This window comes from Martes martes (assembly GCF_963455335.1).
Source record: "Martes martes genome assembly, chromosome: 2".
Lineage (NCBI taxonomy): Eukaryota > Metazoa > Chordata > Mammalia > Carnivora > Mustelidae > Martes > Martes martes.
This window is the reverse complement of record NC_137889.1, coordinates 36,468,657-36,757,014: the sequence shown is the minus strand read 5'-3', so window position 1 is coordinate 36,757,014 and position 288,358 is coordinate 36,468,657. Positions and strand designations below refer to the sequence as shown.

The 288,358-nt window shown below is 40.6% G+C and overlaps 1 protein-coding gene across 1 annotated transcript; it reads left to right on the top strand.

Annotated features, from left to right (window-relative positions):
• Positions 1–51,081: 51,081 nt before the first annotated feature.
• On the top strand, positions 51,082–282,941 carry ZMAT4 (zinc finger matrin-type 4; the record flags this gene model as incomplete). Its single annotated transcript, XM_080797298.1, has 5 exons — positions 51,082–51,183; positions 111,981–112,070; positions 179,931–180,087; positions 206,468–206,695; positions 282,841–282,941. The coding sequence occupies 5 exons, from the start codon at positions 51,082–51,084 to the stop codon at positions 282,939–282,941; spliced, it is 678 nt and encodes a 225-aa protein (XP_080653424.1).
• Positions 282,942–288,358: the final 5,417 nt, after the last annotated feature.

The window sequence follows — 288,358 nt, the reverse complement described above, 5'->3', positions numbered from 1 at the left end:
CCAAGCAGGTGACCACCCAAGGAAGGGAGCCCCCTCAGCCAGCTCCCTATCAGCTGTCAGTGCGAGGTGGTTTGTGGGGTAGGAGGGTTTCTCCCACCTGCCTGTGGCAGAGCTTCTGGGGAAATCCTCTCATCCGCTGAGAGGATTTCACGTGTGTGTGTGTGTGTGTGTGTGTGTGTGTGTGTGTGTGTGTAGGGGGGGAGTCTGAGGAGGGATGGTGGTGGACAGGTACCGGCCTGTGCACTTAAACATGACATTGACATGGGAGCTGTCTGTCAGGAGATACTCCTGTCTCTGCATGGGGGGGACACTTCTCATGCGCCCTTGCCAGGGCTGTGTCTTCAACCCCTTCCTTGCAATCCGGCCCCACTCGGTGGATACTAAGTATCACTTTTTTTGATTGCGAATGGATATTTCTCAGTCTGGGTTTAGTTAAATTCCAGGGCTTTCTGAGCAATCTCAGGAGGGCTTAGGTGAAGTCGGTTTAAACTTTTTGCAACGTAGAGAGGAGACACTGGATGTGTCACACTTGACATGTGGGGAGATGGGTGGGTGGCCGGGTTGGGCTGAGGAAGGAGGGGTTGGGGGTGATGTGTGAATTTTGGCACAAGCCTGTAGTGTCAAAACATCCAAAATGCTGCGGGCTGTTTTTCTACACAGAAAAATAAATCCACTAGAGTTCAGAGAAAGAGGAATACAGTGGCTAAAGACAGAAAAATGTTTTACTCTGTGACTAATCCGAACAGCAGAATAGTTAGGCGGGTGGGGTTCTGGAGTCAGGCTTGGATCCCGGCTCGGAAAGTGAGCTGTTTGACCTTGTCAAAGTCATTCAGCTGGGCCTCAGTTTCTCCCTCTGCAGCAGGAGGATGAGAGGGCCCACCTTGCCAGGATGCCATGTGGTGCTGAGGTAAGTTCCTGTTGAGCTCTTACCGCTGATAACAATGCCAATGATAACAATAATAAAAGTGCTAATTAAAATGGAAATGAGATGCCATTTTCCCAGCTATAAAATTACTGAAGGTTAAAAATGACATTGCTCAGTGTCATGGAGATATGATAGAATGGTATAAGGTCCTATTATTAGAACTGTAATTGGTGCAGCCTTCCTGGTAGGCATGATTTTGGGGAGTTCCGTACTTTCGAATTACTTCTAAGATTCTATCCAGAGGAAATGATCAGAGATGTGAGGAAACGTGTGTGTATGAGAGCGTACACTGCGGTGCTACTAGTTTTTCTGAAACACTGGAATCAACTTTCCCCCAGAGCAGGGAACTAGTTACACAGATTATGGTACATCCATACAGTGGAGTAGTAGGCAGCCAAATAAAAATATTTGAAGAATGTTAGTGACATGACACCATGCCCATCAAGCTGTAGGTTTGATATTTTCTAAACTGCCTAATGAAATACATACATAGGAGCATAAACATGACTGTAGTACATGAAGATGTTAACAGAGATTCTCTCCAGATGGTGAGATTATGGATGATTTTTTTTCATTTCTGTATTTTCTTCTGCAGCTCCAGATATCTTAGAATGAGACTTTATTAATTTTTGTAATAATAAATAATAGTACATAAATAATATAAAATATTTATATATTATTTATATATTAAATATATTAATATACAATAAATAATATATTATATATTATATTATATATAATAAATATATAATAAAAGTAATTTTAAAATGATGGAAAGAACAGGAGATCTGGTAACCTGAATGGATCAGGTGCTTGTCCTGTTTGCATAATATTTCTCTGGGGATCAGGCCTGGTGTGGATTCCCCTGAAGCTTATTGGGAGGCCGTATGTGGATCCTTCTCTCCCTACCTCCCTGACCAACGCAGAAGAAGCCAATGTCTTGGAGATAAAAACAAACATTTGGAGGCAAGGGTGCAGAAGCGGGTGTGTGGTGAAGCCAGCAACAAAAAAGCAGATAGCTTGCCCTGGTTTGCTCTCAGCCTTGAAATCCATTAGTTTCCTGGGAGCCACAGATGGTGACAACCCACGTGTCTTGTCACTACCGAAGCCATACCCAGACTGGAGCCTGCTGCCCTCTTTCCTTACGGTTGTCACCAGGAAACCAGGAAGAGGTATCTTAAAACAGCAGCCCTGCCCACAGGATGCTCCTAGAACATGGGGGCTCGAGATGCAAGGGGGGATGTAGGCCACTTGGCAGTGGCTGTGGTGGGTCCAGGGTCAGGTGTGTCTTACAGGACACTGTGGTCCCCAGCCTGAGCCAGGTTACAGGGGTATCTCTCCTATCTCTCCTATGGCATCATGCATGTTGAAGCATGATGCCATGGGACATCTGAGCAGAATGTTCGCAAATTTTTAATTCACTAAGTGTACTGATGGAGCTGGCTATGTCATAGAAATAATTCTTTTATTCAACAAATACCTCTTGAGGACGTGTCACGTGTCGGGTCTGGAGTTAGGTACCAGATATTCCCTGGTGAATAAAACAGAGACCTCAACCTATGTAGAATTTACTCTTTTTGTGCGTTGGACAACTTAGTTCTGAGATATATATCTTTCAAAATCTGGAATTTTTTTCATATATTGGTTTTGCTGAAAGTAGGACACACTTGCTTTAGGTCTGCGGGATATTGTAGAAATAGTGATTTTATTTTTTCCTTTAGTGCAGGTGTCCCAAGTGTTATATAAGTTTAAATATTTTTCTTTAATTCGTCCTTATGACATCTCTGCGAGATGGGGCAGGGAGGAGGTGCTGCCTGCCTTCAAATGAGGTGTGGAGAGGACATTTTTGGCTCTAACTTTGGTCTTGCTAAAAACGTCAGGGCGGCTGCTGACTTGAGTTCAATGAGGCTCTTTCTTGATTGACTGTTGATGGCCACTAGCCACTTGGAGGCCCTTCGCTGAGGAGAGGTTGTATGTTCTCTGCCCTCTGGAAACTGCTCATTTACCTCGGAACTTTTTTAAACTTGAAAATACAATGGCTATTGTGTTATTTTTTGGATTACACTCGGAGCCAGAATCAGGTTCCCTAAGATCCTCTGAGGTATGCAGGATTATGTGTAGCAAATGTATATTGGAAATTTGTAAAGATCCCGCCTTCCTCTGTATGATATGTTGTGTCTGCTTTGGAACGCACCCAGATGTTTTGCTTCTTTTAAAGACCTGACATGGCCGTGGCCGGCTCTATAAATAGTAGCAAACATCAGCTCTAATGCTGGCACGATGTTGGTTTTTTTTTCCTACCACCCACTGAGAGTCTTGGGAGAAAATTTTCTCTCCACACATGTGCGTGCGTCCACACACACACTAATAGTTATATTTAGACATAAGGAAAAACCCTGAATGTGTTCAAACACATATGCATTTTGTTTCTTTTGGTTTTTAGGAATTTGGTAAAAAGGAGTTAAAGAGCTTTCAACAACAACGGAAAACAAAATGACTTTCCCAAGTATCTACAATGTCCAGGCAGAGTGCTCGATTAAATTACCCCCTGTCACCAACACTCACAGGCCAATGAGAGGACAGCTTTATTAGTAACTAACTAATCGTACCAGACTTCTTGGGCATAAAATGTGAAAAGATTCCTTTTATAAATTCGTGGAGATTTTTTTTTTTTTTTAAGATTTTATTTATTTATTTGATAGGCAGAGAGCGCAAGTAGGCAGAGAGGCAGGCAGAGAGAGAGGAGGAAGCAAGCTCCCCGTGGAGCGCAGAGCCCGATGCGGGGCTCGATTCCAGGACCCTGGGATCATGACCTGAGCGGAAGGCAGAAGCTTCAACCCACTGAGCCACCTAGGCGCCCCCCTAGGGATTTTTAATAGTTGTAGAAAGAGTTGCTAACAGTTGTGTTAGTTTGCTAGGATTGTGGTAAGAACGCCCCACAGACTGAGTGGCTTGAGGAACAGAAATTTCCTCTCTCACAGGTGGAAAGGCTGGAAATCTTGCATTAAGGTGCCTCAGGTTCATCCTGAGGGTTTGAGGAAAGGAGCGGCTCCAGGCCTCTCTCACTGGCTTGTAGATGACCATCCTTCCTGTGTCTCTTCGAGTTGTCTTTCCTCAACATGTCTGTCACTGGGTCCAAATCTCCCCCATCCTAGTCATGCTGGATTAGAGTCTACCCTAATGACCTCATTTTAGCTTGATTACCTCTGTTAAGAACCTGTCTCCAAATAAGGTCAGGCTCTGAGGTGCTGTGTGTTAGAACTCGGAATGTGAATTTTCTGGAGGAGGGGGTACACTTCAAGCCACAACCACAATCTTTTAGGTGATACTTGTACATCTGGGAATTTCTTGCCTTAAACCATCTGGGATTGTTAATATTTCTCCCCCTCTTCCCTCACTGAAGAAGGACTTTCCACTTCTCACGTTATTTTTGAATTTAACTTTACTAACTCAATCCCCGCTATGGTAGCCAAACCCATTTCCTCTTCTGTGGAGCAAAGAGAAGACAGCTGGTCATCAGCCTTGGTCTAGTGGCTTAATAGCCATCTGGAAGGGCGTGACAGTCCGTCTTTTCTTTCTCCCTCATGTCTTGGCCTCCTTGCGGCCTGACCAGTGGGCTCCTCTAAGGAATGTCTTGGGGGAGGTCCTGTCCTCCTCCGGATGGGTACCCCTGGGTCCTGGGAGCAGACTTGGCCCTGCTGAGGGGCGTGGGAAGCAGAGAGGGCAGGGAGGAGGTTATCTGCATTCGGCCCCCAGCCTCGCTGTCTTCTGGGGTCACCAAACTCTGACTGCTAGTTCACACACCCCTCTTCACACCTGGTGAAGACACCGTATACCACACACAGCACCTGTTTCCCCACTGTTCTTCTTCTCTTGGCAATCCCATAGGTAATAAATAGTATTTTCACTGCCAGTGGGGGGCTGTGAGCACCAACCAAAACGCTATATTGTAGTTATTACTATTCAGACACACTCATTCATTTCTTTTTCTCTAATCAGCTGCTCACACAAATACGCTGTATTGTGTTCAGTGCTTTTCAGACACATGCTCACTAGCTGTTTCTTTTTAACCCATTCCCATGTCTGAACCAAGCTGACGTGCTCCGTGGTCTCCCTGCTCAGTGTTTCATGTTATACCCACAGTCATCACCCCCAAGGGGATGGTGTTGGGGAGAGGCAAGACTCAGACTCAGGGCTATCTTTGTAGTAAGTGTACCTGCCTGGACAGGAGATTTTAGGTTCACTCTCATAGATGACGCTTGGACAGGAAGCCAAGGAAGAATCTAGAGTTCCTCTAGGGAGAGCTAGAAACCTGAAGTACAGGGATAGAGCCAGGTGTGGCAGGTGTGCTGCCTTCCTGGATGTTGCGGGGGAATGTAGTGGCCAGTTCTGGGGACAAGTACAAACAAGTTCAGGGCTTGGAAGACCGGCAGGTGTATGTTCTTTCCCGGGCGTCCATGTGCCCTGCTCCTGACGTTCTAAGCAGTACAGCCAGAAAATCCAGTAGGACAATGGGAAGAGGGGGAGGCATTTTTCTTCTGTTGAATTATGAATACAGACACCACCACCACCTTTGGCTTTGCTACTAAAATAAGCCATGTCAGAAGCCACACCTGCTGCAGCCAGTCAGACGGAGAGTTATAATTAGGGAAGGCCTTGGGCCACTGATCAGATACAAGCACTAAAAAAAGTTCCAGTAGCCAAAACGCATTCATGTGCAAAAGTGTAACCATTAAGAAATTGTGTTTAAATTAGGTATGCTTAGCGGCCCTGGGGAGGATGCAGAGGAAGGAATGCCAAATGTAAAGCAGATTTTGTAGTTTTCCCTAGGGAGTGGGAGTGAAGGGAAAGCTTAGGAAAGCTTCATCTCATTAGCTTGGGGGGGGGGGCATTCTTTTCTGTCAACCACGGCTGTGTGGCCCCAGTCGTAAGATTTAGTGGCTGGATCATTCCAACCACACGGTAGGGAACTGCTAGGTGAATCCTGGAGTTTCACTCCACTCGGGGGCTTCCCCGGTACAACTTATCATTTAAAAACAAATATACACACGCTATCCCAGTACCTTCCATCCCCATCATCTTGAGGTGAGCCCAGAATGTAACTCTTGCTCTCTCCGAGGTTCTTCAAGAGGATGCCAAGTGGTGATGATCTGAGCAGCTGGATGTGACAGGTGCATCCTTACGCATGACACAGTGGCCCACAGTGGTTCTGCTTCTCGAAGAGCACCTAAGCACAGACATTTGATGGGACCCCCCCCCAAGTGTTCAAGTGTGTGCCGAGGCCACAAGAGGCTCAGGCATTGACCCTGCCCACGAGCTGCATGATGCAGTTGGGGAGAGAGACATACCTCAAGTGAGCAGAGGACAAGGACATATTGAGTGGGTACTAGAGAGTGCAGCAGACATACGGGAGAAGGTGACCATTGGGTGGTGGACAGAGAAGGCTGCAAGGTTAAGTACAAGGAAGGGTTGAGCTAGGCTTAGTTAAACTTAGGAAGTAAAGGAGAGGGAAGAAGCCAGGGTCTTGGGCCGGGAAGGTGGCAAGAGCAGAAGCATGAATGTGGTAGGGGAGATGAAAAGGAGAATGACTTGAGGTTTCTTGGCCACTATCCTGTGAGGAGTGATGATGCTTTGAAGAACAGTCCTAGTTTGTTTTCTATAAAGCAGAAGTGGTGAAGGGGAAGGACACCTCTAGCTCATCACAGAATCCCGAGCAACTGGCCTCAGCAAGCCCTTTCCCTGCCTGGCAAGGCTGTGGCTCTTGTTCAACCCATTTCTCCACTGCCTGGCTGCACACTGCGTGCCCTGTGCCCAGTGAAACCCCAGCTCTTCCTTAAAGACCCTCTGTTAGCCCACTCTCAGAATTGGCCCCCTCTACCTCTATCCCTCTACTTCTCAACTCTACAGGTTCAAATCCTACCCCATCCTTCAAGGTTCAGTTTCAATGTCATGTCTTCCATGGCAACTGCCCCGATCTCTCCTCTCCTGACCCTGGCTCTCAAGGATGCTCTAGTCACTTCTGAGTATTTCTCTTAAATGTTGTTACCACTTACTAGTGAATATTGATTGAGTACTTACTATGTACCAGATGCTATTCTCTCTACGTTGGGTAAATCAATGAATAAATCAAAGACTTCAGCTCTCCCTGAGTTTACCTTCTAACTGGAGAAAACAAATAATGAAAATACAAATGATACAAAAGTAGATTATATACAGTTTTAGAAGATTGATAACTTTGCAAGGGGTTGGGAGGGACGCGGTGGCTGGGTGATGGACATTGGGGAGGGTATGTGCTATGGTGAGCGCTGTGAATTGTGTAAGACTGATGAATCCCAGACCTGTACCTCTGAAGCAAATAATACGTTATATGTTGTTAAAAATAATAATAATTTAAAAAAGAAACAAAAAAAGTAAATGTTATTGAAAAAAAGAAAAAGGAAAGCAGAATACTGGGGGCAAGAGGTGGGGTTGGGAATGGTGAACTAGGGACAATGGCATCAGGTTACAATCTTAAATAGGCTGGTCTATAAATAGGTTCCTGAAGAGAGTTGCATGTGTAAAGACTTGGGCAAAAGCCCGAAGGTGGAAGCAACAAGGAGGCCGGTATTGTTGCTGTTGTTGTTTTAAAGATTTTATTTATTTATTTGAGAGACAGACAGAATGAGTGATGAGGAGGGACAGAGGGAGAGAGAGAAAAAACAGACTTCCTGCTAAGCAGGGAGCCCAATGTGGGGCTCGATCCCAGGACCTAGAGGTCATGATCTGAGCTGATGGCAGATGCTTAACTGACTGTGCCCCCAGGCACCCCAAGGAGGCCAGTATTGTTGTATAGACTGAGAAAGAGAAAGAGAAGCAGAGAAGGAGGTCAGGGAAGGAGGTCAGAGAAGAGCAGGGGGGACAACATATAGGGCCTTATAGACCAATTTGAAGGCCTCACAGAGACAAGCAGGATTTTTAGTAGAAGAGTGATACGATAAGACTTATTGTTTAAGGGGCGCCTGGGTGGCTCAGTGGGGTTAAAGCCTCTGCCTTCAGCTCAGGTCATGATCCCAGGGTCCTGGGATCGAGCCCTGCATTGGGCTCTCTGCTCAGCAGGGAGCCTGCTTCCTCCCTTCTCTCTCTCTGCCTGCCTCTCTGCCTACTTGTGATCTGTCTGTCAAATAAATAAATAAAATCTTTAAAAAAAAAAAGACTTATTGTTTAAAAGTCTCACACTGGATGCTGTGTTCAGAACAGACCAAAGGCAGGGAAAGGTGGAAGCAGGAGACCAGTGGAGAGGCTATCGCAGTGGTCCAATGGCCTGCACTAGGGTGGAGGCAATGAGAAAGTGGTCAGATACTTTGCATATTTTGAGTTTTTTTAAATTTATTTTTTATTTTTTTTTATTGGATAGTTAGCGATACAGGGGAGAAAGGAACCAAGAATGACTCTAAGGCTTTTGGCTGGAACAGTTGAAAGGCTGGAGCTGCCAGTGCTGGTGATGGGACAGGCTGTGAGGAGGGGTGGTGGGCCCGTGAGGAGTATTGGAGCTGGTCCTCCTTGACTGGAAACTATGTAGCAGTAGGTACATCATAGGCACTTTGCCATCTCCCCAGGGACTCGGGAACTGTACTTGATGGGTGTGTCATAATCTGGGGCTGTTAGGATTGCAAAGAACTCTGGCTTTGGGAGGACATCAGTTAATTTCTCAGTGATTGTTTGGATCAGATCTCTGTGTCTGGCTGCTTCCCCAGCTGGGCGTTTTTGCTTCTTTGACATCATCCAGAGGTTTAGTGACAGGTCTCCAGCAGAGCAGGGATAGTTTGATGAGGATTTGATCTTAGGTGGATTCATCTCATGAGCCACCAGGACCCTTGATAGAGGCACAGAATATTTTGTTGGAACTAATCTTTTTTCTCCCAGTCATTATCACACCTAATGAAGATGATTAATTGGTGTTAATTAGTATGCCAACAGAGTGCGAGTACTGTTAAAAACTAAATGTCCCTTTTGGATTCTGGAGAGACTAGAATGGGGGTGAGGAGGTTTAGCAGGGTGTGTTTGGGTTTGCATATAGCCCCATGCTGCAGAGATTTCTGGTCAGAATCCCACTTTGTTGGTAGAGAGATTTGTCTGGAAGCATACCCAGGATAACTCAGGGTTACTTTGTTAAAATTGCTAGTGGGGCTGTACCCATGATTAGGATTGTTGACATTGAACCTGCTTACGTTTATGTCATTGCAAGAGCAGACTCTTCACCCACAGGTACTTATGGAATGTCTTCTCAGTGCCAGCCCTCATGCCCAGTCATGGGGGAAGAGAAGGATGTCTGACACACTGTCCCTGTCTTCAACTCTCAGTCTATTGGAGAAGGTGGATGTGTAAACAGGGATAGGTTGAGTGGAGCCTCAGAAGAGGCAGAGGTCAGTGTGTCAGCCAGCACCAGCAGGGCTTTCTAGATGGCGGCTGAGTTGTGTGGAGAAGAGCGTGAAGTGGTTCTGGCAGATGAAACAGAAAGGCTGTTCCAGGCAGATGGGAACAGTGTGAAGGGAAATGAAGCTGAAGAGGCAGGCCTGGCCATGAAGAGCCTTCTAGGCTACAACAAGGAAGCAACAGATAGATATTAAAGGTTTTTAAGCAAAGGAATGATGTAAATTAATGACTGGGTCCCTAGAGTGTCAAGAAAGAGGGGTTGGAGAGGTGGGATCTGGAGTCCAAGAGATGAAAGGTTTTTACAATAGTCCAGGCCTGTATGATGATGACCCGGATTAAGGCATTAACGGTAAAGAGCACTTGGAGAGGCACTGATGCCTTGCTGCACCTAGGTTACTTTTGATTCTTAAAACTCCTCTGTTATGGTTATGACATTTACTAAGAGCTGGGAACTTTCCTCACTTAATCTTTCCAATGACCCTGTAAGGTAGGTACTGTTAAGAAAGGATATGTGAGGGAAACTGAGGCACAGATTTGGGTAAGAGGCCAGAGGTCTCCCATAAGCAGGGATTTCACAGTCCATGCCCTTAACCACATCTGTTACCGCCTCCAGGATAGGTGAAATCATCCCATTTCATGCATGAAGAGATTGAGGAAGAGACAGGAGTCTTTGCGGAACGAGGAGAATGGAAGAATCTAGGATGGCTCTTAGTGTGGGGATTCTCCGATCTCAAGAAATAGGAAGATTCTGTCAGCGGGTCTGAGCGTTCCACAAGGGGCAGTGTCTGGGGTGGCAGTGAAAGAGAGGAAAAGGCATGTGAGTGTGTTCCTGTGGGGAAAGAACCTTCGATCGGAGAAAATACAGTTCAGTTGTCACACTGTCACCAACACCCTTCACCGTTTCCTCCTCTGGAGTGGGAGCAGTTGGAGTGTGGTGGGAGTAGAATGCCCTCCCGTGAGCCTCGCTTACTTGATTAATATTAACACCTTGAGTCCTCAAGTGTCTGAGGGTGGCACGGAGGTTGTCAATGTGGAACTGACATCCTCAAAAACAGCGCAAGTTGAAAACAATGGCGTGGGCTCTGCAAGGTCACATTTCCCAACTCCCAGTGCTGTTCAGCCAGTTGGAGAGCTTCTCGGACCACACTGGGGGGACCTTGTTTGACCCGTTTCTGTGTGTCTTGGTCTTCCAGATGACAGAGGACTCTCTGTGGGGGCCTCCCTCTGTCACTCGTCGCTAGATGACTTGGCTTTCTCATCGAGGCCCGGAAGCTGAGGAGGCCGCCTCTTGAGGAGAAAGCATTTTGTCTAAGTGTGGCTGCAGGGACTTCCTCTTCAAGGATCTGTGGACCCTTTGGGGATCTGTCACTCCCCATGTGTGTAGCCTTGACACTGCTCTGCTGCATTAAGGAATCCCGGCCCAAGGCCACTGGGAAGGCTGCTATTGATTTGGAAACACCTACCCAGTGACAGGGAAAGGTCAGAGCGGCAGTTTTCAGTGACTCATTTGCATCTTGGATGATGTTCTAAAATAGCTTATTTCTGAGAGCCATTAAATACTCATAAGTGGGCATTTTTGTCGACAGAAAAACAAAGAAGGAGCGACATTAACATTATCTTTTCTGTGCACATGTGGCTGTGTGTCTGGGGAAGCCTGATTTGGGGCTTGGCTTGCCAGTCAGGTGACATGGGGGGTTTCTCAGATGGGCCAAAGGCAGCACATCCCTCCAAGCTGCGGCTGCCCCCTTCCTTTTCCAGAAGGATGCTTCATCTAAATCTCTTTGTCACCTTGCGTGGAGGATTTTTTTTTTTTTTTTTTTTAACCTCTCCGGGGCTTCAGAGACTGAGGTTTATTGGTCCTGACAACCCCTGATTATTTAAAATCCTGGAGGCCACGATTTCTGCTGTGCTGGTCCACGGAGAGTTCAGCTGGCCTGCCCCTGCTGGCCACTGTGGTCGTTCGTGCTCTCAGGGCCGCATGGCATAAAACCTCTCCTTAAATTCTAAAACAGTTAACTAAAACTAAAAACAAGCCAGTCCCCTGTACTCCTCCCTGCCACTGCCAACCGGCAGCCCCTCTGTCCTCAAATTCAAATCTAGGTGTCTGGGGATAGTCTTGAAGCAGAAGAAATGGTGCATGGGTTTATTCTGGGTAGGACCCATGGGGGTGCAGGGCGAGAAGCTGCTGGAGGGAGTGCTGCATTGTCCTCACTGCCTTGGCATCCCTGCTGACCCCCGGGACAGGGCCAGAGGCCTGCCTTCCCAGGAGGGGACTTTGAGAGCACAGTGGACACATCTACCAGGATGTTCATGCTTCTGTCCAGGGAGGGAAGGCAGGAGGTGTGTGTGGGGGGGTGGTGGTGGGAATCACTGTTACCTAGCAACAGCCACATCTAGTGACAAGACTTGTGTCTGAGAGAAAAAGGTTTTCGCTGGCACCCTTCCCCAAGCCAGGGAAATCTGGGGTTGCTCTGTGGGGCGCCCCCTTTAGGGTTAGTCACTATGCGTGCTTTTCCTGCCCTGATTAGAGGCCTCCTGCTGAGGTGTGATGTGTGTGTGGGTGTGTGTATGTGAGTGTGTGTGGGAGCATGTGTGTGAGAGCTTGTGTGAGCATGAGTGCACACAAGCATGTGTGTGAGCATGTGTACATGTAAACACATGCATGAGCATGTGTATGCATGAACACGTGTGTGAGCATGTGTGTTGAGTGTGTGCGAGCGTTGTGAGTGTGTGTGAGCATGTGCAAGGATAAGCACTGTGTACACGGACATGTGTCCATATGTGTATGCGCACATGTGTGTGAACATGTGTGCACACGAACATGTGTGTGCTTGAGCATGTGTGAGCACATGCATGTGTGAGCATGGGTGTGTGAACATGTGTACACACGAGCATTGTGTGAGCATGTGTGGTGTGAGCATGTGCATATGTTAGCATGTGTGTGACCATGTGTACAGATGAGCTTGTGTGTATGAACATGCCTGTATGAGCATGTGTGTGAGTGTGTGTTTGAGCATGTGTGTGTGTGTGTGTGAGCACATGCATGTGTGAACATGGTGGCCATGATGGGGAGTGAGGTGCAAGCAGCAACTCCATCGGTCTTGGAATCGCCCTCTACTTTCAAGTAGAAGCCTCCCTTTGGACTGACCGCAGCATGACCACACTTCCCAGATTTGACCACGTTGGCCCTAATTTCAGATGTCCTATTCTACTCGACAATCATGTCACATACATTTCCCTGAAGGCCCCAAATTGTGATGAATTTCTTTCACATTAGGCTTTAATCTGAGCTGAAAAACACATATATTTAGGAGTGGTAACTCAGGAGTTCTTATTATCATTGTAGACTCCACAGGAAGCAGTTTATCAAAGCCTTTCCTGAGAGCACTTCTCTAATGGAGGAGAAAAGAGCAGGAGGAATTGGGGCCATCCAATGGAGGGGTCTGGTAGGCTTCCCTTGCAGAGGCAGAGAAGCGCTAACTGGAAAACAGGCTGGACATGGAAGACTGTCTAGATCCACGTCTCGGCATCGTCCCAGGCTGGCTGGCGTGTCTCACTCGTCCTTGGGAAGACTGACTCACTGTTGGTGATGTTGTCATTCATAGCCTCCTGTCCTGGTGGGGAATCTTTTTCATGGTTTTTTTCCTACCATCCCCTTGCTTCCAATCCTCCCTAACCTTCTCTGCAGTGCCATGGAGATTTCGACAATTCCTGCCCACTGCAACCAAATGCTCTCGATATTTCTGGAAAGAGAGTTCTGGTGGTCTTTTCTTCACTGCCCCCAGTTATTTTTGTTGTGTTTGCATTTTTTTGAAAGAGGAATGAGTAGACTCCTTAAGAAATTCCTTCTCTTTTACATACCCTCTACCTGCCCCGTATCACTCTTAAGCAAATGGTGCAGCAACTCTTGTATAGTAGAAATTCTCGCCCAGTGTCTCAGTCAGGCCGTCAGACACAAGCTCCATCTTCACCTGACAGTGGAGTAATAATGTGCTTCCTTTGAAGCGTTCCCATTCCCTTGGGGACGGAGAAGGTTTCAAGTAAACTGTCTCACTCATCAACCAACCTCCTTGGAAGGTCGTGGAAAGGTCATGGGGCTTGCTTTACAGATAGGCGGGCTGGTGAGGAGAGGGAAGGGTGACGCATGCATCTGGATAACTATGAAAAATAAGCAGATGGCTCAGCAAACAAAAGCTCCTCCTCAGAGAGAGTGTCTTTTAAGACTGTGTTTGCTCTAGTAGCCTCCTCCGTAGACTGGAAAGGAAGTCTCTGCTTTATTTGCAAGACCACAGTCTAGCCTCACTTTTTGGCGCCATTTTTAAGGTCCAGAGTTGCAAAGTTAGCTTTCCTTCATCATTTGGCACATTCATTCAATTCCTCAACACTTATTTTTGTCAGCATCTATTATGGACGTGATGTTTGATGGACACACACAGGCCGGAACTACTGTGTAGCTCTAAGAATCCATCTTCCATCTGGGAGGAGAACATATCACGTGTAAAGAAAGTCTAACACAGAGGTCTTGAGTAGTATTAAGGAAGACACAGATGAAATAAATTGCTAGCTTCTAAGGAAGGATAATCTTCCCTTCCAGAATTAACTAGAGTTCTTAATTTTTATCTTGTGTGAAATTGGAAAGATCCTCAAGGATGGTGATGAAAAGATTAGGGAATGAGATCAATGAGAAAGAGCTCACGGGTCTGTGCTGCCGCCGCCAGAAGACAGGTGGGGAGGTGTCCTGCTGATGACTGCCAGTGGCAGGGAGGGTTTCTTCAGCAAGAGGTCATAGGGCATTCTAAATTTGCATCAGAATGAGGCTATCAGTGATAGCTCTTTTTTTTTTTTTTTTTTAAGTGATCTATCATCACTCAGCAGATTGTATGATGAGTTTTTTTTTTTTCTTTAAGATTTTATTTATTTATTTGACAGAGAGCGAGAGATCACAAGTAGGCAGAGAGGCAGGCAGAGGGAGAGGAGGAAGCAGGCTCCCCACTGAGCAGAGAACCAGATGCGGGGCTTGATCCCAGGACCCTGAGACCATGACCTGAGCTGAAGGCAGAGGCTTTAACCCACTGAGTCACCCAGGCTGCCCTGTATGATGATTTTTATGCACATTATTCACTCACATTTTTTGTTACTGAGGAGAACCGTGTGTCAGTTACTGTCCTGGACACAGAAGTGACTAAGCCAAAGTCCCTGCCCTAATAGAGTTTGGGGATCATCTCATTTTGTCCCTATAATAACCCTAGGAGGTACATATTTTTATTCATCTTTTACAGAGAATGAAATTGAGATTAAAATAAGTTAAATCTGTAAGGACTGTGCCAAATTCAGGCGTAGTAAGTGGCAGGCTGGAGGTTTAAGTCTAAGTCTGCCTGACACCACAGCCCCGTGTTACGCTCCTTACCCACAGGCAAAGAATAATCCTCCAGATATCAGTACAAAGGCGGTAGGCACAGTCAATTGGTAAATATTTATGGGAGACTTATGTATATATCCAACTAATCGCGTATTACATAACACAGTGGTGTTATGCAGACAAACCAAATGTGGTACAAAGTTGCAGAAGAGGAGTAAATGTCCTTGGTGAAGGTGAAAGTTGAACTGGGTCTTCTAGAAGCATGAGTGGCACTTGTGTGGCTAAAGGGAGGGTCTTCCGGTGAAAGGCAGTAGCACAAACATGAGTGAGGATAGGTGGGGACAAGCATGAAGCATGTAAGGTAGAAGGAAGAATGGTTTGTGGAGCAGAGGGTTCAGGTAGGGTGCAGTGGCCAATAGGGTTGGATAGGCGGAACAGAGCCCATTTTGCAGGACTGTGAGGTCAGGAAGGAGAGCTTCAGTTTTGTGTCACAGGTAAAATTATAAACTTTTTAATAAGGCAGCTCCTAAGAGTGTTGGTGTTTAAAGTCATGAATCTGGTGGTAGAAGGCAGAAGAGACTGGATGAGCAGAGCCTGAAGTCAGGGAGGCTGACTGATGTACCTGCCTTTGGGAGCAATGGAGAGGGATGGATAGATGTTCCTCAGGAGCTTGTTAAAATAAGCGTTAAACCCTAGGGCTCAGGAGGGGGTTGTGATGATCTTTGTTTGAGATGGGGGGGAGAAGGGAAAGTTCTGTGACCTTGGACTTTGTTTTGCACTAAAAATTCTAACCCAAATGTTTTCTTTTCTTCAGCTTTCATGTCCTGGCCCCGTCTGAGCCCTGACAATGTCCATGTGTGGTCTGTGATTAATGGGCTTTCTTGATCCTGGTCTCGGGACAGGGAGGTGTTATGTCCTGAGAAAGCCATTGGAATAAACCCTTAGATGGTGCGGGGCGGAAAGTGTGCCAGATTTAATTCTTTGTTCATGGTTCTGGGGCAGAGTGTAGCTGTGCCTGCAGGCAGGTGTCCCAGAGCAGTGGGGAGCACCAGGGAGAAAGGAGGATGACTTTTCCCCCACAGAGGTTTCCAAGCTGCTCTGGCCCATGGTGGCTTTGCCTACTGGTCTCCTGATATCCCATGGCTCTCTTGATTTTGTCCACTGTTAATATTTTGAATCTAGGACTTGGACTTTCACCTTCTGCCCAGGGCCGTGAAAATAGCCCAAGACAAAATGCATAATGGAATTAAACATTTTTACATGAATATACTTGCATATCATTTGTTGATTCTTCGTTCAACACATATATTAATAATATATTATTGTATATATTATACAAATATATTAATGTGCTCGACTTTTGAACAATGTGGAGGTTAGGGGCACTGTGACCCTGAGTGGTCAAGAATCCCAACTTTTGACTCACTCTAAATTTAACTGTTAATAGCCTGCTGTTGACTGGAAGCCTTTCTGAGAACATAAATTAACATAAGCCATTGGTTAATGCACATACGTATTTTATATGTCACATGTATTAGATACTGTATTATTATAAGAAGGTAAGCTAGAGAAAAGGAAATATATTCAGAAAATCATAAGGAAGAGAAATATATTTATAGTACTGTATTTATTGATACAGTAGATTTTTAGATTTATTGAAAAAAATCTGCATGTAAGTGGACTTGTGCGACTCAAACTCACATCGTCCAGCTTATTTGTGCCGGGCACTGGGCTTGCCTCTGCATTACAGCTGAGGACGGCAGTCCCTACTCTTGTGAAGCTTGCACTGGGCTCGTGGAGACAAACAAAGGAAATAAACAGGCAAATTCGGTAGTGTTTTACAAGATAGTAGGTGCAGGGTGGAAAAATAAAACCACACAGGAAGACTTGGAAATGCTGGGGGAAAGGTAGCAGGAGATGATTGGAATTCTACATAGAACCGTTACGTGACATTTGAACAAAGACACAAAAGAAGGGAGTGAGCCATGTGGCTATCTGAGAGAAGCAGCAGCAAGTACAAAGGCCCTGGGGTGGAGCTTGCCTGGCACGTTTGAGAAGCAGTAAGGAGGCCAGTGTGGCTGGAGCTAAGGAGCGAGCGTAGAGCAGCAGGTGACTCAGACAAACAGGCAAAGAGGGAGGAAGAGCGCAGGCCATAGACAGCATGCAGGGCCCTGCAGCCCCTGTAAGGATTTTGGCTTTTGCCCTGGAAGATAGGAGAAGCCACTGGGGAGGCCTGAGCAAAGGGATCACAGGACCTAACTTAGGCTTATCAGGATCACTCTGGTTGCTCCTTGGAGATTAGAATCTATGGTAGGAAAGGACATGGAGGGACATGGGGGGAGAATATCATAATAATGTAAGTGAAAGACATCGGTGCCTTTCAGCAATGCAGCTATAGGGATGGTGAAGAGCTGGGTGTATTCTGAAGTTAGAGTAGGGGAAAGAAGAGTGAAGGGTGACTTTGTCAGCACAGCTATTCCAATCGAGTGCTTGCAAACCATGGTCACTCTGTGGGCACCCACTGCGCTTACTGCACCCTCAGGGTGCTGCTTAAACGCAGACCAGCGGAAAAAAGTATAACATAGTTTCTCCATTGGTGTGTCCTATGTGTGTGAATGTGTGTGTATGCATGCATGTGTGCATATACGTGCATGAGTGCATGTGTGCGTGTTGCCTTTCCCGTGGATATTCACATCCACGGCAACTGAACCCGTTAACAGAGGGCATTCTCTCTGGACTCCCAGGCTCTTGCGAGCTACTCACACACCGGAGAGAAGCAAACACTTCCCCTTGCCATGGGTAGAGCATTTTACTTGCACATTTCGCAGGTGTTGCCCTCCTTTTAATGACCCATCTACTTCCTTTCTCAACCCCCTCCTTTTTGGAAGTTATAAAAAAAAAAAAAAAAACTGCACATAAAACAGCCAGATGTGAGCTCAGTCTCATCAGTAATCCATAAAACACCAAACACACCCCACTCATCTCTCATGCTTTATGAAAAGTTAAAATTAAATCAGGGCAGCGTTATTAAGCTAAGTGATTTTTGCTGGATTCGGATGAATTCCTGTGTGTGCCACATCGTTTGTTGGAAATGTGCCTGGGGTGCCTGTGGGCTCGGAATGCACATCCACCAGCTATTAGTGGAAATGGATCCGCTTACAGCGGGGCATTCGAAGTTTCCCAGCCCTGGGACATCGGCGCAGTGTATAGAACCTTCATGCCCAGCCCTGGATCCTTGGGTGCCCACCCACCCTTGCAGGTGGGAAAGGGAGACAGGGCTCAAGCAAAGCAGTGCAGCAGCAGATGTCATGCCTTTGCAACCATGGGTTTCGATTCCAGAGGAGAGCTGCAGGAATCACCTTCTTTCTAGGGGCCCTGGACAATTGGTAACAACAGTACCATCTTGAGGGTGCTACGAAACAGAACTGTTGATCTGCCCTCTCAGGAGATATTTGGGAACACCAGGCTGGCTTGGAGCTTGGCTTGTATACCTGGCGTGGCTCCTGGAGCTGAGGTTTTAGTCGACTCATTCATTTTGCTTCATGGTTCTCTTTCTTTTGGAGAACGTGAAAAGTCAGTTGCTTTGGCATCCTATAATCCAAACATCTGTTGGGAAAAGCAGATTGATGTTTAGCAAACAGTAGGAGAAGGAGGTCCATCTTTTAGGACTTGGACTTTCACCTTCTGCCCGGAGCCATGAAAATAGCCCAAGATGGAATCACAAAGTCTGGGCTTGAGGCTTTGCTTTATAAACTGAGGCTTCGGACTTCAAGGGACTGATTTTCCAAGTTCCGGCTTCCTTTTGGTCCCAGGAAAATAAGAATGAGAATGATGTAATCCCTCTCAGGTTGTTGCTGGGAGAGATAAACTGTGTATTTAAGTCACCCAGCTGGGGGTTAGCATGGAACAGATGTGGTGTCAATGTTCCTTGCTTATCCTTTGTGGACCTGGGAGGAGAGAGGCCGGGGGTCACTGACAGGTTGCCCTGGGAGCCAGATCATGTCCTGTCTGGAACGCCTCTCTGCCACTAGGCAGGGCAGTTCCCCAGCTGCAGACACGCACAGCTGTCCTCACACTCCAGTGGCAGGGATGGAGGAATTGTGCGCAAGATTTTGTTTGAAGGAGACGTTTTCTGAGGGATATCAGTCTTGGCATGGACTGGCACATTTGATTCTGCATTTACGACTTCCTTTTTGTCCTGGACGTTGTAGTGCAAAACATCGTGTGAAGCTCAGAAGTGGGAGAAAGGAGCATTTGCCACCCTTGCTATGAGTCATTTAGAACTTGTGAATTCAGCAAAAGATTGATTCTTTCAGCCTTTGCCTTTGCCGAGATACACACACACACACACACAGACACACACACACACGTGCACACACGCGCTCATGCACAGCGACATTTTAGGGGAAATCTCGCATCAAAATCTGCCGATGCAATTTAATTTCCCATTTTTTTACCGACCCTGTTCAGTATTCATTCAGTAAAATTTTGTGCCATGTGCTAGGTCACTCTTATTCAAAGAACTGACTTCCTAAATAGAGAAAGAATTTCAAGAAGTGTTTCAATAAAAGTGCTCAGGATTTTATATTTTTAGGAACTTGGTACTTCATAAATATTGGAATTTCATTTCATCCAAATCGGCATCAGTGCGTTTTCAATTTTTGATACACGGTGACATGGAGTGCAGTTTTTGAGAAATGTAATTTGGTAGACTTTTTCTAGCTATCTCCTAATGTGCTAGAGGCTGTCTCTGTATTTGCTCAAGTTCAACATCTACCATCACAGCGCATAAAAATATCAGTCCCTTGGGCAAGTCATGACTGTGCTGTAGTCAGAGACCAAGAATTTAGAATTGAGACACTGTGCCACTTGAATGACCGGGAGTCACAATGTTGTCATCAGTCACGGCTGCCACCAACAGGTACCCACGCCACACAGGGTAGGCATGGCAGTTGACCTCTTCTGTATTGCCACTAAGCTGCCTCAACCATTGGAGTCATCCCTTCCCACCTATATGGGGAGGACTGGAGGTACCATCATGGCTACCTGTCCGAGGATCACCTAGGACCCTCTCTCCTAGAGCCTCCTCACCGTTAGAGAGCGGTTTTTCTCTGTTTTTCTCCAAATTCTTTTGAAATGCAAACAGTATCAGGTAGGTAACATTTTAGTGTTATTTTCCTCATGGGCATATATTCAGTGCAGGAAGGGGAGAAGAGGAAACTCTCAGAAGAAATGTATATCACAAGACAGGCCATTTGCTGCTGATTTTCAGGACACTGGCAGTTGGACCGGCCTTTCTGTCCAGGGTGCAGTGGGCCAGATTTCCTGAGCCAGGGACAACACGACTCTGCTGTATTTCTATCCAAGCAAAAGTCAGATGTGTTCATTTACTAGGGAAGGTCATTTCATCAAAGCGTGCAATTCCATGCCATGTGCAAACATTGCTTGCGTACTTTCTATATGTCGGACATTGTGCAAGGCACAAGAGATGAATAAAATATGAATACAAATAGATTCCCATATTCTAGGGTTTTATGATCTTGTTGCTGAGCAAGCAATAAGGTGTGACAATTATTTTATATAGGTAGATGCTGCAGTAAAATTGTGTGTATAATCTTTAAATGAATACTTGATCAGGAGTCCTCGTGGTGGATAGCTTTACTTTGGTTTCTGACATGAATTAATGATTTTCAGACGGTCTTCCATAATTGGTGTCTCATAAAATTTACTATTCTGATTAATTTGGGGAGGGGATGTCATCTCTTCCCCTGTTTCAATGACTGCCATTATATGGATTTCTCTCAAATTTCTATCTGTGATCTAGTTCTTACTCGGAGTTGCTTTGTACATTCAGTTGCGTCCTAGGCATTTCTCCCTGGAGGCTCCATAGCGATTGAAACTTAACCGGTTGTAAATTGGACCCATCTGTGCTCCTCCTCCCGGATTCCCCTTCGACCTCCTCCTGGGTTGTTCTCTGCCCCAGTGAATGGCCCCACCATTGAAGCCAAATGTCACCTCATAGGTCTTGACTTTTCATTTTCCTTCCAAGGATCCTCAACACATGCAAATTCTGCTTCTTATTTATTTCTTTTGTACTTCAGTTTTCTCAACATTCTCTTTCAGTTCTAGAGTAGCCCATCATGGTTTTTTATACACACTCTTAACTGGTTTTCCTACCTTCAGTCTTGGTTTCTTTTGAACCATTTTCCATGCCATGGTAAGAGTCATGCCCATCTGGTCACCTCCCTTCCCTACTTAAGGCTCTTCAAAAGTCCACGTTGCCCTTGTGATGAGTCCAGACTCTTTCACAGGGCTTACATAGCACTGTCTGGTTTGTTTCGTGCTTTTTTTTTTTTTTTTTCCCTCTCCTTTTCCAGGCTCATCTCTTGCTACTTTTCTTGTCCTCCAGAAGGTCATTGGATCACTGGACTGGCTTTCTGTTCCCCGCATGCGTTATCTGGTTCCAACCCTCGATCCTTTGCACAGCCTCTTCTTCCTGTCTTTTCAGTCTTCATTCATCCAACACATACATGCAGAACACTTAGCATGTACCAGGTCCTGTACTGAGGGCCGGTGAACAAAATAGATACAGTGCCTCCTCTCCTAGGGTTTTGAACATGTCAAGGAGGCCAGTACTAAATATGAATATGCAAATGACAATAAGTGAGGGAAGGGACAAGGGCTGTATAAATGTGTGGGAAGGGCCTCATTTAGATGGGGAGGAGCGGTCGGGAGGGCTTCCTTGAGGCAATGAGGAGATCTGAGACCTGCTCCTCTTTGGAGTCTTTCCTTCCAGAAATTTCTGCTGGCCTTCCCAACTGTGAGTTTAATGGCCTCCTTAGGGCTCATGTAACATCAGACACTTTCCTGTTAGATTTTTTGTTCCATTGTGTTGCAGTCACCTGCCCATCTCCAGACTTCAAGCTCCTTGAGGGCAGGGTGAGAACCTGGTTTGCTGTCACTCCAAATTTTAGCACACACGTAGATGCTCGTGAATATCTGTTGACAATTTTAGGTAAAGTTGGAAGCATCCCAGTAATGTGAGAGACACCGTAGTATGTAGTCTGTGTTCCCTGCCAAAATTCTCCATGCGCTGAGCGGATTTGGGAGCCATTATCTTAATGTCCAAGGTGGCCAACCCACATCTCTAGAGCCATGTGTCACTCTCCACTGTGGCTCTTCAGAGCTCCACGTGTGCCCATGGAAGCAAGCAGGAAGAGACATTGCCATTTCATTGTCCGAAGTAATAATATCACAATGAAACGAAATAACACATCCTTTGAAAGGACCTACGATCTTAGTGGATATTATAACAAGTGAAAATGTCTGTTCTAATCCATAAATTATTTATGCTGTACATTCTGAGGGGCAAAGTGTGACAATGACTCTGGTGAATACTAGCTCATATCTGGGTTCAGTTTGGCTGCCGCTCATCTGATGGGTCCCTTGCCTCACTGCAGGCTAGTACTAAAACCACACTAATGACCATTTTGCTCTGGATTAGAAGATCTGTTAAAAAAAAAAAAAGGTTTTTGTGGCTGGGGTCATTACCAAACACCACATATAAACAAATATTATCCATATTTTCAGATGTGGAACTGAGACCGATACCATCTGTGACTTGCCCCAGGCTCAGATCCCAGAGCTGGGTTTAGTCCTTGATCCAACTGGCCACAAAGTCCTGATCCCTTCTGCTGTGCCACATAGAATTGTATCACTTCTTGATGAAGAGATTTAACAACCTCTTCCTCCAGACGAACCTCAACATCCTTTCGTGGATCTTAAGGTTGTTTAAGGAATCAGGCTGAAAAGTAGATGTAGGAGATGTTGACAATACGCGTAACTGCGGCATCTCTACGTGGAAATGTGGAATTCCGTGGTCCTTCCTACCCTTAACCCTCATGACTTAACTCGGCTATTGCTAGTTATGGAGGAGCTTGGTTAATACTGCAAGGTAACATTTTCGCCACTGCCTTTGCAATTGGTATATCTCTCATGGGAACACATGGCATTTGCTTTGACACCGGATGGGACATGTGTAGACCAGTAGCAGAGTTACTGTATCTTACCTTGGGTTTCTGCTCTTAGTGAGAGCTGTTAAAAGGCCACTAAATGCAATAGCTGGCCTGTAATTCTCCTTGTTTGCCAGTTACCTCTGAATCCTTAAAGTGTGTGCGTGTGTGTGTGTGTGTGTGTGTGTGTGAGTGTTACTAGACCCTCCATCTGCCACTGTTGGGGAACATAAGAGATTGAAGATTCGGGTTTCCATGCATGTACTGCTTATGGGGAGAGGAGGGAGTGGAGAGGAAAAGCAAGGAGTGCCAGTCTTCTTTCTGCCAGTCTTCTTTCTTCTGTTTCTACTGCTGGTTAAGCCTCTTCATCCTCTTGTGAGGTCGGTGGGGCCAACCGTCCCCGTTTGGGAGAATTACCTGAGATTGCTTTGCTCCCCTATAGCTTCTGAGGCAGAAGGGTAGTAGGGAGACCTTGAAGGCAGGCATGTGACTTCACTGGGTATTTTGCATAAATCTAATTTCCCTGGAAAACACAATCCTTCTGAAGTTGCTGAGGTCAGGAAGGCAAGGCGGGCCCTGGCAGCCGTGGCCCAGCTGAGGAGGAAACAGCATTTACATAGTGTTTATTCTGTGGTCAAGGGCAATTACAAATGCTATCTTTGGGCCTCAGGAGACCCTGCCTCAATTTAGTTACATATAAGCCAAATGCATCCTAATGATAGATAAGAGGATGCCAGGAAACAATACGCTTTACCCCGGTCATAAACATGGCTGTCATTTGGGGCCAGAGAAGGTAACTGGCAAAGACCCATGGATAGGGAGTGTAGATGGATTTCGCGTGTTTGATCGTATTGACAGGAAGACAAAGGCAAATGAGCATGGTAGATGAGAAGAGCTGTGAAGAGAAGGAATGAGAGGGGTTTATTAGTATCTGGAAACTCAGGTGAACTCTTCATGGATGGAGCAGACAATGTGAGCTGAGGGGTAGGGAAAACCTCCTCGTTTATCTGCTGCTGGCCGTCCATGGAGCCCATGATCTTCCAGTTAGTTGTTCCTCTGGACTAATGCATGAATCTAACACCCACAGAAGTGAAGTCATCTTCACAGACTCACATAACGCTTTGACCTGTCATCTTTCGTAAGTGCTTCCATATGCTTGCTTACTAAAACTGTCAATGCAAAGAGGAAAAATCACCACCTCGTCTCCATGAGTGAGAGAGGGGCTGTTCTGCTCCTTGTACTGGGAGATATCAGGGAGCTTACAGTGTAATACAGGGTAAAAGACAAAAACCAAGTATTGCAAATTATAAAGAGTACGTTTTGAAGGAGTTGAAAGTGAACACCATCTAACTGATCTAACCATCTAATTGATTTCCCTGTTTTATGAGTGGCAAATTTCTGTCTCTCCAGGAAGGTGAGAGCTGAGAAAAATTCAGAGGATGAGATAGTACCAGCATGATTCGGACATCGTTGAACCCCTTCCCTGTCTTACCTAGCCTGTGTGGACTATGACTTCCCAGGGCTCATGAACTGTCTAGAGTGTGAGGGTCTTGTGTGAGGTGACCACTGGGGGGACTCTTCTTTAAAAAGCAGTGGTGAAATTAATAAGTAAGGAAACGACAGATGCTGGCGAGGATGCAGAGAAAGGGGAACCCTCTTATACTGTTGGTGGGAATGCAAACTGGTGAAGCCACTCTGAAAAACAGCATGGAGGTTCCTCAAGAGGTTAAAAATAGAGCTATTCTATGACCCAGCAATCACACTACTGGGTATTTACCCCAAAGATACAAATGTAGTGATCGGAAGGGACATGTGTACCCCAATGTTAATAGCAGCAATGTCCACAATAGCCGAACTGTGGAAAGATCCTAGATGTCCATTAACAGATGAATGGATAAAGAAGATGTAGTGTATATATACAATGGAATATTACTCAGCCATTAGAAAGGATGAAATCTTACCATTTATGTCGGCATGAATGGAATTGTAGGGTATTATGCTGAGCGAAATAAGTCAATCAGAGAAAGACAATTATCATATGGTTTCACTCATATGTGGAATATAAGAAACACTGCAGAGGATCATGGGGGAAGGGAGGGAAAACTGAATGGGAAGTCATCAGAGAGAGAGATAAGCCAGGAGAGACTCTTAACTCTAGGAAACAAACTGATGGTTGCTGGAGGGGGCGGGGGTAGAGGGATGGGGTAATTGGGTGATGGACATTAAAGAGGACGTGTGATGTGATGAGTACCTTGTGTTATATGCAACTGAAGATTAACATACCTCTACATCTGAAACTAATGATGTACTCTATGTTGGCTAATTGAACTTAAAAAAAAAAAATGTAGTGGTGAGCGTTATGATAGCACCAAATACTGGAAGGATAGAGCTATTCATGTACAGGCGAGATCCACAGACAAGTTTCACTGTCATCAATATTTGTCACTGGTCAATTCTCTTGGGGAAAATGCTCCAGCCTCCATGAGAATTGGCTCTGATTCTACCAAGTGCCTTTGGCTCTGTGGTGGAGGGCTGTGGCTCCCTGACCGTACCATGCCTGTGGATTTGCTGGGAGATAAACAGGTTTTATGTCTGCTGAAGGTGTCTCTGGCCCTCTGCTTGGAATCATCAGAACTTAGCAGCTGAGAGCCTGAGGGATTTTGAGTCTTTTGGCACCAGGGCCATCAAAGCAGCCAGCAGAAAAGCCCATAACCACCTCTGATGGATTCTGGTGGGCTCCATTAGAATTCAGGACATGCTGGCTTTGCAGGGTAAAAGACCACAGCTTGTCAGAAAAATAATGCAGGCTCAAATGGCTTCTGGTCTGGACAAGCCATTTACAAAGAGCCTAAGTTAAGTGGGCAGGTGGCCAATTTTTGAAGTCTAGTGTCATTTGAAATGAACACAAACAGCGGGGGATGGAGGAAAACCGTGAAAGCCACTGTGTTCAAATTAGCTGTGGGAGTTTTAGATATTGTTAGTGTACAGTGTTCATCTGGTATAAATTTCATCTCAAAAATGCCCTACCTGTCCTTGGATTTTGATCTCTCACTAAATAAACTCTGTGTGTCCTTTTGTTTTGTTTTTCCTCAAAAATTAGCCCATTTGGAGCATCCCACAGTATTTCCTTTTCTTTTTTCTTTCTTTTACCTAGATGTAGGAATGGACCACCACTGGTATCTGGCCAGAGTCTTCTGCTTTTCTCTTCTGTGTTCTTGTAACTTCCAAAGAACAATTTGCACGCATCCTTCTGCCATCCTTCCTCCCTGCCTGTGTTGGCTCCAGTGCACCTGCAGTCTTTGGGCTGGGGCCATGGTCTTTAGAACCCATGTTAGGTTCATTGCTGGGAGCACGGTGGGAGGAGAAATCCAGAACCCTGAACTGACTCTGCCAAAAGGACTGACCTGGAATCCCCACCTACCTAACCCACCTGAGTTTTGCAGGCCCATAGTCTGCATCACCTTGGTGCTCTGAATTCTCTTTGTGATCTCTATTTTATTATTACTGACATTCTCTTATATGCTCAGGGAATATTGCTGTCATTTACATAACTATATTTTAAACACCCAGGGAAAGGACTTTGTCTTCATCTCTTTTGTGCTGTCCTAGCCTTGATATCTACAGACAATTAGAGTAGGTTCTTGAGGAACCTTCCATTTCAAGGCAAACAACTGAATGTACTTTTTTCCAGGATACTATTTAAGCATTCAAGCAAAAATTAGAGTCTTGGAAAATTTATATCTCTCATGATCAACTTGACAGCTTTCTAAACCTTAAAGGCTTTTCTGATGAGATGGTTGATATTAGTGAATGTTCTTTTTTTTGACATTATATAATGAAATTTGTCAACACTTGGAAGATCTATGTAATTCAGTGATGGTTTTTCAGATGATCAGTGCATGTTGTTACAAAATCGTTGATGGGAGAAAGATCTGTCCAAAATGCAAGATAAACCAACAGAGTTTACTATAATGGAGTACAGAAAGTTCACTGATCATGGTTTCATATTTCACATTGCAATTAACACTTAACCCTTGTCAAATTTTGGTGTAGCATCAAAGAAAAATACACATAATGATCTGATAAGGCTATTAAATCTTCCCTTTGCAACTACATATCGGTGTGAACTGGATTTTCTTCATATATTTCAACTAAAACAGCACCTTGCAACAGAGTTGAAAACAGACACAGATACTAGAATTGAACTCTATTAAGTTAGACATAAAAGAGATTTGCAAAAATATAAGACCATGCCACTCTTCACACTAATTTTTTAAAAAACAGTTTAAAATATTAACCTTTTATTTTAAAATAATTTTACATTTATAGAAAAATTCAAAACACGGTCCAAAGAGTTGCTGTGTGTTCTTCACTCGGTTTCCCTTAATATTAACATTTTACATTACCATGGTATATTTGCCCAAACTAGGAAATTAATATTGGTACATTGCTAACTATGGACATTATTTGGATTTTCCTATCAATGTCCTTTTTAGGTTCTGGGGTCCAGTCTTGGATACCACATTGCATTTAGAATATAATTAATTTTATATAAATATTAAATAAAAATATAATGGTTTGTTATTATCGTAATATAAGTTAATAAATATTTTTTAAAAGTTCAGTTTTAATTTCTAACACAGTCAATACTGATAGATGTAACCCACCAAAATCTTTTTGGATTCCCCCAAATTTTTAAGTGTGTAAGAGGGTCCTGAGAACAAAACGCTTGACAACCACTGACCTAGAATATACTGTAAGAGGAGAGTGATCTTATTTGCCAACAGCTAGCCTGTAAGGACGGTCCTGTGGTTGAATGTTTATATAATGTCTCTGGAGAGTTTATTCCCTCCTCCCATCCCTCAGTGCAATCTATAAATACACATGGGCATGCAAAACTAAATTCACCAAGAGAGAACCTGGAGACAGCACAAGATCAAGCCACGTAGTTGGGTCAGCCCACAAATGTTTACGGGGCTCTGACTGAGTACCTGTTGGCATTCCAGGCCCCGGGCATAGAGCTATCCATGAGCTAGAGGGAGTCTCTCTCCAAAGAGCTTAAATTCTTTTGAGGAAAGTTAGACAACACATAAAAAAAAAAAAATCACATCATTTATATATTGGTATTTGCTCTAAAGCAGAGAAAATAGGGTGATATGGTAGAGAGCAGTGGCAGCAGGAAACAGGTGGGTGGGTACGTATGTTGGGTTTGGTAACATTTGGAGGAAGGCAGCCAGGTGAAGGTCTGGTGCAGGAACATTCCAAGTATGGGCTTGGTACCTTCCCGTGGTTGGAGGGGAGGCCAGCATGGCTGGATGGTGGTAAGTGAGGAGAAGATTTGGGCCAGGAGGGGAACATCCAGATCAAGTAGGGCTCGTGGACCAGGTAGGGGGTTTGGGTGTTATTCTCGTTGCCTGGGAAACTTTACTGGGCTGTAAGCAGGGGAGTGAGAGCGTCTGACTGGTGAACTCAACCTCGCTGTATGAAAGATGGGCTCTATGGTGGCAAGATAGAGACAGGGAGAGCAGTTAGGTGCCTTGCAGTAGTCCAGGGGAGAGATGATGGAGGCTCAGGCTCCGGGTGTGCTGCTGAAGGTAGTTAAGACATCGTCAGGTTCAGGATCCATTTTTGAGTTAGAAGCAGCGTGTCTTCCTAATAGATTGGATGTGGGCAGGAAGGAAAGAACAAATCAAAGGGGGATCTGAAATTTCTGTCCTGAGCAGCTGGATGTATGATTGTACCATTTGCTGCGATGAGCAAACCTTGAAGGGAGGTGAATTCCCAGATGGTATTTAGTTCTCTTTGGATTCAGGTTGCGTTTGAGCCCTGTTGAGTACCTGAGTATATACACTACAATCTAACGGAGCAGATATTGGTCCAGTATCTACTCTGCTCAAGACACTGATCTGGGTGTTGAAGGAGAGCCTCATGACACACACACACACACACACACCCCATGTTTATCTCTCTCTCTCATCGTAATGCTTTGGAAGCAGAGAAGTGGAGTGAGTAATGCCATCTGGGTGAATTCTCCTCTCTTCCCACCTCATTAGAAGGGCTATGTTGATCGAGGCACAGGTACAGACGAACATCTAGAAATCAGGGTGGTGTGTATTCTTCAGGGGACAGGAGGCATGTTTGGGTAAGCATTTTGCAATTTTCTGGAACGCAAGGGATAGCAGTGTAATGTCTTTTATCTCTTTCTCCCTAGAATCTTAGAGCATTTCATCTTACTCCCCCTCCCTGTGTCTGTGGGAGAGAGGCAGGTGGGAGGATGTCATTACTTATAAATATATTACGAGTAAATAATGAAAGTAGTCAGAAAATCAGAAGAGAAGACTGTTCCTTGTGGAGTGTCTGGCCATGTTTGTTTGGTTTAAAGATGATACAAACGGGGCAGGGGCGTGTTAAGAGTGACCTGCCGTCAGCCACGGTGTGTGCAGGTCAGGGCAGAGTCCAATGCACTTGGCTTTCTTCTCACTTGCCTCCTCCCACCCTTCCATCATTTCTAGATTTGCAGGTTGGGCTCTCTGGCTCTCTCTAGGTGGCTGTGCAGGTCTGACCTGGCAACCTGGGATGCCAGCACGGGGTGGTGTCCCCCAACCTGATGGCAGCTTGTCTTCCCTGCATGACTTACCATCTGCCAAGAACAGAGAGCGCTGACCTGCAGGGGACCTCAGAGCTCTCCTTGGTGCCAACTCTGGAGTCCTCTCCAAAACAGATTCTTTGGGGGTGACTGGAGCAATGCGGGTGCCAGCTTTGTCTTTAAGAACAGGAACCATAGTGAAGGCAGTTTGGATCTGAGGAAGGGAATGGCTGAAGAATTATATAGTTCCCCCTGCCGAAGTAGTAAGAGCAGGGATTAATGATTTAATCCCTACTATGCACAAAGAACTTTTAGGTTTATCTTCTTTGTTCTCCTCATTCCTACTTTGTTGATGGACACACTGAGGCTCAGAGATTAAATGACTCCCCCAAGGTTGTTTAACTAGCAGATGGCTAAGGCAGCTCTCACGCCTTGATGTACATGTCGCTGTGCTTTTCCTCCTCTATTATATTCTGCTGCCTAATTCATGCCTCACTCAAGTCCTGCTCCCCCCCCCTCAAAAGTTAAGTTGCCCTAGATTCCTCCAAAGAACTAAAAATAATCACTATCTTTCTGGGTGCTGGTGTTGGTGGGGGCCTTTATTTAAATGCTTTATTGCATTGTAGCTACTCAGGGAGAACCCCCAGACATGCGGAATCTGGGGTCACGGAGAGGAGAGTGTGACTTTTGCATAGAGATGTTTCGGTGGCTTTCTTTCTCATGGGCAGATGTTGCTTTGGGACAGGATCGTTTCCTTCCAAATATCACTATTTCCCATTCAAAGCCCTTTCCCCTTGTTTCCCTGGTCTACCGGATTTCATTTCTCTCCATTCAGGGTAACACTGATTTCCCAGGACAGCTGATGGCGCGGAGAGGTAGACAGAAGGCGCACCTAAATCCAGGGTTCCAGCAGATAAACCTCCCCTCACTGTCAAAATTACTGCTGCCAGAAGGTTGCTTGGTCCCTGTGGTTCTGAGGAGAAGTCTGGGGCTTAAATTAGAGGTCATATCCTTGTGCTTTTGAAATAGATCCCTCATAATCCTTCGGCAGGTTAGCGCTCTCTGGAGGCCAGGAAGGGCTGACCTCAGGTTTTCTCATCTGAGCCCTGCGGGCACGGACTTGATTGAAGCAGGTTCAGCCCGCACCTGGTGGATGGACTTTGGCTGCCACGTAGACGTGATGCCGGGGAGCCCTTCCAGGACAGAAGTCACCTCTGTAGGTGCCTTCATTTAGGGCATTTTTTTCTTGCAGTTGCCAATGATGTGGAGCTCCTTGGGAGAGGAGCCTGCCGCTACATGAGACCGGCGGGCAGCCCCGGGCCTAGAGCAGCACCTTCTGGAAGTGTGTAAGAGGAGTGGGCAAACTCCTCTTGTTACAGAGGCAAGTGTGGAAATTTCCCTGGAATGCCCTTTGGCCTCTTGCCTCTTCCCCTTCTCTGCCCTGCCTCGGTGCAGGGCTCTAGCTAGAGAGACTGTGTCGCTTTGGGAAACGGCCAGGCTCTCTGTTTGTTCACTTAGCATGGCAGGGAGGCAAGAATAATGCAAGGGACTTCACCGGCATCACGTGGAGCCCTGTGGTTTGTGTGGCATTTTCACGTGCCACGTGCCACTTAGTTCTCATTACACCTGAGTGTGGTCAGCAGCACGAATAGGACGACCCCTGTTCTCTTGATGGAGAGGCTACAGCACAGAGGTTGGTTTCTCCAGGGTGCCTGAATGGCCCCATTTCTCTTTTAAGAGGCCTTGAGGAAGGGGGAGGCATTTAAAATCCCAACAGGAGCCTGAACTTGTGCTTTTCGTTTTCCTTCTGCAACAGAGACCTACCTGGAGCCTTTCTGCCCTTAAAAGGTCAAAGGGACAGTGCCAGCTCTCCCTGAGAGGTCATCCTGAAACCTTTTCCCTGGCCGCTGGGGTCAGATCCATCCCACAGAGTCCCTCTCCTTGCGTCCCACCTGTGTCCCCACCCGGAGGGAAGCAGGCCCTCCTGCAAAGGAGGAAGCCAGGGTGGGGCGGAACATTGGGGGAACGTCGGGCCTTTTGCTCATCAACACTTTCACCATTTATCAAAGGAAATGAAAAACAAACAGAGCAGCAGTTTTAATTACTCTGCATCAAGGAGGTGATCAAACATGCAGTGACTTTAATTACGGAATCCAGAGGCAGGCAGCTCTGCGGCGGCCTCATTGAGCTGTGTGGCTGCTGCAGCCTGGTCCGGGGAACACTCTCCCTCTGCAGAACAGACCTCCATGGTCCCCAGACCCCAGCTTCAGGACCTCTGTGCTCCTTTCACGTCTGAGAAAAACACGTGGATACTGAGGGATTCTGTCTCCCTTGGGGGCTAGAGATTGTTGGGTGTGAAGGTCAGGGCAACGGCAGAATGGTTCGAGAAGAGAGAAACATGTGACCTGCAGGTTGTAGGAAAAAACAACGAGGGTTATTTGGGGGACCCTTGGGAAGGGAGCCCATGAAGAGTTTGCTAGGTCCCGGGTCTCAGCCAGAGGCAACTGGTCTGCAGACTACTTAGTGCAACTTTGGCAGGTCTGCTCTCGGATGCTTCTGGAAGGCTATTGTGAAGCCGCTCTCTCTGGGGTTTGAACTGGGTGGAAGTCCAAACCTGGGAATTCCGGGATTCGCAGACGAGGAGTGGTCCTGCCTCCTCTCTACATGGAGCCCATGTGTCAGCTGGATGCTGCCTTCTTTGGACGTCTTGCCTCCTTTCGGGGATGCTCCTAATGGACACCCAGCTCTGTCCTTGTTAAATACGTTTTCATCCTCGCCGCCCCCTCCAGCCTTAGTTTTTGCTTTTGTTTTAAACTAGCAAGCGCCTTTAGCCTGGGAGGCCAAAACATTTCATAACAGGCTTTTTGTGATTCCTTGGCACCGTGAACACAGGTTTTCACTGTGTTCTCACAGTGGTCTCTTGGGGTGCTCGCCGTGTCAGGACCATCTTGCCTGAACACGAGCAACTGTCTTGCCTGCAGTCAAATTACCGGATGCCGCTATTTTCTCCGAAGTGGCCACAGCCAGGAGGTCGGTTGGAGCATCTCACCCACCGCAGTGGGGACTGCTTTATCTCTCAGAAGCAGCACAGCACCTACTGGCACGCAGCATCCGGGAGGACCAGGAGCCTACACGAGGGCGCTGGGTTTGTAATTGCCTGGCGATAGCCATTAATAACCTTAGACTTGTTGTCCTCTTCCGTGGGCAATCAGCAGAGCATTGACTCTTGAAACAAGGGTATTTTCCCTGGAGAAGCAAAGCGTTTGAACATAATAATGAAGATGTATAAAGCGTTCTGTTTGATGCTCTTTAGCCATGTTGATCTGGGAACGGGTCCACGGTATATACACACTTCTTTCAGAAGACCTAAGTCACAAGGAAAGGGGAGAGTTGAACTCATCGGAAGGGAGGGCTCTGAGCACTGGAGATGTGTTTTTTTGTTTTTTGTTTTTTTGTTTTTCCCTCGTGGTTGATACACAGTTCTGAGCCTCGCTCAGCCCCTGACAATCGGGATAATTGGGGCTTCATCTAAAATAGCCCCTTTCCTGGTGCACAGGGTATTACGTATCTTTGGTTTTGTTCCATTGACACATAGTCTGCAGTACTGAGTTCACTCTGTAGACCTCCTCCTGCAAGAACCTGTTGTTTCTGGGGCGCCTGGGTGGCTCAATGGGTTAAGCCTCTGCCTTCGGCTTGGGTCATGATCTCAGGGTCCTGGGATCGAGCCCCACATTGAGCTCTCTGCTCAGTGGGGAGCCTGCTTCCCTTCCTCTCTCTCTGCCTGCCTCTCTGCCTACTTGGGATCTCTCTCTGTCAAATAAATAAATAAATAAAGTCTTAAAAAAAAAAAAAAAAAGAACCTGTTGTTTCTGCACACGCCAGGACCAGAAATGCCTGCATTTGAACTTAACCTTGCCACAGTCCATGTGACACGAGGCAAGTCACTTAATGTCATTGGGCTTTAGTTTCTGCTGTCAGAGGGGAGCTAAAAATACTTTTACTACCCTGAGTGAGTTTAAAATTCGATGATGGTATGCGGAATCACTTTAGAAAGTTAGATTTGTTGCTAATCCAAGGCAAACTATTATTTCGTGTAACTCCTGTGTGAATATGTGTTTTTTGTTTCTTTGCCTTTTGCCCATGTCCCCTACCTCATCATTTTTCAGTTGTCAGGCCTGTGGGTTATTTACCCTTGGGCATTTTTCAGAGGCCATGGCTGGCCTGAAGAAGGTCGTCAATGTCGGATGGTTGGGCATTTGCTGAATTGTTCCAATTTTGGTGGTATGAGTTTTGTGTTTTTGGAGGTAGTGTATAACACAGCCTGTAAACCTGAGAGGAAGGCAGGGCTCGATCCTGAGAATGAGTGCATGGCCCTGATGGATTTAACTGGAACTGTAACTGGGATTGTTTCCCCCTTACACTCCAAATTGCCCAACTACCCCCAAATCACACTCGGCAGCAAATCCATTCAACAAATTTTTGTTTCACTGATAATCCTTGAGGGGTTCTTCATCTGAGCCTCTCCTATCACTGGGATGCATTGGTGACTTGCAGGCATGCCTTCCCCAGAAAGAAGACAAGGAAGTCTCAGGTGTGACACTTGAGTGTATAGACCTGGCAGATGTTGAATAAAGAATGTGCTTCTGGGGAATAACCACTGCGGGTGTTGGAGGCTGGAGAAGTGCTCAGGACCTGGAGATAAACCCCTGAAATATCTAGAATTGCTATTCCTGCCTCTTTGGGAAGGTCAGAGGAGAGTTTTTAGTCCAGCAGGTCGAAGGAGTGTCCATGCCTTTGGAAAGCCTTCTGCTCCCTGGAGAAACGGGTTGCATTCATCTCCTCCTCAGCCTCCTCCTCATAGTCTATGCTCTTTTCCAGCATACAAATGCCACGTTGCAGTCAGCTGCACACGGGCGTCCTGAGACTGCACTGGATCTGATCCAGCGGAACCTGGTAGATTATACACGTGGGGCCTTTGTCAAGAGCTGGGGAGCTGAATGGTAACAGAGGAGGTCACCCATGTGATGGGATGGGATGAAGGATCTGGTTCCAATTTATAGTCAAGATCCCGGCAGTGAGGGACTTTGAGATGGTGAGGCTTCATGCAGAGAGAGAGGGGAGAGGGAAACCCAGATTGTTCGCTGGCCTTCCCAGCCTGCACAGGCTTGATTTCGGCGTTACAGATGCTTTGGAGAAATCATTAGGAAATGTATTTTCTAATATTCTGCAGTAACTCTGGTTGACTGAAGACCAGGCAAGGACCAGCCAGATCGGAGCTCTGTAATTATTACCTTCCCCTTGCAGAGATTTGAAGTGGATTAAGTGATTAGAAGTGCCTAATTGCTACGGGCTCCCTTTACGACACTGGCAGGTGAAGACAGCTTGTAAATTACTGCTTTCTCCTGACCCTGGATCAAGTGGGGCAGCCCAGGCAGGATCTCTTGACAAAACTGGGCAGGCAGCAGCTGCAACTGGCTTTGCCTCTCCTGACCAGGAGATCTGGAATTCCATCAGAGCCTCAGATTATTTCTCCTTTTGGCAAGTGGGAAGGAGGGAAGATCACTGAAATGTTTTAATAAAGATTCAAGACCCCTAAAGCAAATGCTGAAACACAATTTGATTTCAAAGCTTCAGAAGGATGGCTGGATTTAGTCAGGAGACATGGCTGGAGTCCCTGCTCTGTTTATGTTAGTTACGTGGACCTCCTACCGACCTTTCCTTGGGCACACCACAAAGGCTTCCTGGGCCCCAATAACCACCTTCCAGCACAACTGTGAGGTTTGTGTAAAGTCACCAAGTGGGACTACTGAATATGGCATAAAATGCCTGGTCAGTGTGTTAGTTTCCAAGACATGAAGGTGTAGGCAGGATCACGCTCTCTCTGAAGGCTCTTGGGGAGAACTCTTCCTTATTTCTTCAAGCTATTGGATGATCCTTGGCATTCCTTGGCTGGTTGACGTATCACTCCAGTCTCTGCTTTTTGTTCTCATATGGTGTTTTCCCCCATTTGTCTGTCCAAATTCCCCTCTTATTATGAGGACTCTAATCAGGACCAGCCTTAATTCAGTATGACCTCATCTTAGTTTCATCACCTGGGCAAAGACCCTATTTCCAAATAAGGTCATATTCACAAGTCCTGGGAGTTTGGATTTCAACATAACTTTTTAAAGAGACACAATTCAACCCATAAGTCAGTAAATGTTGGCTATGAAGATGAGTATCTAGGAGCATTTTCCCAGATGTCCCACAAATGTGGTCTGAATAGTGGATGAGGCTTAGTTAAGGCCATGGGGTGGGGTGGTGTATTTGGTGGGAAGAGGAAGAGTTGGTGAACTCACTTGGTACCCCCGGGATGCTACTGCCATCCATAGGCACATTTATTTTTCTAAGCGTTGCCTCTTGTTTCAGTTAAGACCCAGTGTAAAGGAGGGATTAGTGATGGGGGAGGGGAAGACAGTATACTGACCTCCCCTTCCAGACCTATTCCTAACCACAGAGCCCCAGTTTGTAATTAGAGAGTAGAGCCCCTCCATGGCTTCTAAGACACTAGAATGTCTGGACAAGTTGGTCTGTGCTGCCTGGCTCTCCTTGGAGAAGGCCCTGCCCAGGACAGCTCAGAGATGTCCTGGAGGTGTTTTTGGAGTTGTTTCCTTTGCGACCACCCTCTGGGCTCTTCTAATAATTTTAAGGATAAGGCTCAAAGACTAAAACCAGAAAGTGCTATTTAAAAATTTTTTTAAAAGATTTTATTTATTTATTTATCAGAGAGGAAGAAAGAGAGAGAGAGAGAAAGAGCACACAAGCAGGCAGAGAGGCAGGCAGAGGTGGAGCCAGAAGCAGGCTCCCTGCAGAGCAAAGAGCCCGATGCAGGACTGGATCCCAGGACCCCGGGATCATGACCTGAGCCGAAGGCAGCAGCTCAACACCCTGAGCCACCCAGGCGTCCCCAGGAAGTACTATTTAGACATGGTTGGCCACCATTTTGGTTTTGTTACTACAACACTAGCTGAAGTGTCTACAGTGGTGCTGGGCACTGAGTACAGCGAAGAGAGGGTTCTCCTTCTAGAGGCTCCCAAGGGAGTGAGGGTGCACACAGTCATAGGAGTGCACTGTGTCTGTCATCTGTGGGTCTGCACAGAGAGCTAGGAGAACCTACCAAGGCCCTGAGGCAGGACAAGAGGAGGAGGAGGGTATCACACCGAAGGAACAGCCAACACATGGCCTCACGGGCTGTTGAAGAGGTAGGAACACAGTGTAACATTTCGCAAGGTAGGGAGGGAAGAGCAAGCAGGGCATGTTATCAGCAAGGCATGGCAAGCCTTGGGCATAGCTAGAATCTGTTGACCATGGAGCTGGACAAGAGGCTTTCCTCGTCCCCAGATGCATTTCCATTTCAGTGGGAGTTAAGAGTTGTTCAGGTTTCAAAGCAGTTCTCATCGGAAACCGTAAGAGCAGCTAAGGCCCTGGAAGAGATCCAGCCAGTAACTGAGGCCAGTTCCTCTTGTGTTCATGACAGAAACACATAGTAATGTACTATCTTTCCCCTAGGGTCACAGTGACTGTCGCTCTAATGACATCTCCAAAGAACACCTCTTACTGTAAGACGAAACAACCTATGTTGTCACTGCTCTTCTCACCCTCTGACACCAATATCCGGTGGGATTCTATTGTGTACAGCTTCTGTCTTGTGGGACTCCACAGAAGATTAGCAAGGAACTCCCCCGGGTGCCAGGTGGCTTGAAATATCTCATTAGGAATAACTGTGTGGGAGGAAACTATATTTTTAGCAATGGGGAGGAAGTGTTCCTGAAATATGACTTATTTGACATTATGGAACTTAGAATCATCATCAGTTCAAGTCAGATGGCATGATGGTAACTGTAACCACACTGGAGACCTCAGATCAAAAGAATGGGGAGATGGGATTCAGCACGAGTCTATTTCTCTTTTTTGCATATTATGAAATAGTGTGGAACCTGTCTCAAGGTACAGCATTATCCGGAAACAATTCTTAGCCTATTATTGCACAAATGATACTCTGCAATTACGTTTATGGCCTCTTGGAGGAATTCTGGAGTTTTGGGAATCGAGGAGGTCTCTGAATTTCTGACAAGCTGAGGGTCGTAGTGGAACTACTGTGTGAGGTTTGCTTTACGAAGAGGCAAGTGAGAAGTGTCTTGGTGAGGTTTTGCCAGGAGATAGACCCTACAGAGTTTACTGTCCAGAATGTTTGCTGGGAATGACTCCTGGGATGGATGTCCAGGGAAGGGAGGAGCAGAAGTAGGTCTTTGGTGCAGGCACAGTACTTTTAGTGAGCCCCAGAAGAGTTCTGGGGGCTGTAGTGGCCTGTAGGAGTTGTCCCGTGTTGGATGGCAGTGGCCAGGCTTTTTCATCCTTGCATTCATCAGTCACTGGATTTGGGCCCTCTGGGTAGAGGTGCGACCTTCAGTGAGACGGCTCTCCACAGCAGAGACCATTCCTGAAGGGAGGACGCTTGAAGCCTGAATGCCAACTCCACTGCCCGCCATTGGGGCAGGTTCTTCCTCAGAAGGGCAGCAGGGCCACACATCTGCATGTCTACCACAAGAAGTTCCAAGGACTTATGTTGATGTGGGTGTAGACGAGTCACAGCCCATCGACTTGGGAGGATGGCCTATTACTTTTGCTTGGTGAGAAATAAGAATCATTGCTTGTGATAAAATTACATCGCTGGGGTTCAGTTTTGTATGGAATCAGTACTTAAATTTACTTCCCACTCTGACCCTACCATTTTCCCATGTCACAGGTCTCTGGGTTTTATAATTCTTTTTTTTATCTTTTAAAGATTTTATTTATTTATTTGACAGACAGAGATCACAAGTAGGCAGAGAGGCAGGCAGAGAGAGAGGAAGGGAAGCAGGCTCCCTCCTGAGCAGAGAGCCCGATGCGGGGCTCAATCCCAGGACCCTGGGATCATGACCTGAGCTGAAGGCAGAGGCTTTAACCCACTGAGCCACCCAGGTGCCCCTGGGTTTTATCATTCTTGACAAAATACTTGCCTATAAAATCTGAGAATGTGGCAGGAGAGTTGAGCCTGCCCTTACCCAGATGCTCCTCCTCTGGGCCCCTCTCCCCGGCCCTCCTGGCCTCTGACCTGGGAAGATGGTCTTTCTTGGGCATCTCTACATCACTGGCTCCCACCAGTCAGTCAGAAGCCCGTGGATCTCCCCCAGTTTAAAAGGGGAGCTTTGATTTCCTCCTTGCTCAAAATGATTCCTAAAAGGAAGATAGTAAATGTTCTGGACTGGCAGTAAGGTGTGAGCAAAGAATGTTATTTTAGGAGTTAGGTATCCCCATTTTGCCTTTGACTTACAGGGCAAATATGATTAAGCCCCATAATCTTCATGGGTGTCTTTTCTGAGTCTCTGTGTATGTGAAGGATGAGGCTAGGTGATGCCTGAGGTCCTTTCTAGTGTTCTGATTTCTTTATACGGATCTCCATTGTAAGATAGACTCCTTCCTCTGTTATCCACTCAGTTCTGGTTGCCTGAGTCCCATGTCCCTTTACATTTCCCCTGCCTCAACTTCCGCCTGCAGCTAGTGTCCATATTCCATGACACTGATCTACAGTTCCGCTGAGCAGCCCCTCCTCCCTCCCAGCAAATAGGGAAGATAGGTAGGAGGGAGCAGGGGTGGTGGCATTGACCTAGGGTCAGGCTGGTAGTAGCGGAGAGATGAGTGGCTTTCAAAGGGCATCACCCAGCCTCTACTTGACAGACTTGCTTTTTTTCCCCCGAAGCCAGAAACTACTCAGCCAGGTGATAAATCTATAGCAATATGGTTTCTTTCATTACCTGGAAACTGCCCAATCTGTGCTCACCTCAACTGAAAAGATGAGAAGAATCAATTCGGGGCAAGAATTTGAAAGTATAACCACATTAGGAACTGAAGTGGTTAGAGGTGTACTTCCTCCCAACATCAGGGCTGTTGCCAGACAGCCAAGCTGTCATTTTTGGCGAGGTGACAAGACCCCAATACTCCGATGTGAGGCTCTTGCTCATTACCTGGTGTCCCAGTGGTCATGACCATCTGCTCACTTTGCCCCCTCACAAGATGGCAAAGCAGAATTTGCAAGACACCAGCACCAACATGCCAGGGGACAAGTACACTAAATATGTTCAGAACAGAAGAGAAATGGAGTGGCCCTTCTAGAAGGGGCCACTGCTCTCTGGGGAGGGGCTCCTAGTTAAAAATACTTTAAAAAAGTGGGCTCCTAGTCAATGCCCAGCACACAGGCCATGTCCTAAAATGGTGCACGCTTTCCCGTAAATTGCTTGATCTTACTTAGAACCCCTGTTTTTTACATCGCATTCCCTTCAAATGAAGAATAGGTTGGGACTGTCCTGAATGAGCATCGTCAGTGAGCTCTGGGCTGTCTAATGCTGTGACCCAGAGCACTGAGCAAAAGAAGCAGTGTTAAAATCCAATCTCTCCAAGTTTGGACCTTTGAATGTCTCTGGCTTTTTCCAGCTCCCTGATAAAGCATGTTCAATGTGTGATTAGGTAAAAAGTACACTTCTGTGTAATTGTTTTCCAGATAGTCAAGCTACTAATGTTTGAGTTGAGCGAGTGAAAGTAATGCTTGATACACTGTGGAATCACAGTGGCTTAGTGCTGTAGAGGTTGACTTCCCAGTCACATAAAGTCCCATGGGTGTCATGGCTTGGGTTACAAGGGGCTCTACTCCTCTTAGTCTTTCAGGAATTCTGGCTTTCAAAGACCCTGCCTTATTTACACGTGGCTTTCCAGATTGACCAGGGCACCAGTATCGAACCCGCAGAAGAGAGAGCAGACAGAAAGCCATGCAGCAGGCTCTTAATGGTTCCGCCTAGACATGTTCACGTCCCTTTTGCCCATATTCCATGGGCTAGAACTCAGTGACATGGCACAGTAACTTTGGGAAAGGATGGGAAATTCAGCCTCATCTTTTGTGGCTGGTGAAAAGGGAAAGAAAAATGAATAACTATGTCTCTCTCTCTCTGTCTATGTCTCGGAGTGGAGGATTAGTTTCCAGAAAATCATGTCTCATCATTGGTGTGTGCATGACATCTGTCTACCTATCTACCCATCATTACCTATCTGTTTATCAGTTACCAGCTTTAATAACAGAAAGAGCACCCCCACAACTCTTTCCGAAGCAAAGATCTGGCAACAATGTGTATTTTGTAGTATGACTTTCTTTCATCCTGCCCTTCTGAAATAATCCTCATTCTGAATCCTGTCCTCATTTTTTTTTTTTTTTTTTTTTGGCCAAACGTTTTTAGAATTGTATCTGGTCTACATGTATCCCCAGGATGTGTATATTTTTTAGTTGCTGTGATTTTAAGAAAAGGATCTTGGTGTATGTGCTCTTTGACTTTTCTCATATACATATTAGATGGCTACAATCCATCCGTATTCTGATGTGCTACCGAGCTTCATTTGTACCCGACTATACCTCAGTTCATTTATCCGTGCTCCTGTAGATGCGCAGTTGGACGGATTGCAGGTTTTGCTGTTTGAACAATGCTACTATCATCGTCCCTTACCTGCCTTGTGTTGTATATGAGCAAAAGTTTTTCCTGCCTGTCAACTAGGAATGTGGTTGGCAGGTTGTTGAACTTGATGAAATGTTGCTTAACTTTCAGCTGACCCTCCTGTCAAAAGATGTATGCAAAAATCCTGTGTGTCCACACCTTTCCTAACACTTGATATTGTCAGATATTTTAATTGTTACTGATGCCTTTATTATTTATTATTGGGCACAATAGGCATACTCCTATGTGCTTGGCTTTCTCCTTGCAGTTAAATTCCCTAAGCTATCATTACTTTCACTACTGCTTGCTGTCACCCAAAGCAAGAGGTGACAGAAGATCTCAAACCGTCTCTCAGATCGGAAAATAATTCTGACCCAAAGATTTCACGGAACAAGCAGAACTGCACACAGCCTTTTGTCAGTTTCTGGGTAGGTGGTCTCTAACCTGGCAATGTACTAATTCCTGTGTCTTCCCATCTTGGCTGCTCCAGATGCATATATGTGAATGCTACAATGTTGCTGATCGTAGAAAAAGCGGCAGAAAAAAATGGAGACCAAACCGATTCCTCAGAGAAGTCAAGTTTGTATGCTGTATTGGAGAATGGAGCTGAGCATGTCTGCTGGCTGACTGACAGCCAATGCAGCAGCCTCAGAGAACGGATTCAAATGAAAGTAATAGTTTTCCCTGCAACGGCTTGGTCCAGCTTGTCTGTGCCCTCCTCTGAAGTTGGATACAGGTGCAGAGCTGTGCCTCCGAGCCCCGGATGTGATAGCTGCATTTAAGTCTGCCCTCAATCTGTCTGGTTCAGTAGGGGCAGTCTTGTGAAGATAAATCATGTAAACAAGTTACAGTAATGGAATACTTATTTATGAACGGTATTTTCGAAGCCTTGTAACTGCTGGTAGAAAGAAAGGTCTTGTTGGCTTTCAGCTTGTTAAGAAAATCCACCGGTTTTGAGTAGGCACTTCCCTCTCCCAGGTAGCTAACAAGCTGGAAAGTGAGCCGTCCATGTTGGCTTTCCTCCTTTGAGTGGTGAGGGAGGAGGGGGGAGCATGTGCTTTAAAATCTGAGTGGCTTTTCCAGCTGAGTGCACAGCCCGTTACTTGAGAGAATGAGCACGGGAAAACGTAGGACCCCTGTTCCACTCCCTCGTTTTTTCTCCACCTCTCCTCCTATTCTTTTTGGGCTAGCGATCTTTTTGTTTCTGTTTGCCTCTGGCTTTCCTCCTCTGGTGGGGGCTCTGCTTTTGCTCTGGCTTGAAGTGTTAAGCCAGTGGAAAATCCGAGCTCTCCATCCACCACTGATGTGTCCCCTCCGAAAGTGAAGAAAAGGAAAATACTTCTGACCCGTGGATGGGCAGAAGGGCTGAAGTTTACCCATTAATAGCCCACCAAAGCGAATGACGTCTTCCCTGATGACGCCGCCGTCACGGCGCCCAGACCTGTCAGCCGGGTGCCATTCTTGCCAGAGGCCTTGGGTGCTCCCCCTAAGCGGCCTTTGAAAGGGCCTTTCGGAAATGCAGACAGAATGGCTTTCATCCTTGGGAGTATCTGCTGGTCCTTTCTGTCTCCGTGCATAGCCTCTGTCTCTACAGTTAGGTAGAAGCAAAGGTCTCACACTTAGTGAAGGCTGTTGGGCCGTGGGGCAAGTGGAGATTCTAGAATGACATACAGGAGAGCAAGAGCCATTGTCTACCTGTGGGTGGGAATATTTTATTGATGTGTAGATGGAGACAGGAATCCTGTTCATGTTTATGTTGAATGGTGTCCGCCAGATCCCAGGATGTGAATATTTTCCACAAGATCAACCCTTGTAGGTTGTTCATTGTTGTAAACCTAGTGGCTAGACAGGACTATGCACATAGTAAATGCTCTATAAAAATCTGTTTAATGAATAAAGGAGGAATCTTAGGGAGGCTATCAAATATGCTGGACTTGGGCCAAGGCCATTTGGTGAATTGTCTCACAAAATCTAGGAGGGGCTAGAGTTGTCTGAAGCCTCAGACTCTTCATGGCCTCTAGAGCCTGCTGTTTGGACTTGCACATTCAGGCAAAGGACAAAGGGTGGGGGAGGGGACAAGTGGCAAGGAACCAGGCACGCGCCCCCCTCCCCCCGCCCCCGATGTGGCAGAAGCACGTGCACGTGCCCACATGATTGGCCCCGGCTGGGGGCACACTTGCTGCTTTCCTTCCCAGATGTTGCCAGGCTGGCCTGTGCCATCTGTGAAGAAGACTGGCAGATTCGGTTCCACGGCCCGGGGCCAAGGGTGAGGCACGTGTGCCCAGCAGTGGCGGAGGCCTTGTAGTCAGGAATCAGAGAGCCCGGTTTTACACGGGAAGGGAATGCTACCATTAAAAGGCAATTATTCAAGTGGTGTGAGTCAGCCATGCAGCTTTTGGCAGTGCCAAGCAGGAGAAGGAGTGGTGTGGGGAGTTTTTTCTCTCTCTCTCCCTCTCTCTCTCTCTGTCTCTTAAACAAAGCTCAGGCTGGCTAGCAGAGCCTGCACCTGCGTGTGGATGATGTTACGGGAAGGGCCAGGACTGCCAAATTCCTTTGTCTGAACAACATCAGGAATGGGGGTGGCAGCATCAGACCAGAGAGGGGGAATCCAAAGATTCTTTAAGCTGGTCCTGTATTTGACCTTCGCCGGATCTCAGCTGCTTCTCGGGGAGGTTCCAGGTTCCCCTGTCTGGCCACCTGTGGGGTGTGTGGTGCATTAAAGGCAAGTATGTGCTGGAGGCTGGAGGCTCCCTGAGCTGAGCTGGGGCATCCGAGCTTCATCTGTGCCGTCCTACGCTGCTCCCTGCCCCCTTCCTCTTGCAGACTTTCATTGAAGACCAAAACGCTTTCATTTCTGGAGTGCCGTTCATGGCTGTTTTCCTTCTAAGGCTGCTTGGTCTGCTGCCACGGCAGCCAGCCCTGTGCTGCCCACTTCACATGGAGGGAGGCGTGAAGGAGACAGGACAGACCCTGCTTCCAGCTCATCCTCTGGGCTCCGGGACCTGAGTGGGGGTGGGTGGTCATGGTGGAGATGCCTGCTGAAGCCGCAAGCTCGTCCCCCAGATCTCCCTCCTTTTGTTGCTAGGGAGGCTAGGTGAAAGGACAGTGGCGGGGTCTGAAATGGGAAGGGAACAAAGACCAGGTCATGGCTGCAAGAACGCCAAAGGTGGGTTCGGGCTCAGGGGCCCTTTGGCAGGTGGAATGAAAACTCAAAGATCACAAAGGCTGATTTGTTTTGTGCTGAAGGTGGGCCAGGTCTCATATCTTTTCCCTTTCTGAGCAGAGTGGCATATCCCCTCCAGTATTGATAAAACAAACCAGGGACCGTTTCGATAGCCTTTGGATACTAGTAATTTTAAAATGTGGCTGAATTTAGATAGCAGCGGCTTGGCTCATGTCTGTTTCATGTTCCTAACCAGAGGACAGTTCATTTTAATTGGTGGCATTTTCATCTACTCATCTGCTTGTCAAATTTGAAAGAGATAGAAGTTCCATCTCTGCTTTGGGCAGGAGGAGGTAGAGGTACAGAGCTGTCGAGAGCAGCAACCTTCAGAGCTGGGCCCTTTGGAGGGAGTGGGACGTGGTTTAGAAGGTCTTAGACTGGACAAAGAGATGCCAGCCAGACGGGACAGAAGCAGGGGTGGTTTTTTAGGGTGTCAGGTCAGGGGGGAGGGCAGAGGCTGATAGTGGCTCTGAGGGTGAGTTGGTCAGGTTATGGAGGCACAGACAGGCAGAAGCAGACTAGGGTGTCTGGGCAGATGATAACACATTCCACCCTGGTTCAAGAAAACACAGGCAGGAGAGTCTGGGCCATAAGCAGTTAGAGTTTGCATGGCTTCATCTGGACAGTCGGCGCACTCCAGGCTACAACAAGTGAATTCTGGGGAGGACGTCTGTCCTCTCCTTTCATGTTAAGTATTTGTAATGCTGCTCCGTAGCCTGGCAGTAGGGGAACCAACTGAAGGGCTCCTGGCGCTGAGTTCTGCCACAAAGAGGCAGCCCAGGGTGAGGGTAGGCCAGTAGGCATAGTCAACCCTGGCTCGGCACCCTGACGGCCACTTAGGAGCTGGGCGACCTTTGAGCAGTTACTCAACTCTTTTTTTTTTTTTTTTAAAGATTTTATCTACCCATTTGACAGAGAGAGAGAGATCACAAGTAGTCAGAGAGGCAGGCAGAGAGAGAGGGGGGGAAGCAGGGTCCCCACTGAGCAGAGAGCCTGACGTGTGGCTTGATCCTAGGACCCTGGGATCATGACCTGAGCTGAAGGCAGACGCTTAACCCACTGAGCCACCCAGGTGCCCCTAGTTACTCAACTCTTAAGTCTCAGTTTCCTCATTCATATATGAGGCTGATGCCTCTATCTGCTCTTTTGAGGGAATTAAATCAGGGGGTAAGTCCATTAGCACTAAGCCTGGGTCAGGAACAGCACTTACTATGTTTATAGGAGTAAAATACAATGTCTTCTCTTTCTGGGCCCAGAACTTTCATGAGGGTCAAGTGCTGTTGGGAGAGGAGCATCAGTAGATGCCCCACAGTCCCTGGTACTAAAGATTTCACCAAGTCCTATGGAGCAGTAGTTTGGAAATTCAGAACTCTACCCCTAAAGGCAAGAGTAGTTCTTTAGTTGAAATTACTATGGGTCTGAAATACTGTTTTTAAAAAAATTTTTCTTTGTTTATTAGTCACAGAGAGAGAGAGAGAGAGAGAGAGAGAGAGACAGAGAACATGAACAGGGGGTGCAGCAGGCCAAGGCAGAAGGAGAGGGAGAAGTAGACTCCCTGCTGATCAGGGAGACTGATACGGGGCTGGATCCCAGGGTCCTGAGATCATGACCTGAGCTGAAGGCAGATGCTTAACCCACTGAGCCACCGAGTCTGAAATGCTATTTTTAAAAGGGCTAGTGAGGTGAGAGAATGAGTTCTTTATTGAAAACGCCCAAACCTGTGACACGGCACCCACTGGTGGGGATCACCAAGCCTGGGGCTTCTCCCTCCATGGGACTAGGGTGAGAGGGATGCCTCCCTAGGGAGCAGGACTGCTGTGGCTCCCTCAGGGCTACTGCAGTGAGTGGCTGCAGGTCCAGAGAGTGGTCTAAACTTGACTTTGGATGGCGTGTGCTGTCTTTTGTGTCCCCCAGGAGACAGGACCCAGTGAGATGAGCTCTGGTGGGCAAGAGAGAAGGTGGGAGAGTATTCATCAAACTGTTCCATCTGCCAGTATTGGCACCTACTGGCAACAAGAATAGGCTTAAATGTTTATGAATTGTGGGATCCTCATGGGCATAAGGCCTGAGTGTCAGCTGGCTGTAGAACTCAGTGGAAGTGAGCCATTTTTGTGGGTGATATGATTAATACAAAAGAGAAACCCTGTGATGACAACCAAAGTCATAACTTCAACACATCAATTCTGTAATCTTCCCCCTTAGTCTTTAATGTGGTTCTGATTATTTCTGTACTTAAATATTTACAGCATCCCTCCTGAAAATAATAATAATAATAATAATAATAATATGAAATTAATAATATTCATCATAATGGTGGCAATATCCATTTTTCAGTGTCTACCACATGCCACCGTCTTTGTTAGATACTTTTTATCGACATCATCTCTAATCCTCGCAACGAGCCTGTGAGAACGTTTCCCCTGTTTCACAAATGAAGAAATGGTGGTTCCGGGAGGATATGTACCTTTACACTCAAAAATCTTGCTGGCAGGTGCCTGGGTGGCTCAGTGGGTTGAGCCTCTGCCTTCGGCTCAGGTCATGATTCCAGGGTCCTGGGATTGAGCCCCGCATTGGGCTCTCTGCTCAGCAGTGAGCCTGCTTCCCTCTCTCTCTCTGCCTACCTCTCTGCCTATTGTGATCTCTCTCTGTCTATCAAATAAATAAAAATCTAAAAAAAAAAAAAAAATCTTGCCGGCAAGCAACCAAACGTGGATTTGAACTAATGCCTTTTTCCTCTGAAGAGCCCTGCCTGGGTTTTGGGATCTTTGAGTCAGAAGCTATCCTGACATTATCCAGAATGGAATGGTATGAAGAATGTTACTGTTGGCCATGAAGCCTCAGGTTTCTCTGGCTCTTTAGGGTATGTTCCTAAAATCTGTTCTTGAGAAGCAGAAAGCACAGAGGGGAAGGCTTCCCGTCTGCATCTAAAGATCCTAAAAAAGGCCATTCCTTGCACCTTGAGAAACATTTTGGGACCTGCTGTTTTCCCTCAGTCTCCCCTCCTTCCATCTGGGGACTGAGCTTTGTGTACTTTCTCTCCCTGCATTTTGCTGCCTCCTTCCCTTGTGTCACACATTCCCCAGCAAGCCCCACGGAAGCCCCTTGCATATATCTTCTCATGCCTACTGGTAGTAATATTTGTCTCCATGCTAGCGAGAAGAATTGGAACCTATTGAGTTTGAACCCACTTCCCTCCACTCTAATCCTATTCATTCTTAAATTTTTAACTCTTGTAGAACCTCCCTGAAGAATTCCTTACAATCCCCCTTGTCTTCTCAGTTCCTGTATTGCTTTCTACACTTGCTGCCGGTGCCTTAGGTATTTGTGTGCATGTTTCTCTTCTCACTCAGTAGCTCATAAAGATTTGGAAGACAGGAGTTGTGCCCTCTGCCATCCCTATGCCTCGCACATAGTAGATGCTCAGTAATCATTATTGAATAAACAAAAGCTGTTCCCCTCCATATCCCTCTTACTTGTTAGACCTAGCTACACCTCTGAGTCTTACACTGTCACTGCTACCAGATGTAAATAGATTGATTGCTATATAGAGACTTGGGACAGCACATGAGAATCTGATCAGACTCCTGTTGTAATACTGCCTCCAACTTCCCTCTGGCTTCTTTGGTAAAATACAGGTAGCACTGTCCTCTGTGAATACTGAGGAGTGATCGGTTATTCACATCTTGGGTGTTTGCTTTGGAATGTGCCGTTGTGGGGAACCCTGAGGAAGTTTTCATTCAGATCAGTTTCAACTTCAGGAAGTCAAACTCCTTCCTTCCCGTGCTCTCTCTCCCTGCTCAGAATGCCCCAGGACCTCAGAATGTAGTACAGACAAGATGCCCCAGGTTTGGGGTTCTCCACATATTGACTTCCATGAGACAGCGGGACTGACCAGTTACTAACCAATTAAGAGCCCTGCTCTGTCTCTGCGCTAGCTGCTGATTCAGGACCATGGACAAGGCTAAAGAAAGGTAGTCTGGCTTTCCTTGTTCTTACCAGCTCACCTGTACTTTTGAATCTGAGAATTCTATCCCAAGCAAGTGGGAGAAGGGAACAAATCGCAGTCCTCTTCTTGGGGAATTCCACTCTTTGAATCATAAATCAGGCTCTCTATTTGTCTAAAGTGACCTACACAGAGAGTTCTCTTTTGGGAAAAAGGCCTTATGCACAAACCAGGCTGACACTTGCCTTCTAATTGCTTCCCACTGTAATTTCACTCATTCAGCTTTTCCATTTGGGCCTTGTGGATTTCAGAGGGGTCTTTATTGCCCTTTTACTGCATATGGGCCCATTCCAATCGATATTCTTATATAAAACAGTGGAAAAAGCCATGATATTCTCTTCTTCCTTTGAATTTTTTTTTAGTATACACATTTTTATATTCTGCCTTTAAAGCTATTTCTGCTGCACAGCTGTTTTACCGAGACTCAGACTCCTACGGGCCCCACTTGGTCCGACACGTACCTTGAATATCCTTTCACAGTGTTTGATTTCTGCAGTCGGTTGTATAATGAGGAAGGAGTGTGCAGTGAGTTTGGAGATTCCTATTAACCAGGTCACCCATGAATCTATTTTTGTGCACTTCTTTATTAGAAATAGCAGGGAACATGATGATATTTAAACACAACTACTTATAGAAGCTTGGCTTAAAAAATACACCTTAGTAAGTTTTCTTTTCCCATTTGACATTTCAAAATGTTGTACTACATTTTCCCATCATCAAAACACCTCTTCTCCATTTGCATTCTGGGATGTGACTAGAGACCATTATACACGACAGTAGATATTTTGGACGGCCATTTGGATTTGTGATCCTCCGCCTGATTAGACCATACCTGAAATGTTTATTCTGTTCTTGGCACTGCCTTTGAAGATGGGTCATAAAGAAATAGACACGAACCAAGATGATAAGTCAGGACAGGGGTTGAGAGTAGATAAAAGAGAGCTATCGTCAAGCACTTGAGCACGGATATCTCATGAAAAAGGAGAGTAGAATTTTTCTGTGTTGCACCTGAAGACAGAATGAATGAGTGAAGCTACAGTGGGACAGATTTTGATTCAACCTGAAAAGTACCTAACCGTGAGAGTTGCCAGACTCTTTGGAACAGGTTGCCATGTTAGGTAGTGAGCCTCCAGGCACTGCAGGTGTTAGACTCCAGGCTGGCTGAGCTTTCTGCCAGGAATGAGCCTTCCAGAAATAACAGATCCACTTCAGCTATGAGAGTCAGTAGTCCTTACTATCTGGCATTACTGTTGGTACTCAGGGCATTGAAAAACCAGAGCTACCATTGTCTCTTAGGAGCCGAAATTGTGAATCCTTTTGAATTGTGAAATTCAGAGCAGAGCATCCAGTGCTCTGAATGGACCATTACAACCAAGGACAAAGATAAAAAGTGAGTTTTCTGTTGTTGAGGCAGTAAGCCTTTTATTTCAGGTAGGTGCTTTATTTTATAACTCTGCTATTTAAGTGGTTTAAAAAATCACTTAAAATGCACCACCATCTTTTATTTTGTTGTATTGGTTAAGACTTGGCCAACGTTAGGATATTATTAAGAATGTAACGATGAGCCCTTTCAAATGAAGAGAGGTTTCGAGTTTATGTAGTATCTTCTCCTATATTTCCCCTTTCGATTTTCATCACAGTTCTCTAAAAAGGCATGGCTAATATTTTCTCAATTTGTGTAGGAGGAAACTAAGACCTAGCAGGTTTAATGACTCATTTCAATATCACATGACTGGCAAGGAGTATGAGACTTGAGACAGATTTGGAGTGTGTAAAGTGAAATCATGCAAACCAGGTGGCGTATATGGCCATGCCAATAATCAGCGATGTGACTTTAAGTAGTCTCACAGATAAAATGAGGGCGTGGGAGCAGGATGGACTCCAAGGTTCCTACCACATCCCTGTTTGAAATTCTCTTGCCTTTCTGTATGCATGCTGTCAGGCATAGCCCTTACTTTTTACCTGGCTGGTAGGAGGTAAAATGGAGTGGAGTTTGTGGGTTGGAGGAAAGCATTTGGATGTGCTGCTGTGCATTTCTATGGTGGTAATATTATGCTTCAGATGCTATGAGATAACTTTGTGACAGATCACTTTCACAAGCTGGAGACTCCTGGCTGCATTTCAATTCAGGGTTTGGAATTTGATGATATGTTTATTTACTTTTGTGGGCTCAATTGTGGTGCAGAATGATGGAGGTGGCTTTTATGCATATCAGTGAGCATGAATGGTGAGGGCTTCTCACTTTAAAAAGTATAAGCTTGCAAGAAAAGTTATTGTTGAGCCTGATTTTATTTTTTAATTCTGTAAGTATAGCTACTGAACTCAAAACTAATATTTTTATTGCTTATAAGGTTCTTGACAAAGCTAACTTATTTCCATGTATTATAAAAGTAATGTATGTCCATTGTAGAAAATTAAAAAAATAAATAAAATTCCATAAGCAATTCCCTATAATTTCTGAAAGATAACTGCTATTAACACTTTGTTAAAACTTCCTGGGACTGGGGCACCTGGGTGGCTCAGTTGGTTGAGTGGCTGCCTTCTGTTTGGGTCATGATCCCAGGGTCTGGGATGGAGCCCCACGTCAGGCTCTCTGCTCAGCAGGGGGCCTGCTTCTCCTTCTCCCTCTCCCTGCCACTTCCCCTGCTTGTGCTCTCTCTCTGTGTGAAATAAATAAATAAAATCTTAAAAACTTCCTGGGATGCTTTTCTGTGCACCTATACATATTTAAAAATATGTCTGATTTGTCAGAAAGAGAAAACTAAAGGTGCATTTCTGTTTTGTATGTACCAGCAATTCTATCGGGCGCTTATGAGAAAATTACAAACTCCATGCTTTACTGTGGTTAACTGACATGGTATCACCTAAGGAGTAGGGAGGTCTCTGCCACTGCCACCATCCTGTGGTCTGTTGTTGTGCTCCAGGCTTTTTCACACAGTTAATGTCCTGCATAAACATCAAAGCAGTGGACTCATTTTTCTTTTCTGTTGATTCTCCTTTAGCCTGATGAAGTCCTCCGATATCGATCAGGATTTATTTACAGACAGTTACTGCAAGGTGTGCAGTGCACAGCTGATATCTGAATCCCAGCGCGTGGCTCATTACGAGGTAAGGATGGCTTTTCCCACTCGGTGTGTTCAGTGGAAGAAGGAGGAACTCGGCCTGTGGTCATAGGACTTGAGGACAGCTCCTTTGGGTCTCAGGGCAGGTTTTAAGAGCCACAGGGCTTGAGCCTTTACATGCTGAGATCAGGCTGGGGCAAACGTGCATGGGTAGGGTCGGGATTGAGGCTTAGGTACATCAGTCGCAGCTCTGGCTGCTTCCCAGATTTTTTTTTTTTTTTTTTTTTGTACCTTAGCCCCTGAAGACTCAGTGGGCTTTCTCTACTCGTTAAATCTGTCATTGTTCATCCCTGAAGTTCCTTTCGGGGGCATGGGGCAGGACACATTAGTGCCAGCTTCCCTTTCCTTCTTTGACCCTGAAGATAAGCTCAGAGGCTTTTTGTTAATCACTGTCCGGACAGATGACAGCATCCGTGAATCAGCACCAAATTCCTGACACACGATGGCTACTTCCCTAAACGTGTTTATCAGCCTAAAGACTTCCCCTGTAAAGCTATAACAAAGTTTTAAAATCCAAATGCTCTTAAAGGACCTAATTCCGTGGCTCTGGCTTTTTAGGATGGATGAACAAAGAAATGGCCGCCTTTTAGTCTTCTATTGAGAACAGAAAATAAGAGAAGAGAGGTTGGCTAATGTCTGGGGAGGGAACAAGGTGCTGCCCCTGGAGACAGTGGGAAGCCGGGGGGGCCCCTAGATGCTGAGTGCTGCCCAGGGCATATTTGCTTTTTGAGAGAACATACACCAGTGGGAACATGAGTTTTCAAGTGTAATAACTTGTGAGTAATTTTAGATTGGAGGGCTTAGCCAGCCATTTTCTTTTTGTCTGACAAGTATGACAAATGCCAGTTGTCACTGTCACTCATACTCCTCTGAACCTCCGGTTTCTTCTGTGCACAAGGAAGAAAACAATATTAACATGCACACGTACACACCCAGAAACACAATAAACTGACCCTGTGTATTTCTCAGGATTTTGTGGGGACCAGACAAGACCCATTGAAATAGCATTTGTGAAGATGCTTTGGAAGTTACAAAGTGTGCCGTAACACACACAATTATGTTGCTTTTCATTATTAACTCCAGTGCAGCAATATTCTGATGAGGACAAATAAAACTTGCTCTCCTGAGAAAACTTTTAAAGATCACAACCTGTGAAAAATGTTAGCGTATTCTTTTGTCAGTAGGCAATCAAGTGTTAGAAGTAAATGAGAACTCAAAACAATGATCTCGAATGGAAGACATCCATCTTCTGAAGTTAAAAACTTTCTAATTTCCGTGTGTGTTGCTTTGTAGACACACGTGGTTTTATTAGTATGATTTCCCCAGTTAAGAAAAATCAGGGAATTGGTTCCTGCCCCCACATTCCACAGCTTCCTATTAGCCTTTTATGTTCTCTCTTTATTAGACTTTTTATGTTCATTTTTAATCATCTCCTTAGATTCTTGAGGACAGGAACAGAGTTTTATTCGTTTGATCTTTCATAATTCCTAGAACAGTGCCTGTACCTCCCACATGTGCCCTTAGCATCTGTTTACAAAACTATCCTGGGGGCGCAGACCAGCATTGCTTTATTGTTACCTGAGCTAGAAAAGTCATGTCAGAAAATTGAAAAAAAATTTTTTTTTTAAGAGAAAGATCTTAGCTGCTCAATTAACAGTTTAGTTATCTGAACTCAAGTTTCCCTGTTACCAGTCTGCATCCTTTCTGTGGCACAGTTTAATTGTTTAGACGATGTGTTACTATTTGTTGCCTGTAGCATAGAGGAGGTAGAGAAAAGAAAGCAGTTACAATAGATCTTCAATTAACAGTGTTACACATCACCAAAACAACATTAAATGCATTGCCATGAAGCCTGGATGGGGGACTCTGAATGCTGTTTCCCTCCCTGCTTCCAGGCCAAGGTGGGGCACTTCTTTCGGAGACAAACAGCATGTGTGCTGTTTCTGTAAAGCAGTTGGGCATGTGAACAGGGTTCACGCCTCCTGAGATCTCTGGTCTTCTGGCTTCAGTCAGGAGGCTTCCCCAGTCACTTCTTCATCTCTAAGAGGATGGCTTCCATTAAACGATTTTGAAGGCCATTGGAGAACGGATAATCTGATCCTAATCATTTGCCCCCTCCTTCCACTACACTCTCTCTGCTGAAAATCGCATGAAGAGTGGGTCTCTGTGGGTCTGAAATCCCCCTCAATTCATCGAAAATGTTGTCACGCTGAGTCTCAATGCTCTATCACTGATGTATTGCTTTAACTTGATTTTACTCAACTAGCAAATATTCCCAGCTTCCCTACGGGGCGAATCAAAAAGAATCCACTGTGTACTTTCCACAGGTCCTGCCCTATTAATGTTAGTTATTACAGGGGATTCTGAAGCTGTGTGAGAAATAGTCTTTGCCCCCTCTCCCCCCAGAAGCTCATAAACTTCTTGGGAGGAAAAGCCGTGGGTAGTTCAGTGTGTTGTGAACATGTGTGTGATATGAGAACATGATCTACAGAGTTCTGCTGCCTGTTCCTATGGAGCAGCTGATCCTATGTGATCTAAACTGTGTTAATTCTTCTGCCCCTTTGACTTTCTGATATGTGTTACATCATGCTGTTAACTTTTTAGATCTTTTCCTTCCCAATTCTAAAGAGTGAGCCCACCACCAAGAGCTATTATGGTCCAGGAAGGTTTGTTGGGAATGTCATGAATTATCTAGACCTTGATGGATGGGTTAAGTTTAGGGTTGCTAGAACGAGAAGTCTTGGCATCTCCAAGGAGCATTGCAGAAGCTGGGTTGGCAGGAGGGAGGATCTGTGTCAGGGAGAGGAGGTGCACACAGTAGTATGATAGAGGTAGTGGGGGGTCAGAATGTAAAGGAAAAGGGACTTTGTACTCTTGTGTGGCATTTGGGAATGTAACAGGATAATTGAGCATTTCTGAGTGACAGTCCATTGGTGGCGGTCAAGGTGTATTGCTGGGAAAAGAATAGCCTTCGTATGACTTTGGCTGTGAGATTTGTGTGCCAGTCCTTTGAAGTAAAAGAGAGAAATAGAACAGATGGGTTAGTGCTTAAGAGTTGCATGCTCCATTTAAAAGCCTCAACCTTTGTACAGGAGGACAGAAAAACCTAATATATGTCTAGTGGACCAAACTCTTCCATGCTCTAGTCTTAAAATCTCTTTTTGCATATGAAATCCCGAAGTGGAAAAAATGGGACATATAAAGACATTATTATTTTTCTTACTTGCTAAGCATTAATAACATGTTAATGTTTTGGTGGAAAATATAATTAGATGTTGTCTCTGCTCACTGAGGCAGTAGAACAAGGGAGGCACAGACACAGAGGGGAAGAGAAAGCTTTCTCATGTGCCTTTCAGCAGGTCTGCATATTATAGAGGTTAGAAATAGTTCCCCAGTGAGACAACTTGAGTGGTTTGTTGTAGTTTTAAGTGGCCGAAGAATCATTTTCTGCAAAAGGAAAGAGTTGCTTCCAAGAGTGAAGGAGTGATTTCCTGGCCTTGCAGGAAAAAGATGATTTGTGTAGGGAAGACTATGAGAAATGAAACCAAAAGGACAGAGATTTTTTTTTTTTTTTTTTTTTTTTTTTTTTTTTTAGTAGACCTAAAGGAATAATATGAATGAATGATCTAGAAGGAAAGAGAAAATTCTTGTCAGGCAGACCCAATGAAGTCAGGCATAAATGTGACAATCCTTGCGGCTTGCCCCCTCCTGTGAATGCTAATATCCCTTGTGTTGCTTTGTCATGTAGGTAATCAATGGTTCCTTGTGAAATCAGTGGCCCAGGTGTCCTGGCACTACAGACAAGACTGTAAGCTTCCTGAGGGTAGGCAAGAGTCATGCACTGAGTTTCTTCAATTACTTCTGTAGCACCCACTGTAGAGTTTGGCCCATGGTGGTTGTTCTTTTAGGCTGCAGGTTGATGAAGAGGCTGAGGCTGGGGCCTGGAGGAGGGAAGCAGTGGGTCACGTTGAATGGAAACATCGGTGGGTACAGCAGAGGAAGTATTGGTATACATTGGGAGTCAGTCTCTACTCAGGAGCTGGCCTCAAGGTATAGGTGATGGTTTTGTAGTTACAGGAAAGACAGTTCTCTAACTGATGAAAAACCCTTCAAACATTTCTGAATCTTGAAGTAATGTGAGTCCTGACAAATGGACCCCTATTAAGCGACCCAGGAGAGGTGGAGTCCAGGATTGTTCTCTAGTCAGATTCAGCGAGCACGTAGGACCTACAGAGGTCCTAAGAAATGGATTTTTCCTGTTTTTCTTGTTTTGATTGTCTTCCAGTAGAACTTTGGCTTTCCATAGTTTCTGTTTAATCCAGGGGACTAGCCAAAGGACAGTCTTCTGGTCTGTAAGTTGGGTAGCAGATGGGATGTAAATGCTTTGTGGTTAGACACAAGGAGGTGAAATTTGAGGTTCCTAATATGTGCTGATTAAAGCAGCATGATTGTCTGTACTACCCTTGCTTCTAAGGGCTTTTCTCCCTTCATCTCTCATACCTTCTCAACTTCGCTCTTCCCTTTTCTTTGTCCTCACTGAGGATGCATGCAGGCTAGACAGCTCCTTTGCCATGTTTGAGAGCTGTCGGTCAATATCATGTTGTGTTTCTGCAGCCCATCGATCCTACCAGGTACTGTACTAACTGCACTTGAGTTCTGTCAGGGCTCACTGGGTCAGCAGCCATCCTGGGCATTGTAGGTGATATGCTCCTGGAGAAGCAAATGCTAACGGGGTGAGGACAGTAAAAGATCTTTATAGCAAGGTTCCTGTGAAGATGCTTCTTTGCACCGTACATTGAGAATCACTGTTTCAGTCTCTCCAAATCTCTTACTAAGTCATGACATGCTTAATTTCTCCCAGATGCTGTTAATACAATTATTGGCTCATTCGCCGAAGCTAAAGCTATTCTTGTTACCCTCTGTAATGTCAGAGGACTTCAACCTGTTCCCCATTGCTTTACCTCTATTTCTTGACCATTTCTTGAGCTTCTAAAAATGTCTTATTTTTCTGTTGTCTTATTCCAGCAAGCCCAGTCATTTTATCCGTTATCACTAGTTAAAGTAGTTCACTGGAACACCAAATGAATGGATAATGAAGAGGCTCCAATGAAGAAAACAACAGTAGGCTGAACACTCTGGGCAACACACACATTAGCTAAGAATGGCTGGCGGATGGTGCGTGCTTAATGCTCATTGGTTAAGGGTAGGAAGAGGCTGTGCTCCGTGCACTCTCATTTGCTGAGAGCATATGACAAAACTTAAGGGATTTTAGGAACTAGGCTTCTTTCCACTGGCCAGAACTCAATCACATGGTCCCACCTATCTGCAGGAGAGGGTGGGAAAAATAATTAATATGTGCAGGAAAATGAAATGGGTTCAACAAACACATAAAATTATCTCTGCCACAGTCTACCCCTCTGTTCACCAAATATCCATTCCATTTTTCTTTTAACACGTAGAGTACATGTCCCCTTACTTTAACCCTCCAGCCCAGTTACTTTGCTCAGCTCAAATTTCAGGGTCTCCAGGAAGGGAGTGGGTCTCTCCATGAGATGTGGTTGTGATTCCCCTTGGTCCTGCTGCTTGTGAGCAAAACAGAAATGTTACCTCTCCTCCTCCTCCTTTAGAGTGGTGATGACAAAGCTAATATTTCTTACTCAGAAAAAGGAAGAAAAGAAGACAGAGAGTAATCACTGGCCCATAGCAGAGTTGGCATCCTGCAGAGCAGGAATTAGGAAGTTCCTCTTTTCAGAAAGAGGGGGGGAGTTCCCCAAATAGATTCTGATCTTCCTCTGTGAGAAGGACTTTCTTGTTCATTTTTCCTAATGAGCCCTGATTCTCCACCTTCCCTCCATAGATCTTCCCTGTCCAACATCCTTGTCGCTTCTGAAATGGATCTTGGGTCCTACACTTCCCTTGGCGACTGCCAGCATTCATAGCCCATTTCCTTCCTCAGACTGATTTAAGGCACGCAGAGCATTCAAAGCTTTTCTAATTCAAAATAATAGTTGCTTGAGTAATACAATTCTCTCAGTATCTCAGTAAAATAGAAGGCTTATGATTTACTTTTTTTTAGAAAGTTTCATGGGTTGTCACCATACAGTTCTTTCCTAGACACAATTTCAAGGTTGCTTGTTTATTTTATTGCTTCCTCCTCTCTGTGCCTCTTTCTTTTCTCAGTTTCATGGTGGCCATTTTCAGGTTATCTAAAAGTATGTGGAAAGATCACACCCTTAATCCAATGTTTGCCAAAGTCCTGAGTCACAATATGCAACTGAGAAGTCTCATTGGGCGCTCGACGTGCAATGTCTTTTACTACACATCTTTCATTTTTGGTTACTGGAAGCAATTAGCAAATGGCTTTTCTAACTAGGTCCCAAATTTCCGGAATAACTCTTCTTTTTTTACTTCTGTCTGCTTATGTGCCAGTTACACATTACAGTTCTTAGAGTTTTTTGATTCTTTTGTAAAAGACCTGACCAACAATCAGTAGCAGAAAATTAGTAGCAGACTGCATATATCAAGTGTTCTGCCTTCCCAAGCTGTTCTGGTTCTTTTAGAACTATAACCATCTCCTAGCATAGAACCATCTAGTTCCCCTAGCATGGTAAGCTCAAAGAGCAGGTGTCTACCTTCCATGGTATCGTAATCAATAGTTTTGGCCATGTTTTGCCACTATATAACCTGGAGCTATTGTTTTTGTACCCTCCCTACTTGCCATCGATCTAAGTTAAGTCAATGTCAAACATTTAAGTTTTGTTTGTTTGCTTATTTGTTTGTTTTTTCTTTTTTATGGGAGAAACTCCATTTCTATGCTGGACAAGGTAGGCTAAAGGTAGTAATAAACAAAGAAGTAAAAATTATTTATTACTCACATTATAGCCCATTGTGGGTTTCCAGAGGGGGGTTTTGTACCTCGTAAGCATTTAGGACTCAAGCTAATAGAGGGTCCACCATCTTTGCTCCTGATATTGCCTTGACTGTCAGAATCCACCTGGCCCAAGGGGCACTGATGGGCAATGTGGGTGATTTGTGCAGGACATTTTGGGGGGCCAGGCCTGGAAGAGAAATCATGTCCACACACATATCATAAGCCAGAACTCAACTGTATCTTCTGACTGTATGAGAGGCTGGGAAGTGGGCTCAGCTGTGTGCCAAGGAGGAAAATGGAACCAGTTTGGTGAGCACATAGTGTTGTCTCTGTGTACCATATGTGTGTGGCACTATAGGCACATGGTGATTAGGAATTTCTTTGGGTATTTTGGGTATTTGGGGATGAAATGGAGGTGGAGAAGAAAGGGAGAAATAGAGGAAAGCCCGTGTATTCCAAAGGAAGTGGGCCTGGCAAAGAAACATAAACAATTCTGGACATCAGGAGTCTGGAGGCTGCCATGAAGATGATGCCTGTTCATTGCAGTGCTCTGTAGAAAACTGAAGCGAACATTTTGTTTGACTAAAAGACAAGGGGATAATATGCTATCAAATTCGGATTTTCTCTCCAATTCCTGACTTGATTGGTCAAGCACAGAGGTTTTCCAGTTGGCATTTGGGGTCTTGTGTAGTGGGTGGTATGTTTGACATGTATGATTTCCCCTCTGCTCCACCTTTTTGGGCTCAGGCAACTGGTCCCCCAGGCCCTCCCCACACTCTGGAGGTCCGGGAGCAACTTCTGCAGGGGTCCAGTTGTGCGCCAAGGCTGAGAACACATACAGGTGTCTCAGTGTCCTCCTAAAGATGGATGTTTGAGAGAAACTTCTATGTGCTCTCCCTTGTGAGAAATGTTCCTCTGCTGAGAGAATAGCTTATTATTGGCAGTCGACTCTCTGATCTTGTTTCCTGCTTTGTTTTCACCACCAAATTCATGGCATGTCCAGCAGCTAGACAAAGGTTCTATGTAGGATTTTACTGTACTCACTTCACCTCTGGATACTATTATTCTGTTTGCCTTGTTTTATTATAAATCTGTCTCTCTCAATTATTTCTTTTATCCTTTTGCATTAGATGTAGATGTAACTTGATCTGTTACAGTCTTTGACAAAAATAGTGTGGTATAAATATGTAAATATTTAATCTTTCTATTTTAGCTTTTTATTCCTTTTTCTGGAGTGGCAGTAAATTCACGTGATTCAAAATTCAAGAAGCATGAGAGAGTGCTTCTGTGAAAAGTCCCCCACCTAGACCTCCGCATCCCAGTATTCTTCTTGGATGAAAACAATGTGCCAGTTTCCTTGAAATATTCTACACATATAGATGCAACTAAATTTTTCCTTTGAAATATTTTCTGCAAATGGCGACATGCTAGACCCTTCATTTTTTATTTGTTTTAATTGTGCCATAGTTCTTCTTATATAAATATAATTCATAAAGAAATATTTACTGAATTGGCTGGTAACTCCTTGGTAGCATGGATATAACTGGGAGAAAAAAAAGACTTTCTCCCTGCGAACTCCCATTGAGGGAGGCACATATCTGTTGATTTTCAGATCCCAGCCTATGCTGGTTGGTTATTGACAGGGATGATTTTTCTTCCAGCTTTCCATTCCCAGCATTCACCTGAAAACATATGCATTCCTGACCTCCTCATCACTAAGCCATCTGGGCTTGCTGATTTTTTTTTTTTTTTTTTAAGATATTAGCAGACAGAGGATTCTTAAAGGCTAATGACCTAAATAAGTGGGCTTGAGTGTTGATTTCAGCCATGTGTCTTTGTCTACATTTCTTCTGATAGTGGGAGAAAGTGTTGAGGACAGCATGCTTTCCTCCTCGGTGATTTGAGAATTTAATTAGTTTCTTCAGGCTTTTTCCAAGATGACTTAATTTCGGGTAGAATTTTTCTAACTTTGAATTCCATCCCTTTCTCTGAGGATCATATAAAGACACAAATGTACCTTATGCCACCTCTGAGTTGTTTCCTTCTGTTCCTACTGCTCCTGTCTCCTCGTTCCATCTTTCGGGAATCCTTGGTCTCTGGGAGGCCTCCACTATGCCAGCTGCCAAAAAGCCTCTTAAGTCCACTCTGTACTGATTCAAATATAGAAACAGTCCTTCCTTCACCTTGAAAAACCTACAGGTAGTTTGAAAGTTTTTAGATTTTACTAATAGGAAACATAGAACAAAACTCTTTTCTATCTGCTACCAATCTTCCTCCTCTGGGCTTCTAGAGGACCCGTTCCGGCCTTGCAGTCACAAACTTTGCCTCTGACCTGGAATGTTGCCCTGCCTTCTGATCCAAGAAACCCTACTCATTTCATGTTTTCATTAATTCTTTGTAGCTCTTGACTTACTGCAAACAAGTCTATCTTCTAGAAACTAAATTTCTCCAGGTTCTGCCTGAACAATGCCTCTTATCTAATTCCCTGGTGTTCTATGGCCCTGAAGCCTGCCCCCATGTTTAACCTAGGAGCCCTTTGGGATGCTGTCATTTGCTTTAAAGCCCCAGAGCAATGTCTTCCTCTTTTTCCACTTCATGGAAAAGTTCATGTTCCCTTTTGGTTCATTTGCTAAACTCTCTGTTTTCTATCCACGGGGTAAATTCACTCTCAACTTATCCTGAGAGCAGGCCAAGCAGGGCTGAGTTATAAAAGGAGCTTCTGGTGTGTTCCAAGGTCAGAAGGCCTGTGTTGTAAGTACAATATTAACAAAGTCACTTAACTCTTCCAAATTTTAGCACCTTCTTCTGTAATGTGAGAAGATACAGAGTCTTCTTTCATTTTATCCCCACTCATCCCCATCCCCACAGGTAACTATTTTATTAGGTTTGGCATGTTCTTTATTTGTATATGTTCTTTAAAATACATATTGCTTTGTGGGCATGTATACTTTTATTTCAGATTTTATTTATTTATTTATTTTATTTCAGATTGGCTTTAGATGCATAGAAAATTTGCAAACTGTGGAGTATTTCTGCGTACTCTGACCCAGTTTCCCCTATTATGAACATCGTGCATTACTATGGTGCATTTGTCATGGCTAGTGAAACAATACTGATACATTGTTATTATTGTTATATAACATATAATGTAAAGTGTGAAGTCCATATTTTATTTAGATTTCCCTAGTTTTTTAAAGAAAATTTATTTTAAGATTTTATTTATTAATTTGACACAGAGAGAGACAGCACAAGCAGGGGGAGAGGCCGAGGGAGAGGGAGAAGCAGGCTCCCTGCAGATTGAGTTCCATATTGGAACTCAATCCTAGGACTCTGGGACCGTGTCCTGAGCTGAAGGCAGTGACTTAACCAACTGAGCCACCCAGGCACCCCAAGATTTCCCTAGTTTTTAACTAGATACACTTTTTCTGTTCCAGGATCCCATCCAGGAATGCGTATTACATTTAGACCTTATATTTCTTTAGGTTCCCATAGACGGACAGGTTCTCAGACTTTCCTTGTTATTGATGGCCTTGGTAATTTTGAGGATTTCCGGTCAGGTATTTAGTTGAGTGACCTGCATTGGAGATTTTTTTTGAAGTTTTTCTCATGATCGGTCTGGGGTTTTGCATCCTTGGTGGGGAAGAGCTCAGAAGGAAAGCGCCATTCTCATCCCGTCATATTAAGGGTAGGTTATCAACATGACTTATCACTGTTAATGTTCACCTTCATCTTCCAGCTCAAGGTAATGTTTGTCAGGTTAATCCACTGTAAATTTACTTTTTCTCCCTTTCTATAGTGTGCTCTTCAGAAGGAAGTCATTACGCACGGTGTAGGCATGTATTTTTAATGTATACAAATGGCATCATGATGTGAATCTCATCCTTATCTTGTTATTTCAGTCAGCAGTGTGTTTCTAAGAGCCACTCATGTTCCTGCAGGATGTCAAAAGTCTTGCTCCTGACTGCTGTGCAATATTCATTCCATGTATCGTATTTTGATTTCCTATTCCTTCAGGGATGGACACTTAGGTTGCTTCTGGTGTCCCACTCACCTGCTCACCCAAGCAACACGGTAACAAACATCCTTAAACAAGTTTCCTAAAGAACGTGTGTGGGAATTTATGTGGCACGGAGATACAGGCAGGAGTGGAATTAGAGCACGGAAGTCATTATTGCTTACTTGTCTAAGCCTCGCTTATTAGCACGGTGCTATGTAAGGGATCCCATATCCACATCTCTGTCAGTAATTGGCTTTCTTCCACTATCTCACTTTTTTCCTAATCTGCTTGATATTTGATATCTTGTTATTTTAAATTGCCTTTCTGTAATGATTATGAAGTCTGAAGAACTTTGTGTATACTTATTAGTCCTTTTGTTTTCCTTTTTCTGGTCTTCTGTCAATTTTTCTACTGATATTCTAGTATTTTTCTGTTTGATTTCCTCATATCATCCTTATTGAATTTAGGCATTGCAAATATCTTCTGTTCGGTCATCTTACTAAAAGTAGTCATGATGCCCTTTGTTAATTTTTTTGTTAAGCTTGTCAATTTTTTTTTTAAAGATTTTATTTATTCATTTGACAGACAGAGATCACAAGTAGTCAGAGAGGCAGGCAGAGAGAGAGGAAAGGAAGCAGGCTCCCTACTGAGCAGAGAGCCCGATGTGGGGCTCCATCCCACAACCCTGGGATCATGACCTGAGCTGAAGGCAGAGGCTTTAACCCACTGAGCCACTCAGGTGCCCCAAGCTTGTCAGTTTTTATGTGATAAATTTAACAAACTTTTTGCCTTACGCTTTAAGAAGTTCTTCCCTTTGATCGATCACAGAAACATTAAATATACTAGCTTCTGTTAATTTGACACTTGTCTTTTTTATATTCATGTCTTTAACTCTATTCGGGGCCTGCATTTATATATAGTGTATAAGGTAAAAATCCACTTCGATTTTCCTGTGTGTGGTCCACCAGTTTTCCTACCACCATCTGCATCCCCTTCTTTCCCATAATTTATGGTGTTATCTTTACCGTATGTTAATTTTCTTCGGGTGCTTAACCCCAAACCAGATCTTTCTGTACTGTTCTGTGGTCCTATTTTTCTTCATCTGGGCCAGTCCATGCTTTACTTCATGACCATTCCTTGAAATTATGTTGTAGAATCTGAGAGTGACCAGTCATATCTCTTTGCTCTTCTTTTGCAGAGTTGACTTAGCTATGTGTGCAGTGTGTAATTTCCTTGTTCTATAAATGCTTGAACAAATTCACAAATTCAGCTATTATTTGTATTGGAATTCCATCAGATTTAAGAATGAACTTGAAGGGGCGCCTGGGTGGCTCAGTGGGTTAAAGCCTCTGCCTTCGGCTCAGGTCATGATCTTAGGGTCCTGGGATCAAGCCCTGCATCAGGCTCTCTGCTCAGCAGGGAGCCTGCTTCACTGCTCCTCCCCGCCGCCCCCCCCCCCCGCCGCCTACTTGTGATCCCTCTGTCAAATAAATAAATAAAATCTAAAAAAAAAAAAAAAAAGAACGAACTTGAAGCCAATCAGTATCTATAGTATTGGGTCCTATTGAAGCAGGGATATCTATGCACTTCCTCCATTTTTAAGCCAATTTCTACATTAAAACTTTTGAAAAATATAACATATCACACGTGAGCACACATACAATTGTTGCATAATTTAGTTCTTCATAATATATGCATTCTGTTCCATTCTTTTCTTTTGCTAAGATTTAATCATTACTCTTCAACTAAACTGTAATCATGTTGAAGACAAGGGCCATGATTTTAATTTCTTCTTTTCTTTTTTTCTTCTTCACTATTTCAGCCTAGTGGGGCATAATGAATACCAGGGTTTTTGGTTTTGTTTTGTTTTATTTTTTACATAGTTGTCTCTTTTCCTCCCTCTTTAGTACTGGTTTGCTTGCCCCTTCCATCTGCCTCCCCTGGGTCAAAATGCCTAATGCTGCTATGTAACAGTAACTCATGCCTACCTCCATTTATCGAGTGAGGCTAAGCACTTTTTTTGTGCAGCGTGGTGCATTTTCTCTGGGGATGAGCAATGTAACTTAAAACTCTGCTGTGTCAATAAGTCAAGGTGAGTTTTCAGCTTTATACAACTGCATTCCCAACCATTAGAAAGATGTTAACATTTATTGCCAAGCTGTCTCTTAAATATCCTGTAATAAAAAGCCAAAATATGCTATCTTTTTTTTTCCAATTTCACCCCTAAGCTGCATTTTCATTACCACATTTTCTTTGTAAAGTGCTGTAACATTCTTTATTGAAATTTTTACTGTTTCAGGTGATCCCGTAATAGTCTTCTTTGATCTAAAGGGAAAAAAAAAAAGAGTTTTATTTTCTTGAGAGAAGTGTCGTAGTGGATCCTCTTTACTTTGCTAGTGATATAACTGACCCCTACCCTTTATGACTATTACTGCCTTGTGTCTGCTTTCCAATCTATATAATTACGATGATCCAGAGACATGATTTGACCCTTACCCTAACTAAATGCATCTAATAATAAGCTCTGTGATAATGAGGTTTTCCTGGTTTAAAAGCTGTTTTAATCTGATTGTGTCACTGGGCAAAGAATTAATCAAGTCAGTTTGCTTTGGGACTGTGTGCTGTGAGAAGGCAGGACCACGTTTGAAAGAAATAATTAAAAGTCTGATGCTGAATAAGTTGAGGCCACTGACAGAAGCCTGAGATCCCTTGGCTCTAGTACTTGGAGAACGCAAATGTCTCTGGGATGGCTTGGCATGCCTGAGATGAGACACTGGTGGTGATATTTATGGACTAATCAATATTCTGATTCTGTGGAGGAGGAGGAAACGGAGTTTTGAGGTTAATCTGATGTCACTGGGTCTTTATGCCATTTAGAATTTTTCACGAAATGTTTTCTGATTGCAGGAGTACGAGATAATGTGTACTACACTAGCACCTTAAAGAGCAAAGTATGTTTGCTCAGAGAAGCAATCCTAGAGCTAAAATATTAATGCAACAGAGATACACATTTCTCTTTTTAACAAAAAATAAAGAGCGGTGCTGGGTCGTATGGTCCAGGGCTATCCCCTAAATCTTTGAAAGATGTGGTCCACCTGCAATAAAACTTGTTCCATCCGGTGTGCTCAGCCTTGTATGCTGACTCCAGAATTCAGAAGGGTCTCATCCTCCCCCCTGGGAAGGCGCACATGGGAAGCTGCAAGTCTCCACAGCTTGTTTTTGTGACAATGCTGTATAGAAGGACACACTGGTTAATAGGCTTATATGTAGGTCAACCAAGTAGTGCAGGATTCCGAGAGGTGGGTGACTTGCTGCTATTTCTGAACATTTGCTTCCGAGTTAGGGGTGTGATGATGAACGCCCCTGATGTTGCCTACATTTATTCTCCCAGCATATTTTTTGAATGTCTACACTCTGCAAACGTGCCATAATAGATTCCATTTGCTTCCTCTATGGGGATCTCTAGATGAAAAAGACAAAGATACTGTACTTATTTCAGGTAGGGAGTGAAGGCAGGACCGGAAATGACAGCCGTACAAATGGGAACGGGGTAAGCAGCCTGAGAGTAGCATAGGTCTGTGTTATTTATCACAGAGATTTACGATGACTTGGCTAGAAAGAAAATGCAATTTGACTTATTCGTCTCTATTTAATGAAATGTGAAAATGAGAAGAGCTGCCCGAGTCTTGTCTGTAGACTAGATATGTATTGTAATGTATTAAATAATTAAAAAGGGGGAATGTGATTGCTTCACGTACAGAACAAAGCCCTGATTATGGCAGCACATCTCTAAAAATTAAGGCTGCTCAAGGTCACACTTCAGGAAACCTTGCTTTTTATAACTGGGGCATTTGTCCTGTGTGTGATTATAAGGACGTAACCTGTCCATGTCTTCAGGAAATAGTCATTTCTAATGCCTGAGTTAAAAAGAAAGAAAAGAAGAGAAAAGAAAAGAGAAAAAAGAAGAGGAAACAAAATGATTTGCAGTGATGCTCAGTGTTTGGTTCCCTAGAATTTTAGGAGTTTGTAGCACTAAGAACTGTCCATATTTAAGACATTTGGAATGGGGTTTCTCAAACTGGGCACATGGATGTAATCTTGAGATTCTTCATATTGTTTTATACTTAGACAAAAATTTTATACTTAGACAAAAATTTTTTGTTTAAAGTGGGGGGGGTGCAGAGGGAGGGGGAGAGAGAGACTCTTAAGCAGGCTCCACTCCCAGCATAGAGCCCGACATGGGACTCGATCTCATGACCCTGAGATCATGACCTGAGCCAAAATCAGGAGACCAACTCTTAACTAAGTGAGTCACCCAGGAGCCCTTAGACTTTAAAACTTTTTAAGGATAATTTTTAATGCCTATATCTGATCAGATTTAAAGATGAAACCTTCTTCTTTCCTGTGATAACAATTAAAAGACATTTTTTTGTAAGGTAAGACTTTAGATTAATAAGTTATTGTTTCTCAGGTAGGAGTCATCAGATCCTTGAGAATTTCTTCTTTTACTTACAGTTGAGAAACAGTGGTTTAAACCATTGCTGCATATTTGATTACTCCTTTACTATTTGATTACTCCTTTGGGGGCTTGATATATATATATATTATATGTATATATAATATATATAATATTAAATATATATATATTTAAAAATGAATTATAGATATATTTTTGGAATGCTTTTATTTTTTTTAATTTTTAAAAAATAATTATTTTATTATGTTACATTAGTGACCATACAGTACATCATTAGTTTTTGATGCAGTGTTCCATGATGCATTGTTTGTGTATAACATCCAGTGCTCCATGCAATCTGTGCCCTCCATAATACCCATCACCGGGCTCACCCATCCCCCTACCCCTTCCCTTCTAAAACCCTCAGTTTGTTTCCCGGAGTCCATAGACTCTCATGGTTCATCTCCCCCTCTGAGGCCCCCGGTCCTTTTCCCTTAGGTGCTTAATATTTCTAAATGGCTTTTATGCCAATGATTTCCAAAGCTGGTCAGACAATGATTTATATTACTAAAGTGATCACTAGATTGATTGATTTAATGGTTGACTTAGTAATTTCCTAGGTATGTTGGTGATATCTTAAAGTTTTTTTATACAGAAAAATTTGTGACTGGCTGCCTTTCTTTTGTGTATTCAAACAGAAAACCGTTTAGGAGAGCCCTGGGAGCTCAAACTCCCGTGGTGAAAGGGACACATCTGTGCATTTGGAATAAAGAAAAAAGAAAGTATTTCCCTTCCTGTTTGACTCTTTTTCTCTCCATCCATACATATTGGGGATGTCCTATATATGTGTCTCTGTCCATGTATTAGAGAGGGAAGCAGTGGTTTTGATTCTCTCTCTCTCCATCATGTATTATCTATCTGAGAGACGGACACAGACAGGCAGACACAAGGGAGAAGCTGAAGTCGACACTAAGGGAGAAGTAGCAGAGCACATATCCTCTTCACAGTCAGCTGAGGAGGCTTTGGTCTGGGGGGAAAAAATAAACAAACAAACAAAGCCCCCGGATGGTAGAAGTGTTTGGAAACCTGGAGTGGAGAAGGGGTTGGGGGGTGGAGGAAGGTGACCGTCCTGTGACTTCAGCCACTGTTTTGTTGGCTGGTGAGACACTGTGCTGGCCCAGGGTGAAGCCCTGGGAGGTAACGTTGCAGAAGAGAGAAGCAGTAAAGGTGAGGGAAGATTCATGTCCCCCGAGTGCCGCGCTGGGAAAGCCAGTGCGCGTTGTTATCTACTTCATCAGTGAAGATTTCCTGTGTCGGGGCTCACCGAAGTCGGAGGCCATTGAGACTGTGAGGAGCCTCAGCAGGGACCTCCGGGGTTCCAAAATAGGGTAGATTTATGCAACATGTGGAAACTCGAGGCGGCTCTTCGAGGTAGAATCAGTCAGGGGGTAGAGATGTTTCTTGGCATCTAAGTGATCTTTCCCGCTTTTCAGAACGTCTTTTTTCATTTGGCTTGCAAGTGGGGTTTGAAAAATAAGATGTCCTGCCCACTGCAGCTTGTCGTACATTAACAGCCTGGTGTTAGGACCTTGGAACACAGCCACACGGGTTGGCAGGAACACATCCCATCGTGGGGTTTCATAAATATTTGCGTGGGAGCAGAAAGAGGACACAAGAAAGTTCTTCCCTAAGTAGTGTGTGTGTGTGTGTGTGTGTGGACATTAACTTGCAGATCAGGTCTCTGGCACAGCTGCCCTGGCTCATGCTTGGATTTAAAGTTCTTTGAAGGCTTGCGCAGGCCAAGAGGAGGCAGGGGACCAGCAAAGAGCCAGTCACTCAAGCTGTTCGGTGTATCTGAGTCCCTGGAGAGGGTGAAAGGCCTGGGTCGGGACACGGCCTCTCCTAGGACCCTCAAGACCCTCGCCTGCTTCCTACCTCGCTCACCCATGGAGGGCTTTGGCCTGGACGTGGGGGTCTTGCCCTACGTCCCAAGTGCCTGTTCTAGTGTATTTACCAACAAACCAGTCTCATGGTGGAAGTTGTTGACGGGTGAGGAGTGTGTGACTGGACAGCTGACTGCCTGCCTGGTATGCGCCTCGCCCGGGACCTTATTTGTGGCACTGACCAAGAATCAGCCCCGTACCGGTCTTCGTAGGCATCACCTCATCTCATTCTCTCAATGACTTTCAAGGTAGGTATGATTTTGCACTTGCGCTTTGAGGAAATTGCAGTTCAAAGAAGTTACGTGATTTGCCCAGCAGCAGTATCTGGGCCCTGCTATTTAGGAAATTTCCCCAGCACCGCCTTGCCGGGTCCTGTCACACTCCCCTTTTTCTCGGTCTGAGAAGGGACAGGGGGCCCTGCAGTGATTCAGCAAGTGTGTGCTGTCCCCTCAGAATGTACCAGGCCCTGAGCCTCAGACCTAAGAATACGGGATGAATGGTGCTGTCTCTGTCACAGCTTGGGTCCCCTGGAGGGCCAGGATGCCCGCATGCACGATTTTAGACACATCAGTGGCCCTCAGGCGTCAGGTCTGAGCCTCCCTGATGCTGGGACAGCAGCCATGCTGTGTTTTGGTGGGGCGGGCTGTGGCCTGTGATGGGGGATCATCAGGCGGGACGCTCAGAGGAGGGCCCAGCCGGGCTCTGAAGAGTGAGGAAGGTTTCGGCAGTGAGACTGGATGGAGAAAGGAGACTCCAGGCCTGGGACTGGGAGATTTTGCCCTGAAGCTAATCTTCCAAATACTGTGAGTGGCCCTTTGACCTCGAACATCATGCAGCTTTCCAGACACTCAAAAGGAAGAGAGAAAAACAAGGGGACTTTGGTCAGAAGGGGGAAAAAATTCCAGCTTGGGTTCGATGAAGAGGCAAAAGCAAATGCTGTGAAAAACGCGTCAGGCTTACAAATCCGGGCCCCTTCACGTTGGGGTCTCTGTAGCAGCTGTGAGGGTGACCCTGGAGGGAAGGAGATACCATGCTAATTAGTGCCCTGAAGGCAGAACTCTAGGTCTGCAGTTTTGGAAGTTTGTTTTGTTTTGGTTTTTAAATACCACGGAGACAGTGATAAAAGGCCTGGGGAAATTCAAGGGTTGTGGTTGGTGGTCAACTCCGTGAATTGCTTTATGAATTGCTGACTTAAGCACTCATTCCTGGACTTCCTTTCTTCCTCCTGTGCTACACAGCACAAAAAGAGACATCTTGAGATGGAATATCAATTTCTTGTTTTCGTTTTCAGTGCCGATCAGGGTAACTCATGCAGGGACAATTTCTCTGAAGGGAAGGGCGGAGGGGTGAGGAGAGGTGAGTACTGAGGCTGCCTTCACTTTTGAGCAGGGCAGCAGAGGTGAGGTCCTGCCTTTCTCTCAAGAGCCCCAAATCCTGGGGCCTCCGGTAGGTGCCTTCTCCCCTACAGATGCACACCTGCTCAGGTCGACTTTTAAGGCAGGTGAAACATGGCGTGAGATTTCCAGTTTCCATGTAGCCGCTCCTGCCCCACAGCCGGCCATATGGGGAGAGAGTGAGGTTTTTCTGATCCACAGGGATCACAGCCTAAACCTCCCCATCTCCTCACATGTCCCAGTTGCTATTTAAGACTGAATAAAAAAAAAAAAAAAAAAAAAAAAAAGAGTGGTGGGGGCATAGAAAATGTGGAAAATTCAAAAGTCACAGCCATATTTTTAACCACTTCTTTTGCTTTCCAGGTTCATTTTGCGATAGGAAGGGACAAAAACCTGTGTAGGCAGCATCTTGAATAAACCCTAAGATACTTGTGGTGGTAGTGAATGGAATATCAAACATCACACTGGGTGCTCCAGAATGCCATTGGTTTGTAATTTGCAGAATGGAAAACGCTTATTATAAAGTATGGGGAAGTTCTTATATGCAACATTAATGTAATGGGTCATACAGAATAAATCTGGGGAGAAGGTTTATACCTTGAGTCCCAGAGCCTGAGACTTTTAAATCACTACTCCACTGATGAGAACAGCTCCCCATTTGATATATCAGTGCAGCCAGTCAGAGCAAAAAGGGAGCCCCCAGGGAGGAAGCAGGTGTGACACTAAATTCTTCCCTCAGCCTAGGGACAGCTGAGACTCTGAATCGAATTTCCGTAACTGTAAATTCTACAGTTAACTATGTTGGCTAGAAATTGCACTAAAAAGCAGTCTCATGGTCTGGTGATCATGGTATTTCATGAGGATATCTTGCAGCTTTCAGTTTGTGCCTTTAAATGCCTGATAGGACAGTTGCAGTGCGTTTCTGTGTACTTAGAATCGGGTGCAGAGAGGCCTCTTTGCAAGAATGCACTGTTAGGGATGCTCAGGCCGTTATTAGCCATGACTGCTCTTGGAGGTCCGCCCCCAGGTCAGGTGGTAGGACGGGATGCGTGGCCATAAATATAGGCCCAAGGTTAGGGCTATCAAGGCCAAGTCCGGAGGAGATGTGTGATTGGACAAGGGTCTGGGAAGTGATGACCATTATGACAGGACCATAAAATAAGATTGCTGATGAGAGCTTGGTGTGCAGATTAGGAAGCAGAGCCCCAGGGGGAGCTTCTGATGGCTTTGCCTTGGGTTTCTTTCTTTCTTTCAGATTTATTTTATTTATTCGAGAGAGAGAGAGTGCGCATACACATGAGAGGGGAGAGGTCAGAGGGAGAAGCAGACTCCCCGCTTAGCGGAGAGCTGGATGTGGGACTCGATCCTGGGACTCCCGGAACATGACCTGAGCCAAAGGCAGTTGCATAACCAACTGAGCCACCCAGGCACCCTTGCCTTGGGTTTCTAAGCGAGACCAAGTATTTCTGCATTTATTCCTCTTCCTTTCCTGAGTTTCCACGGCCTTCTCTATTGTCAGGAGGAGGTTCCATTCGCCACTCTCCCCCCATCTCCCCACTGCTTCATCTGTGGGTTCTTGACCCCCACTAACACGACCTTGTCACACAACAGCAGCACACCTGCGTTGATAACTGCTGGCCATCTGGTCCCCAGCTGAGACAGAGCCCCAAGGAGGAGGGGGCTGAGGCTGAAGCTCCAAGATCGGGGCATGCCTGGAGTGGGAACACCTGTGTCCAAAAGCGGGGTGGGGCTTAGAAGGGCAAGGGAACGATGTGTCTGAACCCCATCACCATGTGCCTTCCTGGTCTGAACTGCAAACCCTGCTGAAAGGCCTGTAGCTTCTTCCTTCGTTGTCACTCTGCTATCCCTTAGCTGGTACACAGGGAATGAAAAACCCAAGTAAACTCCTCAAGAAGCAACCTAAAGAAGCCTAACTCTTGCCTCCCTTTACAGAGCATGCCTGGGACCTTCAGGCTGGTAAAATAGTTCATGAAGTGCAACATAGTGGGTATGCATTTCTTCTGTTCCAGGTTTGAGTTAGCATCCGTAGTGGAGACCTGTGGTGCTCTGTCATGTGCTGAGCAAAAAACATTTGTGAAGCACTCAGTGTCTGATCAGGGCAGATCCCAGCGCCTCCAAATGCTGATGGAGTCTCTTCAAACGATGGTGCAGACACGCTATGTCTCATTGAGGGTGATTCCCTCCTTCACGTACGGCAACATCCCAGGAAAGCTGGCGAGTGGCGGTATCCTAGTCCTATGCCAGGTTATGGACCAATGTGAATAGATCAGAGGATTTTATTTAGTGATATCTATATTTCAGTTTGAGTGACTTTTCTAAAGCTAAAAATAAAAACTGCCTTTTAACCTCACCTAAATCAGCCTACACAGATAACTAGTTCCGAGGGAAATTTCTCTTTTCAGTGCAAGTGGACATTCTGTTGAACTGAATGAGAATGCAGGAGGATGGGGAGAAATAAACATGTTTTGTTTTCCACGGATGGAAGCTCGCAGATGTCCTTGAGGAGCGTGCAGTTCTGGGGCAGAAAATACACAAATGTGTGCTTCTCCCAAGATAGCAAAAAGTGGGGGGGGGGCAAGTCCATCACACTTTTCCTAAAGAAGGTAATGAGAAGAATCTAGATGGATTGTAATTACAGATGTCACAGCTCAGGGGACCCCTCAACCTTGAGAAACCTCAGGGCCAGAAAAATGACGTGGATAAAAAATGAGCGGCCGTAGTCCTTGCAGGACCCATAGGTTTAAAAACATTGAGACGTGGCTTGTCACGAGCTATTCATTTTACTTGGAAATGTTTGCAAGTGTCGGACTTTTAAGCATGACTCGGAGATAAGATTAAACATCACCAGAGCTTTGGAAACACCCCCAAATGGAAAATTCGTAATGCTCGAAAGGAAGCAGCAAATTCGCAAAAGGATTTTAAGGCCGTTGTTAAGTCGTGCTATTAGGAAAGAAAGGTCAGCCTTAGGCAGATTGGAAAATTGATGGAGCGTGTCTTTGGGACTTGCCTGTGCTCCTTGAGGGCCCCTTCAGCGGACACGGAGCCTGCCGCTCCCCTCCGGAAACATACAGCCTATCCCAGTCTCTCTTCCCTTGTCCAACTCTCTGCTGGGTGATGAAAGGCAAGGGTTTTTTTGTTTGTTTGTTTGGTCTTTTTTGTTTTTTTTGTTTTTTAATAGATTTTATTTATTGGTCAGAGAGAGAGAACACAAGCAGGGGGAGCAGCAGGCAGAGGGAGAAGAAGCAGCTGCTGAGCAAAGAGCTAGATGCGGGACTGCATCCCAGGTCTCAGGGATCATGACCTGAGCAGAAGACAGATGCTTAACTTAGCCACCCAGGCGTTCCCCGCCCCCCCGTTTTTTTTTTTTTTAATTAACTAATTTTTTTAGAGGAGTTTTAGGTTTACCAAAAAAAAAAAAAAAAAAAAAAAGAAAAAGAAAAAGAAAAAGAACAGAGTACAGACAATTCCTATACAAACCCTTACCTCACAGTTTCTCCTATGATTCTCATCTTGCATTCATATGGTATTTCTGTTGCAGTCGGTGAACGTGCACTGACACATCATTATCACCGAAAGTCCATCGTTTACCTGAGGCTTGACTGTTTGCGGTGTACATTCTATGGTCTTTCAGGATGTTTCCAACATAGAACCACACACAAAAGTGTTCAGTGCCCCAAACACCCCTTCTGCTCTACCTGTTTATCCCTCCCTCCTCCTAAGCCCCGGGCACCCACTGGTCTTTTCACTGTCTTCCTAGCACTGCTTTTTCCAGAATGTCAGAGAGTTGGAATCAGAGAGGATGCGGTCATTTGAGATTGGCTTCTTTCTCTTAGCAATATGCATTTAAATTTCCTCCAGGTGTTTTCATGGCTCGGCAGCTCGTTTCTTGTTTTCTCTGAGTAACATTCTGTTGTCTGGGTGTGCCATAGTCTGTTTATCCACTCACAGACTGACAGACATCTTGGTGGCTAACGTAAGGTTTTTAATCTTTAGATTATATTAGAATTGCTAAAATTGATAGGAGAATGTGGCTAATGCAGGAAAAAAGTAAATGTTGCAGTCTTTTTTTTTTTTTTTAAGACTACTTTTAAGTTTACTAGAAAATGGAGAGGAAGGAACAGAGAGTTCCCGTATACTGCTTTGCACACCCTCCCCACCCCGTTGCCAACATCACTCATTAAAGTAGGACTTTTTGTTTTTAAACCCAAGAGGAACCTACATTGACACATCATAACCACGTGAAGTCTCTAGTTTACTGAAGGTTTCTCTCATAGTATTACATATTTCGTGGCTTTGGACGGAATATAAGGAGGTATCTCCATCATTATAATCCCATCCAGAGTGCTTTCACTGCCCTAAAAATCGTCTATGCTTGGCTCATTCATCCCTGACTCCACCTCTACTTCTGGCAACCACTGAATTTTTTATTGTTTCCATAATATCTTTTCTGAATATCATATAGGTGGGATTGTGCAGTATGTGACTTGTTCTCACTGACTTTTGTTTTTTACTTAGTAATATGTATCTAATTTTCCTGCATGTTTTTGCACAGTTAGATAACTCATTCCATTTTAGCACAAATAGCCCGTCATCTGAATGTACCTCAGGTTACTTATCCACTCACCTGCTGAAGGACATCTTGGTTGCTTCCAAATTTTGAGAATTATGAATAAAGCTGCTATAAACATCTGGGTGCAGATTTTTGGTATGGCCATAAGTTTTCAGTTTTTCTTCTTTAAGTCAAGACTTTTTTCCCTTGATTATCAGATAAACATAAAATTGAACCATAAGAAATTCCCAACATTTGACTTTTTTCACTTACAAGGATAGCAGTTTAACGTGGTTGCACATAATATATGCTCATAGGATAGAGCTCGAATACAGGAGTATTGAAAACTAAAAGTGGAACAGGATTTGTGTTATAGGTAAAGTAACATAAAATTAGAGAAAGGATGTATTCTGTCTCGGGGCCCATTCAGACTTGTCTCAGCCCAAGACATCTCCTCCCAGGCAGAATCTTCTCTCTGCTCACTGAGCATCTCGGCTGGGCAGCAATACCACTGCATTTTGAAGCCACCTCCTCCCCCTGGAGATGACAGCCCTCAGCCATGCTGTGACTATCCCAGCTAAGCCAGCAATGCCTACAGTGACCTGATAGATGAGATGGCCCATAGACACCAAGGCACAGACCTGGCCTTCTATGGCTTCTCTGTCTATGGCATCTAAAGCAAACAAAACCCTTGAGGGACGTACTGCTCCGTGTCCTGCAAGGTGCACTGGCCTCAGGTCACCAAATACTAAAAGCCTCTATGTGCCGGGTGTTGTTTTAAGCTCTGGAGAGTCAACGAACAATTCTGACTAGCCCTTGCCTTCAAGGAGCTTTCACTGAGGAGGCCTGGATGTAGGAGAGGGGAGATGGGAACGAATGTCCTGACTCAGCCCGAGCTATCGTGAAGGACCTGTGTGACCTTGGCAGGCCACTCAGCCTCTCTGAGCCTCTATATTCTTGGAGGATCAGAAACGATGGGCTAGTATATTTGAAATTACTCTGTAAATTATGCACTGCTCTCTCAGGGTCATGTCTGTGGTTATTGGCTTTCAAACTCTGACTTCTGCTTTGCAAAGGCTGGGCTTTCATAGGCTGAGGGCCTCGGGAACTCGAGTGCCTTTTAGTTTACACGCTACCTTTAATTCCGTTGCATGGTTTTGGAACCTGCCTAGTCTGTGCTTCCCCCGGGGTCTCTGTCAGTCATCTTGTAGGTCTTCGCTCCTCCCCTTGTGCATTCAGTTGCTCTGAGTGTTCTGGCAGGGTCCAGCCAGGCTGGAGACAGGGGCACGCAGAAGGTTTCCCTGAAGAGATGATTTATAAAGGCAAGATAAGAGTTTAGGAAAACCAGTGAGGAGTAGTGCACCTACCCTGGTTCCAACAGCAGTTTACCACTCCAGGAGATGCAGAAGCTCCGTGGTCCTTGGAACCTGGGGATTCTGGAGCACCTGGAGAGGGCCAGGAGGCAGGAGCTGTGGCTTTTGGTGACAGAACCAAGGAAGGCACTAGAAAAGCACGGCCTAGCAGGGAGGTAGTATGGAGGCAGGAATAGAGACCCTAGATTCTTTCTCTTCTGCTCTTCCACACAGGACCACTTACATAATACAGTGCATGGGATGTTGTTCAAAAATTATGAAGAATTTCAAGATGGCGACAGCAGAGTATTAAACCAAGTGCAAGGCCATTCCGAGTGTTACGGCCTTTGTGACTGTGTGGGTTGCGCGGTGTTGACCATGTTTATAGCTTCTATCAACTTGATGCTTTAACATTTGCTCTGCAATATAGACTAGAAATGCCTTGTTCTGGACAACCTGAGGAATATGCCTGAGTCACCTTGCCTTAGCCTCCTGCCTCCCTCCTCTCCACCTCTGACCTCAGGAGGCCACTTTTCAAATACAAACCAGCCAACCTGGAGTCAACACACATGATTACCTCCTTCGTTGAGCTCTCCCCTCAGCCGGTACACACCTGTCTCAATCATCCCAGGGCCAGGTACCAGACAAGTGAGGACAGCCTCTGTGGCCCAGAGCATATTGAAACTAGTCAAACAAGCCAATCCCAGGCTTGCTAACTCTGCCTAGCCCAGTCCTTCCTCTGGAAACCACAGTAAAGGCTGTTGCCCACAGTTCTCCTCCCTCTACATCATGACTGCCCCGGTGATTCCTTGTGTGGTTCCCTGAGGTTTCCTGGCCTAAGAGTTGCCGGCAAGTCAGGGCACAAAACCCCAGGCTTCAAGGCCCTGTGGTCTGCTTACATTTCTACCCAGAAGGACCCAGGTGGTCACCGAGAGGGCATGGGGGTGCAGAGATGGTCAGATCTCAAACTATAATGATTAAAGACATTGCTCCCTAATCCACACACACACAAAATTCCCAAAGTACCTCCTTAGTGTAATGTGCCCTCTTCCCTTGGGAACTGTGAGTGAGAGACTATCTTTCAAAAGCCGTTGTCTCCTCATCTTTTGGCCTTACTATAGCTCCCATTTTCTATTAATGCCCTATACTCAGGACACATACCCATGAAACTGTCCTGCTTGCATGCCACCCGGGGACTGAACCTAAGCAAAGGCCAGAGGGCAAGAAGCCTGGCGGGAGAAGTTTATACAGATCAGCATCCTGAGACCCCCAGAATAGCAGGGGTAGGGGGAAGTAGATTTGCTGGGGAAAGCGCACCCAGCATACACCTCATCTTTCCCAGGAAGGTAGCATGGTTTGACATTTATTCAATCAGTGCATGGAGGACCTAAACATTCCTCATGCTATTGTCACTGGTAATCCCTTGAGGACCATTCTGATAAAGGTCTGTCATTATTTGCCGGACACAGGAATCACTTTTCTCAACAATTTTATTGAAGTGTAATTGATGTACATTAAAGTGTATATTTTAAAAATGTATACTTTGATAAGCTTGGGCATATATATATATATATAGATATATATATATGCCTGTGAAATCATTAGCACAATTAAGGTTGAGACCATAGCTCTCTGTCTCAAAAGTTTACTGTGTCTCTTTAAAAGTCCTTCTTTCTGACTCTCCCTCCCCTCAGCTGTATCAGGAACGAACTGATCTGCTCTGTGACAATGCATTGGTTCACATTTTATATAAATGTATTCAAATCATACATAATCTTTTTCCTCTCCCTTCTTTCACTTTAGATTCATATATTATGAGTATCAAAAGTTTGTTCTTTTTAATTTCTAAATAGTATCCCACTGTATGAACATATTTGTTTATACATTTACCTGCTGATGGACATTTGGGTTGTTTCTAGTTTTTAGCTGTAATAATAAATATATAATATATAATAAATATATAATAATAAAGCTGCTATGAACTTCATGTACAGGGCTCTGTATGGACATATGCTTCAATGCTATTGGGTAAATACCTAAGAGTAGAATGATTTGATCATACGGTTGGTGTTATGGACTGAACTGTGTCTTCCTAAAACTTATAGATTCAAGTCTTAACCCCCTGTACCTTAAAATGTATTCGTAGAGAGGGCCTTTGAAGAGGTCATTAAGTTAAAGTGTTATCATTAGAGTGGGTCCTAATCTAATATGATGGGTGTCTTTATAAGAATAGGAGATTAGGACACAGACGGTACAGACAGAGGGACTACCATGCGAGGACAGAAGGAGAAGGAAGCCTTCTATAAGCCAAGGAGAGAGGCCTCAGAAGAAATCGAAGCTGCCAACGTGTCAGTCTTGAGGTTCTAGTTTCTGGAATTGTGGGGAAATATAAATGTATGGTGTTTAAACCGTCCAGTTGGGGATAGTGGTTCCGGCAGCCTTGACAAACTAACACAGTGGGGTGCATGTTTCCCTTTTTAAGAAATTCCCAAACTGTTTCCCCAAGTTGTTGTACCATTTTGCATTCCCACCGGCAGCAAAGGAAAGTTTCAGTTGCTCAAATCTTTCTGAGCCCTGCTATGGCCAGTCGTTGTAATTTTAGCATTCTCTTAGCTGGGTAGTGGTCTTTTCTCGTGGTTTCCTTGTGGCATTTTCCCAGTGGCAAATAGTGTCAACTGGGCATCTTTTCCTGTGCTTATCTGGCATTTGGAGAAATGTCTGTTCAAAGTCTTTGCTTCTTAACTGCATCTTTTGTGAAAGCAGTACTTCTTAATTCCAGTTAAGTCCAAATTTAATTAATTGATTCTGTTCATATTCTATGGATTGTCCTTCTTGTGTCCTATGTATAAAATCTTTGCCTAATCCATGGTTTCAAAATTTCCTACTTTTTTTTCCCCCAGAACTTTTATTATTTTAGATTTCACAGTGAGATCTATGATCCATCTGAGTCCATGCTTTAATGTGGCGTTAAGTATGGATCAAAGTCTTCTTTTTCCTCTTTTTTTGTTTTCTTGCCTATGGCCATCCCTTTTCTATTGATTGCTTTTGTATCTTTGTCAAAAATCAGTTTCGCATGTGTGTGTTTATTTCTACCAGTCCATTCTGTCCTATTGATCTATTTTTTTTTTTATTGATACCAATACCACATTCTCTTGATTACTGTAGCTTTATGATAAATCTTGGTAGGGTTGTGTAAGTCCTATAACTCTGTCCTTTGTTTTCAAAATTGTTTTGACTATTCTAAGTACACTGCAATTTGTATGAATTTTATGATCAGTTCAATAGCTTTTACAAATAAAAAGACTGCACAGATTTTGCGTGGAATTGCAATGAGTCTGCAGAGAACTTACAGGACTGACATCTTAACAGAGTTGAGTATTATAATTTATGAGCACAGTACATCTCTTCGTTTATTTGTCTTCTTTAATTTCTTTCAGTAGGATATCACAGTTTTTAGTGTATGGTCTTGCACATATTGTGTCAGATTTATCCCAACTATTTCATATTTTGGTCTGTTATAGATAGTGAATTAAAAAAAAATTAATCCCTGGTTTTTTAGTTGTAGCACATATGGAAGTGATTTTTTTTTTTTTTAATTCATTTGAGAGAGCTACAGAGACAGACAGAGAGAGCATGAGCAGCGGGAGAGGGAGAAACAGCCTGTCCACTGAGCTGGGAGCCCAACATGGGGCTCGAACCCAGGACCTAGTGATAATGACCTGAGCTGAAGGCAGATGCTTAGCAGTGTGAGCCACCCAGGCGCCCCTTGAAGTGATTTTTAAATATCTGTCTTGTATCCTGAAACATTACTAACTCAGTGATTAGTTCTAGGAGCTTTTAAAAAAAAAAAGATTCTGTTGTGTTCCCTACACATACAATCATGTTGTTTGTGAACAAAAACATTTTTATTTCTTCATTATGAAGAAATAAATGGAGACCACTCAAATGAGAACAAGCAAAGGCTATTTATTCATAGGTTGCTATAATTAGGGAGTCAGCCATCATCACTTGCTTTTGGCAGAGGCTCAAAGGCAGACAGAGGAGTGGGAAAGCTTTATAGTTCATCAAAGGTAAGGATTCGGGTATGCCCTGACTGGAGGCTCTTGGCAATGGGAAACTATAGGTGGGTTAACCAGGAGCGGGCTTTCCTGTGATTGGCTTGGAACTGACATTTGTCTTTCTTCAGTTGATCCTAAGCTGAAAACAGGGGGAAACTATTAGGGAAGCTTCAATTATTAATCACATTCTGACAGTTTTGGGCTATTGCTACAGGCATTACTGTTTGGCTTCTTATAGTGGTTTGTACAAATAGAATTTTGACTTTCTGGACCAGTTACTGCAGGTAGTAGGTTGACTTTCATAACTGGTTACTACTATTATGTGTCAGAGACCCATCTTTACATGTAGTCTGGCCATTGTCCATTTGTGTATTTAGCTTTCACTTTATAATCTGGATGCATTTTGTTTCTTTTTCTCACTTTGTTCCACTGGTTAGAATCTTTAGTGCAATATTGCAAGAAGTGAGAGTGGACATCCTAGCCTAATACATCATGAGGAAAATATTCAGTTTTTCTCACCATTAAGTATAATGGTAGCTTTAGCCTTTTTATCAAGTTGGGTAAGTTTCCTTTTATTCCAAGTATGCTAAAATTTTTTTCAGGAATTGATGTTGGATTTTCTCAAGTGTCTTCTCTGCATCTATTGTGATTTTCATATGAGTTTTATTCTTTTTCTCTCTCCTTTTTCTTATTTACTTTTTAAAGGTTTGGCGAATTCCATTGATTTTCACATATGAAACCTACTTTGCATTCCTGGGGTAAATTACTTAGTCATAATGTATTATCTATTTTATACATTGTTGCATTTGCTTTGCTAAAAATTTGTCAAGAATTCTTAACATCTATGTTTATGAGGAATACTAATCCAGTTTTCTTTCCTTGTAATATTTTTTGTTTTGGTATCGGAGTAATGCTGGCTTCACAGAAGGAGTTGAAAAATATTCCCTGCTCTTCAATATTCTGGAAGAGTCTGTGTACAGTTGGCATTATTTTTTCCTTAAATGCTTGGTACAGTTTATCAGTGCAACTATCTGAGTGTGGTATTTCCTTTGTGGGAGGGTCTTTAACTATAATTCCAGTGTCTTTAATAGATATGCCATTTTTTGGTTATTTCTTCTTGGTTATTTGGGTTATTTCTTCTTGAGTTAGCTTTGGTAGTTTGTATTTCTCAAGGAATTTTTAAATTTTATCTAAATTGTGGAATTAATTGCCATAATGTTCATAATATTTTCTTATTAGTTTAGTATCTATAGAATCTGTAATGATGTTACCTCTCTCACTCGTGATATTGGTGATTAATGTCTTTTATCTCTTTTTTGGCTGATCAATCTGACTAGAGTCTTATCAATTTTATTGGTCATTTCAAAAAACAGCCTTTGCTTACATTGATTTTTCTCCATTTTCTTTCTGTTTTCTTCTTTCTTTTTTCAAAGATTCTTTTTTATTTGACACACAGAAGCAGAGAGATCCCAAGTAGGCAGAGAGGCAGGCAGAGAGAGAGGGTGGGGGGAAGCAGGCTCCTCGCTGAGCAGAGAGCCCAATGTGGGGCTTAATCCCAGGACCCTGAGATCATGACCTGAGCAGAAGGCAGAGGCTTAACCCACTGAGCCACCCAGGCGCTCCTTGATTTTCATTTTGATAGTTGTCTTTTTCTATCATCTGCTTTCATTAGGATTAGTCTTCCTTTTCTAGTTTTGTTTTGTTTTTTTTTTAAAGATTTTATTTATTTATTTGACAAATGGAGATCACAAGTAGGCAGAGAGGCAGGCAGAGAGAGAGGAGGAAACAGGCTCCCTGCTGAGCAGAGAGCCCGATGCAGGGCTCGATCCCAGGACCCTGAGATCATGACCTGAGCCAAAGGCAGAGGCTTAACCCACTGAGCCACCCAGGTGCCCCTCTAGTTTTTTTTTTTTTTTTTAAAGATTTATGTATTTATTTGAAAGAGAGAGAGAGCAAGAACAGAAGCCCAAAGGGCAGAGGGAGAGGGAGAGAGAATCTCGAGCAGACTCCGTGCTGGGCATGGAGCGCAGTGCAGGGTTTGATCTCATGACCCTGAGATCACAGCCTGAGCTGAAACCAAGATTTGGAGGCTTAACTGACTGAGCCACCCAGATACTCCATCCTTTTCTAATTTTATAAAGTAGAAGTTGCAGTCCTTGATTTGAGACCTTTCTTCCTTTTTTTAAGATAAGCATTTTGTGCTCTCAATTTGCCATAGCATTTTCAAATTCTCTATATCATGGATCACAGTGTTAACTTTGATTGGGACATTAAAAATGGTCATGTTCTATCTTTGCATTTTATAGGTAAGGTATCATAAATTTGTCATCATTTCAAAGCTAATATATGTTCCCCCATTAGTGTTCAAACAATTAAAAAAAAAATTCTCTTGTGAAACCACTTTGGGAATGCATCTTACTTTTATACTCAGAAACAAACGTTAAATTTCTTATTCTGTTTTAATCTTTGTAACAGATTTCAAAAGTATATTCTACTTACTCGTTCTTGGACGTGGAGTCGCCTTTGGTAAAATGCAATTCCGGTTTTCTTCTGTTAGCGTGACCTGTGTTTTTGTGCCTCTATGCTAGGGCCCAGACCCTCCAGGGAGGGGAGCGCCATTAGACATATGAAAGCCGAAAGAAGATCAGGAAATGCCAGGCTGAAGAAAACTAGCCGAGTGAACTCTCTGGCCAATGACTCAGGAGGCACAGGACTGAATGAGGAGGGTAAATAAATGGCTGATCATGGAAGGGGATGTTGAGATTTCTCAAGAGAATGACTAGATGGAGCGTGCTGGCTGTGTTTTCTGTTGCTAGCCGTAACTCAATCAGAAATAATCCACATGCCAGACGACTTAGGCTGATAGTTTGACCCTTGTCTCAATATGATATGTTTCAAGGGTTTGGAGAACAAAGGAAGGAGTGAAGGATTGTCATGTAATTATACACACGATTTATTTGCTTCAGCCCATGGCCATTTAACTCCTCTCATAGCTGAAATACCACGGGATTTTTTTTTTTTTTTTGTAAAGTTGATCTAATCTACCAAAGAAATCTAGAAAGTTAATAGGGAACCAACATTAGTTAATTTCCTCTCTCACATTGGCTCTAATTTCATGAATACACTCTCAGCTGAGAGGAATAAGATTTGAAATACTAGGAATTGGATTTAGACGGGACTTAGAATCACCCTATCACCCCTTGTCGAAGTCCAGAAAAAGGATTGCGTGGAGGAGAACAGATGGTCGTGTTTAAGGCACTAATTTCTGCTGGATTCCTAATTCAGCAAAGAAGAAAGGAACCAGCAGCCGCAGCCTCGCCTTGGCTGCTGTGTTTTGTCATGTAAGCCAGAAACAACTGCAATGGGCTGTTGAGGAGATGAAGACAGCTAAACCCTCTATCCTTTTTTAAAATAGTAATCATAATTTTTATACCCTTATTCACCAGTTTTCAAATTTTTAGTACATTTATATGAAACAGAAAATCAATCAGCAGGTGAAAAGAAGTGAGGTGGGCTTACTTGAAATCCAGTTAAAAGCAGGTGGCAGGGGGCGCCTGCCTTTGGCCTCTGCCTTTGGCTCAGGTCATGATCCCAGGGTCCTGGGATCGAGCCCCACATCGGGCTCTCTGCTCAGCAGGGAGTCTGCTTCCTCCTCTCTCTCTGCCTGCCTCTCTGCCTCCTGTGATCTCTGTCTGTCAAATAAATAAAACAAAATCTTAAAAAAAAAAAAAAAAAAGCAGGTGGCAGGAGGGAAGGGGCTGTGATGGTGTTGTGTAGTCGTGTCATGCCGATAACTCCAAGGTGAAGATGGTGTTCCTTGTCCAGCCTGAATGCGTGATTACACCGGGTAAACTCTTCTCAGTACTCTTGGGCTGACTTTATAGATGCATATTTATCTGGAGGTTGACTTTTGAGAAAAGATTCTGAGTCAAATTGGATTGTCAAGAATGATGAGGGTAAAGAACAGATTATAGAATAGTATCTGTTTGAGAAAGGCAAGCAGAACGAGTTTGACAGTTCTGTTTCCTTTGCTTTAATTTCAGTCTTCAGACAGCAGGACTAATTAATGTACACTATGTAATCAATTCAAATCAAGAAGGATTGGACATCTACTGTATATCAGGCCTTGTGAGAATCTGGAAAATTCACACATTGCCCTTTGCCAGTGGTTGTGGTTTGGGGCTACATGAGCTGTGCTGGAGTTACTAGATATGTATGAGATATGCAGGAGACTATTTTATGAATTGCTCAAATGAAAATAATGAAGAGGTTAAAACATATGATAGAGACAACGAGAGCTGTGAGGGGTTAGAATAGGATGAAATTAGTGTCTGGAACAAACTGGGGAAGAGTTCATAGAGGGATCAGTCTTGGAAGAGATGTAAAAATGTTGTTACATGTGGGTATAGTGAAAGCTATTGTGTGTCCAGGAGTTGGGAAGGCAATTGACAAACATACAGAAACAGAAAAAATATACATTTTGTGATCTTATGATAGTAGAGGGAAATTATCCTATTGGTATGGCATTGTAGTTAAGACTTAGTCTCTGGAATCAGAAAACCTTGGCTCATATTCCGGCTCTACACAACCTACTCGTTGGGCAGCCTTGTACAAGCTAAATTTAAGTTAACATCAAGTACAGAGGGATAAGTTAATCACATTCAGAGTTTATAATTCTCCAAATTGGTCTATGCAAGGTGTGTCTCCTGTTTTTTACTTACTTATGTACTTTTATGCCCATACACTAGGAAGGACTTGACCTTGAGCAAGGTCTGTAGCTGAGGAACCTGCAAACAGTTGACAGCCAAGGGCTGTGTGCTGACAGCACTCCCAGTAGCAGGGGCAACAAATTCTCCATTGAAGAGGATCTGAGTCGTGCATCTCCATGTTCATCAAAATGACTAAGCTGGGGGCACCTGGGTGGCTCAGTGGGTTAAAGCCTCTGCCTTTGGCTCAGGTCATGATCTCAGGGTCCTGGGATCGAGCCCCACATCGGGCTCTCTGCTCAGCAGGGAGCCTGCTTCCCTTCCTCTCTCTCTCTCTCTGCCTGCCTCTCTGCCTACTTGTGATCTCTATCTGATAAATAAAATCTTAAAAAAAAAAAACGACTAAGCTGTCTTATGAGTTCTAACTGATCTATTGATTCCTTCAATTTTTCTAGATAAATGTTTTTATTAGTATTTACAAACAATGAATTTTAGCTTTTTCCTTCATATTCTCAGATCTCTTTTCCTTCCTTTCTTCCTTCCTTCCCTCCTTCCTTCTCACTGTTTCTCTCTCTCTCTCTCTCCGTTTTTTCCCCAGTGGTGTTAGTGTTTCTAGTGCTGTGTTCAGCAGCAACAATGACGGTACTTATATTTGTCTTGTTACTAGTCTTTAAAGGAACATAATCAGAATTTTTTCATTAAATGTAATAGTTGTTGTAGAATCTTCATATGACCTATTGGAGAAAATAACATTCCTATCTTTCCCCAGCTTTTTAAGCTTTTTAAAAAGTATACATAGGGGGCGCCTGGGTGGCTCAGCGGGTTAAAGCCTCTGCCTTCGGCTCGGGTCATGATCCCAGGGTCTTGGGATCGAGCCCCATGTCGGGCTCTCTGCTCGGCGGGGAGCCTGCTTCCTCCTCTCTCTCTCTCTCTGCCTGCTTCTCTGCCTACTTGTGATTTCTGACTGTCAAATAAATAAATAAAATCTTAAAAAAAAAAAAAAGTATACATAGACGGTGCATTTTACCATATGATTTTTCTGCATTGTTGAGGTATGGTTTTTCTCTTCCTTTACTCTACCAATGTGGTAAATAACATTGATTTTTTTTTTTTTTGATGTTGTGCCATGCTTGCATTCTTAGATAATCCAGGATTGATTGTGACACATTACCTTTTAAAAAAACACAGTGTTGTATTCAGTTCATTAATTTTACCTAAAGGTTTGGCATCTACATTTTAAAAATTTAATAGACTTTGTTTTTTTTTGTTTTTTTGTTTTTTTCTAGAGCAGTTTTAGGTTCACAGCAAAATTGAGAGGGAGATACAGAGTTTCCAATAGACACCCTGCCCCAAACAAGTATAGGTTCCCTCATTATCAACATCCCCACAATGTTGGTGCATCTGTGGACCAATTGGTAAACCTACACAGATACTATAGTTTACCTTAGTGTGACATCCCTGGTGTTGTACCTTTTACAGGTTTGGACAAATGTATAATGACATATATCCATCATTACAATATCACAGAGTATTTTCACTGCTAAAATTCACTTTCCATGGTTTTTTCCTTCCCTAGAATGTCATATAGTTGAGCACATTATAGTATGTTGCCTCTTCATGCAGGGTCCTTTCCCTTAGTAATATACATTTGACGTTCCTCCATGTCTTTTCATGGCTTAACAGCCCATTTCTTTGTATGACAGCCCCTTGTCAGAAGTAGGACAATTTAGCCATTCACTTATGGAAGGACATCTCAAAACTTGCTTCCAGGGTGAATAGGTGGCTCAGTTGGTTGAATGTCTGACTCCTGATTTCAACTCAGGTCATGATCTCAGGGTTGTGAGTTCAAGCCCACTGTCAGGCTCCACACTGGGCATGGAGCAGCTTGGGATTCTGTCCTTCTCCTTCTGCCTCTATCCCATCTCCTACCCCTACTTGCGCCCTCTCTCTCTAAAATAAATAAATAAAATATTTTAAAAAACACCTTTCTGCCAAATTTTGACAATTATGACTAAAACTACTGTAAACATCCACGTGCAGGTTTTTGTATGGACATAAGTTTTCAATTAAAGAGAAATCAGGACTTCTTTTCTGATTAACAAAGGAAAAAAGGTTGATCCAAATGGAACTGTCAATATTTGATCATTTTTTCGCTTATGGAAACATCAGTTTCACAGAGCTCAGTGTTCATGAATGTGGTATATTACACTGATGGATCTTCATCTCTTACACCTCACATCTCACGTGGTTGTGGGTTGTAATCCTACTATCTCACACTTTTGCTTTTTGTTTTTTTTTATGATTTTGTGTTTTTGTTTCATATTGGTAATGTCTTCTCAACTCCTTAAAATATTTATTAATCTTATTTTAAATTTTTGGTTGGTAAATTCCAATATCTTTTCTTCACTTGGTTTTGTGTCTGCCTGCACTGTTGTCCCAGCTAGAGATGGGAACTTGAAAGGGGAGCTAGACCCAGGAGGAAAGTTGATGACTTCTTTTTGGAAGTATTGGATTTGAGTAGGATAGTAGGATGACTAAGGGAATATTCTGAAGGCAGTTAAGAAGGGAGTGGATGTTGGGAGGGAGAAGGAAAGAGGAGATTGTGAGAAATGAAAACTGGCAATCATAGAGGCTGAGAGCTGAGAGATGTCAGAGCAGTGCCTCTGCCCAAAGCTGCCTTCTTTCAAGCATTCCACTGCATCTGGAAATGTAAACCCCTGCTGTGTCTCTCTCTTGTCCCACTAACTGAGGGCAGGGAGTGACTGTAGGGACTCTGGGCACATCTGGGGAGTATTTATCGAATAGAATGATCTTTTACTGAACACATGTATCTCTTAAACCACCCTCCTAGAGAGGCTGGATTATTTCAGAGGTTTCCAATTTTCCTGTAATCATGTTATCAGTTTAAAGCAACCAGCAAACAGACTAAAATCAGGGATTTTGAATAAGCACATTGAAAATCAGGTGGTGGTGGATCAGCCGGTGAGAGCAGGATTGCAGCTGGCAGCCACGTGCATGTTTCCCCTTAGGGTCTGTAGGGTAGTACTAACCAGAAAAACTATTGCTGAAAAAATTAAATATGCTTCTGGACTCTTGACTCTGTTTGGGGATTCTAAAAACAACAACAACAACAACAACAACAACAACAACAGAAGCCTTCTCTTTCTTGGTCATTAGGTGAATAAAACTACCAGCAACTAGCAGCACTGCCAGACCCTTCCTAATTCAACAACAGTGAGGATTCCCATCGCTGCCCCACCTCAGTGGGTTAATTTCATGTGCAAAAATCTAGCTCAAACGTTGTTGGAAACAGTAGGGTGGGGAGAAATGGATATGTCATTCTGTGAATATTATTTTACACTGAGAAATGTTCCTAATGAATTTGCTGATTACTTTTTTGACATTATATTCATTGCAAGTACACCAGTGGAACCTGACTTTAAAATATAAAACTATAAAACTTTTTTGTAAGTTATGGAGTCTCTTTGTCAGGCAGAGTCTACTGTTTTGTTAGTCTATTAAATTTTTTTTTTCTTTTCTTCTTTTTTTTTTTTTAACTTTTGCTGTGTTTACACTGAGCCTTAATTGAGTTCATGTTATATAACCAGAGTCACCTATTTATTTCAGCTTTGTTGAGGTATAATTGACAAATAAATTTATAAGATATTTAAAGTGTACATCATGGTGATTTGATATACTTACACATTATGAAGGGATTTTCCCCCATCCAGTTAATTAATCTATCACCTCACGTATTTTATATACATATGTATATATGTATACATATACATATATACATATACATAATATGTATATGTATATATATGTATATATACACACATATATACACATATATACATATATATGTATACATATATACATATACATAATATGTATACATATATACATATGTATATAATTAATATATTATGTATATTTTAATATACAAACATAATATATAAATACACATATAAATATACTATATACATATAATATATATAAAAACGTTTAAGTTCTACTCCTTTACCAAATTTCAATTATACCATATATTGTTATAGATTATAGTCACAGTGTTTTAGATTAGAGAGATCCTCAGATCTTATTCACCTTAAGCTATAAGTTTGTCCTCTTTTAACTAACCTCTCTCAATTTTTCCTTTGCCCACACCCTCCCACATTCCCTGGGCCTGACAACCATTCTTCTGCTCTCTGTTTGTATTAATTTGACTTTTTATTTATGTATTTTAGATTCCACATGTAAGTGATACCACACAATATTTCTTTTTCTCTGTCTGGCTTATCTCACTTAGCATAATGCCTTTGAGGCCTATTAATATATCTAACAAGTTGCAGAATTTTCTTCATTCTCATGACTGAATAATATTCTGTGGTATATATAGACCACATCTACTTTATCCATTCATTCACTGATGGATGTTAGGTTGGTTCCATATTTCGGCTATTGTGAATAAGGGGATTAAATCAGTAATCAAAAACCTCCCAACAAAGAAAAGGCCAGGATCAGATGTCTTCGTTGGTGAATTCCACCAAACATTTAGAGAAGAAGTAATACCAATTCTCCTCAACCTCTTCCCCCCAAAAAACAAAACAGAATGAAACAACTTCAAACTCATTTTATGAAGCTAGCATTTCTCTAATACTGAAACCACACAGGGACAGTACAAGAAAATAACAGCTTTATATGCTTCATGAACACAGATGAAAATATCCTCAATAAAATATTAACAAACCAAACTTATAGTACGTTAAAGGGATTACATGCCATGATCAAGTGGAATTTATTCCAGGGATGTAAGGATGGTTCAACATCTGAAAATCAATCAGTGTGATACACCACATTAGCAGAACAAATGATGAAAATCATATGATTATCTCAACAAATATAGAAAAAGCATTAGACAAAATTCAAAATTCATTTATGATAAAAACTTTCAACAAACTGGGAACATAATAAAGACCATATAGCTAACATAATAAAGACATAATAAAGACCATATAGCTAAAATTCAGTGGTGAAAAACTGAATGCTTTTTCTTAACACCATGAACAAGCCAAAGATGCCCACTCTAGCTCCTTTTATTCAACACAGTGATGGAAGCCCTACCCAGAACAATCATACAAGAGAAATAAGAGACATCCAAATTGGAAAAGAAGTAAATTTTCCTTTCCCTGCAGATAACATGATATTATATGTGCAAACTCCAAAAGACTCTACCAAAAAACTGTTAGAGCTAATAAATTCAAAGTTGCAGGACAAATCAATATTCAGAAATCTGTTGTATTTCTATACACTAATAACAAACTATCAAAAAGAGAAATTAAAAAAAAAGTTTCATTTGCATCAGAAAGAGCAAAATACCTAAGGATAAATTTAACCAAGGTGGTGAAAGATATGCATGCCGAAAATTACAAAACATTGATAAAAGAAATCAAAGAAGACATCTTGAAAATTAGAAAGATATCTTATGCTTGTAGATTGGAAAAAAAATTAATATTGTTAAAATGTCCACGCTACACAGAGCAATCTACAGATTCACTATAAACTCTATCAAAATTCCAAAAGCATTTTTCACAGAAGAACAAACAATCCTAAAATTTGTATGGAACCACAAAAGACCCTGAATAGCTGAACAATCTTGAGAAAGAAGAACAAAGCAGGAGGCATCACACTTCCTAGTTTCCAGCTGTACTACAAAGCTGTAGTAATTAAAACAGCATGATATAGGCATAAAAACAGACCCTCGATCAATAGAACAGAATAGAGAGTTCAGAAATAAACCAAAAACTATATGATTACTTAATTTACGACAAAAGGGACAAAAATATCCAGTGGATAAAGGATAATCGCTTCAATAAATAGTGTTTGGAAAACTGGATAGTCACATGCAAGAGAATGAATTTGGGTCCCTATCATATACCATACACAAAAATCAGTTCAGAATAGAGTAAAAACTTGAATACAAGACCTGGAACCATAGAACTCCTAGAAGAAAACAGAGAGGATAAGCTCTCTGACACTGGTGTTGGCAATGACTTTTTTTTTTTTTTTTTTGATTTGACAACAAAAGGAAAGTCAACAAAAGCAAAAAAAAAAAAAAAGGCAATAAAACAAAAACAGACTAGAGAAAAAAAAGCTTCTCCTCACCTGGCTATGTAAATAGTTAACAAGCATTTATAGAGGAACTGTGGTGTGCAGAACTCTTAAAGGTGCATTGTAGGGATGGATCGGAATTTAAAAATTTAACAAGAAATAGAGAATTCAGTCACAAAAACAGAGTTTTGCAATTATGTGGTACATGCCAACGAGTCTAAAATAATAGCATGAAAAGATAATCTAATGTGAAAATGTTAGACAGTGCAAAGAGGCCATATATGAGCCTTCCTGCTGCTGTTGTCCTTATTGTGGTTGTCTGGGTGATTGTCCTGCCTTGCTCAGCTAGCCATCTGTTTCATGAGGGCAGGGACTCTCTCTTACCTTGATTTCTCCCCAGACTAAACTTTCCTCCAGCCAAATAGGTGGAGACTGCACTAATGTCTGTCCATGGTAGTGATGGGGTTAATCTTGGAGGACTTTCCACGGTGACGTTTTTATAAAGTGCTGAATTTTTTCTTATCCCAGACAAGAATTTCATATGAGAAACCATGAGACCTTGGGAAATGATAGACCAAGATTGGCTCATATTAAGCTTTCACATTTCAGAAGGATTTTATAGCTTTGTTGCTTCAAATCACCCAGTCTTCCCTGATTTTAATTACTGATCACACTGGCTTTATTTTTTCCCCTCATCTCTAACTTTAACTTCTTTACAAAGGGCTTCTGGGGAAATATCATTTTTCCCCTGAACATTAAAAGAGAGGTCTAGATGAGGCATGCCATATTATTTATCCTCCAGTGTTTTCTTATTTTTTATGTGATTCTGCTTAAAATGTGCAGACATCATGGAGACATATTTAGCTCCATCCTCACACCACAGAAAAATGGTTCCTCCGCACTTTGGTGGTAATTTAATTTTTTGAGTTGCAAGACTTTGATTTAAAATTGTAATGCATTGATGTAGTCACTTGTGTAGGCAGACAGAAGTACAGATTTAATGCAAACATGTTTTTACACAGTCATGAATATTGCACATCCCACTATATAGATTTTTCTCCAACAAAAATTAATTTTCCTAATGCTTGTTTAAGATAAGCATTCTCATTTACATTCTCTTCAAAGAATATTTCAGAAAAAATGAAATGACTTAGTGCTAGAAACTCTGCTTTTCAAAAATGGACTGACTACTGTATATAAGGAGAAAGCCTCCAATAGAGCACCTAGTTACGAGGATGGCACATGTCTTAATCAGCTCAGGCTGCTATAACAAAATACTGTAAAATGGGGGCTTAAGCGACACATATTTACCTTCTCATAGTTCTGGAGACTAGAAGTTTAAGAGTGAGGTGCCAGCAGGGCTGGGTTTTGGTAGTGTCTCTTCTTGGCTTACAGAAGGGCTGCCTTCTTGCTGTGGCCTCACAAGGTCTTTCATCTGTCCATATGGGAAGAAGACATCTCTGGTGTCTCTTCCTCATCTTAAAAGGACACCATTCCTGTTGAATTAGGGCCCTGCCTTTCTGACCTCATTCTACCTTAATTAACTCTGTAAGGACCCTATCTCTATATACAATAACATTAAAGATTAGGGCTTCAGTACGAATTTTGGGAGAGAAACAGTTCAACCTATACAGTACAAATGCCCAGGATACTATAAGTAAAAACTAAGAAACATATTACCTTAGGCCACAATAGCTTGCATATTTGACCACACGTTAAATGAAACTTTACTGGGGCGCCTGGGTGGCTCAGTGGGTTAAAGCCTCTGCCTTCGGCTCAGGTCATGATCCCAGGGTCTCTGCTCAGCAGGGAGCCTGCTTCCCTTCTTCTCTCTCTGGCTGCCTCTCCGCCTCCCTGTGATCTCTGTCTGTCAAATAAATAAATAAAATCTTTAAAAAAAAAATGAAACTTTACCAAACCAGCATCTGATGAGTGGGGAATTTTTGGAAACAGTGGGGGAATTGTATGTGTCCTTTCCCAAGCCTCCTCTACCTCACTAAGCTGATTCTGTAGGTGCCATGGTGTCCTTGGCAATATGACTTACTCTGAATCTTGACTTTTGTATCAGTTATAGCAGTTCCTCAGTTTCTTCAGTTTATGCTTCATGCACAGTCTTCATCAATTCACCTGCTGAGAGTTTTTCCTGCAATGTGCACGCTCAGCAAAATGTCTGCAGGAGTTGTGGCTTAGAATTCTCTCTGGTCTGCAGGCTCACTGCTTCTCTCTAACCTGCACTGCAGTAGTGGGGTACAGAGATGGAAACAGATGATTGATGGGTTTGATTTCATTTTAGAATGAGAGGGAATGTGTAACAATTATGTACATACCCCTTTCAAACTGTTGTTTTGATTAATCAAGGGTCTTGGGCTCTTGTTCTGGGATTGTCTCATTCTTTGATCCAGGCCTTCAGTCACTCAACTGAAAACCCTTTTTGGAACACTGACTATGTGTGATAGTTGAAGGGGAAAAAACAATGAACAAAGTAGATATAATTTTTGTTCTCTGAGAATTTATAAGTTGTGGGATCTTGAGCAAGTCTTTCAGTCTTTTTGAGACTTATTATGCTCATCTTAAGGTAGGAAGGACTATTAGAATGGTAAATCATCAATGCCAAAGTGAATCTTTAAAATTATGATCCCCCCATTCCTGGAATGATTAGATCTCTTAAAGAATTTGGAAAGCTTAAAAAAAATACAAAAAATTGACAAACTGAAAAGGCAACCTACTGAATGGGAGAAGATATTTGCAAATGATATATCCAATAAGGGGTTACTATCCAAAATATACAAAGAAGTTCTACAAATCAACACCAAATCTCTCCACCCACAAATAATCCAATTAAAAACTGGGCAGAAGACATGAATAGACATTTTTCCAAAGAAGACATACAGATGGCAAACACATGAAAAGATGTTCAACATCACTAATCATGGGGGAAATGCAAATTAAAATCACAATGAGATATCACTTTACATCTGTCAGAATGACTGGAATCAAAAGACAAGAAATAACAAATTTTGGCGAGGATGTAGAAAAAAAGGAACCCTCATGCACTGCTGATGGGAATGTTAACTGGTATACCCACTGTGGAAAACAGTATGGAGTTTCCTCAAAAAATTAAAAATAGAATTACCATATGATCCAGTAATTCCACTACTGGGTATTTACCCAAATAAATTGCAAAAACTAATTTAAAAAGATGTATGCCACCCTATGTTTATTGCAGCACTATTTACAATGGCCATGATATGGAAAAAAACCCAATTGTCCTCTGATAGATAAATGGATAAAGAAGATGCTATACTGTAATAGGAAAAAATAAAGAGAAAGGAATCCAAGCATATCACTATAGAAAGCCATCAAACCACAAGGGAAGAGAGCAGGAGAAAAAAAGAACAGAGAAGAACAAAAACAACCATAAAACAAGTAACAACATGTCAGTAAGTACTTACCTAACAATAATTACTTTAAATGTATTAGGACTAAATTCTCCAATCAACCCACAGGGTGATTGAATGAATGGGGAAAAAACCAACCAAACAAACAAAAAAACACACCAGGAGATTGATTTCAGACCTAAAGACCATGCAGACTGAGAGTGAAGAAATGGAAAACATTTACCATGCAAATGGAAATTAAAAGAAAGCAGGGGTAGCAATACTTATATTGGACAAAATGGACTTCATTTTTTTTCCATTTTTAAAATTTTATTTCTTTTCAGTGTTTCAACATTCATTGTTTATGCACCACACCCAGTGCTCCATGCAATACGTGCCCTCCCTAATACCCACTAACAGGCTCACCCATCCCCCCCAACCCACGTCCCTCCAAAACCCTCAGTTTTTTTCTCAGAGTTGATAGTCTCTCATGGTTTTTCTCCCACTCCAATTTCCCCCAACTCAATTCTCCTCTCCATCTCCCAGTGTCTTCCATGTTATTCCTTATGCTCCACAAGTAAGTGAAACCATATGATAATTGACTCTCTCTGCTTGACTTATTTCACTCAGCATAATCTCTTCCAGTCCCATCCATGTGGATACAAAAGTTGGGTATTCATCCTTTCTGATGGAGGCATAATACTCCATAGTATATATGGACCATATCTTCTTTATCCATTCATCCATTGAAGGACATCTTGGTTCTTTCCACAGTTTGGTGACTGTGGCCATTGCTGCTATGATCATTGGGGTACAGATGGCCCTTTTTTTCACTACATCTGTATCTTTGGGGTAAATGCCCAGTAGTGCAATTGCAGGGTCATAGGGAAGCTCTATTTTTAATTTCTTAAGGAATCTCCACACTGTTTTCCAAAGTGGCTGCACCAACTTGAATTCCCACCAACAGCGCAAAATGGACTTTAAAACAAAGACTATAACAAGAGACTAACAAGGACACAACTTTATGATAGAGAACAATCCAAGAAGAGGGAATAACAATTGTAAATATTTATGTACTCAACATGGGAGCATCTAAATACATAAAGCAACCATTAATAGACATAAAGGAAGAAACTGACAGTAATTCAGTAATATTGGGGGGACTTTTAACACTTGACTTACTTCAGCAGATAGATCATACAGACAGAAAATCAAGAAGGAAACATTTGAATGATACATTGGACCAGATGTGCCTACAGATATATTCAAAATATTTCATCCAAAACAGCAGAATCCAGATTCTTTTCAAGTGCACATGGAACATTCTACAAATTAGATCACGTTAGGCTGCAAATCAAGTCTCAATAAATTTAAAAAGATTAAAATACTCTCATGCATCTTTTTGACCACAATGGTATGAAACTAGAAATCAATCACAAGAAAAAGACATGGAAAGAACACAAACACATGGAGACATTAAAAAAACATGGTACTAAACAATGAATAGGCCAACCAAGAAATCAAAAAGGAAATTAAAAATCATATATGGAAAGAAATGGGAATGAAAACACAAACAGTCCAAAATCATTCGAATGCAGCAAAAGCTGTACTAAGATGAAAGATTAAGACAATACAGGCCTATCTCAGGAAGCAAGAAGAATCTCAAACAACCTAACTTTACAGTCAAAAAAGCTTAGGAAAAGCACCAATCAAGTCCAGATTCAGTAGAAGGAAGGGAATAATAAGGATTAAAACAGAAATAAATGAAACAGAAAACAATAATTAAAAAAAACCCCAATAGAACAAATCAATGAAACTAGGAGATTATTCTTTGAAGAGATCATTGAACTTGATAAACTTTTAGACAGATTCATCAGAAAAAAGAGATAGCACAAATAAATAAAATCAGAAATGAAGATGGAGAAATAACAACTGACACCACACAAATAAAAAGGATTACAAGAGAATATAATGAAAAACTGTATGACTACATATTGGACAACCTAGAAGGAATGGATAAATTCCTAAAAACATTTAACTTCCTCGAACTGAATTAGGAATAAAAAACAAAACAAAACAAACAAACAAACAAACAACTTGGACAGATGAATCACTAACAATGAAACTGAAGCAGTAATAAAAAACTGCCAACAAACAAAAGTCCAGGAACAGATGGTTTCACAGGTGAATTCTACCAAACATTTAAAGAAGAGTTAATACGTATTTTTCCTCAAACTATTCCAAAAAATAGAGGAGGAAAGATAGTTTCCAAATTCATTCTATGAGGCCAGCATTATCCTGAAAAGAAAAATGGATAAAGACACTACACAAAAGGAAAAAAAAAAAAAGGCCAATATTCCTGATGAATTGATGCAAAAATCCTCAACAAAATATTAGCAAACCCAATCCAACAATAGTAAAAAACAAAACAAACAAACAAACAAAAAAACAAAACAAAACAAAACCCCACACACACATTCAAGGGGAGGAGCAAAATGGAGAAGGAGTAGGAGACCTACACTTCCTCTGGTCCCTGGAGTTCAGCTAGATAGTTATCAAACCATTCTGAACACCTACAAACTCAACAGGAGATTGAAGAAAAGAATAGCAGCAGATCTGTGAACAGAAAAGTGACCACTTTCTGGAAGGTAGGATGTGTGAAGAAGTGATTCTGAGGTGATAAATGGGATGAAGGACCGTGGGGATGGGGGGAGGAAGCAGACTCTGTCAGCCATTTCCTGGCAAGTGAGAGAGCAGTGGAGCACAAAATCATAACTTTTAGAAGTCTGCCCCAATGAGGGACATCACTCCAGAGGCTAAGCAGGGGTGGAGCCCTTGCAGGGACAGTGTGGTCTTAGGACTCTTGGGGTCACAGAAAGACCAGGGGTGTCTGAGGGTGGCAGAGCTCTCAGGTATTGGAGCAGGGAAGCTATAGAGCTGAGCAGTGGGCTCTCAGCTCAGGGTTATCTTAACTGTGATCTGAGGCACACCTGAGCCAGTGCTCTACAAGCAGAGACCCCACAAGTGGCAGATCTGGGGAGATGCCTTCCTTCCTCCTGCAGGAGGAGCAGTGTGGGAGCATGCTGCAGGAATCTTCTGGGTTTGGAGACTCCAAATGGGCCCGTGCGCCAGAGATAGAAATGCTTGGTCACAGTCCAGGCGAGCATGGAGTGTGGCTGGAGACCAGGGAGACAGGAGGGATTGACTACTTTTCTCTGATGGTGCACTGAGAAGTGGGGCCCCAGGCTCTGGGCTCCTACGGGGATGGGGATTGGGAAGCCGCCTCTTCGTTCTTGTCCTCCAAAGCTGTAAAGAAAGCGTTCAGAGAACAAAAGCTACCAAGAGTGAACCTGAGCAGATTACTTAGACTGGCCCCTGACAAGGGCAGTGCAATTACGCCTCAGGCAAAAAACATTTGAGAATCCCTGCAACAGGCTCCTCCCCCAGAAGATCAGCAAGAACATCCAGCCAAGACCAAGTTTACTGATCAATGAGAACTGCAAAACTCCAGCACTAGGGGAATACAGCAAATAGAATTCATGGCTTTCCCCCTATAATTCTTCAGTCTTTCAGAGTTAATATTTTAATTTTCTTTTTCTTTTAAAAAAAATTTTTCCTCTTTCCAGTTTTAACCATCTTATCAATACCTTTTTATAAAATCTTTTTAAATTTTCCCTTTTAGTCATATTCTGTATCTTCATTGTATTTAAACTTATTTTTTGTATAAATGTAAGTTTTTCCTTCTTTAAAATTTTGGGATACAGTTTCTTCTAAAACACCAAAATATACTCTAAATCTAGCATATGGCTTTTTCTAGTCTCCTGCCTGATCGCATTCTCTCCCCTGACTTTTTAAAAATTTTTTTTCTTTCTTTTTTCAACCAACTTCTTATCTTATCAATTCCTTTTTAAAAATCTTTTTTCATTTTCATCTCTACATCATATTCCATTCCTTCATCATATTTACCCTTATTTTTATATATGTATAAGTTTTTCTTTCTTTAGGGTTTTGGGAGGCCGTTTCTTCTAACGTAACAAAATATACCCAAAATCCAGTGTTTGGCTCTGTTCTGTTCACCAGCCTGATCGTATTTTTTTTTTTTTTCCTTTCTTCTCCCCCCAGTTGTGGGTCTCTTCTGATTCATTAAGTGTATATTTTTCTGGGGTTGTTGTTGCCCTTATAGCATTTTGTTCTCTCATTCATCTATTCTTCTCTGGACAAAATGACAAAATGGAAAACCTTACCTCAAAAAAAGAACAAGAGACAGTACTGCCTGCCAGGGACCTAATCAATACAGACATTAGTAAGATGTTGGAACTAGAGTTCAGAATGATGATTGTAAAGATACTAGCTGGGCTTGAAAAAAAAGCATAGAAGATACTAGATAATCCCTCTCTGGAGAAAGAAAAGAACTAAAATCTAACCAAGTTGATATAAAAAAAGGCTATTAATGAGGTACAGTAAAAAATGGAGGCTCTTACTGCTAGAATAAATGAGGCAGAAGAGAGAATTAGTGATACAGAAGACCAAATGATGGAGAATAAAAAGCTGAGAAAAAGAGAGATAAGCAACTACTAGACCACGTGGGGAGAATTCAAGAGATAAGTAATACCATAGGACAAAACAATATTAGAATAATTGGGATCCTAGTTAGAATGGCCAAAATTAGCAAGACAGGAAACGACGTGTGTTGGAGAGGATGTGAAGAAAGGGGAACCCTCTTACACTGTTGGTGGGAATGCAAGTTGGTGCAGCCACTTTGGAGAACAGTGTGGAGATTCCTTAAGAAATTAAAAATAGAGCTGCCCTATGACCCTGTAATTGCACTACTGGGTATTTACCCCAAAGATACAGATGTAGTGAAAAGAAGGGCCATCTGTACCCCAGTGATCATAGCAGCAATGGCCACAGTCACCAAACTGTGGAAAGAACCAAGATGCCCTTCAACGGATGAATGGATAAGGAAGATGTGGTCCATATACACTATGGAGTATTATGCCTCCATCAGAAAGGATGAATACCCAACTTTTGTATCCACATGGATGGGACTGGAAGAGATTATGCTGAGTGAAATAAGTCAAGCAGAGAGAGTCAATTATCATATGGTTTCACTTATTTGTGGAGCATAACAAATAACATGGAGGACATAGGGAGATGGAGAGGAGAAGGGAGTTGAGGGAAATTGGAAGGGGAGATGAACTATGCAGACTATGGAATCTGAAAAACAATCTGAGGGTTTTGAAGGGGCGGGAGGTGGGAGGTTGGGGGAACCAGGTGGTGGGTATTATGGAGGGCATGTATTGCATGGAGCACTGGGTGTAGTACATAAACAATGAATACTGTTACACTGAAAAGAAATAAAAGAAAATGGTCAATTAAAAAAAAAAAGAATAATTGGGATCCCAGAAGTAGGAAGAGAGGGGCAGAAGGTATACTGGAGCAAATTATAACAGAGAACTTCCCTAATTTAGGGACAGAACAAGCATCAAAATCCAGGAGGCACAGAGAACCTCCCTCAAAATCAATAAAAATAAGTCAAAACCCCAACATTTAATAGTAAAACTTACAAGTCTCAGAGACAGAGACAATCCTGAAAGCAGCTCAGGACACAAGGTCTGTAATGTATAAGGGTAGAAATATTAGATTGGCAATAGACCTATCCACAGAGACCTGGCAGGCCAGAAAGGATTGGCGTGATATATTCAGAGCACTAAATGAGAAAAACATGCAGCCAAGAAAATTATATCCAGATAGGCTGTCATTGAAAATAGAAGGAGAGAGAAAAAAGCTTCCAGGACAAACAAAAATTAAAAGAATTTGCGAACACCAACAGCCCTACAGGAAATATTGAAAGGGGTCCTCTAAGCAAAGAAGAGAGCCTACAAGTAATGTAGACCAGAAAGGAACAGACACAATATACAGTAACAGTCACCTTATAAGCAATGCAATGGCACTAAATTTGTGTCTTTTAATAGTTACCCTGAATGTAAATGGGCTAGATGCCCCAATCAAAAGATACAGGGTATCAGAGTGGATTAAAAAAATAAGACCCATCAATATGCTGTCTGCAAGAGACTCATTTTAGACCCAAAGACACCTCCAGATTTAAAGTGAGGGGCTGGAAAACCATTTACCATGCTAATGGACATCAAAAGGAAGTTGGGGTGGCAATCCTTATATCAGACAAATTACATTTTTAACCAGACTATAATAAAAGATGAGGAATGACACTATATCATATTTAAAGGGTCTATCCAACAAGAAGATCTAACAATTTTAAATATCTATGCCCCTAACATGGGAGCAGCCAGTTATGTAAGTCAATTAATAATGAAATCAAAAAACACATTGACAATAATACAATAACAGTGGGGGACTTTAACATGCCCCTCACTGAAATGGACAGAACATCCAAGAAAAGATCAACAAGGAAATAAAGGCTTTAAATGATACTGGACCAGATGGACATCACAGATATATTTAGAACATTCTATTCCAAAGCAACAGAATATACATTCTTCTCTAGTGCACATGGAACATTCTCCAGAATAGATCACATCCTGGGTTACAAATCAGGTCTCAACCAGTACCAAAAGATTGGGATCATTCTCTGCATATTTTCAGACTACAATGCTTTGAAACTGGAACTCAATCACAAGCAGAAAGTTAGAAAGAACTCAAATACATGGAGGCTAAGGATAATCCTGCTAAAGAATGAATGGGTCAACCAGGAAATTAAAGAAGAATTTTAAAAATTCATGGAAACAAATGAAAATGAAAACACAACTGTTCAAAATCTTTGGGATGTAGTGGTCCTGAGAGGAAATTATACAGCAATACAAGACTTTCTGAAGGAACAAGAAAGGTCTCAAATACACAACATAGCCCTACACCTACAAGAATTGGAGAAAGAACAACAAATAAAGCCTAAATCCAGCATTAGAAGAGAAATAAAAAAGATCAGAGCTGAAATAAGTGAAATAGAAACCAAAAGAATATGAGAACAGATCAATAAAACTAGGAACTGGCTCTTCAAAAGAATCAAAAAGATTGATAAACTCCTGACCAGACTTAACAAAAGGAAAAGAAAATGGACCCAAATTGAGAAAATTATGAATGAAAGAGGAGAGATCACAACCAACACCAAAGAAATACAGACAATTATAAGAACATATTATAAGCAACTATATACAAGCAAATTAGACAATCTGGAAGAAATGGATGCATTCCTAGGGATGTATAAACTGAAATAGGAAGAAATAGAAAGCATGAATAGACCCATAACCGGTAAGGAAATTGAAGCAGCAATCAAAAATCTCCTGAAAAACAAGAGTCCATGGCCAGATGGCTTCCCAGGAGAATTCTACCAAACACTGAAGAATTAATACTTCTTCTCCTGAAACTGTTCCAAAAACTAGGAATGGAAGGAAAATGTCCAAACTCATTTTTTGAGGCCAGAAAACCTTGATTCCAAGACCAGACAAAGACTCTATCAAAAAAGAGAATTACAGACCAATATCCCTGATGAACATGGATGCAAAATTGTAACCAAAATAGTAGCCAACAGGATCAAACAGTACATTAAAAGGATTAGTCACCACAACCACATGGGTTTTATTCCTGGGCTGCAAGGTTGATTCAACATCTGCAAATCAATCAATATGATATAATACATTAATAAAACAAAGAACAAGAACCATGTGATACTCTAAGTAGATACAGAAAAAGCATTTGACAAAGTACAGCATCCTTTCTTGATCAAAACTCTTCACAGTATAGGGATAGAGAGCACATACCTCAATATCATAAAAGCCATCTGTGAAATCCCACAGCAAATATCATTCTCAATGTGGAGAATCTGAGAGCTTTTCCTCTAAGATCAGGAACATAGCAGGGATATCCAATATCACCACTTCTATTCAACATAGTACTAAAAGTCCTTGCCTCAGCAATCAAACAACAAAAAGAAATAAAAAAAATATAAAGGCATCTGAATCAGCAAAGAAGAAGTCAAATTCTCACTCCATGCAGATGATATGAAACTTTATGTGGAAAACCCAAAAGTCTCCACCCCAAGACTGCTAGAACTCATCCAGGAATTCAGTAAAGTGTCAGGATATAAAATCATTGCACAGAAATCAGTTGCATTTCTATACACCAACAATAAGACAGAAAAAAGAGAAATTAAGGAGTTGATCCCAATTACAGTTGCACCCAAAATCATAAGATACCTAGGAATAAACCTAACCAAAGAGACAAAACTATAAAGTACTCATTAAAGAAATTGAGGAAGACACAAAGAAATGGAAAAATAATAAAGTTGCTAAAAGAGAATTTAAGATAATAATCCCATTCCCAATAGCACCACAAAGAATAAAATACCTAGGAGTAAACTTAATCAAGGGAATGAATGATCTGTATTCTAAAACCTATAAAACGTGGGTGAAACAAATTGAAAACAACACAAAAAATGGAAAGATACTCTATGCTCAGGGATTCAAAGAACTGATATTGTTAAAATGTCCATATCACCTAAAGCAACCTACAGATTTAATGCAATCTCTATCAAAATACCAACAATATTTTTCATAGAACTACAACAAGTAATCCTAAAATTTGTATGAAACTATAAAAGACCCTAAATAGCCAGAGCAATATTGAAAAAGAAGAGCAAAACTGAAGTTATACAATCCCAGATGTCAAGATATACTACAAAGTTATAGTTATCATAAGAGTATGGTACTGGCACAAAAGCAGACATTTAGATCAAATATATCAATACAACAGGATAGAGTCCAGAAATCAACCTATGTGTTTATGGTCAATTCATCTACGATAAAGGAGGCAAGAATATGCAATGGGAGAAAGTCTCTTCAACAAATCATGTTGGGAAAACTGGACAGCTACATGCAAAAGAAAGAAACTGGACCACTTCTTATAACACACACAGTAAACTCAAAATGGATTAAAGACCTAAATGTGAGACCTAAAACCATAAACTCCTAGAAGAAAACATAGGCAGTAATTTATTTGACATTGGTCATAGAAACATTTTTCTAGATATGTTTTCTCTGGCAAGGAATACAAAAGCAAAATTAATCTATTTGGACTATACCAATATAGAAAGCTTTTGCACAGCAAGGGAAACCATCAACAGGACAAAAAGACAACCTGCTGAATGGAAGAAGATATTCGCAAATGTTGTATTCAGTAAGGAGTTACTATCCAAAATATACAATGAAGTTCTACAAGTCAACACCAAAAAAAAATCAAATAATCCGATTAAAAAATGAGTAGAGGTCATGAATCGACATTTTCCCAAAGAAGACATACAGATTGCAGACAAATGAAAAAATGCTCAAAATCACTAATCCTCAGGGAAGTGCAAATTAAAACCACAGTGATGTATCACTTTATGCCTGTCAGAATGACTGGAATAAAAAAGACCAGAAATAATAAATGTTGGCAAGGATGTAGAAAAAAAGGAACCATCATGCACTATTGGGAATTCAAATTGGTGCAGCCATTGTGGAAAATAGTATGGAAGTTCCTCAAAAAATTAAAAATAGGATTATCATATGATGCAGTAATTCCACTACTGGGTATTTATTTACCCAAAGAAAATGAAAACACTAATTTGAAAAGTTACATGCACCCCTATTTATTGCTATAGATGAATGGATAAAAAAGCTATGGCACACACACACACACACACACACACACTCTATAATTGATAAATAGATAAAGAGGATTAGGATTACCTTTATCTTTGTGAGTACTGAGATTATATTGTATACCTGAAACTAATATAACCTTTTATGTTAATTATAGGTAAATAAAAAAAGAGGATGTTGTATGTGTGAGTGTGTGTGTGTGTGTGTGTGTGTGTGTGTAATGGAATAGTACTCAGCCACAAAAAGGAATGATATCTTGCCATTTGCAACAGCATGGATGGAGCTAAAGGGTATCATCTAAGTGAAATAAGTCAGGGAAAAACAAATACCATATGATTTCATTTATATGTAGAATGTAAAAAACAAAATAAATTAAAAAACCAAAAAGCAGAAACAGACCCATAATTACAGAGAAGAAATTGGTGGTTGCCAGAGCAGAAGGGGACTGATGAGCAAAATGGGTAAAGAGGAGTAGGAGGTACAAGCTTCTAGGTATGGTATGAATAAGTCATGCAGATAAAAGGTATAGCATAGGGAAAGAGTTAGTGGTATCGTATTAGTGTTGTATGGTGACAGAAAAAATTTAAAAGCATGCATAAGAAAAATTGAGATCACCTATGATTCATGATAGGCAATGTTAACCCTTTGGTATGTTTCTCCTTAGATTTTTTCTATGTCTCTGTGCACATATATGATACAGATAAATATATGTTTGTTCAAAAAATTTGGCATCATTTATATTCTTGTTTGAATATGACTTTTTTCTTTATATTATTTCATAGATTTAAAAAATTTCATTAGTATTATTAGTTTTGGTAATCTATCATACAGATATAATATTTATCCCTCTCACTTAGGATACTTAATTTATTTTCTCAATTTCACTGTTATAAATAAATAGCAATACATGTTTCTCCTTCCTTAAATCAATTCATAGAAGTAGAATTGTTGGATTGAGCAATTTTTTCTGTTTTGAATATATATTGCAACATTTCCATCCTGGAAGCTTTTATCAAATTACATGCCTAGCAACTATGTACCAGAATCTTCATTTTCCTGTATCTTCACCAATATAGGTATGTTTATATTGTAAATATTTGTCCGCTTTATGGCAAAACAGGTATTTTTTTGGTTTAATAACTATAATGTAGAATTTGGAGAAATTGTTATATGTCGTTTAGTTACTTGCTTTTCTGAAATTTCTGTTTATATCTTATTCCTATTTTAATATTTGTTAGTGAATTTGTTAAAGTACTGTTTCTTAGGTATTAAACCATTTTATTTTACATATTGCAAATATTTTTCCTGCTTTATGGTTTGCCTCATATGTATTTCAGATTATTTTTTAAAAGTATTTTTTAACTATCTATTTTTTTAATTTTTTTATTAACTATCTATTTTTAAAAAAGATTTTATTTATTTGATAGAGACACAGTGAGAGAGGGAACAGAAGCAGGGGGAGTGGGAGAGGGAGAAGCAGACTGCCCGCTGAGCAGGGAGCCCGATGGTGGGCTGGATCCCAGGACCCTGAGATCATGACCTGAGCTGAAGGCAGAGGCTTAACCCACTGAGCCACCCAGGCGACCCATTTTTTCCCACTTCTTTATCCTTTCCCTCTGCATTCTAGGAAGTGTCTCTGTGTTGACTTCCACACTGATCTGCAGTGTTGATTCTGCTGTTGTACTGATGTGAAAGACCTTCAAAATGAAAACAGGATATTTTTAATGTCCTTTTTTTATTAACTCAGGCAGTGCATCTTTATTGCCGTCAGCTGTGCTATCTCATCTTCTAGCTTTTACCCTCAGTCCGTATTTTCTTGAATTAAATGAATGAAGTATGTACACTTAAAATGTACTTCCATTTATTGTAGGAAATATTTTTACAAGTAATTGCCTTATGTCTTTTCCTTGAGAGTTTTCTGAAGGCTTCTTTTCCATTGCAGAAGTTTTTCCTGGGTGCCACTGATTGTTGGGAGAAGAGAGGTCATGAAGGCCTGCTACTTGTCCCTAGTGTGTGAGGATTGGCCTCTGATCTTTTCATGGTACACCTGAAATTTTGCGGCATCTTCTGATCTGATCCATTTGTAGGACGACTTCAGTAGCTTACGTAGGAGGCCTGGAACTTGGGTCCTTGGACAGTTCCAGCAGAGGACATTTATTTCTTCCTCACTCGGGGTCTTTCTCTTCTGAGCCCATCTTCCACCCCAAGTAAAGGGAGTTTCTGTATCCAGCCTCCTCCCTGTGTTAATAAGGAGAGATGCATCACTCTGGGAAAGCGTCCCAGTGATCAGAGGGGATCTCCGGCACTTGTGGTTTTCTCTTTGTTGACCTTGACTTCCTAGTGAAGATGTACTCTGGCTTTTCCAGGGCTCAGCCCTGAGGCCCTCAACCTGGGAGTGTTACCCAGGGTTGTGCCAGGGTGCCTCCTTCTTCCTGAGAGCTGGAGCCGCCATGTCACATCTGCCCATCATTCTCAGGTAGCTGGGGAGTTAGACCCTTGGGATTTGCTGTCCTTCCTTTAATCGGCTCCCCTTCACCCTAGAATGAGTAGAAACAGCTCAAAATCGGTAGCATGTGAGAATGACTGTTCTGTAATTATCAGTCTGTTTCAGGTTTTCCCTTTTTCTTATAGTCTTTGGCTTATTTTAGCTGGTTTCTGGAAGAGGTATAATTAGATACCTAAGATGAAATAAAATGGTGAAGACTTAACTAAGAAATCAGGAATGGATCTTAAAGCTTATTTGAAATAACACCTCTCCTGCCAGCCTCACAACTGTGACTTGAGGATAAAATGAGATGGTAAATGTCACAGGGGTTTTGTTTGGAGCATTATGCAAATACTAAGTTACTTTGTTATCTTCACATTTTATGAGACCAGAAACCAGTAGCCTTGTTGGAAGCAAATTTGAGTTGTGAATTTTTTAAGGGTATGTGATAATGGAAGATGGTTATTTAGGTGAAGCACAAAGCCATTCTATTTCGATGTGGTCCACCCCCTTCTTTCACACAATACATCTGAAATAGAGGTTTGTCTTGTTCTTTATCCCCCCAAAGAGAAGGCTGGCCTGAATTTCCACTTTAGATGATTTCTTTGAGTGCCAGGAGATTGTTTGAGCCAAAGAAACTAATCTGCAGATAGGTCTGCCCCCTGCACAATGCCCAGCATCAGGGGCAAAGGCTTTAATTAAAATGGAAGACTTGGTAATTTCTGGCCTATCTGGGAAGCTTAAAGTTGATGTGGTTTGAATGAAAGTAATGACTTTTGCTTAAAATGCAAATATTAATGTGAGAGCCAGGGACTGACTTTTGGTATAGCGAGAGAGATTGCGATGTCTTTTTCGTGGCTTTTCCCTTGAAAAAATGATCCTTTTCTTCCCCGAAACTCTGTAATATATACACTTAACATGTAAGGTACTTTTTACTCCTTATATTTCCTTTAGTTGGTAATTTGTCTTTTTAAACTCTTAAAAGAAGTGCATATTTTAGGTATTGACAAATCTTTGAAAAAATCATAAGGATTGTTTTTTTGTTCATATTTATTTGGATGACATAAATACATTTCAGAAGTGGTTTTCCTTCCAGTTTGGTTTCTAGATGGCCTTTGTCCACTGTGCCCATAATCTTCGTTTAAATATAGGAAATGGAATGACCACATTGTAAAGAGGACATATATTTACCGTGGCCTTTGTATGTACCAAAACAAAGTTTTGAAAGTTAAAGTAATATGTATTCCTCTTGGATTAAGTAGGCTTATCTAGTTACCAAGTATTGCAGTGAAAAAAATGCAATGCATTTTGAATGTTGATAAGAGGGTAGATGGAAATGTGGCCGACTATATCAGTATATGAACTTATGGGTATAAAAGCATTCCAGATCACTGTGCTGTTTACTAATTATAATCATTATGAGTAGAAAATAGATGTACAATGGAATTACATTGTAATTACAATGGCTTGAGCATTGTGAAGTTATTACTTTTATAGTAAGGGAAAATTTGTTGTAGAAATAAAGAAAATCATCCATACTTTCTCTTCCGTAATAAATCATGCTTGTTTTTCTTTTTCCTTTCCACTTCTTATTGATATACTTACAGATTTTTATATAATCTTAATCACAGTATGCAAGCAGTTCAGCATGCATTAGGTAGAAAGCACTTCTTCAATTTCCCACTGAACATACAGCCTCTTGTCCAACATGTAACTGTCTCCCCGATTTGCTGTTCCTAGTTCGGTCATGCTGCAATGAACATCTTCACTCAAATCTAAGTTTAACTTTTTTTGTGGGAAGGTTTCGTTTGTTTGTTTGTTTCTAGAATCAGTTCAGAGGAGTGAGGTTACCAGGCCAAAGTTCAAGCAATTTCTGGTAGGTAAGGAGTTGAGAGGAGCCTGTTGGAGGAAGATGCTGAGGGTGACTCAGGGCGTCCCGCTTTGAGGAAGAGGTGAGAATGCCAGGAAGAAAGGAGAGGACTCACTAGATGAGTCGCACCCAGGTGTTGAAGACCCCAGGGCTGAGGCAGGCGAGTTTAGGGCGCCTGGGAGCGATCTGCTAGCAATCTCTTTATTCTTGTCAACTGACATCATTTGGGAGTGGCTTTGGGTTTCAGTCAGTCTAACTGGAAGGGTATGACTCCACACTCCCATTACTGAGAAGTGGACTGTCTTCTGGGTTTTTACTTCCTGCCCTAAGTCAGGGTGGGCTTGTGTGGCACTGGGTCCAGCCTCGGCAGTCTGGGAAAAGGAGCAGGAGGACAGAGGCAATAGGAAAACAGTTAAATGATGAAGCAGAATGCCTCCACCATCATTCCAGAATGAGGTGGGATTTTCCAAAGCTCTGTTTTTCTTCACCCATACCCAGGGGCAAAGGCAGAACCTGGAGGGCAGTCAGTCCTTCTTCCATCTAAACTGGAGTCTGGGAGAGCTGAAGGAGAAAAATGAACAAGATTGCTAATAAGACTTCGATTCCAACATCTCTCATCACTGATGGCCTCACGGCAGAGCTTACCATCATATACTTGCCTTTTCTGTTCATCTAATGGCTTTTTACCAGTTTTGTCCAACCGCAGTTAAACAACCCAGTGAACTCTGCCTTTGCCTGGAAAAGTCTTTTTGAAAGAAATGTAATAATTTAGCAAAGAGAAGAAATCCCATCACAAAACAGGATGCATTATAAGATTTCCAATTTTGCAATGATTTTGTTCTCTGGAAATCCAGGGCTTTGGGCAGATTGATGGTGTTAGGTACTGAGATCCATTCTTCTAGGGTAACAAATGCAACATTGAAAGCCCTCTTCAGCCGCATTTGAGCTCATGCTGGTATTGCTTTGTCTTTTCACTAAGTACTGGTCTGTTGTGCCTTTCCCCAGCCCTGCCTCTGGGACCATATTCATCATCTTGCAGGTTTTTAAATGTTCTTTTTTCTTTTTTGCCTGTAGGCATATTCTTAACTTTCCCACTGCCCCTTCCTCCAAAAACAAAACAAAACAAAACAAAAAAAAACAAAAAAAACCCTAGAAAATGTATATAGATTTTAGTAATCAACATAATTCTCTGCAAAAAAACCTTCACTAGTCTGCACTGCATCATTCTCAAAAGCATGCAGAAGCTGAACAGTGCTGTTGAAATAATCTGGCACAAGTCCACATAGGTCTCTATTTCTCATCCTACCAATCTCACGGGCAAACAAGACTCCAGGTAACCCTTGATTACAACTTACAATTCAACCTAGAAATGGCTCCAGATACATTTCAAAATCACATTTCAGTGCTTTTATGCATCTGTAATATCTTTCATGTTCCATTAGCACTTTTAAACTCATTTAAAGGCCTTGAAAGTGTTCAATGACTTTATTATTATTATTATTATTATTATTATTTTACTTTTTAAAAATTCTTTTCCTTTTTTAAAAAAAAAATTCTTTTCAGTGTTCCAGCATTCATTGTTTATGCACCACACCCAGTGCTCCATGCAATACGTGCCCTCCTTAATACCCATCACCAGGCTCACCCATCCCTCCCACCCCACTTCCCTCCAAAGCCCTTAATTTGTTTCTCAGAGTCCACAGTCTCTCATGGTTTGTCTCCCCCTCCAATTTCCCCCAACTCACTTCTCCTCTCCATCTCCCCATGTCCTCCGTGTTATTACTTATGCTCCACAAATAAATGAAACCATATGATAATTGACTCTCTCTGCTTGACTTATTTCACTCAACGTAATCTCCTCCAGTCCCATCCATGTTGATACAAAAGTTGGGTACTCGTCCTTTCTGATGGAGGCATAATACTCCATAGTGTATATGGACCACATCTTCTTTATCCATTCGTCCATTGAAGGGCATCTTGGTTCTTTCCACAGATTGGAGACTGTGGCCATTGCTGCTATGATTATTGGGGTACAGATGGCCCTTCTTTTCACTACATCAGTATCTTTGGGGTAAATACCCAGTAGTGCAATTGCAGGGTCATAGGGTAGCTCTATTTTTAATTTTTTAAGGAATCTCCACAGTGGCTGCACCAACTTGCCTTCCCATCAACAGTGTAAGAGGGTTCCTCTTTCTCCACATAGTCTCCAGTACTTGTTGTTTACTGTCTTGTTAACTTTGGCCATTCTAACCGGTGTAAGGTGGTATCTCAATGTGGTTTTGATTTGAATCTTCCTGATGGCTAGTGATGATGAACATTTTTTCATGTGTCTGTTAGAACCATGTTTTTTAGAAGCACAATAAAGGAATGAAAAAAGTGATAAAGAAGGAAAACCAGGCTGAGGGATTTACATCATATCCTGTCCTGTAAACAAGTTGCAATTTGCTGTGCATTCTCTGAAACGTTCTCTGCTCTGCCTGCTTGCTTTGCCTTTGTGGCTAATCTGTGAAAGCAAGCCATCATGCATGAGATTGGCTGGTCCCCGACTGTAAGTGAAGACAAAATTAAACCAAGGCCTGGAGAAGGAGGAATTCAGTCCTGAACAAAGGGAGGGGTTCGGGGATCAGAATTAAGTAAGATGGATTCAAGGAGAATTCACATCCTAGCACTGAAGATTCAGAGTTCAGGATTGGTGCCCGCGCTGGTGAGCCACGTTAAGTTAAGCATTATGTGGATTGCCATTTTTCACATGCACTGCCTCATTTGATTCTCACAGCAATCCTAATAAATATTATGTTCATTTTGTACGCAGAGAAAATGAGACTCATTTTAGCTATAAACAAATTAGACTGACTTGCTCAATATCACCCAGCCAGAGAGCCTCAGAGCCGTGCCTGGCTTCCGAACTTGTGACTATTTGTGCTCTTGTCACTTGGCCATCCTCAGGTAGCAACTTGGAAATTAGAACTGTAGTGTTCTTTCTTTCTTTCTTTCTTTTTTAATTTAATTTAATTTTTTTCCCGAGTTCCAAGATTCATTGTTTATGCACCACACCCAGTGCTCCATGCAATACGTGCCCTCCTTAATACCCCCCACCAGGCTCACCCATCCCCCACCCCCCCCCTCCAAAACCTTCAGTTTGTTTCTCAGAGCCCACAGTCTCTCATGGTTCTTTAAAGGGGAGGGAAGTTCAGGTGGGCTCTCAGTTGAGCAGAGGAGTGGAGGGAAGACGGAACTAGGATGCGATCAATTTCTCCATGCTGGGCCTGGACACGTCAGTACAGGTAGAAAGCCAGAGTCCGTTGCTAACCCTGTGGCTGATGGGGCTTTATGGTTGAACTGTTTTGCCTGCTTGCATGCAGTTTGGGCTCTGATCAGTGCTCAGACTTGCATTTGATGTCCTTTTTTGCCCATGATGTCTGATCTGGAAAATCTTTTTTAATAGCTTATTAATGAAGCTCCAAAATGGGAGAACCAGTCAAAGAGACTTCTGTTGGAGATGCTATGCTTGCTGACTCCCAGGGGGCATTGTCTGTCCCCAGCTCCTTAGGGCAGGGCAGCGGGAGTTCGAGACAAGGCCGGGGACCCTGCCTCCCATCACAGCCCATCCTTGTACTATTCTCTCTCTGACCTGTTCTTATTTTGAGGATAATTAAATATGTGATTCACTCCAGGCTTAAACATCCCAATGCTTTTAGCTTTCTTTCACTGTCTTTTCTAATTCTGAAATTATGTTGGCTTTGTAACTTTGGGCAAGTCGCTTAACCTATCTGAATCTTCACCCTGCATAATTCTCAGGAGCATGTGGAAGTGTTTTTAATGAAACTTTACTACTTTGCATATGCAGTCACTGGCTATGTGTCTGAGGATTTAAAATGCCTTCTCTTTCATAGTATCTGCTTCTGCTTTTCCTTCCCAGAGTCGAAAACATGCAAGCAAAGTCCGACTGTATTACATGCTTCACCCCAGGGATGGTGGGTGTCCAGCCAAGAGGCTCCGGTCAGAAAATGTGAGTATCTGGCACCCTCTGATATCCTCAGATGATGTGTTCAGTTTGCTGAGAACTCTGAAGGTCTAGAAAGTAAAGTCACGTCTACCTTAGCAGGAGAGAGCTAAGGGAGCAGAAATAGTTCTCATTAAATACGACAGAAAATATTACACATTAGCAAGTCTTTTTCGTTTTCCCTGCCCAAACGTTCCAGTATGGTGTCGGGGGACTTCGCGATGATTCTGTGCCAGAGCAGAGTGGAGAAAGACTGTCCAGAGGGGACAGAGAGCAGCTGGGTGAGGGGAGGCAGGAGCCGTCACAAGAAAAAGAGTAGGAAAGATGGCTTAAGGAGAAATCCTGTCAGATATATGAGATACTTTGCTGTTTACATATTTTATTTTTCCTTTGGTGTATAAAACTGAATGCCCATTTATTAATTTATAATAAAGATTGTGCCTATCTTGCAAATAAAAATATTCAGGGTTTTTGATCAGTGCCTCTCTCCCCGAGGGAACATTCACTTGGGAAGAAAATGACAGTTAGGAGGTTGCTTTGAGGACGTAAAGTTAGAACGAAGGGTTTACTTCAGCCAGGCCAAGGCAGGGACTGATAAAATAAATATTCCTTCCTCTCAGCAGGGGTTTCTTTTCCTAACGAGTGGAATATTCATATCCATCCATTGCAGAGGTCCTCTGTGATAAACACTGCAGATTAAACAGAAATCACTTGTCCTTTGAGTTCTGAGGAGGCTGCAGGCATGGAATTCATACCCTACGCTCTCGCTTGTGCTTGTGATCTCTTTCTCCTTCTGCTGCCAGATAGATACCGGTCTTCTTTTCTTATTAAAAATTAATATATGATCACTGAAGAAACTTGACAAGAAATGAGCTTGTGTATTCTTCACAGGAGAAAAAGAGAGAACAAGAGGACTGCTTATGACCACAGGTAGTGAGCATCAGGGCTGGTGTTAATGAATTCCAAGCACATATCTTACATCACGAAACGAGCTGTTCATACCCAGACTAATCCGGAACACTGTGAAGTTGTCTTGACCGCTTTGGTGAGGCAGCATTTAGAGCTTATTAGAGGCAAAAGGTGTCATGAAAACTTTTTAAACTGCTAAGAAATGGGACAGAGACTAGTTCTTGTCAGCTCTTAGCCTTATGACCTTAGGCAAATAATTGATCTCTCAGAACCTGTGTCCTCAATGAGGCTATCATAATCACACTTTCCTTAGGATTTTGTGAGGTGCACACTTACATACCAAATACTGAGGGAAAAAAAGATGAATAAGGCACAGACTTGCCTTAAAGAAACTCAGAGTTGAGTGAGGGACATAAACATTGTATAAAAAAATTGCTGTGATCCCACAATGCAAGTGTTTATTTAACATTCTGCACAAAGCTCCATGGAGACAAAGGGCAAGTTGATCCATGCCAGGACGAGTCACTCAGGGATGGTGTTTCTGAGAATTGGTATTTGAGCTGGGGGTCTTTGGGCTTGAATGGATTATACCAGTTGGCGGAATTGGGAGCGAGGGAGCAGACAGGTGCATTCTTGGGTATATTCCCATCAAAAGAACTTACTAAGCTCCAGCAAAGTTGGCCTGAGCCAGCTTTCATGTAATTTCAGAATCCTGTAGCTATAGCAGAGTCCTGTTTTCCATCAGGCTCTATTAGCAGAGAGAACAGAATTAGTTCCTTTTCCCTGAAATCATCCAGTGATGATGCTCATGTCCCTTCATTCAGTAGCCATTTTGTGTAGGGTTCATAGACAGTTGACAATTAGCTCTTTGAACACGGATCATTTTCTATCTACTCAAGTTCTAGTCATGAGTATTGTACTTATTTATGTCAGAGCTCCTAGGGAAGGCTTGACTGGGCAGACAGATAGGGGGCACTGGGACTCACACTGGTGTTACTTGGGGACATGGATCTGGTCAGATCCATGGTTTACTCCACTCAGGTTCTGGTTCTGCAAATAGTGTTGGGGACAGTTTATGGAGGGGAAGACGTTTGGATTTTCAAAGCAAGAAGTATTTGCAAAGATCCTTTACCAGTGAGCTCTTTGAGAACTTTTGCTTCTGGTGTATCCTGGAATCTGTGTATCTTTGAAAACTTGGATCTACCAATGATTTATTTCTTAAATCATTTCTATAGCTTTTCATAGTCATAACATAAGGACAAATCAGTAAGCAGGAAAGAAGCATAGTGAACTTACTTAAAAAAAATTTTTTTTTAAAGATTTTGTTTATTTACTTAGAGAGGGAGACAGAGTCAAGCAGGCTCTGTGTTAAATCCAGAGCCCGACACGGGGCTCGATGTCATGACCCTGAGATCATGACCTGAGCTGGAGTCAAGAGTTGGACACTTGACTGACTGAGCCACCCAGGTGCCCCCATAATGAACTTACTTTTTAAAAGAGATATTTGATGCTTTTATTAGAGTGTATATACATTTCATAGGTGAATATGTCATTTGCCTTAGGCATTTTGACATACCAGATACAGCATGGAAGCCACTGCAGTCCCTCACTAGGGCTGTGAAAGTTAATATTGGTAATTATTTGGCCAACTTTCTTTTTTACAGACTTATACCCAAGGATTGGAAGACAGTATACAAATAGACAATGGCCAGCCATATATAAAGAGAGAAAGAGAACTTTTATGCACTTAAAACTAAAGTAACATTGGGTTTCAACTATAACTAAAAAAAAAAAGTTAAAAATAAATAAATAAAATTAGAACTTTGACCCACAACCTATAGCAACCAGCCTTGGAAACCAACCCATTAATATATAGTAACCAGCCCAGGAAGCCTGCCTAAGTTAAACCTAGAGGAAGCCAGACCACTATCTCTAGTAACAATCCAGGAAGCCAAACAATAACCCTTGAAACAATAGGCCCCAAATAGTCTGGACATGAGGAACATCTGATAGCTTTCCTAACTTTGGTCCCTGCTTCCACCTTGGAACCAACCAGAGAAAGCCAAATAGGCATCCCGAAGCAAGCACATAAGGATATGCACTTGTAGTTTGCCTATTTACAGCTTCCACACACGAACAGCCTCCAATCAGGGCACACCTGAGGCCGCCCCTTTATACTGTTACATACCTTTCCCACCTGTCTTGCCTGCGAGTCTTCTCCAAAGGCATGAGATGGTGGCTAACATCCTGGCTATGGGAAACTCTGAATAAATAGCCTTTCCTTTTTCTCATTCAGTTGGTCTTTACTTCCACGGGGTTGCAAAATGGGGATAAAAAGGACATCTAATGTACAGTTTTCTCATAAGGCCCAAATTAGATAGCTCCTTTATTCAGGACTTCGTTTTCAAAGGTCCTTCTCCCAGGAGTTGTCATCATTGCTCCCCTCTCCACCAATACCCTGTGTTCTTAGAAGAATGTAACACTCTGTTCCACGTGCCTCTCCATTCTTGCCCAGCCTTCCCACGTCTCTGTTTCCAGGCTTATGATGGGTTTGTATCCCAGTCTTACCTTACTGAGAACAGTTTCATGGCTGCCCTGAATACCCCAAAATTGAGTGACTTCTGAAAACAGAAAACTTGTTGCTGAGTTTCCATGCCCTGACTATGCATGAACCTGGGGCCCACACTGATTCCTGAAACTGATAGGGCTGATGAGTAACAGCAGCTCTCCCTTCCTTCCCACTTCTTCGCCTTCTGGGAATACATAGTAACTCCCAGTTTACAACCAGATGAACAGAAGTGCCTACTACTAGTCCCAAGGTCTATTGTCATTTCTACTCCAGGTGATTTGACTTTCTTGTTGTTTCTCAAAAACATAAAATTCATGTCTGCCTCCTATCCTGACATTCCCAGCTTTTTAAATTCCTCCCTCAATATCCTTTACTGTTTAGAATCCTCATCTGGATATTCTATGGTTTTGTTTTTTTGTTTTTGTTTTTTTTTCCCCCCCCCTGAAACTTTAGAGTGAGGCATTTTCCTCCTGAGGCCACAGAGTAAAATTAAATGTGAAATAAATTGTTATAGTTGATTGCCTTAGAGAAATTTTCTGTAATCTTGTGAGCATTAGAGCCAAAAAGGACTTTAGAGAACATCTAGTTCATTGAAAGTCTCGGGTTTTCAAGTCACTTTTTAGTAACTTCTCACCTGCTTTGGGAAAAAAGAAATGTCTACTTATGGAACAACATTTTTAAGTAAAAAGATGATTTAGTTTTGTTTTTATTCCGTAAGGATAAGTAACTGCCAGCAAAAATCACCAATCGGTATTAAGTAAATAGTGTTTTGACATGGAGTTAATAGAATTCCTTCTAAAGAGAAACTTGACATTTGGTTAGTGTGTTCAAGCTTATCACTTTTAAATACTTATATGATTTCCTATAGGTCTGGAACATTCAGCGGAGCTGGAGAACCTCCAGGATCACTTTTATGGGTCCCTAAAGTCCTGGGTTTCCCCATCTTATGCCAAAAGTGAAAATAAGGCCCTAAGCAGTACCATGACTTGCCCAAACTGGTCAGGCCTGAGATTGAGACCCTCCTTGCTTCCTTAAGTTCTATTCCTATGCTTCTCCCCCATATCTTGAAATTATATCTTATATTTAGGTGTTGAAGCCATTGCTGGGTCCATAGCCAGAGAGCACTGCTGTTCTGGGGCAAAGTAATAATAGCTGGTGGTTAGCACGCACTTCCCACTTCCATTCTAAATGCTTTACATACATTAACACATTTAATCCTCATTCCTGTGTAGGGTAGGAACTATCATTATCCCCACTTTACAGAAAAGCAAACTGAAAGAGAGAAATTAAGTCCCTCAACTCTGGTTACAACACTGGTAAGTGGCAGAGACAAGGCTGGGGAAATACAAAAGAAAACCAAAGAAAACTCCTCTGGTACTGCAAACAAGCTCCCCATGTCACTTCCAGAGGTAGGTAGCAAGCAGCTAATAAGTCCGAGGCATGTAGAGAGAAAGGACACGAATCCTTCCCCAACAGAGATCAGGATCTGTTTGGGGGCAGTGTCCAGTGTGCAGTCATGTCTTCTAATACAGTGTGATAGCTGCACAGGTGTGACCACAGACATCTCCTGGGGCAATGTCTGGCATATTTGCATGGGTCCCCAACCTCTTCTGGTAGAATGAGGCTGGACAGAATTGCCTGGAGAAAGCAGACTGAACTGATTCTTGAGGGACACGTGGGGGTGAGTCCAGTGAATAAGGGCAGCAAAGGACTCTTCTTTTTTTTTTTTTTTTAAAGATTTTATTTATTTATTTGAGAGAGAGTGAGAGAGCACAAGCAGGAAGAGAGACAGAGGGAGAGGGAGAAGCACGTCCCCTCTGAGCAGGAGTCCCACACAGGGCTCGATCCCAGGACCCTGAGATCATGACCTGAGCTGAGGGCAGATACTTACTAACCCACTGAGCCACCCAGGCGCCCTGCAAAAGGTTCTTCTGAGTGTGGAGTCAACATGAGTAATGTCTTCAGGGAAACCAAATTCGAAGGTATTTCTAGAGCGTAAATGCCAGTGGGCGGCTGTGTCAGATTCCCAGGATTGCTGTAACAAAGTCGCACAGACTGGGTGGCTAAAAACAACAGAAATTTATTTTCTCACAGTTCTAGAGGCTACAAGTCTGAATCACGGTGTAGGCAGGGCCTCCCTCTGGAGGCTCTGATTGAAAATCGGTTCCATGCTTCTCTCCTCGCTGCTGGTGGCTGCTGGCAGTGCTTGGCGTTCCTTGGCTCATAGCTGCATCACGCCAATCTGCTTCTGCCCTCACCCGGTCTCTTCCTTGTGTGGGTCTCTGTGTGTTCTCTCCTCTTCCTGTAAGGACGACTGCCACCGGATTTAGAGCCCACTGTAACAATCCAGTATGATCTCATTGTAATTAATTCATCTGCAGAGACCCTATTTTCCAATGTCACCTGTTCAATGTGGACGTGAATGTGGGGTGGGAGGAGCACAGAATTCACTCAGTGCAGCAGTGGAGACCAGAGTGAAGTGTGGGATGGTGGGGAGAGGTTCAGACGTATATTAGGCATAATATTAGCATTTACTTTGTCAAAATGTGGTTTTCTCCAGGGGTCTGCAGCTCAGTTCATGAGCACTTCTCAAAGAGAGGTGCGTTTACCAATGAGAGCTGTGTGCTTTGGCTTCCAGCTGTGCATTTAGAGCTAGAAGTGGGGATTTTGTCCCTGGCTTAGCTGCATATATTAGTTTTATAACTTTGTTTTGGACTTTCTAAACCTTAATTGCTGTGGTTGTAATCAGGGCCTCTAAACGCTGCCCGGTCTACCTCTCAGAGTCGTTAAGGGGCTCAAATAAAACCTTCCTCTTCGTGAAGCTGCAAGATACATGGTAAAGTATGTGTGGACTGTTCTTTCATTGGGTTTTTCATTTCTGTCTATTGGTTCCCATCTTTCATCCCCACCGTGCAATATACAATTCTCTAGTCCAGTAGGGGCAGGCCAGTTGTTTTCCTCTAGGACACCTGAAGGGCAGTTAGGACATCAGTACGGGTGAGATCATGCAGATTTATAAAACAAGGGTCAGAAATAACTGCTGGCCAGACTCAGACCACTGCCTATTCTGGTGAGGTCCACAAACCAAGAACGGTTTTTACAGCCTTACGTGTTTGGGTCAGGGGAGTGGGGAGGGATTAAAAGACTATATTTTTTCCTTCCCTATCCCCCAAAACCCCCACTCTGCCTCTCAAATTCCTCATATCAGGGAGATCGTATGATAATTGTCTTAAAAAATGAAATAAGATGGGATTGGGAGGGAGACAAACCATAAGAGACTCTTAATCTCACGAAACAAACTGAGGGTTTTTGGGGGGAGGCAGGTTGCGGAGAGGGTGGCTGGGTGATGGACATTGGGGAAGGTATGTGCTATGTATGGTGAGTGCTGTGAATTGTGTAAACCTGGTGGTTCACAGACCTGTACCCCTGGGGCAAATAATACATTATATGTTAATAAAAATAATTTTAAAAAATAAATACAATAAGAGTATGTTGCCGTGTGAAAAATACATGAACTTCAAATTTTCATGTCCACAGATCAAGTCGTTTTGGAATGCAGCCATGTTCAATGTTAACAGCTCTATTCACAGGGCAGCAGCCAAGCTGGGTTGCTGCAACAGACTTGATGTCCCACAAGCCTAAAATGTTACCCCTCCGGCCCTTTACAGAACATGCTTGCTGTCCCCTGTGCAAGCTGGGTAGTTTTGGTGAAGAAAGAGGGGTTTTGTCCCTCTTCTCGCTGGGCGTCTCTCTACTCGCAGGAAGGATTCCTTTACATCATTCTCATTACATACTCTCAAAGCTGCCTTGTCCTTGTTCCTTTAGAGCTTTAGTTTCCTTGTGGCCAGTTGAAGGTTTTGGCCAGGAGAAAGTACCATTCCAAACCTCTGAGTGAGAATAGACACCTGGTGTTTTGCTTAGGTTCTCTTAATGCAGATAGCTTGACATGTCGGAACGAGTCCTGTTAGACGAATTTGTTTGAAGCCGGCAGCACTGTGGAAGCAATGAGGAGAGTCGGTTTCTTATGCCATCTACACAGCAAAGCCAGCTCAGGGTAAACCAGAACTCCTGGTTTTTTGAGATCATCCTGATTCAGAATACACATTCTTGTCCCTACAAATCACGGGTATGTCCTGCAAGGTCCAATATTTCCTCTCTAAAGTGTACCCAAAAGTGGAATCAAAATTTTGTTATACAGACACACCAGATAATAATTTAAATGAAAAAAACCCCAGAACTCCTCATTAATGTGAATGTGCAGCGTGGCATTCGGCTATCCATGACTCTCTCTGGGCCCCAGACTAGACCTCTAGCTTGGGACTGTGGTTCTGAAACTCATTTATATCATAATTATTACTTTGATCTAAAATCTGATCCAGAGGGGAAGAAGAGAAGGATGCATCAAAAGACAGCTATGAATTTTTTTTTTTTTTTCCCTACAACAGAAGTAGTGTAGTGGGTCTTTGGGTCTTTGATTCTACTGTTGACATATCCTTGAATCATTCCCTTGTTATCTAGTCACTAATTAAGCCCTCCTTATGTGTCAAGCTCTATGCTGAATACTTGCTAGAAATGTCATTTGAATTTGACAAATGCAAGTAGGAATCTTTAGTGCTTCTATTTAAAAAGGGGTTAAGGGACACCTGGAATGCTCAGTTGGAAGAGCATGTGACTCTTGATCTTGGGGTTGTGAGTTGGGTATAGAGATTACTTAAAAATTAAAAAAAAAATCTTTAAAATTATTTTTTATTTTATTATTTATATTTTTTTAAAAAGATTCTATTTATTTATTTGACAGAGAGAGATCACAAGTAGGCAGAGAGGCAGGCAGAGAGAGAGAGCGGGAAGCAGGCTCCCGCTAAGTGAGGAGCCTGATGCAGGACTCAATCCCAGGACCCTGAGACCATGACCCGAGCCAAAGATAGAGGCTTAACCCACTGAGCCACTCAGGCGCCCCTAAATTTTTTTTTTTTTTAAAAGGAATGAAGTCTAAAGCTTAGGTCAAATATCTTATCTCAACTCCCAGACCTTGAGAATGATACAGCCAAATTCAAACACAATACTGTTTGGTACCAGAACTGGAACTCTGTGTTACTGTATGGGCTTCATTTATTCATTCTTTTTTGTTTGTTTGTTTGTTTGTTTGTTTTTAAAGAAATACTGACTTCCTACTAAGAGTCAGGTACTATTTTGATTGCTGAGAATGTCATGATGAAGGAAACAGATGCAGTTGCAATTTACAGAGTTTATAGGATAGTGGGAGAAATGGGCATTTTTTTTTTAAAGCATACAAATATATAAATGAAGGACAGTAATGGAAAAGCATAGACTAGGGAAATCATAGGTCTTTGGGATCAGAGAAGCTTTCCCTGAACAACTGATGCTTCAGCTGTGTCTGAAAGTTGAGTGGGGGAAGCAGAAGAATGCCAGGCAGAGGGAGAAGCATGTTCAAAGGCCCTGTAGTCAAAGAAATCATGGCACACTTAAGGTAGAAAATGAAAGCCAGTGTGGCTGGTATTCAGAGACGGAAGCAGGCAGTGACTTCAGATGCGGAGAAGGGATTCGTGGAGAGAAGAGTGGAGGTGAACGGTTGAGCATCAGACTTTCAGGAGGCCGCTGAGAGTACGGATGTGGGTGAGGCTGATGGCAGCAGCAAACGATGAGAAATACATGGATTTGAGGGATAAGTTGGTAAAAATCGATCGGCTGGGTAATGGATCTAAAACAGAAGGAGGTTTCTGAAAACTTCCAGTTCAGAACTTGCCCTGGGTGGTTGCTGTCCCTCTTACAGGCAGGGTAGTTTTCTTCCCTAAGGGCAAGGAGAGCAGGAAGATCTGAGAATCAGGATGGATTTCGAGGAAAACTCTTTCTCCATGCTGTTCCATGCCGATCCCGGCTGAGCAGAACTAAAGTTGCATAGGAGTGGATTCGCCTCCAGCCGCGGGGTGGGGGACAGCAAGGGAGAAGTGTCTGGTAGACTTTTGTCCTCAGAGTTCTTCCAGTGAAGGTTTTCTCCTTTTTTATTGGAGCGTGAGGCCAAGCCAGGTGCCATTCCAGGAGCTGGATCTCACGGAGGCACAGGCTAGAGGTTCCCTGCAGGTGCACTGGTGTCCAATGTCGGGACAGGGTGCTGAATGAGTTCAAAGCAGTTACCAAGTGCAGGGGGTGGGAAGAGGAGAGAATTGGAGCTCTGGTATCCTGAAGTAAGATAGCAGGGAGTTCTTTGGAGGCTTCTAGAAAGACAGATGCTGAAGTCGTCAGTGGTTAAATCATGTGCTTCTAGTAAGAGGACTGGGGTTATTGAGACAGTTGGAATAACTCAGATATGGTTTTAGGACCCAGATCCAGTGACTTCCAGTGGGTTTGTCCTGTTCCTCCTTAGTTCAAAAGGCAGAAATGATAAGACTCACAGTTTCAGATTTTATGAGGGCAGGGACCGTACCTTATTCATCTTTTTATCTCTTCCCACAGAGGCATTCCATAAATTATTGTTTGTATTTTCATAGTAAGGTATTATCCTATTTTTCTCCAAAACAATTATGATTAAAAATAGTTTTAATAAAAACCTATCATTTGTATGGGGAATCTTACAGAGTATTACCATGAAATTATATTTTAGTTATAACCCTATCAAAGTACCTTGTTAAATGGAGATTTTGTAAAATTGGGTTTGTTCAGGAAAATCTGGAAGTCATGAACATTGTTTCTGTGAGGATCTCCACGAGGTTCTTGGTCTCATGTGGGTCATCGTGTGCCCAAAATATAAGGGCAGGGGGAGGATTTGGGAGGTTATGCTGTCATCGCCCAGGCTGGTCTCTCCAGCAAGTGCTTCTGGTGGTCACCCACATCTTCTGGGTCCATCTCTCCTGTCTGTAACCACCCCGCTCACTTATTAGCTGCCCTCTCAATGGCTGCACTGTGACCAACTGTTGCATGTCTTCTCCCGTCTGCCCTGGAAGCTTGACCCTAGTGCCACAAATTGACTGTTCAAATGTGCAGCTAATGGAGGTCAATGTCCTTCCCACCTTCCCACACTATTTCAGCCCTAAGAGAAAAGGAAACCGAGTCCAGAAGTTCTTCTCTGGAGGACGTTTTTGGTGTTGCCTCCAGGGCAAGCAGGTGGATCAGACTTACTGGGTGTGGTGAAACATGGGCGAGTAGAGGTCAAATGCCTTAGCATGTGTCTTTCACTTTGCACACCAAATGGGCTCTTGAAAATGAATCACGATTTTTTTGTTTGTTTTGTTTTGTTGAAGGTAGTTAGAATAAAAGAATTCTGGGGACCATAGACTTCTCTAACTTCAGTTCTGAGATGTCAGTCTCTACGTTGCCTTTCCTTTCCGAGAGGCCAGCAGGGGTGTGTGGGAGCCCCTAGACGCAGCTTGATGGCTCACTGGCATGTGGGAACCGGGTTCTTCGGCTCTCTTCCCTGTCTGCTGTTTTCCTCTTTTCAGGTGTCTGCATCTCAAGCCATCTTTCCTGTCTCAGTTTTTTTCCCCGGTGGATTTTCTTGGTTCATATCCTAGAATCTCACAAAACAGAAGTCTGTTTCTCTCTTAAATCCCAGCTCTTTCCTGAAAAAATTTTACCACTCACTTTTAATCAAATGTCTGCCCTTATGTGTCTGGGTCCATTTATCTCCAACTTTTCCCTGGCTGTGGGAGGTGTGAGAAGATCTTGCCTCCCTTCTTCCTTTTGTCCTACACAGCACAGTGAGTCTTTACTCTCTTAAGGCTATGTCATAAATCATGCCCGCTGTCTTCCCATTAGGCGACCCCATGTGCCCATTCTGTTTCTCCTTAGTAACCTCTGGGTATTCCTCATGCTCAGAATATTATTCTTGCAGAACAAAGAAGTCTGTTTCCTTCACTACATTCTGGTTTGTGACTGTTTGGCTTTGTTTAGGTCAATGTGTTCTTTTAGGAATACATATTTTTTCTTTTTGCCCTAGAAGCAGCCACGGGTTGTGACTTTAGAATACAAGATAGATTTATAACTTCGTGTGACCTGGATTTGGTGCAGGTAATGCTGAGACAATGATGAATGTTCCCTGATAAACACCAGAAAGCCTTGAGAAAACACATTGAAAAATAGGGATGATGCACTGAGTTCTACTAATTTGAAGTAAAATGTCTTTTTGGGCTTGGATCCAGCAAACCTGTCTCGTGTCCCTGCCCTCTATCACAGATGATACAGGGAGCTCCATGTATGTGGTCTTACATAATTTTCAGAGAATTTTATCATGTGAGAATTATGGTGCCCATTTTGTAAATGAGATCAAGAAGGTTCAGAGAGGAAAGAAACACACAAAACTAGAGGTCATCTGCCCATACGCAGCCTTTGATTCATTGCACTTCTTTAAGAACAAGCTTTCATTTCTGGCTAAGCCATTTCCCATGTTGGTGACATTAGTAGTGCTAGATTCCTATAGAACATTCTTTATGGGAGTGGACCAAGGAATTCTTCCAGTCAGGGCTCCAGTGGATTGGGGTGATGTTCACTGGGTCATCCTAATCACATACTTTTCCCCCCTCAGGTCCCTACTGAGGGTTGATAGCCTTACACGTATTGAGAATCCAAGAGGCAGATACTATGGGGCCTCCTGATTCCATGTCATGTAAAGGAATGAGTACAGGCTTTGGGGACAGACCTGAGATGAATATAGCCTATAATTCCTGCTAGTGGGTTGACCTTTGTCAAATTCTCAATCTTTTGTAGACTTAGTTAGCCCATCTATCCCATGACTTGGGTGAGGAATGAACGTGATCGTGAAAATAGAAGGAGTAGGGAGGGCAGGGCCTGGGGTTAGGTGCCTGACAACCGTCACTTCTTTCCCCTGTCTAATGCACTGGGTAAGGGTGACATTCTTTCTGATACTGTATTTGATCAGGAGAAAACACACACTAGACTGATACAAGTGAGCTGGTACGGAAATGAATCAGTCTGTATTCGAGGACCAAATGCTGTCGAGAGAGATGTTTTCTGTAGAAACCATAAGTAATTGCCAAGGAACGAGAGAAACTGAGAAAATATTGCAGTGTTCAATAACATTCTTGTTTTAAAGAACCTAAACTAATACAAAGAGGGAAAAATATGGTGTTGGCATTAGCACATCAGGGCTTGCTTGGAGGAACACGTATGTCTTGTCGTTCCTTGGCTGTTATCCAGCGCCAATATTTTAGTCTAGCTGGAAGAGAGTCAGATATTTGGAACAGCTCCGGGTGACAGCGTGCACTCCCCTCAGCCACGTGCACAGCGCGGTTGCTCGTATTCCCCTCCCTTCTGCTCACAGGTGGCGTTGTTCAGTCATGGCACAGTGACTTTAATAGATATTAAAAATGTGGCTGTTTGAGCGTGTCATTCCCGAAACTCCATCGAAACTCTCTGTGGAAGCATATGTGAATGAGTGTGGTCCTGGGCCATTACTTGCTGCAACAGGAACAGTTCCTCTTGATCTGTGACATTGAATAGCCAAAGAGTCTTGTAATCATGTATAATTTGTCTATTAGTTTTGTCTTTTTGCCAAGCATAGTTAAAATTGTGTAGCGAAGGAGACTATTTTTATTGTGAATTCCTGATGAAAAAAAAAAAGGCATTTTTCTTCAGAGTTATTAACTTGGTTTTACAGTTGACCTTTAAAGGAATGTCTATGGCTTCAGATACTCAAGAGCTCAGCAAATATTATCCTCCATATAATTTAAATAGTCATTATAGTTTGGGCTATAGGCACTGAATGTATATCAGAAGATATGATTTTTTTTTAACTTTTGAAATTTTATTGTAAAGGAAAAAAAATCTTATTTAATTGGTGCATTGAGTGATGGTTGACCTTTTCTAATTAAATTTCCTCTTCACATTTCAGCTGTACATAATTCTAGAAGGTCACTGGTTGGCATTAGCAACCCCAGAAATGAATGGTCATGATGTCACATCCTAGAACTGACAAATTACTTTGTTTGATATCCCATTATCCATTGTATCCATTATTGTAATGAGGGATGGAAACATTCAAGATGGATTTAAGACTTGAAATTTTCTGAAAACCAAGAAATAAGAGTCTTTAATGGGTTTTCCTGCACATCCATTTCTCCATACAGATTTTTCATTTTTATGTTTTTTTGTTTTGTTTTGTTTGTTTGTTTGTTTTGCATTATGACATAGTGTACTGGACAGCAGTTCTCTGCAGTCTTGTCACCTAGAAAAAAACCAGAAAACTATTAGTCCAGTCTACATTTCACTTGGTCTTCAAGAAAGGGTGAGAGATCTTGGATGGGTCATTAATTGTTTATGGATTATTTCCTCCTCTGGACTAAATGACCACTTGTTGCTTTCTGATTTTAATTAATTGCAATTTAAATATTTTCTTGTAACCAATATTATGATTCATAAATAATCTGGATCAGTGGATTGTTTATAATCTCAGATATTTCTCTTATTTTGTAATGCAATAATTGTTTATCCATATAATCCATTAATAATTGCTTTGTGCTTATTCCAGACACCGAGTAAGTGGTGAGCAAAGCCAGACCCAAAGTCTTTGCCTTAAATTGAAATAGCAGCTCTGATAAATGCTCTGGTTGAGTGGACAGGGTGCTGAGGGAGATCATTCAGGAGAGGTGATCTGTCTGGGAACTGAGGGAAGACTTCAAGTAGTAATTCCCACGTGGCATCTGAAGAGTGCACAGGCATTAACTGGGTAAAAGGGTAAGGGAAGTTTCTAGGGAGAAGGAACAGCATCTGGGGATAGACAGAAGGCAAGTGTAACTCGGCAAAACACAGCAGGTGTGATGGTAGAAGAGGTTAGAAGGGTCACAGAGTAGGTGGGAGACCACTGAGGTTTTTAGGGGAAGGTGACAACGTAATTCATCATCCAAACTGGGACATCTCTGAATGTGAAAGGACACTATTGATATGAAGCTGGAAGAATGGGTGTACGCCAATATGTAGGATGGAAGACTCTACTTAAAAGCCATTTTAGGAAGTTTTGGTTTTTATTTTAAGTACAACCAGAATCCACTGAAGAGTTTTAAGACAGGAGACTAAAATGTTCAGATTTGGCTTTTAAGAATCATTCTGACCCCTTTGTTCTTGCAGCATTATTTACAGTAGCCAAGATATGGAAGCAACCCAAGTGTCTATCAGTGGAGGATGAATGGATAAAGAAGATGTCACACACACAAACACACAGACACAGACACAGACACAGACACAGACACAGACACACACACACACTGGAATACCACCCAGCCATAAAATAGAATGAAGTCTTATTATTTGTGATAATATGGATAGAATTTGAGGGTATTATACTAAATAAAATAAGCCAGACAGAAAAATACAAATACTGCATTTTCACTTGTAAGTGAGATCTAAAAAAAAAAAAAAGAAAGAAAAAAAAAATGAAATGAAACCCAGGCTGGATAGATCCAGAGAACAAATTGATGATTGATGGAAGGGAGGGATGGGAGTGGGCAAAATGGATGAAAGGGATCAAGGGGTACAGACTTCCAGGTATAAAATAAATAAGTCATGGAGATACAAGTATAGCATGGGGAATACAGTCAATAATATTGTATTAACTTTGTATGGTGACAGATGGTAGCTAGACTTACTGACTTACTGTGATCATTGTAATATATGCAAATGTCAAATCACTGTGCTGCACACCTGAAACTCATGAAATTGTGTCAATTTTTATTCAATGAGAATAAATATAAAAATAAAAATTACTCTGTTGCAATGTGAAGAAAAGACTAAAGGATGTCCCAGAGTGGAAGTGAGTAGACCTGTTACGTGTCTGTTATCAAGGTTTAGGAGAGTTAGAACTTAGCAGAGGTGAGAAGTGAGCAGATATGAGAGAAGTTAAAGTGAACATCATCAGGGATGGAGAACTGATTAGACAGAGGGCCCTAAGTTGTTTCCACCTGTTTATATCCACACCCTTTGGTATTTATCCTCCCCACCAAAGTCAAGGTTTAGCTAGGTAATTTTGCCAGTGGACTAGTAGCAAGTAGAGCCTTGAAAAACATGCATGCATTGTTCTTAGGCACTTGATGCTCCTGGACTCTTGCAACCAATCTGAGCTAGCTGATAGGAGGATGAGAGAACATGTGGAAAGAGTCTGGGCATCCCAGCAGAGGCCATCATAAATCTGGAAACCAAGCCAGCACCAGCCAAGCAAACAGCTGATGGCAAATGTGGAGAGCAGGCAAGCCTGGCTCAGACCAGGAGAACCGCTCAGCTGAGCCCTGCCTGAATGGCCGACCTGCTGAGTCATGGACTGAGATAAACAATTGTTTGTTTGGCATGGTTTGTTACATAGCAGTAGATGCAGAAGCTGTTCATTGAGAGGAGACCATGAAAGAGAGCCGGTTTAATTTAGATGTGCTGACTTCGAGGAAGTGACATCAAACAGGAGTGTGTTGTATAAGGGAAGCTTAGCTGATTATTACCAAAGTAGTGATAGAGGATAAAACTAGCTATAAAACAAAATTTTGTGCATTTTACTACTGTATGTTCAATACAACAATACTGAATGATCTATTTTTGTTTCCTCAAGAGGGGAGTTGAGTGTTGAGGACTAACAAATATTAAATGTCCCTTGGCCCTCTTACTTCCTGGCACATGGGGTTGAAGGACAGTAGTTTTGATGACATTAGAGATGTTATAGGATAAGCCCATTCTCTGGCTGGAAGTGGGGCCTTGTTGCCTGGCAACTCTGGCTCTGGGCATAGTAGTAAAGAAAGAAGTGTGCTGCTTGAAGCCCCCTTTATGTGTTCCTCTCAGGGCTTCTGTGCTTGACACTCAGATACTCTCATCACTTCTCCAAGTCCTTTGCTTGGAAAAGGACCTTACAAGCTTAGTTCATACTAAGATGTGAATGACTGATAAGTGTAAAGTCTTTTGTGTTACGTAGAACACTAAATATTTTGTAGTACTTTTTAATTGTTGAGGTATAATTGATATAGAATATTACATTAGTTTCAGATATATAATGATAATTCAATATTTGCATATAATGCAAAATAAATCTAGTTGACATCTGTCACTACACATAATCACAGAATTTTGTGTGTGTGATGAAAACTTTTAACTTTTAATGTTTTAGCAACTTTCAAATATGCAGTTATGGTCACCATGCTATACATTGCATCCCCATGATTTTATTTTATAACTAAAAATTTGTGCCTTTTGACAACTTTTACCCACTTCACCTATTCCCCCACCCACCTCTGGCAACCACCTATCTGTTTTGTGTATCTAAAACCATGGTTTTGATCATTTTTTGTTTTTTGTTTTTTTAGATTCCACAAGTAAGTGAGATCATATGGTGTTTGTCCTTCTCTACTTACATAATGTCTTCAAAGTCCATCATTGTCACAAACTACAAAATTTACTCTTTTTTATAAAAGATTTGTTTATTTTAGAGAGAGAGAATGTGAGTGAGCACAGGTGGGAGGGACAAAGGGAGAGGGAGAGAGAGTCTGAAGCAGACACCCCGCTGAGTGAGGAGCACAACTCAGGCCTCAATCTCATGACCCTGAGATCACAACATGAGCTGAAACCAAGAGTCGGATGCTCAACTGACTGTGCCACACAGGCATCTCTAAAATTTACTCTTTTTTATGGCTGAGTAATATTCCTCCCTCTGTGTGTCTATGTCATATACCACTAAATCTTAAACAAGAAGAAATCTCTCTGTGTTCTGAAAAATGCAATTATATGAGTATGGGGAAGATGTTTTAATAAGCAACTTAGTTGGACTACTACTCTGCAATTTGCTTTTATATATTGAAAATAGAACCCCATGGTCACAGAACTGTAGACTTTTAGATGTTTTCAAATCTAGAATAACCACACTCCAGTGGACTTATGTTTTATCCCCACAAAAACCTGTTTCCCTCTTATATATCTTTTTATGATTTAATAATACCAAACTTCCTCCATTTCCTCAGGCTGAAAACTATTGAATTATATTTGGCCCCACTCACCTGCCACATCCTAATCTTGGGATTCTGCCCAGTCTAATGCTCTTCACCTCATCTCTGTCCCTTCCTGCTCTTTCAGAAGGAGATCAAACCTTCATCAGCTCCCACTTGGCTTGATGTCTCTTGCCTCCTCACCCTTGTTCTAAATCTCTCTTGTCTTCTAACCAGCCTAAAAATGTCACCAGGATTGCCTTTCTTATGTCTAGATCTGATCTTGTCTTCATCCTCTTTGTACAGCTTCGATGATGCACTTTCTTGTAGGATAAAGGCTAAATTTGATAACAGAGCATCCATGACCCCTTCTGAGGGCTGCCAAACTAGGGCTTGACTCACCTGTTATTTTTGCTTGAAATCAAATAGGAATTGCAGGATACTAAAGGCAAAGACTGGCTGAAGAATCTCATTCACCCTCATTCCCAGCCAAATATGGTGTCCATAGTTCTATGCCTCTGTCTGAAGATGCAATTCTAGAGCTATACAGGGACCTATATCCAGGGTAAGTGTAGCTTGGTTATTCAATTGGAGGGATACTTGTGAGTTATTGCTAAGCAGTTCTAGGCAATTATACCACAGAGGGGTGCTGAAGTGGCAGAAGGATCAGACCCCATGTATTCTTTTACTTAGGACAGAAATGGCAGGCCCCTGAATACATCTGATCACTTTTATTTTGCCTCATTTGGGACACTGATGAGCAGTGTTTCCCTGTATTTTATAGAAACATAAAAGAAATCAAACATCGTGACTAAACCAGCTGGGGGCATATGGGTAGGTCATGCCCCATGGCCTCTCCTCTATTTCTTCACCCCAATACCCAGCTCCCACCCTGAGCAGGGCTATCTTCTATCTCTGCTGCCTGGAGACCCAGAGTTCTTGTAGAATCTGCATAAAAAACCTAAGACAGTAGACACAATCTGTGAATCCCTTTGGCTTCCCTTTAGAAAGAGACATCTAACATGCATTGCCAGGGAACCTTCAGTCCCAGGTATGGGATTTTCTCCAGATAGTCTCTTAATGGGCTTTCTTTAGCCCATCCTGGTCCTTCTGGACTCAGCTCCTGGCATTTACCCAGATGGACCCTAAGATCATGTCAAATCAGATACTCTTCATTCACCACAGGCTAGGATTTACCACTAGCTGTGTTTCATTTTATTAAGGCTGTTCACCCTCTCAGAGTGAATGCCTGTTCTCCCCCTTTCATGTCTTGAGAAGCCCACCCTCATTCACGATACAGCTCACATACACCTGCACCATGAAAACTACCATATTATGACCCCTCCTCAGCATTCTGTTTTGTAATAAATGTGTGTGTGTGTGTTTCCTGTATACCAAGGGCTCCCCTCTCTCCATAATAAGGCCCAGAGGGTAGGGATTATATTAGTCCTTTTCCATAGGAGATGCTTATTAGCACATATGGGGTGAGTGAATCTATGAATGAGAGAATGGCCCTTGGGTTTCAGCCAGACATCTGTCAGTGCAGAATGTCATTACTTTTAAAGTGGACTTTTGGTTTTTAGGAAATGCTTTGCGGGTGACCTCAGATCAGCTGTCTGGGGCTCTTGCCTGACATTCTGGGACCATTAGGAAATAGGAAGGAAGATCCCTGCTCAGCTGTCATCTTGGGTTACTGCTTTCAGGTGTTAACCGAAATGACCCAATTAAGCAAGTGTTTTAAAGCCCCAAATTCTTGTTCAGTAGAGAAAAAGCTCAATTATTCAAAGACTCCTTTCAAAGAAGTCTACATTTTGCAGACACAGAAACCAGGTTACCTTTTGTCAAGTGGAACTATTTTATTATTTCCCTTTCTGATTATAAAATTATATACAATGATTATTATTTTCTATATTGTCTTATTTATTTATTTTCATTGGAAATGCAAATCCTATTCTTTTTTTTAATTTAAATTCGCTTAGCCAATATATAGTACATCATTAGTTTCAGATGTAGAGTTCAATAGTTAATCAGTTACATATAATACCCAGTGCTCATCACATCATGTGCCCTCCTTAATGCCCATCACCAAATTACCCCAACCCCCAACCAACTTCCCTCCATTAAACCTCAGTGTTTCCTAGTGTTGAGAATCTCTCATGGTTTTTCTCCTCTATGATGACTTCCCATTCAGTTTTTCTTCCCTTCCCCTATGGTCCTCTGCTCCGTTTCTCATGTTCCACATATGAATGAAACCATATGATAATTGTCTTTCTTTGATTGACTTATTTCACTCAGCATAATACCCTCCAGTTCCATCCACATCAATGTAAATGGTAAGTATTCATCCTTTCTAATGGTTGAGTAATATTCCATTGTGTGTGTGTGTGTATGTATGTGTATATATATATATATATATATCACATATATGTGTGTGTGTGTGTGTGTGTGTATATATATATATCACATCTTCTTTATCCATTCATCTGTTGATGGACATCTTGGCTCTTTGCACAGTTTAGCTATTGTGGACACTGATGCTATGAACACTGGGGTGCAGGTACCCTTTGGATCACTGCATTTGTACCTTTGGAGTAAATAGTAGTGTAATTGCTGGGTCATAGAGTAGCTCTCTTTTTAACTTGTTGAGAACCTCCATACCATTTTCCAGAGCGGCTAGCTGTAACAGCTTTCATTTCCACTAGCAGTGTAGGAGTGATTCCCTTTCTCTGCATCCTGGCCAACATTTGTTGTTTCCTGTCTTGTTAATTTTAGCCATTTTGACAGGTGTGAGGTGGTATCTCATTGTGGTTTGGGTTTGTATTTCCCTGATGCCGAGTGATGTTGAGCATTTTTTCATGTGTCTGTTGGCTTTTTGTATGTCTTCATTGGAGAAGTGTCTGTTCATGTCTTCTGCCCATTTCTTGACTAGAGTGTTTGTGTTTTTGGGTGTTGAGTTTGTGAAAATCCCATTCTTGAGAGCTATCATTAATAATATGGTATAGATCCTTTCTGGTTTCTTTACTTGGATATAACTGCATGCATACACACACACACACACACACACACACACACATATATATGTGTATATATATATAATTTTGATAGTTATGTTTCTATAGTTGCATATGTATATATACATACATAACATTTATATATAAGCTATATATATTATTTATATACTAACTATGTATTGGCAGAAATATTTCTGCCAAAATATATATGTATATATGTAGGTAGTATATATAAAATGGGGTCACACTTAGTAATGTTCTGCCTAATAAAACAGTTCAGTCAAATTCTTTTTTTTTTTAATAGATTTTATTTATTTATTTGACAGACAGAGATCACAAGTAGGCAGAGAAGCAGGCAGAGAGAGAGGAGAAAGCAGGCTCTCCACGGAGCAAAGAGCCCGATGCGGGGCTCGATCCCAGGACCCTGGGATCATGACCTGAGCCAAAGGCAGAGGCTTTAACCCACTGAGCCACCCAGGCACCCCCAGTTCAGTCAAATTCTTATTCAAACACTTAACAGATACATCTTGTCATTTTCAATGGTTTATCTTTTTAATATCATATTAAATGAATATTCTTTTTTTTTAAAGATTTTATTTATTTATTTATTTATTTGACAGACAGATCACAAGTAGGCAGAGAGGCAGGCAGAGAGAGAAGGGAGGAAGCAGGCTTCCTGCTGAGCAGAGAGCCCGATGCGGGGCTCGATCCCAGGACGCTGGGATCATGACCTGAGCCGAAGGCAGCGGCTTTAACCCACTGAGCCACCCAGGCACCCCTTAAATGAATATTCTGTAATTTATTCCATCAGTCTCTTATTAATGGTTATGCATGTTATATCAACTTTTTAATTATATTTTTGTGCACTTTTACAAGTATTTATTTTGATTAAAGTCCTACTGATGACATCGCTATGTTAAAGTGTATGCACATTTTATAGCCTTTTGATACATAGTCATGTTGCCCACCAAAAAGATTGGATTGATTGTATTCCCACTATCAGTATATGAAATTGTCCATTTTACTTTGTCCTCACAAGTACTAGATATTATTGATCTTTTAACCTTTGTGAATTTTTTAGGTTAAAAATAAGATTTCATTATTCGATACAGCTTTGATTACTGGCAAGGTTGATTATCATGTCCTGTGTACGTTCATCTTCCCTAAATATTCATTATCTTTTCCAAATTCTATATTATGTCATTTTTCCTTAATTACTGACTTGTAGTTTTGTTTTTTGTCTCTCTCCCCACCCCATACCATTTGGGCAATTGTCTTCTAACTTTGAGGGATGTGTGTGTGTGAGTGTGTATATGTAAGTGTGTATTTGTCAGAGACCAGTACTGTTCAGATGAGGTTTTGCTGAAAGAGATGAAACCAAAATCAACTGAAATAAATTCTGCCAGAATGTATGAAGTAGTTTAGAAAGAGGAAATGGAAATGTAGGGGAGCACTTTTGCATCTGAGGTCTCTGCAAGTCAGCTAGCATGTTTCTGCTCCTGCTCTTCATTCCTCGAACATTTGCCCTGGTCTGTTCATCTTATTTGCACAGGAGGTATAGTTTTTAACCAGGGAATCCATGAACTTCCATGGGATTTGTTGGTAGAATTCTAGAGATCTGCAAAGTTAGATGGGAAAAAATTATATCTTTATGTGCACTGAAGTCTTGAAATTTAGTATTTCTTTCTACTATAAATGTAAGCAACCGGCCGTAGTAATATTTAGCAGTTTCTGATAGCTGACACCAATAAAAACCACCACTGCTCTAAAATCACGTGCTATTGGAAAGATCTTGTATTGTAATTTGTGCTCATCACTGTTATGAAATGAAGCTAATCTTACTATTTTATTAAAAAATGTTACTCTTTTGAGTAACATTAACAAAAAACATTAAATATTTTAATAGTTGCATTTCACTCTAATTGGTTTATTTTATAATCCTGTATGGTTTGTTTTGTGTATTTACAAATAATTATTTTGAGAAGGGGTCTCTAGGCTCCATCAGACTACCAAAGGCATCCAACACATATATAGGTTAGGAATCTTTGAGCTGGAGAAAGTGGTAGAGTTACTAGATGATTCTAACTTATTTCTTGATAAGAAGTTAGTGTTCCTTCCTTTGCCTTGACTCCTCCTTTCCCAGCATCCTTCTACATTCTCTGGAATACCTATTGTGGGCTCCTGGAAGCTTTTCAAATGTTCTATCAAATATATTAGCATCTATCCATATTCCACATTAAATACATTTTTATTATAAACATTTGAAAGAATTATAGTAATTTTACTTTTTAAATTACTTGATTATAAGAAACTAATTTAATTTACAACTGACTGTGATTTCTTGACAACCATTGTGCTTACTCAGGGGTTCTTGCAAAGTAGGAAAATCTGACATACAAATTGTTTTCTAAATGTAATGAAATTTTTATGAGCACTAAATTTAACAATTAATGAAGTTGACATAATGATAAGTTTTATGTACATTTAATTAAACATTTAGTAATAAAGATTTTGTAGTTTTTCTTTTTCTATTTTGGAACCGATTTTTTAAAGTCTGTTTTGTGGACAGTGGAAAGCACCTAGGCCCTTAGGCCTTGCTTGTCCTCCCAATAAGGCAATGCTTCCAGAAACAGCGTTTGCATGGAACACATCCTTCACCTCCTTCACTTGACTGAAATCTCCTTCTCCACGTTGAGGGCTCTTTCCAGCCACCATCCAAAGGAGCAGATGCTACTAGCTCCCCCTTCCATGGGGCCTACAAACAGTTCAGCCTATTCCTAGCTCCCTACGTCTTCCATTTATCCTTCCATTTATCGTTCCAGCCACACACACCAGCCTCTAGCTCTACTTAAACCAATGCAGATGGTCCTATCTCATGTGCCCTTTGACTGGTGAATCTACAGTCTCCCTGCTGCTGTCCAGCCACGGCCTTGACCCACTGTCTCAACTTTGTGGACAAGCCGTCCCGCCCCCCAGACTCCAAGCTTTGAAGCAGCGTTTCAGCTTTGTTCTAGGTGTATCTCCAGCCCCCCAGACAACACATCGTCATCTCTCAAAGAGAGATTTGCTACCTGAGAATGAATGAATGATCTTTGTCTTCCATTCCAGCTCATCGCCCCCATTGCCTTCATCATTACTCAGCACTGAACCTCTTCAGAGGTGTTAAAAAGGCAACATAGAAAGTTCTGGTCACAACTTCCTGTTCCTCTGGCTCTCCAACTCTTACATGCAAAGTTACCTTCTCTTTACCACACTGGGATCTCCAACCCTTTCACTCTTTTCCTTTCAGCTCATCCAGCTCTTACCTGTTGGTTTTGCTTCTTTCAGTGCTTTCAGTGCTTCTTTCCGTGCTCTCCCAGACCAGTATTTTGCCAGCGCCTTCAGTGTCCTAGCAGTAGTGACAATGGTAGCCATATTAGTGACTCACTTTACTGAGTACAGCCAGGGCACTAGACCCTTAACTGCAGGTTTTAGAGGTGTTCTTTCTTGCGACTCTTTGAAGTGGGTACTATTATTACATCCATTAAAAAAACTAAGTTGAGGATAAAATAGATGAAGTAACTTGCTTAATATCAAATAATTTTAAAGTTACAGAGCTGATATTTGTCATTCTTTACAATCTTTCTCTCTCTCTCTATATATATATAATATATATGTATATATATTTATACAGAGAGATTTCTAGATAAATCTCTATATATCCATATCTGTGTTTATAGGTATATCTATATGCCTATAGATACATAGATATTAAATCAAATCTCCTCTCCACTTCCTTACTTGGGCACATTTACACTGGCTTCTCATCTCATCTACCTCCCACCCACAGGGACAACAAGCACTGTAGGAATGTTGGCCAAGGTTACCAACGACCTGCTAATGATCAGTGCCAGTGGGAGTTTTTAGTCCTTGCCTCACCTGATTTGAGCATACAACAGCAATGACTTCTAATGTTATTAAAACAAACAAATAAACTTGTTCTCAGATTCTGTGACTTTTCTTTCATCTGCTATTTCTCTGACTTTTTTTTCATTTCCCTTTGATGACTTGCCTTTCATTTAGCTGTTAAATTCTGATATGCTTAGAGACACTACCCTTGGCTCCCATCTCTTCTCTTTCTGAATATTTTATTTGTATTCTTTCACTTGCTGCCATGGCTTCAATCACACCCTACCTACTCACATTCAGCCCTCCCTCCTACTTCTAGATCTGGATATCCACATGCCTCATGGATTTCTCCATATGGGGCATCTGGAAGTCCCATAGGTGCTGCTTATGTTTAATCAGATCCAAATACATCCCCTACATGTCCAGTCTTGGTAAATGAGGCTCCAGTCTGGATATCCTGGGGTCATTCTTGTTTCCATCCACTGTTTTCAGTGCATAAGTAAGTCCCATCTATGTACTCACTTAGTCTCTTTGACATGTTTCCTCCAATTATGGCCACTCTGGTTTTTGCATCCCACCTGGCTTTACCCCTACCCATCGTTCACATAGCTGGCAGAAGATCCTTTTTTCTGATCCTTTAAAACCCATTACTTCATGACCTTTCCCCTGTTTATACTATTACTTCCAGTCTCACCTGCTTTCCTTCTTGGAGGCTGTTTCCTTTTCCTCTTCTATAACTTGTCATAAAATACTTCCAGCTTTTGTGTGTGTGGGTTTTTTTTTTTTTGTATTTATATATTTTTTTCTGGTTTGACTACTTTCTTCCTAAGCAATCCCCATGCCTTTACATTTTGTATCTCCAGTGCTTGCTGTGTACTTTCCTCACAATTGGTGCTCAATAAATAATTACTGAATGAATGAGGATCACAGGATGCCACTTTGAGATTGCAGCTAAACCTTAGTGTTGAAAGATATAAATAGCAATACCAAGAAAGCAAAGGCTTCTGGGTAATATCAAATTTGAGAGAAAGAACCTGCCGTTTTCTGACTAATGTTGACTCCTTATTATTGGTATAACATTGTCCACTGGGTTCTTCCCTTTAATATCCCGTGCATTTTCATGGTCGGCCTTTTGCAGTAGGCCAGCAAAAGTTAGAGGAGCTATCATCACTTTTACCAGTAGGCCTTATATGTTTTCTTAGACTCAGGACCTCGGCCAGCAAATGTACTCCTCTGATGTCCTTCCTTCCTCATACTCCCGAGACCCTCGACCTCAGGTAAGATGAGTCAGGCTCTTCCTTATTCCATCTGGTGGACTGTAAGTTTGAAAAGTCAGAAGGTAGACAGTGTATCATGTTTCTGCTGCTCTGTATTGCTATCTCATCTTTCCTTTTTGCGTTTCTCTGTAATTCATCTGGGATGCTTAGCTTTTAAAAAAAATCCTGACTTCTATTCTCACTTCAATTACCAACTTACTGTGTGGCCTGGAATAAGTCACTCAGATTCTCTGTGCCTGCTTCTTTTTCTGTAAAAGAAAGATGCTTTCCAAGTTTCTATCCTGGCATGATGTTCTGGGATTTTAAGTACTGTGGTGGTTCCTGTAGTTAAATGCCCATATGCCTTTGTTTGCAGTGTCTTAATAGAGCGATGCTTAGCTCACTGCTTTAAGAGGACTGTTGCCTGTGCTGAACACCATACTTTTCCAGGGATGATGGTAGGTAGATTCTCAAATGTCCATTCTCTGTGAGGAGAGTTAGAAAAGTGAATGCAACACAAAATATATTTCCTCAGGCTTTACAGTGGGTTAAATCCCTGAAACCAGTTCTTAAACATTTTTATCAAGCTTTTAACTCATATCTTGCATTTTAGTAATTAAAAAAAATCTGGCACTGTCCCATAGCAACTTATTTCTAGATATGTTTCCTGAGGCAAGGGAAATAAAAGCAAAATAAACTATTGGGAATTCATCAAAATAAAAATTGGCACAACAAAGGAAACAAAACTAAAAGGTAACCTATGGAATGGGAAAAGGTATTTGCATATAAAATATCTAATAAAGAGTTAGTATCCAAAATATATAAGAACTTATCAAACCCAACATGCAAAAATGAGTAATTCAATTAAAAATAGGCAGAAGACACGAATAGACATTTCTACAAAGGAAATATGCAGATGGCCAATAGACACATGAAAAGATTCTCAACGTAACTTATCAGAGAAATACAAATCAAAACTACAATGAGATATCAGTTCACACCTGTCAGAATGGCTAAAATCAACAACACAAGAAATCGCAGATATTGGCAAGAATGTGGAGAAAGAGATACCCTCTTGCACTGTTGGTGAGAGTGCAAATTAGTGCAATCACTGGGGAAAACAATATGGAATTGCCTCAAAAAGTTAAAAATAGAACCATCCTACAATCCAGCAATTGCACTACTAGGTATTTACGCAAAGAATACAAAATACTAATTCAAATGGATACATGCGCCCTGTTGTTTATAGAAGCATTATCCACAATAGCCAAATTATGCAAATAGCTCAAATATATGTTAACTGATGAATGGATAAAGAAATGTATATATACAATAGAATATTACTCAGCCATAAAAAAGAATGAAATTCTGTCCTTTGCAATGACATGGATGGAGCTAGAGAGTATTATGCTAAGGGAAATAAATCAGTCAGAGAAATACAAATACCATATGATTTCACTCATAAGTGGAATATAAGAAACAAAACAAATGAGCAAACTTGGGGGAACAAAAGAGAGAGGCAAACCAAGAAACAGACTCTTAACTACAGAGAACAAACTGATGGTTACCAGAGGGCAGGTGGGGGGAAGATGGGTGAGACAGGAGTGGGGATTAAGGACGTGCATTTGCTGAGATGAGCATCAGGTGTTGTATGGAAGTATTGAATCACCATATTGTATACCTGAAACTAATATTACACTGTATGTTCACTAACTGGAATTTAAATAAAAAACTTCTAAAAAATCTGGTACTGTCTTACTGTCTAGAAATGGGCTCTTCTAGATGACAATCATTTTCAGATAATTGGTTACTGTGAGCACTAAAAATATTTAACCATGTTGATGGGATCCTTATAAAATATATGGAGCATTATGTTATCCTCTGTAAACAGAAAATATTGAATATAATGTAACTTTCCTGTGTAACTAAGGACATCTCTTTTATTCCTTTGTTTGACACTTATTTATTTTCTCCAAATATGTGCCAAGCACAGCGCTAAGTATTGTGTATTTACTACCTTCAGTATGCACAGATTTTTTTTTTAAAGATTTTATTTGTTTATTTGACAGACAGAGATCACAAGTAGGCAGAAAGGCAGGCAGAGAGAGAGGGAGAAGCAGGCTCCCCGCTGAGCAGAGAGCCTGATGTGGGGCTCGATCCCAGGATCCTGGGATCATGACCTGAGCCGAAGGCAGAGGCTTTAACCCACTGAGCCACCCAGGTGCCCCCAGTATGCACAGATTTATCACCACCATTACTTATCACTTATCACCATTACCTATTACTTATTATCTCCATGCCTTACTATTATGGCTTCACTTACACAACTCGACTATTTTGCTGGAACATGTGATACCTGGAGTTTTGAATAATGATAAGGTAGAGTTTCTGCTTGGAACACCCAACTTGGCGAGCAGTTCAGATTGTCTCAGGGGAGCATGTGACACAAGTGGAGTCAGCCATGCCTCAGAGCTGGCCTTTTAGGCATTAGTCGTAGGTTTTCTCCCAAGAAAAAGCTGGAAATAGTTTATGTTCTTCGAAACTGAAACTCAACCAGCTCACAAAAGTTATTGATTTTATTTCCTTATTTGCAATAAAAATTGATATAGGCCCCCTATAATACATTTCAGGTATTTTTCAAATCCTTGTGCATTTATTTAATTCCAAAACCAAAAATACTTGTTGCAGAATTCAAGAAAGGAAGCGTTATTGCAAAATATAATTTCTTTGTTAATATATTTAAAGATATTACTATCTTAAATTTTTGACAATTCAGATTTCTTTCAGTAGGGGACTTTCAAGGTTGGCCCCTGGAATAGCAATCTGTAGCCCTAGGGAGTAGTTCTGTTTTGGAAAAGCTGCTGTATAATGTAAAGCGAATCCTACTTCCCCTTTGACTTTTACTATAAACCTCAACATGCTATTCTATCGAGGGTGAAGAGTAGATCGATGAATATTTTCTCCTGAGAGAGGGCTGCTTGCCAAGGTCTTCCGGAATGTAAGACATGCTACCATGCTAGCTGGTAACTCCTTCTTTTTTTTTGTCTCCACTTGGTGGTACCTTTCCAACTCAGAATCTGGGACATGCCAGACGCTGCTCTAGGCATCGAGGATGCAGTGAATGAAGTCTTTGTCCTTGTGAAGTGGAGTGATCTAGCAAGATAATGGGCTGGTGTCTCCTTGGTTTCGAGAGTTTGTTTAGGTGTATTTTATTTTTATTTTGAATGCAGAGTTGGAAAACATTTGCACAGATGGCCTTAAGTACAGGGGAGATGGGCATTTTGCACAGATGGCCTTAAGTACAAGGGAGACGGGTGGCTGCCTTGAAGGACTAACCACTTTAAAAATTCTGTTTCCAGAGTGACTTCAAGTTATTAATTCCAATAGTCTGCACCTCTGAGGGACAGCGAGAGAGAAAAATCCATAAGACAGAAACACAAACGTGTTTTTTTTTTTTCAGTCTGCATGTGTCTTTTGTGATGATGGTGATGATGATGATGATGTTTTGTTAGTCACCATACAGTACATCATTAGTTTTTGATGTAGTGTTCCAAGATTGTTTACGTTTAACACCCAGTGCTCCATGCAATACTTACCCTCCTTAATACCCATCACCAGGCTAACCCATCCCTCCATGATCCTCCCCTCTAAAACCCTCAGTTTGCTTCTCAGAGTCCATAGTCTCTCATGGTTTGTCTCCCCCTTCAATTTCCCCACCTTCACTTTTCTCTTCCTCCGTGCTATTCCTTATATTCCACAAGTAAGTGAAACCATATAATAGTTGACTTTCTCTGCTTGACTTATTTCACTCAGCATTATCTCCTCCAGTCCCATCCATGTTGATGCAAAAATTGGGTGTTCATCCTTTTTGATGGCTGAGTAATACTCCATTGTATATATGGAACACATCTTCTTTATCCATTCATCTGTTGAAGGGCGTCTTGGCTTTTTCCACAGTTTGGCTATTGTGGAATTTGCTGCTATGAACATTGGGGTGCATATGGCCTTTGTTTTGACTACATCTGTATCTTTGGGGTAAATAACTAGTAGTGCAATTGCCAGATGATAGGGTAGCTCTATTTTTAATTTTTTTGGGGAACTTTCACACTGTTTTCCAAAGTGACTGCACCAACATGCATTCTCACCAACAGTGTAAGAGGGTTCCCCTTTCTCTACATCCTCTCCAACATTTGTTTTTTCTTGCCTTGTTAATTCTGGCCATTCTAACTCATGTAAGATGGTATCTCAATATGGTTTTGATTTGAATTTCCCTGATGGTCAATGATGATGAACATATTTTCATGTGTCTGTTAGCCATTTGTATGTCTTTATTGGAGAAATGTCTGTTCATGTCTTCTGTCCATTTTTTGACTTGATTATCTGTTTTTTGGGTGTTGAGTTTGAGAAGTTCTTTATAGATCTTGGATATTTCATTCTGTGTTTTTAAAAATTATGAGCACCAACAATGTTTTGCAAATTTCATAATTTATGAATTTTATAATTCCTTAAAAAAAGTGTTTTTACATACTACCCTAAAATATAGGAAAGGGTTTTCAATTTAATATCAAATATACTGTATGTATAAATTGAAAATCCTTTTCTACATTTTTAGAGTTGTAAAATTCATGTATGTTTTTGTTTACTCATATAAAACATGCACATATGTATGTGTATGTTTTTCATTCTTGGATTAGTCAATGACCTTACTGAGGTAATACTCTCAGATAGTAAAAATTTTGGTATGCAACAGTTGCTAATAACTTAATCTTTAATAGATGTAGTGGATGCTTTAAGACATCTGAGCTTCAGGTGTGCTTTTGATCATAAATTAAGAATCAGTAATTTGCAAAATATTGGTACTATATGTTGGCTCATTGAACATAATAATAAAAAAACAAATATACTATTAAGGTGTACCTCATTTAAAACTGGAGATAGTTCTAGGAAGCTATATGTAAGTGAATTTTTCTACTCTAAGAGTAATTTTTTTTTATTGGTTTGTATTTTGTTTAGAGAAATGTTTGATCTTGTGCTCTGACCCTACTGCTGATCTTTTATCCTATCTTTCCAGTGCCTGCATCTTTCTCAGATTTTCCAGCCCAACTAGCATGTTCTCAACTGAAATCATCATTTTACCCAAATAATTTCCTCTTCCCAACTAGCTTCTGATGGGAGTATTGCCATTCTCCCAGTCACCCAAACTCAAACACTCAGTCATACTCAACTCCTATCCTTCATGTATCCAAGCTTAAAACCATAACTTATTGTTCTTGCCTCCAAACACATGCTCTCTGACACAGGAATCCTGACTTTAAATTTCAGATGAGTCCTAGAGAAGTCATTCCTCATGGCACTCTGCAGCCCTGATGAGAGGATGTGCTGGAATAATATCATCTATACCCCAACAGGAGCCATATTCGGTTTTCTGGATAGCCTTATGTGCAGCAAAACATAAGAATAGACAGTGGGTTTTCGGAGCAGTCTGTAGTTCACCCTTCCTAAAGAATTGATGAGTATCCTTCGCTGGCAACTCCAAGAAAATTGTTTCTGAGCTGGTCTTCTCTGAGGGTCCCACTGATCTGACCCCAAAGAGTCTGGTCTGTCCTGGAATGTCCAGTACCTTCTTCAGACTCTCACCCATAACTTGGTCATGGTTTGATCCTGTGCCCCTGTGCTACTGTTGTGCAGCATCTTCTCAAGGCCAGTGATGATGGGGTCATTGAAAAACTCTTGGGAGGAAGAGCCTCCTTCTCTTTGAAGCCCCAACTGAAAATTTATACCCCATTTTGGCAGGACTGTGACACGTCTCGTGTAGCAAAATTGAAACTCCTCCAGGCAACAGCTCATGTGACATTGGCTGTCACTGTGTGGGCTCAGGCCGCTATAACTTCTCTGCCAAACATGGTGACATTTTTATCTGATATTGCTGCTCTCCATTTCCCGTCCCTGTGGAAGATACACAGCATTTCAGAGGCAAACGTTTCTCTCATTAAGTAAGAATTAATCCTGTTCTTTCTCTTCACAGAAAGCTTAGCAGCTTTTGGTTTCTAACAAAATCCATCACACATTCCTTTCCCTGGCATTGATGGCTCTTCTTGATTCAGCTTTAACATACCTTTACAATTCTAACTCCCACTCTTGTTCAAAATCCACACTCAGACAAACAGATCCCTTTGCCGTGCCCCACGCATGCCTTAGAGCTTCCTGTTCCTGTTCTCATTCTTTGCCCACTCCTTTCTGCATGTCTAGGTTGTTAATCTTTTCTGCTTGCAGTCACTAACAATTAAAATCCTGCTATCTTTGGGTCTTTACCATCTCCTTTATGAAGCCTTCCTTGAACTTCCTACTGGAAATTGTGCCTCTGTTATTTTAATGTGAACATCTTGTTTGTACCTGTCACCTCCTGGATATACCTAATATATATTAGGTATATATATAGATATTAATAATATAATAGATATTAATTGTTAATATCTGCCTTCAGGGCTGTCAACTCCTACAGGGCAAGGATCATGTCTTCCTCATAGCATGTTCCTCGGGGGAAGGTTCAGGAAACACTTATTGAATGAATGAATGAATAAAAGAATGATAGTTACTGGTTAAATAGAAAATCCTTTATTGAAGCAAATAACTTCTTGCTAATTTAGACATTTTCTAAGGTTGCCTTTCATAACTAATATCTCTTAAAATGAAGCCCACATATAATAGTTATCTGGAATCCATGGATATGTCATTCTTAATGATATCCAAAAGCAGTGCCTAAGCCTTCACTGAGAGTAGCAATTCTATTTTGCCTGCCCCTGGAGTTGCCTTGATACAACTTGTAATGGGCTATGACTGCCCAACAAACCCCAAAGCTTCTGCATTTCAGCAACTTGTTAACAGGCGCCTGAACAGCTCCAGTTAATTCGATAGAATATACAGGATTCACTTTGAAGTGTATGATATTATTAATACAGCTTCTGTGAATTAACATTATGACTAGGCATGCATTGCAAATTAGATTCAGTTACCATCTTTCTGGAAAAGACTTTTTAAAATGTAGAACATAATGGAGTTTCAAGGCATTTTGGAATTGAAATATACAAATTTCTGATTATTGCAAAGAGAGTATCAGACCTTATGGAGGTCCAAGAATGGAGTCTACTTTGCCCACTGAACCCCTGTAATAGCTTTCTCCCTGCAAAGGTGTACTCAGGCTCTTATAAAAGAATGTCAATGTACTTCAACTGCATTAAGTTTGTTTGTTTGTTTTAATAATATAGGAGGTCATGCTCAGCTCGTGGTTTCTGGGTGTCCCTGATTCCCAACTTCTTTGTTCCTTTCCTTCCCACAGCTGGGGCAACCTCAGACCATTTTTGGGGAAGGGAGATGAAGATCTGTCCCATGACTCTTAAAATAAGTTTGAGTCATGCCTGCTTTAAGACTTATCCTGCCTGACCTCATGGAGCACTGGATACTTTAGATAGCTATTAAATTGTCCTTCCTCCTTTACTTGAGTCCCTGCCACTCTGTGGCAGTGGCCCATTCCTGTCAGTGCCCATGCTTCCTGGCCATAAAAGTCCTGGACACAAATGCAGCCCAATGGACTGGGGTTTGCTTCTAATGACCAGCTGTCCTAACATCAGGTGCCTAATTTTTTGCTCAGGCTTCTTGGAGCTGCAACCCCAGGATCCTCATTGTGTGCTCTCCAGCTCTCTAAAGTCAACTGTGTGCCTAAGCCTGCTCTCCTTTACATATTGGGACTTCTGTCCTCCCAGTACCTGCTACTGGTTCTGACCTTCCTTCTTTAGGTGCTCTTCGCAGGACCCTTTGTCTCTGAGCCAGATCCTTCTTTCAAGGGGAGCTATTTCCCTGGAACTTCCCTAGATCCTTATGAGACTCTTGCAGGCCTACACCAGCCAGACCCACCATGTACATACCTAGGTCTGAACTGTTTTATGGAATACATGTTGAGAACAAATTTAAAAACTCACATACACAGAAATACACACTGTGTACAAATCAAGTATTTTAGACAATAAAGAATGAAGTGTTGTGAATATGTTAGGTTAGGCAATTCAAAAATGATCACCATATGGTGGCTTATTAGTGCAAATATGTAAAAAAAAGTCTACTTTTGAAATGAGGGATATATTTATATCAACTCATCTTTAATCACAGTTTTACTTTTATGTATTTTTATTGAGTTTTTTAATATATTATCATTAGCAAAAGTAAAACAGAGAATGCTGGTCTGTTTTACTTTTTAGCATTATTCAAACAGAAAAGACTACTGTGTTTTCTCCATATATTTTTAGGGTCACAACCCCTTAATTGTGGGAAAGATTTTGTTCTGAAAATATTCATGAATTCATGAATAGGTATTTCCATTCATAGTTAACTGTGATAAATATTTGATTTACATTTCTATTATTATGAACATCTTTTTTCTTTAAGTTAAAGCAAATATATTTAGATCTATGAAATTCAAGTTGAGTCTTCTGTGTGTCACAGGTCTGCAGATTTTAAACATCATATGGTTATTCAAATATATTACTGTTTATACCTTGTCAATCATGTTCTAATCAAGAACAATTTATTTTTAAAATATTGAGACTTCAGGAAAAAATGTACAAAGAAAAGCACTAATTCATTAGCTGAAAGATCTTTGTTGCTTTGGGTATTGATTGGTTATTTAATATTTGGTTAGAACTTGTGGGTAATTAACTGCAGTATGAGTTTACTTTGTTACTTAACATGGTTGACTAGTAAATGTTTGCAAACCTGAGAGTTTCTATTTATTTATTTATTTATTTATTTAGAGACTATATGAATGGTGGGGGAGAAATGGAGGGGAAGGGACAGAGAGAATCTTAAGCAGGTTCCACATTCAGCATGGAGCCCTACTCAGGGCTCAGTCTCACTACCCTGAGATCATGACCTGAGCTGAAGTCAAGAGTCAGATGCTCAACTGACTGAGCCACCCAGGTACCCCAGCTGATAGTTTTTGAGGCTATATTTCAAAAGTTACTATATAAGTAATTCAAGAACTTCAAGCAACTTTCATCTCTTAGCCTAAAGGCCAAAAGCAATCCATAGATCTCCCATTTGAACACTAGATATGACAGAGATAATTAACTGTCCTCCAAGATTTATGTTCCAACTTTCAGAGGACAGAATCACTGACAAGGGTCTGCTCAGTAAAGACATCACTACCCAGACTTTGTTACATTTATATATGGGTTATAATACTAGTTCTCACCAGTGAAATGTGAACAGAAGTGATGCACATCACTTTCAGGAAAAATTATTTAAAAAAGAAAGGGTGCAGCTGCTAATAGATGTAACACATTTGTAGTATTGTCACAGTAGAATACTGTTCACCAGTATGAAGGAAAGAACTACTGATTTATGCAACAACATGAGTGAGCTTCAGAGTACTGTGTTGAGCAGAAGAGGCCAAAAACAAACAAATGCATATTGTGTAATTCTACTTATATGAAGCCCAAGAAAAGACAAAACTAACCTATGGTGATAGGTATCAGAAAGTAGCTGCCTGGGAGAGATGATGGATTGACCATACAGGGGAATTTTCTAGGGGTGGGAAATGACTGACATCTTGTTTTGGATGGTGATTATTACAGAGATGTAACAATTGTCAAAACTCATTGAACTGATCATTTGTGTGTGTAAAGTAGATGTCAATAAAAAGGAAATATGCTCTCTCTGCTCTTTCTTGACCCAAACTTTAGCTCAGCAGTCCTCAGGCAGAAGCAATTTTATCCCCCAGGGGACTCTTGACAGTATTTTTGATTGTCATGATTATGGCCTATGACGCTTCTAAACACCATCCTATGCACAGGACAGCCCTCCAGAACAGAGCATTGCTCTAACATGCCAATAGCGTCAAAGTTGAGAAAATCTGCTTTAGCTGAATGCAGATAGCTCTGAGCCCCTAGAGTGGGATATATGCACAAGATGGAAAACTAGTGGCCTGAAACCCCAGCATTGAATGATATAAGAGCAAGAACAAATTTTTTGTATTTAATGTTAAGGTATTGAAATATTAGGGTTTGTTTGTTTCAGTGGGTAATATTACTTTAACTAACATATCATACTTTAAAATGCTGATACTAAGAATACTATTTATTGCAATGTCCTCTTTATGAGGAGAGATGAATGAAATTTATCTGAAGTCTTCATGTCAAGAAAATCTCTTCTATCTCTAAACCATTATTGTGATTTTACCTAATGGATATTGTCAGTCTTATAACTTACTGTGTTTTCCTTCTTGTTTCAAATTATTGCGAACTTAGTACTCCATTTTTAGGTGACTTGTCCTGCAACTCTCCAGGAACATGCAGTTTGCATTTCTGTATGCTCTCCTTACCTCTCTTGTTAATGTTTTCCTTCCCTTATTATCTGCCAGCACCAATTTCTTATTTTCCCTTTTGGTATTTAGGTTTTTTAAGGTTAGCTCATATCCTTTGTGAAAAATGCGGCTTATGAATATAAAAACATATAAATAAAATATTTATTCAAATACCCAGTGTTCCTTTATTCAAGGTTTTGAATTAATAATGGTTTTTGTATTCCAGATCTGGAAGAGATTTTCATCTTATTTTAACCTTTTAAGGTCCAGAGAGAGAAAATGATGTACTCGAGTTCATGGTGATAGTTCATGGGACTATTTTTATCTTTAAAATACAAAATATTCTCTACTGTGTATAACGAGGTACTGTGCTTTATAACTGGTGAGCAACTTGCTCATCACTAATTGGACATACCCTGTGAGTTATGCATCTAGGGGTGAAAAGGGATTCATACCAATCTACAGCTGACGTTGTTGGTTGCCTACTCAACATTAATGTTCCCTTCCCTTTTTCCTTCTGGCAGAGCCCTCTGTGTGTTTCACATGAGGGTCCTTCTCAGCGAAGCCATAAGCCTCAGGAGAGAGAGATACCCATTCCAGCTCCAAGGGCTCAATCTTGATTGGAGTAAGCAGTGGCCTTTGTGTCTTTGCCAGTCATCAGTTGAATATGGTAGCATGTGGTGCTATGCTTGCTACTGAGATACAAGGCAAGACAGCTGGAGGGTAGGAATGGCAGTTATGGGAATAGTTTCACTCAATCTTAATAGATTTGAGAAGATTGTTCTGCTGCTGGACATTGCTGTGTCAGCATGAGATGACTGGGACTCTAACCACCACCTTAGGGCCTTAAGGAGAGGTAGCCTAAAGTACGAATCAGACAGACTAAGCACGGCAAGCTGGGAGGATCAAAATAACCCGGGTACTTGCTGAGTCGCTGAGGCACTAACAAAAGTAACCCAGGAGCTGAATTCCCGTTTGACTTATTATATGAGAAAAAAAAAAAAATCCTTAGAATAAAAAATTCCTTGATTAACTGTTTTCTTTTATTTGGAGTTAAAGGTATCCTTCCAAAATATCTTTTTCTACATTTCTGATGCACTAGGATGGCCTTAATATTTATAAGATTCCTACTGGGGGTCAGTGTGAAATCTGGGAAATGAACTAGAGAATGGAAGGCTTCATCTTAATTAGAACATGCTCTAAGATGCTGAACTTACTAGCCCAAGTGCCTTAGACAGGATTAGCAAACTGCTTCCATAAAGGGCCAAGAGGTAAGCGTTTGAAGCCATTTGACTTCCATTGCAACTACTCCGCCATTGCCATTGTAGCGAAAAAGCAGCCATAGACAACTTGTAAGCAAATGAGCATAGCCATGCTCCCATAAAACTTTTTTTAAAAAGGCAGGTAAGTGGGCCAGTTTTGGGCTGGCCATAATCTGTGGATCTCTGACCTAACGTACATTCTCCAGGGATGCTCAGGGCTGATGGGGCCCTGAGCAGCTAATTACGAGACCACCAGCCTGACTGCCATCTTCTCTCTATTTGCGTGCACTGGGTGTCCTCTGGGAAGGAGCTATCTGCAGTAAGATGGTGGAGAGGCCAAAAGTCAAGAGAGAGAAAATTGAAAAATAAGAGAATCATGTAATTGACAGCCTACTTAATCAGTTACTGAATAATTGATGGTTGGCTACATTTTTTGAAACCATTTGTCTAGAAAAAGCCCATGAACTTGATGGCACTGAATGAATGAGAAAAGATGCATCTGGAGCAGGTTTGCTCCAGGTCATGTGGTTTAACACACAACCTCTTTGACCAAATAAAGGCAACATGATTAGCCTTCAGAGTTTGCACAAGGACGGGGGCATTTGGGTAGTCTGTAAGGATGTTGTTTTAATTAGGGAAATAGGAAAGATTTTATGTCTTAAAGTGTTCATTTGTCTCATTTAGCCAGTGGACTGTTTAAATATACTTACAGGTGTCTGTGATAATGTCAAAAACAACATGGCAGTAGTGGAAATCAGATCGAAGCTTGATCTAGGAAAGTACCATGGATGGGTATCTGTTGAGAAAAAAAAGAGAGGAAAAGGAGAATGGAAATTAGAGTATCCCAGCTTAGAAGGTATAATGATAAGTATTATCAAAATTATACAATTATATAATTGTTCAGAAGAATGTTTATTGATTTTATAAAGTCCTTCTCTTATCTCTCATTCTCCCTGGTTCCTTAAATGCAATGTTGTCTCTGACAGAAGGTAGAAATGAAATCATGATTCTAAAGGAGTTCCTCAGTGTACATAGCCCCAGAGTGAGAGCCCCCAAAGGATGGTCGGATGGGGCCTACCCTATGATGGCAGCTCAGGATCGGCGAGGTCTGTGTATCTCAGAGTGAGCATTGTGGTTTCAAGCAATGGCTCCTTGCGCCGCATTTAGAACAGTCTATATTGCATCACAGCAATGCACACTACCATGAGATATTTGTATCCAGCACCCTCATGGATTTAGATTGATATTAACACACACAAGAAGAAAACAGAACGTAAGAAGCTTCCCTGTGAAAAGCACCTCAGGAAAGATGTTCCATTAGCTTTGTTTCTAATTAGGTCCTCTTTGCCTCTTTGGGGATTGAGTGAACACAGCCACTACAAGACGTGAATCCCTCTAACTCTTCCGTGTCGCTCTCCCCACAGCCTGATTGCCACTTTACAATTAATTGAGAAACCTATGCTTTGAAGTTGCTGCCAACTGACTTAGCAGGAATAAACACACTTACAGGTGTCTCAGGAAGCACAGCTCTAATGCCTGGTGATTCTGAAATGACTTCCCTCTTGAGTGTGCTCCCTGCAGCTTGGCTCCTAGCTGGTTCTCTTGCAAAGTGGCCCTTGCAAGTCAGGTGGAGACGGGAAAGGAGTCGTCGTGCCAGCTTTATTAGTGGAAATACAAATGGATTACACAAGAAGTATAATCTTGACTAGCAATCCATCAGTCGAAACAGCTCTTCTGCAGATGGGCATGGAGGGCTGTGAGCACCAGCTTCCCTCCTCATCCTAGATCTCCAGCCTCTCTTTGTTCCTGCTCGTGCTGACCCGTCCACATCATATCCTCCCTCAAGTATGTATGCCACATTTCTTCCCTTTTCCAGATGGTGCTGTCTCCTTTCTCGTCTCCACATTTCACAGGTTTGGCAAAGTCTCTCCCATCCTTCAAAATGTATTTTAAACATTTCTTCTGTGGGGTGCCTGGGTGGCTCAGTTGGTTGATTCTTGATTTCATCTCAGGTCATGATCTCAGGGTCCTGAGATCGAGCCCTGTGTGAGGCTCTGTGATCAGCAGGGTGTCTGCTTCTCTCTTCTCTCTCCATCTGCCCCTTCCCATCATAAACAAGTGAACAAACAAACAAATCTTTTATAAAAAATTAAACATTTGTTCCTCTAGGAAAGCCCCAGTTCTCTTAGGAGGAGTTATTCTATCGGCCATGCCTTCCCTTGTCTATGATAGAACATATCACATATTAAAATCAATTGACCCAGTTATGTGTCATTCTATCTCCTTTCCTGATGGGTTTCTGAAGGTCAGAGCGTATATCTTTTCATCTTTGATGCCCAGCAATAGTAGAAAATTAATAAGTAGCTGTGAATATGTCAGACAACTGAAGAGCTAGATGCCATGTTAAAACATTGTCCAATGATGTACTGATCTACAAAACAGATTAGGACAAAATCCAACTTTTTTTTTGGTTCGGGGGACTGACAGACCATATCACTTATGTGTAATATGATAAACTTTAAATCCTGCTCAAAGCCAAGGAAGTAATTTTAGACCCTGATTCCTGTGGGGCATAGGTCCACCACAGATACCAGATCTGGCTCCCTGCAGGGCTCTGTCATCCCTTCCCCTCCCTCTCATCTAGATTACATCACCAAGGGCGGTCCCCGAGTGTGGTCAGTCTGTTTTCCCATGGTTCTTTATCCCAGGGTGACTTGACTGGGCCAAGAACTGAGAAGAGGAAGTGGCTTTTGTGCAGAGAGGTATAAGTGCAGAAGAGACAATCCCCCAGAGCCCAGGAGAACACTGAGGTGCTACGGAAGCAGAGCAGCTCACCTGGCCTTTATAGAACAGTCTTGGCTGGGTTTGATGTGAAGGGGCACCTACCACAGGGGCTTGAGGACACTACTCTCCACACGGGAGGGGGGCATTTATCCAAGTGCAATTTTAGATGTGACACTGGAGAGCGTCACAGACCCTTCTCCCCCAGCAGTGCCTTTCTTCAAGATGACGGACAAAAACCGAGCCCCTGTCCCTGCCCCTCAGTAGTCACCAAAGTACATATGTATTTTGTTTCAACAATTCACTTGTGAATCTGTTGTCTGGAGTTTGGAAACTTTTATCCATAGAACTAATACTCTAAACACTGGTTAGATTTCCACATGCTTTACTCATCCTCATTAGCTCGTCATGTACCTGAGGCCAAGAATCAATAGAACCTTTTCGACTATACTTAACCAGTTTCTACAGTGTAATTTCTGTGAGAAGGCATGTTTTGGGCCTCGGAAAAGGATGCTCATTCCCTGCTTCTTCTCTGTCCTGACTCAGGAGGCTTCTAGGCCCTTGGTATTTATGGACAATACTCTGAGAGCTACAGTCTGGAGTACCAGGTTGTTTCCCATGGTTTTAACAAGCCACACTTCTGCTACTGCAGTCAGAGAAGACCTTCCTCCATTTCTAGATTCTCCCTGAGTGAAAATGCACTTGTAGAGTCAGTCAGGTGGGGAAGAAATGGCCTTGTCCCCATGGTGGGGTGGGGCTTCCAACTTTTTGTGTTCTTCTATGTGGGGCATTCTTGTGTGGAGCGTGTATATGGGCTCACAGGTAGAGATGGCTAGAAACAGTGTTTGCTTCCATGTGCCAGTTTGTTCTACATGTAGATTCCCATCATTCCATTGGCATTTCCTTTAGCCTGCTACACTTCTCCATGGTTTTCTCCTCTTGCTCTTGGCCAGAGAGGGTTGTTCGTTGGTGTTCCAAGTCTGGCTTTTCCTCTTGGGGTCTCACCACCTAATTTTATTTTTGTGTATCACAGGAAAACAAGAGAATGGTTTATGTATGACTTTATTATATCTAAGGACAATTTACTTAAGGACACATTTAGGGCTCTTTATAAAGAAAAGCAGAGAATGCTACAAAAACATCATTGCAAGCATAAGGAGAGAGGTGGGAAAGTGACTTTAAAGTATTTGTGATCTGATTGTGTACTTACCTTGTTATAAACATGAAATTCCTACCCGCCTAAGATGCTTCTAGCTAATGGTTCTACAGTGCAGACATATGGTTTGGCTTTAAGATAAAGCTCTATGGTTCAGGAAACCTCTAACCTCAACGTCACTTTAAGGCTTAAAAATAGCTTTCTCAGGACATTTGCTATTCTGCCTCTGAGCCTGTCTTTCCACCCCACCCCCCTCATTCAGATTGTGGTGTCAGGAGACAGGGACTTCTAAAAAGGTTTATGCAATGACTATGAAATTTTGTCTGGCCTGTGACCTAGCTGGCCATTGATGTCGTACTCCCTGTCATCCTTTTTCTGTAACTCAAATGGATGATGACAGCAGAAGTGGGGGATGATGCAAGTGCTTCTGACCTCAGATGAATGCTTGTACTCATACAAAGCAATCATAGCACTTTCTAGAAAATTAAATAAAAAATTATTAAGCAAAATTTGGAGACAGTTGTCCTGAATGGTGCAGTAATCCTAGTGCTGTTCATACTGAACAATGCCTACTGACACCACCCATGGTGACAGCAGTCACCTAAATGAGATTGCTTTACTAAGGACCATTAACAGTGCTGGTGTATCCAACAAATTTTTGAAGCTAAATAATATGGCCAAGAAGTTGGTAAGTAGGTTCAGATGCAGACATTCATCCTTATTTCGGAATTAAGGAAAGGTAAATCTGTTGTTGACCTACACTCACATCAGGGGTGGGAAGTAGAGGATTACATAGATGGTTGCTTGGTCCTACTGAGGAAGACATATCATAGCTCTCTCCAGAGCCTCACACCTGGCCAGAGATAGCCTCAAGGAAGGATAGAGCTTCAGAGGAGTGTGGGGGTTTGTGCCTTGTGGCTCATGGGAGAGCTGCACTTAAGAAGGCTTTGAGTATCTTCTCCATCTGATTTTCTATTTGTTCAGTTGCATATTTTCCACTGCTTTCCATTTTTTTACATTGACAAATTTTATTATATTTTTAGTTAAATTATTTCTTTTTTTTTCTTTTCTCTAATGCATTGTCATTGAACTCTTATGCCAATGTATTAATTTAAAAAAGAAAAAAAAAAAAAAGGAAAATCCTCACTTTGGTATAATGCATTTAAGAAGTGCCCCCAGGTTGATTTCCAGGCCTTCCCGATTTCCCATCTGGATGGTTAGTATTAAGTGTCTCCAAGAATTAGACTTGATTATTTGTTTTTTCCATATCTAAGGGTCCTGGAGATCCTGTGTCAATGCCACAATTGAGCCTTAGGAAGTGTGTGTGTGTGTGTGTGTGTGTGTGTGTGTGTGTGTGTGTGTATGTGTGTGCGTGTGTGTGAGAGAGAGAGAGAGAGAGAGAGATTTCAAAGAACTTGAATTCACAGTGATGTGAGAGACATTTGCTTCCACTCAGGAAGCCATTTTCTTGTACCCCCAGAAACCATCCCTTTGGAGCCACCCTGAGGACCAGGGTATGGATGGGCTGTTTTTGAACTTCACTTTTGGCTAAAGGTTTTGTTTGTTTTCCTCTGCCTGTCTCTCTCTCATTCCCTCATTGTTCTAGAGGTGAATCCACTGAGAAAAGGGTGTGGGAGGCCAGTGAGGAGGTAACTGCACAGGAAGTTTGTCAAGAGGATCCTATCCAAGGAATCATGGGTGATTTCTGTTTTTCCAACCTTTCCCCAGATCCTGGTCATATTGTAGCCTTTGAATAAACCGGTAATTAAAAAAACAAACAAACAAACAAACAAACTACAGTCTCCTAAACAATTTGTCATTCCAGCCATTCTGGGAGTATTATTACAAAGAATTGCTCCCCCAACAAACTGGATTGTTTTTGTCTTCAAGGATAGGAATCAGTAGTGCTTGGTTAGACTGTCCAGTTTATGTGGGCCCAAGATGGATTTCTTGCTCCAATCCCAGGCCTACCTAAGATGGTGTCAAAGTCTGGGAAAGGTTGGCTGAACCTCTGAGGCTGGCTGGTGACACTGCAGGATGGGTTGCCTCATGTGTAGAGCAGAATTGCTACCACTTATAAAACATGGGGTGTTGTGTTAGTTAATTAACAACTCTTTATAAGTGGCTATTCTATATGAAGTTCCAATCCAGAAGCTGGCAGGGAGGAGTAAAAGAGAACTAAAAAGCAACATGCTAAATGCAATGTGGTATCCTGGATTGGATCCGGGAACAGAAAAAGAACATGAGAGGAAAAACTGGTGAAAGCCCAATGAAGTCTGGAGTTGAGGTTATAGTAATGTACCCGTACTAATTTCCCCATTTCGAAGAATATATCATGGTTATGTAAGATGTTAACATAAGGGGAAGCTGAGTCAAGGGCATAGAGGAGCTTTCTGTACTATCCCATCTCAACTTTTCTGTAGATTTAAAACTATTCCAAAATAAAAGTTTATTTAAAAATAAAACTAAAAGGCACATACCATCCAAGCTCATAGGACCCTTACTTTGCTAAACTTGATCTCTGTCTGATGTTGAAAGATTCTCTGAAATTATGACTACAGAAGTTATTTTTTCAAGGAATAACCATTATTACCGAATGTTTTATTTTGCATATTTCCTATTAGAAGGTATTTCTTTTGGATGACTTGCTTAGTTGAACTGACAGAAAAACTAGTGAATTTGTAATTTCTTCTGACCTTTTTGTACAGGCGACCTCAGAGACCAAGTACATATTAAATGGTAAATGAGAATCTCAGAATACCTTCCATCTGGCCCCTTCACATTGGGACTTAAGGGCCTTCAGTGTGTGCCAGTTTTAATAGCAAAGGGATGATCCCACCCTGCTGGGAGAAGAAGGTATTACTGAGCAATCAAAGATAAAATTACAGGATTATAACAGAGATACAGAATGTTTCAGCGAGTCTCCTTGTTGAAAGAAAGTGCTCAGAACTTTTTGTAAGAGGACAGTGTTTATTATCCAGAGAGATTAACTTGCCAGCGAAACAATTTCACAATGATAGACACGCTCACTCGCGGTTGAGGGAACAAGACGAGAAAAGCAGAACTGCACGTGGTCTCCTCCGGCTGCCCTAGAGAAGGTATGAATGGCTTAGCTTCAGCCCAGTCAGACCACTAGCAAAGTAAATGAGCCTTGGTAGGTGTGGATATCATCAGGAGACCCCGCTTTCAGAAACCTCCACAGATCACAAAGCAGTGATGGAGAGTTCCTGACAGAAAGTTCGTAACCATTCAGAAGCCCTCAATCAAATGATCTTTCCCTTATGTAAAGGGTGGGAGAGTCTGTGAAAACAATTCCTACAGTGGACTTGGGGCACGTCAGGGGTGGGACCCTGGGAATTGTACTTGTAGCATGTTCTCCGGTGATGTTGACGCTGCAGATCAGGGTACTACGATATGAGAATGTAGACTTTCTTTCTGAATATTCATGGTGAATCTGGTTGAGATATTTATTTATTTTTCCTTAAAACCCTCTGTTACTTTTTTTTGTTTGTCCTTTTCTTCAGAGCTTATCCTTTTAGTTCTTTCCCCCAGTGCTGTAGCAGTACCGACAGCAGCAGCGGGTGGAGTCCGAGGGTCTGTTTCTGATTGTCCTCTCTATAGATACTGAAGATGGGAAGAAAGGCATTTGAAGAGGGAGAGATTAAAAACCTCGGGGGGGGGGGTGTTAGATTTGGGCAAAATGCACCACACATCTTGCTGCCTTGGCAGTTTTTCTTCAGAGCTTACAGAGTGAGGGTGTTACCACATTGCCCTGCAGTTTGTTCAGAAGTCTACGTAGGTAAGTAATTTGACCCACTTGGGAACCTGTGAGATAAGGGGCCATGGACAGGGGACCCAGATTTTGCAGTGGGTCATACTGTGGCTCTGCTTGCTTAGATATCCCTAAAGATCTGCTCCATCTGTTGCTTGGTTTCTTTCCAAAGAGCTGAAAGAGGTTCTCATTGAAAGATGCATGATCTCTCCCCTTTTGACTGTGAACTTCCGAGATGGTGGGAGTCAAGATGTGGTCACTCTTTCTTGTAAAAATTATTTTTTAAAATTTGGTTTCTTTTTTTAAAAATGAAAAGGAATACATAGTCAGTATAGAATGTCTAGATAACTTATCAATGACAAAGAAAAAATCCATGTTATGTAATCATGTAGATATAATGATGTTCAAAGGCACGTTTTTCCAGCTTTTGTTTTCACCCTTTTCTCCCCGGTCTCATGTACATATGGATAAATAAAATCTCTCTCTCGCTATTGCTTTTTGTCTGTGGCAGCATGGGGACCATGCTGGCTGTTGCCTGTAGATGATTGTACCTCTGATTCAATTAGTGTCAGTCTCTCTGACCTACGATTTGCACCAGGAACACATGGGGCTTTTCTCTGTGGTGTTCCCTCTACTTTCTGCTCTCCTCCTCCAGATCCCTGCATGATCTCTTCCTCACATCTTTCACGTCTTTAGTCAGAAGTGCCCTCCACAGTGAGGTCTTCTTGGGCCACTTTAAAATATGATACACTTCTTACACAAACCTTGTATTCCCCCTCATTTCTTTTTTCTTCCTGAGCAATCATGACAAACACACTCCGTGTTCTACTTATTTATCTTAATTATTATCAGCTTCCCCAGCTAGAGTATAAGCTCCATGACAGGGATTGTTACCTCCAATGTTCCCTGTACTATGCCCAGTGCACAGCTGACAACTCCATGAATGCTTGTTTCAAAATATCAGATGAGGGGCGCCTAGGTGGCTCAATGGGTTAACCCTCTGCCTTCGGCTCAGGTCACGATCTCAGGGTCTTGGGATCGAGACCTTCATCGGGCTCTCTACTCTGAGGGGAGCCTGCTCCACCCCCTACCCTTCCTGCCTCTCTGCCTGCTTAAGATCTCTCTCTCTCTGTCAAATAAATAAATAAAGTCTTTAAAAAAATCATCAAATGAAGAAACTTAGCAATGCATGAGGAATCATGGTCCATGTCCATGAATACCATCTACCCTAATTTGAATACCTTTGTTTTCATTTATAACTTTGTTTTTCACTACACCAATATAAATACACTGCAGTTTATTGAACATCAGATTAATAATTAATATGCCACATAGCTCATTTGAATATGATCCTCGATTAATTCCAGAATATAAATGTATCTTTATTTGGCTGCTGTAGTCAGTGCTTTAGCAAAAAACCTTGTATATATTTGCTCAAATCTTTGATAATTTTCTTTGGATAAATTTCCAGAAAAGAGATTTCTGGTCAAGAAGAATGTTTTTTGTTTATTTCTTTCTTTATTTCTTTCTTTCTTTTCTTGAAGTTTTTGAGTTCTTTAATACATATCATCAAATCACTCTCCAGAAAGGGTATATCTTTCTCAAGAAATGATTTAGAAAGCTGATTTCTCCTCCCCTTTGGTAATATGAGATTTTTTAAAACTATAAGATGTTTTTAAAAAATATTCCCAACTTCATGAGTAAAAATGGTAACATTAAAAAATATATAAATGTTTCTGTCATTACTGGTAAGATTGATTTTTTTCATATTTTTATTGGACATGCATATTTATTTTTTTAAAGATTTGATTTATTTGAGATAGATAGGGAGAGAGAGAGAATGATTCATGGGGGAAGGGCAGAGAGAAAGGAAAAAAGCAGACTCTCCACTGAGCAGGGAGCCTGATGTGGGGCTTGATCCCAGGACCCTGGGCTTGTGACCTGAGCCCGCAGCAAATGCTTAACTAACTGAACCATCAGGCACTCCTGGATGTGTATATTTCTTTTAAAGACTTCATCTATTTCTTTTAGAGAGAGAATGAGATCACATGCTCAAGCTGGGGGATGGGCAGTGTGTAAGGAGAGAGAGAATCTCAAGCAGATTCCATGCTGAGCATGGAGCGCAGTGTGGGTCTTGGTCTCATGACCCTGGGAAACATTACTTGAGCTGAAATCAAGAGTTGGACACTTAACTGAGTGAGCCACATTGGCACCCCCATGCATATTTCTTTTATACGTTTTTAGTTTGTGTTTTCTGCTTATTTGGGGGTGGGGAATAGGTCAGCTTCTTTTACAGCTTTTCAGGTGCTCTTTATATAAATAAGCATTTTTAAAATGCATATGATTAATACTGTTTACCATTTTCTTTTAAGTATCTTCATGGTACTTTTTGACATGCAGCACTTTTTAATGTTCATGGGGTGAGATATGTGTATCTTTTCTATTTCAAACTATTTTTTTTATTTTATGTTTAAAAGTTTCAACCCATCCTGAGATTATCTGAATATCTCTATATATTTTTTCTAGTTGTTTTATGGCTTTATTACTTTTCCTAAATTGTTATCAATCTTGCATTTCCATTTATTTGATAATGTTGTTTTGCTTGCTGACTTGAAATTTCCCTATATTACCTAGTAATTTGAATGTACTCTCTGGTTGTTTCTCCTTTTATTTTGTTTTATAAACCTGCACCTTTCTGTAGCAGAAACATACCTTAAAAATGATTAGTTGTATAATCTGTTTTCCATATTTGAGGCTAAATCGGTCCTCATTTTTAATTTTTAAAATAATAACAGCTTTTTACTGTTTTGTTTTGTATCTGCTTTCAGAAGAAATTCAGAATTATTTTTTCCTTTTTTTTTTTTCCCCGTTTTTCTCCAGTGGTTAAACTTGCATCAAATTTGTAAATAAATTTGGGAAGAAATTACTTCTCTTGGTGTCTGGTTAGCTAATTATCTAATCCTTTTTTTTTTTTTTTTTTTTTAAGCCATTAGTAAATGTGACTCTATGTGCACAGCTCCTGACCAGTTCCTAGTTTTTACAAATTCTTCAACTTCATCGGAAGCTCTGCTTGGCTGGGAAGCATCTTTTCCTACCCTAGCTGACTGGTTTTCCAATGGTAGGAATCAGTGCCTCCCATTAAAGCTGTCATTCCCAAGGTGCTGAGTCACTGCAGGTTCCCCTGTGTCTGCCCCTATTACCCATCTTTTTGCTGGTGAGATGGGAAGCTGGATCTACCAGTAAATATACAATAGTTTGCCTTTTCTAACTGAGCTGGGAACTGGGAGCGAATGCCACAGATGTATGCAGAAAGAGTACAAACAGTAAATGTTTGTTGGTTCAAGAAGTCATATGACCACGGATAGTTGTTCGATTTTTTTGTTGGTACAAATCTGAGCTTGGGCAAAGGATGGGGAGTGCAGACAATATCTTTTCTGAGGGGTTTCTCTTTTATGAGCTGCAACTCTGGAGAGGTTTATAATAAAAACAATAGCTTGTTCCTAAATATAGCTCTTGCTCTAGGTCAGGCACCATTCTGCGTACTTTCTACATACAAATTCATTTAATCCTCACTAGTATCTTATGAAGGAAATCTTATTACTGTTCTAGTCTTATAGCTTATCTCAATTGAACTCCTTATGCCTTGCAGCAGGCAGAAATTCACTTTAAATTCTGGCATCAGGTGGTCTATCAAATTAATTTTTAGTGTGTGTTCTATCTTTTTCAGTCTTCATTAATATTTTAGAGTCATACTTAGGGAAACACTTAGGGGTGCCAGTTAGGAACATTTCAAACTGGAATTTGTACTTTTTCATTAAAAATAAAGCAGAGAGGGGGCACCTGGGTGGCTCAGTGGGTTAAAGCCTCTGCCTTCAGCTCAGGTCATAGTCTCAGGGTCCTGGGATCGAGCCCCGCATCGGGCTCTCTGCTCAGCGGGGAGCCTGCTTCCTCCTCTTTCTCTGCCTGCCTCTCTGCCTGCTTGTGATCTCTCTCTGTCAAATAAATAAATAAAATCTTTTTAAAAAAAATAAAGCAGAGATATAAAATTCTACAAAAGAAGGATGTATTACTAAGGCAAACACCCTTTTAACCACTACCCAAGTCAAGAAATAGACTGTAGCCCATCCTCCCATTGGTTTGTCTGTTTGTCTCATCCCTATCTTGAATCTCTTTGTTCCACCAAAGGATAACTGCTGTCCTGATGACTTTTCCATACACATTTTTTCAGCTTTTTGTATAGTTAGATTACAAAGTGTGCCTCCCTAATTACCAAAGTTTAGTCTTGCCCCCTTTTTAAAAGCTTGACCTATTTCTTTTCATGGGAGTCTATAGGTTTTTTTCCTCCATTTGGTTTTTTCCTTATAATTTACTTGTAAAAGAACTCAGGGGGCATTTGACCCATGGAGTTTTCTAAAGTATAGATTTTGCTGATTAGGTATGTGTGGTTTCATTTAACACTTTATCCTCTCTGTTCCTTGCAAATTGGCAGGTGGCTCCAGAAATTTGATAGGATTTGGGTTGGATGCATTTGGCAGTAGTGGAATGGTGTTGGTTCTTTCATCAAAAGGTGCATAGTATCTGATTGTCTCTCTTTTGGTGATGATAGCAGCTGCTGATATGGAATGCCTAGATCCATTAATTCACCGAAGGTTGAAAAATGGTTTTCTTTTATCATTCCTTTTTCATTGATCCACTAGAGTAATTTTGAACAAGTAGTTTTCCTCATTCTCTAGTTCATACTCTGTACTATGGTTCCTTTAGAAAAGGCAGAAAAAAATTACTAGATTCTGTCCTTTTATTTTACCAATTTTCCAATTAAGGAATTGATTCCCTATCTTTCTGCAAAGGTGACCAAGCAGGCTTTTAAGAAATACTGTTATGAATGCAGAGATTTAACATATTTGATAGGTTTTGATCAATTGCAGTTACTACCTCATTTGAAGTTTAAATTGTCTCGTGTTTGCCAAGGGAAGCCTCTTCAAGTTTGCCCCAGTCCTTGTGTCATGACTGTGGTAGTGATCTTGGATAGTTTCCTTGTTGGTTAGTGGGGCGGGATTCCCCAAGCTCATTTTACAGCCTTCTTGGAATCGCCTATTTTTCCTCTTAAAAGCAGTCTCTTTTAGTGTGAATGGTATTTCAGGATAGGGATGGTTTCTGAGTGCTAGGGATGTCATATTAAGTTTATGATTGTTTTTAGGTTTCTTTAGTGGACAGAAGTCAGAAATACAGAGTTTTGCGCTTACTGTCCCATTATCTTCTGTTTACTCTTTTCCCACAGGGAGCATCTTGATTCTCAAAGCCTCAGGAAATGACAAAGTAGAATAGCCCCAAAACACTCATTTACTTTGTGCAATATTACACACATAACATCCAGCAAAATAATCATATTAATACTACACCACTATATATTAACTGATAAATCTTTTTTGCAGCATATATTTTTTTTAAATTAAAAGTCAATAAATTTTTATTCAAGGAGTTTTTACATGTGATTCCTTCTGCTGCCAGTTGCTGACAATCACCATAGTTCCTCCAAAGTGAGAATCATAATCTTCAAAATAGCCCTTTAAAAAAGAACTTGTTCAATCCACAGGTGTCAGTGTCACTCCTATATAACAGGAACATGAAGTAAGTTTCCATTTCCAGAGACGATCATGTAAACTGAAGCCAGCCTCCCTTTACTAAATCAATTATATTACAACTTGCGTGGTTATTAGCAATACAGAAGGATTTAGCAAAAGATATCTGCAAGAGCAGAGATCTAGGCCTGCGCTGTTCAATATACTAGTCATGTATAGTCAGATGAGAATTTGAAATATGACCATTACCAAATCACATACGGCTTGTGTTACATTTATACTGGACAGTGCTGATCTAGGCAATGTAAGTAGAACAGAGTTGACAAAATGTTCCCAATAGGCTGAATGCTAGCAAAGTAGCAGAAAGAAAGAAAACCTAGTGGGAAAATTTTTTTTATGGTCTTGTCCACAGCAAATGAGAAACTGCACTCTCAAAGCCTTAGTAATGACCATTAATTCTCCCCATTTTTAAACTGTAAAATTATATTCATGTTATCTGAACATATAGTCATTACATGGGCTTCCATTTATATATATGAACCTCCGTTTGTCTTGATTCTATAAGTCATTATATAAATCACGCTATCATTAATTCTTATATTGATGTCTCTCTAGTCGTTTTGGTTATTTGAATCTTATATTCCAATAGATACAAGAAAGTCTCATGAAAACAAAGTTATCTGAGTTCTTGTCTGTTTTCACTCTGGGCCTTTTAAATTTAAATGTCAGTTTTGCTGGATATTAAAAATTGGGGTCACATTTCTTTTCTTGAGAATGTAAGATATATTACTCCATTTGTTTTTGGAATAAAACATCGCAGTTGAAAAGTCTGATGGCGATTGAATTTTATTTCCCTTGTAAATAAGTTATTTTCTCCAAGGCCCAACCAAATTTTAACATTACTCTAAAAGTTCAATAGTTGTTCTGAATCAATATTCAGATAATTCTCTTTTGATATATACTTTGCTTAATTTAATTTTAGGAAATACCAGTGTACTTGGTTTCCCCCCTTCCTCTGGCTATCTTTTTCAAGGTTTCTTATATTATTATATTGGATGATATTTGTCTTTCTCCAATTTGTGACTTGCTATTAAATCTCTTTGTATCTCTTCTTTAAGAATTTTGCAAAGTTTTCTTCATTTTGACTTCTACTTCTCTTAGAGAATTATTCATTGTGTGTATTCATAATCTGTTTCTTCTTGTTCAGTCTTTATTTCCAAAGTAATTTATTCTTTTATTTCCAGTTATTTTTGTGGTTCTTATACCTAACTTGTGAATTTTCTCATTCTTATGTTGCTCTCTCATCTCTTATATCATTTTCCTGAATTTTCCTATTTTGCTTTGAAATAGAAGCAAAGGAATGTCACTTTCTCATGAGCACCCACTGGCTATTGGAGGTTCTGCTAGTCTGAGGTCCATCAGTTTCACTCTCTGTCCCTGTGCAGATGCTGATATCATACAGTATAGTTATGGCTTTTATTGATTTATTTCTATTTGCTTGTATTTCGAGGTTCATAGAAATATCTTGTCACCTAGTTTTGTTATGACTATTGTCTGTGAGGTTTTTTTTTCCTTTGGCTATCCAGTTCTGTTTTTATTGGGAGATTTAGAGGAATAATAATAATAAAAAGACTGCTGCCAACATCTCAGAATCCTCCTTATGTATATTTTTTTCATCAACCATCAGATACTTATTAAATGACAGGTCCTCTTACAGACACTGAAGTTATACTTCTGACCAAAACAAAATTCCCTGCCCTCAAGAAGCATATATTATAATGAAAGTAGATAGGTATTAAACATATATACCAATAAAAAAGTGAGAAAATATTAGATATAAGTAAGCTCCATTAAGAAGATACAAAAAGGTAAGAAGTAACCAATCTTTAGTCCATTTTGACACATATATGTAAAAAATTAGAATAGTACTTTGTGAATGACAAAGCATGTTTTAATATATTGCATTCTTTCATTCTGACTTTTATTTCACAAATAGGGTAGAAATTGTTTCCCACGTGATGGGGAGGAATTTCAGACTCAGTGATTATAAGTGACATACAGTACTTCTAAAGTCAGGGCTTAAATTGGCATTTTTTGAAACCAACTCTGCTCCTCTTTAATTTAATATTTCATGTTTTTCATACCACACCACACAAAACACTGTGTTGGAGGCTAAGGACAATGCAATTTTAATCCAAGGAATTAACATTCCATAGGAGAGAATAAGATGTATGCTAAATGATGTTCATGTGTGGGGAGAAGGTTAAATGAAGTTCTGCAGGCAGGAGGGAGGAATGAGGTCTGTCTCTCTCCAGTGGAAACTACTGGGGGGAGCCTTGATGAAGGAGATGGTGTTTGAGTGAGCCTTGCATATAGAGAGACAGAAGGAATTCTGTGTGGGATGAGCCACGTGAACAAAGATATGTAGGGATGTATTTGATATAGTTGGAAGATAGCTAGAGTTCCTTCATTGGTTTATTTTTTCTATCATATACTCATTCAACAACTTTTTAGCTACTAGTTGTCTGGTACTGTCCTGGGGGAGAGACATAAGGAGACAGAAGAAAGAAGTCTAGTCTAGTGAGGAAGACTACTGCTTTTTAACCTGATATAAAAATGAGACCTGATAGATCAAATCTTCACTCCCTTGCAGTGTTGAACAGGAGCAAGCAGCTAGGAGTTGGGGAGAAAAAAAATTTAGAGCTGGGATTTTGAGCCACCCCCTTGGCAGAGTCCTTTGTGTTCCTGACCTTGAAGAAATCTGTTTTCTTGGAGCATATTACATTTGAAAAGCAGTGCAGAGGAGAAAGACTAGAAAAGTATGTTGAGAGTTAGTTGGTAGCAGACTCTAAATGTCATGGTAGGGAATTTATTTTTCCTTAGAAAAGAGTCCTTGAACATTTTTGATGAAAAGACTGACCCAAGATACCAATGCAGGATCATGAAAATAGTACCATTTTGAGTTTAGCTAGACAGGGATTCAAAAATCAGCTCTCTCACATTCTAAAAGTATCACACATTGGCAAATTTCATTTTCATGATCCATAAAAATGGGAATTTATTCATTGATTTATTCACTAACTCCTTCCTTCATGTATGGATAATTTGATATGTGCTTTAAGTGTAAAATATATACCAGATTTCAAAATTTTGGTATGAAAAAAGAGTATGAAATACCCCATTAATAATTTTTATGTTGAATACATGTTGAAAGGAAAAGAGTTTGGGTTTATTAGACTAAATAAAATATATATTTTTAGAAAATTACTTTCCCAAGTTCTTGTTTCTTTTAATATGGCTATTAGAAAATTTAAATGTGACCATATTTGTGGCCTGAACTATATGCTGTATGATAGTGCTGTTCTAGGTACTGAGCATACAGTACTGAGTAATTTAGTTTCAAATATCAAAAGCATGATGTAGTGTCCTTCTGTATCTTTGACTACAGTCTTTAGTTTAAAATCTAATTTATCTGATGAGAATCGCTACCCAGCCTTCTTTTGAGGCCCATTGGCATGAAAGATACTTCTCCGTCCCTTCACTTTCAGTCTGGATGTATCCTTAGGTTCAAAATAGGTCTCTTGTAGACAACATATGGATGGGTCCTGTCGTTTTATCCAATCTGCAACCCTGTGCCATTTTATGGGAGTGTTTAGGCCATTCACATTGAGAGTGATTATTGATAGATGCGTTTTTATTGACATCATGTTACCTGTGAAGTCCTTGTTTCTATAGATTGTCCCCATACATTTCTGTGCAATAATACTCTTGGGTTCTTTCTTCTTTTATAGAACCCCCCCTTAATATTTCTTGTAGTACCAGCTTGGTGGTCACATACTCTTTTAAACCTTGCCGGTCTTGGAAGCTCTTTATTTCTCCATCCATTTTGAATGTCAGTCTTGCTGGATAAAGTATTCTCGGCTGCATGTTCTTTTCATTTAGTGCCCTGAATACATCTTGCCAGCCCTTTCTGGCTTGCCAGGTTTATGTAGACAGGTCTGATGTTATTCTGATGGGCCTTCCTCTGTACTTAAGGAATTTCTTTCCCCTAGCTGCTTTCAAGAGCTCAAGTCTAAAATTATGATTCATCAGTTTCACAATTAGGTGTCTCGAGGTCTTTCTAGATTCTATGATCTTGGGGGGAGACCTTTCTGCCTCTAGGACATGAACGCTGGTTCCATTTGCCAGACTGGGAAATTTTTCTTGGAGAATTTATTCAACTATATCCTCTAGCCTTCTTTCTTTCTCCTCCCTCTCAAGGATTCCAATAATTCTGATGTTGGAACATTTCATGGCATCATTTATTTCCCTAATTCTGTTTTCATATCTTCTAAGCTGTTTGTTCCAGGCCTCCTCCTGATCCTTTTTCTTTATCAGTTTGTCCTCTAGATCACTAATTCTGTCTTCTGCCTCAGTTACCCTAGCTGAAGGCAAAGGAAACAAAAGCGAAAATGAACTTTTGGGACTTCGTCAAGATCAAAAGCTTCTGCACAGCAAAGAAAACAGTCAACAAAACAAAGAGGCAACCCACGGAATGGGAGAAGATATTCGCAAATGACAGTACAGACAAAGGGCTGATATCCAAGATCTATACATAACTCCTCAAACTCAACACATAAAAAACAGATAATCATGTCAAAAAATGGGCAGAAAACATGAAAAGACACTTCTCCAATGAAAACATACAAATAGTTAACAGACTCATAAAAAAATGTTCATTATCACTAGCCATCAGGGAGATTCAAATCAAAACCACATTGAGATACCACCTTACACCAGTTAGAATGGCCAAAAATTAACAAGACAATAAACAACAAGTGTTGGAGACTATGGAGAAAGGGGAACCCTCTTACACTGTTGGAAGGAATGCAACTTGGTGCAGCCACTTTGGAAAACAGTGTGGAGATTCCTTAAGAAATTAAAGATAGAGCTTCCCTATGACCCTGCAATTACACTACTGGGTATTTACTCCAAAGATACAGATATAGTGAAAAGAAGGACCATCTGTATTCCAATGTTCATAGCAGCAATGGCCACAGTCTCCAAACTGTGGAAAGAACCAAGATGTCTTTCAATGGATGAATGGATAAAGAAGATATGGTCTATATATACAATGGAGTATTATGCCTCCATCAGAAAGGATGAATACCCAACTTTTGTATCCACATGGACAGGACTGGAAGAGATTATGCTGCGTGAAATAAGTCAAGCAGAGAGAGTCAATTATCATATGGATTCACTTATTTGTGGAGCATAAGGAATAACATGGAGGACATGGGGAGATGGGGAGAAGTGAGTTGGGGAAAACTGGAGGGGGAGACAAACCGTAAGAGACTGTGAACTCTGAGAAACAATCTGAGGGTTTTGAAGGGGCGGGGGGTGGGAGGTTGGGTGAGCCTGGTGGTGGGTATTATGGAGGGCACATATTACATGGAGCACTGGGTGTGGTGCATAAACAAGGAATTCTGGAACCCTGAAAAGAAATTAAAAAATAAATAAAATTTAAAAAAACATACTTTTAGAATGCAAAATAGTTTCTGTGAAGAATGCAAAAGAGGGGCATCAGTAGAGATGCACTCAGGCTTGAGCAGGAGTGATAGGGATAAGAACATAAAAGTAGGTTGAGAGGGACGCCTGGGTGGCTTAGTTGGTTAAGCGGCTGCCTTCAGCTCAGGTCATGATCCCAGCATCCTGGGATCGAGTCCCACATGGGGCTCCTTGCTCTGCAGGGAGCCTGCTTCTCCCTCTGCCACTCTGTCTGCCTGTGCTCACTCTCTCTCTCTCTCTGACAAATAAATAAATAAAATCTTTAAAAAAAAAAAAGTAGGTTGAGAGATCGAGAGTAGACAGTTGGGGGTACAATTAGAGGAGAAGTTTATGGATTTGTGGATGCATTGGATTTAGAAGAGGAGGAAAAAGGGAAGGAGAATAAATCCTACACTTATCTGGGGACGGTTAGGAAAGCTAAGCATGACAGAACTTATAAGGCACCTAATACAATGCTTAATTAATACATATGACTCTCAAAATGGCAGCTGAGCTCACGTATGTTGTCTGAAGGTGTGCCTGACAATGGTGAATAGGGCTGCTATGGATTCCGTTCCAATATTAAGGCTGCTTCATCTCTATCCAATCTTAAAGTGATGTCTCAAACAAGAAATGAAACTTCGTTTGGTAGTTTTTGATATATCCATGTTTTCAGACATTTGTCTTCCTGTCTTCCCAACTGCCTCTCATACCATCTTTATTCTTTCTGGCATATCTATTTATTTGTAACATTTTTTGCTAGCTACTTCTCTTTGTTAGTGGGGCTTATCTAACTTATGTATTTATCCTCTCTCAGGAGCCCTGGCTAATTTCTCCCATTTGGGGTCTTATAAGTACGGTTACCATCTGTTTAAATATTTCTTCAGTGACTGAAAAACAAACCAATGCCTTCCAAATACCAAAGGCACACAGTGAATTCTGCATCCCTCCTGAGTAGAAATCTTCCTTATATCTTTCTTTTATTATCAAAAATGACCATTTCCCCCCAGTACTTGGAAATAGAGGATTTTATCCACTGAGAGGATGGTTTCTAGCCAAGTGACAAGGTATGTATCTCTCTAGTTAATGGTGGAAAACAACTCCCATGCCAGCATTAATGTAGACTCTGAAGATGTAGATAGTACAGCTTCTCAGTGGGATATCCAGACACCACTGACCTCTCTAACCAGCAGAACACTTCTTCACGTGGGCACAATCACACTGTAACTTGTCAGTGCCACTATAATACATATCAGTATTGGATATGAACTTTATGCCAAATGACATTTGTCTTTTCCTGAGACAAAGCAATACATTTAGTAAAGACTAAGGGAGAGGTTATTTTATGTGGAAAACAGATTTGCATGACTGAGTTAGAATTGGTTAATGGATGGCCCCTTCAAGTCATTCCTTCAGCAACTATTTCTGTTATACTTATCGAGTTTCCTCTGTGTATCCAGACCCATGGCAGACAATGGAGATGAAGGGAAAGATAATTCCAAAATTAATCTTGTCTTCAAGATGTTTATGGAGAGACAATCTTTAAAAAAGCACTTGTAAAACAATTAACAGCCAAGACCTAATCAAAACTTACAGCACAGATGTTGAGAGAGGGAGGTCAGCAGAGAAGGTGTGGATGAAGTTCACAGAAGTCCTGAAAATGCCCCTGGATAAAATTGGTCCTGCTGTCTAGATGTGATTTGAATAGACTGGGAGAAGAGAGAACAGCTTGACCTAAATGGAATGGAACAGGACGCATGGAAAGACAGTGGCAGAGAAGATTGCTCAGGACCCTGCAGTCAGGCAGGAAGCATGACTTCTGGATCGTTAGGTCCCAAAAAGGGGGAGAGAAGGGAAAGAGACATCTTTTCCTGTTCCTGCCTCTTTTTCAAAGTTAAGTACCAGAGTATAAGCAACAACATGCACAACACTGGAAAAAATTTGCATTTATGGGACAATTCATCTCACTATAGGGTATGTGCTTAGAAGTACAGTTGCTTCCAGCTCTAGCAGGGGCTGTTGGATGGCTCTTCCCTTTAGGTGTAGCTCTGTAGCAGCTTCAGGTAGAATTCCATTATAGCTGTAAAATGCCTTTAGCCAAAATAAATATCAATAACCAGAATTCCAAGGATGGCCAGCTAGTGCTCAGAGGAATTCCAAATATTACAAGGGAGCCCTCAGTGGTTCTGCCTTCAAGCAGAAAATGCCCAGAAAAGAAATCAAGTGTCATTTCTTTGGGCTTTTGAAATCCTATAAATGCATCTGTTAGGCCTTTTCTTTTCTAGAACAGCTTTATTGAGCTATAACTCATCTATATCTACAGTTCATCTATTTAAAGAACAGCTTTCAAGGGTTTTTAGTATATTCATGTAGTTGTGTAGCTATCACAATAACAAGAGCATCATCATCACCAGAAGGAAAACCCTTTTGTGTTTGCTTCCCATGTTCCCTAACCTCTCTGTCCATGCTCTCCTACTCCTTGACAATCTTTAATCCACTTTCTGAATTATAGATTTTTCTATTCTGAAAATTTCATATAAAGGGAATCATACAGGGTATGGTCTTTTGTGATTGGTATTTTTCACTTAGTATACTGTTTTTAAGGTTCATGTGTGTTTTGGGCATGTGTTGGTACTCTTTTTTTTTTTTTTTTGCTGATAATATGCCATTGTATGGTTAGAGCACATTTTGTTTGCCTGTACTTCAGTCGATGGCCATAGGAGCTGTTCCCACTTCTGGGCATACTCTATAGTATAGTATACTACTATGAATACTTGTGTACAGATTTTTATGTGGACATATATTTTTATTTCTCTTGCATGAAATATATATTCATTTCTCACTTTTCATGGTAGTTATGTTGTTATAAAGTCACCAACTCTGAATTAGCAAATACTGAGCCATTGTTCCTAGGGGGAATATGGGGTTAGGTGCCTACATGTGGCTGGTCACAAGACCTTCAATAGCTGATCAATACATAAACTTGTTTTATGTGTGTTTCTATTTTAAGATGCCTTATTGAATATATTTCTTACAAATTATTGATTATATGTAGTACTTCTTTATAATAAAACCCTAGCTGAGAAGACTCTAACCTTTTCCTGACTCTGGGAAATATGGTAAATCCCACTGACTTTTATTCTACAACAATGCTATTAATTATGCTCTTACTGTCAGTTATTATCTCACACATCCACACATTTAGCCACTTGTCCATCCTTTCCATAGCTTCATTGTGCACTATAGATAACGTTTTAGCTCTTTCTGGAGTGGTTTCACATACATATCAGGGAATTTCCTCTTCCTTATTCTGGATGTACAGTATTATCAATTAGCATGAAACTCACAGCCAACATCACTATTACTCATGCCTCAGTGAAGCCTTTTTAACACATGTATTTCCTCTGTAAAGTACTTCATGATCTTCTTGTGCTTCAGAACACTAGGCAGTGAAATCACCAACAAAAAGCACAGAAATGCAAAGATATGTGGCACTAAATAGACCATGAATAGAACACTTATATATAACATAAGGGGTAAAACAAGAAGGCTTGTTTAATCTCAGCTGGGATCATGCATGTCAGGTGACTCAGACGTTTTGTTCCTCCACACATGTCCATGAATGATGACAGAAATGCCATAAGTGTTGATTTGGGGGTTACACATAGGTATTTGCAAGTAGGTAAATTTGCAAATGCATATATATGAGTAACAAAGATTGAGTGTACCTAGAAATGGAATTGTTGGGTCATATGGTGACTCTGTGTGTAAACTTTTATGGAACTGCCTGGTGGCTTTCCAGTGTGGCTGCAGTATTTTACATTCTTGCCAGAAGTGTGTGAGGACTCCTAATACTCACATCCTTGCTCATGCTTTTTATTACCCATCTTTTTCATTCTTGCCATCCTGGTGGTTGTGAAGTGGTGTCTCATTGTGGTTTCATTTGCATTTCCAGATCGTTAATGATGTCAAGCATATTTTTATGTTGTTATTGGCCATTTATATACCTTCCTTGTAGAAGTGTTTTTTTCAGATCCTTTTCACACTTAAATTTGGGTTATTTTCAATACCAGTAGGGAGACTTCAGTTCTATGCTTTCAGTAATGGATAGAATGACTAGGCAGAAGATTAATAAGGAAATAGGAGGAATAAGAAGATTTAAAACAACTTAAATTGTTGTAAAACAATTAAGTTGTAAAACAACTTAAATTATCATATATTCCTTGTGGCTCAGCACTTTAATCATTACACAATGTTATTCTTTAACTTTAGTAAAAAATTTTTGTTTTAAAGTCGTACTTTGTTTGGTATTAGTTTGATAGCCACTACAAATTTCTTGTAGATGCTGTTTGCCTGATATAACTTTTAATTCTTTTTACATTTATCCATCTGTATCATTGAAGCTAAAGTGTTATCTCCTTGATACAACATATAGATTAGTCATGTTTTCCTTTTTATCTAATCTTACCATCACTATATTTTTTTAGATTTTATATTATTTTCAAATACAGTGTTATTATTGCTATAGTTGGATTTATGTGTACCATTTTACTTTTAGGAATAGTGTCTTTCTGTTCTTTTATTTCTTCTTTACCACTTTCTTTTACATTAAGAAAGTATTTTGTACTGAAAAAATTTAATTCCTTTAGTGACTATTTTGGACTTTTTCTTTAGTGGTTGCTTTAGGGGTTACAGTATATATCTCAATTTATTGGAAATTTATCCTACTTAATTGTACCCAGATATAGAAATGTATAGCTGTCTTCTCTTGTCCCCCATTTTGTGCTATTATTGTTATGCATATTAGATCTATTTATATTATAAACCCAACAATACATTGTTATAATTGTTAATCTACATGACTTTAAGAATTATTATTTAGAGAGAGAGAAAGAGAGAAAGAGAGCATGGGGAGAGGGCCAGGGAGAGAGAGAGAGAATCTCAGGCAGACTCCCCAGTCAGTGGAGAGTCCATTGCAGGGCTCTATGTGGGGCTCATTCTTATGACCCTGAGATCATGACCTGAGCCAAAATCAAGAGTCAGATGCTTAATTGACTGAGCCACCCAGGTGCCCCAGATAACCTATATAATTTTGTATCTTTCAAAGAAGCTGAGAAAAGAAATGTGAGCTGGGTATATTTTAGTGTTTGTTGTATCAATCTTTTTATTTACCCTTTCTGCTTCTCATGATTTGTTCCTGTGGATTTGAGGATTACAATATGGTGTCATTTCCTTACTCCAGTACAGCTTTGCTTCCACCTATGTCTTTAGTGCTGTTATTGTCAAATACATTATATATGTATATGTTATTGGAACAACTACAAAAAATAGTTATTTTGTACATACAATTTTTAATTAGTTAAGAAAGAAGAAATATACATTTATAGTGTTATTTTTTTTAAATAATTACATATTTGCCTTGACTTGTGTCTTTTTTTCCTCTTCATAAGAATTTAAATTATCTTCTGGTGTCACTTGCTTTCAGCCTGAAGAACTTGCTTCAGAATTTCTCATAAGGTGGATCTGTTAGTAACACATTCTTTTAGTTTTTTTTTTTTTTTTATCTCTAAATGTCTTTATTTTACCTTAATTTTCAAAAGATAGTTTTGCTGGATGTAAGAATTTTATTTGTTAGATTTTTCTTTCTGCACTGTGAGTATGCTACCCCCCTGACGTCTGGCCTACATTATTTCTGATGAGAAATTACTTGTGATTTTTATTGTGGTTCTCTTGTATGTGATAAGTTCTTTTATCCTGCCACTTCTGCATTTTCCCTTTCTTTTGGCTTTTAGCATTTTTACTGTGATGTATTTCAGTGTAGGACATTTTGTACTTATCCTACTCAAATTTTGTTGGACTTCTTGGATGTGTAGATGGGTGTTTTTCTTCAAATTTGGGAAGTTTTCAGTCATTATTTCTATGTATTTTTTTTATGCCCCTCTCTCTTTCTCTTCTCCTGAGAACCTGTCCTGTTCAATTTTCTTTTCTTTTTTTTTTTTTTCCCCTCTCCTTGGATTGCATAATCTCCACTGATAAATCTTCAAGTTCACCAGTTCCTTCTTCTACAAGTTCACATCTGTTTTAAAACCCCTCTAGTGAATTTTTCATTTCAGTTATTGTACTTTTTATCTCCAGAATTTCCATCTGATTTTATGCTCTAATTTCTATTTAATAACACATTGTCATCATATATTCTCTTGCTTCTTTAAGAATGATTTCCTTTAATTTTTTGAGCACATTTGTAATTGTTTGAAATCTTTGAAGTTGCATTGAAGTTTGTGCCAGTTAAATTTAATATCTGAGCCCTTTCTGTTGTTGTTTTCCTGTGTATAAGTTATATTCTCCTGAATTTTTTGCATGTTTTATAAGTGTTGTTGTTGAGAACTGAATATTTAGTTAACATATTATAGTGATGCTGGGTACTGATGACCCCATGCTCCAGAACTTGTTTTTGTTGTTTATTTATTTGTCCAATGTCTTGGCTACTTTAATGTCTAAGCCTATTTTAATGTGTCTGTTTTCCCAAGATGTGCAGCCACTAATGTCCTGGCTCAGTAGCTCAGTCTTAGGCGTGAGACAGTCACTGTGGGATGGCAATGATTTGTACAGGACTTTTTTTGACTGTCTCTTTCTCTGATCTCTGTTAAACTGCCTGCCACTACTGGAATAGTACTCATATTTTAGGCTCTGCTAATTGCTGGATGATTGCTGTGTTGTTTTTGCCCATGCCCCGGAGTATAGATGCTGCATAGTGTGATCTAATTAAATTTTGTACTTTTTGTAAGGCTAGTTTTTGAGTGAAGTCTTTGAAGTTTTTCCTGACTCCAGAAAAGCTCTCCTGAGCTATCTCCTTCCCTGGTTCTTTCTGGTAAGCTAGCTGGTTTAGCTTGTTGCTCTAATGGAACTATCAGTTTTCTCTTAATTGCTTACCAGCAAAATCATTGTTTTTGAGAGCAACCTTAGGCTTAAACCTTTCAGAACTCTATTTCAAATGATGCCAGTTTCTGTGGAAAGAGTATAAAAGCTTTCTGTTCTTATGGATTCTTTCTTCCCCATCTGTTCTTACAGAAAAATTTCTGAGCCACTGCTTCAGAGTAAGGAATAGGGACAGTGGCTTGCTTCTCCTAGAATGACAATGCTGCTTTATTGGCTAGACAGAAGTGTCAGGATCTGGTCTCAGTTTGTCTCTCCTGGCATGGAACCCTGGTCCTACAAGCAAACTGGGCAAGAGCACTCAGGGTCTCAATATTCTTTGTCTGCTCTTCCAGGGATAGAGCTTCTGTCCTATGAATGAGTATGGGTTGAGGAAGAGAATATCTGATCTCTTCTGTCCTATGAATGAGGGTAGGTGGTGGAACAGGATATCTGATTCCTGGCTGAATTGTTAGGAATTTATCTTCTCCATTTGTAACTAAAGGCCTGTAAATGTTTGTGGTCTGACTTTCCTAATATCCTGTAACTGGGAGCTGATAGGAGAGGGATCCCTATTTTCTTGACCACACCCAATCAGAATGGAACATCTGTCATGCTTACCTCGACAGTTGGTAGGGAGGAAAAGGGTTATCTCTAAGGTGCCATAGAATCACTGTTCTTACTGGGAATTAATATATTTTTTGAATAAATATTTCTTAATTTGCTGTTTTCTCTTAGTATAATTTCCAGAGACTTTAAAGAATTATTTTTTAATCTTTAGCAGTTATGGTTGTTTTGCCAGGAGCAATTGTACAGAATTCCTTACTCTGACATTCTGGAAGTAAAAATCCCTCTCAGGCTTTTTGTATGCACCTGAAGGAGAATGAAGGCAGTTATCTGAATTAAGTAAAAAACAAAACAAAACAAAACAAAAACAAAAACAAAAACAAAAAAACTTAAAAGTTATAAAAAGGACTTTCAGGACTTGATTTCTGGCCAGAGTCAGCCAGCCTTTTCTACCTTGATTGAATTCTTCTGAAAACTTCTTACCTTTGCAAAATACTTTGACTATTCAGCCTTAGGATATTCCACAACCTTTTTTTTTTTTCTTCCAGCAATGTGTACATTACCCTGAAAAAGTCTGAATTTTTGGCTCCAGTTTGAAATTCATAATTTAGGATAATCTTAGACTCTTAGACTCTCCTTCATTTATTTGATATCTCGGGGCTATTCTCAATTCCTTAAGCCAGAAACTTTTAATGTATTCATTGAGGTCAGTTCATCAAACTTTATGGAATTTCTGCCCTGAGCCATATATCAGCATTGGTCTGGGTGCAGTGGGAAACTCCAGTAAATATGGTATGATCTGTAGCTTGAAGGAGCCATTAATTTGAGATTTAGATAGCCTAGAGTACACAATTAAATTCTACCATTTTGCAAGCACTTGCTTAGTATTGAGGTTCTTTCTGGGGGTATTGTGTGTCCACCAGGATCATTAGAATAGTCCAGTTAGTGGTATTTACATTTGTATTATGTGAGTCACATTGGCTTCTTAAGCAAAATACCCAGTAAACACATTCTGCTGGCTTCAAAGGCTGCCTAACTTCTCAGGACACTGCTATAGTTCTCTATAGTCTGAGACTTAAACTTTCTTGGTCCCTCTTCTACACCCGTGGCATAGCTATATTCCATGATATTTTCTTGGTTAATTATTCATTCTTTTATTATCTTTGGTTCTCCTATATGATTATAGGATCATATTGCCTAGGAGAGCAGACAGCTAGGACTATGTATTAAAACTATGATGAAACTGCTGTAAATTTTAGGACAGTGTTTCCCTACATAAACCTTGAAGTTAATTTATAAATTGTTGATATCTCTGGTTCTTTTCTGGCCATTGTCCTGTCAGTTTGAAAGATTTTGGCTAGCAACTATACGTCCTTGCTTTATCTATTTCCTCTTTTTTTTTTTTTTTTTAAGATTTTGTTTATTTATTTGACAGAGAGAGAGAGATCACAAGTAGGCAGAGAAGCAGGCAGAGAGAGAGGGGGAAGCAGGCCCCCTGCTGAGCAGAAAGCCTGATGTGGGGCTCAATCCCAGAACCCTGGGATCATGACCTGAACCAAAGGCAAAGGCTTAACCCACTGAGCCACCCAGGCACCCCTATCTCTTCTTTTGATTTTCATGTCAGGCTTACTAATCCCACAGACCAAACCTAAGCCCCACTCATTCAGTGAACATCTATAATTCCCCCTGTGTGACAGGCATTGTGCCAGGTGCTGGAGCTTCAATACCAATGAAATGATTTCCTTGACCTTAAAGGAGTTTTGTAGGCTTGTGAGAGGACCAAAGATGAAAACAAACACATGTAATAATTCAGTGTTCTATTATAAAAGATGTGCAGGACACATAGCAGACCTAAGGTCAATGCTCACTTTTATAAAGGGAGGCAGAAAAAGCTTAATTTCAAGGAAGTGATGATTAAACTGTCCCCATTCTGGAAAGACAAGATTAGACAAGAAGTGATAAGGAAGGCATGAGAAAGGCTTGGAGATGAAAATCCACACAAACAGGCTTAATTTACATTTTTTAAAAATTTTATTATTGGGAGAGTCTAATTTGGGAGAGTTTAATTTTATTATTGGGTGAGTCTAATAGAAGAGTAAGTTTTCAGGGTTACACTATTTTCCTTTTATTTTTTCTGATGCCCTTTCTAATTCTCCTGCTCCCAACCTCCTTAATAACGGAGAACAGAGTCAAACTTGTCTAACACAACATCTAACATATTTGGCAGGACCTTAAAAATGTGTTGAATGAATGAGTATTGATCATAACTGATCATAAATCAATTGATCATTATTCCATTTAAAGGCAGTTCTTTGCTTTAGAAACTATTTCTGAGTATACATCATCTACTGATACCAGCCCCTATGTTGGGCTTCCAGCCTTTCTATAGAAATGTCTACATCTTAGAGTTCCAAGGAGAAGGGCCAGGTTTGGCCAGCACTTTTGCTAGAAGTGCAGAAGGGATGCACAGATTGTAAATAGGTATAGTGCTTTTTCCTAATTTTAAGAAAAATTACGTGCTTTGACTTAAATTATGCATAATAAGGTAAAAAATGAGTAATTCAAGCATCGACTTTTACCTTAACAACCTTCTTTTTCTTTCTTTCTTTTTTTTTTTAATGTAAGATCAATATCTCCTAACATATAATGTAAAGTACCAGTTTGGGTCTTTCAGCCCTCTTGATGTATCCACTCTTCATTTACTGGGCTCAAACCCTTCAGTAACTCCCTGATTTGTAATTTCCTGATATCCCTGGGCTCTAACTCCCTCTGTGGGCTCTGTAGCATCTCCTAGGTATGGATGGAGAGGTAAGTGAAGGAAAGCTAATTCTTCCCTATACTGCTTGATCTAGTTAGTTTCCATAGTATATAGCACAAAGGTGTGAAAGTGTTAGTGATTTCAAGTATGTATGTATGTATGTATGTATGTATTACTGAGGGTGAAGGGAAAACTCAAAACAACTCAACACTTTAAACATCATCAGTAAGGATGACTCAGGAGACGTAGCCTCATGCCTTAACCAGGTGTCCTGCCCTAAATATTTGTCTCTGTCCAGGAAAGGACCTCTGGGGGAAGCTCCTCGTCTCTATATAGGGTCCATTTCCTCTCAATGACCCTTAACCCCTAGCAGTATATTTACTCAACTCTCACCTATTAACTGTGATAAAGGGGTCAGGGAGGCAAACTAGGATTTAATAATCTAAAGTCAAGAGAATAAATGGCAGTAGGTACTCCCCCCACCACCAATAGTCCTCCCAAAGATGAACATTAATTATGAGAGAGAGATTGCAGATGAATGCCTTAAAGAGAAAGGAGTTCTTTTTTTGACTGCCACATAATTTGCAAGGCAACACTCTCTCCAGCAGTCTGGACGTCTTATTATTCTGCAGAAAATATGTAATTCCCTTTTTTTTCCATTCTATCCCCACGTTCATCCTTCTGCTCATGCCATTTTCAATTGCACTCTTTGGGCCCTGCTTAGAATAAGAGAAGGGGTTAATGTGGGGCCAGCTCCTCATCCAAGGCTGTTCTTTAATAGAAAGATGCTTCGCTGTTGCTGTCCCATTACGGAATAGATTAACTCCTTATCTGAGAGTCCGCCTTACCCTCAGTTTCTAACTAGCAGGAAGGGAGCCCGTGGTAATCTTCCCCTTGTATAATGTGGGTAATTGATGATCTTTGTGCACAATAGCCAGGTCACGTGATCTAACAAAGGATTTATTTTTTTCTATTTCATGCTTCACTTTCATTTTCTTAGAAAAGAATAAAAAAATCAAGCTGGATTTAAGTGTTTTGTACTGTGTTTAACGAATCACCTTCCCCAAAGAAAAGAAAATTATACAAACTCTCCTAGAAAATTCAGCCAGCATGGTCATCATAACTTTATGATCTATACTTCAGTTAATTATGAAAAATGTTCAAGTCCTTAAAGAAATCTTAAAAAAGAAGATCTCGAACATGTGGCCATGTAACCCAGTGAGGCTAAAATTGGTGAAAGACAGAGCTGAATGCCAAATGATAATTTCTGTTAAATACTTCAGTCCCTCCGAACTCTGATATTTTACTTACTTTAATGAGCATAATGGGTGCAAATAGAGACGGTCTCCCTCACGGTGCCAGACACAATGTGCTCTTGCCTCATTGTGGGCCCTGTTTCCTTGCGCAACTCATATCTGCACACGTGTCCTCTGTTCCCTGGGTCTGGCACTACTACCCACTAAATAATGTAGGTTGAAGTCACTAGCTGAAAATGTTTTGATGGTGATTGTCACGAAGAAAAAAAGGTTGCATTTCAGTGAGAAAATCTGTGCTACATCTCATTTGCAACAGAATGGAATGGGAAAAAAAGACATTTTGGGACTTGGGATTCCCTCTAATGTTATTTTTTTTTTCTTTCTTCCGTAGGGAAATGACGCTGATATGGTTGATAAGAATAAGTGCTGTACGCTCTGTAACATGTCCTTTACCTCGGCAGTGGTGGCTGACTCACATTATCAAGGCAAAATTCATGCCAAAAGGTTAAAACTGTTGCTAGGAGAGAAAACCCCACTAAAGACCACAGGTATGTGTGGGAACAGTTATCATGGGAGACCGTGAAGTCGGGGCGCTGCACCTGTCCCATTAATTGTGCTCCTTCTTCGGCAGAGGCTGCCTGAGTGGAGTCTAAAGGTAGATGCCCTTGGAAACCTAAAGGGATGGGCAGGGAGCCCCGCAGACCTTGCTGTCATAGGCTATTCAGTACAATTACAGGGGCTCATTCTCTCACCCTGGCTCCTTCAGATTAATAATTCAGCAGCTGGCATCTTCTGCAAGGCTGTTTGCATCCTGCAAGGTGTTGTCTATCACACTGATTATATATTATGTAAGATACGGTACCTATTATGTAATGAATGCTGTTTTTTCCGTAGCTTCAGTGTGTCATCTGCATGGCTAACGTGTGGTGTTTTGTGTCTAGTGGGTCAATTCACTGCCTGTGTCTGTGTAACACAGCCTGTCATCCTGCCTTTATCTTGGTGAGGGTGGGGATGAGGGGAACTGCGCAGACAGCTAAGTTGTATTTTTATTTTTTCACTCCGGAGGTGACAGTTCCTGTTGTGGTCTGTAATTCAGTCCTGTTCACTTTCACAACAAAAAGCTGAACTATTGATAAAAAATCATTTAACCCTGTAATTGCATCACTAAAATAATTCTTCGTAAGTCTTCGTCAAATTATAAAACTAAAATATTATAATTGAATCAAGTTAGACTATTTGGACAGGGTTTAAATTGTGGTGAAGACGTTCCTAGGCTGGGTTGTAATCCCAAGAAGTTGGGGGTATATTTCATGATGTCTACTCTTCCAATGCAATTAAAATGTAGCAGTGCTTTTTATCTTTCTGTCTAATGAATCGTGCATAAATTGTGGGCGTAATTATTTTTTAAATGGTATTTTGGAGATGGGAGGGAGCCTAAAACAATACTTGGCTTTTATTCTCACCAGTGTTTTCCTTAAGAAAGATATCTTCTTTCACTTAGAGAATAGTGAGGAATCTTTTCACTATATTTTTCCACTTAGTTTAACTAAAGGGTATTGTTTTTGTAAAGGTGGCTATGACATTCAGATACAGGACGGGGTTGCAAAACTCCTGAAATCTGGAGCTGAACCTGGCTTGTTCCTGGGCACACACCGTGTCTTAGCATTTTATAAGCAGTCACTCGGTGGAAACTCCTGATTCTTGCTCTCCAAAAGGTTAGATATTCACCTTGTAACCTACTCCCCAACAAATTTCTTAAAATAGACACCTCAAAGAAACAGTCACTGGAAAATTTTTACCTTTTTTCCACGAATGAGTAACTAGCCCATTTTTTCTTTCTGCTTAAGCAGAGAACTGCTGTTAAATTTAATTTTGGAGATAGTGATGGAAGAGGAGGAGCTCTATCTTTGTTTATCATGTCAATTAGCAAAGGGGAGAGTTAGTATTTCTGTAAAAAAAAAAAAAAAATCACCACATGGCACAAATGGTTCTTTGTGAATTTAAATACATTCTCCAGATAACCAAGCACCAGTTTGTTTTCCTGAATTCAAATACCCTCCAAGCTGGTAAGTATAACTTGGATGTAATTTGTTAGTTCCCATCAGTATATGCCAAAGGAAAAATCAAGAGCACTTAAACTGCAACCTTTACTTCATGACTTTGTCTTGGTGTCCACAGAGCTGGCCCAGGTCTCAGTGTGACCAAAATCAGGTTGCTAGTTAGGCTAGAAGGGGATGGGCGTGGGGTGGGAGGTAAGTAGCTCTATCAGCTTGTAGCTTGAGCTGGGAAAACAGATTTCAGTTGCTTTATGCCAGCATCTCCCTTCCTCATCTAACTCACAGTGCCCAGGCTGTGTATCCCCATTCTATAGCTTAGGCTCTCATCTGTTCTCTCTAAAGCTGCTTGGAGCAGAAAGGGTCTTGGAGAATGGCAACACTAGACAGAATTAGAGGGTCTGGGAGCTAAATTGGTCCCTGGGCTTGGGCTGGTGTCAACCCAGCTGCTGGCAGGGAGCAGAGGAAGCAGTGTGTCCTGCTAGAGCCAGGTGTACCTTATCCAGGTACAAGGATAAGCAGAGGGTGGGCACTGGGAGGTGTGGCAAAGGATAAGATTTGATGGCTTAATAGGAGGGTGGGACTTAGCAATGGAGAGTCTAGGGACAGAGGTCCTGCAGAGAACAAGCTGGGTACTGGCATAGGGAAAGTCTGGCAGGTGTTGGCAGGACCCCTGCTGCAGGCTGGTAAAAGTAAAGGCTGTTAAGAGTGTGACAGATCATCATCATTTAAGACAAGAGGACTGGGCTACAAGTCAGGTGTAAGGAACAAATCAGGAACCTGGTTTCCAGACAGGATATAGGTTGAAGCTTGGTCTCAAACACAAATTCACATACTATAAGTAAGGATAAGGACCAAGAGGCATGAGAAAAGAACACCTAGGCTGTGCATTTCCTGACCTACTAAGTTCAGTCCCTCCAGCTCCCTGAATAGAGTCCGGATGGCCTGCCATCACTTCTTGCTGCCTGCGGCCAAGCCCATTGGCCATTCTTGAAGGACATCACCCTCTAAGCTGTGGCTGCCTTATGCACATCTAGGAATAGCTCTGCCTAATCAAGAAGCTTAGCTTGAAATTATTTCTGTAATGAAAACAAAAGGGAAAAAAAGAACATATAAAACCCAGCCAACTGAGTTAAGATGCTGGAAAGAAGCAAGTGCCCTGCTCAGGTATGCCGTGTGAGCTACCCCTCCCGGAATAACAGGCTCTTGAGCTGTACTGATATCTGGGTAGCGAAAATTGATGCACAACTCAGTGCTTCCCCCAGCTCCAGCTACAACATCTGATGAGGGTGAGCAATTGGTGTCTGTGAATCATTACCTTTCCGCCTACTCAAGATGTGCTTTGATCAAGCATCAACTGGATATCCTGCAGAATTATTGCAGTTGGAGTTGTCTTCTCCAGATGGGAGCATGTTTACTAGAATTTCTGAAATGCTTGACAGAGCTGCTGGGACAAATACCAGCTCCCATTCTTGTTGGTTAGTGTGCTTCAGACTCTCTGTTCTCATTCATGCTCTTCTACATCCTGCTGTAAGATGAAAGCTTAAGGAGAATTCTGGGCTCGCTGTGCTCTTGGAGGGTCAGGAGACCTCAGCGTGGAGGTCTTGCCCAGATTGGAGGCTGGCCGAAGGTCGCCAAGCCATGAGAAGGATTTAGAGGAGGCATAGTCCAGAGGTTGGAACAGGGAAGGCCATGACAATCCTCTCTTTAGGGGGAGAATAAAGAAACAGAGGTGGTTCAATGCGGAGAAGAGATTGCTCACGGGCAAATCTTTGGAAGGCTGTTATGTGAAAAAAGAGATACATAGTGTGTGTGTGTGTGTGTATGTGTGTGTGTGTGAATGTGAAAGAGTATATAAAAATGTGGGAGTGTGTGAGAATAGTTGTATTCATGTGTGTGCATGTATGAGTGTGAGAGAACGTTGTGAGGATACATGAAATTGTGTGTGTGGGTGTGAGAGTATATGAGTGTATATGTGTAAGGGAGTGTGTGAGAATATGTGTGTGAGAGACTATATATGTGTGCATGTGTAAGTGTCAGAGAAATTGTGTGAGAATATGTGAGTGTGCCTATGTGTGTGTGTGAGTGCCAGAGCATTTTGAGAATATGTGTGTTTGTGTGTGTGCATGGGTATGAGAGTGTGCAAGAATATGTGAGTGTGTGAGAGAATATGTGAGAATGTGTGTGCATGTGTGAGTGTGAGTGTGTGAGGGAGCGTGTGAGTGTGTGCTTGGATGCAACAGATGTACCCAATGAATGGGTAGAAAGTTCAGGAGTTAGATCTGAACTCAAGACAAGGAAAAGATTACTAAGTTCCAGAGATGTTAGATTTCTCTAATGAAACCTAAAGGAAAGCCAACCAACTGGACGAAGATGCTGGAGAGAGCAGCTCAGGTCTGCAGCTGTGTAAGCTGTTCTACCAGAGCGGCAGGCCCTGGAGCTGACATCAGACTCAGGCGGGATGTGGGGCCGAGCGGGGTGGGGGTCGGGGGTGTTGTTGAAGCGGAAGCTGGCTGATACTTGGCAGGGCATTTCCTGAATCCTTTGGGATTCCACCCAAAGACATCAGCCTAGATGACATTTAAAGTCCTTCCACCCCAATTCTCGGCCTAAGGCTATCTGCAGGCTTGACCCACTGACCTGAGAGGCAGTAAGAGTGATGGCCTGGGAGTCAGGAGACAGGAGCCCAGGCCCTGGTTCGGCCTAAGGAGCTGTGGTAGGTACGTTATCCTTTCCAACCTCACTTTTCTCATCTGTCATTTCATTCTAACACCAGATGCTATCACCTCACTGGTCCTTTTATGGAGCAAACTATAGAATTAAAAGCTTGGGAAAGTAGGTTGTTCACATGTGACCATGTGGTAAATAAGTTGATGGGGTAAGGGGACAGCCTAACTCCTGTCTGTCAAAGACTCTGACTTCCTGGTTAACACGGGGTTGTTCAGATACTACCTTGGGAAGGTACAAAGGGACATCGTGTGTGTCTCCTTGGAGACAAGCCTTTCTGGGATGAGTTGCATGAGCCAAGGCAGGCAGGGCCTGGCACCGGAGCTGCCCACTGGAGTTAGGCAGTGCTGGTGGGCATGGAGGGGGCAGAGAATGGCCGTGGAGCTGAGGAGACAAAAGGGCGCCAGGTGTGAAGAGGACCCATGAGCAGGAGAGAGACCCCGCCACTAAGCTGGGGGGCAGTCCCCTGGATCTGGAACCGATAACGGACAAGTAGATGCAGTAGTAAATCATTTTCAAGACTAGAACTCAAGATCTTCAAGGATAAAAGAAGGAATCAGACAGCCAAATGGGGACCACAGAGGGTACAGATCTCAGGAATGCGGAAGCAGCTCTTTAGCAGAGTCAAAACACCAAGTGATAAAGGGCTAGAAGCCGAGGCCGAACCTCAGAGGTCAGGCTGCCGCTGCTTAAATTCTGCTGAGTTAATTCCAAATCCCCGAAGACTGGAATTTGGCTCTGGATACCCCTCACAAGGAGCTGAGTCTGTGGGGGAAGGTGAGCACTTCCAACAAAATGATGAGGACGAGGAACCACACAGAGCCTTGAGGCCGTGTGCTGCATGATTGGCTCCATTCTGGGATCCTGGGCACCTCACTGGCTTTTCCCAGTGGCTGCCTGGGTGGCACATAGGGTGTGTGCTAGAGGGCTTCAGGCCTGCCAGTGACTCAGCCCTGAGGGCAAGATCTCTGCCTGCAGGAGATCAGGCAGTGGTTTCCAAGCTCGCACACGTCCTGACCCCCAGAGTCTATGAATAGGTGTTACACACCAGGATTTAGGATTGCATGTGGAATTAAGACTTCTGGCCTCTGGAATGATAATAAAATAAAATTGTGCTGTTTAAAGCCATTACACATGTGGTAATTTGTTATAACAGCCTCAGGATAGACACAGTCCCAAATAAGGGACAAGGAAATACTTGGCCAAACAAGGTGGTCCTTGATGTGCATTCCACATACCCGCCTCAGGGAAGCTCGAAAGCAGCGTAGGCAGCACTGACGTTGCTCTGGCCAGGGACTTGCCTGACGTCATCTTCATATCGGGGTCTTATTCCCCAAGTACAACTTATCACAGTACTGTGCAAAACCTCTGGTCTGTTTCCATCGATAGCGAGGTGAATTCCTCCTCCTAGAGTGCAGGAGCTCCAACAAGTTAGCTCTTCCGGACCTCCCAGCTTATTTCCTCTCTCTGCTCCGCACACCTTCTCCAGTGCGCTGGCAGACAGGTCTCCTGTACCACCAGCCTGCTGTGCCTTCCCTGCCACCGTCCTGTAGCCCAGAGACCCTTCCCTCTTCCTGCTCTGGTCTCCATAGCTTTACCTTCCAAGCATTGGAGCAGGCCTCCCACGGTCTCTGAAGTGTGTCGTGGCTGCTGGAGATCACAAGGCATATGGCACTGGCTTTGAAGGGAGACCAAGGTGGGGCCCCCTTTATTAGCAGAGGACTTCGCGTGCCTCAGCCTCCTTTTCCCCCTCTGTACAGTGGGTATAATGCTATGACTTGTATTAAGGGTTTTCCATGATGATTGTGCGAGCTGGTTAAGAAATGCAAAGTGCTTGTCACAGCGCTCAATAAGTCTTAGCTCTGTCCACTTAGGAAATGGAGCTTTTTTTTTTTTTTTTTTTTTTTTTTTTTTTTTTTTTTAATTTGACAGAGAGAGGGATCACAAGTAGACAGGCAGGCAGAGAGAGAGAGGAGGAAGCAGGCTCCCCGCTGAGCAGAGAGCCCGATGCGGGGCTCGATCCCAGGACCCTGAGATCATGACCTGAGCTGAAGGCAGAGGCTTAACCCACTGAGCCACCCAGGCGCCCCAAATGGAGCTATTTTTATTTACTCTTCTCTGAACACTGTGCTGTATAATTTTGCACTTAAGATATCTTATTGTGTATTGTCCCCGGCTGCTTCCTTTCGGTGAGTTTACCTCACTCATCGGTCTTTAAGCACTCTTCACAGGGGAACGGCTTCTCCACACTGAGTCTGAATTCTACCACGTTCTCCTACACAGGCTGGCCTGCCATGTTCTTCTCCATGACAGAGAGTAACAGAAAAATATAATCTGGTGTTCAGTCCCTGCTTGAGTCCTAGTACATAGAAGTATGGGCCAGGGTACACGGTCCCAAAACCTGGGGGGTGGGGGAGAAGAATCAAAACCACTCCAGAAATCTGCCAAACAAAACATTAGTCCAGTGTGACTGTGTAGATAGGGGGGAAAGGGGAGAACCAAGAGAAATAAGCAGGAGATCAGATTTGAGCAGAGGTTAAGTTGGAAGACGGGAGAAACAGCCTGAATGTTCCAAAGGCTGGCCACTGAGGCTTTGGATTGTGTGCTGGGGGCTTTGGATGTGTGCCAGGCAGGAAGCTGTTAATGAACGAGTTGGGCTGGCCGTCCAGGGTGCAGACTAGCTGATACCAGCAGTCTTAGGAGGAAGCACAGCCAGGGTAAGGGACTGGGGTGGGAAGGAAGGGACTGGGGCAGGAAGCCGAGCTGGGAATCCAAGGGGCATCAGTTATGTCAGATGGGAGCAGGGCAGAGGAAAGTCAGGGCTGGGTGGTTCTGCTGAATCCATTATTGTCAGTGGCCTCAGTTGCCCCTGCCTCCTGGAAGGGAGCTCAACTGATGCTTCAGATGTGTCACTGTTGCCTCCAGGAGTGGCTGGAGGATGTCCTTAGCTGCCTCTAAATGGAGCTTCTCACTGAGTAGAGGCTCAGCCAGCTCCAGTCCCACCAGGCTCTCTGGCCATAGGTAGTTCAGACTGCATCGAGCATGGGGCCCTCTGTTGGTGACTGACTCACCCAGCGAAGCTGGCATTCTCAGACAGAAAATGTCCACCCCAAAGGATAGAAGTCATTTCTCCATCGAAGTTGAAATTCCCTCATCTGGTACTTGCCAGAGGAGAATTCATAATGTGGAGGTGTCATTTCATTATTTTCTTAGCTTAATCCATCTCAGCAAACACCCTAAGTCCTGGAAACCCAAAGGTGAATGAGACACCCCTTGCTCTCTGGAGGCTCCCCATGGAGTAGGAAGGAACACGGACACTGAAATACAACAACCAACACACTGGGAAGGTCTGCAAATACAATAGGATATTGAAGAGGTTCAAGTAATTGTGTTTCGAGTGTTCTGAGAAGAATTTATGAGGAGAGCCAATTAAGTAAGTTCTTAATAAGTAACTGTCTAGCCAATGGGGATTGTTGGGGAGGGGTGTCAGTTTCTCAGAAGAATCCTTGATCACGACCTGGGTTTCTTATCTCAGGAGTAGCAACGTTCTCCATTGGGGGAGGGTTTGTTCTGTGCACTACAGGATGTTTCGCAGCGTCTCTGGCCTTTTCCCACTAGATTCCAGAAGAGCCCCACTAGTTGTGACCATTAAAAAAAAAAGTCTCTAGACGTAACCAAATGCTTCCTAGTGGGCAAATCTGACTCTAGTGAAGAACCACTGGTGTAGTTTAGGAATCAGCATTTTTTGGCCTGAGGACCAAATCTGGCCTATTGCCTGTTGTATGATCTGCAAGCCAAAAATGTTTTTTGTTTGTACATGGTTTAAAAAAAATCAAAAGGATATTTTGTGACACTGGGAAAAATATGAAATTCATATTTCAGTCCATAAATAAAGTTTTATTGGAACAACCATACACGTTCATTTATGTTCCATCAAGACTGGTTCTGGGCTACAGTGGCAGAGCTGATTAGTTGTGACAGGAACCACATGGTCCACAAAGCCTGAAATATTTGCTACGTGGTCCTTTACATGAAAAATTTGTTGACCTCTGATCCTGATAATGAATGATCTCAAGGAAGAGGCAGCAAGGAATGGTGCTGGTGTGGGTTTGTGCATAAAATGCAAGCATTTGGGGTGCCTGGGTGGCTCAGTGGGTTAAGCCTCTGCCTTCAGCTCAGGTTATGATCTCAGGGTACTGGGATCGAGCCCCACATCGGGCTCTATGCTCAGCAGGGAGCCTGCTTTCCCCCTCTCTCTCTGCCTGCCTCTCTGCCTACTTGTGATCTCTCTCTCTCTGACGAATAAATAAATAAAATATTTTTTAAAAATGCAAGCATTTTTCTGGACTCCACAAACCTTTGAGGAGCAGGGGGAGGCAGCAGGTGGGACAGGGGTCAGCACATAGACGTGACTGAGGGCAGAGGAAAGTTTGAGAGATGTCCCTTGGGGAGTTACCCCAAGACCTGAGAATGAGGGGGATCTTTCTCCTTGTTAAGGAGCAAGAAAGTTCTCCAGAGAAGCTAAAAAGACTTGACTGATAGCCAATGTCTCCACTAAGTCTAAAATTCTAAAACATGAAAACTAAACAGATGAATATTACTCAGATTTTGCCAAAATCTTAGTATGCTTATAACTCGTGATTTTTAATTCTTAGATGAAATCTATGATCTAATCTATATTAGTTTCCCAGGGCTGCTGCAACAAATTAGCATAAGCTGGGTGGCTTAAAATAACAGAAATTTATTCTCTCATAGTTCCAGAGCCTGAAAGTCCGAAACTGAGTTGAGGGCACGGCCACATTCCCTCTGAAGGTTCTAGGGAAGAGTCCTTCCTTGTCGCCTCCTGCCTTCTGGTGGCTGTTGGCTTCCCTTGGCATTCTAACCTTATCGCTCCGATCTCTGTTTCCACTGCCACGTGCCTATCTTCCCTGTGTGTCTCTGTGTCCTTCCTCTTACTGTAAAGTTACTCAGCTTAACTGATTATATCTGCAAAGATCTTGTTTCCAAAGGAGTTCCCATTCTGAAATACCGAGTGCATGTGTATTTGGCCGACTTCTTTTCACTGATGGCACCTGACAAAGGCTACAGGCTCTGAGATGATGCTTGCTAGCTCATGTTTTCCCCCCTTTCTCATGATAAACCCACACAAACAAGATCATTGAAATAAGGAGGAGACTGTATTCTTACTCGAAATTCTAAAGAAGACATCATTTAGCTATTCTTTAAAAAATTTATTTTGAAGAGAATATGAATTACATAGTAGAAATCTAAAGCATAGGGAAGAAAGCTGCAAATCACATGTATTCCCCATTGTCTCCCATTAATCAAAGGGAAATTTTAAGTTTATCCATAATCTGGTATTATTGTTAGGTATTCTATTTAGGATTAACAGGAAAATTAATTTGTGTTTGTGGCAGACAAGTTCCTCATCCAAAATCCATTTGCTTCCTATACTCCCCAGACTTTGAATTGATTATGTGTAGATGTAACATGCATTACCTTAAGACCAGGCTACAAGACAGAAGAGGGCCATTCAACATACATTAGACTTTGCAAGAACAAGAAAGATGCCTTTATTGTGACACTTTGGGGTTGTTTGTTATTGCAGGAGAGCCTAATCTATCCTGGTTGATTCATTGTCCCTTAAAGTTACTGTTTCACATACAAGCTTTTATGAATACATCTATCATTCTTAGCAGAAATGGATATTGAGCACTCTCTTTGATGTAATTCTCAGACATCATTGGCTTGACAGGAAATGGCATCAGACTTGGCAGTAACCTTTCTTTCATTTTGACCCTTTAGAGTTGAAGTTGCCATAATGTGTGTATGTCTTAACAACAGTGCAAGATTGATAGCAGACACTTCCGAAGGCATTATGGCATTATGTCTCTGTTGATGAGTGTACGTAGAACACTACCTGGCACACAGTAGGCATTTAATAATGATTTGTTGGGTGAGTGAGAATTGGAAGCATAATTGAGAATAATGATAGGCATTTAAATACCTCTAGCTTTATTTTTGAATGAAGTTACCTTGGTTATTGAAATTTCTGATGAATAAAATGATCAAGGGCAGTGGTTTCCCAGCTTTATAGGAAGTGTCATGCCTGTCCTTTCTGCTTGCTTGATGGAAAGAAACTTTTTTTTTTTCTCCTGGTGAAATATGTGAAATACAGTGTAATGTGGAGTATAAACAAGGGCTCTGATGTCAGACTCCATTGTACAGTGTGGTTATGCCTATGTGAACTCATGGCAAAAAATACGTACATTTAGCCTAGCTTAATTAATTAATTAATTTCTTTATGTTTCAGATTTTTATTTAAATTCCAGTTAGTTAACATGCAGTGCAGTATTGGTTTCAGGAGTAGAATTCAGTGGTTCATCACTTACATCCAACACCCAGTTAGCTTAGCTTAGTTTAGGCATGAGTGATATGTTGCTGACTTTGAGTTAAATGTTAATGAATCGAAGTATATACTAAATAAGGGGTCTTTAAACAGAAGCACACATAAAACAAGGTTCTGTATTGATCCATTGCCCAAAACGGATGTGACCCTAGGCTCACAGGAATCTAAGCCCGAATTTCCGTTGCCCAAAACGGGTGTGACCCTAGGCTCACAGGAATCTAAGCCCGAATTTCCCCAAAGGAGCCATGGTTTGGTAATTGCTTATTCAGTGATCTTTGGAGACTTTGTCACGAACATAACTCACCGGGGATAACAGGAATTGACGAGATCTATAGTCATATTTATTACACCTATAGAAACAGTCCAAAAAATCTGTTCGTCACTCAAAAATGAGTAAAGATGTATAACATTTTTAAAGATCCTAAGGTGAGGTAAGACCACGGCTGAGAGGGGAGAACCTAAACCAATAATAAAATAAGTAATCATCACTGATAACGTTTCTATCAGAAACATCACATCCATCGTTTCACTTGCTCTTCGTAAAAAGCACGAAGTCTGAAGTATCGTTCTCTCCACTTTACCTGTGAGGGAATTAAGAGGACAGGGTAAAGGGATGTGCCTGATGTTATGCAGTAAAATAGCATAACTGGACCTTGAACCCAGGGCTTCCGATTGTACATTCCGGGACCTTTCCTTCCTCTTGAGGTGGTGACACATAATGCTTCAAAAATGATCTACAGATTGTTGCTCCCGAATGAGCAGCACAGTTCAGACTCGAAGGCTCTCACTAAAATGATCAGAAAAAACAAAATCACAAAGATATATTTATAAACTTTAAAGCAAGTATTTCTCATTTGTAGGAACAGTGAACAATGTGGGGAAAGGAACAGATAAGCAATGATCTCGTCCACTCTGCTTGTCTTGTGTGTAAGTGTGTTTATCATATATTCCTCTTCTGCAATCTTGTTGCTTCTCTTCTTTCCTTCCTTATTTCTTGCTGAAAATGAGAGAGACAGAGCTTCGGAACTTTTCCATAAATTTCTATGCCAGACACGGAATTGCTTATTTGAGTTCTCTGTTGAATGAATAAAGATCAGGGTATTCTAGATCTGTTTGTAAGTTACATAAATTCAAATTTTAAATAATATATGCACCCCAGGTTCAATCAGCACCTCTTATTTGCATATAAGATTTCATACACTGCAGTAGTTCTAATATCTGAATCAGGTTATTTGGTTTGCCAGCATAGCCTGTCAAGATACTTGTTTTAATAGACGCAAACAATACTTTGTCAAACAGGCAGATCTTCATAGAGGTGCGTTTTCTTTTAAATTAGAGAAGCTGGCATGTTCTAAGATGTCCTCTTTAGATCAGTGCGTTTGTTCCAATGATGTCTTTGGCTTTTCTAAGACTTACAACTACAACAAATAATAAATTCATAGAATCGCAGAGCTTGAAGGTGCCTACCAATCATTGTTTCAACCATCTCATTTTCCCGATGAGGAAACAGGCCTAGAGAGGTAAAGCCGTTTGCCCAGGGGGATATAACGGGTTGATGGCAAGGATTTTGTTTTGCAGTAATCTTTCCATGATGTCACGATGTCAGGAGAAAACAAATGAATCAGGGCGCTGACTATCGTACAGCGAATGGGGTTTAAATAAATTAGCAATGGCAGGCAAGCTAACTTCTTTTGGCCACTACTTTTGAACACTGGATCACAAGAGGCTTGGAGCAATGATTAGATCAAGGCTACTGTCTTTTTTATTTTATATTTGATGACCAGAGAAACAAAAGATCAAAGATTGAACGGAATTAAAGACTTTAACAATGAGACTACTGCCTGGGTGATTTTCACAAATCCTTTTAAATAGCATAAACTCACTTTTCTTTTTTGGATGATCAAATAGTGGTATAAGATACTTGATGATTTCAGCAGCTTTTATGATGTGGTTATACCTTTATTCCAGAAAGTGTTCTTTAACACATTTTTATGAAGGAATAGAGTAGAACAATAAAATTGTCAGTTTCCTGTGCTTACACTGAAACTGACAATAGGAGATGTGGTGAGGGCATAGAATCCATACACAGAATGCATTACTATTCAGAAAAAACTCTGAGTGAGAGATTTTCTGGCAATAACTCTTAAATCAACCATTAAAGATAAGAACCCTAAAACTGTCTAGTCTATGAAATTGAGAAGGCACTTGTAAAGTAAGCATTCTACCTAAAATAACTGGTAGTGTCCCAGACTGTATTCTTATCCTTTGCAATATCTGTATATTTTACATGGAAGCCTCAAAAATCTTGTATACACTCGGGTTGGTTTCTTTAATGATCACATACAATAAGTATGAATTACTGGTTAGCACTTAAGTACAATAAATATCATATTTCTTTGTATTTTGAAAATCAGTGCAGATTACTCCTGTCCTCTAGCCCTGAAGACGGGTCAGGAGGATAGTCTTGGTCACCCTTTGGAGTACCCTCTCTTCCCTCTTTAGGGCTGCACAAGGGCCTAGAGGTATAAGGGCACCTCAAAGAACTCTCCCAGCCTGTGAGCTCTGGCTGCTTTATCATCACCCAGGATGCTGTTGTGGACTGGTCTACAGGCTATGGGTGAAGCCCCAAGGCTTCCTCAGAAGTGAATCTCAACTTATCTGTCTCCCTCTCAGGGTATATATTCCTTCAGGTTAGAGACTTCCACCGATGGTCTCATCCCCTTTGTGCCAAGTGAGGCTGTGGAAAAGAAGGCCAAGCCTCCATTATATACATTTCTGGGGAATGTCCTGCTGCCTTAGACATACTTTTTTTTTTTTTTTTAAGATTTTATTTCTTTGTTTGACAGAGAGAGACACACCGAGAGAGGGAACAGAAGCAGGGGGAGGGGCAGAGGGCGAAGCAGGCTTCCTTCTGAGCAGGGAGCCTGATACAGGGCTCAATCCCAGGACCCTGGGATCATGACCTGAGCTGAAGGCAGACGCTTAACAACTGAGGCACTCAGGCTCCCCTAGACACCGCTTTTAAGATGCCCAGGTCTCTATCCGTCCTTGCAACCCTCTTTTTATCCAGTCCCTAATAAGACAATTCCTTTCCTGATATCAGAAAGCACACCCTTCTTTGACACTTTGATCCCTTTGCTCTTCAGACCCCCCAGAATAAGTGCATTTGTTCATTCGGTCCTGGGGGTGGGGAAAGCCAGACTTCAAGACTTAGCCCCCATTTCAGAAGGCGATGGAAAACACCTTTCATTTTTATGAAGTGAGTCTATTGGGAAATGAGACAATTATTTAATTTCTCAGTAGGTTATTTTGTTGTATGAATTGTCATGTGACATAGATGCCAAGCCAGTTTATCTATCTGAAGGTTAGAAAAGATGAAATTTTGTGTTTTCTTACTTTACTCTCAGCCTTCAGAGAAACTGCTTCTCCTGGGTAGGATTTCCTGCTAATTGTCTGATGAATGTACACATTGTTGAGTCCTATTGCTGTCATTATGAACCCACGTAGGTTTTTAAGAAGATTTTGACCACTTCGAGGTACCATGAGTTGCAGCCATTCTTACTGTTGGTGATACTGGCTAAAGACGTGGTCTGGGAGTTCTGAGTGCAGACCTTGGAGCTGAGAGATAGGGACGTTTCTGGGACGGTCCTCAGTCATTTGTATGCATGATTGTTGCTCTACACCACTTGTTGGGATTTCATGACCGAGAAGCATGAGCCTGGAGTTAAAGGTGTACTCGGGAATTCCTGCTGTAATTATATCTTGATTAGTGTAAAGTGCTGATTATCATCTTCATTTTGCTTTTCAGTCAACAGAGCTGATGAAATCCTAATGCCTGGACCTTTCATTTTCAGTTAGTAAAACTGATACATCAAATATCCTGCTGGACGGGGGAGACAAGAATGAACTCTGGCATATACGTGAACATTTTACTTGATCTTCCTTAACACAAAGGGGAGATCATTTTTAGTCAAAATAAGTCAGAAAGAAAGATGTCCATACATCTGCCTAACCTTAATGATTTAATATTCAAAAGTTTTGCCTTAAAAAATGTTGTTTCATCCCGTGCCTAGCATGGAGAATGAGTTATCTGTAGAAATTCACAGAATCCTGAGTTACCATCTTACCCATCTGTTTCCAGCGAGATTCCATTAACGCTAAAGTCCCATCATCCGGCATGGTTTAAATGTTCTTCCTTTCACCACTGGGTATTAATACTGCTCTTACTCTACAAACCTTCCTCAGCTACCCACCCCAGGGCCAGTAGACGTGTCTTAAGCTTCTTGTCTTCTAAAGGCCTACCATTCAGGCTCAGTCTGTTTTTCCTTTTTAGCAGCTTTGGAAAAACAGCCTGCCATCAGTCTAAATACTATAATCCTCTATGTGTCTCAAGTGCTACTAAGTAATGCTTCCGCTTCTCCTCTTCTGGCTAAGTAATCCCAGAGCCTTTATTACTCATACACCTTTCTTCCTTAAGCCACCTCTCTGGCTCTTCTCTCGACTTCCTAGTATTCTACAATCCATCCTGGATCGCTCTGAGAGAATCTTCGATTTCTGTAGTCACCACAGCCTTATGAACAGACACATGAACGTTTCATGACCAGCGAGGGAGCTTTTCTGACTCAGTCTTCCCACACACACTCCCTTGTCTCATGCTCACTGTGTTCCTGGTCTCTTTGAAGGCAGCCTCTGTGTCTGTTTGGCAGAACCAATGTCAGTGTGGGACATGGGAAAACATGAAGCAGGAGTTAGGAGATCTTGGTTCCAGTCTTCATTTTCTCTGTGGCCAGGATGTCCAGGAACTAACTTTTATCAAGCAGGCACAACAGAGATAACGAGGTTGAACCATTAGCCCTATTTTATTTTAGGAAATAGTTTGACTGCAGAAAATCACCCTATCCTGAGTTAAATCTAGTTTGATTTTTTTTTTCAAAAGCTATTATTTTGGGGCGCCTGGGTGGCTCAGTGGGTTAAAGCCTCTGCCTTCGGCTCAGGTCATGATCCCAGAGTTCTGGGATTGAGCCCCACATCGGGCTCTCTGCTCAGCGGGGAGCCTGCTTCCTCCTCTCTCTCTCTGCCAGCCTCTCTGCCTTCTTGTGATCTGTCTGTCAAATAAATAAATAAAATCTTAAAAAAAAAAAAAGCTATTATTTTCTCTCTGTTGCCTCTTACAATTTTGTGAATAGGCTTCTGTAGAATTAATGCAACTTAATAAAATAGTTCTGTTAAAAGTATTTCCATTGGAAAAAAAAAAATAGTATTTCCATTCTAGATTTCAAGCTGCATGAGGACTGGTGTTGTATGCTAATGTAGAACATGGTGCCCGTGCGTGGAGTTGAATGAATGAAACATAAAAATACAGATGCTTTGTAAGATTGAAGAAAGTAAGATCCGTGTCAGGTGCTGTCCCTCCAGTGTGATCCTTCCTAACCTTGGCTGCACACTAGAAGCTCCTGAAAAGCTTAAGAGGCTGGTTTAACTCAGCTCCACCCCCAGGGGTTCTGATTTAATTGGCCTGGGGTGGGACCTAGAGTCTATAAGCATTCAATGCCTGCCAGATGGTTATAACCCTTACAGGGGCTGAGAACTGCTGATTCTAATCCAGTGCTTTCCAAATTTAATTTGCATACCAGTCACTGGAAACTCTCCTAAATGTCCACTCTCATCTAATGACCCAGGGAGGGACCCAAGATTTTCATCTCCATGAAACTGCCAGGTGATGTTGTGGTCTGTGGAGCACACTTGCAATTGCAAATTTTAAGCAGCGTCACCTTCATTAGCTGTTAATGGCACCCTTGTCCTAAAAATTCTCAAACAGAAATCATTTATATTCTCTCTCATGCACTTCCTTTTGGCTGTGTCTGCATGGCAACAATGAAGTATGCATTTTGTGGTCAAGCCATAGTTAAATGAACAATTATGGATGATACATCTAAATAATTCAGGCTCTGGGTTGGCCTCTGTTCCCCCAGGGACTAAATTAACCTAATGATTTTCTAACATCGATTTGCAAAGTCTTATCTAGCTTAAAACCTTTTCTTTTTTTGCCATCATCCTCTGCCCACCAACTTCATTGCGTTATATGAGAAGCAGTGGTATCAGAAAATGGTCTTTAGACTCGTAGGGATTGGAGGACCTTCTTAAACTTGTAGGGATTGGAGGACCTTCTTAAACTTGTAGGGATTGGAGGACCTCAGCATTTGACACCCTGGATTCTCCTGATCCAAGGGTTGGGAGTACCTAACATGATGGAGCACAGTAGCTCCTTCTGTCTTAGAAGACCTCAAGAAGTTCTGGAGTTGCTTCGTGGTTTTATAGTGCTAACTCAGAATAGCATTGAACCTTCAGATTTCGCAGTTTCCAAGTGGCACTTAATAAAAAGTACTCTATTTCTAGATTAAATCCAAATAAATACATGCAAAAGATATGCATAGCTAATAATCATATTCATTTAGTTTTAAATATGAAGTAGGGGCAGTTTTGGTAACCTGCAGACTGCGGGTTATTAAGGACAATGCGACTTTTAGGGAGATAGGCTAAAGAAGGTCATTCAACACTTGGGCTGAGTGGGGAAAACTGATTAGGGGAGCATGCCAGCTGAGAGCGAAGTAGAGATACACACATTCTCATCAGGGAACCGGTATCAGTACTAAAGTCTCTAAAATGACTTCTAAGGTTTCAGCTTCCTTCAGCTCGGTCCAAAGGGCCACCCTCTCTCGCTGTCTACTTCTGAACTTAGCCTGTACTTTATCTCTGCTGTACTTCTGGAGCTGCTTGCTTTTTTCATCTTTGAATCCTCCATAAATATTCATAGGATATAAGAAATGATCCAGGAAGTTGGCTCTCTCGTTGAATAGCTGATGCTGTTGGATAAGTAAATCATTCCCATCCGTGAGCATGGGGTATAGATTAAGTGAAATGAGGGATGATGGCAGCAGAATGAAAGAATAAAAGCTGGTACCAGTCCTCGGGTTTCAGCTCACCAGTCCTCCCCCACTCTGCCAACACTGTCTGATCTGGGTGATGCCCTCCAGCTCCTCCCTCCAAGGATAGCATCTGCTGGCTTGGACATGGGGGTGCCAGTGAATCAAGGAATCCCTGCCAGGGAAACCCACTCTGCCCTCTGGGACTCTGCCTCTTATCTGAGGTTCATGAGGAGAGGCATTTCTAGCAGCTCCCAATTAGCAGGCCATTGATTCTGGCTCAAGCAATAAGCAAAGATACTAGGGTGATGTCATAACTCTTAGTGTCCAAACAACTTAATAAGTATTTATGTCCTAATAACTCAGCCAGCACGTACTGAAGGGAAAGTTAATATTTGTATTTCATCCTTAAATAACCACGTTTGCTAATGGATGCGTTTGCCTGTTGGACAGTGCATAACTTCTCAAATCTTTGGATTAGATTAGACATTGTTACCTTTGTTTCCTGTTCCTCCCTGGTTGGCTGGATGGATTGGAGGTAGGCAGCAGCCTCCAGGTATCCAGGGTCACAAGAATATGAACTCATTCAAAGGACTGTAGCATCTAATGTTCATCCTCAAGATAGTGGTTCCCATGGTATCTAGTGGAGGTTTCTATGCTTTTCTCAGAATTTTAAATAATCTTATGGTTCCCCTGTATGTTCACTGCATCATCCCAGGGTACCACTGTACAGAGTTTGGGAACTGTGGCCATAACCAAAGATTTTGAGTCTGAACTCAGAGGGAGTAAAACAACTTAACTGAGTAGTATTTGAAGACCAAACACCATGAATGCATTATTGCCATAATGCAGCAGGTGTTTTGAAGATCAGTCTGGGTGGAGAGGATGCCTTCCTACTAGCAGAATTTCCTAAAGCAAAATTCCTTCTCTTACACAGATAGCTTTATGGAGAATCAACTGTTCCCCTCATTCAACAAGGATTTATTTAACTGTGTGCCAGGCCTGGTTCTAGAGACCTGGGATACATCAGTGGAAAAAATAGATCAAGCTCCTGTCGTCATGAAACCTACATTCTATATCCTCTATTTTCACCCCATGGAATAACATGGAGTATCGCAGCTTTAGGATTCTTTGGTCAAACAACATGAGAAAATTATAAAAGGACTTTTGTCTCCTCTAAAGTTCTGTTTAATGGCTCATTTTCAAAGATCAGGATTCTGCAGGAAACAGGCATACTTAAGATATTTAGAACCTAATCAGTGACTGAAACTAGAGGGAATTATTCTATATTAATGAAAATCAATGATCTATGAATACTATATTAATGAAGACTGATGATATATGAATGTAGTGTGGGTGAGGAAGCAGTTCCTGTTAATAGGCTGATTATAATTAGAGTTTTGATACAAAATTGAATTGGAATGATGGTTCTGTTAAGTCATCCTTGCCTTTGTTTGTTCTCAGGAAGTGTTTAATGGCATGTATTTTGGAACATGAAATATTTTACAGGGTTCTTTAATTTCCTTCACGACATAAAAAGAGATAGCACATGGATTTTTCTATTTTGCAGTCTTGGATAGTGGAACTCACTTCCAAACGTATGAGAAGGAAGAGTGTTACTTCATTTTATCTAAATAACGGGAGTGATTTTGGGATCTGCCATACAGTGGGAAAACAGCTTTCCCCTGTATCTTTTGGAGAAATAGGAGAAACTGGGTGTTTACATCATATTCTGACAGACCCAGTTTTCTCCCTATCCGTTTTCTCCCAAATCAACAATAAATTAATAAATAAATCACTGCAAATAAAATCTTCTGTGATTTAATTTAAGACCTAGTTGTGGCGTCACACATCCCTTAAGCAGTGTTTTCTCCACTTTGCCCTAAAACAAGTTAGCATGAAATGTGGCCTATAGGTAAGTTGTAAAATAAGAATGTTTTCCCTCTGCATCAAAGAGTGTATATCCTCTAGTAAAAAACAAATCACCATAATCCACAACTACAAAGTAACTTTTGCTAAGAGTTTGATTTGTAGCCTTCTGGTCTTTATGTAGTTTAAATAGGTGGGTGTGTATAATCTAATAATAACTAATTAGGTTTGCACTCTACATATAAACACAGTTTAGTTTACATTATATCCTGAGCATTTCTGCAGATCACTAAATATATATATTTTTTTCTAAAATGTGTTTTCAATTGCTTTATGGTGTTTCAGGGTATAGATGCCCATAATTTATTTCATCTATATCCACATGTGATCATCTAACTTGTTTTTAACCCTGTGAAGTCTAATGAAATCATTCAAGATTTAAAATGTAGCTATCATAAGCCACTTATGAAAATGTGAAAATCCACGAAGTTGATATTAACTGAAATGTACTAGTCCTTTCCTTCCTTTATTCATCACATGTTTGTAGAGCATCTTTCATTTACACAAGAGGCCCTGTCCTCTGGTAAAGATACAAAGAAAATGTACATTTTGAGCCTTGACTTTTCAGTTTACATCGAGTTGAGGCATTTAGCTGCAGAAGAGCCTGGAAGACTGAGCTGTCCATCCACGCTGACAGCTGTCTCCTCATCCAGGCATTGAATGGCCCAGTCAAATTAAGTTGTCAACAGCATTTGGAAAAAAAAACACAAAAACAAAAACAAAAAAACCAAAACAGTGATACTTGCTAAAGGATTCCTGCTGTCATTAATTTGATTTAGGGTAGGAAAAACGAGAAAAATGAAAGGCTGTTGATCGTAAGGATTGGAAATTGGACAAATTGGTTTAGAGAAAATGCATATTTCCAAATAATCCCCACTGAGAACAGATGTTGAAGCCTGGGAAATGTGTTCTGACTCTATAGTTAATCTTTTTGTTTATTTGGCCTATCACTTCCTCAGCATTACAAGAAACTAGTTGGCATTAAAATATGGTGTTTGGTCTTTGTGTCAAAAAATCTGATCTTTGCCATTGTCTTTACTGTTTATTAATTATGGGGCCCTGTGACAGTTGACTTCTCTCCCTGAGCTTCAAGCTGCCTCGTTGGTCAAACAGGGTTTGGGCACAACGTAAAGAAGAAAATACACGGAACAGACAGAATGGAATAAACTGCACAGTATCGTACAAACTTGAAGAATTAAGTATTATGGATAAGAACATCTTAGGTGAGAAAGCCACAAACTTTAAAAGAAGTAAATTCCTAGAACTATTTTGGTAAGTCCTTTGTGAGGATGGACTAATTTTTTGTAATCCTAAAGCCTAGAAAACATCAGGAATGAGTGGAAGAGGAAGAAAGGAAAGGACAAGGGAAGAGGGAGAGGAGAGATTGGGGGAGGGTAGGGAACGTCAGGGGAAGTTGTACGTTTTGGGGTTGAAAGGCACTCTGAGGCCATGGTCCAGAGGGCAGACAGGCAGGTGAGAATACTATTGCCAGCTGACTGTATTATCCCCTTCTCTGGCTAAGGACATCCACGTGGTGATCTGACCAGTAAAGCTTTGAGATCTATTGCTAGATCCTGTCTGGTTTGTTGAAAGAAGACCTGCTCTAGTGTCCCAGGCAGTTATTTCCCAAAATTTTACTAATCCCTTTCTCCAGTGTGATAATCAGGTGTGACCCCAGAATCTAGGATGGCCAACTCATTCCAATTTGCCTCGGATTCTCCCTGTTTTAGCACTGAAATTCCCATGTCTTGCTAACCTTCTCGATTCCAGGCAAACCGGGATGGTTGGGACTGAGCTAGAAGCTTGGCGTGCGGAGTTTAGATGCCGTGCTAAACGAACAGAGTAAATAGCTTCCTGTTTCAAAGCAAGATTTCCAGAATGATATGCATTTTGAACTGTCTAAAAAATGCCTAGAAATAGGCTACCCCAGCAAATAGAAGTTTGAGATAATATTGACTTTCAGTATATCCAGCTGAATTCACAAGACAGGGAGACTGGGATGAGTGTCTACATTTTGATATGTCGCCTTTCTACAGTTTAGTCTTCACCCCCCCCACCACACACACCTCTACCCAGAATCTGGACACTGGGTTGCTAGTATTTGTGTATATATTGACTAGTACTCAAGCCCTGAATGACACAATTTAGAAGACACAAGGAAACTCTGGGTGGCTTGTACTTTATTTACTTCTATTGCAAAGAGCATCCATCCATCCATTCATTTGGAAAGGCATGGGATATATACATTATGTGAGTGACGTCATGCAACGTGCTGAGTCATGGAGAGTCTGGTTGTACACAGTGTTACGTTCCAGAGTGAGGGAGTGTTCTGAGAGAGGCACACACCGGGTGCACTGAAAGTATTTTTGTCCTTAGATCAACTGAGGTTATTCTACCAGGAAGAAACAAATATAGGACAGAGATGCACATTATTCTAAACTATTACTCAAGACAACTTAGCCAACAGTCTATAAATAGCTGTCGAGAACTTGCTTCATGACAAACATTATGCAAGACATAAAGGGGATATTGAAAATGATCCCATGTCAGGTGATTCTTAGAAATCAAGTTTTAGAGACTGACTTGTTTTGATTGTCTCGAGTATTAGAACAACTTGGGTTTATTTTAGTTACTCTAAATTGGCTCCAGATCCATGATCTTCTGATCAAAATACTGGGGGCTGAATGTGTTTTGAGAATCAGAAATTTGGGGATTTTAGATATGTAACTAGGCACAGATACCGTATATTATGTTTCAACAGATCTAAGACAGCACTCCATGTTTAGAGACATCAGTAAATTCTATTGCAAAATGTATGTGTGTTTACATTAAGTGATTATATATATCATATTATATATTATGTATTTTATTCACATTTTATTTACTTATTTTTATTTAATTTATAAATTTATATTCATATATAATTATATATAATATATATGTGGTATGTATGAAAGATATATATGTAATATATCTATTATAGAAATATATATATATTATATTATAGAAATATGTATTTCTATAAAGACTATATACAGCCTCTTCTGAATTCAGGTCAGGTTTTAATAAAAAATGAATCATGAAGAAAAATTTGAATATTAGCGTTTTTTATTTTTTTCTACATTGAAACAAGGGATTATGGACATGTATTAGAGAAGACAGCACACACCAGAATATCAAGTATTGAAGTGTAAGTATTATGATCTAATTTCTCTTATCCATGCACACATACACACATACACACATGGGTGTAGGCAACCAAGATTATAAGGCGCTGCTTAAGCAATGTCAAATGAGTTGTGCAGTTAGTAAGTGCTTCGAGTTTAGAGGAGGGAGAACTACTTCCTGTTTGGGTTGTCAAGGCCTCACAGAGCAGATAGGACTGAACAGCACCCTGCAGGACAGGTGTTCACCTAGGAGGGGAGGGATGGTAGACCAGGCTGGGGATGGTGCCGGTCAAAGGTAGGCAGCACAGTGCCTTAGCAGTTCAATGTGCTTATGACTTTCTGCTTGGGACCAGGGATCAGAATTGTTATTTAACTTTTGTAATATTAATATAGAACATTAGCTGCTATTTTGGAGAAACCTTTATATCTTGGAGATATGGAGAAATTGATCAGGGTTTTAAAAAATGCCAAGTGATTATTATTTCCTTCTGTTCCATAGATAAAGATGTGGCATTTCTGTTATTGCCTACAAAATAACTGGCTCTGTTGCTGTGGGATGTAGTATGTAACTTTCTTTTATGCGAAGATCTAGGAAGGCTATTGTATGGTCATATTCAAACAAAGTCTGGCAATATTTGTATCAGAGCTTCTCAACATAGGCTGTATTTGGAAACATGGACCAGGTGATGTGGGAGGAGGGCATTAAAGCATCCTGATGCCTAGCTCCTACCCCAGGAGTCTAATGTAATTGAACAGAATTGGCCTGGGGATAGCCTGGACATGGAGATTTTTAAAGTTCCTCCTGAGTCTAATGTTTGCCCAAGGTTGAAAACTACTGGTTCTGATGAATGAACTCTTGGTTTTAAGTTGTACAGAGAGGAGGTAAAGTCAATATTTAACTAAATATTTTTCAATTAAAATAAAAACATAAACCATGAAATTTAAATAATAATGAACCATACATCAGTTAAACTGTGTTGTCCAGGATGTGTTTTCAAACCAAACAATAATCTTTGCCCTACTTCATATTCATTTTATTAGAATAATATACTTTTGCCAAAGAACTACCAGGTTATGATCCAGGCTTACACACAGATTTAGCATTATTATCTGGAAACTGCTCTCTTCCCATATAACCTCACAATTTGGCATCCAGTCAAAGCCATAAAACAGAGAGGGAGAGAGAGAGTTTCTATAATTTGTTCCAACCCCACACTATGCGCTTTAAAGAAATGGTGACCCTGAATTTAAACCTTGTGGAAACCAGAGACATCAGAGACTTGCCAAAGGTCCCACAACTCAGTGGCTGATGGAGTCCAACCCAACCTTGATTTCTTTTTTTTTTTTTTTAAGGTTTTATTTATTTATTTAACAGACAGAGATCACAAGTAGGCAGAGAGGCAGGCGGTGGGGGGGGGGGGAGCAGGCTCCCTGTTGAGCAGAGAGCCCAATGTGGGGCTCGATCCCAGGTCCCTGAGATCATGACCTGAGCTAAAGGCAGAGACTTAACCCACTGAGCCACCCAGGTGTCCCCCAACCTTGATTTCTGACTTTGAATCAAGGTGGTTTCCACTCCCTCATGTTGCTGCCTTTGTTGGCCTTTTTAGGAAATAAAAACCAGGTTTGGTTTTTATTGAGATTGGTTCAATTACTGAGATTTGGTTATTGAGATTGGTGACCGTTGGAAATAGGAGCTTAAGAAAAATTAAACTTTGGAGTTGTATTAAGGAGAAGAAGCTATAATACATATACAGCATGAACCTAGTCTCTTGTGTGAAAGATAAGATTGTTGTATTTGATAGATATTCTGTTGTGCATCCTCCCTGCCAAAAGTGGTGTGTAAGGTATCAATAGACAAAATTGACTCATGTGTTTTGTTAGGGCCCAGATTAGAGAAAAGGAAGTTATGCTTCAAGAGGCAACATTCATTCTGATGGCAGGCATTTGATATGTTTTCCATTGCCATAAAAAAAACAATAGATAGATATAAATCATCAGAAATTGATAAGGCTGCAGGAAACTTTGGAAGCAAGATCCAATTTTCTTCAGAAAAGTGGGTAGAAGTCCTTTTACATGCAGGTCAACTGTGTAGCTTTTATTAGCATTTCTAAGTCATAACAGATGATACTGGGTGGCTGCTGGGGTGGTGTGACCCACTTTGGGGCTTTATTTTCACATGGTGATATATGACTGAATCTGGCAATGAGGCTTTTAAGAGACGCACCGTTTCTCTAAGTCCCAATAGAAATAATATCATTTAGTTTCATCTAAGCTAGCTAAAACTTCTCTATCTGATAAAGTCTCTGGAGAGAGAAGAAAATACTTTTTCAAGGTATTGCCACAATACTAGTCATTTCTTGACTCAAAATGTTATTTAGCAAGTATTTATTTGTATATCTGTTATTTAATCTGAGGGGAAAAAAAGCCCACATTAAACTGATTTGAAAGCTTGGGGAGTTAAGTGTTTACTTGTTATTGAGGTTCCAGATTTCGGCTTTTCCTTGGAATGACCCTAATATTCATGGTTTGCCAACTGCACGCCTACGTAGCAGAAAGTACTGCTATATTGCATTATGACTAATGGGCCATATGGGAATTTAAATTGCTTTTTCTTTTGTAAAATATTTGGATTAGAACCTTTTTCCAAAATTAAATCCTATGTGGAACAAAGATGACTGAGGTCTAGAAAAATAGATAAATTTGCTTATTATAAAATTGCTTATTAAGAAGTATAAAAAGAGTCTTGAGAGGTATTATAAGGAACACAGGCCTTGGAAGTTAAGGATTTGGTTTGGAGTCCTGCCTTTACAGTAACTAGATATGTCATCATCCAGTGAATGATTTGGCATCTTGGAAGTCCATCGTGTGAGATGTAGAACAGTAATCCAAGTCGTAGTTACTGTGAGGATGAAAGCAAATTGTATCTTGTAATGCAGAAGGAAGTTATTTTTACTTTCTGTTAGTAAACTCCTTCGAGTTAGGTTCTTTTTTGCTTCTGGGCCAAAAATAACTGAAAGCTCACAATGGAATGTGTTAAATTAATAGCTGGGGCTGAGCAATCTTAAAATAGTGTTATTATGCCTTTTCGGTTTAGATAAGCAACATCTGCTCTACACTGTTTGTCTTTGGTCTTTTAAAACAATATTGTGCTTTCAACATCAATTTTAGCAGGTATGAGTTGAAAATAACCTATCACAGTAAACAGAAGAAACTGACAATAAAATTAACACAATTTTGTCGATGGGTACAATTCTTGTACATGAAAGATCTGCTTCTATCACTTGGGCAAATCCTTTATTTATTGGTTATTTCCAGTTATAACCTACAAATGTCTCATTCACTCATTCAGAATCTTTCAAGCCATTAGTGCTCAATGTTTACTTCAAGCTTTGGCTGCAATTTGATTGATGGATCCTTCTCTTACCTCCAAGAGTTTATATTTGAACATCTTTCTTTTTTTCCTAAGGGATGGTCTCCTAAACTATCAGATTTAAGCATAACAACGTGAGAAATCTGATCTCAATAAATTAGGAATTTTCAGTGGTATCCCAGCTTCAGAAATGAAGGCTGGCAAAGATCATTTTCCTGCTTTCAGTAAGCTTTGGATTTCGAGCTCTAAAATAAATTTGAGACACTTCCATCTTTAGATATTGAAGATACGTATACTTAGTAATGGACTAACCTGTCCTGTGGTTCTCTCTGGTTGTTTTCCTTCACAGCAACACCCCTGAACTCACTTAAACCTCCACGGGTGGACACTGCTCCAGTGGTCGCATCTCCCTATCAAAGAAGAGATTCGGACAGATACTGTGGGCTCTGCGCAGCCTGGTTTAACAATCCTCTCATGGCCCAGCAACATTACGATGGCAAGAAACACAAAAAGAATGCAGCAAGAGTTGCTTTATTAGAACAGCTTGGGACAACTCTGGATATGGGGGAACTAAGAGGTAAGAGAAACTCTTAATGTCTGCCACAGAACTGGGCATTCAGAGAAAGATTGTGTTTTCACAGATTGCATTGATTACTAAGGAAAAATCTAGGCTCATCTAAAAGGAATAGAAGGAGAAGGAAATGAGCAGAAAACTAGCTTAATTTTTATAATCTCCTTCATTTCAAACTCTTTGTTATTTCCATATTTTTATTGACTATTTTTCAGATTGAAACCACCCATATATGAACCAGATATCTTCCTTCTGCTTTACCCCCCCCTTTTTTTTTTAAAAGAAGGAGAGGGGGGCGGGGCAGAGGGTGAAGGAGAGAGAGAGAACCTCAAGCAAGCTCCATGCCCTCCGAGCGAAGCCTGACGCAGGGTTCTATCTTACAATGCTGAGATCATGACCTGAGCCGAAATCAAGAGTCAAATGCTTAACTGACTGAACCACCTAGGCGTACCTCTGCTTTATCTTTAAACGCCTTTGCTCATGAATGCTTTTGTAAATGAGCGGTATGAGAGAAGATGCTACAAGGGCCAAATAACATTATCTTATTAAAACTTTTGTGCCTTTATGAATCCAGCCCAAATGAAGCAGCATGTTGAGTCTAATTAATAGCTTAAAACAAACCCAAGTCCCTTTAATAGAAATATCTAGGACTCTGAGGTAAGATGGTTCCACCATATGGTCAATACCCAGCTTCCTTACCGCACCCTGCCAGATGTTTGCTCAAGTGATGGAAAACATGCAGCATTTGAAATTCATATGGGATTTCACAGAAGCTGCTGAGTAGAGACTCGGGAACCCTAGGGGAGGATCGTTCTCGTGGATTCCTTAGGAAGACATATACCAATTCATGAGATTTGATAGGGTCTTTCATCACCAACAACCATTTAAACATTTTTTGATCACCTAAACATTTTTGATCAACTCATGTTGGCAGTGTGTAAGTAGAACAGAATCACATAAAATACTTTTTTCTGAGAAAATACACGTTTTCAGGAAAATTATTTTGCAAAGGGTGCTATGAGTACTCTACCTCAAGTGTTATATGGGTTAGATGAGCTTTTATGGGCTGGCCAAGGATCATTATTCATAATAGCTCTAATAACAAAATTTGCAATTCAATTTTGAGAATTTTGAGAATGCAATCTGAGTTTAAACTGGGGTCTGTGTGGAGCCTACACTTCTTCCCCGAACTCGGCTATGCCTCCAAGAGGATTCATTGTAGTCAGGAAATGCGCTGGTATAATTCTAGACCAGATAAGTGGGTCTTAAGATCAGCTGGGTGAGCGGAAGGGGTGGGGAAATTCTAGTTTTGTTGGTTGAGGGAGACTTCACCCAGGAAGGGGTTTTGAATGGGAACTAGAAATGTGGGTAGCATTTCAGCGAGCCTTCCATGTGAGCAGAATCATATATGTACAGGCAAAGAGACAGGGAAGCATAAGCTGGCAAATAAACACGTTATCATAAAAGAATGATCTAATACTGTACAGATTTAGGATTGGAGGTCCATTAGTACTTCTATAGAGCTTGATTAGAGACGGATTTTTCCAAGATACGTCATTAAGAACAACAAATAAGAACAGACATTAAAAACACTTTATTCCGAGTTTGTTTTTAGCTATAGAAAAACAACACAGGGCTTCATATGACAGAATGTTGGCTAATTTCATCTCAAAGCCTTTTGAATTGTTGGTGCTATTGCTTTTTCTTGGGGGATTTCTTGTATTCTCTGTCTATGTCTTGTTAAAAAAAATACAGAGTCTCTCCATAGCTGAAGGCCTTCCCGAAACTCGCTGTTACTGGCAGATAACAAGTTGGCTCAGTGATTCCTTCACGGCAGGGCACTGAAGGAGAAAAATAGGGCTTTATTTATGTTTTGTGCCAGATATTATGACTTGTAGAAGAATTATTTCTAGAGCACATTCTTCTTGTCTGTTTTGAATTATCAGTGTTGCATCTTTTATGTACAACCACAGTTAATGACTTGGGCGTCTGAATTCTGTAACATCTGAGCAGCTTGTCTTTTATACAGAAGACAAAAAGGGCTGCTCTTTGACTTGATAACTCAATGTGACTATGACTCAGTAGCACATGAAATGCGATTAGCATCAAACACCATGTCCTTGAAACCAACCTTTTCACCCACCCCAACTGACATTTTGATATATGTTTATTCAGGCATTAAATATTACAAAAGCTTGAGGAATACAGCAATGATGATAAACCAGCACGCACATGCACACACACACACACACCCCTATTTCTGGAATGCTTCTAATGTATTATCAGTCAATGACTAAGGACAAAACTACTAATTAGTGAATATAGGTATATCCATAATTTTTTAAAAACTCATGTCATGCAGCTAGAGCACAATATGGCAACATTTCAGATTTTCTCTTTCATAGAACTCAGTTTTTTTTAAATTCATTTTATTTATTTATTTATTTTTATTATTAACATATAATGTATTATTAGCCCCACGGGTACAGGTCTGTGAATTGCCAGGTTTACACACTTCAGAGCACTCACCATAGCACATACCTTCCCTAATATCCATAACCCAACCACCCTCTCCCTACCCGCCTCCCCCCGGCAACCCTCAGTTTGTTTTGAGAGATTAAGAGTCTCTTAAGGTTAGATGGGATCAGGAGGGAGATAGAACTTCTCAGCTTTTTAAGCACTATACCGCTTACTTACTTATTATAGTTTTCCTGATTTTCTGTCTTCTTCCCTACTCTTATAGATTGTTAGATTGAAATAGACATTGATGTCTGTTTTGCTCACTGATGTGTTCAAAATGCCTAAGATAATGACGGATGCATAGTAGGTACTCAGTTATTGCCGAGTAGATAGAAGCAAAAATTTTTAAAAAATCACCTAAAAGCCTACATTCTTTTTGTTTGTTTGTTTTGTTTTTAAAGATTTTATTTATTTATTTGTCAGAGAGAAAGAGAGAGGGAGAACACAAGCAGGCAGAGCAGCAGGCAGAGGCAGAGGGAGAAGCAGGCTCCCGCTGAGCAAGGAGCCCGATGTGGGACTTGATCCCAGGACCCTGGGATCATGACCTGAGCTGAAGGCAGCGGAAAAGCCTACATTCTTAACATGATAATCATTTTTAATTCTAAAAATATACTGACTATATGATTTTTACAAGAAATTATTATTATTATTTTTAAAAATTTTAAAATTCTGATTTTTAAAAATGATGTCTATCTTACATCTTGTGAAATGCAGACATTAAGTGTTATATAGTTCAGGGGATTTCGACAAAACAAAGCCCTGTATAACCCACACACCTATTAAGATATAATTTATCCTGAGCACTCTCCTACATGCCCCTTCCCAATTCATCCAACTTCCCATTCCAGGGACCCACTCTCCCTATTTTTTCACCTAGATTAGTTTTGCCTATTTTTAAGTTTCATATAAATGGAGCAGACGTGTATTTTGTGCCTGCGTGTCTATCTTCTCTTACATAGCTTATTGTTTTTGAAATGTATCCATTTCTTGCATATAAAGCAGAGTAGCCCCTTGCTCTTTATTTGCTGAGTAGTATTCTGCTATATAAATTTCCACAATTTTTCCATTCTCCTCTCGATTTTGTGTGTGTGTGTGTGTGTGTGTGTGTGTGTGCTATTTTGAATAAAGCTTTCATGAACATTCTTTTTTTTTTTTTTTTTTTTGGCCAACATATGTTGCACTTATGTTGGTGACTATCTGGGAGTAGAATTGCTGGGTCATAAAGTTGGGAGTATTTTTAACTATGTAAGGAATGGTCAACATATTTTCTGAAGTAGCTGCATTCTTTTTCATTCCCCAAAGCAGCACAAACAAATTCCACATTTTCACCAATATTTGTTTTTTCAGTTTTCAAAATTTTAGCTGTTCTGCTGGGTGTAGAAAAGTATTTCATTATGGCTTTAATTTGCATTTCCAAGTTTACTAATAATGTTGAACACTTTTAATGTCCTCATTGGTCATTTGTATATCTTCCTTTGTGAGGTGTCTGTCTGTTCATGTCTTTTGACTACTTTAAACAAGTGTTGGTTGTTTGTCTTTTTATTATTGAGTAATAGGTAGGAGCTTTTCATATATTTTCAATTCACACCCTTTGTAAGATATATGCATTGCAAATATTTTCTCCTAATTTGCAATTTGGCTATTCATTTCCTTAAATGTCTGGTGAACAGACATTACTAAATTATAAAAGGCTGATTAATCTTTTTCTCCCCTTTATGATCATGGCTTTTTGTGTCAGATCTGAAAAAACTTTGCCTGCACTCAGATCAAAGATGGTATTACATGTTTTTGTCTACAAATTTCATAGGTTTTGCTCTCATATCTAGGATTATGATGTATCTCATGCTAACTTTTGTGTGTGGTATGAGATAGGGGTTGAAATACATTTTTGTTTTCATGCATTTACCAAGTTCTTACAGAAAATTTGTTAAAATATTTTCTTTTCCTCCTTGAGTGATCTTGGCACAGTTATTGAAAATCTATTGATTGCACGAGTCTCTTTGTATCCAAGCTATTGTGGTCCATTGATTTCTTTCTTTTTGTTTATGCCAGTACCACATTGAATTGATTCTTTTAGCACTATGGAAGTCTTGAGATCAGGTAATGCAAGCTCTTCAGCTTTGTTCTTCTTCCTCGGTATTGCCTGGGCTGTTCTAAATCCTTTGCATTTCAATATAAATTTCAGAATCAGCTTGTCAATTTCTACACAGAAAGCTTGTTGAGATACTGAATGGGATTAAATTTAATCTATATATCAATTTGGGGAGATTTATTTAATTTCTTCATAATACTGAGTCTTCCAGTCCATGAACATCCTCTATTTATTTATTTATGATTTTTTTTCAAGCTCTGTCAGCAACATTCTGTAGTTTTCAGTGTAAACATTTTACACACTTAAAAACATCTCCTCAAGTATTTTCTGTTTAATGCTAATATAATTTTTTTTTGAAATTTCATTTTTATGTGTTGATTACTGATACAGAAAATGCAGTTGATTTTTCTATATTGCTTTTGATTCCTATATACCTATTATTGGTATATAATTAATTAACACAAGAAATTACACCTTTTGTATTTTTTGGTGTTCAACTCTTTAGTGATTGGAAACTCTACAGAATTGTGTTAGCATTCTTGCCTTCCTTTGCTTCAAGTGGGAAATATTAGTTTAAAAATGATTCTTGTAGATTAGCAAAGAATTTAAGTGGGATTGGCCTAAATGGTTATTAATATGCATAACCTGGTTACTGATTCAACTTTAGTGTTATTTGTTCCAGAAAACAGATGTCTCCACACTGAAGTTTTAATATAACAAGAAAAATAATCACCCTTCTCTGAATATAGAGTACAATGTAGAAAACAAAGGAAGTCATTGAATTATGAAATTACAAAATTCAATGATCACAAAGTACTTTAGGGGTTTTTATAATTTAAATTCTTCTTGCTAACATAAAACAGGTATTAGGTAGTTTCTTATTTAGAAATAGTGACAATATAAACTATGAAACTATAGTTAGGTGGATATAGAGTATACATTTTGTAGATCTTTATTACTTACTCTTTTAAACATTGTAGGGTAGAAAATACAGTCATTTCATTGTTTCAGAGGAAACTAGAAATCTGGTGCAATTCTCATCTGAAGACACCAAGTAAAGGATCTCATTCGAAAATTTAATAATATTTCTGAACATATAAACAGATAGTGTTGGAAAGGGTATCAAACATCATTGGATTATACTCCTTTTTCCTCCCTCCTTGCCTGCCTTCCTCTCTTCCTCCTTTCTTTACTTCTTTCCTTCTTTCTCTCTTTGCATCTTTTTTACAGAGCAGCATTCTGAGACCCAGAGAAATGACATGACCATTTCCCTTCTAAATTATGGCCACACCTACAACTCCTGATTATTTTCTAGTGACTCATCAATGACCAAATAGAACTCTGAATAATTAACTCTTTAAAAAAAAAACAATTGAGTTTGGGGACTTATCTATTTTTAAATGCATAAGACTTGCTTTGAACTAAAGTATAGAATGGGCATGGTCAACTCTCAGTTTCCTGGGAATGAATCACTTACAAAGTGCCCTATATAGCTTTAATAAAAAGAGTTTTCCCCATGTTCATGACTCCATCTCAGCTGGAGTGAATATAGGAATGCAAAGAAATCATATTCACTATTCACAAGGGCCTGGTATTGGAAAGCAAAGTTCTGTGAAGAGAAAACATATTCCCTGAGGGGTCATTAGAATTTATTACTCTCTCTATAATGCAGTTTCTGCCTTTACTAGTGGGAGCAGGGATTAATTTCCAAGGGATCCAAGAAGCTTATATAGGACTTCAAATCATTAAATTTTCTGACCCATGTGGGTCAGAAAGAGCAGACCTATCTCAAAATGAACAGAACACTGGAGTGAGAGATTTTTACTCTTTGAGTTATTTCTGTTGTGGACTTTCAGGTGATAACAGGTTGTCTGTCTCATATTTTGTCCCGCTTAATCTTAGTTTGGTCTTTGCTCATATCGCAGGCAGTAGACAGCTTAGTTCCATCATTCAGTGATGTCCCTCTACGTCTAGTTTCCTAAGATACCTGTACAGAGGTCCTTGGTATTGGGTCTGCTCCAGTGGAAAGAAAGGTGTTACAGGCAAAACAATAACAACAACAACAACAAAACCAAACGGTTTTCAAAGGCAACAACAACAACAAAACCAAACGGTTTTCAAAGGCAACCAGTCCAAGTATTACTGTGTAAAAATCACCTCAAAGTGTAGAGGCTTAAAAAAAACAATGGATCTCCCAGTTTCTGTAGGGGCAGAGGGGATCTTTTGGGAGTGGCTAGCTAGGTGATTCTGGAAAATTTAAAAAACTGAATGAAAGAAGAAAGAAAAGGTGCCTCACTCATGTGTTGCCAGGAGGCCTCAGTTTTTCTCCTCACGGTCCTTTCCCAGGATTTGTCTTAGATGCTCCTGCTATGGTGGCTGGCTTCCTACAGAGCAAGACATTTGAGAGAGAGATCAGGTGGAATACTTAAAGGTCGCATAACATCAACCTGCATCACATTCTATTCATCAGAAGTCAATACCAGACCCTATTCAAGGGCTGGTAGACCATTAGACGCCATCTTTTAGAAAAGGATTGTCAGAGAATGTGGGGACATTTTCAAACCATCACAATCAGTCAGAAAGCAAGTGGACAACTGGCCTATGTGATCCCACTATTCTGCCACACTCTTGTAGACTTTAGCCTGAAGAACATCTCATCTACAGGTGGAATTAATGTATGCAATAGACACATCAAGTCAAGGATTTCATTTTTTTTTTAAACTAAAATCTAACAGAGATTTCTGCCTAGCCTCATAAGAACCAAAAAAAAAAAAAAGAATTCAGCCTTTCCGTGTTCCTCTGCCCAAGGTCTGGGCTTGCCCTGATGGATATCATGACTAGGGTCAGCAGAGACGGGACATACCATACCATCTGAAGTGTGCTTTCACCCAACAACATCCTTTTTTCATCCAACAACCATATGCCTTTTGTGCTTGGCCAATCCAATAGGCCTGAGGGATTCCAAAGATTTGGGGACCAAATTAATTGGCGTTAACAACTTGGTTGTGGGCTCCCAATATCCATATGAGTTGATAGAAACAGAAGTTCCAATCAAGATTTTAGAAACAGAAAGCTTGTCATATGTTATTGTTTGGTTTCATCTCTGATTCTTCATTTATTTATTCATTCATTTTTTTTGTTCATCTGCTAATATTGAACTCCTACTGTATACCAGGCACAAAGTGCTGGAGATACTACAGTGAGTGAGAGAAAAAGGTCTCTATCTTGGGAAGTAGGCAGAAAATAAAGAAGCAAAATATTTTTAGCCTGTGGCAAATGCTAAAGGGAGGAAAGTGGGGTGATGTAATAAATAATGAAGTAGGAGGTAGGTTATTTAAATGGGATGATCAGTGACAGCTTTACAGAGAAGCTGACATTTTGGACTGTGATCTCAATGGGGGGAGGGGAGGATCCAGAGATGAAGTACCTGTTCATTCTTTGCAGAGATGCTAGCAAGTGCAAATGGCCCTGTGTGGGGAAGGGGCTTGGCACATCTGAGGACTAATGGTCATCAGAGTGCCTGAAGCTAATAAGAGGGCTAAAAGCTGAGATTGAGTCAGATAGAGTCATGGTGTGCAGATCTAAATGGGTCGTTGTGAGAGTTTTCACTTATTCTAAGTGCACGTAGGTGTTGGCAGATCATCTTACTTGTGAATCCACATGATCCACTTTTCCTCTGCCGATGGGCTTGCTTCATTTCCACTCTAGGTCACCTCTCTTCCCTCTGTCTTGCTCCTGTCATTCCTGTGAATACACCTTTTGCATACCTACTTCCCTCAAGGCTACATTTCTCATGCTGCTAGCAGATTTTTAGGGTACCAACACTTTCTGGCCAGAGAACCATCATTCATTCCTGGTTTTCAGGGCTAAAAACAAAACAAAACACCCTGGAGTTCCTTTAGTATTTAAAGGAAAGAACAACTGTTGCTGTGGTGTTGTGGTGTTGGCTATGAGTGAGTGAGTGCTTTGGAGAAGAGAAATTTCTTTGAAAATCCCAAGTCATTGAATTGGGAGGAAACTAGGCTCAGGAACAGCATATTGGCTACTGCAGAATAGCAAGGCTATGAAGTTGGAACGTATTCGGTGTATGTGGGCATGGTAGGGGTAGTTGATTCATGGGGAAAATGGACCCAACAAGTACACACTGACATCTTCATTTTAGAACAGAGGATTCTGGCCACTGATTAAGCCTTGTCTACTTGGGCAGGTAGAAGAGCCAGACCGCTTAAGTATAGAAATGTAAAGGGGACAGTGGGAAGCTACTAGACTTTCTTATCAGTGGAGTCAAGTGAGCCTTGAAAGACAACTGGAAGACATTCAGATTGGGCAGTGGAGTGGGACGGCATTGCAGGATGAATACAGAACCTATGAAAAGGCACGGTGGCAAGGGAAACAGTCCCTTTGGTGAGATATATGGTGTGGCTGGAGCTTAATGCCAGGTTTGGGATTAATGGGGGAAGTAGTTGGAGAAATAGAGTCAGATCATGGTAGACGTTGAATACTTTCATTTAACCCTGAATGCTGTGGGAGTGATTTCAAGATTTTTGGCAGGAAATTTGTGTTTCTAAAAGAAGTTGCTATAGACAGCAGTGTGAAGGGTGGTGGGGCAGGGAATTAGACAGAAGATGGGGATTTTTTGGAAACCTATTAATTTAATCCAGTGAGAAATTATGCCAAATTGAATTAAAATAGTAGCACTGAGCATGTAAGTAATGGGAACAAAGTGAGAAAAAAAAAAACCCCAAAACTGATTGTTCAACAGAATTTGGTAGGCAGTTGGCCCTTCAGAGCCCCTGACAGTCGCCCCTTCCATGGCAGGGCCTGATTTACTCTTAACTTACATGCCACATCCCACATTACTGTGAAAGCCTTCTTCTGAAGTATGAATCCCAGCTCTGAGCATTTGGTTTTATCAGTCCTGATACTTTTAACCCAGTTTTGGCTTCTCAAAATTTCTTGAGGGCAGGGTGGTCCATGTCTTCTTCTTTGCGTCACGGACAGACTCCAGCACAATGTATTGCTGATAGAAGGTCCTGAATGAATGGCCGGCGATTTGAATGGTCTTCTCCTGTTAACCAACTTCAAGACCATACTCTATACTTTCCAGTGTCTAAGTACAATCAGAATTATGAGTCTCAGACTGATGATTGAACATTTCCTAGTGCTTAATACTTGATAAAAAATTACTTTGTCAAGTAAGGTGCCTTTATTGTACTTAAATTAAAACAAAAACATTAGTTCATTCCTTGTACTAATATTTTCAATCTCTGAAAGCTGTATGTATTTTATCTAGTTAAGAATCAGCAGAAAATAAGACCTTTAAGCAGATATGATAATTATAGAACACAATTCTAAATTGAATGGTAGGGGAAGAGGTGCCAGAAGAAAATACTCAGCTTAGATTACACCTGGTTATTTTTGCATTATTATTTTTAATGTGTTTTGACACCTCAGCTGTTGCATATAGACTCACTCTGATCTTCAGAGCCCACATTTTGGGTTAGATAATTCAACGGCTTAAATGGCTCGTGTTCCTGTCATATTATTGAAGAGGGAGAATAGCGTGATGTAGAAGAGATCATTTTCATTCATTCATTCATTCATTAGTTCGTTCGTTCATTCACAGTTACTAGGTATCTATTATGTACAGGCTTTGTATATATATATTTTATATAGAATATTGAAATGTCTGACTTGTCTTATAAATTTCAAAGAGTTTAAAGTCTGAAGAAGGGGAGGAGAGCAAGATTATACTGTTATGGAAATAAATATAATGCAAAATATGAAAAAGAAATGAGAGCTTGAGAGTTACTCCAGCCAAATGCATTGGGATTTGAAAATCAAGGAGAAATTACTTGCAGCTTGGAGTTAGCATCATACACATGGAAATTGGTGACCAGGTTCTCCAGAGCCAAGAGAGCAGCATGACCAAAAGCATGGAAAGAAGGGAAAAGTGTGAGCATAATTAGTGATCAAATTCAGTGGGGTTAGGTGGGTAAGTGAGACAAAGCTGGGAAGACAGAGCAAAACCAAATTATAAATAACCTTGCATGTCAGGCAAACCTGTACTTCTTTTGACAGCCACAGACATTTATTTTTTATTTATTTTATTTTTTTGAGTAGGGATATGGCTGGTCTCATGTGCTTTAGGGGAATTACTGTGTGATGGACTGGAGTGGGAGATTCAAGAAGCCCAAAAACCAGATGGAATCAGTGCAGAAGCCTGTATGAAGGCCTGGAGAGGACTGGAGGGCTGGAGGAGAAGTGGGACAGTGAAAATATATTTCTCTCTTTACCAGTCAGTGTACTCTTACCCTTAACAAAATTTAAGGGAGCAGGAGCATTAAAATTCTGAAAGACACCTTGGCAAGGCCTTGGGAACACTAATAGGAAAAAATATGAATGTAGTGAGTAATATGAGTAATAACTTAAATTTCTCTTAATCTCAAATCCAACAAGGAATGTAGTCAAACATTCACAGTAGTCTGTTTACATTGTGTAGGGCAATTCTTCCTTTAGCCTCGACAGATTCCTGTCCATTATTGTTACTAATGAAGCTAATAAATGGAACACTGTCTAAAGAAGCTTGGCTAAGTGTTTATCATCACTGACTAGGCTTCAAAAATGATGAGCGTGGCTTTTAAAATGGAATCATTCTACCTCCATATATGTCTTGTGAGGGTGCCCCTTAAACAGAGAACTACACACCAACTTGGATGTCTAAATTCAGAATTGGCTAATACATTAGAGACAGCCCCAAATTTGATATGTGGAATCAAAGTCCATGGCTGTGAGGGGTTGACCAACAAAAGGACAAAAGCAACATCAAAATGCCCACCAAAATCCAAGCCACTTAATTGATCTGTAGTTTCCAATTTGGCTACATTGAGGAAGCTGATATTATGTGAAGCTGCTAACCGAGTCATTTTTCTTTCTCAGTGCCTTAAGGCCCCTCTTCAGTGTTGACTGCGGATCTCTACTGTTTAGTTTAAGCTCAAGAACTAGGATAGTATTTTGCAAGAGCTCAGCACAATGTTTTCCTAAGGTTCTAGGAACGTGTCTCTATTGCACTGGATCTTAAATAGCTCTTGGCTTTGTTAACAGCATGAATTCATTTGACAAAAGAAAGGATCTTTGCAAAAAGATGCAAAATCAGGAGAAACCTGTCCTTCAACAAATAGGAAAACTGTTTGTTTCTAAAATTATGGCTTTAACTCCATTGAAAAAAAGCAGCGTATATGTTCTTTTATTTTAAATTTGCTACACACAGACCTAATTTTCTGCAGTAGGTAGGATTCTACAAAGTTAATTTTAAGTTGATATTAAAGTATATGAAACAAATGTCAGGTTTACTCAAGTAGAACATACCTACTGATGTTTTTGTTCATGTCTTATTTTGACTAATTTTTAATAAACAGTTACCATGTGACAGACATTGTGATAAACCCTTGAATATAAAAATGACATTGTCCTGGAATGTGAAAGAAGACATTCTTCTGTCTTCAAGAAGCCTATAGCATTGTGATTGCTGTGGCAGGTGAAATATTGTAAAAGCTTTCTACTTGAAGATTTTGGTATCTCTTCTGTATGTAAATGCTTAGATAAATGGGAAAGAAAAAAAAAAACAGACAAAAAACAGTAGTCCGTTCTACACTTTCAATCTATTTTTCAAATGGGTTCTGCTACTGGCAATTATCATCTCTTGTGAATGTTTTCCCAAGAAAATGGGATTTTATATTTGAGGTTGAGGTAAGGAAGGAGTCAGCAGACATCCTGATAAATTGTGTCTGGAACCTTTGATTGGCTGTATGCCCAGGACCAGAGCTGCTCCATGGAAATGGAGAAACTCAATCCTGTAGATGCTTTTTATAATGGAGTCACCTGAAAGAAAGATCTCTTTCTTTATTCATCTATTAGTCATTCAACAAATACTTACTAGGTGATTATTATGTTATAGACATTATGTTTAATGCTGGAGATGCAATAATGAAGAAAGCATGGTTCTTGCCTTCAGAAAACTTCCTTGCTAGTAGGAAATTCAAGCATTTTAATATGACTTAAAGGCTGTGTTTAAAATTCCCAAATGGTTTACATGCCTTTACTGTAAGAAATGGAAAAATTTCTCCTAAAATCTTGGAAAAACCTCTTTAACTTAAAAATACAAAGCAAGATCTCTTTGGAAATACAGAAGCTGGTGGTGTGCTGCCAATAGAAACGTTATTTACCAAAACAGATCGTTTATTTGGAAGGTGTGTATGATGCCTACATTAGCTAAGTGGGCTCTTAGACCTGAATAATGAACAAAAATATGCAATAATTTGAATTTGGAGTCTATTTTTACAAAGTATGACAAATAATGATACATTTACTGAAATAGCTAATGGACCAGTGAAGTGGTAGCATAGCTTTTCACAGATCCCAGCTGGCAAACTGTTAAATGATTTGAAATGAGTTATCAAGCACTGCCGTTTTGTAAATAAGTCTTGATTTCCTTTGCCTTTAGATGTGAAAGATAGGCATCTATTGCTCAGTATGAACCCCTTTGGGGAAAGCCATGGTTTCACAAAATCCTGGTGTATCATTAAGGTTCAGTACATAGGACTCAAAGTCACCTTGGAGGTGAATTCCAAGTCCTGTTACTAAGTAGCTGTGAGAACTTGATGATCTGCTTCACCTCTCTGGGCCTCAGTTTCCTCTCTATAAAATGAAGGCATTGGACTGGGTCATTCCCAGTGTCTCTTCTCATATTATCTTCCATTGAGTTTCCATCTAGGTCAGTGTGAACCACAGAGGAACACTTCCTTGGGAGTCTGCATGCTAGGTCTGTGGGTAGTTTCACCTCCTGAATAGGATTTGGTGTATCAGATGGTCCAAGTCCAGTTTTAATAGTGAACTGATCCTACCTTGGGCCCATAAGAAAGAGTTTTATTTTGTCCCCTCTCTATTCTTTTGACATCCATGGACTTCTGCGGTCCAAGGGCAGTGTAAGAATTGAGACAAGTATGTGGTGACAGTAAAAAGCTTTTGATTTGTATTTAGCTTGAATCTGAGCAAACTATATCCCAACTGGCAAACCAACAAGGGAGGCACTTGAAGTTATTCCCCTCATTCCTGAGACTGTTGACAATCCTCAAAAGTCAATGCCAACTTTATCTTTTTACTCATCCCTTTATCTGGTCTTTGTCCCATAGCCCTCCCTCAATTTCAAGTGCACATCTCTAAGTTTCCTACTTTAGTTCTCAGACATAAAAGTTCTCAAGGAATCGGTGGTCATTGGCCTCTATAACACACATGCACATACCCATGTACCCACATATGCATACATGATTGCTAACCATATATATATATATATATACACACACACACATACATACACATACACACATACATATATATATATATTTTATTTATATTTATTTTTTAAAAGATTTTATTTATTTACTTGAAAGAGAGAGACACAGTGAGAGAGGGAACACAAGCAGGGGGAGTGAGAGAGGGAGAAGCAGGCTTCCTGCTGAGCAGAGAGCCCGATGCGGGGTTCGATCCCAGGACCCTGGGATCATCCCCTGAGTCAAAGGCAGATGCTTAACAACTGAGCCACCCAGGCACCCCTCATATATATTGTTTTAATTGTTCTCACTTTTGCCAAGTACGGTTACCATGTGAATGGTATTTACCATTGTTGCTACCCATTCATGATCTATTCTAGTAATAGTGGAGTAATTCCTATCCAACCAACCCCTACTGATATTTATAAACTCTGATCAAAGTATTAAAATTGTTTACTTGAAGGCAATGAAGAACATTCAAAAACAAGCAGGAAAGTGAATATTTGGAAGAAGAAAACAACATTGAGTGATTTCCCCCATTTTTATAGCTTTTTAACCTTGGGGTGATCCAAGACAGCACCAAGGTGGTCAGCTATAAACCCATGGTCTTATTGGCTTGAAGAACCAGAGGAAAGGGTAATGGAGTACATAGCACTGGGAAGTTGAGGGAAAATTAAAGAAAGGAGAAAGCCACAGAGGGGTTGGCTCAAATTTTATGTATGTACTCTGCCTAAACTTGTACCTAATACCTAAGCAACACATCCATGAGGCCAGCTACAAACAGCCTAGTTAAGGCTAAAAGTATTGAACAGTAATTTTCACTGCTGCCCTTCCCAACACGCATACTACTGGGGAGGCAAAGTTTGTAGTATGAGTTCAGCTAAGTGCACTGCCTGCTTTAATAATCAGTACTCTTTGGAGAAATATAACAAAATCTAGAGTTTATGCAATGAATCATAATGTCCAGATACAGTATTAAATTAAGATATATGCATATGAAGAAATAGGAAAATGTGACCTATATTCAAAAGAAAATGCAATCAATGGAGAAATAATGAGATGATCCATCTAATGGATATACTGAGAGACATAAAAGAAAATATATTCATAGTGAGTAGGGAAATAGAAAATATAATTAGTAACAGAAACAAAAAGAATCAAGTGAAAATTTTAGATCTGAAAGATAAAAAATTCAAAATTTAAAAATTATTTGATGTGTTTATCCTCCCCCCACTCCTGCACTGGCTGTGTTTATAATTAATTGGATTGTTGAAAGAGTCAGGGAACTTGAAGTTAGATCAATAGAAATTATCTGAGCTAAAGAAATCAGAAAAAATATTAAAAAAGAACAAAGACATCATAGCAGTGTATGACAATGTCAAAAATTCTAATATATGTGAAAGACACAAATTTACATGTTTAAGGAGCTCATGAAGTGATAAATATAAAGAAAACCACAGCTAGAATCATGCACATCATAGTCAAACTGCTGAAAACAAAAGATTAAGAGAAAATCTTGAAAATAGCTAGAGAAAAATTACATACTACAAGGAAAGCAACTATATGAATTATAGCTGATTTCTCATTAAAACAAAAAAGTTAAATCCAGAAGTTAGTGAAACTCTTCAAAGTACTGAAAGAAAAACAAACAAACTAGTCGACCAGTGAAAATGTTCTTCAAGAATAAAGGTGTAATAAAGACATTTTCAAATGAACAAAAACTAAAGAATTTGTTGCCAGCAGATCTGCACAAAAAGAAGTGCTAAAGAGTTCTTCAGGCTATCCAGAAATGCCAGATGGAAAATCAGATCTTCAAGAAGGAGGGAAAATCACCAGGCATGATAAATATGTAGATTAGCATAACAGGCTTTCTTTTTTCTTAATTTCTTTGAAATACATATGATCCTTTCCTATGCCTCTGTTGTAAAAAAAAAAAAAAAAAAAAAAGAGAGAGAGAAGTAATTCAACAGATATGTAATTCACCATTTCCAAAGTATACAATTCAGTGGATTTTAGTGTATTCACAGACATATCCAAACATGAGTCAATTTTAGAGTCTTTCATTACCCGCATAAAGCCCTCTATCATCAGCAGTCATTCCCCATTCTTCCTTGCTTCCCTGCCACAGCCCCCCCATGAGTAGACATTCTGTCTCTGAACCTGCCTGTTCCGGACATTTCATGTAAATGGAATCCTACAATATGTGCCCTTTTGTGTCTTTTTTTTTTTTTCCACTTAGCATATTGTTTTTGTGTACATCACATCACTCATTTTTATTGCTGAATAATATTCCATTGTATGGATCCCCTTTTGTGTGTCCACTCATCAGTCCACTCATCCACTCATCAGTTTGTCCACTGCCCATCAGTGGGCAAAGTTTGCCCACTCATTAACTCATCAGTTAGTGGGCAATTGGGTAGTTTCCATATTTTGACTATTACGATTAATAGTAACTTGACATTCATGTAAAATTTTTTGTGTAGAGGTATGCTTTTGGTTCTCTTGGATATATATCTAGGAATGGAATTGCTGGGGTATGTGATAACTCTTATGTTTAACTTTTTAAGAAACTACAAACCTATTTTCCAAAAATGGTTGCACTGTTTTATAATTCCCACCGACAATGTCTGAGTATTCTAGTTTCTTCACTTCCTTGTCAACATTTATTATTATCTATCTTCTTAATTCCAACTATCCTAGTGAGCGAATGACATGAGCCTCTTATCATATTGGACATTTGTGTGTTCCTGGAAAAATACGTATTCATATCCTTTGTTAAATTTTGTTTTGTTTTGTTTTTAGATTTTATTTATTTATTTGACACAGAGACAGAGAGAGTGAGAGCACAAGCCCTCAAGGGGGAGTGGAAGAGGGAGAAGCAGGCTCCTCACTAAACAGAGAGCCCAGTGCAGGGCTCCATCCCAGGACCCTGGGATCATGACCTGAGCTGAAGGCAGATGCTTAACCAACTGAGCCACTCCAGTGCCCCCTTTGTCAAGTTTTTAGTTGATTTATTTGTGTTTTTATCTTTGGATTTTTATAGTTTGGATACTAGACTTTTAGCAGATACATGATTTGCATTTTTTTTCTTTCATCTGTGGGTTATCTTTTCAGTTTCTTGGTAGTATCCTTCGAAGCACAAATATTTTTAATTATGATTAAGCTTATATGCATTTTTTGTTGTTTATATTTTTGTTATCTTATCTAAGGGAGCACTGGTTAATCTAATTGTCACAAAGATTTACAGCGAATTTTCTTCTATTTATTACATTCAGGACTTTGATCGATTTTGAGTTAATTTTTATGTATGGTTTGAAGTAGGAGTCCAACTTCATTCTTTTGCATGTGAATATCCAGTTCTACCTGCAACATGTGTTGAAAAGACTATTTCCTTATTGAATTGTCTTGGCATCCTTGCTGAACATCAAATGACCATAAATGTACAGGTTTTATTTCTAAGCTACTAATTCTATTCTATTGATCTATAGGTCTGTCTTTATTCCAGTACAATGTTGATTACTGTAGCATTATAGTAAGCTTTGAGATCAAGAAGTATCAGTGCTGCAACTTTTTCTTTTTCAAAACTTTTTTTGGTTTATTTGGCTATTCCTTTCCATATGAATTTTAGGGTCACTTTCTTAATTCCTTTAAAAATAGCAGCTAAAGCTTGATAGTGCTTATGTTGTTCTATAGATCAATTTGGGGAATATTGTCATCTTAACAATATTGTCTTCCATAAGCACAGGATGACTCTCCCTTTATTTAGATTTTTAAACAATTTTCAACAATATTTTATAGTATTCGGTGTACAAGTCTTCCATCTATTTTGTTAAGCTTATTCTTAATATTGTATTATTTTTTATGCAACTATAATTGTTTACTTAATTTTATTTTTGGATTTTTCATTGCAAGTGTATAGAAATACAATTGTGTGAACTTTTTATATTGATTTTGTATCTTACACCTTTATATTGATTTTGTATCTGACACCTTTATTCATACTAGTAGTTTGTGAGTGTGTACACTTCTTAGGATTTTCTATATCCAAAATCATATAATCTGCAAAGTGAGAGGCCAGAACCTCCACGGAATTTTTGGTAGAAATGATAAGAGTGGACATACTGGTCTTGTACCTGATCTTAGGGAGAAAGCTTTTAGTTGACCAGCGAGTATGATGCTAGTTGTGGGTTTTTCATGGATGCTCCTTACCAAGTTAAGGAATTTCCTTTCTATTTCTAATTTGATGAGTGTTTCTATCGAGAAAGACTGTTGGGAATTGTCAAATGCTTTTTATTTATCCACTGAGATGATCATGTGATTTGTGTCTCTTATTCTATTTATATCATAAATTACAATCATAGATTTTTATATGTTGAACCACCCTTGAATTCCTGGTATGATTTTCACTTGGTCATGGTGAATAATTCTTACTTTTCTGAATTTAGTTGCTAGTATTTTGTTGAGGACTTTTATTGCAAGAGATATTTGGCATAGTTTTCTTATAATGATTTTGTCTGGGGTTTGTGTCAGGGTATTCTATAGGCCTGTGGTGAGATTGAGATTGAAGAATTTGGGGACTGATCAAGGAAAAAAAATGTGACCACTAGGTGACAGTAGCACATGGGAGATTTATTTGAGTGGTCCTTTAACAGATTTGCATGCTGAGAAAGTCCCTCATAGTATAAGACCATCTAGAGACTATAGCACAGGTATCACTATGCAGAAAGAGAAAGTCGAGGGAGCTACTAAGGGAAAGAAGGTTGGGAGAACAGACCTACAATTATAAGTAAAGTCTCTGAGCAGTCTGGCAGGATGTCTCTGAATCAAAGAGCTCTGAAGGCAGCTGGGCTTCAATTAGGATTTTATATCTATAAGATGTATTTTATCTACGTCTAGCAGATTTGGGATATAGTTTCATGGGGTATGCAAATAAGATAGGCTCTAACTGCCTAAAATCTGCTTATTTGAGCTCTGTTTAAAACAATTAGACGTGTAAAAATTTGAGTTCAGTGTTGGTGAACTTTGAGCTAATAAGTGTTAGCCTACTGCCAAGAAGGAAACAACGTAATGCCAATATACAGGGGCTATCTTTGGCTCATTTATATAATATAGCCTCATAGAGTTAGTTAGTTTCACTTCTTTTGTTTTTAGAAAGAGTTTTTGAAGGATTGGTGTTAATTCTTTAGATGGTTAGTGGAATTTTCCATTGAAGCCATCTAGTGCTAGACTTGCCTTTGTGTGGAAAGTATGATTACTAATTTGATCTTTATTTGATATAGGTCTATTCACATATTCTATTTTTTCTCAAACCAGTTTTTGTAGTTTTTTTCTAAGAATTTATTTAATTTGACTAGATTGTCTTATTTGTTGGCACACAGTTGTCCATAGTATTCACTTACGATCCTTTTTATTTCTGCTAGATCATTAGTGATGTCCTCACTTTAATTCCTGATTTTAGTAATTTATGAGTTCTCGCTCTCTCATTTTTGTCAATCTAACTAAAAGTTTATTAATTTTGTTGATCTTTTCAAGGAATCTTCTGCTTTTGTTGATTTTCTTTAATGTTTTTCTCTATGTCTCTATGCATTTCCATTATAATGTTTATTATCTAATCCCTTCTGCTTTTAGAGTGTTGATTTTGCTCACTTTCTAGTTTCTTAAGATGGGAAGTTAGGTTATTGATTTCAGATCTTTATTCTTATTCTTATTATTATTATTTTTAAGAGGGGTAGGGGCCGAGGAAGAAGGAGAGAGAGAATCTTCAGCAAGCTCCATGTCCAGTGTGGAGCCAGACACAAGGTTTAATCTCAAAACCCTGAGGGTACGTGGGTGGCTCCATTGGTTAAGTGTCTACCTTCAGCTCAGGTCATGATCCCAGGGTCCTGGGATTGAGTCCTGGGTTGGGCTCCCTGCTCAGCATGGAGCCTGCTTCTCCCTCTCTCTCTGCTACTTCCCGTTAGTGCTCTCTCTCTTTCTCTTCTTCTAAAAAAACAAAACCAAAAAACACTGAGTTCATGATCTGAGCTAATTTCAAGTGCTGGAAACTAACTGGGCCACCCAAGCATCCCTTTATTATGTTTTTTAATGCATGTATTTATAGCTATAAATTTCTATCTGAGTATTGCTTTTGCTGTATCCCATAAATTTTGAAATTTTGATATGTTGTTTTCATTCCATTCATCTCAGTGTATATATCCTATTACCATTTTTATTTCTTCTTTAAGTCATTGGTTATTTGAATGTGTGATTTGATTTTCATATATGTATGAATGTCTCATAATTCTTTCTGTTACTGATTTCTAATTTTGTTCCATTATAGTTAGAAGATATATTTAGCATGATTTCAGTCCTTTTAGATTTTTTATTGACACATCTTTAGGGCAAACATATGGTCTATTCTGGAGAATGGTCCATGTGTCCTTGAGAAGAATAAGTATTCTGCTGTAGATGAGCTAAGTGTTCTGTAAATGTCTCTAGGTCTACTTGGTTTACAGTGTTATTCAAGTGTTCAATTTCATTCTTGATCTTTTGCCTAGTTGTTATATATATATATTGCAAGTGGGATATTGACATCTCCAGTTATTAAAGTTGAATTGTCTGTTCTCTTTAATATTCTGTCTGTTTTTGCTTCATGCAAAAACTGTTTTTGAGGCCCTGTTGTTAGGTGCACATATAATTGTTATATCTTGCTGATAGTTTAGCTGTATTATCATTATAAAATGTCCTTCTTTATCTCTATACCATATTTAGACTAAATAAAATCTACAACTATAGCACAAAGAATGGAAATGTAAGGTTCTAACACTTTATATGAAGTGATACAATATTATTTCTAAATAGAATAAAAAAATAACAAGATGGGATTTGGAGGGAGACAAACCATAAGAGACTCTTAATCTCATGAAACAAACTGAGGGTTGCTGGAGGTTGGGGGTAGGGATAGGGTGGCTGGGTTATGGAAGGGTATGTGCTATGGTGAGTGCTGTGAAATGTGTAAGCCTGATGATTCACAGACCTGTACCCCTGGGGCAAATAATGCATTATATGTTAATTAAAAAATGAAAGTATGTGTATAATAATCCTTAGAGAAACCACCAAAAAATACAGAGGTATAACTAAAAGACAATAGATAAATTTAAATGATATTCTAAAAGAGATCAATTAATTCTGAAGAAACATGAAAGGAGGAACAGGGAAATACAAAATATATGAGATGAAAGAAAATAAGTAGTAAAAAAGGACCCCAAATCTGACCATCTTAATAGTTAAATTAAATGTAAATGGATCAAAAGTCATTTTCAGAATGGACAAAATCTAAGACTCAACTAGAACAATGAAAATGTAAACATTATTAGCTTAAAATGGAGTCACTTCTTTGTGTGAATTTCTTTCAGAAGGGATGTTTATCTCCTGTAGTGAGAATAACTCACAGTAAAAAGATTATGATTCTTGGGGCACCTGGGTGGCTCTGTGGGTTAAAGCCTCTGCCTTCGGCTCAGGTCATGGTCCTGGGGTCCTGGGATAGAGCCCTGCATTGGGCTGTCTGCTCAGCAGGGAGCCTGCTCCCCTTTCTCTCTCTCTGCCTGCCTCTCTGCCTGCTTGTGATCTCTGTCTGTCAAATAAATAAATAAAATCTTTAAAAAAAATTATGATTCTTTTGGTAAGATATGTGTATTATCACTACAAAATTACCATTATATTTCTGTTACATTACTACATACATATTACTCCATATGGTGCATATATATATACACACACATATATATATATATCTCATACAATCTTGTATACTATATTTTATGGATAGTATATAAGGATATGCATATACTTTATGGATGATTTAAGAGTGGTCAAAGGAATTTTGACTTTAATGTATTTTGTTTCATACAGAAACTGTCTCTCTTGACTTATTGTTGAACTGTACATAGCTCACCTTCCTTATATGAACATCTACCCAGTGCCAGAAATCTTACTACCCCACATGAAGCATTCCAGTTATATCTCAATCAGGCATTTCCTCTAGTACCTTTATCTTAAGTCTCTCCATAGCCCATCCCCTGGGCTATAGAGAGAGTTCTTTTTCCCAAGCAAGAATGTGGCTGAACATTTAATTTCCCTCCTATTGATTTTTCTCCATTTGTACAGATATTTAACCAAATAAAGACTCCTACTACAATGGACCTAAATTTCTTATCTGTTCTATTTGCCCTTCTACATTCTTTTCTCTAATCCATATAGTTTAACTTTTAAAAGCACAAAATTTATTATGTTATGGCTCTCCATAAAACCTTATGTGGGGCGCCTGGGTGGCTCAGTGGGTTAAGCCTCTGCCTTCGGCTCAGGTCATGATCTCAGGGTCCTGGGATTGAGTCCCGCATTGGGCTCTCTGCTTGGTGGGGAGCCTGCTTCCTCCTCTCTCTCTGCCTGCTTCTCTGCCTACCTTTGATCTCTATCAAATAAATGGATAAAATCTTAAAAAAAAAATAAAAATAAAAAAATAAAACCTTATGTGTCCCTTTGCTGAGCAAATTAGTTCTTTCTCAACTCAATAATTCATGGTTTTCATTCCTATTTTCATTTGTTGTTTACTTTTTTAAAATTTTAGAATAGTTTTAGACTCACAGAAGAATTGTAAATCTAGGACAGAGAGTTTTCATAGACACCACACCCACTTTTTTCTATTAACATCTATGTTTGTGAAGTACATTGGTCAGTTAATGAATCAGTTTTGTTATTAATGAAAGTCCACAATTTATTTAGATTTCCTTAATTTTTACCTAGTATATATTTTCTGTTCCAAAATCCTATACTGCATATAATTATTAATCATGTCTCCTTAGGCTCCTTTTAGCTGGGAAAGTTTCTTAGACTTCCTTTGCTTTTCATGATCTTTTTTTTTTTTTTTTTTTTTTTTTTTTTAAAAGATTTTATTTATTTATTTGACAGGCAGAGATCACAAGTAGGCAGAGAGGTGGGCAGAGAGAGAGAGAGAGAGGAAGGGAAGCAGTCTCCCCGCTGAGCAGAGAGCCCGATGTGGGGCTCGATCCCAGGACCCTGGGATCATGACCCGAGCCGAAGGCAGAGGCCCCAACCCACTGAGCCACCCAGGCGCCCCTTGCTTTTCATGATCTTGATAGTTTTGGGGATATTGGCCAGATATTTTGAAGAATGCCTCTTCATTGGTGTTGTCCTCATGACTCAACTGGGTTTATGGGTTTTAGACAATGGTAATAAAATGCTGTTCTTATCACATCATAGTAAATGTACATGTTATCAATATGACTTAAAATTGTTGATGTTAACCTTGATACCTGCCTCATGATCATGTTGGTCATATTGCACTTTTTGGAAGGAAGTCACTATTCACAGTTCACAATTGAGGAATGGGGACTTATCCCACACCTCTGTGAGAATGGAGTATCTACATAAATTAATTGGTATTATTCTGCATGGCAGAAATGTCTTTTCTCCTCATTTATTTATCCCATCACTAATTTGTATCATTTATTTATAAACTTGTGGGTATATTTATTTTTTACTTTTGATTATAATCCAATTCTACTCTATTTGTTCCTCAGATTGTTCTAGATTTTACAATGAAGGACTCTTTTAGGTAACTCCTGTCTCTTTGATGTACTCACATATTGCTGAGAGTCTTATTGGGTTTGATTTATTGGGATTTTTATTTATTTGTTTCATTTGCACTTCTTTACTTTCTGGCATAATAAGATTTTGAGGCTCATATTTTAAATTTCCTGCCTTGGTTCTAGAATCAGTGTTTTCTGGAAGGTGTTCTGGTTCCCCCCTCCTTTTTTTTTTTTTTTTTTAAGAGAATGATACTAGAAACCAAGAATTGGTTCTAGATTTCCTGCTTACCTTGATTTTTCCCGTTTATTCCATCTAGTCAAATTCTTTCTCTTCAGTTTTTTTTCTTACTTTCTTTATCTCTTCTTTTTTTCCAATTTCCATGTATGCCCTTTAGCTCATCATTCCTCTACTCTAAGAGTCTCTTAAATGGTCTCTCTCTTCAATCTATTTCCCATTTGGCAGGCAGAGGATTTTTATAAAATGTAAATCTCATTATGCCATTACCCTGCTTAAAAACCTTCATAAGCTCAGCATTGCCCTCAGGAGAAAGTTTAAACTTAATATTGTTGGAAAGAATTTTGGGATCTGGTTGCTATTTTCCTCTCCAACTTCACCTCTAAAAACTCTCACTCTCAGTTTACACTGCATCCATACTGAAATAATTTTAGTTCCTTATAAGCCTTGCATAGTTTTATTCCTGGAACACTGCCTTTACTCCTCTCTTTTTGCCAACACACACACACACACACACACACACACACACCCCTACCTCCTCAGATAGATTCCTCTTCAACTTCTAGATTTCTCCCTAGATGATCATCTTCTAGGACACTTCCTCCAGACGGGCCTCCCTTCCTACATTCTCCCACAGGGAGTACAATTACCTTGGTTTCTTGTCACAGCCTCATCACAGTGTTTGACCGTTACCTTTTTCACATGTCTCTTCCTTCAGACAGAAAGCTCTGTGATGGCAGGGACTTTGTACATTTGTTTCATCACTGCATTACTAACATAACCAAATGTTTAGCACTTGATAAGAAGCATTTGTTTAGTGAATCATTAAGTGACTCATAGGGCATTTTCCATCATTCTGGTCTCGAGGATATAGTGGTCACTAACGTATTTCCAAAGGTTTGTCAATGTTAAATGTATATAAATTTCTATAGACAGAGTATCCCTCAGTATGTGAGACATCACCTCCATAATGGAAAGATGTGAACAGTTGATGCAACCAATCTATTGTTACTCATAATAAGTCAGAATTTCTAGCTTTCTTGTTATTCATTTCCAAATGCAAACAGAAGGCAGAGTGCAACTTCTGGGCTGCTTGAGATCAGTTCTAATCTAGTGTGTGGGCATGTGCCTGGTTAAACAGACTTGGAAACCAGCCATGAGAAATGAACAGGAATTCTAAAGCTGCCAAGAAATTTACACCTGCACCTCATGGCTCAGAATAGAGCCTGGTCTCAAAGGTATTACCAAACAAGTTCCAAAACGTCTGCACTTTCCCCTTGACTGCTACACACTCAACAAAGACTAACACAAGAACAAAGAGATAAGGTTTGACATTGCTCACTCATACCCTTTTATAACCACAGAAAACTTTGGTATCCTTTAAAATATTTTTTCCTTGGGAAACTAGGACAGTCATTTTGCTCTCATGAAATATGGCTCGAGTGTGAGGTTTCCAGAGCTCTCTGAATGGAAATGATCTCTACTCATTCTGAACATATGCGCACCAATGCTCTTCCTCTAAACCTGATAGTTTATTATAGACATTGCCTTCAATCCTCTCCTCTCAACTTAGATCTACCTTAGAGGGGGAATGGAGAGAATATTAATAACCCTCCTCTAACAGATAGCTCTTCCAGCAAAGAGCCTAAAGCTGCCAAACTTTACCAGGTTTTTCTCATGAAGGAGAACATGCTTGTGTATCAGGTTTAGAAGAAAAGTCTTTCACCTTGGTATTAAATGGAGTTAACTGGATATATTTATCTCCAAGGGATTGGCTTTGTGTAGTCACATGAGGAAGATAGCACAGCTGAATTCACTCAAGTGTTTGGTTTCTTTAGTCTCCTAGAAGTATGTACTGTCCCTCTTGGCCATGCTAATTAGAATGACTAACTGTTTAACATTTTTCTCCTCCTCTCTGTCTTTGATAACCCAGGATAATCATTTTGTTAATACCCTATGTTATTTAGTGCTCATGCATTAGAACAATGGGCCATATGGTGCAGGTACAATTTTTTTTTTTTTAATAGCCGCTAGGGTTGTCAGGTAAAATATAAGATGGTCAGTTGAATCTGAATTTCAGATAATCAAATATTTTTTAATATAAATATGCAAGTATGTAATATCTGGGATACTCTTACACTAAAAATCATTTTTGTTTATCCAAAATTCAAATTTAACTAAGCATCCTGTTTTTGTTTTTGTTTTTGTTTTGTTTGTTTGTTTTGGCTAAATTTGGTTAACTTACTCTCATGCCTAATCCTTCAGGCCAAAATATCTTTAAAGGTTTGAATTTCAATCCAAGAATAAAGGACTATTTTATTTAAAAAAAATTTTTTTTTCTCCCTTAATATTTTTTTTTAGTTTAAATTCAATTAGCCAAATTATAGTACATCCTTAGTTTCAGATGTAGTGTTCAATAATTTCTCAGTTGCATATAACACCCAGTGCTCATCAAATCACATGCCCTCCTTAATGCCCATCACCCTATTACCCCACCCCACACCCACCTCCCTTCCAGCAACCCCCAGTTTTTTATTCCTATAGTCAGGAGTCTCTCATGGTTTTTTGCCCTCTCTGATGACTTCCCATTTAGTTTTCCTTCCCTTCCCCAATGGTCCTCTGCCCTGTTCCTTATGTTCCACTTATGAGTGAAACCATATGATAATTCTTTCTGTGATTGACTTATTTCACTCAGCATAATACCCTCCAGTTCTATCCACATCACTGTTTATTTTAAGTATCCATCCTTTCTGATGGCTGAGTAATATTTCATTGTATACACGAACACCACATTTTCTTTATCCATTCATCTGTTGATGGATATCTCGGTTCTTTCCATAGTTTGCCTATTGTGGACTTGGCTGCTATGAACATTGGCATGCAGGTGCCTCTTTGGATCACTAAATTTGTAACTTTGGGGTAAATACCCAGTAGTGCAATTGCTGGGTCGTAGGGTAGCTCTATTTTTAACTTCTTGAGGAACAACCATACCATTTTCCAGAGTGACTATACCAGCTTGTGTTCCCACCAATAGTCTAAGAGGGTTCCCCTTTCTCCACATCCTCTTCAACATTTGTTATTTCCTGTCTTACTGATCTTAGCCATTCTGACTGATGTGAGGTGGTATCTCACTGTGGTTTCGATTTGTATTTCCCTGATGCCAAGTGATATGGAGCATTTTTCTCATGTGTCAGTTGGCCATTCATATGCCTTTGCATAAATCTCTGTTCATGTCTTCTGCCCATTTCTTGACTGGATTATTTGCTTTTGGGTGTTGAGCTTGAGAAGTTCTTTATAGATCTCAGATACTAGCCCTTTATGTGCAGTGGCATTTGCCAGTATCTTCTCCCATTCCATATGTTGCCTTTTAGTTTTGTTGACTGTTTCATAAAGGACTATTTTAGAAGAAGAAAATGGGTTCACTGCAATTTTATATCAGCTTTGGCTCCTCATGATCCTAAAATTTGCAAAGTCATTTCTTCTAAAGAATTATTTGCTTATTTATTTTGAGAAAGAGAGCACACGCATGAGAACGCAAGCACATGAGCTGGGCAAGGATGGGGAGAGAGAAGAGCAGATTTCATGCACAGAGCCCCAGGAGGGGCTGGATCTCATGACCCTGTGATCATGACCTGAGCTGAAATCAAGAGCTGGAAGCTCAACTGACTGAACCAACCAAGTGCCCTGAAAAGTCATTTTGAAAACCAAAAAAAAAAAAAAAAGATAAAGTTACCAACACTGTTTTAAATAACTTATTTCTGTGCAAATTATTGGAAAGTTTAAAGTATGTAAACACTTCTGAGCTTTTACTACATTCCCTTTCCTCTAACAAGATTTGAAAAGTAACCTAAATAAAAAAAAATGTAAATGTTTTTCCCATGAAGTTTTATTTCTTTTGCACTTTATTGTGACATCAAAGCCTAGCTATCTCTTCTTTACTTTTGAAGGTTTTTATCAATTTTGTCCATTACTAACCTTTGTTATACTTTTCTCAGATGATTTTTATCTGCCACCTACACAGGGAGCTGCAGAGATACTGGAAATATTTAACACATGTACAGAATGATTCTTACTGGGATTGAGCTAGCGTTAGCCATTCTCTTAAATATTTAAAAAGTTTGATTTGAAAAGTTTATGAATTCTTAAGCAAGTCATGTGTCTCCTGCTTTGTTTTTGCTCCTGTAATATATTCTGCCTTTTTTAAAAAAGAGAATTGAGTTAACAAAAGCTTCTTTTTGTTTTTTTCCAAACAAGAACTTCCTAGAACTAACAAGAAAAGGTTCTGATATATCTTTAAAATTACTTGGCAACAAACCAAGTCTAGACATCGAAAAATAGTTTTTTTTTAGGGGGTATAGCTCAGTGGTAGAGCATTTGACTGCAAAAAATGCTTTTATTTTATGCGGTGCTTGGGTGACTCAGTCAGTTAAACATCTAATTCTTGATTTCAGCTCAGGTCATGATCTCACATGGGGTTCTGCACTCAGTGGGGAGTCTGCTTAAGACTCCCTTTCCTTCTGCTTCTCCCCCTGTTTGCACTCTCTCTCTCTAAAATAAATAGAGAGAGAGAGATGATAGATAGATAATTTTTGTTAGTTGTTTATTAGCAAGCAGTGATTGTTCTATCTTTGTGATAAGAGCCATACAAGAAAGAAGCAACTCTTAGGCTAATGATTCTTCCTCCCTGCAATCAAGACAGAGTGGTTGTTGGAGGACTTCATAATTGTGTCTCTTCAAGCATCGCTTAACGTGTGTGCACATACTGGATTCTGCTGAGCTACCTCCTTTACCTCCTCTGTAGGTTTTCTATGAATATTAAGATAAGTGCAGAGAGAGACAGAGGTCAGGGTAAGGGAGTGACTTGTGTTAGTCATTTTCTCCTTTTTGTTTTTAAAACTCATTTGATGGGACACCTGGGTGGGTCAGTCAATCAAAGCATCTGACTCTTGGTTTTGGGTCAGGTCATAATCGCATGGGTCATGGTGTCATGGGTCATGAGATCAAGCCCCCCGTCGAGCTGCACGCTCAGTGTGGAGTCTGCTTAAGATTCTTTCCCTTTGCCCTTCCTCCCTCTCTCAGATAAATAAGCAAATCTTAAAAACAAACAACGAAAACCCCAAAGCCAACTCCTTTTCACTTGAGTCCTCTCCTTTATCTTTCTATTGTGTAAAATATGTGTGAATATATATACACACCCATATGTATGTATATATGTGTATAAAGTCCTTTTGTTAGTTTGGGATGAGCATCCACCCTCAAAATTTTAAGGATTAGACCCAGGCAGGCAGGAACGCATACAGGTAATTTCATCAATGTGTGTGTGTGTGTGTGTGTGTGTGTGTGTGTGTGTGTGTGTGTGTGTTCTTGCCTCCCCTCACTCTTCCCCTTTGCCTCTTTATTTTTGTAGAAAAAGTTATTTGGGAAAATCCAATTTTACCTTGGTTGAATCTTTTCGTCTTTCCATTCCACTTCTGTAGAGAGTTGTTAGAAAAATCCGCAGGACCAAAAATGGTGGAAACTCTGAAACTCAAGGATCGCTGTCTGAGCTGGGTCCCTGAATTGGTTTGGTAACCTCATGTAGGTCTGAGTACTCAGAGCCAGGCTGGGTGCATTAGTCCCAGCAGGGTTTGGCCATCTCACAAACTATATCCATTCTCCTTCAAAGCCCTGTAGAAAACTGTACAATTTTTATATCCCCAATTTTCCCATCTAGGTCTAAGCTGTTATAGACCAGAAATAAAGCTGAAGAGATTAGAAAAGGTGAATGCAGGAATTCCATTTAAGGAGTGGTCGGCCAGTGCTTCTGGCCATGCTGCTGTCCACGGCATGAGTCCCTTCCATCTCTGGGCTTTGCTCAGCTTACAAAGCAGAAGAGCCAGGCCCGTAGTCAGAGGCCTGGGAGCTGCATGGCAGGACCACATGCCCTGTGGTCAGCCAGCATAGAGCGTGCCAGAAGAATAGAGTGAGCTTACTGCAATGTGGAGTAATTATTCCATTATTACATAATGACCTAACAGTTATGGATTAGACTCGTCACAACTGGGTAAGAGACTGAATTCATCAAAGCTTCTCTTTTGCATTTAATATTTATAATGTTCCTTCTATTTATTGTCATTTTTTATACCTTCAATTGTGAACCTTCTACATTTACTCAGTGCTTCCCTATTTAATAGAAATCCAGACAGTGTATGCATTCATTGCTGACCCTCTTGTTTATGCACATTTTCTTCAAAACACCAGAAACGTTTTCTGAGGCCTTGACCTCCAGGCTGAGCCTGAGAAATGCAAAATTGAGAGGTGGGTGAAGTTTGACTTTAATGCTCTGATTTGTTTCTCTGGACGCCTTGTGTGCTCTCACAGAACCTCTCCTACAGTACCTGTCTTTCTGCTGCCCATGCCTCTAACCCTCCCCACTTTGTGTCTCATGGCACGTGTACTCTCGTGTCCATAGGCAATGGCTTGTCCTGTAGAATAGACTCTCTATGGATTCCCTTCTACGAGAGATGCTTTTTAGCCCTTACTTTAGCTGTGTAATGAAAGACTCTATCTCCCAGTCAATGAATCTAAAGTAAAGACAAATTAAAGATTTGTTATTTTTGTTTTTGGGTTGGCATGAAAATCTTCCTGCAGCACTATGATGCATAATACTCCACCCGCTGACCTCCCAGGGACTGGTCCACAGTGTGGTGCTGGGTCTGGGAAGGAAGGAGCCCTCCAACCAACAGCAACGTGAGTGGCTCAGGTAATCTTACAGGCAGCCATTTGCCCAGGATGCCGTCACAGCCTGGACTGTGTCAGGGGCTTTCTGCACATAAGCTTCTATTGCAGCAAATGACCAGCTTAATAATTATTTTAATATGGCATTGGGAGGATTTATGTTTCTAAAATGTAATTTTAATAATTCTCTGATTGAGTCCATTAATCTCTCTCTTTTTTGGGGAAGACAGGGAGTGGCGGATTCATACCCTTAAGGTATTTTAGGTTAACACCTTTTTAAAGTTGTATCCAGACCTTGAGTGATGCAGACTTCCATGTAGAAGTCAACTATTTACTGGGACTGTCAGCCTCATTGTCATGAATTCTGATTTGGTGCTCAGCAATTCCCATGACAACTGTTGACTTTTATTGTCTCTCTGAAATTGGTTCAATTCTGAGAATAATCTCAAACTAATTTCATGTTATTTTATTTTGGTCATATTACTGTAGTGTTCCCTCCAACCCCTTCTCTGACACTTGCAATTTGGCTGAGAAATGTAACTCAAGACAGAGAAGACATTTCATGAGTTCTGTGCACCCTCATGGGAATTGCAGAGTTTTGTTTTTTTTTTTTAATCTATTTCATTATTTTTTATATTTGAGACTCAGACTGTCTTCTTCTTTTTGGAACTTTTGAAGGAGGTTATTTCCTCAGGAATTACACATTCGAGCCTTAGCTACAGAAGCAATTACTTTTTAAGGATACCTAGTTCTGCATTTGGCAGCTCTCAGATCAGAAAAAGGTACTGTGAGTCCCTCTGGAGGGAGGTGTTTGTTAAAAAGATGAAAGGTTTTCATTAAAAAACTTGGCAATTGTGTCTTATGAATTCAGTGAAATTAAAATTGATCTCAGGGCCCCAGTCCCTCATGAAAGATTCCTCAATGCCCCAAACGTACCCACCTGTTAGACTGTCACTTGATTGTCTGACACACAGACTCTTCCCAGAGCTTTAATCCAGTGTCTGTGGTTCCTGGTTGGCACTCCGAGTTCCACAGTTTAATCATGAGCTCTTCTGGGCTGTGCCATTTGTGATCGCCCTCCGTTTTTCTCCTCTTATAGCTTTAGAAGCTTTCACAAGCGCAGCAAATTATCCTCTTTTTCTACGTTGTTGTTTATTTTCCTGGAAGAATAATAGAAGGCAGCTGAAGGAATGTGAAGGCGTTTAAAGCTGACCTTCTGAACACCAAAAAAACCCCAAATGAACAGCTATTATAAGGCAGTTTTGATTGTGTTTGTCAGAATAAGTTGAGCAGTGGTTTAAAAAAATTATGGATATATGTGGGAATTAAGGCAACTCTGACTTTGTGTCAGAGATGTTGGTTTTTTCCAAACTGAAAGCTTTTGTACACCATACTTCAACCCCTCCTGCTTGGTGGAGGTGATTTTTCAATTGCAATCAGTTCTGTGAGTGCAAGCACGTTTCTCAAGAAGAAAAGGAATACAAGGTATATGTGTGTGCATGCACACGTGTGTGTGTGTGTGTGTGTGTGCGCGCACACACTGGAATTTCTACTAAGGGATTTTCTTATGTCCATTACATGAAAAAGCAATGACATGTTGAGAAGGGTGTTTGAATGATCATGAGCTCTTTTGGAAGTTTCCTCAATTTTGGTTGCTGGAATTTGTCAGTTCTGTATAACACATCTTACAGCAGTTAGCTGAGAAGCTTACTCAAATGTCTGTAACCTTTAGAAAAGGGCCTGGGTCACTGACATTTTTTCTGGTAGGCAGTGATGGGACCCAAAACGTTTCAGAAAGTAGCCATTCCTCCTCAAACTTGTACTAATTAGATCATACTTTATTTGACAATAAGCTCTCCTTTTAAAATGCTGCTTTTCAGAACACAAGCATAAAGTGAAGTCTGTCACCTGCTTTATAGTAGCAGATATTTTCAGGAGTCTCTTCATGGCTATGACACCAGAGTTAACAAGAAGGTCCCTGAAGATGCAGCATAATTTTTTTTCAAGGCCACAGCATTAGCAAATGATTAGATAAGGATGGAAACCCAGGACTTTCAAATTGAACTCCAGTGCTTCTTCTGGAACATTGCAGCCACTCTTTCAGTGGGAATTCCTTTAAATAAATATTTGGTGTACCTCTACTCCCAGAGAATACGATTTTGATTGCTTGGTCAGACAGAGGTCAGGGTATCTTGGAACGTAAGCAGGCCTGGGTGCTAGGTTGAAGAATGTGAGTGTGTCTGCAGGCGGTGGGGTAGAGGTGTTCTTTAAAAGGAAAGAGATCACAGAGAGCAGAGGAATTAGCAGGTGGTTGTTAGGGGAAAAGAAGGTACACAAAATAAGAGGGAAGGAAGCAGTAACAAATTTTCCCTAGTCATTCTCATCATTTGTTTTCAGGTCCCTGGGGAAAGGCATGATCAAGATTAATAGAAAATCACTTCCCAAGCCAAGTTGGTTCCTTGGCTAAGAGGGCCTCTCAGGAATCATACGAGTGGAAAACCTTTGTATAGGTTTAGGAAAACCTGTTGTCCGTGTACTTGGGGGCATTGAGTTGTGTGTGTTAGCAGCTGACTGGGAAAGCTGGGAAATTGCGGCCCTTAACTTTGAGTAGATCATCCATCATTTAAGTGGGGAGACAGAATCAAAACATATGACTGGACTCTGGAAATATCACTAGAAAACCCCTATAAATGTATACAAATTAGTATACCGCAAATGATGTGCAGGGTGGTGAAGGAATGTGGGTAATGGACTTACAAGAATCTGTAAGAAGCTAGATTGCAAAATATATAATGCATTAGTAACTTTTCTATAACTGGGTGGATGGCTCCATTCCTTAGTAGTTTTTACGCGCAAGTTAATTGTGTGAGATTATTGATGTTTGAGTTGTTTTCTGTAAAGTTGTCAGAAAGTATTATGAATGCAAAGAAGACAATTGAGCTTAAGATCACTGTGCTGAATGATGCCGCCAAAAAGGGAATCTTTACCTGCAAACAGTGCACATTTCCTGCCCAACTCCCCACATCCAGAATTAGAACTTCTAGAGCCCCTTAATTACATGTAGAATGACTGCTGGATGCATAACATTATTGCCTTGACTTACTTTTAAATTTCTGGGTGAAATTAAGGATGTGGAAATAATCTTTCTCAGGATTGGTGTTATTAGGAGTGTTTCTGGGCTGTGAAAGATAATTTCTTAGGTGACAGCAAATAGAAGATATTTTTTCCCAGGTATTTAAAGGGACAAACCTGGGGTAAATGCAAGTTCATTCACACAGTTCTTAGATGCATAGTGAAAGGAAGCTCTTTTGTTTGTCTAAACCTATCAGATCTTTTCCATGTACCTCTAACTGCTATTGACCAAAAAGAAATTAACTTTATTCAGTCCGATGGTATTTAAAGCTTAGTTGTATCTGATATTTTAACAACCTTTAGATAATACTCCATCTATAGGGTACTTGCTCATACCTCTCTTTTTGCCCCTTCATCCTAGCTGAATAGTTTTATAGATTTTTTTCAAAAGCCATGCTATATTCTCTCTTGCTTATTACCAATTGATAATATAAAAAGCTTACTATCATAGATATAAGAAAATAATAAAAGAGCACGGATTGCGTGGAGCACTGGGTGTGTTGCAAAAACAATGAATGCTGTTATGCTGAAAAGAAATAAAATATTAAAAAAAAAAAGAGAGAGGACAATCTGTCAGCATGGTGGTTTGAAGAGTGGTTCCCAGATGATGTCCACCCAGAATGTCAGACCTGCGACCTTATTTGAATGAAGGGTCTTTGCAGATATAGTTAAGGTAAGATCTCAAAATGAGATTATCCTGGATTAATGGGCACTAAATCCAATAATGAATGTCTTATAAGAGACAGGAAAAAAATAAAAACAAACTCAGAAACACAGAGAGGAAAGCCATTTGAAGATAAGAGATAAGGAAGAGATTAGAATTATGCATACCAGAAAGCAAAGAGCTACCATCTGGAAGTTACCAGAAGCTGGAAGTTACCAAAAAGATTGTCCCTTAGAGCCTTCAGAAGGAATGGGACTCTGTTGACACTTTGATTTCTGACTTCTAGCCCCCAAACTGCAAGAGAATAAATTTCTGTTGTTTCAAGCCATGCAATTTGTAGTAATTTGTTACAGCAACCTTAGGAAATAAATACAGCTAGAGACTACCTTTCCACTGTAAGCCAACAATTGTTTGTCTCCATTACGTATTTCTCATGTGCACATGTATTTGACCGATTAGTGTTATGGTATGGGTTCCAGTGAAAGGGGAAGAAAAGCTCTTACTTACTGAGCATTTTCAATGTGCCAATCAGAGTGGGCACTTGCTGTCTAGGGGCCTCCCTTTTTTGTTGGGTGTGGTTTTCATCCAGTTAGTCCAAAGAATCTTCCAGGACTGGGAGAGCTGGGTTGGAATGGGCAGCAGATGATGATCTGTTGCAGAAGAAATGCAAAGAAAAGTAATTAACGTTACCCTTTTGACATTCAAATTATGATTGTCAGTAATACAGTGGCCATGAAAGGTAGGCTAATGTCAAAAATGGGTATTTTTCCAAAATCCCTCTATTCTTTTTCTATCATTGCCCACAAGTCCATCCCCCAAATCTACCCTTCTGAGTATATAAAAAGCCAAGCCTGGGCAACTCAAGTCAAGAGTTTTCCCAGAGGTAGAAAACCTCTTCTGCCTTGATTAGTGAGGCGTTTGTCAGTGAACCATGCTCTGTGCTGGCAGAGAGAAGATACAGTCTAGGGAAAAGAACTAGTCAACCACTGTGCAGAAGTGTATTAAGTGAGGGTGATAGTGCAGAAGAGGACTTTCTCCACTCCTTTACCATCCCATGGGCCACGCCATATAAACCTGGTGCAGCAACATCAAAGTGACTTAGGCATGATGTAAGCAAGCTAAGAGGCCCTAAAAGTTTCATGTCTCCAAGCTTCCCTTGCTTCCCTAATGGTATATGCAGAAATATCTAGAAATATTGGCAAGCCTGGCTGGGAGCTTCCAGAAGGCATTGCCCAAGTAGGGGCAGCATGGATCCAAAGGAAGAGATTCTAAACAGCTTACCCAGGCAGAGATAAGTGGTTGTCACAGTCAGAGTCTCAAGATGTCTCCAGTATCTGGGGGAGCTTAAGTGAGTCCAAGTAAGCCAGGAGCACTACTATGATCTGTCCATGCTCAGAAAGCAGCTAGACCGTGAGTTACTACCACTGCCAGTGCCAGCAGGGAAACAATCAAATGGCTGAATGACATCACCTTGGAAGTCAGCATTGCTGAAGGACACCGAGCCCAGGGACCTCTCCATGACCACACGTTTGCATAGTCCACAACTCTCCATTTATACCCAACTGCTATACTGAAGAGGTGGCTAGGAAGGCAGAGATGACTGAGAAGTAAAAAAGACAAAAACGCGGAAGATCTCATCTCGATAGCCTTACCTTAACCACATCTATGAAGACTCTTATTCCAAATAAGGTCACCTTCTGGGGTTTTAGGTAGACATATCTTTTGAAGGTCACTTTCCAAACCACTATAGTGATGTATTGTTCTCTTTTAATGCTTTCTTATTCCTGTGATAATACTGTCTATACACTATCTGTTAGGAATAAACAACAACAACAAAAAAAGGCAAATAGCATGGATTTCAAAAAATCAATAAAACTCTGTGCCTGGACTAATTTCCCTTTTTCTAAACTTTCCCCTGTCCCTCACTCCTGAAAAAATTCTGTATGCCTGGTTATCTTTTGTACAACAATTCTTGCATCTAGAAATGAGTTCGGTAAAGCTGGGATTCAGGACATCAAGGATCAAATATTCCACCCTAGGAATCCACAGCCCTGTCTATTCAACTATTAACAGCCCTATAAATAGAATCACAGAAATTCTTGGTTCTACTTAACTAGTTGGACAAGGCAGAAAAGGCTTCCCTATGGTCATTTAACTTGGAAGGAAGAGGCGAGTGGAAATCTAGTTCTTTTTCACATAGACACAAAATATCTTCAGGGCAGTGTTGACTTAAGAGGGTTAGTCTTTGTATTTGAAGCTGGAGCATTCACCTTGAGCTGAAGAATTAGTCGTCATCATCTCAAGATTCGGGTGCCAGCTTAGACCTGGTTCAGGAACCTTCTAAGGGGTAGTTTTCCAATCAGAGCTCTCTTTTCATCTCCCAAATCTTGGAACATGAAACCTTGAAATGTGATTCCATTCCTCTTTCTCATTTGTGAAATAAGAGTTTTGGACCACATGGTACCATTTTGCTCCTGTTATGTCAAGAAGTTTAAAAGACGGATTGAACTATCCTACTCTATCTCCATATGCCTCCATTCAAACAGGAAACAATGAGGAAACCGGCCAGAAATGCAAACTGAAACTATCTTGCATTAGAGCTAAGTGGAATTAAGCAAGTCATTCAACCTTACTGGTCCATAGTGTCTAATCTGTAAAATAACAGTTTTGGCATGGGTAATCCCTCCGTGCCTTTCCAGCTCTAACTTTCCATCATGGTACTGTCTAATGTGATAGCCACAGGTCACATGTGACTATTGGACACTTGAAAGTAATGTACATTTCTCACTAATATTTTTGTATTAATTATATGTTAAAAAGACAGCTTTTGGGATAGATGAGGTGAAATAACATTATTAAAATTTCATCTGTTTCACTGTGTTTTTTTTTACTGTGACTACAATTTAAATTTAAATCACATATGTAGCTCACAATATATTTCTGTTGTTTAGCACTGTTCTATAATATCTATGCAAAACAGTTTTGAGACTAAGGCCCATATGTCCAGAGTTGCATATAGTGATCATGTGCCATGTGTGCTCTTAATTTGCATGGATATACATATAAAAACCTGCACATATACAGAATGTCCAGTCTGTGCGTGTGGTGTAGTGTACTGCAGGGGTAAGCCCAAGATAAATAGCAAGTATCACAATGCCTGTGTCTTAATCCTAGGTCTCCTACTGTTTGGTTGTGTGAGCTTGGGAAAGTGACTATCTCTTTAAACCTCAGTTTCTTTACCTATAAAATGGAACTGATACCAGTTATCCTCTCTATAGAATATCTATGAGGTTTAGAGATGATAATTCACTTAAAAGGATCAGGTCTAAGCCTGGTAGGGAATATGTGCTCAATGAATGTGAGCTACTGTTTTTTTAATTATGGAATATAACTATGATTTAATTATGGATATAATTATGATTATAGTACTATAGGCAGGCTTACACATATATTTTAATATATTTATATATAGTATATATTACATAATTTATACATATATAATCCCACATATATATAATATATAATCCCATATATATTATATGGAATATCTATCTATCTATCTATATCTATATCTATCTATCTATATACATATATATGAAAACTTTGTGTAGAATGTGGGATTTGGTCCAAACAAGAGAGATTTTACCTAAATACAGGTGAGGGTTGGATATTCTAAATGGAGGAACTGACATAAATGACCTGAAATTTGCCCAATGGAACAGCCAATAATTAAGTGGAAGTTGAAAATACGATTTCTGAGAGGAAGTAGAGAGAATTAAGATCAAAAAGGAAGACTGAGACTAAGACTCTCTCAAGTAGATAATATATTTATATATGGTCTTCCATAGAAATACAGTCCTTTTATATCCATTGGATGGTGTATCTTTATAACCATATTTAGATTCTAAGTAGTAGTGATTCTGTATAGTATAGGTTTGTGTTGCCACTTTCCCTCATGGCTACTCTTTAGTTTCATTCTCTCTAAATTCCAAAGAACCCAGAAGCCATACGGACATCCTCCTAGTTTATTAATGTCATTTCCAAATCCCATCTCTCGGTTCCAAATTAGTAATCATGCTCCTTTGAGTCTCCTGCCATCAGGCTACCAACTTCTAAACTTTCTTGTCATCTCCAGCAATTCCTCCTTTTCATCCAAAATTTCATGCCTGGACCACAACTTTCTAAACTTTAAAACAGTTTCTTAATTCTACGGTAACTGTTCACCCTGTGGTCTTGTCATGTAACAGATAAGGGCGCCGAGTCCTAGCCCCACCATTTATTAGCAGTATGGCCTTGGATAATCTGCTTAACTTCTCTGAGTTTATAATAGCAATAGGTATAGTGTATACTTAATAAAGTTATTATGAAATAAGATGATGTATCTGAAATGCTTAGCACTATAGTTGGTATACAATAAGCCTTCTAAAAATTTTGCTGTTTGGTGCTATGATCCTTAGTCCTTTAATCCATACATTATCATCTTAACAAATCATTCCTGACTTCATTTCATTCCTTATTTAGCCTAGAAGTGAGCATGTCTCTCCATCTTCAATACATTTTTTATTAATACCCGTAGGTCCCTTGCCTTCTTACATTTACACACTCTCAGACTGTAACCTGGAGCCGTTCCTATGTACTTTACCTCCTTGCCTATGACCAGGATGTTGAGGTTTCAATGGGAAAAATCACTTAAAACTTGGGCCGTGATAAGTTAACACAGTCCTTCCTTAGCTCCTAACTCAGACCTCGGTTCTTTTGTGTATCCCTATATAACATGCTTTCCCATTGCCTGTGAATAGACAATTCAAGGCTGACAACACGTCTGAAGTCTTTAGCCTCTGCAGTGTTCTCTGTCAGCAGGTGGCTTCACCTTGTCCTACAGAGACAAAATTGAGAACTTCAGGTGGTAAATCCCATGGGCTCCTACCTCTGCACCTGTAGACTTACTTCTACCTCCTCCCCCATCCTCTCAAAAGATGCTTTCAGAAATAGAGCTATATCAATTACAAAGTCTTATTAACATACCTATTTGTTGAACACAGAGAATGCTTATTGCTATATGAAAAAAAGATGCTTTTCTCATCGGATTTAAAGTCCATATTAGCAAGCTGAAATAATTCAAATATGAAAAATTAGCTTAGAAAGTATTTAAATCTCACAGGTATAAGGTGTTTTAATTATATTCCTTGGTAATACACAGTTGAAAAATTCTAAATGGTACAAGAAATATAATTCAAATGATAAATTGAATTATAGTATTATTAACAAATGTTACTGAATATTAGATTTAGGAGTGTATATCTTTCTGGTCCATAAAGACAGTAAAACAATGAATATTCTCTCTATATATACACAACGCATGTGTATATACACTTTTGTGTATATGTATGTGTGAGTGTGTGTATATGTATATATATTCTTGTCTTTATTTAAACATAAGATTCTAATGTCTGACTATAAGATATATGTGGTTCTGAAATGTTCTAGTGACATAATGTGGTGATACATTCTTTGTGTGCTTAATGCCCTTGAAAACTCAGTCTCTTACAGAATATTCCACAGCAATATTCTTGAGATACGTATCTCAGATTTTCAAGGAAAAATCAAATCTCAAATCTCTTGACCCATTAGTTGTTTGATTGTTGATTGCTTTAATAATCATTTATTAGCTATCTGCTAGACCAGGCACATTATAATGGGGAACATAGGTTCAAATGTAGATAAGAGCAATGCAATTTTATAAACAGAATTACTTGGGAAAACTGCGAAGGGAACAAAATAACTCAGATGAGGTTATCAGGAAAAGCTTCATAGGGTCATATGACCTAAACTCTGGTTTGGAAATCTAGTTCATCATATGAGCAATTCCATAGTTCCTCATTCTGTCCTCCTTTTATTCAAATTCCAAACCCTGTGCATTGTGGCTTCTCCTGTGGAGGGCTGCAGTGGTGAGTGCCTCGCTCCAGCCCACCCACATCTCTGTGCTTTTTAAAAAAATTCTCCTTAGTTGCTCTGCTTGCCGCCTATCCACCCGAAATCTCCCATTAGCACCTGCAACTTTGCAGACTCTTTACTCAAAAGACATGTGGCATTTTCCTTTAGTCTGACACCTGACTTCACACCGGCAGGATAAAAATCTGTCCTCTCAAAAAATGTGATGGGTACAGAGCTCAATCACAAATAAATAGATCCCTAAACAACTGGCTTACCCCTCTTCACACGCCCTGGGTGTTTCCTGCTCATGGCACGGTGGCCGGGAGAGTGACAGCGATGAGACAAGTGGGCAGGTCAAAAAGGCAGGATTGGCAATTAGCAGGTGAATTTCATCCTGCGCTACTAGTCTTGGCCCTTTACACAGATGACCTCATCTGTATATCCTCAAGGATATACAGGTCATCTGTATAAAGATTTTTTTCTTCAGTTTCCTTAGTTGAGAACTGAAATCTCTTGCCATGTTGCTATTCCTAGAAAGCAGCTACACGAATTCCGATTTTGTCAGAATCCTCATCTTACTCAACTGGGAACATTTTTATTTCTTATTGGTTTCTGAAATACCACACTTACCTTGGTTTCCTCCTCAATAGCTGTGCCTTCTAAGGCTCCCTGACTGTCTTCTTGTTACGTATCTGATTCTAGAAATTGAAGTGCCCCAGGGCCTCATCCTTATCATCATCTTTTCTCTATCTGTACGTTCTCCCTCAATGCTCTTCCCCGGTCCCATGGCTTCAAATACTGTCTTTAACACGATTGATTGACAGATTTATTTATCTCATTCTAACCTCTTCCCTGGTGTATCTACTTGCCTGTTCTACATCAGCACTTGGCGTCTGAAAAGTATTTTAAACTTAACCTGTCTAGAGCAAGCCAGTTGCCTCTGCACCCACCACTGCCAGCCCTGTTTCCCACCTTGTTGCCGTAGGTGGTACCCCAGCCATGCAGCTACTCATGCTAAAAACCTGGATAAGAGTCATGATTGATTCTTTTCTTTCCCTCCATTCCCACAAATTTACCCATCCATTCTCTTTTCCAAAATACATACCCATAGTCTGGTCATGTGTAAGCACCTGTCCCACGACAAGCCCAGTCTAAGCTATTTCGACTCTCTGACCACAGCCACAGCCTCTGTGTTCTTCCTGTCCTGCAGGACAGTCAGAGTTGTATCTCTAGTATATGTGCTGCCGAAGCAAGCACCAGAGTTGTATCTCTAAAGCATAGATTATATTCTTAAATACCCCCGCTAAGCTATTTCTAATGGCTTTCTCCTGAAACTGAGTAAAATACTGTAAGGCCCACACAATTGGGCGCCTGCCTTCCCCTCTCCACTCTCTCCCTGATTCACTATTCTCCAGCTGCTGATTTTCTGTACACTGGGTACATCAAGCTTGTTCCATTCACAGAGCCTCTGGATTTACTGTTCTAAATTGCATGGAATTCCGTTCCCCAGATCTCTGCATCCACACGTGGAGGCCACCTTCTCATTATCCGGGCTGACCTCAACTGTCATTTTTTGAGAGATGCTTCTCAGCACTCTAGGAAAGGCAGCCCCTACTCCGTTATGCTCTATTGCTTCACATTATTTCAATTTCTTCAGAGCACTTGGCAGTGTCTGAAATTATCTGATTTTTTTCCACACATGTTCACTATCTGTTTCTGTCTACCAATGTATAAGCTCTTTGGGCCAGTGACTGTTTGTGTCTTCATGGCCACATCATCAGTGGCTGCATCTGTGCCTGACCCGCAGAAGGTCCGCAGTCACTATTTGTTGGTTGACTGACTACTTGGTTCAACCAGCTCTTGCTGCTTTGCCTTTTCAGTGACTGGATGAAAACATGGAAGTTTCCTTCATAGAGAAAAACTCCTTTATGTGGTCCCATCCCATCAGCTCAGTTCCTGAGGCAGGCAGGAAGAAAATGTATATTGATATCTGAGAAGAATCTATAAGCACTTTGAAATCTATTTACAACTAATCAATCAAATATTATTCAACAAATATTTCTTAAAGGTCAAAGGTGGTTGGGCATTAGGGGCCGGGCAACAAAGGCAGTAAATCATGATCTCTCCCTTTAAGGAGTTCACCATTTCGTAAAGGAAGTGGACCTTTTCTTAGTCAGCTTGGACTTCTAAAACAAAATACCCAATACCGGTGGCTTAAGTAACAGAAGTGAACTTTCTCACAGTTCTGGAGTCTGGAAGTCCAAGGTCAGGGTGCCACTAGGGTGAGTTTCTGATGAGAGCCTTCCTGCTGGCTTGTAGATGGCTGCCATCTTGCTATTTCTTCACATGGCCTCCTCAGTGAGTGTGCAGGGGGAGAAAGAGAGAGGTTTCTCTCTCTCTTCCTTTTATAAGACCACCAATTCTATTGGATTAGTACCCTACTCTTGTGACCTCATTTAACCCTAATTACTTCCTGAAGATCCCATCTCCAAATACTGCCACAGCTGGGCTTAGGACCCCAACATATGAATTTTGGGGGATACAGTTCAGTCCATAGCAGACACATACACAGGTCCTTGCAGTGCTCCAACAGAGGGAGACATGAGCTGCTGTGGAGCTCAAGCAAGAAAGGGCAGTGCAAGCAGGTTAGACGGTCCAGACGCTTCCCCAAAGGAGTCGGCATGGGCCAGTAATGAGATTCTGGCAAACTGATATTCTCATAAGCTTCTTCGAGTGTCTGTGGGACACGGGACAAAGAGCCACCAGTCTTCTAGAAAGTGTCTTCCACTGGAATCAACACATTTGTACTGTGTTGTCTGCATGGGGCAGGCAGAGACTTTGTTCTTTCTGTGGTTTATTACTGCAGCACTGGAGCTTGGAGGAAGAAGGGGTCCTTTATTACATCTTAGGATTAATGTGACCTGTCAGGGATCCCCGTGGTTTCTGGACCTCTGTATGTCTCATGCCCCGGTATGATGAATTTCCCACAACTGAGAGAAATGCTGTTTCCTGGTGGTTGCTAGAATGTTTAATGCACTCCCTCATGCCCATGATAGTTCCCGATAGTCAGAAGAAAGATAGATCTGGGGAGCTACAGGCTTAAAGATGACTAGTTCAGCCAGCCAGGTTAAGCAAGGCCAAGTTGAGGCAAAGTTGCCAAGTTTGCCTTCTTGATTTCTTGGCTCCTCTTTTGGGTAAGGTACACATTAGTAAAAGTGAAAATAGGTAAAATAATCACATTAGACACTTGCTAGTATTTTCTCATGCATTATCCCACTCACCTTGCGAGGAAAATGGTGTTAGTCGTGTTTTTCGGATTCACAGAAGAATGCTTAGAGTGGTTACGGTGCTTGACCAAGAGCAGCCTCCAAGTCTGCACTCTTGCAACTGCGTCATATTGTCCTAGTGTCACATGCTGCCCCCTGTGGCTGCCACAAAGGCAAGTACTCAGATGACCAGGCGCTAATTAAGCAACCCTTCCTCTGTCCTGGCAGCATCCTGTGCTGTCTTCCCCCGTCTTCATTCTGCTCAGTGGTTAGTAGTGTCCTTGGTAGGCCTCTCGTGGGACGGAAGGCTTTTCTGAGGCCTCAGATGCTGTTCCCTCAATGTTGATGTTTCAACCCTTAACAGAGTCTGACACCTCAGAGGGAGACAATACACGTTTTTCATGGAAAGTGTTCACGCCATATCACCTCTTAGAATCCTAACATTTGAGCTGGCCTTCAGCACCCTCTTGAACCAAGAAGGCACAAAACTCCAAGAAGGAAAAGATTTGTAAAAGGTCTCACCCTGTGAGTGCCGTTGTTTTGAGGAGAACAGATTCTTGGCCCAGGCTTCTTTCCTCTCTGGAACCCTGCGCAGCCACGCCAGGTCCTCAGAAGGGCCTTCCCTTCTGTTTGAGGAAAGAGGTATTTGGGCAGAGGTCCCTTCCCAGGCTCTCGCTGGTGGGCCCTACACACATATTCACCCTCCCCACTGTTTTCTTTAGCAGATGCAAATGTAAACTCTGGATGTCTGAAATAAACTGTTTTGCTTCCTTTATGTTTTATACATTTATAGTATAAGCATAGTAACTGGTGGTCTTTTACCAACTGAACTTTCTGTTGCATTTTCAGATGTTTCTGATGTGCAGTGCACGTGTTATTACATCCTTGGAACTAACTCCTACTACTAAGCTTGTGATAACTGTTATGCTAGTAAATGAGAGCAGGGTTTCTGTTTTTACTAAAAGTAACTGAAAGGGTCCTTTAAGTAAATTCAATGACTCTGTAAAAGGTGCGTTAGCTCTAACACAAGTCATATAGGAAACATATGGTTTGACCTATCTTGAACAACTATTCATAGAGAGCATGAAAGAATCATTAGAAGAATTAAATGTTAGACCCTGTGTGACACTTAGAGGTCTGATCCAAGTCACTCATTTTACCGAAGGGAACATCCAAAGAGGAGACATGCCATGTTTTCCTGATTCCACACCCCATTTCCCAGTGACCTCTAGATGACTCCCAGATGTGGTACAAAACATGCTTGAGCGTAAGACCCAAGGACTCAATGCCATCAATGCGATGATGTCATATTGCGTCACTATCATTGCTTCTTTCAACCTTAACTTTGGTACTTTACATTTCCGGCCCTGCTCAGTCCCGTCAGGGGGGATCTCCCTTCTTTCCCCTGACCTTATTATGTGCTCCAACTTTTGAACCCTTGAATCTTTACAAATCACCAGCTGTTCAGACTCGGAACTCACTTCAGGGCACCAGCTGGTAGAATTATATCCTGCTTCCAGCCATTTCTCTCCAGATTTGATATACTGGCTTCGGACTCTCTTTGGTCTCTTGTGTCGGTATTCATCCTTCAGTGAAGCAAGATCTGGCCTTGCCAAATATTCCAGCATCCTCTCATCTCTCTGCCTAGGGGATTTTCCCCAGACAAGGGGTCCTTGTGTGTGCTGGCCTATCTCGTGAGTATAAGCTCTGTGTCTGGCACTGAGTAACTTTCCCAAACTCCCCCCAGTCCCTCCCTGGTAGGGCTGAGACTAGAATCACAGAGTCTCTCCTTCTCTCCAGCCCACTGTCTGTAGTATTAAACTCATATTAAGCTAGAATGACAGAAATCAAAAAAGGTGGCTGTCACTTCTCTAATAAAATGATGTTGGCCCCCATTGTTTGAAACAGAACATTGATAATAGAAGAATATGAATAATTCTGTCAAGACTTTACTAGTATTCCAAATGGTCTAAGATGCATTTCAAATGAATAAGCAGCAGGGGATATGTAATCAAATGCCTCTCCTGAAAAATAAATGTACAGCAGAGGCTTCGAAAGAGCCTCAGCCACAAAAAAGGCTTGTGTGAGAATACCACTAAACATAAACAGATCTTCCTCAACACTCTGGTGCCTGTTCCCATACAGATTATATTAAGCACTATAAGTGCAAAATTATAACTTATCAGGGATATTTGTTGTGGGATGACTCAAATAGAAGCAATAGGAAACCAAGTGGCTTGATCAAGAGCTAAATAATAAAATCTGTAAAACGAGCAACTGGGAGTGAGGAATTGTTGGTTGGATAATTTATGTTACAATAATGTATGGTAGATTTTGCATTGGGAACACCTCAAAATCTGAAATGAATCTGTTTCCTTTCAAAAAATCCTTGCCTTGCTATTAAATCAGTTTCCTAGATCTTAGGAAGGGTCCTGAGCTACCAAAATGTTCTTTGACAGAGTAATAAAAGCAGTGTTAATCAGGTAACATCTCTTAGCCCTGGGCAGGGAAGACCTCATTTTGTCTTGGTTCTGTGGCCCACGGACATGAGGCCTGCTATGCTCTGGGGAAGGCTGACATGTTTCCCATATCAATCTTTGCCCCAACATCAACTCTCTTGTTGCTTTAACTTGCCCAGACTTTTATTTTTCACTTTAAAGGTCCCCTCTGCCATTGACCCTTCAGGATCCAGAGTGGCAGAGGTGAAATGATGGCAAGACGGGTCAGTACTCATGCCCTCTAGCAATTCTCAGCCTGCAGTGTTCTTAAATAAGCTGAGGCATGTCTTGGGATCATGTCTTGGGATCTCTCTGAACACTATATGGCTAACAAGAAAAATCTAGATTTACCTTTTGTATCAAACACCCTCCAAATGCCGGGATTTCGTGTGGTTGGTGGCCTCACAGTTGTGCAGCCAAATGTTTCTAGTGTGCTTTCTTCTTGCGACTTAGTGATTCACTCAGAACAATAAGATTGAGGTATCTCGGGCCACTGGTCACAAGCTGTGCTGTAAGTCTGGAAAACACATGATTAACCCCCAGTTAAAGAGTGTGCATTGGGCTGTTTGTGGTGGACAGGGTCTACGCGGATCCCTCCCCACTCTGCAGGGCGTGCTGCTTCACTCAGAGGAGTGCAGAATGGCTGAGTCCTCTTTGATGCCTGGAATTTAAATGTCAGCCGTGGATTGCCGGTGCTGAGAATGGGCGGGAGAAAATGCTACTCGTCCCTTGTCCCTAGATGTTGCTGACTGTCTGCAGGTTCCTGCTTCTCTCTAGCACCTGCCTACGTGGATCTTGTTTCTGCTAGCTACACCATCTCCACTTTGTGCTACCCAATGACCGAGAAGGAGGTTCTGTCACAGTCTTTGTCCCCTTGTCCCTTCTTGCTGTCCGCACGTGGACTCACAGCTTCCTGTCAGTGTCTGCCTTCTGAGCACATCTGTGAGTCCTGCTTGATGGCAGCCTGAATCCCACCCAGCACAGCCTCAGCACTCCGGGTGCCAAGGGTGTTCTACCCACGTAGAGCAGTCCAAATTATTTCTGCTTTCATCATATTTTATTTGGCTTGTTTCTTTTACTGCCTCCTCTATGCCCTGAGGTAACTTCCTGAATTTCGAAGACTCCAAAGAGTTTGAATAGGCATTTGTGAGTCCTTTTGGGGCCAATCTCATAGGTGCTGTGCCCATATTACAACCCCTCAACCCCGACAACACCCTCCCACCACCACCACCACAGCCTACAACTCCTCAGTGCACATCCACTTGACTTAACTCTGTTGCTGCGGGATCTCTTTGTCTGGGGGCTTTCTTCTGATCACCAGAGTCCACATTCCTATCCCTGTGGTAGGCTGAAAGCATCAGGGAATTAACATTTCCTGCCGCCCTCACCCTAGGAACCTACTCTCAAATGATTGACCCAGAGTTGGTGTCTAAGACCTTTGCACCTCAGCTGGGATTCCTTTGCAACACTCTGCAGACATTATTTTTTTAAAGGATTTTATTTATTTATTTGACAGAGAGAGATCACAAGGAGGCAGAGAGGCAGGCAGAGAGAGAGAGGGGAGGAAGCAGGCTCCCTGCTGAGCAGAGAGCCCAAATTCGGGGCTTGATCCCAGGACCCTGAGATCATGACCTGAACTGAAGGCAGAGGCTTAACCCACTGAGCCACCCAGGCACCCGACACTCTATTTTATACTCCCTTCCCAGTCCCCAGTGGGAGTCAGCCGTGTTCTTAGAGCTCACTTACTGGAAAACAAACCCTTCATTAGCTGTTTTCCTTAGCTGCCTGTTTCCCCAACCCCTCACTAAGATTTCCTGAATTGGCTCCAGAATGAACTTCTTGCACGCAATTCCTTGAATCAGTCACTTCTGGAGAAACCCAAACTAAGATGCCACTTAAACAATACCCCGTAGGGACATGACTTAGGAAGCTATTTTTCAGAGTAATGCAGGTTGGCTTGCATAAGCCGGACCTTTGCTTCTCTTCTCCTTCCCACCTTTTGTGTGGAGCGGATCTCTAAATAGAACCTGTATTTTCTTTTCTTTTTCTAGCTATAGGAGAATGTAATATGCTCCATAAAAATGACATTGCAATTTCAATGTTCATATTAAACAAATGAGTATCTTGGGTTTAAAAGTATTAAAAGACAATTAAAAACCTTGTACTAAGTAGTATCCGATTTTCTGTCAACACAAACTGCATCCTCTTTAAATGATATTTAAACCATGGTTTCATTTTTTAAATCAGGAGCATCGGTTAGACATGATGAAATATATTTGATGTCAGGAAGTATTATTTATGCCTGCTTTTTTTCCCAGACCCTCTGACAGAATTGTTTGTGAGCATTTAGCCTCTTAGAGTGGTGATATAGGAGATAAATACCAACGGCTCCTGTGGGACTCTCTGTTACGAAGAAAAACACTGCCTCATATTGCCTTTGTCCTGGAAACCCCAGGAAAAATTTTTATTTTTCCTTTTTGTTCTAATTGGACTGATATATATATTTTTAAAGATTTCATTTATTTATTTGAAAGAAATCACAAGTAGACAGAGAAGCAGGCAGAGAGAGAGAGGAGGAAGCAGGTTCCCTGCCGAGCAGAGAGCCCGATGCGGGGCTCGATCCCAGGACCCTGGGATCATGACCTGAGCTGAAGGCAGAGGCTTTAACCCACTGAGCCACCCAGGCACCCTTGGACTGATATTTTTAAGAATCTCTAAATATCGAATCTGAAAAGTCAGACTAAGATGGTGCTGTTTCTGAAGGTTGTTAGGCTTGTTAAAACACACACAGACTGGACACCTAGGGCCAGTAGGTTCACGTGGAAAAGCAATAGTGATCATCTTACATTCTAAAGGTGGAGAGTGAGGTAGAATTTGAGAGAAAACACTAATGGTCTGATCTATGCCACGTGCCTTATTTGCTTTATTTTTAATCTCAGGCCACTTGTCTACTGCAAAACTACCCGTGGGAGGGAAACCTCCTTGCACAAAAGATAAAATATTTGGCTGACCTTGGGCTTCCTCACTGGATTGCATATTCAAGAAACAGTTTGTATCTGTGAGCTTAGCTCATAGTATATCATCTGGTCCTCAATGATATGAATATTTAGTTGTGTGACTTTTCTTCTGAATTATGCTAGAAGCTTATGATGGTGGGGACCCTGCTTCTACTCTTAAATATGCCACATCCCCCATCACCTGACTTACTTAACTAAGGCGTCATAACCACAGAGGGTGTTTCACAGATATTTGCTCAAAGAATATTCATACCATTCTTGATCCACAATTTTCCATTTCAGTTTAGCTTTATATACATTCTGAAATTCCCAAAATCCAAAAGATAGTGTCTATTTCTGTAGGGATCTTCCGTTCTATGGTAATATTTATTTATTTTTTTAAAAAGATTTTATTTATTTATTTGACAGAGAGAGATCACAAGTAGGCAGAAAGAGAGAGGAGGAAGCAGGCTCCCTGCCCAGCAGAGAGCCCGATGGGGGACTCAATCCCAAGACCCTGGGATCATGATCTGAGCCGAAGGCAGAGGCTTAACCCACTGAGCCACCCAGCTCCCATCTATGGTAATATTTAGAATATATTCTTAGAAGCTACCTCTGCTACAAAATTTTAATAATTTTTTTAGAAAACATTTAGGTTGGACTGTTGGAAATTAGCAATATTCAAACTTTGGTGAACATTAGATTCATCCTGTCTAAAATGCAGATACCTAGACCTTCGCTCTGGAAATTCTGGTTCATGAGTCTAGAATGGGGCCCAGAAATATGTATTTTTAAGAAGCTTCTATTGTACATCAATGTTTAACAACCACTACCCTGAAATCTTACTATTGCCTTTCCCTAAATTCTAATATAAAGAGCAAAGAAACACATGGGGAGCACTCTGTGTATTTTTAAGTATTTTTTAAATATGTAATATAAAGAATATGATGCACTACATTACTTTATGGCCCTTGTGTAAAGATCATCATGACATCATGAGAAATTTCTCCCAAAGCTCAGGGTCTAGTAACAATTTCCTTGATAAATTTACTTCCAATTATTATTCACTTGTAATACTTTTATTTTTCCTTCTTCATTCTGGCTGCTAGAAAAACTAAAGCAAAATGTTTTGAAATTACTAAAGCTTGCCCCAATAGGCTTTTAAACTATAAATATTCATTTTTCTTTTCCTTTAAGACTTGATGCAGAAAAGGAAAATGAGCCAAAGGTTCTTATCTTATTGAAAAGAGGCTTCCCTTTAAAGTTGCATAAAATCCTTTTTAGAAGTTGTCTTAGTCCTGGATTCCCTAGAAAACAGAGCTTGAGGCAAGGATTAAATGTTGATGGTTTGTTTGCTAGGTGCAAACCCAGGGTGGCAGAAGTGAGGGAAAATGGAGGGAATGCAAAGAAAGATATGAGGCAATAAATATGATACAGTGCTATGTGGGGGGCTTCTTAATGGTGAGCTGTGAAGAGATATAGGTGGTCCAGCAAGGCTGTCACTCAGCATGTAGAATGTCTCTGGACTGTCTGTATTGAGGAGACTTACCTTAAACAGGCCATAAGAGGGAGGAACTAGGCAGAAGTCTTTTGTCTAGACTCATTCCATTTCTGATTTTTCTTTGGGGCAAAATTGGCCCCAATGGAAAGCTAATCTTTTCATACTTCCAGAGTGTGTTATCCAAGCCTTTCGCAGGCTGTGTTGGGATGCCAGATCGAATTCTCTGCAGTGTGATGTTTCATTCAAGTTCAGAAGTTGTGGAAGGAGCCAGGAACTCAGGACGTGTGCTTGGCCCACCACTCTCAGTAATGTCAAGTGACTTATTGACCCTGGTGGTGGCATCAAGTCCAGGAAACTGTCCAACTGAAGAAATTCAATATGATAGAGAAGATGTGCATTTGATGTACAAGTAGATATGGAAGCAGGGAACAGGTTAAAGGTGTAGGGTAGAAGAAAGGCCGGAAGGAATAAAAATCCATAGCCAGCAGAACAGTTAAATGTAAGAATGTTGGGAAGAGGGCAAAGTGAAGAATTCCTAGCTTGGGGCACCTGGGTGGCTCAGTGGGTTAAGCCTCTGCCTTTGGCTCAGGTCATGATCTCAGGGTCCTGTGATTGAGCCCTGCAGGGCTCTCTGCTCAGCAGGGAGCCTGCTTCCCCCTCCCTCTCTGCTAGCCTCTCTGCCTACTTGTGATCTCTGTCCCTGTCAAATAAATAAATAAAATCTTAAAAAAAAAAAAAAAGAATTCTTAGCTTTCATGATTGAGTAGAAATACAAGTAATTGGAATGTAGGAAATAAGAGAAACCTGTTTATTAGGAGGTAAAAGGGTTGAGTGGGTTGAGGGAGCAACAGCACTTTTGGACATGTTTAATTTGAGGCATCTGTGGGTCACTCAGGTGAAGATACCAGTCGGCCATTAGATACGAGAGGGGAGCTTAGGAGTAAAGCCACGTCTAACCATAGGGACTTTAGGTCATCATCCTGGAGGGAGTTCTGATCTCCTTGAGTGGATAAAATCAGTGATAAGAGCAAGGAGAAAAGTAGGCCAAGCACAGAAACTTGAGGAATATCAATGTACAAGGAATGAATATTGTGTATGCATGAGAAGAGTTGGCAATAAGGGACACTTAGAAAGAGTAGTCAGAGTTATGGAATTAGACATTTCCTACGGGTGTCACTAGTAAGTTACTTGGCATGGAACCTGCATTTCCTGCCCACTCTCTGTGTGGACACAGAAATGAGTGTTTGGGTCTGTAAATATCACCCTTAAATGTGCACATACTCATTTAGTATGCACATACTCATGAAAAGAGAAAAAGAAGGAGAATATAAATGAGAATTTATTGAGTATTTATACTAGATCATGAGCTATGCTGGGTGCTTGACATATGGTGCCAACTTCATCCCTTTACAATAATCCTGTGAAGGCCATGGTGTTATCACTATTTCTTACAAAGCAGGAAACTTGGCCTCAGGGCCTGACAATAGTAAATAATGGTGCTGGGACTGGAACCTCAGGCTTGTTTGAACCCAGAGTCCTAGTACTTCCCCTATACTGGATGACTTCTGCCTTTCAACTATGGCAATGGGGGTCTGACCCTAAAAACCTTGCTGAAAAACCAGCTCTCTAGATTGAAGAGAGAGTTCCAGGCCCTACTTCTTTTAGTTTAGCACTGCACTTATGCTGCTTGTCTGTAAAACTAAAATAGATGATAATAAAATTTTATTTTTAACTTCTTTTGAGAAACCATTTGAACATTTGAACTTTTACTTTTCATCTTCACTCACCTCCCTCACTAGTGCTCAGAATAATGAATGCCAAACAAACATTTTCTTCAGAAGGAAATCCCACGTTGATATGGTACAGGACAGAATAATGTTTTTCTAAATGTGATTACATGCACCAGGCAGTACGTTGAAGTGTGAATTTCAGAGAGTAGATGTGTTCCACAGGTAATATGTAAAAGCTCCAGGCAGACATAATTAATGATGACACATTAATGTAGTTTAAGTGGACCACTACCCAAATAATGCTGTAGCTGACATGCTGGGCCTGTGTTTTTGCCTTGAATAGATTTTCAACATCTGAATGGAATATTTATGCTCTTATGCTAAAATAAAAGAGCACAGTGAAATAAGCTATTACATGCTCCATTAAAACTACTTTTAAGTGACTATAGCAAAAGATTCCACAACTTTTGCATTTGCCAAAGAAACTTTCCAAATTAGGCACAGACCACTGTTCTCAGAACTCCAAGGAAAGTACAGATGCTACTCTAGGTCTTTCTGAAAATGGTAATTCTATACTTGTCATGTGGTAATGAGGGAAGTCTCCGTAACAGCCATCATACACTTGAGCTAAGACCAGACAACTAATGCAAAAGAGTAAATCTGGTAATATAGTTTGAGAACAGGTGAACGGAGAAAGTTACTCTAGAACTATCCTGGGTTTCACACACAGCCTGTTTTCTCTATTGGCCACCTTTTTGTTGCTTATAGAGTCTGCGAATTTGAATCAAAGACACATCCAAAGATTGAGAAGTGCATGAGGCACCATCTCTTTCTTATTTACAGTCTCAAGGAAAATACGGCAAATGTGCAAACATCAAATTCTTATTTCTGTGCAAAATCCAGGCACTTTACCCAAGCAGAAGAGATAACAGAATTAAATTGTATTCATGCCATTTATGAAAGAAATTGTTCCTGCTTTCATCCAAATAAAGCAGACGACTCATTTTCCCTTAAGTGATTCAACTGGCAATCAAGCTTTCCAGACAGATGCAATCAAAAAAATGTATATAATTTGATGGATCATCTACTTGATTAGGATATTTTTGTGTGATTTTCTTTGGATCGCCCATCATGGGATGAATTCTGACCCTGCATAGCTCCTTATACAACCCATTTTTGCTTTGTAATAGCGTGTCTACCTACGGTGTGATGTGCATACAAAGCTTTGCCTGTTTGTTCTAGGATAAAAGATGAGTTTTCACTCAGGTGTTCTTTATGCATGTGAAAAATATTTTTGGTATTCTTTAAATTTATTCATGTGTGTTTCTGTATATACTTTCTCAGTTTTCATGTTATATAAAATGGAAGCTTTCCAAGCCCTGGATTCAATAATCAATGGATTTTATTTGTGGATTCTTTGTAGCTTTGTTTTTAAGGATTGGTATTATTGGAAGATACTTTTGTTTTTATTCTTTAAACAAGCCATGTAGAGTTCACCATTTGGAGTCTGTTAAAATCGGAGTGCACTGATTAATCTTCTAACAACTATAAAGTTTAAAGATGCTGTCTTACCTTAGAACTGATTAAATGCATCAGGATAGCATAAAGAAGAGACTATTTGGCCATTGGTACAGCAAATTCTGTGACCTGCATTTTCTCTGAGTTAGCACTCTGTGGGCTCAGCTGGAACAGGGAATGTCTCAAAGGTAACTGAGTGAATGGAAAGGGTTTGAAAACTTGAGGGAAGCCGAGGTCTAGTGCTATGAGAGAAGTCTGGAGGTGTGACAGACCAAAGGGCCTTGAATCGGTTATCCATCGAAGAATCAAAAAGAGTTAGGGTAAGAAGGAAATTGAGAAGAATCCGGGGGGGGGGGGAACTGACTGCTATTCTGTCATAGTGAGGGTTATGTGTGGTTTGGCCAAGGTTAAAGGGCTGATAGTAAGTCTGATTGGCCAGTATCAGAGCCTGAACTGTGGGTTTGGGGATTAAGTTCTTGCTCAAAAGTGAGCAACTAGGGGTGCCTGGGTGGCTCAGTGGGTTAAGCCTCTGCCTTCGGCTCAGGTCATGATCCCAGGGTCCTGGATCGAGCCCCGCATCGGGCTCTCTGCTCAGCAGGGAGGCTGCTTCCTCTCTCTCTGCCTGCCTCTCTGCCTACTTGTGATCTCTGTCAAATAAATAAATAAAATCTTTAAAAAAAAAAAAAAAGTAAGCAACCAGCCCTTGGGCAGTGGTCAGCCTGCTGCTGTCAGTAAAACACAGTCAGGCTCAGGGATGCCCACTGTGAAGTGCAGGAGTGTTCCCATGGGCAGGAGGAGTATGGTTTCAAGATCTAGAGGCAATGAAGAAACTTCAGTTAATTAAAATGGTGCTACTCAAAAGGTAGTTCATGGACTGGTGCTGGTCCGAAAACTGATTTTTACTGATCTGTAATGAGGTAGGTCTAGAAATTGAGAGTAAACATTTAGAAACTTTTTACAGTAACTTTGTAGAGTAATTTTAAGTCTATTTGGTCTAATAATAAAACTGTGGGCTTGCATCTTACATGTCTTGTTTTTTTATTTTATTTTGCTACTAATTTAATTTTTATTGGATTTTATGCATGTATGCTCTGCAACATATTGAGAATTAAAAGTCAATAAAAATGAAAAAAAAATCCAGTCTTTAACCACAGATATTTTGAGATGCTCAGAATCTCTTGACTATGTAAGAGAAATAGAGCAGACCTCAGTGGGTTCCAGTTTCTTCCTTGCCTTCCACCTTTGCCCATCTCCTTTTTTTTTTTTTTTTTTTCCCTTTCCCCCTGTTGTCTACCTCCCTGCCTGGGAACTTTGAACACCTGATAAATGACAAGGCTTACTGAAACACTTCTCAGAAAATACTATGCTGACGGTCTTTGGTACCCGGACTGCAGCCTCAGCGAAAACCACCAGGGCACGCACTCAACTTTGCCCTGTTCTAAAAATCCTGACCCTGTTTCAACTGGAGCCTACCCAGTCTTCAGGGCTCCCTGATAGCACGTCAGCTAAATAAAGCCTCTCAGTTCTATTTATGTCCCTTAAATGGTTTCCTTCAACAACTACGTATATTCAAGCAATAAAGGGTGTTGAAAATAAAAGCCATTTTCAAATTGAGGAGCTGGGGATGAGTCTTATACTGTGCCAGTCTATGTTGTATGCTTGACATTTCAGTGCTCGGGCATAGTCCCTTCTGAAACTTCACTATGTGGGACACCACAGCAAGCTCAGATGACAGTGAGTATGACTGGCTGACTGTTCAGTCCTGGCGGGTTGGGAGGAGGGGAGCGTGTAGGACTAGAACTTCCTCCTGCCTGAGACTGAGCAGTGCTCTAGGGACTGCAGAGGCGAGGCCAGGTGTTAACAGGTAGTGTGTCATTTACCTGTGGTTAAGGGCAGTTGGGCCCACCTGTGAAGGAGGAGAAAGGCTATGTGGACTGAGACCCAGCAGGACTCTGCCAACTTCATGGACTGAGTTGTGTAGGAAAACCTTAGTTGGTCCATATTCATCTTGGTAGAACTTGAAGATAAAAGTTGATAGGTCCCAGGCCATTAAAAAGGTCAGATAGAAAAACAGAAAATCTGAATTCAGGGGAAACTTCACCTTCCTTGTCTGTTGCTTCTGCCCTAGAAGGAATGACAGATGTTCTAATTCATGGAAATAGGCAAAAAAGAGCTTTCTCCATCACCTGCACCCCCCCCCCCCATTTCATTAAACAGCTGTTCAGTGAGCAGCTCTATGAGCAGGACTCCTTACAGGTGCTGGGGTGAGTAAAAGCACGACTGTCTTGAAATGCCATCGTTGCTTCAAGTCAGCTTTCAGTTTAAATAGGGAATGCAATCATAGGAGAAATTAAATTGTACGACTTTGAATAGTGCAGGACCAAGAGAAGTGTCAGACTCTGCGTGATCAGTAGAGACAGTCACTACTCAAGGACCCAGGGGATGGCCTGGGCTCTGTGCATGGTGAGGAAGGACAGATGGAAGAAGGAATTGGTGCCAGAACTGAAGCCTGGTGGGACTAAATGATGGGCATCCTATCTGCCTCCCCACCCTTCCCCTTAATACAGCACATGCTTAAGCAATCACCATCCTCATACATCCTCCTTCCAGATGTCACCAACCCAATCCCCAGCCTGCCCCTAGGCACAGCCCTGGGAAAGGAAGCCACATGTGGGACCCCACACAGCCACATACTTATGAGCTCTCAGCATACTCCTACTTGTAGATCAAAGAGTGGATGTTCCCTAAGATGATATAATACTGTGATTATCCTCTTTTTTACCAAAGGAAAGAAAACTTTTGCTCTTTTAGTGGGGAGGACCCCTTATATAAGCAAAGCCCTTCTTCCTTTTTTTTTTTTTAAGAGTTTATTTATTTATTTGACAAACAGAGATCACAAGTAGGCAGAGAGGCAGGCAGAGAGAGAAGGGAGGAAGCAGGCTCCCTGCCGAGCAGAGAGCCCGATGCGGGGTTCGATCGCAGGACGATGAGATCATGACCCGAGCCGGAGGCAGAGGCTTTAACCCACTGAGCCACCCAGGCGCCCCTAGCAAAGCCCTTCTTCAGTGAAGTTCTTTAATATTACCTTGGAAATTCAGCTTTTCAACTTCCTGAAAAGTGGTATAGAAAACATTTAAGTCTATATGTGTATGTCTATGTGTATATGTATTTATGTGTGGGTGTGTACATGTATGTATTTGTGTGTGTATTTGACAATCAGAGCCCTCCTGATTAACCTTAATTATAGACCTAAATTGAATACCTACTATATGTCAGGCCTTATGTTAGAAACACTAAATAAATCCGACATTCCCTCTTCTCCAGGGATTTATAATCAAGAAGGAACAAGAAGTCGGAGCATTAGATAATTAAAATGCAATGGAGAAAAAAGAAGGAAAAAGGATGAGAGAAATTGCAGTGAGTGAATCTGGGACCCTAAGAATTTATTTTGGAAATATGTCAGAATAGAGGTCAATGTCAAGCATTTGTAAGAGTTCTAACAATCTCAAATTAAAAACTGTTGTTTGATTTTACTATGTCCACTTATCTTACTGAATTAGCCATTTTCTGTCAATTTTTCCCACTAAATTATAACTGTTGGCTAAAGATCGGTTATTTGTATTGGCTGATCAGGAAAAATCCTGTGACAATTCATATACCTGGTAATAGTTATACCTAGAAATTGTTCGTTGAAACATCAAAAAGAAATTTGGAGCTCTTGAGATTTTATCTCATGGGATTGTAGGCCTAATATATTTTTCTATACATGATCACATAAAATTCCACAACAAATACACTATACCCTTTAATAAGGTGCATTGTGTATTACTTTGATGTTCAAAATAAGCATATCACATGTTGGCACATACAAAAAATGAATTGTGTGTTCTTTTTTCCCAATCTGTAGTCTAATCATATCATAAAACTCAGCGAGTTTTGGGACGCCTGGGTGGCTCAGTTGGTTAAGCGGCTGCCTTCGGCTCAGGTCATGATCCCAGCGTCCTGGGATCGAGTCCCACATCGGGCTCCTTGCTCAGCAGGGAGCCTGCTTCTCCCTCTGCCTCTGCCTGCCACTCCACCTGTGCTCACTCTCTCTGACAAATAAATAAATAAAATCTTAAAAAAAAAAAAAAAAGATCCCAACCTCTTAAAAAAATAAATAAATAAATAAAACTCAGCGAGTTTTTAAGATTTATTTATTTATTTTATTTATTTGTCAGAGAGAGAGAGAGAGGAGCGAGAGTGAGCACAAGCAGACAGAGTGGCAGGCAAAGGGAGAAGCAGGACCCCTGCTGAGCAAGGAGCCCGATGTGGGACTCGATCCCAGGGCGCTGGGATCATGACCTGAGCCGAAGGCAGCTGCTTAACCAACTGAGCCACCCAGGCGTCCCTCAGCGAGTTTTTAAAAATACACATACACTTTGTCTCTTCAAATACTTCCTTTAGGAGAAGCACATTAGAATTTTGGTGGGAGGTAAAGAGGCACTATAGTTATTTTTAACACCCTACTCCCCCATCAACAAATACTAGTTTCATGAAATAGGGGTGCCTGGTTGGCTCAGTTGGTTAAGCCTCTGCCTTAGGGTCAGGTCTTGATCCCAGGGTTCTCCCAGCAGAAATCTTCCTTCTCCCTCCTCCTGCTCCACTTGTGCTCTCTCTCTGTCTCTCTCCCTCAAGTAAACAAACAAGATCTTCAAAAAAAAGAAAAAATAGGCATGAAATTCACCTAATAGTTACATGAGTTTTCCCATCCAGGAAATCAAAAAAGAAAGGATCATTTGGGTATTTCTCTAAAGATTAAGCTTTTCTCCAGTGTTCAACTTATTGGTATTACCTTTTATTTATTTTTATTTTTTTAATTTAAATGTTAGTTAGTGAGCATACAGTGCACTATTGGTTTCTGTATTACTTTTTAATGGTTATTCATCTCTGTTGTTCATCCATCCATCTGTCCATTCAAATATTTACTGAGTGGCACTATGTATCAGACACTCCTCTGACCTTGGCAAATAGAAAGACAAAACTATATGCCTTCTTGAAGGTTAGATTTTAATGCAGCATTTCAGAAAATTATTTTATTTTATTTATTTTTTAAAAAGACTTTATTTATTTGGTAGACAGAGATCACAAGTAGGCAGAGAGGCAGGCAGAGAGAGAGGAGGAAGCAGGCTCCCTGCTGAGCAGAGAGCCTGATGTGGGGCTCGATCCCAGGACCCTGAGACCATGACCTGAGCCGAAGGCAGAGGCTTTAACCCACTGAGCCACCCGGGTGCCCCCAGAAAATTATTTTAAAAAGTAAAATATATAATATATTAGATGCTGCTAAGTACTAAAAAGAAAGCGGAGGGGAATGAAGTGGGGGGATGAGGTGAGGAGGCTTGCAGAGCAATCAGAGCCGTCAATGAAAGCTTCCCAGAGAGAATGACACTTGAATGAAGATCTGAGGTGGCTGAGGACAAGCCATGCACATGGCTGGCTATGAGCAGACGGGGGGAGGGGGGATTGTGTAAGGGGTGGGGGTCAAAGGAGGTGAGGCATGGAGGCAAGCAGGGAGGTCAGGTCAGCATGACAGTGTGAGGCCATTGTGATGACTCTGGCCCGTCCTCAGAGTGTGATGGGAAGCCATTGGACTGACATATTAGTAGGATCACTCTGACTTCTGTGCTGAGAACTAAGGAAGGGAAAAGAGCAGCACCAGAGGGACGGAGTAGACACCAATTGTGATCATTCAGATGGGAAACAATCAGGGGTAAGTCTAAGGTGGTAGCAGCAGAGGTGTCCGGAATGGATCTGGAGTCTATTTTATCCAGATATTCTGCTTCTGCGTATCTATCCAGAAGAACTGAAAGCAAGGACTCAAATAAAGAAGTGTACACCCATGCTCACGGCAGCGTTATTCACTCTAGGCAGAAGGGGAAGCAACGCATTTCTCTTGGTAGATGGATGGGAAAACAGAATGTTGTATACATGCACAAATGGAATAGTATGCAGCCTTGAAAAGGAAGGAGACTGAAAAGCTCCAACACAGATAAACCTAAGGATGGAATAAGCCGATCACAGAGGACAAATACTGTGTGGACCCACTCTCAGGAGCAGATTCAGAGATAGGAAGTAGAACAGTGGTTGCGAGGTGCTGGTGCAGAGGGGAAGGGTTGCTGTGTGATGGGTGCAGAGTTCTGTCTTATGAAATGAGAAGAGTCCCATGGAAGGAGGGTGGCAAGGGCAGCACGGCAGTGTGGATGCACTTCATGCCACTGAACTATACACCTCAACACGGTCAAGTTGGCACATTTACGTTATGTGTATTTACCACAATCAAAACAATTTGCATTTTGTTTGTTTATTTATTTATTTATTTATTTATTTATTTGATGGGGGAGGAGGGAGGAGAGATCACAAGGAGGCAGAGAGGCAGGCAGAGAGAGGAAGGGAAGCAGGCTCCCTGCTGAGCAGAGAGCCCAGTGCAGGGCTTGATCTCAGGACCCCGAGATCATGACCTGAGCCAAAGGTAGAGGCTTTACCCAGTGAGCCCCCCAGGTGTCCCCAAAACAATTTACGTTTTTCTTAAAATGTAAAACAAGATGTTAGATATATTTTGAGGACAGAGCCGGTCCTGCAGGAAAGCCGCATGCCACCGAGCTGGGTGGGGTGGAGAGAAGCTTGGAGGCTGGGTCTACACGTTTGAGTCTGAGCAGCCTGGAAAGCAGAGCGCTGTGGGAGGAATGGTTCTGAATGGAAAGCAAAAAGCTTGGTTTTACACACACAGACATTTTAGGTACAATTTTTCTTGCTGTTCTTCTTTGGGGGTGGGGGGAATAGGGGCTAGTCTAACCTCATTTTTGGCATTTTATGCTTTTTGAGCTATCCATCGCAGTGGCCTGTAGATCCACACGTTGTCTCAACCTCCTCCTGCCAGTGTATACAGTCAATTCTCTAGCCACACTACTTATTCTATAAATTCCTTCACCCCAGTACTGACGGAGCCACTACTGAACCACCGCTCCCAGGGGAAATATGTACGTTTGTTTGTACACATATCTCAGATTATAATCTTCTCAACAAACCACTCATACCAGCAGACTCTATTTTCTTTATACTATGAAGGTGTTGAAGACTTAAGGCCATCCCACTAACAGGTGTTGGAGCTGGGATTCAAACTCATCACCTGGCCCCAAAACTGGATTTGTTGGACTGCACTGGCTGGTCCCTGCCATCCCCATCGACTGGTTGCCTCGGTGGGACAGCTGAAACTAGAAAGCAGCGTGTCATCTGTTCAACCTCTTTTGGGAACAGGCATGTGGGCTTCTCTGTACATGTCTGTGAATGACCACAGAGCATTGCCAGTATTGATTCGGGGATTATAAATAAGTTTTAGCGAGTAGGTGATTTTGTAAATATGGATCCATAAATGATATTGCATATCATGTCATATTGTATCATATATCATTATGCGGATATATGGATAACAGAAGATAGATGATAGATGATAGATATTCTATTTAGACACATCCAAGTCTACTGGGAAGTCAGTTTGAGCAACTGGAAAGGAATTGCCCCTCTCACCAGAGCCACTGCCTGCTCACTATTTTCAAGGACTCTAGAGAACAAATGGCATTGTTTACAGAGGCTGTTAGTAAAAGAAAAAAACCCAAGCCTTCAAATAGATCCTCGAGTGCACCCTTTAACAATAAAAAAGATGCAATTACACAGCTTCCAATATACCCTTCTGCATTTTCCTTTTTATCTAATTTACGAACTTAGCTAATTACCTATTCAATAGCCTCCATCACTCAATTTAGGAACAAAGCAGGGAAAATGTATTGAGATCCACTGTGTCAACAGCTTTCTAAGAAGCAGTTCATGTAATGTCATATCTTCCATATTTTCAAAAAAATTTTTTAAATGAAGAATAGAGATAATTTTCAGTTCAACTCTGTGCCAAGCAAATATATAGGATGATTAGTGTATAAGGAAGCATTTGACCTGTCAAAAAAGACGTGTATAAATAGCATCTGTAGAGAAGGCAGCTCGCCAGAATAATTTGAATACGCCTCAGAATTCTAAAAAAGAGAATTCTTTCAGAATATTAAATTATTATGACTCTCCCATTCATGAATTAGCGCTGTATTTTTCTCCAAGGCAAAGGATCGTCATTATTAAAAATAACGATTGTAGTTTACATTTATTGAGCTGTTGTGTTGTTATTCACCTATATTAACTTTTTCACTTTTCATATAAACTCTCTCAGGTCAGTACAATTATTATCTCTAACTTACAGGAGAGGGAATGGAGACATCTGAGTTTTAAATAACAAGTATAGATTCAAAGAGGAAAAATACAGTTTCCAGCCTCCTGAAAATGATCGATGGGTCCATCATTCCTCCATGTCATTTGTTTCCCATATTCTTAAGCTCCAGTGTATTTGAGAACTACTGAGTCAGACTTTCCTAGATTTTTCACAATGTTTTCTTTTTCTAAAATCATGTTCCTTCACCCTGTCAGTTGTGCATTTTGCTATCATCTGTGACATTATGACTCAAACAAGATCAGGCACGTTTCTAGAAAAAGTAAGGCCGCTGGACAATGGTATTCAATAGGGAGCTCTCCTGCCACGTGTCCTGGAGAAAAGTCACTTCCTCAGGTCACAGTGGGGCCGCATGTGTCAGGGTATGTGCCAGGGTAAAGCAGAACGGGCAGCTTCAGGGTTTGTGATTTCAAGGCCACTGATTTCATAAGAGGTGTCTTCCACCCACCTGGCCAAACAAGAAATTCCACCTTTAAAGTTATTTTCTTCACGTGTTGAAGACTTTTTAGTTTCAAACATCCCTATTAAAGGGCCAGTCCTGCAGGGACGCAGCACAGAGCCAAGATTTAACACAGAGATTGTCTGCTCAACATAACACAGGTTGTCTGCTCAAAGTAAGATCAAGACCTGGCCTTTGGAGATGGATGTCTACAAGCAGCCAGGATTAACTAACAAAAGAACTAGAAGGACACCAAAAATTATATTTCTGTACCTAATGGCTGGATTGTGTGTAAATGATAGAGAGGGAAAGAGCACAACCTCATTCACAAAGTATTCAAAGGACACACAGACAATTAGGACACTTCTGCTATCCCTACTTCACCTTTGAGTCCTTCTGGGGCTAGATGTATTAGAGATGGCCACCAAGCTTCTCCTGCTTCCTGGGGCCTTTTGATTGACCAGGGAGCTCATAGAGCTCCAGAGCAAGTGTTGCTAACGAGGCATTTGGACTTCCAGCAGACGTCTGAAAGAGTTGACAATCACTGTATCTTCAGCTGATGCACCTAAAATGTCAATACCGTGATTCTTTAACAGCTGTGACCCTAATAGCACTACTGACAATTCTTCAGGGAAATTATAGCAGCCTGTGATCCTGAGACCGTGGAAAGAAATGAGAGATGGTGTGGAGAGGCACCCCTGCGGGACAGAGGAGAAGGGAAGATCTGTGTATCTGTGCTTTCCTACATACCTTACGGGTTACAAATGACTATTTGAGCCTTCATTTAACCCGTTGTTTAATTTGATGCCATAACTTATAACTTCATGTTAGGAGTATAGGCTAGTTTAGGTGTAATGTAATCAGCAATTGTGTTGTAGGAAAAAATAAATTTTATGAAAACACTTTATGTAAAAAAAAAAAAAAAAATGGCCCAGCTATGTTATTAGTTGTTTATATCCACAGAGATCAGTGGATGTGGGACTCCAAGGAAAAGGCACATTTCATGTTCTGTGAATTTCCATTTGTAGTACATCAACATCCAGACCAGGAAGAAGGTATTTTTAAAAATCACTTGAGTACAATTCAAATAATAGATTGCTTCAGAGCAGGTTTATTTCTGTTTTCTTAATATTTAATTCAGCTCACAGAAATAAAAGAAAAACCAGTTTAATCCTTTGGGTATTATCATAATAGTAATGATAACCTCTAAGGCTAAGATCAAGGTTGTATGGGGGCTGATATGCTCAAAGCATGAAAATGTATCATCTATCCTCTGCCATGTAGAAAACGTCTAAACCCTTTTTTACTAAAGCAGCTTTTTAATATTTAGAATAAACTACTTTGTCCCTTCTGAGTCTTCCCAGTAGGGTGACAATTTTCCAGTCCTTTCTTGGGTCAGGCATCCAACATGGCTGAAATTGTCTTTTAATTACTGAGAATAAATTTATTCCATAGCTTTAGGTTTTGTTTGTTTGGAAATAGCTTTTGAAGATGCAAAGCCATTTGCGTCCTGATTCCATTTTCAAGGCTTTGCATATATACTATTTAAGCGGAGAAAGAGTTGTTTTAGAAAATGTGTGTTCTTTGTTTAATTGACTGTTTGGTACCCTGCAGTCTAGCCCATGGGCAATGGGATGAATTCAGAAAGCTAAGCATTTAAGTACCCTGTCCACAGTAATGACTGTGGGAGGGAGGAACACAGGCTCTCCTTTCACCAAGACTGCATCAAACCCTGACCCTAGTGAAGTCTCCTTGGCTTAAACTCACAGGGAAACGATATTCCATAGTGCGAGTTTAGTGTTGGACATACAGGCATTCCTCATGTTATCCTTGTGAGGGGTAGCATGACAGAATGCAGTGGTTGTCCGACTCTGCTCTACAGAGCCCACACAGTCCCTTACTTGGGATACCCTAAGTGCTATGCTTGTACTGTGGTGGGAAACTGACTGGTGTTTGAGCCCCCTAATTCCCATTTTGACTAGAGCAGCTGTGCTTTGTCTATTTTACATAATAAGTTTCAAATTAAGTTTTATCTCTGTGTGTGTGTGTGTGTGTGTGTGTGTGTGCGCGCGCACGTGTCTGTGTTTTTTAGAAGCAGGAATCTTCTACTTTCCTTCTCTCACCTCCGTTTTTCTAATAAAAGCTCTAATGTAGTTATTAAGGTCACTAGCTTTGAAATCAGAAATAAATGGATTCAGATCTAGCTTTTCTACTTCTTAATTCTATGATCTTAATGTTTTTAAACTATGGTTTCCTCATCTGTAAATTGGGCTAAAAATGTTCATAAGGCAACAATCTTATTATTAAATTATTACTCGTAAATCATTAAATATGATCATGTTTAATAATTCCTAAATTTTAAAAATATGATAATAGTGACTTCTTCACTTTTCCAGAAAAGCTTTCTTCCCTCTGCTTTCTCGATACCACCTCTTTACGTTAGGATTTGATCAGAAGAGTACAAGCACCATGATTAGTATAGAGTAAGGAACTCATTGTAAGAATCAGAATTTATGTAATTATGGCAAGTGGTGAGGCAGTGGATGTAAAGCCATTTCTTCCGCATCTAGCGTTGGACTGGAAGTCAGCAGGACCAGCTGCCAGGAAGGAAGAATGGTTGTGAGATAGGGAAGAGCAAAGATAAACTACTCAGGAGGGAAAACAGAAACTGAAGATTGTGTCTGAATGTTGGTGCTCCAGCTTCAAAGATATGCATGACCTGGCACGAGCTTCCCACACCCACACTCTGGCCCTGGATTCAGTGACACCAAAAGTGGAGATCCAGTGGGAGCAGGAGATATCCATGGACCTGGTTCCTACCCTATGTGTCAGGGTGAGATATCGGGTCATCAGTGCTCTGACATCAAGAAGTTCTAACTTCTATATTATCTTCCCTTTACCTATACCATCTCCATAGATGATCTAACCATTCCTACAGTCTTAACTACCACCTACATTTTGATGACTTCCTGGTTTGCCAAAATATTCCTTGGCCTGAATTTTCTATGATTTGTGTTAATGTGCTGGAGCGGGAATGACACAGACACCAAAAGCACGCCACTGGCCCTCTACCCCTCATCAGTGACAGACTTGGCTAATAGATGATGGTGATCTTCCTTTATCATCTGGAAGGAGGGCTCGTAATCTTTTCATAGCACTCTGGCAATCACTACCAACCAATCAGAATTGATACATGAGCTACATTATATTTTCTATCCCCAGAGGAATAGGTAGAATTCATTGAGATGGAGCTTAATGGGGATAAGCAGGAACATCGAAATGATCAAACATAAAATTCAAGGAAATGAAAATTAGGCCTAGCAGTAACCTGTGTGGAAAAGACTTAGCAGAAACCTGTGTGGAAATGACAATGGGTCATTGTTGCCACACACACACACACACACACACACACACACACTCTCTCTCTCTCTCTCTCTCAAAGCTTTAAAAGTATTGTTAGAATTAATGGTGCCAAAGGGCTATGACCATTCTGCTATATGTTGTATACTGATGAAACCACACTAGAGACTTGGTCTTCAGTTTGAAGGTTATAGCTTAAAAATGCCATCAACAAACAGGAAATGCCATTCAGAAGGTAATGATAGAGATAATGCTGGAAACTTGAAACTATATTATAATGAAGGATATTGAAGTGCCAGTAGAATTTCAACCTGGTATGCAGAACCTTGGGGGACATGATAACTTTCCTCAAGAATCTGATGTATTTGGGGCACCTGGGTGGCTCAGTGGGTTAAAGCCTCTGCCTTGGGCTCAGGTCATAGTCCCAGGGTCCTGGGATTGAGCCCCGCATCGGGCTCTCTGCTCAGCGGGGAGCCTGCTTCCTCCTCTCTCTCTGCCTGCCTCTCTGCCTACTTGTGATCTCTCTCTGTCAAATAAATAAATAAATACAATCTTAAAAAAAAAAAAAAAAAGAATCTGATGTATTTGAAGAGATGGTAATAAACTTGTGCACAAAGCAGAAATGAGGCCAGTGGCTGAAGTCAGCCATATTTAAAAAAGAACACCTTCAAGTGCAAGTCGAAACAAACAATTCTGCTTATAAAAAACTTCATGTGTCCATACCATGGGGATTTGGACCATACCAATGGTTTCTCCAAAACTTCCACCTTGGGGAACTTTAGAAAATGAAGATTTCTAGGTTCCACTATGGATTTATTGAATCACAGTTACCTGGAATTTGTTAACAGCTTGCACTTGATCCTCTAGTGGCCAGTGTGAAGACCCCTGGACTAGATAAGCCCTAAAGAGCCTTTTATATTTCTGTGACTTCATTCCCAGTCACCTGTCACAGGAGGCAGAATGCCTAACAGTTAGGAGATTGACTCCTGAGCAGAATGCATGGGTTAAAAATCCAGCTGTGTCCCCAGCCAGCTCTGCACCTCAATTTCCTCATCTGTTAAATCAGGATAATGATAGTGTCTGCTCATAGGGTGTTGCAAAGAGTAAATAGGTAAAGTGAGCACAATGGTGCTTATGTATGGCATACGTCATGTAAGTATTAGCTACATTTTTTATGCTGGAAGATGACAAATCCATTTAGAGGACCATTTGATTAATGAATGTGTAAGAAGTAGAGGAGAAAGAAATAATTCAAGGCCAAATGCCTTATTTTTTTTTTACTTTTATATTATTAATCATCTTTCAAAATGGTCCCAGCTTTAGTAAGCACTGTAATACAGAACATATGGAAATATTTCTTGGCGTCCTATAAGGTTATCAAAGCATAAATAGGAAAATGAAATTTACTTTCTAGTAATGTGAAACAATAGATTTTGTAGGGTGTAAATGAGGAGGAACAGAAACTGGCAAAACTCGAGTCTCTAGTTTGTTGAGGTTTTTGCTTAGAACCACAACCATTAACTTTTCTTAGTAAAATGAAATGTGAGTATCTTGGGTATACAATCCGATGAATTTTGGTAAATGAATCTACCCTGTAACTACCATCCCAACTAAGTACTTGGCTCTGGAAAATTGTCTTGTGCCCCCTTCCAGTCAATCCACTCCCTAAAGACAACACTGTTCTGAATTCTGTTATTAGAGTATAGCTTTTCTGTCATTGAACTTTGTATGGGTGAAATCATACAGGATGTGCTTCTTTGTATCTGAATTCCTTACCTACAGGTTATATTTCTAAGACTCACTGATGTTGTTGCATAAATTAGGTTTTTGTTCTATTTTGGGTTTTTTTGTTGTTTTTGCTTTGGTTCTTGTGTATTATTCCATTTTATGAGTGTATCATAATTTGCTTATCAATCTGTGTTGATGAGCATTTAGATTATTTTTGAGATTTTGGCTATTAGACATAACGCTGCTATAAACATTCTCATACAAGTCTTGTTTTACATGCTAAGCATAAATAGTCTAGGAATAGAGTTTCTGAGTCTTAGGGTAAATATCCATTTCACTTTATAAGAAACTGCCAGTTTTACCATTTTTGCAGTCTCCTCCAGAAGGTATGAGAATTCCAGCTGTTCTACATGGGCATTTACATTTGGTATTGTCGTTTTATTTTATGTTAGCATTGGTGGTGGACATGAGATAGAATTTAGTTGTTCTTTTGATTTTTATTTCCCTGGTGACAAATGATGCTAAGCACCTTTTCATATGCTTATTGATCATGTTTATATCTTCTTTTATGACTAATCTGATCAAGTATTTTGTCCTTTGAAAGATTGGGTTGTATATTTTTATTATTGGCACATATGTAAGAGTTAGTTACATGTTCTGGACACAAGTGCTGTATCAGATGTAAGTATTCCAATTTTTTTTTTCTTTAGGATGTGGCTCACCTTTTTGTTTTCTTTATGGTGTATTTTTTAATAAGCAGAAGCTTTCATTTTTTGTAAGATCCAATTTATCATTTTTTTTAATGTTCAATGTGTTTTGTTCCCTAAGAAATCTGTGCCTATGCCAAGTTCATAAAGCTATTCTCCTATATTTTCCTAGAAGCTTTATAGTTTTAGCTTTTGCACTGAAATCTATAATTAATCTTAATTTTAATGTGTGCTGTGAGGCAGAGGTTGATGCTCATCTTTTTGTTTCATACATTTATCTGGTTGTTCTAGCACTGTTTGTTGAAAAAGCCTTCTTTCCCCCATTGAATTGTCTTGACACCTTTATTGAAAATCAATGAAAGTAGTCAAAAGGTACAAATTTCTAGTTCTAAAATAAATAACTGCTAGGGATGTAATGTACAACATGATGGCTATAGTTAGCACAGCTACATGGTGTATTTGAAAGTGGATAAAAAGGTAGATCCTGAAAGTTCTCATTATAAGAAAAATCTATTTTTTTTATTTTCTTTAATTTTTTTTAAATCTATATGAGATGATGGGTGTTAACTAACCTTGTTTAGGTGATCATTTCACAATATATGTATGTCAAGTCATTATGGGGTACATCTTAAACTTCTGTAAGGATATATGTCAATTATATTTCAATAAAATTAGAAAAATATCAATTTACTTTTTGTCTGTACATCTAGTTCTAGTTCTAGACTCTGTGTTGTGTTCCATTGATACAATTTATTCATCCTGATGCTAATGCAGCACTGTTATGATTGCACCAACTTTTGTAGTAAATCCTGAAATCCTCAAGTGTGAGTCCTCAGAATTTTCTTTTTTCAAATTGTTTTGTCCATTTTAGGTTCTTAGATTTCCACACAAATTTTAGAATCCACTTGTCTGTTTCTATAAAGAGCCTGTTGAAATTCTGATCAAGTTTTCATAGAATCTATAGGAGAACTGATTATCTTAATAGTAACGATTCTTTTGGTTCATGAATATGGTGTATTCTGTCCCAATTTAGGTAGCTCTTAATTTCTCTCAACAAAGTTTTGTAGTTCTCAGTCTTATACAGATTTTACTAAATTTATTCCTTTTATTCTTAAGTGTTTTAAAATATTTTGATACTATTATAATGGTATTTTTCATTTTTATTTTCCAGTTGTTTGAAACCATTTTAAGAACACTTTTTTTTTTTTTTTTTGCTACTGGCTTTGTGTACAGTTACCTTTCGAAACTCACTTTTTCTAGCAGTTATTTTGTAGGTCTCTTAGGATCTTTTTTTAAACCATAATCTTCCATGAATAAAGACAAGGTTACTTCTTCATTTCCAAATCTGCAAGCCTTTCTTTCTTTCTTTCTTTCTCTCTTTCTTTTTTCTTTTCTTTTTTTTTTTTTTTTTTTTTTTACTGCACTGCCTCAAATCTCTGGTGCAATGTTGTATACAAATGGCAACGTTGTAATACAAATTGGCTTTATTCTGATTTTAGGAAACTGTTCAATATTTCAGCGTTTAATATGTTAGCTGTAGGTTTTTGATAGATGCTCTTTATTAAGAAATTTTTTTCTACTATGCTGAGAATTTTGATCATTAATGGATATCAATATTTATCAAATGCTCTTTTCTGCATCTATTAGGACTATATTATCTTCTCATTTTGTGTGTTAATGTAGTGAATTATATTATTTGAGTTTTAAATGTCATACTACTCTTAACTTCCTGGAATAAACAAACGGTTATGATGGAACTGATTTGTGTACATATATACACACACATCTATATCTGTTATGTGTTTCTAATTTTTAAAGGATTTTTATGTTCGTATTCATGACAAATACTGGTTTGTAATTTTATTGTCTTTTAGAGTCTATCACAGTTTTTATTGGTGTTATGTTGGCTCAAAAATGAGTATGGAAATATCTCTTCCTCTGTTTACTAAAAGAGTTTGTGTGAGTGATATTATGAAATCATTTAATATTTGGTAGAATTGTCCAAAGAACTTTCTGATTCTAGAGATTTCTTTGTGGGAGAATTTTGGACAAGAAAATCAATTTCACTAATAGATAAATGGCTATCTTGATTTTATATTTCATCATGTGTTAGCTTTGGTAAATTGAATTTTTAAAGACATTTGTCCATCTCGTATACTTTGTCAGATTTACTGGCATAACATTGTTCATAATATTCGTTCTCTTATCATCCTTTTAAAATGCCTGTAGGACCTGAATTAATAACAATTCTTTTATTTTCATAATTTATCTTTTTATAACCTCTGACAGATTTGCCCTGATACATGTATTAATCCTTTCTAAAAAGAAGATTTGGGGTTTTGTTAATTATTCTGTAATTTGTTTCAGTTTTATCAATTTTTTCCCTTTATTATTTCTTCTCTTCTTCCACTTGGTTTGATATTATTTGATATTGTTGTTTTTTTTTCTAGTTTCATAGGATTTAAACTTTGACCATTGATTTTGAGCTTCTCTTCCTTTCTGATATGAAGCTATCCCTCTAAAAACTGATTAAAGACTGATTAACTGATTAATATGTGTAATATTGTCATTATCATTGAATTCAAAATATTTCCTAATTTCCATTTGATTTTTTTTTTCTTTAAGCACAGGTTATTTATAAGGCTTTAGTTCTTTTTATAAATACCACCATTATTTATTTATTTCAATTGCAGTCAAAGAAACCTTTCTACAAAATATAATTACTTGAAACTTAGCACAATTTTTTAATGACCCATCACATTCCTTTAGTTTGCTTCCTATATATACTTGAAAAGTTTGTGTATTCTGCAATTATTGAATGTAGTGTTCTATAAATATCAAAGCGGGTGATAGTTTTATTTAGATCTTTTAAACTTTAGTGGCTTTTTTTGTCTTATTGCTTTATCAACTACTGAGAGAGTAGTGTCAAAGTCTCCTATTATTATGGACTTGTCCATTTCTTCCTCTCTTTCTACCAGTTCTTGTCTCATGTATCCATAAGCCTTATTCTTAGCTAAATTCCACTTAGAATTGTTAGGTTCTCCTGATGAATTTCTCACTTTATCATTATAAAACAACCTCCTATCTGGCAATAATTCTCACCTTGAAATCTATTTTGCCTGATATTAATATGGCACCTCCACTCTGTATGCTCATTGCTTGCATGGTATGCCTTTTTCTATCCCTTTACTTTTAACCTGTAAGTGTACAAAATAGACCTCTGGAGCCAGTATATATTTAAATCTTGTTTTTTATCTAGACTGACAATGTCTGCCTTTTAAATGTTTGGTCCATTTACATATAACATAATTATTGATATGGTTGAACTTAACTAAACCATTTGCTATTTATTTTCTATTTCTTCCACCTGTTTTCTATTCTTTTCCTGCCTTCTTCTGGGTTAATCAATTGTGTTAATCAATTGTGTAATCTTTCCATAGCTGTTTAGCTGTATATCTTTGTGTTTGTTTCTAGGGGATTATAATATTCATCCTCGAATGACCACTGTCTACTTATAACTGATATTTACCATTTTATGTAAACTATGATCTTTTAGCAGTATTGTTCTACTCCTATCCATTCTTGTACTATTGTTGTCATTTAACACATAGAAATACATTATAAACACCATGATACACAATATGATGTTAGGGTTTTTTTAATTGTTTTCTGTCTTCAAATAAATTTAGAGGAATAAAAAAGATAGATGCCCACATATTAATCATTGATGGTATCCTTCCTTTCTTCCTGTCGATTTGAGTGTACATCTGGTGCCATTTGCCTTCCATCTAAAGAACCTTATAAGCATTTCTGTAACCTAGGTCTGCTGGCAAACTACTCTCTTAGTTTTTGTTTATTGAAAATGTTTTTATTCACTTTCAGTTTTGAAGGATATTTTTGTAGAATATAGAATTCTGGGCTAGCAGTTGCTTTGTTTCGTTTGTTTGTTTTTTGAACAGTCCGAGCCCATTTCTATTCCTGGCCCTCTCTGCTTACTACTCACTCTCCCTGGACAACTCTAACCAGTCTTTCACATCGCAGCTGAAATCTCATCCCTCTGGTTTCATTGCACACTTCTCAGACAACTCTGTTGACCATACTGTCCAAAGCCACTCTTCCTCCCTGGTTCTCTCTCGTTAGCCTGTTTACATCCTGAGTGACGCCTTCATAGTGTGTAATAATATGTTTATTTGTTTACTTTTTATTGCTTCTGAACCTGACTAGCTCCATCAAAAATTATTTGGTCCGTTTTATTCTCTCCTACACTCTTGGCGTTCAGCAAAATCACCTGGCATTGGCCTAAAGGTGCAGTGATGTTTCTGTGACGTAAAATGGATGTATGGGAAGTTGCAGGGGCATCGGAGTCTGGCTTGGTGAGACTTGAAAAGACACACTGAGTAGTCCCATACTGCTAAACACTCCAGGACCATCTGTTTTACACACTGTGCTAAGAATATAAATACAAAAGTGATGCATCTTCAAGAAGCTTTCCCAGATTCTCTGAGTTAGGAACAGTGTCCTCCTCTATTCCCGTACCCTCCACTCCTGACCATGGTACTTTTCATGATCTACCTTGCACTGTTGCTCTTTGTACACATGCCTCTCTCTCCAGCTGGACTGCCAGCTCCTTGCAGCCGTGTCTAAATTTTCCAACACATACCAGCAATCCTGCAGAAATAGCCTTCAGGGATGCCAAGGTTTCAGGACGCTCTTAATATGCTATTGCGCTGAAAACGAGTTGAATGAGAAAGTTAGCATTTTTGTTTAATAGATTCTCTAGTTCTCGGAGGAAAAAGGAGCTGTATAATTCCAAACTAATTAGGATTTCAACTGAGCATTAATAAAGGCCTAACTTCCCACCAAGGACACTGTGTCATGTGTGGGGGAGGACTCCTCGGCCCCTTCCCTGCCTTTGTTCTTGTTTATATCCACTGCCTTCCTAGTTTATGCTTCCTGTAGTTTACATCGTAATAAAGTGCCAGCTATTTCCTGCCCACGCCTCTGTTGGGCTGCAGAGCATGAGAACTGTAATGAAAAGCACAGATCAGAATATTTTTTTAGATTTGTTGGTGATCTTAAAAATGCCCATTTTTAAACATAAATATTTATGTCTGCTGCCAAGCCAAACCTCCATTTGTTATGAGGCAAACTTTGATTAGTCTGTAGTCTGAAGAGGACCCATATAAATAGTAGTTACTGTTTATTATGACAACATTGATGGAAAACCCAGGGAGGAAGGCCTGAAGCTGGTTTTCATATTCTGACTCCATGCATAAAAGAAGGAATGGACCAGCCCTAGAGAAGCATTCAAACGGCTCACATGCTGGTTTTGATAACTTATGTTCTCTGGGTTTGGGGACTACAGTCATCGTTCTGAGTCATGCACACCTGTGAAATCGAAAGGTGATGTAAGCACGGTTCTTCATGGTGGCATAGGTTTTTTTTTTTCTTTCTTTTTTTTTTCTTTTCTTTTAAGCTGAAAAGAGTTCTTTACTCTCGTTCCTAGGTACATAAAAGTTCTATGCCTTTAATTGATCTATCTGGGATAGAAAAACAATTTCTCAGGTATCTCCAAACTTTATTAAAAGTTAAGTTTTTTCCCCTCTCTCTGCTCCGATCTGCTTGGGCTGCCTATTTGTGAGAAAAGAAAGATCCATAGGCTCCTCTTTTTTTCTCCGCCCAGGGCTCTTGCTTTCCTTCTAGGGTTTTGCTTTTTATCCCTTTAGCTCAGAAGGTTGCCTCAAGTTCCTTCAAGGCCGAGGGAAGCAGGGTATCAGGTTATAAAGGTGAGGGGGATAAAAGTTGACTTGATAGATAAACGGACAAGGCTAGCGTAGATGCTGCCTGATCTGGCAGGGGCTGCAAACTGACTCTTCTTCTCATGGGGTGATTTCATGGCTTTTCAGGAACTCAGCATTACTTGATATGAGCTACATATTTCCTCTGGGGTCACTTGAAGCCTCTAGATATCCAGCTGAACATTCTTAGCATCTTTCTGCTGAGGTCTTATTGCTCCCAACTCCAATATCCTAAACATCCCCAAACCAGCTCTGCTCATACACAGGACACACATGGGTCTGACAAGCTGTGAGAATTTTATTCTGACAAGCTGTGAGAATACGTGCCCAATCCTGCCACCTTTCTTGCTTTGCCATCAAAGTTGCTAACTAGCTACAGACTCCGGAATTTTGAATCTTGCAGGGGGTATAAAGAGTCCAGTACTTGGCTTCTCAAGTGTAAGGAGGCACTTCCGAAGCTCTTTAGGGGGTTAGTTCCAGTGAAGTCTTCTCCCATAGGTTTGAGGTGAGAGAGAAGGACCCATCCAGTTCACAAGGAGTAGGGTAAGTAAAACAGTACAATATGGCTCCTTTAAGACATCTACCTATTTCTTTCTTCTTCAACCTCTTTTTTAGGCTGGTAGTGGGTGGTCAGCTCTGGATTCGAAATTGATTCTTGACTATTTCCTCTGGATGTTTTCGACTGGTCTTCAACTTAGGGCTTCATCTGTGACATTGAGGAAAAAATTCTATTTTAATATCCTTTTGAAATTATAATAATAGCTAATTTATGTTGAACACTTGTTCTGTACAAGATACTCTTTCATACATGCATTATCTCACTCAGTCCTTCCCATGATCCTTTAAGGAATGAGAAGTCCAGAGAAGTCAACTAATTTATATAAAGTCATTCAGGTTGTAGGTTACACGATTCTACCAATGCTGTGTATTTTCCTTTTAGAAAAATGAGAATGATTTTGTTTCTTAGAAAGAAAATGCTATACATTCATCAGGGGGAAAATGCTACAACTGTTTATAATTCTGGCTTTCCAATGGTAAGACATAGAATGTTTGAGCAAAATTAATAACAACTGTCACTTGATAAGCATTTTAATATATTTATTTGCCTAATACTCACAGCAACCTTGTGATGTGAATGGTTTGTCTTCACGCTGAGACCAGGAAGAAATTGCATGATTTCCCCTAGATCATACAACCAGGAATGACTGGAGCCAAGATTTAAATTCAAGCTTTCAGATCATGACTCACAGTTTACCTTTCCCTCTACTCTGATGGGACACACTAGCAGAAGGAATGTATTTCATGGGGTCTCTGAGCTGTGGCAAATGTTTAAAGTTTGATTAAAGCTACTTTCTAACACATTTGACTCTAGATGAATCAATATTATAAAGAAGTCAACATATTTACTAAACTCCTTGAAAGCAAAGAACATCTGATTCATCTTGGAATCCCTAGTGCCTGGTCCAAAGTTGATACTTTATTAATGAATGAATTGAATGAATTAAATTAATAAACAAATTAATGAATAACTTTCTTTAAAACTCTTTGGTGGAAAGTAAGCTTTTATGTGAATTAGATTATTATCCATCTCTTGGGTATTTGCATTTTATAAGATGATCCCAGAAGAATTCCAATGAATGAGGTCTAAAGCTGAATTTGTGATTTTGCCATTGCAATAGGGTTGAAAAAGTAATTGAGACAGAGTTTTTCTCTGGAGTCTCAAATTTCTTTGCAGATATGACAGCATACCATGTCTATATGCCTTAAGGAAAAAGTAGAATTATCTTTGTTTGGGTCACAAAGTGTCCAGAAACTTTGTATCTCAGGAAGCATGTTCTTTCCTCCCCCAGGCTTTTTTAAAATTATGTTCAATTTGCCACATCCTAATAATTTCAGGCATCCAGAAATGGAGCAGCCTGCTTCTAACTTTTACTAAGGGAAGTGTTGGCCAGGCTTTGTAAGGAGGATTGAAGTGTTGGTGGGGTAGACCAGATGCCCTTTTAGATACTCTGCCCAGAACTTTTTAGAGATTCTGGGGTTCATTCAGGTAGTGATGGCAAGGATGCGGCTAATCAAGTGTGTCTGTTGTCCGCAGGTCTGAGGCGCAATTACAGATGTACCATCTGCAGTGTCTCTCTAAACTCCATAGAACAGTATCATGCCCATCTGAAAGGATCGAAACACCAGACCAAGTAGGTACTTTCATGCTTTCACCCTTCGGTCCTTTTGTATATAATTTATAGCATGGTGGGAAAAAAAAGTCTAAACATATTAATTATTTCAAAATAAGTCGATGGAAACCACATCTCTTTATCTCAAAATTTCCCCTGATATTTATACTGAAACCTCTAGAGCCTGCCTAGCACAACTTAAAGATGGCTTCTCCTTTTTTTAGCACAAGTAATGACAGGCTCTTTCATCTGCTTGTTTTCATTCTTTAATTTTTTCAAGAACAGTTCAGCACATTTTCATAAACTTCGGGAAACTCTTAGATCTATACTAAGTGTTTTTAAATAAACAATGTTATTTCTGTTTGGGAGATGTGCCAGGCTTCCGTGTTGTGAAGTCAAATTCTATGAATATCTTCTACCATTTACCATTTCTAGGTGAAAATTGTTGATTAGTACAGAAACCTAACAAATTCTCTGGTATCTTAAGTTATTTGCATGCATAGCTATTTCCAATTAAATGACAGCTCGTTCTGTTTTTCCTCCCAAATTCTCATAGTTTTTAAACCAGAATAGGCTATCGGGCATCATTTCAACTATATTTATACTGTGCATCTTTAAAAAAAGATCAGTGACGTTAGCTTTGTAAGTATTTAAAATAGCTGCTAGGACTACTAAGAAAATCTAATAAAAAAGGAAAAAACAAAAAATATCTCAAAAACATGTAATTTTCCTAAGTATAATTGTTTTGATTTCTCTCATATTCATTACCAGAATCATTCAACAGATTTTACTGTATCAAGACCTCATGAATAATGAATGATTCAGTCAACAAACATTTATCGAGTGCCCACTACATGTCAGACTCTGAGGTGTGCCCTGGGGAAGAAAAGCTGAACTGAATTAGGTCTTTCTCTTACAGAGCTAGCTCCCTTCCAGGCTGGGGAAATAGTCATGTGAACGCAGGGATTGTTCTCTAATACTGTGAACACCCAGAGCTTTGAGTACCCGGGAGGGAGCAACCAGAGCAAGACTGACAGGGACATCTGCACAGAGCCTGAGCCTGAGCACATAAATGAGGTCATGGTCCGATTTTGCTCACCATCCTAATAATCTTGGTGCCTCGTTGGTACTCAGTACGTATGAAGGGCTTCATAAACATTTTTGATGGAATGAATGTGTGATTCTAAAAGAACAAGTAACAATTTTCTATGCAGGAATATGAGGAAGGTGCTTTCCAGACAAGGACCTTTTTTTTTTTTTTTTTTTTTTTTTGCAAGGGTATTATAAAGATATAGGTTTCAGGGGTCTAGAGTAGGTGAGGAAATTTAAGCCCAGAGTTAGTGATGGACTCTCAGACTTCCCTCAGTTTATGCCGTCTCATGAGTCAAAGCCCCTTTCATGACTTGCTGGTACTCTGATCTGCCCCCCAGAGGATTTTATCAAGGTAATTCTTCAAAAAAGAAGATTTTTCTCTGATTTGTAATGGGGTACCCGGAATGCTTGTATTGAATACTGACACTGCTGCCCTACCCCAGACAGTCTATCCATCGTTACTCTAACTGGCACGTTGTAAGAGGCGCCAAAAGCGTTCTAACCCACACGCATCCGATGGACACAGATGCATTTCAGGTAGCTGCAACCATCAGTGAAAGTCTTTTAGGGACATGTGTTTATTGCTGTTAATAAATAGAAAATGGTGGAGAATAGTGACTTTAAGGGGCACAAATTCTGTAAAGACATCATGCATATAGTATCTCCAGCTTCGGGGGACTCTGCCTCTCCACGTGTGCAGGCCTTTTCACATCCATCCTCTCACTGAATCCCCTGAACTACCTTTAGGTAAATGGCATTAACCCATTGTTTTATACAAGAGCTGAAGGCTACGGGAGACCAAAGAAGTAACTGAACATCCCCTTGCCAAAAATGGCAGAACCAGGACTGAACTTATTAGCAGTGTCTGACTCAGGCTTCTGCTTCTCCCATCTCTCTGAGTTACTGCAGACAGGCCTGGCATGGAGGACTGCCAGTGGAGTATAATGATGAATTTTGAAAAAGAAAGCATTACTTTCCTTGTGGCTTTAATAAATATGTGTGACTTTAGAAAGGTTCATCTCCTACCAATGCTGCCTTCTTTCCAGTAAACAAGATACTTGTCCCTACCACAGTAAGCACAAGGTTGCTCTCTTTCTAACGAGTGAATTGAGGGAAACATGAAGAAACTAATTGCAAAAGCCCTTGCCACATGACTGTTTCATCTGCCCTTATAGCTAATGGATATTGTGTGTGGGGGGTGTGTGTGTGTGTTTCTAAGACAGATTCTTCCATGATTTTCTGTAATCCCCCTGTCAGCTTTGGCATCAACTTTATGCTAATCTCATTAAACAAGTTGAGAGGTTTTCCCTCTTTTCTAAACCCTGAATGAGTTTGTAGTAAACTGCTATGACTTCTTATTTAAATATTGGAAAGGGGATGCTTGGGTGGCTCAGTAATTTAAGCGTCTGCCTTCTGCTTAGGTCATGATCCCAGGGTGCTGGGATCAAGTCCCCCATTGAGCTCTCTTTGCTCGGCGGGGAACCTGCTTCTCCTTCTGCCTGCCGCTCCCTGTGCTTGTGCTCTCTCTCTCCCTCTCAAATAAATAAATAAAATCTTTAAAAAGAAATAAATAATTTTAGGAAGAATTCATTGGGAAGCCATGGAGACTATACTGTGGGAATATTTTTTATTGAAAAATTAATTTCTTTAATGAAACAAGCCCATATTTTCTATTTCTTCCTGTATTGATTTTAAATTAGTTATTTTCAATGAATTTGCCGTTTCATCTACATTTTTAAATGTGTTGGCATAAAGTTGTTCATGATATCCCTTATTTTATTTATAATTGTCTGTAGGATATTTCTCATTCCTAATATTATTTGTCTCTTCCTTTTTTAAAAAAGATGTGTGACCATTTTTATTAGAAGTTTATCAATCCTTATTAGTCTTTTTGATGAACGAATGTTGGGGTTTGTTGATTTTCTCTGAGTATAGTTCTTTTCTGCCACTTAAAAAATTCTTTTCTTTCTACTCCCTGTGGATTTAATTTGCAATTCCCCCTAGCTTCCTCATATGAAAGTATAGATCATCAATTTTCCACCGTTTCCCTTCTTCTAATATATGGATTTAAGGCTCTCAATGTCTCTTACCACATTGATTTAGCTACAACCCACAAGTTATTTTTTGTATCCTAGAGGTTTTAGTAGGTAGTATTTTTTATTATTATTTATTTCAACTTACTGTCTGATTTTTACTGTGAGTTCTTCTTCTACTCATGACTATTTAGAAATGCTCTGCTTACCACCTAATATGTAGGGGATTTTTCTATTTATATTTTGGGGGATTAATTTTTACCTGGATTCCCCTGTGGTCAGAGGACATACTCTAAATGATTTCAATCTCCTAAAATTTGTGTAGACTTGCTCTATGCCCCAGGCAAATGTTCAATTTTGGTAAAACTTCATGTTCCCTTGAAAAGAATGTGCCTTTTTCAGTAATTGGATAAATGGTTCTATATATCAATTAGGTCAATTTTTTTAATCTTGTTCAATATTCAATGTCCTTACTGATTTTTTCTCTGCTTATTACATTCATGAGAAATGGAAGGACTTAAAAAACTTCTTACTGTAGGTATGGATTTGCCTGGGTGTCCTTTTAATTCTATTTCTTTTCTTTATATATTTAAAGGTACGCTATTAGATGCTTACAAATTTAAGAACTTTTCAACTGGCCCTTTTTATCACCTTTTGTCATCATGAAATGTCCTTCATTACTAGTAATACTTTCCTTAAAGTATACTGACATCTGCTGCCCCCAATTCTTCAAAGCTTTCAAAGTTTTCCCTTTATATTTTTTTGAAAGATTTTATTTATTTATTTGAGAGAGAGAATGAGAGAGACCATGAAAGAGGAGAAGGTCAGAGGGAGAAGCAGACTCCCTGTGGAGCTGGGAGCCCGATGTGGGACTCAGTCCCAGGACTCTGAGATCATGACCTGAGCCAAAGGCAGTTGCTTAACCCACTGAGCCACTCAGGCACCCTTTCCCTTTAAATTTTATCCAGCTTTTATTTTTTTCTCAAGTGGAAGTTTTGTACGGTATCAGAGCTAGAATTGGAAGTCAGCCAAATGGTTCTTAATGACCCTAATCTGACCGATTAAATCAATGTAAGTATTAAGGTGTCAGTAATTTTCAAGGTCTTATATTTATATTTTTAGTAATAACTTCTAGAGAGGTGTTGAGATGAGAGATTATTAAATTTTGTAGTGGAAAGAGCACTGAATTTTGAGTCAGGAGACTTTATTTCTAGTGCAACTTTGCCACTGAGTGACCAGGGGCGGTGACAAATCTTCTTTAGGTCTCAATCCTTTGTAGATAAGAGCTTAGTGATGACAAGAACATGACAAGTGTGTGTCCACTTTCCATCCCTTGCTCATGATCCTGGTATTCTTCTCTACTAATTCTGACTTCAGCCTTAACATTCTTCTCAACACAGGTCCCCAGTCAGCCTTTAGCATTCCTTGGAGCTAGCAATGTTCCTTCAACACTCTGTCCAGAAGCTCAGAATGTGAACTTTTTTGTAAATAGGGTCTTTGCAGATGGAAACAGTTAAGAATCTCAAGATGAAATCATTCTGGATTTAGGGTGGACCCTGGATCCGATGCATGGTGAATTTATGAAAGGAAGGGAAGGGATATTGGGACACACTGAGAAGCAGGCCATATGAAAACAGAGGCAGAGACCGGGATTCTCTCTACAAACCAGGGAACACCAGGAACCAGCAGGGGCTGGAAACAGCAAGGAAAGATTCTCTTCTAGAGCTTTGGAAGGAGCTGCCGATGCCTTGATTTCAGACTTCTATTCTCTAGAACTGAGAATAGATTTCTGTTGTTTTAAGCCACCCATTTTGTGGTGCCTTTTTTAGGGTAGGCTTGGGAAATCAATACATTGTGAAACCTACTTACCTTGTTCCATAAGTATCCCTAAGTTCCCTAAGTCATGTTTTTCTAGGTACCTTCTTCCTTGCCTATACCAATAATGATGACAATGACAATGACAATGATGATGGTGGATATGGCAAGGGTGCCACCGCTGTTAACTGGAGTGAAACTTCTGTGCAACTGGGGTATAGCAATAAATTAAAATGTTTTGCAAGTGTTACTATATATAATACGCATGGCATCCCTATTAATGGCCAAATGTTAGAAAATTGAGATTCACAGGAGTGACTTGTCCAAGACCCCAGAAATAGGGTTGGCAGACCCAAGAGCAGAAGTCAGGTTATTGGCCATCAGTACTATTACTATTATAATAATAATTAAATAATACCATTATTATCATATTGCTTTTTACTAGTAGTAAAGAGACTTTTTCTTTTTTGGCAAATATCATAAACAGCAAATTGGCAGTCAA